This window comes from Drosophila serrata, unplaced genomic scaffold (genome assembly GCF_035046125.1).
Source record: "Drosophila serrata isolate PLE 108 unplaced genomic scaffold, ASM3504612v1 contig_264, whole genome shotgun sequence".
Lineage (NCBI taxonomy): Eukaryota > Metazoa > Arthropoda > Insecta > Diptera > Drosophilidae > Drosophila > Drosophila serrata.
Window position 1 is genome coordinate 2,487 of NW_028257162.1, and position 288,358 is coordinate 290,844.

The 288,358-nt window shown below is 38.2% G+C and overlaps 9 protein-coding genes and 3 pseudogenes across 40 annotated transcripts in view; 6 read left to right on the forward strand and 6 right to left on the reverse strand.

Moving 5' to 3' along the window:
- Window positions 1-2,382: 2,382 nt before the first annotated feature.
- Window positions 2,383-13,486, reverse strand: LOC110187898 (glutamine--fructose-6-phosphate aminotransferase [isomerizing] 2). 7 transcript variants are annotated; one of them, XM_020957393.2, is made up of 10 exons: window positions 12,531-12,802; window positions 7,428-7,480; window positions 6,523-6,720; window positions 6,148-6,461; window positions 5,950-6,091; window positions 5,715-5,741; window positions 5,507-5,530; window positions 4,489-4,646; window positions 3,009-3,848; window positions 2,383-2,939 (listed from the first exon to the last, which is right to left on the reverse strand). In XM_020957393.2, exons 2-10 carry the CDS (start codon window positions 7,432-7,434, stop codon window positions 2,565-2,567), a joined length of 2,085 nt encoding a protein of 694 aa, XP_020813052.1. In that variant the 5' UTR covers window positions 7,435-7,480; window positions 12,531-12,802; the 3' UTR covers window positions 2,383-2,564. The 7 variants fall into 7 exon arrangements, with proteins under 7 accessions (XP_020813052.1, XP_020813054.1, XP_020813055.1 ...); XM_020957395.2 differs by lacking the exon at window positions 5,715-5,741 and having other exon boundaries at window positions 12,531-13,486; XM_020957396.2 differs by lacking the exon at window positions 5,507-5,530 and having other exon boundaries at window positions 4,489-4,610; window positions 12,531-13,103.
- Window positions 13,487-23,910: 10,424 nt separating this feature from the next.
- LOC110187844 (uncharacterized) lies at window positions 23,911-56,270 on the reverse strand. 7 transcript variants are annotated; one of them, XM_086832993.1, is made up of 12 exons: window positions 40,721-40,928; window positions 38,833-39,074; window positions 38,634-38,768; window positions 34,532-34,660; window positions 32,159-32,469; window positions 28,507-28,723; window positions 27,509-27,658; window positions 27,307-27,450; window positions 26,915-27,220; window positions 26,518-26,792; window positions 26,188-26,452; window positions 23,911-26,129 (listed from the first exon to the last, which is right to left on the reverse strand). In XM_086832993.1, exons 3-12 carry the CDS (start codon window positions 38,758-38,760, stop codon window positions 25,771-25,773), a joined length of 2,283 nt encoding a protein of 760 aa, XP_086689119.1. In that variant the 5' UTR covers window positions 38,761-38,768; window positions 38,833-39,074; window positions 40,721-40,928; the 3' UTR covers window positions 23,911-25,770. The 7 variants fall into 7 exon arrangements, with proteins under 7 accessions (XP_086689119.1, XP_086689120.1, XP_020812985.2 ...); XM_086832994.1 differs by having other exon boundaries at window positions 40,530-40,925; XM_020957326.2 differs by lacking the exons at window positions 38,634-38,768; window positions 38,833-39,074; window positions 40,721-40,928 and adding exons at window positions 48,136-48,537; window positions 55,619-56,270.
- Window positions 56,271-58,704: 2,434 nt separating this feature from the next.
- LOC110188035 (phenoloxidase-activating factor 2) lies at window positions 58,705-154,545 on the forward strand. Of its 10 annotated transcripts, none has more exons than XM_020957575.2 (3): window positions 141,882-142,239; window positions 143,453-143,553; window positions 153,212-154,545. In XM_020957575.2, the coding sequence occupies exon 3, from the start codon at window positions 153,220-153,222 to the stop codon at window positions 154,483-154,485; it is 1,266 nt and encodes a 421-aa protein (XP_020813234.1). In that variant the 5' UTR covers window positions 141,882-142,239; window positions 143,453-143,553; window positions 153,212-153,219; the 3' UTR covers window positions 154,486-154,545. The 10 variants fall into 10 exon arrangements, 9 of the variants coding, with proteins under 9 accessions (XP_086689126.1, XP_020813232.1, XP_020813231.2 ...); XM_086832998.1 differs by lacking the exon at window positions 141,882-142,239 and adding an exon at window positions 142,252-142,378; XM_086832997.1 differs by lacking the exon at window positions 141,882-142,239 and adding an exon at window positions 142,459-142,702.
- Window positions 91,454-102,417, reverse strand: LOC147643602 (uncharacterized). Its single transcript, XM_086833001.1, has 3 exons — window positions 98,940-102,417; window positions 98,664-98,875; window positions 91,454-91,635 (listed from the first exon to the last, which is right to left on the reverse strand). The coding sequence occupies exon 1, from the start codon at window positions 100,286-100,288 to the stop codon at window positions 99,095-99,097; it is 1,194 nt and encodes a 397-aa protein (XP_086689127.1). The 5' UTR covers window positions 100,289-102,417; the 3' UTR covers window positions 91,454-91,635; window positions 98,664-98,875; window positions 98,940-99,094.
- Window positions 106,483-108,003, forward strand: LOC147643603 (uncharacterized). Its single transcript, XM_086833004.1, has one exon. It carries the CDS (start codon window positions 106,483-106,485, stop codon window positions 108,001-108,003), a length of 1,521 nt encoding a protein of 506 aa, XP_086689130.1.
- A 2,913-nt stretch (window positions 154,546-157,458) lies between the features above and the next one.
- LOC110188053 (transmembrane protein 161B pseudogene) lies at window positions 157,459-160,252 on the reverse strand (annotated as a pseudogene). Its single transcript, XR_015271749.1, has one exon. The product of XR_015271749.1 is annotated as a transmembrane protein 161B pseudogene (transcript).
- A 28,755-nt stretch (window positions 160,253-189,007) lies between these two features.
- Window positions 189,008-189,484, forward strand: LOC147643604 (uncharacterized). Its single transcript, XM_086833005.1, has one exon. The coding sequence runs from the start codon at window positions 189,008-189,010 to the stop codon at window positions 189,482-189,484; it is 477 nt and encodes a 158-aa protein (XP_086689131.1).
- A 5,675-nt stretch (window positions 189,485-195,159) lies between these two features.
- On the forward strand, window positions 195,160-204,421 carry LOC147643605 (uncharacterized; annotated as a pseudogene).
- A 746-nt stretch (window positions 204,422-205,167) lies between these two features.
- LOC147643606 (uncharacterized) lies at window positions 205,168-205,694 on the reverse strand. The gene is made up of 2 exons (XM_086833006.1): window positions 205,603-205,694; window positions 205,168-205,564 (listed from the first exon to the last, which is right to left on the reverse strand). The coding sequence occupies exons 1-2, from the start codon at window positions 205,692-205,694 to the stop codon at window positions 205,168-205,170; spliced, it is 489 nt and encodes a 162-aa protein (XP_086689132.1).
- A 1,277-nt stretch (window positions 205,695-206,971) lies between these two features.
- Window positions 206,972-208,301, reverse strand: LOC147643607 (uncharacterized; annotated as a pseudogene). Its single transcript, XR_015271758.1, has 2 exons — window positions 207,163-208,301; window positions 206,972-207,095 (listed from the first exon to the last, which is right to left on the reverse strand). The product of XR_015271758.1 is annotated as an uncharacterized LOC147643607 (transcript).
- A 1,522-nt stretch (window positions 208,302-209,823) lies between these two features.
- On the forward strand, window positions 209,824-213,419 carry LOC147643608 (uncharacterized). The gene is made up of 3 exons (XM_086833007.1): window positions 209,824-209,844; window positions 209,935-210,687; window positions 210,755-213,419. The coding sequence occupies exons 1-2, from the start codon at window positions 209,824-209,826 to the stop codon at window positions 210,538-210,540; spliced, it is 627 nt and encodes a 208-aa protein (XP_086689133.1). The 3' UTR covers window positions 210,541-210,687; window positions 210,755-213,419.
- Window positions 213,420-217,656: 4,237 nt separating this feature from the next.
- The window catches only part of AGO3 (Argonaute 3), a 241,481-nt gene continuing 170,779 nt past the window's right edge, over window positions 217,657-288,358 (forward strand). For 7 of the 9 annotated variants that reach the window (XR_015271751.1, XR_015271752.1, XR_015271753.1 and 4 more), the window contains exons 1-3: window positions 217,657-217,740; window positions 243,702-244,086; window positions 258,648-260,059. Coding sequence is in view for 4 of the 9 variants with exons in the window: in XM_086833002.1 (XP_086689128.1) it covers window positions 243,705-244,086; window positions 258,648-260,059 (1,794 nt within the window). In the remaining 5 variants the exon portion in view is untranslated. Of the gene's footprint in view, window positions 217,745-243,701; window positions 244,087-258,647; window positions 260,060-288,358 lie in introns of all 9 variants that reach the window. The other 2 variants (XM_020957702.2, XM_086833003.1) reach the window with 2 other exon arrangements.

Sequence of the window (288,358 nt, forward strand, 5' to 3'; positions counted from 1 at the left end):
TAGCCATTTCATATTATTCTAAAATTTTGTGTAAAATTTTATGAAAATTGGACGACTATATCATATAGCTCCCATAGGAACGATCGAGAAATTAATACAATTAAATTTATAACTTTTTTAGTTTTCAGCTGATTTTCATCAAATTTGAGGTATAGCCATTTTATATAAGTCTAAAATTTTGTGGCAAATTTCATAAAAATGGGACGACTATATCATATAGGTGCCATACAAACGATCGTTTGATGTAGAGGAAAAATGCAAATCTGTGAATGTAAAACTGCAAATATAATATGTATAGGTGAATGAAATGAAAGCAGGTATTACTTCATTGTTTTTTAATACAAATATATATAATTTATATTGTATGGATTCCTATTCATAGAAGTTCTATCTGCAAGGGTACATAAACTTCGGCGTGCCAAAGTTAGCTTCCTTTCTTGTTCATCTTCTATTAGGTTAAGATTATATATCTATGTATATAAATTCCTTTAGGTCAACAATAATAATAAACTTACCTTCAAAAATGTTGAGCAACATATCCCCGTTCAAATTTTTTTTAAATGTCTCCATCGCTGGACTTTTTACACGCAACTTCACTCTTTGATCTGTTTACACGCACTGAAAACCCGAAACTAACCCTTTACACGAACTGAAAACCCGAAGCCCTCCCGAAGAATACCGAAAATATCTCCGTCTCTGTCATTCTCATGCATTCCCCTTTAAACTTACATCTGTATCCTGTAGTTCTAGGGCGAGTTCGACTTGGTTACACGAAAAATTGACCGTCAAAACTATGGCGATTCGCCCGTATATTGAGAAAGACGCCAAACGAACAAAATCAGAAAAAATCGCCCTAAATTTTAGAAAAAAAAAGTAAATTAACCCTAAAAAATTGTGTTTATGGCGGCTTGTCTTGATTTTATGGTGCCATTCCCTAAATGTATGAAAACCTTTTCTTAATTCTAGAAAATTTTTCTTAGTTTAAGGGCGATTATTTTTTAGGGCGATTTTTCTTAAATCTAGAAAAATATTTTTATGAGTGTAGGGGACTTATTAAATAGCATAAGGCTATTAAATTGGGTGTCCAGCGCCAAGAACATATCAAGAGTTTTACGAAAATTCGTTAAAATGCCCTTAAAACCGCTTTTGGTTTGCCGCATGAAAGACACCATCTCCCTTTCTACATATATCGCGACAGGCCTCACAACAGTAACGCAGGCCGATGTTTTTTTTACATCGTCCACCGTCCGAGCTGCAACTCCAATACACTTGGCGTGCATGACGTTGTCGCACAGCCATCAGCCGATTGTAAGGTCACCTGCAACAATTGCTTTTTTGCAGGTTTTGACGAAACAGACAATATTTACGGACATTATAAGGACTTACCACTGTACTTGTACTTGGAAAGAAAACAACAGAGAGTTGCGACGGCGCAAACAAAAGCTAGACGAAGAAGGCACAAAAAAGAATGCAAAATATGCAAAAGCTATCACTAGCAGCACAACTAAATTGGAAAATAAAAGCAATTATATACACAAATAAGAATAGCTGCATGCACACGCGAAGTGAACGGGAAGTTATAAACACAAATTAGAAAATTTAAGTTAACCCCGGTGGTTAGATTCAAACTTTAACACAAAACGAGAGCGCAAGAAAAAAACACGTCCGTTCACTTGAAAAGATGAAAGAGTTTAACCATACTCTTAATTTTAATAACCACATTGGTTTAATTATTAGTACAGTTTAAGGAGTTTTTGCCTTTGTTAAGCGATGGTCAAAGGAGTTTGATGATCCTTATACTTCAAAACTTCTTTATATCTGACTTGTTCGTCCTACTCTCGAATATTGTTCGTGTGTATGGTCGCCTCAATATGCGAAGTATAAAGACCTTATTGAATCTGTTTGTTTGTTTTGTTTTGTTTGCTCTATGAGGATTACGCTGGGACCAACATCGTCGCCTCTGAAACCTTCCCAGTTTGAAGTTCTCACCCTTAAGGATCGTCGAACCTGCCACGGTGTGATGTGCCTGTATAAATTAATTAACGGACATATTTGCTCCACCATCTCTTAAGCAAATTAAGGCTCTCGGTCCCTGTAAGACCTTCTCCTTATTTTCGCCCAATGGCCCTTAATGTGTGTAGAACGAACCTTAACGTGCATGATCATTTCCGTGTTCTATGTTCCCTATACAGGAAATATTATTTTCTCTTACATGTTGAATTGTCTATCGAAACAAATGTGCGTAATATGTTCCTCTGCCCACCTGATATCAGCCGGAGCATATCGTTATAAAATACTCCCTTTTGTCGCGAAGAGGTAAGTGTATGGTTTAATAATGGCAGACATATTGCTATTCCTTTTTGTACATAAATAAATAAAAAATAAACGCTAACAAAAATTTATTAATTATAATAAGAGTTCGTTTCTTTATAAACACTGATGATGGTTATTTTAAACTGTTTTAAATGATTGATTAACGAATGTGATATGTGTAACGATGTCGCCAAGAATGAGTAGAGATTATCATGGGGGCCATGTTGGCCAAGAAGACTATCATAGTCGTGTTACTCGACCGTCACGGACTTTGCTAGATTTCTGGGGCAATCGACATCGCATCCGCGAAGTACAGCAATGTGATAGGATAAGAGTTGCATGGGGATAACGGTGAGAATACCCTGCAGGCAATCAACGGTTCGGGGGATCTCCAGGTGGCGGGAAGAGAACGCTTTGGTCTCCTCGTCTCCCTCCTCGCAAATGATAATCGGACAGCCCTTGCGCGAAGTTACCTGCTGCAAGGCGTTCATGCACTTGACGTAGACGGGATCGCGCAGGACTATCATCAAGACGGGCATGGAATCATCGACGAGGGCCAGTGGGCCGTGCTTTAGTTCCCCGGCCATTATGCCCTCGCTGTGCATGTAGGTCAGCTCCTTGACTTTCTGAAAGACGTAACGAAATGTATATGTTTAAAATGAAAGGATATCTATTTATGTATGTAGTTGCCTAACCAGGGCTCCCTCTAGGCAGGTGGCAAAGTTGTAGCCGCGACCCATGATCAGCAGTGACTTGTGCTGGTAGAGGTCCTTGGCCAGCTCCTGGACTTTCGAGTCGAGTTTAAGAACCGCACGAATTTGATCCGCGAGCGTTGACAAAGCCTGCAGAATTTCCAGTCGACGCTGCTGCAGTGAGAGGCGGTCCTCGGACATGACCAGCGCAAACATCACCAATGAGATGAACTGCGACGTGTATGCCTTCGTCGAGGCCACACCGATCTCCGGGCCAGCGTTAATGTGCACTCCACAGTGGGACTCTCGGCAAATGCTGCTGCCCACGGTGTTGGTGATTCCCATGATAAGGGCTCCCCGTTGCTTGCAATAGCGCAGGGCCATCAGGGTGTCTGCAGTCTCGCCAGACTGAGAGATAAAAAAGCAGACATCGTCTCGGAAAACGGGAGTGTTGCGGTCCAGAAAGTCGGATGCCAACTCAACTATAACAGGCAGCTCGGTTAGCTCTTCGAGGAGCTGCCTAGTGGCAACGGCGCTATGGTATGACGTGCCGCACCCAATGAGCATTAGGCGCCGACAGCGTTTAATTTCTGGAATGTAGTCCTTAATTCCTCCTAGTACAATTGAATTTTCGTCGAAGCGTACGCGACCACGCATTGTATTAACCACAGAGTCGGGCTGCTCGAAAATTTCCTTTTGCATAAAGTAGTCGTAGTTGCCCTTCATGATCTGCTGAATTTCCATCTTTAATGTAGTGATTTCGCGCGCGTGTGGATCGTCCAGGCTTTTCTTCAGGCGATGGATGCTCAGCGTTCCATTGCGAACCGCTGCCACGTCGTCATCCTGCAAACACGCAAATTTTATAAAAGTTACTAGTTTATATTAGATAAGTATTAAAGAGTTCGTCTTGAACCACAGTAATTGAAAATTGTATACAAATGTAACAACATCACAGTTCATATTACTACCTTATTTATTTTGGAATTTTAGAGGCCATTTTCTAAACGAAAAAGCTAAAAAGTTTGATACCTTGAACCACCATTTTTAGAATTTAAAAATCTTGATTTTGATCTTAGATCTCAATGAATGTATCCTCCTTATATGTCAGACAAAAAAAAGGCTAGTCCACAAGCATTCATTAAAATTTACAATTGACTGGCTAACTTGGTTAGCCCAACACATATTCTGTAATTCAACATGGAGATGTATGAAAATAACACAAACTAATCAAACTAACGAATCAAATAATAAATATGTGTAACATTTATGGACGTGTAATATTGTTCCTGCTTGGCAATAAAACTTAGAAAATAATTAAATAGTATATTTGATCAAACATTGTCGTCAAATTGTCCACCTTACCGAGTAGAACGGTTAGTAAGAAATCTTGACTGTAAAAATTATTATGTTGTCACTTATAATATTATATACATGTTATATTTATAATTAAATATCCTTATATAGATGCTAAGGCAGGTCTTACCTCCAAGTAGATGACACGATTGGTGTGCTCAATAACGGCGGAAGCGTCCGATGCGAAGAAGTACTCCACCTCTTTCTCCTCCAGAGGCATGAACTCGGAGGTGCTGTCCGATCTCGGAAGCACTGGTAATTCACGAGATGGTCCATGTGGACGAATATCTTTTAGTTTAGCATTTTTCGTTGGTTTAGTAATTGTCGCGTAGGATGTGCAGTGGTATTTACAGTAGCGATTCAACGGTTGCGATGACATTTATAGCATTGATGGTATAAAGAGTTGTTTTTCAGTTCCACCAGCCGGAACGGGACGGGGCAGTTCCAGCCATCGTGACCAAAGGCAAGAGCAGGTGCGAGTGTGGGAGCGTGGTTATGAATTTGGATGTGTGAGTGCCAGGCCAAAGAAAAGGAAAATTAAATAAAAAATAATTTGGTTGAAATAATTTTCACACACCAAACAACTCTCCTGGTTCGCTTTTGTAAATTTCAGAGTCGCCCTTAATTCAAGCAACACTAAATATTTTAGCAACAGAGCGAACTACTTTACTACCCGAAGTCAATAAAAAAAATATGAGTACATGAGAAAAGCTCCGAAACGACGGAATAAAATCACTTAAAACTAAAAACTGCGAATGCATATTGCATCTATGTATATAAAACCTATCAAGTAAATATATTTTAAAATACCACATTTTGTTTTCAGAAAGCATAGACTAACTATACTGAGGCTCGTGTGATATGTGAACGCTCATTATTTTTTATATCTACATTTGAATGCGCCAGCTAAAGGCTATGGATAGCAATTTTGAATAAATCAAGTCTCTGGTTTATTATAAAATATTCTCTCCCAAATGAATAGTCCTTATTATTATTCAATCCCAAGAAATTTCAGCCAGGGGCTCTTCGCTCTGGATTTTAAATGCACTTAATAGACGTAAAAATTAAAGGTTTCTAATATGAAGCCGTCAAAACACCTTGCAGGGAAGTGCGATTTTCATATTCAAAATATTCAAAGTTGTATTTACCTTGAGCCTTGCCGGAGTCGGCATCTAAACGAATGCGAGAGGGCGAAACAAAGCGTTAGTATTACTTTAATGATGGCCGGAGCTAAGCTTAAACAAAATAAGTTTGTTATTCAGGGAGAGGCGAGCAATTCGGATTAGAGTTAGTGTATAATTGGCCCCAAGCACCAGATTAGCAAGTGAAAAACAAACGGGTAAGTCAGGTGACTACCTTTGTCGGAGCTCTGCTTCTTGTCATCTACGGTTCGACATCGGCGCCAGGAGTGGCACAGGGAAGGTACGTCGGAGTGGATGGCAACGAAACAGGTCGATAAGGACGGGGCGACGGGAAGCGACGGTAAGTAGTGTAAAGAACCGAACGAACGCAACATATATATAGTTATTTACAAATAGATAGAAGACAAAGGATGAATTAAAAGTGGGCGGAAAGCAAAAAGTCCGCTTGCCTTTTCCATAGAGAATGGGGATGTGGTCCGTGGCCAGGCGAGTCTTCGTCTTAATTCCGACTAGCAAGGGTGAGCTGCGGCGCGAGGCAACGCACTCTCCGGGGAAGTGCTTGGACTTTACGGCAATGGCAAAGGCGCCTTCCTGTACAGGAGATAACAATTTTAGGTGGTACAGACACCGCCTCGGGCACCACTTACCACTTGCAGAATAGCCTGCTCGACCAGCTCGCGGAACGAGTATGTGGGGTGGGTTTTCCACAGGTGGTGCACCAACTTGGCGAACACCTCCGTGTCCGTGTCCGACTCGAACTCGTAGCCGCGCTTGGCTAAGAAGGTCTTTACGTCGTTGTAGTTCGTGATGATGCCGTTGTGGACCACAACGAAGCCGTTCCCTTCGTCGGAGCGGTGCGGGTGGGAGTTCCTCTCGCAGGGCACGCCGTGGGTGGCCCAGCGGGTGTGGGCGATGCCGATGTGGGTCAAAACAGGCTCACCGTATTCGCCGCCGCTGAAGTCTGCAAAAAAAAAAGAATTAGGAAATGAAAATTTCAAAGGAAGTCCAACAACTGTACTTACGCTCCTGGATGGCATCCTCTAGCACCTTGACCTTCCCCGTCCGCTTAACCATTACAATGTTTTTATTATCTGGCGAGTCGATGGCAACTCCAGTGGAATCATAGCCGCGGTACTCCAACCTCTTCAGTCCCGTGACCAGCAGGTCGAGCACCTCCTGGCGCGATTTGGGAGTGAGGTAATTCAGATAAGCAAATATTCCTGAGAAGACAATTATTGGTTATTAATTTTGTTTTCTTTAGTAAAATCAATTTTATAAAAATAAAATAAAGTTTCAAGTTTGGAACACAAAATCCCTAAAGTTATTTAAGCGATAAAACCTTCTTTTACTCTTAATCTTGCAAAACTAATGTCTTTTAGCTTTTAAAATAACTATATACTTAAAAAAAATAAAATTAAACTTCCTTATTTAAAGAATTAAAACATGCAGTGTTCGTTTGAAAAAAATATTTGTTGACTATGCATGCTATACAAATAATATGTATGTATGTAAAATAGGTCAGAAAGGGGCGAAGATATACAAACGCCGAAATATTTTATTGCAAAAGAGACAACCAGTTATGAGGAAATTTTTACATATGCCAACTAAGTAACCTGTTTTGAATGGGCTTGAAGATTGTGATCGAGTGCAGAAATCGACTCGCATTTGTGGGCAATCACTGACGGTATTTCGGGTATATGAATATTATATAATAAAAAAGTAAATTCAAAACAAAATAAGACATAATAAAACAGTTATGTGCTTATCAATAAATATAATAGCACGCCACCTAATGTACTACAATAATTTAATATCTTACTTTTACCTTAAATATCTTTAAATTAATTCGATATTATTTATTATATCGATCATATGTGTATACATTATATAAATATAAATTGGGCTTATGTGATTGTAAACTACTTACCACACATTTTTAAAGTTATAAACTCAATCAAAAGTAAAGACTTTGAATATTATCTGTAATTTAAAAGGAAATGTTATATTAATTAATACTGCGTTCTAAATACCAACTAACTTAGTCCAAATTGCAAAACCAAACCACTCTTATTTAATGTTTTAATATGTATAAATGTAAAATACACGTGTAGGCATACTCGATAGACGAGCATTATCTTTATCTAATACATATACATAACTCCGTTCGGTAAATCAATCCTATAATATAGTAACAAAATATAAGATTCTGATAAAATAAATAAAACTTTTGGAAAATTTCAGTCGAGGCTGATAAGATTTTTGCTGATGTGCATTAAAAATATATTAATATTTATAGAAAGGTTAAATTTAATTACAATTCTATTTTGTTAGTCCAGTAATAATAATAAAAGAAAAAACAACTATTAGTTATAATAGAATTAGAAATGTAGTGAAAAATGGAAATGAAAAATAAACCAATCAAAGGAACTATAATGAAGGCGTGTAAACCATTAACATTTTCTGATACGGCCTTTTTAATAGAAAGATTTTCTTGAACGTTGATGCTGATCATATACATACTTAGAAGGGTCGAAAATTAATCCCTACTCCGACTGCCTTCAAACTTGTTCAATTTTGTTTTGGCTGTGAAATGTACGGACGGATAGGATAACTCTACACGGCTAGTAATGCTGATCAAGAATTTCTATATACTTTGTGTCGTAGAAAATACCTCCGTCTGCTTGTTGCATATGTTACATTGTTGATTTGCACTCGGTTCTAATTCGCATTTAATCCTTGGCTACTGGGTATATGGATTTTATTGTTTAATTGTCAGGGTGGTGGATATAAAAGTCTGCAGAGATAACTGAAACACACCCTGAAATGTGTTTTATCAACTGAATACTTCCTGTATCTGCTCCGAACTCACCGACTCCCCCGCTCAAGGCCTTACCATACTTGTTTAGTTGAGCTTACACAAATGGAAATTTCTTGCCATTTGAATTCTTATTTATCATTGACACAACATACACTTTTTGTTAACATTTACGCAGCACTATTTCTGACATATATACATATGTGCATATACTCAGAAAACACTTAAGAATGCCTATATATTGTTTGAGAACATTTTCAACCCTCGATTTTTTTGTTTCTCTTTTATTTACACATATGCCTATGTTAATATTAATTTATTTTTAGCCATAGGGTCTATTAAAATGTTTTAGTAGACGTCAAAGACAATGAATGTCAATTGATAAGAATTCTGGGTTTTCAAGTTTGTCCTGTTAGTTTAAAGAATCCAATTAAAAATTTCATGGGTTTAGTAACGTTTCCTTTCCTATTGTTTTTATAAATAAGAATATATAAAGAATGGTCAAAAATTATTCTCTTTTTTCGCTAAATTATAAAAAATGTCAAATTGTAAGTTTAGAAAATTCAAACATATTTTTTAGACAAGCCTATCTTCTGCCGCTAAAAAAATAATAATATTGAACTGAAAACTGAAAAGATTTGATTTTCCCAGATATATGTAGATACTTTCAAGATTATTTATATAAATGCATAATATGCATATATTTTTCGTACTTTCGCGACCGGATGTTATTTGCTTTTATAATTTAAACTAAAACCTTGTGCCCCACAGTTTGCACCAAGCATTTAGAAATCCTCATAGGGTGAATCATAAATTTGTTTAAGTTGAATTACATTAAAACTACAGGCCAAGTATTTTGACGTTGCTCTTAACTGTATGACAGTTTAGACTGTCACGCAATGCGTTACGTTGTTATTTTGCCGCTAACTGTGAATTCAATCAAAGATTGTGGGTTGACTCACTCACGCTGATTGAACTTACCGACAGAATTTGTTTTTTTAGAGCTAAATCAATTGTATCGTAAAGTTTTTTTTTGTGCTGCTATCACGCCTTACAAGAGGATGATATGTCCATATTTTTACGTTTTGTGGTTGATTTGCTAGTTTTCTTCGTGCCTAGTTCACTCTCGTTCTTTTATTATACCCTTGCAGGGTATTATAATTTCAGTCACAATTTCGCAACGCAGTGAAGGAGGCACCTACGACCATATAAAGTATATATATTCTTGATCAGGATCAACAGCCGAGTCGATCTAGCTATGTCCGTCTGTCCTTCTGTCCGTCTGTCCGTCTGTCCGTTTCTACGCAAACTAGTCTCTCAGTTTTGAAGCTATCTGAATGAATTTTTGTAGTTAGCCTTCTACATACTCTCACTCGTATATATGTCGGAACGGGCCGGATCGGACGACTATATCATATAGCTGCCATAGGAATGATCGGATAATTTTTACAAAAAATATTATAACAATTTCAGGTTTCAAAAGAATTTGCTCAAATTTGATAAATAGCCATTTTATTATACTCTACAATTTGGTGTACATTTTTTTAAAAATTTGACTAGTATATCATATAGCTCCCATAGGAACGATCGAGAAATTAATACAATTAAATTTATAACTTTTTCAGTTTTCAACTGATTTTCATCAAATTTGAGGTAGAGCCATTTTATATTAGTCCTAAATTTGTCAATTTTCATGAAAATCAGACGACTATATCATATACAGACGATCGTTTCATGTTGAGAAAAAATGCAAATCAGGGAATGTAAAACTGCAAATATAATATGTATAGGTGAATGAAATGAAAGCAGGTATTACTTCATTGTTTTTTAACACAAATAAATATAATTTATATTGTTGGGATTCCAAGTCATAGAAGTTCTATCTGCAAGGGTATATAAACTTCGGCGTGCCGAAGTTAGCTTCGTTTCTTGTTTAAAATTTAACAAGAAAGGAAGCTAACTTCGGCACGCCGAAGTTTATATACCCTTGCAGATAGAACTTCTATGAATAAAAAACCATACAATATAAATGATATATATTTGCGTTAAAAAACAATGAAGTAATACCTGCTTTCATTGTATTCACCTATACATATTATATTTTCAGTTTTACATTCAAAGATTTGCATTTTTCCTCTACATCAAACGATCGTTTGTATGGCACCTATATGATATAATAGTCCGATTTTCATGAAATTTGACACAAAATTTAAGACTGATATAAAATGCCTATACCTAAAATTTGATGAAAATCAGTTGAAAACTGAAAAGGTTATAAATTTAATTGTATTAATTTCTCGATCGTTCTAATGGGAGCTATATGATATAGTAGTCCGATTTTCATAAAATTTTATGCAAAATTGTAGAGTATAGTAAAATGGCTCAAATCTCAAATTTGATGCAATTCTATTGAAAACTGAAAAAGTTAAAAAATTTTTTGTAAAAATTTTCCGATCATTCCTATGGCAGCTATATGATATAGTCGTCCGATCCGGCCCGTTCCGACATATATACGAGTGAGAGTATATAGAAGGCTAACTACAAAGTTTCATTCAGATAGCTTCAAAACTGAGAGACTAGTTTGCGTAGAAACGGACAGACGGACAGACGGACAGAAGGACAGACGGACAGACGGACAGACGGACAGACGGACATGGCTAGATCGACTCGGCTGTTGATCCTGATCAAGAACATATATACTTTATATAGAAATTATAATACCCTGCAAGGGTATAAAAATGATAGTCTTCGAGTTGTGTGTGGTGATGAACATATGATATACATACATATATTTGATTTATCGTGACAAAAAAAAAAACAAGTCCAACCCCTGATTTAATATTCACAAATTCACTTAAAAATTTGGCGCATTGTTTATACGAACCCAAATATTTGCTAGATACCACAATCATATTTTACTGAAAAATTGCTATCTGACAATCTGTACAAGGTATTGTCCTCATCTTCAAACTTTCTGTTCAATACTTATAGAAGCCAATCCAAGCGATTCCTAAAAAGAGAATATTCCTTGGATCGGTTTCTCACCCATAATATATTATTTTAATCTAGTAATGCCGCTGTTTTTCCATTGACATTTTCGTTAAGACCAGATTGCAATAAATTTTGCTTGACTGCACTGTGGTTCAACAACCTTTTACTTACCTACATAATACCTCTACCCCGAATATTTAAAGATAAAAGCAATCTTTCGCGTTTACTTTGTCAGTGACATATTCGGGCAAAAAAATAAAAACCGTCAGAACCCTTATCACCTTATCTTCCCTTCTATTTCCCTAACGAGCTGTCCAACAATAAAGGCACTTGTGGCCAGGAAGTTCAATAAGAAAACATTGACAAGAAAGCCCTGGCAATTAATGAACTTTACCATGTCTGAATCTTTGTATTGGGCTAGAGTACTCAAGAGACAAACAACTAAAATATACAACCTATTCTGGTTTCTTTGTTATATTTAAGGACCCGTCATAAATTTACAGACTGGAAAAAAAAGGAAAGCCCAAAGAACATAGGGAATAATACAAATCTGTACATTCAATCTATACTTTATATCTATTATTATTAATTGATTAAACGATACGTAAACGCATTAATACGGGGAAAATCGATTTTATTAGCAAAAGAGAACCTTTTGATACAACGTAATAATAAATTTCGACTGTATGTTTATTCTTCTGAAGTAATAACCATGAACTAGGAATCTTAAGGTTACTTGACTCGCATAATACAAATGCTTCTTAGTGTCTGAAAAGCAATACACCATCGTTTCTGTTTACATGGGTTGCAAAACCTATTCGAGTACACAGTTGTGCCCTGCAGTTGTATTAACAAATTATTGGATATGAAGCTAATGCCAATCCAATGAATTGAAACGCAGTCAGCGAGAATAGGTGTAAGTCTCAACTTAAGCCGTTGCCTATGAGCCTGATTTTTTAATATTTGATAGAGGTGGGTGTCACCCCATATACACAAATTCAAGCTGCCGAAACAGGTATTTTATGTAAGACAATAAACGTTGGCTCCTCACACTTTTCGCCTTGGTAGTAATATTAAATTCAATGTAGGTTTGCTGCGTTGGCACCGGCACCGCCGAATCCAGCTATTGGACTTGAAATGCGCACAACGTCGCCAGTTTCAGCTGTGTGGATGCCAACTAGTCCGTTGACCACTTTCAGTCTCCTTCTCTGGACTCGCACTTACTTGAAATGCTTCTGCTGGTTGCGCTGCCGGTTTTCGCCTGGTTAACTGGTTGTGGCTGACTTCGCTTCGGAACTGGCAAGCTCTTAAACTGCCAACTTCGCTGTCGGAATAACACTGAGCGCACTTCGAAGAGCAGCGGGCGCTAAATGTGGTTCTTTTATAGGTCGCTGCTGCGCCACTAGCTCTCCGCCGCTGACGAATGCCCGATCCGATCCGCGACGATCGTTAATGTCAAAGAGCTCGATTCCGACCAACTCACTATGGAGCTGGGCCTCACATTGGTTGGCAAAGTTGAATATATAGGTAAAAGGTATTGTTATACGTATATATTCAACTATATACATATATATGTATAATATATGATACGTAATACATATTTAAATATATATGAAAGTAATAAAAATCTAAATAATAAAGTACTGAATGATTTTCGTTATTTTTTCTAAGCTAATTTACTTATTTTTTAACTCCAAAATACGTTAAAAAATGTCTTTAAGTTGGAGCAATTGGCAAATACTAACTAGAAGCACCTATTCCAATGTCAGGTAGGAATATGAGTTACTCGATTGATATTTCTTGTATATTACCACCAATTGAGTACACTTGTTGCCATGTAAACAAGATGAATATAATGATTCTTTCAGCTAACTTTTAAGTGGAGTTTGGATATAAGCCAAAATACGGACCAGGCTAGACCGACTTGGTAATTAAAACTGAATATTTTAAAGAATATGACACATAGACCTATAGACCCTAATGAAAAATATTTATTTTACCGATACTTAAAATTGATGTTTTGACCAAAAGAAGTAAACGTTGGCTCCATAGTCCGGCCGCCACGAATACCAAGACGAACAAGACCTGCGGGGATCGCGCAAAGCCGGTAACCGACTTCTCACTTAACGCCGTCAGCGCACCGCAGCAGTTGTTTCTGAAGCGTGAGAAGGTGAGCGACTGGGGCTTATTCTCTTTCTGCAAAAGAAGTGATGTCAGGGTGAAAACTTCGCACTGGCCAATAGCGGGTTGAAGGAATCCCAATAGAAGACTCTCCAATTGATTTAATTGCACATACCCCCATTGGTGTTGTGCCTTTGCGTGAAGTAAATTTGTTTGTATCCATAGTGTGAATATTATTTATCTGACGAAAACTACTTAATACTTTCCGCATAGTGAAAAAATAGAGAGGTTAATATATATACATTAAAATAATTCAAGTCCCGGACTTTATGTTTAGCTGCACTACACAGCCTTTATATTCTTTATTGGTTTACAAAAAATACTTTCGAATTCTTACACATGAGTGTATTTGTATTATTAGAGCACAACAGTCAGCGCCAGCAAAATTTAATCCGCAATCTCGTTCAAATCTAAAATATCCAGTATTATATATGTATAAAGGTCGTTGCAGAATGTATTACCTATTCCTTTAGTGACCAGAAAATGGTGTTTAAAGGAAACTAAACGTAAAGTTTGGTTGTTGAGTCTAAGTATTGCCAAATGAAACCGGTAACCGCCGAAGACTCGCGCCACCGGTTTAAAGCATTAATAACATCAACGGTACAATATAAATATTTATGATTTCTTTTTTCAATATTACCGGTCCGTCTGAAATACGCACGCATTAAACCAGTTTGATTTTTTAAATTTTATTTTAAATTTTCCCACCCATACGCTATTACGTGCGTAATTCCCTGACCTTGACTCCCATCTGAAAGGAAAAGTGATGCTGGCCCTAGCGCATCTGAAAACCAGTCTGAAACTGGCCCCAGTTAATATACATATTTTAATATACAAGCTTTGGCCGAGAGACATAGCGTTTGTGGCCCTCTTTTAAATCTTACAGAATTAATGTCAAATGGACCTGTGTCCTGGTCTAGCTTAAACAATCTAACTTTTGCAATTATATCGCTGCAACCTTAAGACGGTGTTTATGTACATCAGCTGTTCCAATATTTTTCTGGAAACTCCAATACCTGAGCAAAAGAAAATACTTCAAATTTGTAAACTATTTTCTTAAAGCTGTGGGGTTTCAGTCGAGGGCCTTTCTTTGTACAAGTTTTTGCTGCTTACGACTGCTTTACGAGTTGCTTTAAGGTGGTATTGGTAACCAGAAGTATCCGATCGACTCGTCTGGGCGGCCTTGCCGTTGGAGCGGCCTCTTACCTTTTACTTGCATTCAACTGCGGTGGCTGCCGAGGATTGGTATGGCCGGGGCCAGAAGGTGCCACTTATCCAATGTTGAATTAATTAAGCACGGAAGAGCTGGCCGCCTTTCCGGGGGACGGTAACAACTGCAATTCTTACCTCTTTCCCGTTGGTTCACCAAGGTACTCAAATATTCGCCTTCTAATTTTCAATTTTGACTCTTTGCGCCACGTCAGACTGCCAAGTGGAAAACAAAGAAAAAACAAGTTTTAAGTGCCAGTCGTGTACAGAGAAGGTGGGTGCAGTGTTACTGCTTATCAAAGTGTCGATAAGTGAGAAACCATTATCAGAACTTGTTTCCCGGCAGCTGTGAGAGGTGTATTTTGATGATTTTTGCCCGTTTGGATAATATAGGGCTATAAGGAAAATATAAAAATCGTTCTTCTTTGTGTTTAAGCTTTTAGGTCCGATTACAACCAAATTCTAATTTCATCCTAAAGTTACATTTACAATGCTACAATGCTTTCCCAAAATAATTTTCCTCAGTCCTGAGGGTACTCGATACATCAATTATTCATTGGGTATTATTTGGTAGAGAAAGTATATTCCCCAAGTTTGCTATAATATCCATTGAAACCTATATTATACAAAGTACAACTACAGTATCCAACCCGTAAACCTTTAAATTAAATAAGAATAGATTGCTACATTCACATATAAAGAATATACATATATATATAAGGATTTTAAATAAAACCCCCATTTCCCGTTGGCTATTTTCTTTTTAATACGCTTTTATTTTAACTTTTTATTATTATTATTAACATGCAGTTAAGAAATGAATTAAACTATTGGTTTTTGAAGTGAACGCATGTATGCTAACTCTAAAGAAGAGTTTATAAGTCTTACCTTTATTTAATGTTTGAAAAAGAGCTAAATAACGTTTTAAGACCTAAATTACCAAAAAGCATCTAACAGCCAACTATTTCATTTTTCTACAATTTGGAACTGTATTTCTAAGGTCATGTCAAAGGGCAAGAAAATCGTATTCCTTTTAATATATCATTTTACTTTTAGTTCAATTAACATAAATATTTTTTTATTTTTATTTTTTTTATAAATGTCTTATGAATATTGTGTCAAAATTTTATAACGATCACATCAAAAATCAGGAAGTTATAGGTAGTTAAACCGAGCCCGTTTAACAGTCAATGTATGTGTGTATGAACATGAGAAAGATTGAAGGTCTTTACTGAATAGTGTTATTTTTAAAGATACAATTTTTGAGCTAACTTTGAACGATTTTCTACACCAATTTTTAGAAAAGTTGCTTATTTTGCACTTTACACTTACGATAAGCATTTCTAAATTTCTTCTTTTTTATTATAACCTTGCAGGGTATTATAATTTCCGTCAGACGTTTGCAACGCAGTGAAGAAGGCACCTCCGACCATGTAAAAAATACATATGTATATATTCTTGATCAGCATCAACAGCCGAGTCGATCTAGCCATGTCCGTCTCTCCGTTTTTACTAGTCTCTCAGTTTTGAAGCTATCTGAATGAAACTTTGTAGTTAATATATAGAAAAATACTCTCACTCGTATATATGTCGTAGCTGCCATACGAATGATCGGACAATTTTTAGAAAAAAAATTATAACATTTTCAGTTTTCAACAAATTTTCATCAAATTTGAGATATACCAATTTTCTTTTATTCTACAATTTTGTGTTAAATTTTATGAAAATCGGATTACTATACTATAATACAATAAAAATTATAACTTTTTTTGTTTTCAACAGATTTTCATCAAATTTAAGCTATAGAAATTTCGTATTATTCTACAGTTTTGAATAAAATTTTATGAAAATCAGACTACTATATCATATAGCTGCCATAGGAACGATCGAGAAATTTATACAATAAAATATTATAACTTTTTCAGTTTTCAATAGATTTTCATCAAATTTGAGATATATCAATTTTATATTATTCTACAATTTTGTGTAAAATTTTATGAAAATGGGACGACTATGTCATATACATAGGTGCCATACAAACGATCGTTAGATGTAAAGGAACAATGCAATTCTGTGAATGTAAAACTGCAAACATAATATATTTAGGTGAATGAAATGAAAGCAGGTGTTACTTCATTATTTTTTAACATAATTATATATAATTTATATTGTATGGATTCCTAGTCATAGAAGTTCTATCTGCGAGGGTATATAAACTTGGGAGTGCCGAAGTTATTTTCCTTTCTGTTTTTTTTGTCATCTGTCTACAAAGTAAAAGTAAAAATAATTAATATGTTCAATGTATGACGGTAAAAGATACAATATTCAGAACGAAATAAAACTCATTTTATGCCAAAAGAAGTTCATAACAAGAAAGGAAGCTAACTTCAGCACGCCGAAGGATTTAATGCAATATAAATTATATATATTATTGTGAAAATATATAGGAGACTAACTGCAAAGTTTTATTTAGATAGCTTTAAAACTGAGAGACTAAATTGCGACATGGCTAGATCGACTTGGTTGTTGATGCTGATCAAGAATATATAAACTTTATATGCTCGGAGGTGACTCCTGCTCTGCAAACTTCTGACTGAAATTATAATACCTTGCAAGGGTATAAAAATACACTCGAAATGCGGTAGGTCTTAATAGCTTATGCTCTTAATCCGAATTCCTGCTCTGACAATAACGTTTTAGTATGGACCCCGAAAAAATGTACATTTAGTGAATACAGAAAACATTGAACTTTGGCTTGGAGTTGTTTAACAAATAGATTGTTTTGATCGACCTCTGTTCGACGAGAAAATCTACGAAGACTAAACGCTAATGATTCTAAAAGATCTTGATCTCTACATTGCTAAATCGAAAAGTCTCCGTGACGTGCCAATTTGGAGTAAAGACTTTATTAAACCAACGCAACAATAACAGAAGAACCACAAATTTCAGCAGGTTTTTGTTGGCACTACGTTAAAGCGAATAAGATGACGGGAATTACAGATTTTCGAATGATTTTATTTATACACTCTGTGGCCCGAATTCTCACAATAAAAATAAATAATAAATTAAATACGTTATTTAATACTCAGAAAAGAATTGACCAAAGTGGGGTTGACCGCAGCAAGTTCCTCTTCTTGATAGCTTTTATTCAATTATATTACCAGAATGGAATGAAAAGATGTCCACAAAATGAGCAGCACAGGTAATAAAAAAAACTTTAGTAATTTTAAATTTAAAAAAATTCTAGCATATTTCTCCAGATTTCGATCAAAGTCAGTCGACTCTTTCTGAGACCAAGAAGAAACACAAGCTCCTGCTTAAAAGATTGGATGAACTCGATCGAATATTTAGCCGTTGGACTAGCATGTTAAACAATCTTCTTTCCAAAAGTTGTCAGGACTAATCTTGGGCCATGTCTCGGCATCGGTTAGAGTCGGGACAGTATAAAAAAGTACAGTACACGCTCCAATACAGAAAACATCGTGTTTTTTTCAACACTACGCAGTGCATATTTCTTTTACAATTCACATTCAATTAAGCTTCGAAATACAAACCTCCTGACGAAATATACAAATATAAAAGAAAGTCGTGTTAGATATATATATATATATATATATATATAGTTACACCACTTATAACTCAAGAACGGTAAAACAAATTTGGGTGAAAAGGAAGCTAACTTCGGCACGCCGAAGTTTATATACCCTTGCAGATAGAACTTCTATAACTAGGAATCTATACAATATAAATTAAATATATATTTGTGTTAAAAACAATGAAGTAATACCTGTTTTCATTTCATTCACCTATACATATTATATTTGCAGTTTTACATTCACAGATTTGCATTTTTCCTCTACATCAAACGATCGTTTGTATGGCACCTATATGATATAGTCGTCCGATTTTTATGAAATTTTCCACAAAATTTAAGACTTATATAAAATGGCTATACCTCAAATTTGATGAACATCAGCTGAAAACTAAAAAAGTTATAAATTTAATTGTATTAATTTCTCGATCGTTCCTATGGGAGCTATATGATATAGTAGTCCGATTTTCATAAAATTTTATGCAAAATTGTAGAGTATAGTAAAATGGCTCAAATCTCAAATTTGATGCAATTCTATTGAAAACTGAAAAAGTTAAAAAATTTTTTGTAAAAATTTTCCGATCATTCCTATGGCAGCTATATGATATAGTCGTCCGATCCGGCCCATTCCGACATATATACGAGTGAGAGTATATAAAAGGCTAACTAAAAGTTTCATTCAGATAGCTTCAAAACTGCATAGAAACGGACAGACGGACATGGATAGATCGACTCGGGGTTTGATCCTGATCAAGAATATATATACTTTATATAGTCGGAAGTGCCTCCTTCACTGCGTTGCAAACTTCTGACTGAAATTATAATACCCTGCAATGGAATAAAAATAACACCAAACGAAATGTTACATAAAACGAAGCCATCTGGTGGCGAAACGGAGTTCGTCGGACTTGCTAGTACAATATAAATTCGATGTATTTATGTTAAAAAACATCAAAGCAATGCCTACTTTCTGTTGCATTCTTCTATACTTATAGTATTACACATACAGTTTTACATTCACAGTTTTGCATTTTCCTCTTGTAAAATAGTTAAACCAAAATCGCTGTTAAATTGAAAAATGATATCGTTAACTCACTTTCGCTTCAAGTGAACCTTGTATCAACTGAACCAATATCGGGAGTGCACAAAGTAAGAGTGCACAATATTAGTTAGATTATGAATGATGGTTGTAAAATACAAGTGTATAAAATTGTCGGCAACCCGATTTTAGCTCTCTTAGGATAAGTTGTTACTCCATTTTATTATTTTTAGGCTTCTTCTGTATATTGGATTTTGTTTGCTTTATTATGCATATTTCGCTAAAAACAGCGGATAGCTTGCTAAGCTTTAATAAACGTTAATTGGAAATTAAAATGATGCTCGTAAACCGACCGTAAGAGTGTGACACCCTCGCTTTTAGTTGGCACCATCATCGGGTTTAGGCAGGCAATGAGCAGCAGCTGAAGTTATATGTCGGGGTGTTGAAGGAAGTTTAACAGAGCTTGATTGAGAGCGTTGGTGAAAATCCGCCATCGTCATAAAAGTTAAGCGAATAACAAATGTGTCGGCGACCAGCCTTGTAAATAATTTAAATGTAATCGTCAACATCCGCAGTGGCATTAACCAACTGCCAACAACCACAACCATCGAACAGAGTCTTCTTTCTTTATACCCAAGTCACATGTTCCCGTTCTGCTTCTAGAAAATGGCCTAAAAAGACTTTTGAAAGTTGTAAATTAAATATTTATTCCAGTTTGTAAATATTTTAATGTCAATTATTAAGGCACTGCTCTTGTCGGAACCACAACGATCGAACAATCTATTCCACCCTTCTAGCTTACTCCCTGTAAATAAGTTTTGATTTTAATTTAAAATACAAAGTATTAGATTAATTGCATAAACAATTTAGAAAACTTTTAACAGACTCCCGATTACACCCTTTTCCGTGGTTTCTCAACAAAATAATTTTATGTCAAGCATAATTAACAAAAGTTAATATTTAAGAAAAAACAACCAACAATTTTATATAATAGCTAATATCATCTTTTTGGTGTTTTAAAAAGCTTAAATATATCGAAATGAAATCATATAGTTCTATAGATTTAGCCCCAAAATCGGGGCAAAAGCCCAGAAGTCTGCCTTATAAACGACAAAGTTTAAAAAAAAAATTGGGTTAATCTTTGTATTTGTATTTGTTAAATTTTAAAATTTAAGTTCCTGAATTATAAAAAGGTTCTTTGTGTTCAATGTTATTTTCGTAAAGAATCAACTCTAGTCGATGTATTAACAAAATTATAAAGAAAGAGTGTTATCAATTAAAGGTTTCAAAACCCTGTAATATCTCTACACCTTTTCTGGGAATTAGTCGTTACAGACACAAGCCCTTTCAGCCACCTACATAAAGAAACGATTCTTGATAAGTCAGAAACATTATTGCTTGCACTAAGAATCCAATTTCCTAATATTTGTAAAAATCTGATTTGGAATAAAAATGATAAAATAAGTTTAAAATTATTTATTTAAATTGTATTTTCTTAAAATTTAATGTTTTTCTTTAGTTTTCAGAGGGCAAGAGAGAGCTTTAATTGATTTGTATTTATTAATTATTCCGGATTTTAACTTTATTTTTTTTCGAATTCTGCAACGTCTCTCGCTTGTTCTCTATTAAGTAAAAATGATGTGGGAATTAAAAAAAAAGCATTTCTTACTGAAGTGAACTACCTAATGGAAATACCTACATATATGTGCAGTTTTGAATTCCCTTGTATTTTTTATGTGAAATACTCATTTAAAAGTTTTATTTTAACCTTATTCTTTAAATCGTGTTTAAAAATATGTATAGCAACTCTTGATTTTCGTAGGAATATACAAATTGTTTGCGTTATTGAGTGTTGGTAAGCAAAGAACTAAGATAATATATGTTCTTAAATCAGAGAAACGTAAGTAAAAGCGTAGCAGGCAAATTCGGTGGTTAGCGGTTCAAGTCAACAAGTTAAGTAGTGAGATTAAAGGTCAACTAAAGTTTAATATAAGTATATTGTAGACGTAAAAGCCAAATAATAAGAGAAAATCCAAACGGCTATAACATATATGCTGCCCGCGACGCTGTACCTTCAACTACAATTTTTGGGCATCAAAGTTACTGATTATGCAATTGACCCAAGATTTCATCTGAACGCACTCAATCCTAATATTAATGTGATCAGTGGCTAAAGGGTTCCACATAAATTACGCGTTTTCCACCTACGGCGGAGAAGTGCGGAGTATTGTTTTCCGTCTGACAAGCCTTCAGTAGAATCAAGCTAAAGGAGTTACTACAAAAATTGGTTCCAGATCTCGAAATAAATTAAAAGAATCCTTATTAAGAGTAAGGGAAACCAAAGTTCCGATACAAATATCTGCGATACCCGGACAAGGCTCCCTATTGATTTTCTTTTTAGCTATATATTTCAACAGGTCCAAGGACCCACGACGTGCACCCTCGCGAAATTTCGTCATCTTCAAGACGTGCTGTTTATAGCAATTGTATATCGGTTTTATTGTCGTTCCCATTTTGCTTAGAAGGGAAGTGTTGTCCCCAAAATGGCAAGGCTTGATTTTTATATTTTCTTGCAACACGGAATCTACCTTTCTATAATTAAAAAAATTATGACACTTTTATTAGGTTGGACGCAGCACTTTTAGCAATTTACAATAAACATTTTCTCTGTATATATAAATGTAAATATATCTTATTATACATATGTATATGGTTTTTTAATGGGAAAAATTTATTTCCTACTACGGCTTAATCGATTATATAAATATGTATATTTTCCTTGCGGCTTGAAACTCGAAATTCAAGAAAACTTCATTTATTTGTAGATTGCTGCCGATTGGACAAAGGCTTGCGTTTCAGAATGGTTTTTGCAGTTATGGGAGATTGTGTCTAATCCAACTTATTTAAAATTTTCTGTATTATTGTATAAAGACGATTAATAATAACAAACTCGTCGAGTTCTGTTTACAAAGGTTACATAAGAATAATATCAGAATCAGAGCAATGAAATTGTTAAGACATTCACTTTATCCAATATTTTCTAAGTCGTATCTTCCATGTTTACTCAGTTTTGTGATTTATTATTGTACTATTTTACTAATGAAAAATATACATTTCCCTAAGTTTGTGGCTCAAATTTTGTGTACAAATGTATACAAAATATAATGTATACCTCTATAGGGTATTATGACTTGGCTCAGAGGACTATAAAGGAGTTCTTTCCGGAACTATAAATTGTACAAAAACATATTACATATGTATATAGTACTATATATACAACACGAATCGATTTAGCCTTAGATTAACATACATGGAATACCTTCAGCGTCTCTTTTGATGTGTCTGGATAAAAATATTAATTGCTTTGAAGTTTCCCACTAAGAAACTCTCTCTTTACAATGGGGGTGCCCGCACTCCAGCTTTGTTTGCGTTGTCTGAGATCTGCTCATGTTATCTGACCGCTTTGTCCTTCACAGCTTTCGACTAAGGGCCATTTGGCCATGCACTACAGATATAAAACAGAAAATAAAAAAAGGGATTCAATAAAACATAAACAAACAAGTAAAAAGTTATAGTCGCATACATCTTTACGGTTGATGTACACTGTCACTCTAGAGAATATAACATTTTTGTAGTGAAAGATAGCAGAAATTATTTTTTCGATAGCAGTCTTCTTAAAAGCCTCTTAATGAAAGTACTTAAAAATTCTGAGATAGCTTACTGCGCAGTCAAATTGAACAAATAGAGAATCTTATCATAAGATAAAAACCCTTAAAAGAAAAAAATACGAACTTTATTATACCCTTGCAGGGTATTAACATAACATAAAATATATATATTCTTGATCAGCATCTGTCCATTTCTACGTAAATTAGTCTGTCAGTTTTGAAGCTATCTGAACGAAACTTTGCAGTTAGTCTTCTATAAACTTTCACTCGTATATCGTATATCATTTAGCTGCCATAGAAACGATCGAGAAATTAGTACAATTAAAAATTATACCTTTTTCAGTATAGCCCTTTTATATTATTCTACAATTTCGGTTTTAATTTTATGAAAATTTGACGACTAAAAATGTTGTAATTTTTTTTTTGTAAAAATTTTCCGATCATTCCTATGGCAGCTATATGATATAGTCGTCCGATCCGGAACGTGTCGAAATATATACGAGTGAACAGCAAAGTTTCATTCAGATAGCTTCAAAACTGAGAGACTAGTTTGCGTAGAAACGGACAGACGGACAGACGGACATGGCTAGATGGACTCGGCTGTTGATCGTGATCAAGAATATATATACTTAATATAGTCGGAGGTGCCTCCTTCACTCCGTTGCAAACTTCTGACTGAAATTATAATACCCTGCAAGGGTATAAAATGTATCTCCGAATCAGATTCAGTAACCCCAAAAACCTAATCAAATTATGTAATTAAGCTTATATTATAGAAAATAATTTAGTTTAATAAAATAATTTGTTTGCTACTGAAAAATGTAGCATGCCACACAAACGGGCCTCATTTGCTAAAAAATATTTATATTAATGGTACTTACCGAGGCACAGCTCCCATAAAAAAAATGCGTATACTTCAAGATAATATTTAATTTATTGAATTTTTTAAAAATAAACTTATAAAATATAAATTACATATATAAGAAGAAAACATAACTTAGGGAGTTGCATAGTTTTTTGTTAAATAAAATTCTTATTTTTTAGATAATTTTAGGGTTTCTATTCCAATTTATTTTTTACTTTAAGTATTTTATTATTTCAATGAGCACTACCCTGCTTAACTACTCAGGATTCGGTTGGTTTGATTAATGTGCCAGCATTTATTTTTAACTTGGATATATTTTGTTTTCGTTAACCTTTTTGTACACGGCTACAATTTATTGATAATGGTTTATCTTATACTCTAACTCTGGCCTAATATGAATAATTTATTTACATTTGCATAGTTACGATCTAATAGGGACGTTGCACATCCGGTTCCGGTTCTTTGGTTTTTTATAGAACCAATATTTAAACATTATCTAATATTCTACCCACAGTATAAGGACAGTTTATAGAAAACTTTACCTGTAGTCGTGAATTTATTTACGATTTTGCAAACATTTGAATATTATGACTATGCGCTTGCTTGTTTTTATTGAGCTATAGGTTTTATATGTGTATATACACTGAATTGTACGGCTCGCTATGAGGACTAACGATTCAAACTACGCAGCACTCACTTAAATGCTATTAAGAAAGGCACTTGACATTTAAAATTAAGACTTGAGTCAAACAGTATCAGAAGTTCAACAAATTGTAAATGTAAATGTCATGAAAACAAACTTTAATTACCCATATATGTAAGTAAACAAATTTGCGCTAGAAGGTAGTTCATTAACGCAGAGACTAATTTGGCTCATGGAAGTAACACTAAGGTAAACCCCTCACACATCGATAGCCGAAAATGCTACCCTATCCGGCTCCAACCTGCCCCATTTGTTCATTACCCCATTTTCAGGCATCTCTGCCAGATCCAGAGTCCAACCAATCACCTTGGCACGTATGCACAAGCTATTAGCTTTTTGACCTGCCCTGGCCCCAATAAGGATAGTAATGTCGGATATTAATTGCTCTCATACATTTGTAACGCACTAATCTGAAGCACTCAGTAAGGAGTTGCGACCATCTCTAACTTGATTGCCGGAACGCGAGGAAGCAGAATGTTTATATAAATATGCCGCAACATTTGTTTCCGTTTTCGAGCGAGCATTTGGGTTTGTTATCTGTACAAATGAACTATTTCTTTGACTGAGCCCTATTAATTTTTAATGTCTGACGAATAGTATCCATGCCCCCGACCGCCAAATTTTCCTCTTTGTCTCTCTTAATATAATCTTACTGGTAGACAATCAAAGTTAAATGATTGCAAATATCTTTTTGAAATTAAGATGATCTAACTAAGTCATATACTCATACTCATATTTACGACAATTTGTCAGGAGAACCAATCTGAAAGATAAACAAAGACTTTCGACGTAGTTAAAACCAATTCTATTCCTACTGCTATTCCTCTTTAATAGAAAATTTTTGAGAAGAAGACTTCTTTGTTAGATATTTACACTGATTGCTGAATACTGAAAACTTATTTGTGCTAAAAGCCAGCTTATTCTTCAGACTCAGGAGACAGGGAAACATTTAATAGCCTCTTTAATATGAACTTGGGATTGCCTGGAGTGTTAAGTGCAGGCTAGAATTATCCTTGTATTGTCCTTTGTTGGCAATTCTCCTCGAGCCTGAAAGGGTTTGTGTCTGTAACGACTAATTCCCAGAAAACTCGTTAACTGTACTGGCTCGATCTGCCGTTTCAATAAGTAGACCGTCACTACCAGGTGGGTCCCTATTCCTGCCCATGGATGCAGTATATACGTGGGGCTCATAGTCCAGCGTGCTCTGTCATCCGTAATAGAACTGCGAGCCCACAGCCACGCCGGTGGAGAGAGTACGTGGGGCGGTGCCGTCGTAAGAAAGCTGCGTCTGCAACATCGGCGCCTTTGTGCGGCGCAACGTCGAGGTGCCACCAACTGTCATGGGAATTGGAACATGGCCCACTGAGGCCATGGCCAGTGGAGAGGGCATCGGAAGCGCATGAGTGGGCGGATGTGCAGGAGAACCTCCAGCCATGGAGGTTGGCGGCGTCGGTGAGTTACTTGGTCGCTGAAGCACCCCCATGCCTTCGGCGTTTATGATATAACCTCCCCTGATAGTCGGCGCTGTTGTGTATTGAGCTAGCGAGGAAATAGGTACCATGGTACCTTTCGAGGGGAAGTGAAAATGGAATCAGAGCCAACACTGGCTAACGGGATTACTTACTTATGGCACTACTTCGGGGAGCAGTGGATCCAATAACAATAGCGGGCGCCAGGATTCCCGCCACTGGACCCTGACCCGCGATGCTGGTGGCTACAAATGCTCCCGGAGGGGGAGACAGGCCTATAACGTCGGGCGACTGTTGAGCCCCTACCAAAACGGAATTTGTCATCAGGCCGGAGACGGGACCTGAACTAACCCCAGCTGTAAGCTGAGATGGGGATAAGCCAGCGTATAGACTGCTCGCCGGCGCGTACGTCAAATAGTTCTAAATAGGTATTAGCAAGGGCGTAACCAGAAGTACGGAGAAGGACGTGATTTTACATTACTTACTTCGTTTTGGGACACGCTTGGCAAAGGCAGTGAGGTTGTCAGGTCGATGTCACCGTCTATTTCGGAAATTGTGTCGTTAAAGCCGCTCGGAATAGTTGTCTCTTCAACTAAGCCTCCTGAAACTCCACCACCCTTGGTCGAGGAGTTTGAGTGTGTGTCAGTAGTGAGGCCACGGCGCTTCTGAAGGACTAATCTAATAGCGACAATCATTATCGAAAATACAACCCCGAGAGAGCCCACGACAAGCAGGTACAAATACAAACGCTCTTGGTCATCTGTTAATATTTTAAAGAAAGATTACATTAAACGGATAATGTGTAGTACTAAATAAATTGGTGCAATTTCTACAAAAAATTTTTGTGACTCAGAGGATTATTTGAATATATGATGGTCTTACCCTCCAGACTCAAGTCCGCGCTATGTGTCATCACAGGATTCACGTCATTACTATCCACATCTGCAACGAGGGAACTGTTCGTCATAGTCTGATTGACAGACGGACTAGTCCCAATTCCCTGCCCAAGTCCGTTGATGCTATTCCGTTGTCCTGGCGAAGTTGCATTGCTGTACAGTTTTGGAATCGCCTCCGACTCTTTGTAGATCAGTTCATCATCGTAAAGGTCGTTCATATCGCCCTCAAAGTCTTCAGATTCGTCTGTCTCCACCTCCGATTCGTTAATTTCCTTGAGAACTTGCCTTGGCACTAATTGAGTACATAAAACGGAGTGTTCCAAGTTGAGCCATACCCTAGCTATATCAGTCACTCTATTGCCTTAAGGATCCACTTACCGCATGTGTAAACAACCTTTAAGTACATCCGTGAATTTGCTTGACAAGGACTTCCAAAGGTATTAGCATCTGCAGCCAAGTTGCATCGCCTTCGTCCGTGGCAAATTTGCATCACAGTTTCCGTGGCAAATGAGGCCAGACACGCTATTGTAGACGTTACAAAATCAGAGAACGCGATTTAAATTCTCCTTCGAAGACTTACTTTCTTCACGAACTCCCTGCGGCTGGGGGCATTGGATGCTCTCATACTCAGTTCTGCCAAAGCTGGCGCTGTATACAGCAATCCGGGAGTACGGATTGCACTCCAGTTGGGCAACATCGTTGTGACATGCAACTTTACTTCGAAACTCGTCTGACAAAAAAAAATAGACTTTAACCATAAAATTGAAATGTTCGTTGGCTATTTTTAACCATCCAGAATTAAAGAAATGGAAATATCTTTTCTGGATTTTAACTAAGATAAAAATAAATAATTTAATTAATTAAATTAAAAAAAAAAATATTTGTCATCTAAATCTTAGGAATCATAGGACCTCAATAGGGCGATGGTATTTACCCAGGCGTCTATATGGGCCATATAATACATTATGATTATACCTATTACATATATAGCACACCGTCATTTCACGATCTATAGCAAAGTTGCAACAAATTATTAAACTTACTAACTAAACTGCAAGGTTTAAAATAATGATGTATTTCCTAAGGGATTGGTTTAAAATGGAATTGTTTTTGTGTTTTAAGAGAATAATACTTGAGCACTTGCAACTTCTCATAGGTTTTCCGCCCAATGCGCTTTGTATAAAATTTGTGATGTAGCTTTTTCTTTCCGAAGGTATTAAAAACATAAATAATTTCGCGAAACCGACTTCTAATTAGCTTATTTAAGTTAGCTCTTCACCTGACTGGACTTTAAGAAAAAGCACGAAAACCTCTTAGAGGTAAACGGAGCACCGATACATCGTGTCAAATTAATTGATGTATTTGGATGCTGACGGATAGAAGGACACGATGTGTGCGGTTCCCAGAACCGGACACAGTAACATTAAAACTATTATTTAAATATTATTGCTACGAATCCAATGCACCAGTCCCAGAGTCACCATTTGCCTGGTCCACTTGATCAGAGCCTAATTCAGATTGAAACAAAGCGCAACCTTTGCTAATGTTGCTATGTTGTTTTTGGCACTGACTACTTACAAGGACGGCATTTGTAGGCAACTTCCACAATTTTCCTGCGCTTTGGGCATGGGTCACTGCTGATTGCATTGGAGCTGGCCGTGCTGCTGTGATAGCTGCTAGTTCCGGAAGTGTCGCCCACTCCACTGGCACCCTGTCCATAGAACTGCGGAGATCCGTGAAACTTGCAGTGCTTCTTCTTTTGACAAGCCTCGACTACTGTCTGCAGCAAAGAGTACTAAAAGCACGGAAATGGAAGAGAACAAGTATTAGTAGTGCTCCGTCTGTGTAGGTGAATTCCCGCCCTCTCACCCTGCACATTTAAAGTGCAAACAGAGAAAACTAGGGGTAAACGCAGTCTGAAGAACTCAACTTTGCGAAAGCGCAAACTTTGCAAATTGAAATAAAATATTTGCAGTAAAAAGGTAATGGAAGAGTTATTGGTTGCCCTTTATTCAATTCACATTTTAAGCAGGAGAAAGAGTTTGTCACGCTTTATATTTGATTTGATTTACTTAACTGTGCTTTATCCACCGACTTAAAAATCAAAAGAAACAAGAGCTGCAGTTTGTATACCCTTGCAGCTTGCTATTGGTTTAAAGGAAAAATCGATTTGGACATTCTAGAAATCACACTAAAGTTTTATATAACATTTAGTAAGGATTTAAACAATTGACTATTGAAAGCTATTATATACAGTCATCTGATTTTTAATTAATTTTTATTTAAGTTAAAACGTTATTTGCCTACTTTTGTTACATTTACCTATGCATTCACAGTTTAGCACTTTTATCTACATATATCGGTCTTTTCTATGGCAGCTATATGATATAGTAGCCCGATTTCATAAAATTAAGTTAATTCCACGTCAGAGGAGATGAAAATATATTTAGAATTAGCGAAGTTATAATTTTTGTTGGATTAATTTCTCGATCGTTCCCATGGTAGCTATACATGTATATGGTAGTCCGATTCATAAAATTAAATCTAAATTTTAGATTAACACAAAATAACTATATGCGAAAATATGTTTAAAGCATTAAAAAAATCTTTTGTTTTTGCTTATTGAATTAAATGTGTGCTATTTGACAGACACCACTGCAGTGCACTGCAAGTCAACGAAAATTCAAAATATACTTTCGGCATATTTATATACATATATACATATGTAGGTCCTTTAGTTCCATTTTCCCCGAAGAGATAACCGAAGCGTTTCCATGAATGATGCAACCACACATATTAAGACAATTGCCAGCAGCCTTGTTAGTATAAAACTTGCATGTACGCTCAGACTAGAGGTTAACAGATCTATGTATTCCACAGATAAAAATACAATAACCACAAAAAAAAAAAAAAAAAAAAAAACGACAGTTGAGGAATCAGCTAAATCGTCTGACCAAAAAATTGTGGAAATGTTTGTAAGCTTTTTTCAGGCGCCTGCTTCTCCAGCCGCTGCTAAAATTAGATCAGCACTCATCTACTAGGATTAACTTCTAAAACTGCTGCTTCTTTAAGGTTCAGATGCAGCAGAGGCCGAAGTTTCGTTATAATTGTTAAAAAATCTCTATCTTAAGAGTTTCAAAATATCTCAAAACAACAAAAAGGCAAATTGTGAATTTTGTGAGTGAAGTTTATGTTCATTATAACTTATATTCTTGTAATTTATTTAATTTACTTTCGTGAAACCCAAGATAAGTCAGTGTACGGGGTTCTCTAATTTTAGTCAGTAGCTTGCAACGCAGTCTAGCAGTTATTTCCCACCCTATAAAGTATACATGCATATTGTTAATCAGCATCAACAGCCGAGTCGATCTGGTAATGTTCATTGTATCCGATTATATGCAAACTAGTCTCTCTGTTTGACGCTATTCGAATGATATACAGAATTTATATTATTTTATATTTAAATATATATATATATATTTTTATACCCTTGCAGGGTATTATAATTTCAGTCAGAAGTTTGCAACGCAGTGAAGGAGGCACCTCCGACTATATAAAGTATATATATTCTTGATCAGGGCCAACAGCCGAGTCGATCTAGCCATGTCCGTCTGTCCGTTTCTACACAAACTAGTCTCTCAGTTTTGATGCTATCTGAATGAAACTTTGCAGTTAGTCTTCTATATACTCTCACTCGTATATATGTCGGAACGGGCCGGATCGGACGACTATATCATATAGCTGCCATAGGAATGATCTGAAAATTTTTACAAAAAAAAATTATAACATTTTTAGTTTTCAACAGAATCTGATCAAATTTGAGATATAGCCATATTATTTTACAATTTTGTGTAAAATTTGATGAAAATCGGACGACTATATCATATAGCTCCCATAGGAACGATCGAGAAATTAATTCAATTAAAAAGTATAACATTTTCAGTTTTCAACAGATTTTCATCAAATTTGAGATATAGCCGTTTCATATTATTCTACAATTTTGTGTAAAATTTTATGAAAATCGGACTAATATATCATATAGCTCCCATAGGAACGATCGAGATATTTGAGAGGAATGAGAATGGCGGTGGCTGTTGTCGGAAGACTGGCAATCGCGGTGGCGATAACATTTTTAGTTTTCAACAGAATTTAATCAAATTTGAGATATAGCCAATTCATATTATTCTACAATTTTGTGTAAAATTTTATCAAAATTGGACGACTATATCATATAGCTCCTATAGGAACGATCGAGAAATTAATTCAATTAAAAAGTATAACATTTTCAGTTTTCTACAGATTTTCATCAAATTTGATACATAGCCATTTTATAAGAAATAAAAGAAGTTTATAAAATGAAAGATTATAATTTCTTCAGTTTTCACCAGATTTTCATCAAATATCATTTTATTTTAATCTAAATGTTGTGTAAAGTTATAAAAAAAAACCCGACTACTATATCACGAACGATCAAAAAATGAATACAATTAAAAATTATAACGTTTTAAGTTTTCAGCAGATTTTCATTAAATTTGAAATATAGCCATTTTATATCAGTCTTAAATTTTAAACTATATCACATAGGTGCAATACAAACCATCGTTAGATGTGGAGCAAAAATGCAAATCTGTGAATGTAAAACTGAAAATATAATATGTATATGTATAATATGTATAGGTGAATGAAATGAGAGCAGGTATTACTTCATTGTTTTTTTTAACATTAATATATATATTTTATATTGTATGGAAGGAATCCAGGAAGTCATCGAAGTTCTATCTGCAAGGGTATATAAACTTCGGCGTGCCGAAGTTAGCTTCCTTTCTTGTTTTTATATATATTTTTTTTCTTATGAAAATTTTATTTTATGAGATAGCTGCCATCCATATGTTCCTTATAGCTTTGCCGTTTTGCAACATATTATTATTTTCGTTAAAATTTTTATTCGCTTTTTATTAGAATTGCAGAATTTCGATTATAATTTTATGAACAAATTTAAAACTCTAGCTTTAATAATAATCATAATAATATATATTATATAATAGGTACATGTTGAACGGAAAATTAAAAGATATTTATATAAATGTTAGTTATTTTATCTTTAGGGTATAAACATGTAACCAAAGTTGCGGTTTCTCATATTATTTTTACAACGGAAGAAGTCGCTGAGTAATATAGGTATAAAAATAAAGATTTTCAACGTGCTATAACTTTTGTAACTATTAATTACCTGTAAGGCATTGGGCCACATGCAATTTTCAGAAGAGTTGTCACTGGTATCGCCGGAAGCACTTTGCACTTCGTCAATGGACACAGCTGTGCCACCTGCTGACTCGGTGACAGTTTCACTTGTCCGAGCGCTGGTAGTTGGCATTGCTACTGCAAGCCCATAACCGTGTCCGTTGTTTACGTAACGGTTGGCTTGCACCTTCAGAGAAGATGATCCAAAAATGGACCCTCTGAGCAGGTGTTTTGCCTTGCCCCGGATTTCAGGCCCCGTCATTCCAGAAAGAGGACACAGATCTTCAATGCTGTAGCCATCTGAAAAGCGATGTTGAGATTGGTAAATAAATAAAATACGGTCTTAAATAGTGCCTACTCTGAACCTAATTTAAAATATAATACACATACATTCATTCATATATCTAAGTTTTTATAATGTTGTAGGGTTTATATTTAATAGTGTAATACATGTTCTATTAAGAGACTGACATATAATAATCTTCGCATGAGCCGTATGTGTGCTACATATGGGCAATTCTCCAGAAAGGTCCACCGCGGCCAAAAACTTAAAATTGCTTAAAAACGAGTATTTTTAACATGATTACATAATAAATTGGTCAGATTGATCAAGACTAAGAGAATTTTTCATTTTCTAAAATAAATTTCGAAAAAACCGAAGTCAAACACGCGTAAACGCAACTTAAGTTATTTTTGTCAAAAAAGTCATACATAAAAATTGGTAAAAATCGTTTACAATTAAACATACATTGCAATGTTTAAGATAAATGTACTAAAAGCCAAAACAAAAAAAAAATAAAATAGATGAAGTAGTGGAAATTATAAACATATGCATAGACTAGACTAAAACCGTGGGGCACGTCAATTGTCTACAATCGTTGATTAAAATGATTGTTTTGTAATGTAACACTATAATTAGGCAGTTGTTCAACCGACAACGATGGACGTGTGATAAGTAGGGCTAGACTGTGGAAACAAACTAGCAAGCTCGATTATAAGCGAGTTTTAGGGTTTCGTAGTGGTGAGCGAGTAGTACTTTTATCATATTTTTTGTCGATTAAAGACAAACTACGAGCAGTGAAACGATTCCTCGCCAGCCAGCAGCGTGAATGTCCAACGATAAACTAGTTGAAACATCTCTTTTATTTACATGGAGTGTATAACTATTGGAATTTCCATGAGCAAGAAAATAGTAAGTAATTTCGATTAACGATTCTTCTATCGCACATTAAGTCGATAATTTGTAGACAATTGACGTGTCCCACGGTTTTATTTTAGTCTAGTCTATGCATATGTTTATATTTCCCACGACTTTATCTATTTTATTATTTTTTTGGCTTTTAGTACATTTATCTTAAACATTGCAATGTATGTTTAACATAAAACCGTTTAACTTAAAAAGTTTTTTACCTATTTTTATTTTCTAGTTTTAAGTTTTTTTATCCACCCTAATGCCATACAGTTCTCGGCGCGTTTTAACCTTTCACCTTAACTTGGGTGGTGTACCGCTAACGACGTATCATATTTAGCCACCCTAACGCCACACAGTCCTCAACACGATAAAAAAATTTTGACTTCGGTGGTGGATTCAGGCTGGATTAATCAGATACCTAAATTACAGATTCAATTTATAAATTTAAATCTTATTATTATACGCCATTTAGTGGCTGCGCTCTTCTTAAATCATGAGGTTGTATAGTGCACTGTATTATTCTTGTCAAGCCCTTTTATTTGATACCCATATTGGTGGGATTGATAAACAATTGATATCAGCCATTTGGTAGCGGCGGCCATCTTAGATTTCAATTTTGCATAGTAAATTGTATTCTACTTGTTGAGACCTTTCATTTGATACCCGTGTTGATGGGATTGATAAAACCTAAGTCATTCGCCATTTTGTAGCGGCGGCCATCTTTAATTTATAACGATAATGAATAAACATAATTGTATTGTCACCAAAATCCAAAGTGTATACAAAATTTCAGATCACTCGGTTGACAGGAAGAGGGTGAAATTTGAATTACTAAATTTGACCCAAGAACAAAGAAAAAAACCGGGTGAGCTAAATAAAACCGTTTAATAAAAATGGCATGTTTTGTTTTGATGCCAATCTCTTAAACCAAAGCATTTTGGTTTAACTTTTGGGTTCTAATATGACATAGAAGACTCAAAGAGTCAATATAAAATGCAAAAGGACATTTGAGATTACCAATAGTCGTACAGTTTTAATTTAAATTATCGCTTTCCAAAATGTCGCGTGCGACCGGGACTAAAATTTAATTTAAAAAATAACTACATTTTTACATTTTACATTTACATTTACATAACTAACTGCATTTTTAGTCATCTCTTGTATAATTACCTTTCGCCACGAACTTGTTGTACTGGGCAAACTCTATAGAAATGCTGGTGCCGCGAGGACACGCTATTACCACCTGATCCGAGTCGCATGCTGCCTTCTGATACGTGCGCAGAGTTGCCGATAACAAGGCTGTTTGAGAAAAGACAAGACATAGATGGTAAAGTTAATTGATATATGTAAGTCTGAACTTAAAGATCAAACGAGTATGTACATATGTGTGTATGATGTTTATATGGTTTCATGCATTTTGATACCCGAATCCCATGGGTACAAGAGTTTGTGGTGGTCGGAAATGTATGTAACAGGCAGAAGTATCTTGATTAGCATCACCAGCCGAATCGATCTAGTCATATTCGTCTGTCCGTCCGTGTAAAATCAAATATGTGTATAAAATTCATATCTGTAGATCAAGTTTATTTTAAAATTTGGCCACGCCCACCTCCGCCCAAACAACTCGTGATGAACGATAACGTTTAAAGGTACTGTAAAAATTTTATTAAAATCAGACCAACTATCTTCGAATTAGTTTCTGCTTTGTTATGTGTTTAAAGCACCAATGGGTATTACTCAACACGTTCTTAGTAACATTTGCCTTTAATTGTCAACATTTTCTTTGTCATTATTAAATTAAGGTTTTCATAAGTTTGAGCTTAATAAGAGCTAATATCTCACAGTCGATTTCCACTCCATTGTAGCTTTTCCAATTGCTTTATTTTGATTTAAATGTTTTATAGACACTGACAGACGTTGCTGCCGGTTTTTTATTTTAAGAGGGCGAATTCTAGTAACACGTCTAAGGACACATCATTTATCTCTATCTGATACTCCAAATACATTGGAAAATGTGTTCATTAACCTAGATTTTGCCACCTATTTTCAAATGAATGCTTTTCTTGTTTATCTTTGTTTGTGATCTTACATCGCAGTTTTGAATGTTTTAAACTACTAGTAATTTAAAATCATAATCACTTTATGCATTAGTATAAACTATCTAAATTTAATGATTTACAATTTTTAATAAAAATGATAATATTTTTTTTAGCGCGTACAATTTGAATTAGAAATTAGTCATTGGATTTGTAATATATATTTACTAATGTTACTATTGCACAGGAAAAGCAGTTTACATAATTTCGAAAATACATACAGTGGCTCACAACTTATTTCAACCAAACCAAATCCAAAACTGTAAAACCGTATATAAGGTAAGCAAAATGGATAATAATAATAATGTTTCCCCTATGTTCAACACTAATTATTATTCATTTGATGTATTTCTAATTAATTACTTTTTTAATTAATAACGCAAAAACAACTAAAAACAAGAAAGGAAGCTAACTTCGGCAAGAAAAAGCTTATATAACCTTGTAGATACAATCACATTAATACAATATAATTTATATATATTTTTGTTAAAAAACAATGAAGTAATGACTGCATTCCTTTCAATCGAATGTATATACATATATTATATTTACAGTTTTATATTCAAAGTTTTTCATTTTTCTCTATATCTAACGATCGTTTCTATGGCAGCTGTATGCTATAGTCCTCCGATTTTTATAAAATTAAAATGAAAATTCTAGAATAATATCTATATCTAAAAGTTGATGAAAACCTTTTGAAAACTGAAAATGTTATATCGGGCAACATGTTTATGTTTAAAGATCAATGTTTTATATATTGTTTTCTTAAAAATACATTGCTGAATTAATATTTATGTAAATAAATACGTTCTGTGATTCATTTTACGTATTAGGTAAAGATGTAAAAATATCAATAGTCCATTGTTAAACCAGGATGTTTGGCTTAAAATACATTTTAAAATCACTAATGTTGATGATTCTCTACCCTTTACCTTGAATATCCAAGCGTTCAAAAACTAGCTTTCGATGCCCCTATAATGGAACCCGTCTCCGTAAAATAATCTAGATTCAGGTTGGTTTTTTTTAATGCCTTAAAAGTTTTTTATTCCTTAAGCCTAGGGGCTGAAACAAATATTATACCGAAGCACAAAACCACTTATCGAATAAAATTTAAGAACACTTTTTAAAAATGTTTTTAAATAATATTAGTACTTATATATTATAGTACAAATTATTTTCTTAATATTTTTCCGATCGGTTTTATGCCTGCTATTTATATTCTATTCTTATTAAAATAAAAAGTCAAGATGGCTTTTAGCCCTTCCTCGGCTTTAACTTTCACAAGTTTTTATCATATTTCTTTTCTTTTTGATACGGCTAAATCGATTCGGATGTTGTATCTGATCAAGAATGTGTATACCTTATAGGTTCGGAAATTACTCCTTTACTGTCATGCAAACTTTTTACTAAAATTAGAATGCCCTGCAAAAGGTAACGATTATCTCTTTTATGACTAATATTTATAAAAATAAAAATGAAAAATAAAAATCCGATTGGAATGTTTCTTAATGGAAGATCCCATAGAAAGTATATATGTAAAATATGTATGATTTACACTGCAATGCCTTTTCGTAAATTAATGTATTTTGAATGTGTTGCTATAAAGATGGTGAATACTTAGTTTTTCCACAACCTTTTGATAGTTATGATTATTATTGATTACAATTGGTATACCCTTGCAGGTGGTTATAATTTTAGTCTTGAAGCTTGCAACGCAGTGAAGGATTTTTCGACAATATAAAATATGTATAAATGAATATTCTCAATCAGCTTCAACAGTTGATCTAGCCATGTCCGCCTTTCACTTTCTACGCAAACTAGTCTCTCAGTTTTTAAGCTTCATAAATGAAACTTTTTTATACTCTTACTTGTATATAAGTTGGAACGAGCCGGATCGGACATCGACATTAATTTAATGAAAATCAGATGACTATATCAAAAAGCTGCGGTAAAAACGATCGTTTTTACGAAAATATAAATGTAAAATTGTAACTATAAAGCTGTAATATTTTAAAGGTACGCCTCTTACACTTGTATGCCGATAACCAAACAAGTTCTTAACGGCAAAAAATGAATCTGATAACATAGCGCAATGTGGTGCAGCACGTCAATATCTGTGTGAGATTTAAAACATAGACTTAATAACTACATACATGCATGATCAGCAATAAAGGAGTGTTAAATAGTGCCTTTCGTCATACATATAAAATATAGACAAAAATAATTAAAACAAGATAACCGTAAATATTTATGGGATTCTCTATACGCTGAAAAGACTGAATTACTTAAACTATCGGCAACCAAGCACATCTCTTACTATACAAAATGTCGTATAACGGTTTAAAAAAGTTTTTTTGTGACATTTTCCTCGGTTGTTTACACTCTGACCATTGAAACTTTTGAAATCAGCTTTTCAAGAACTCAGTTGCTGACTTTTTTAGGTGGTTCCCTACCGGCTAAAAATATCGGATGAGTATCACGATACATCGCCAATAATTTTCAGTAACACATCCCCTAAATCTTTCATGAGTTCAATGTAGTTCTTAGGTTTACTTCAAGAACTATTTGATTTTCAAGGTCAAAATAAGTGCGACTAAGAAAAGGAGACGCCATATTAAATCATGAGGGGACTGTCAAAATCTTTCGCTTGAACGAATTATCATTAATTCTAATTAATTAATTCGACCCAAATAAGTTGCTTATTTTTCAAATCAAAACCCAGTCTCGAGAACCCGGTCGAGTCGGATATAAATTTTGTATGCTTTATAATATTTAATTAGTTTTAACTACTGGACCTTTTACTTAGCCGATATTTTCAGTAACCTCAAAGGAACTGACTGAATGAAATCATCAAAAGAGCAATTTGTATGGGAACATTTGTTTTCAGCTTTCTTCAGTAGTTACAAGTTTCTAGTCAAAATTATAATACGCTGCAAGGTTATATAAAAAAACATACATTATTTAACTTCGATCGCTCATCCGGAATCGAATTTAATAATAAATAACACGTAAGTAATTCTTGAAATGTATTTGTTTTGTCGAGACATTGTATTTTTAAGAAAGTATATTTTTACTCTTCTAATAATTTGTCTTGTTGCCTGCCGACTTAATATGTATTCTTAATTGGAGGCAAAAGTTTATTACTATTTTAATAGTTCTTTCAAAGTAGTGCTTACCGAGAGGATCGATGCGAAAAATAATTTCCCCGTCGACTGTTGCCGCACCAAGGATGCACAGAAACGATAAAACAAGGCTTCTAGCCTGAGAGTAATCCATTTTAAAGTAGATCAGCGGGCGGTGCATTCTGTGGCCTGTTGGGGTTGTTGGTATCAGCTCATTAGCTCTTTGGACCTCAGATTGCACTTCTTCACTCACTTATTTATTTGTGTATTTTGATGGTTAATCAAAACGGCTACTTAAGATTCGGCTTTAGTTATTATTGCGTCCAAACTGCCTCCTTTTCACACCAGCCTCCTCGCGATTCAATTAAATTTAACCACTCACGTCCCCAATCAGCAGTATTAAGTGGATTATTCATTCCGAGGTTGGCATAAAGGAGTCAGGATTGGGGGGCAGCAATGCATATGCACGGTCATGCGCCGTTTCACTAACCACTTCTGCACAGGCAGCCGAAATTACAAGGAAAGCACAGCCAAAAAAAACCGAATAGGAACAATTTAAAAAATTTTTAGCACATTCCAACGTTATTTTATACGATGCACTCTCTTCAACTTATATATGACTATCAAACAAATTTTATTGCTTAATTTTCTCTAAAGAATTAGCTTCTTACAATGTAAAATGAATCTCTGAGGCCGCAGAATTTGGCCATTCGAACAGAACCAATCATTGGTCGAATCTGAACCAAATTGCAATAGATAAAATAAGTACGAAGATTCACTCTCGACTATGAGACTATCATTAAGCTATTAACTTATAGAATCAAATTTAATTGAGTTAAAGTACCTGTAATTTGCATTTTAAAATGAAAAGCACTTTCGCTCCCCGCGTTGGCAGATAATAGAACTCACGCATTGTAGTTCACGAACCGTTCAGATCTACTTTGCATTTGAGGTTTTGTTGAATAGAACGATTGTGAGTCTTGTAATCAACCGATTAAAAGGGGTACCTTACCGTAACAATATTTGATATCACCTCGTTAAGAGGTGTTTTTGTTTGATATATCTATATTCCTACAGGTAAAACATACACACAAAATACTTTGCAAAGTGAAGTTTGATAAGTTCAAAACCTTGCTGGACAGTATTGAACTTCGAATTTGTTAGTCAATACGACAAATTATATATAGTTGTAGTTTTTACAAATAATATTTTTGTAAAGACACTTATTTTATTATTTATTTTTCGTTAGATTTTAACTTTGGTCGACTTGAAACATTACGTACTCTTGTCCAAAGCAAAGACGTTTATTTTTTAACATTTGACAAAATATGTACATATATATGTATCGGCGTTATTTTATATTTGGGTGGTTGCATATACATACATACATATGTGCTAAGGGTGTGTTTGTTTCCCAAATACTTATGGAATTGCCTGACTTCAAGTCATTTTGATCCGCCTACAAATATTTCCACAAGCGTAGGTTTTGGATGCCTCAAAATTCTTAAAAGGAGGTTTTCCAATTCCAAGTTTATCAAGAAGTTATTCTTTACAAAATAAGATTTGACACTTACACCCCAGGTTTCAGGTAAATGACAACAGTCATAATAGTGCACTAGCTGAGTGCAGAAGGAACTAAGGATATAACATCACGGCAGACAGCGTTCTATTGGATCCTGAGTTACAGTGCAGCTGTTTCGTGACTCGTACGACTGTCTGCCATTATTTCGGATGCTTTGCAATGCTGCCTGATTTACATACATATCTTATTACAAAATATTCTGACTACGACTTAGTAGTAGTAGTGTTCACTAGCACAACACCAGCGAGGAAATGGCGCCCAGCAATTTGCCTGACCGACCCTTGAGAACGCACTTATTCGCTGACGACATGCTCTCAAATAGAAGTAAAGAGACGAAAAGTCTGAATACAGCACAGCAGCTAACTAACCTAACCAGAGCCGGGGCATGGACTGTTCTGCGTACAAAAGCCGTTCTCTTGTGCTGCCCCGTCTAAAGCAATTGGCCGGAAATCGACTGAGGAGTAGACTTGAACGCGACGTGGCAGCTCGGTGACTATCGGATCTATGTATATAGGCTCATTTAAATTGTTTACTTTCCGTCGAAGTAGAATACACATACGCGCACTCAATGGAATACTTTTAACTCGGCCTGCGAGGAGCACGGCACGATGACCGCGGACTGCGGGCGCCGGCCTCGCGTTCACTTCCCGTCAGGTTCGGCTGGGTGCAGCACCTCCGAGGCGGTAAGAAACCGGCAGCTCTGACTTAATTTTTGACACTCACGTCCTAACACGTCCGAGGCGCTGAGACTTCTGCGAAGAACTGACGCAGCCACCGAGAGAAGTCGACTCCAGGACATCGTGTGGCATAGAAGCCGAAAGACGAGTTCTCTCTATTAGTTGTGAGAGAGGAAATTCTGCTAACATTAAATCGAACGGGAAATTGTCTCTTCACCAGGGAGTCCTGCGCAGGCGTTGAAAGCAGGTTGAACTGCTCGGTAAAAAGAAAGAGAGCCGCCACCGACCGGTATTTCGTAGGGCCGACGAAATGTGAAAGTGGGTCAGTGTGACCGCCGCAACCTTATCTGCATCCTCAGCCCCTGTGTTCTACTATTGCGAAGTGTGCCGAATTTAATCGAATGAAACGTTCACAGTCAACTTAACAAACCGCTTCAGTATGTTTTAGGTAAATAGAAGAGCCTTTAAACCGACTCGTGGAAGTGCGATTGCGGCTCAAAGTAATAGAACATTTGGTTTTGTTTGGGCCGATGTATTTATGAGTTGCATCCTGGAGTTGACACAATAGGTAAGACCTAAGCTATTATTTATACATATGAAAATATATAATGAATGCTCAAAATTTCTATACTTCATCCTCACTTTTGAAGACAGGATAGAATGAGTATGTAGTTTAATTTACCCAATTAAGTGTATTTCACTTCCAATCAAAATTCCAATTAACAATTACAATAAAAAAAAGGTCGATGAAAAGATAATTAGGAAAACAACTTGGCAACAATTGAAACATTTTTGCAAACGATTTAGAAAAAACTATGCCTGAATCACTTCTACCTAGCATTAGATATAATAATAATAATAATAATAATAATAATAATAATAATAATAATAATAATAATAATAATAATAATAATAATAATAATAATAATAATAATAATAATAAGAATAATAATAATAATAATAATAATAATAATAATGATGTCGTTCAATACAAGCGGGCCAGAGATATTATGGGATAAAGAAACAGTGCGAATTGTTTGTGTGAGTTAATAAAACTCTAAATATATGTACATATATACATTAAAATCTAAGAAAAAGATTTCAGAAAGCTACATACACGTATATATTAAAATTTTCTTAATATGAAACCATAGATACCGAAACAAGTTAATAACAACCATTCTATGTCGGACTAAAACGTGTCGATTTATGTTCGGAGAGATGTCCCAAGAAATTATGGCTGATGATGTAATGAAACATTTACATGTTTATGCAAGTATAATCAATCACTTAAAACTGTAAAATCATTGCTTTAAAAGCAGCTTACATTTATTTAACATCGCTTTTCTATAAAAAGCTTGCATACTTCCAATGTTCTATTAATGTATTAATTTCATTTCGTTTATACGTAGTTTTCAAGCAGTTAGCTGCTTGCCTAATAGTACAGCTTTAACAGTAATATACTGCTATTCTGCATTATAGCAGATAAAGAGCTTAACATTGCATAAATATAAGCGGGTATCCAAATGTTGAACTGAAGTGTTAGTCGTTTAAGATATAAGATGCTATAAACGCCATAAACACCTAGGGTTCCTTCTTTCTACTGTTTACTGTTTTATGTCCACTGCTTGCTTTATACTTATACGGAATACATTCAAAGAGTTACATTATTTAAATGTTCCATAACTAAAGTCCGTTTTCTAAAAAAAAAACATGTCATTCTTGAAGTTAACAAGAAAATTTTCGATTTAGCTGTTATATAAATAAAAACTGTTATATAAATAAATAAAATCAGAACATAATATAAGCAACAACAGGCTGGTGCATGTATTTGCTTACAGCTTGGAAGCAGTTAACATCGGAACTGCTTGCCGTATATTAACAGGCAGTACAGTTGTAAGGCACATGAATCAAATATTTAATTGGTAAATGTCTTTATCCGTCTAATTATAAGCAATATTTTGTTTTGGCTGCCAACCCAGAGTTAACTTTTAACTATATTTATAAATATATTTATATTTATATTTATTTCAACATACTAAGTATAAACGCCATAAGCTTGGTGGTTCTAAATTTAAGTACAGTTTTGAGACTTTTAGCACTCCAACCATAATAAATCTACTGCTTGCTTTTCATTTATAGGACGTACAGTTAAGGAGTCATATGGTTAAAATATTCCACAGCTGAAAGCAGTTCTCCGAGAAAAATATGTTTTGTTTGTGGTTACGGTGAACTGCTTAAGATATAGAAATATAAGACATAAGCATCCTAAGACATAAAGCTGCGCGATAATATCAACGCCATAAAAACACATGTGTTCCTACAGTTTTGAAACAATTATATTGGTAGCGTTATAAAGTTTAATTTTTATACGTATTACTGTCAAAGATTAACATGAATTAAATATTCCAAAGCTAGATTCCGTTTTCTAAGTAAATACGGCCTGAAGGTCTTAGTTGCTCATTGCAATAAGGAATCGATATTCTTGGAGTTATTCTTGAAGTCAATAAGAAATATTTTGTTTTAGGTGCCAACGCTGTTCCAGATATAATACAATACCATTATAAACGTCAAACACTCAAGGGCTTATGCTTCCTTGCGATTTGGAAACAATAAGACCTGTTACCGTAATGTAACCACTGCTGGTCTAATATTTATTATAAGTACAGTCAAGGAGTCACACAAATTAAATGTTCCAAAGCTAGAGTCCGTTTTCTAAAAAAAATACATGTTATTCATAAAGTTTCTAAGAAATATTTGGTTTTGACTCCTAACACGGTTAGTTGTTATACCCTTGCACGGTATTATAATTTCAGTCAGAAGTTTGCAACGCAGTGAAGGAGGCACCTCCGACTATATAAAGTATATATGTTCTTGATCAGGATCAACAGCCGAGTCGATCTAGCCATGTCCGTCTGTCCGTCTGTCCGTTTCTACGCAAACTAGTCTCTCAGTTTTGAAGCTATCTGAATGAAACTTTGCAGTTAGTCTTCTATATACTCTCACTCGTATATATGTCGGAACGGGCCGGATCGGACGACTATATCATATAGCTGCCATAGGAATGATCTGAAAAGTTTTACAAAAAAAATTATAACATTTTTAGTTTTCAACAGAATTTAATCAAATTTGAGATATAGCCATTTCATATTATTCTACAATTTTGTGTAAAATTTTATGAAAATCGGACTAATATATCATATAGCTCCCATAGGAACGATCGAGAAATTAATTCAATTAAATTTATAACTTTTTTAGTTTTCAGCTGATTTTCATCAAATTTGAGGTATAGCCATTCTATATAAGTCTTAAATTTTGTGGCAAATTTCATAAAAATCTGACGACTATATCATATAGGTGCCATACAAACGATCGTTTGATGTAGAGGAAAAATGCAAATCTGTGAATGTAAAACTGCAAATACAATATGTATAGGTGAATGAAATGAAAGCTGGTATTACTTCATTGTTTTTTAACACAAATAAATATAATTTATATTGTTGGGATTCCAAGTCATAGAAGTTCTATCTGCAAGGGTATATAAACTTCGGCGTGCCGAAGTTAGCTTCCTTTCTTGTTTAGACATAAAATTAAAACATACTATAACCACCATACGCTGTATGTTAACATTTGCTTTCAGTTTGGAAGCATTTCGCATGGTTCCATATAAAGGCACAGCTTGCTTAACAATATGCTGTGCTAAACGCCTTTATCCAAGTATCCGTCTGTATTGTAGTTTATAAAAATTGTTTTGCTTAAAATTAAAATCGCACCATGCATTCTAGTTACAACAAATATTTTACTTTCTTACAGTTTAGTAGAAAAAATCTTTTTAGGGTTTATGTATTAGGCTGTTCTTTATGAAAGCACGAATACATTTTACTATCTGTCAAATTTTGTAACCCGCTTAACAATAAGAACAAAAAAAAAAAACCTCATTATTTATTATAATTTGTATACCCCCGACTTTAGTCAGAAGCTTAAAAAGCACTGAAGTTTTGGAGCTACATGTCTTTGCTATGGCAGCTTATAAAATTAAAATTAGTATACATTTTAAACCGAAATTCCAAAATCGTACAAAATAGCCATGTCGTAAATCATATACATACACTGCGTTTCACTTGAATAGCACACTTTACATACTGAATTTCAAATCTCGAAATCTTTTAAGCAAAAAGAAAACTCGTTGATGTTTTTGTTTCTATTTATAGAGTAATCAATTTTAATTATAAGAAAAGTAACAAAACTTAAATTAAATTAACAATTAATAAAGGTTAACAAAAAAACTGAAAAACTTCAAAAATACCACAAAAATTTTGTTTCACATGAATAGCACTTTTTTTTTTAAAAGTATATTTAATGAACTTAAGTATTAGGAAATGTGTTTTTATTCAATAGTAAGTATTAATGTAAATATATATGTTAATTTAATAATGGGTCGAGCCCCCTTATTCAATATAACCTCGTAGATCCTGTTGGGCAGCGAATCATATAGACTTTTAATGTAGTCTAGGGATATTGTAGCCCAGGCCCTCTGAATGGCGTCAATTAGTTCGTCTTTTGTTGAAAATTGTTTACCAGACTTATAAACCTTTCTGACCAGCCATCCCCAAACATTTTCAATTATATTCATATCCGGCGAGTATGGTGGCCAGTTCAGAGTTTCAACATTTTTATCTTTTAAAAAAGATTTTACAACACGTGCGGTATGTATTGGGGCATTGTCGTGCTGGAATGTCCACGGCAAATGATTGAAAAAATTTTCCAATGGTGGAAAACCTTTTTCGAGGACGTTTAGATACGCTTTTGCGTTGTCATGTTTGAGGATAAGAATTAGAGTTCACAAGTCCCATAGTAAGATATGGCTCCCCAAACCATAACTCCGCCTACTCGACTGTGTAAACGCTCCAATTGATGCGTCTCTTTCCTCAGATCATGAAAATAATAATTATAGCCATCTGGCCCCTCCAAATTGAACTTTTTTTCATCAGAAAAAACTACGCGCCTCCACTCGTTACACCATGACATATTGACCCGGCAAAAGGTCAACTGTGCTTCCTTTCGTTTGGGGTTAACCGGTGGTTTTTTTTAAGTTTCAAGCGTTTAAGATGTTTAGCTTTGGAAATAACTCGCCAAACAGTAGTTTTGCTCGCGTCAACACCTGCTTTTGCCCTTATTTTGCTCACAGAGCCATGAGAATGTGAGGCTTCCCGCAGAATTGCAAGCTTATCTGTGTCGCTAAGGAGACTATTTTGGCGACCTTTCATATTTTTTCTATAGTTTTGCTTGTTCTTTATAAAATTGTGTACGACTTTTCTGCTTCTTCCAATTTTTTTTGCTATATTAGCCACAGAAAGGTCACAATCAATATAGCTTTGTATTTGGATCTGTTCCTTGTGACTTAGTACGTTCCACGACCCATAATTCCACAAAATGATTAAACTATGTTTGAAATTCACAAATTAATCAAAAAACTTTCATGAATCAATCTTCTTGGCTGCTGAAATGACACTAAATCTAAAATGTGCTATTCATGTGAAACAAAATTTTTGTGGTATTTTTGAAGTTTTTCAGTTTTTTTGTTAACCTTTATTAATTGTTAATTTAATTTAAGTTTTGTTACTTTTCTAATAATTAAAATTGATTACTCTATAAATAGAAACAAAAACATCAACGAGTTTTCTTTTTGTTTAAAAGATTTTCGAGATTTGAAATTCAGTATGTAAAGTGTGCTATTCAAGTGAAACGCAGTGTATGTTGAAAACTGACAAAGTTATGAATTTGTATACCCTTGCAGGGTATTATAATTTCAGTCAGAAGTTTGAAGTGAAGGAGGCAGCTCCGACTATATAAAGTATATATATGTATATTCTTGATCAAGATCAACAGCCAAGTCAATCTAGCCATGTCCCTCTGCCCGTCTGTCCATCTGTCCGTTTCTACGCAAACTGGTCTCTCAATTTTGAAGTTATCTGAATGAAACTTTGTAGTTAGTCTTCTATATAATCTCACTCGTATATATGTCGGAACGGGCCAGATCGGACGACTATATCATATAGCTGCCATAGGAATGATCGGAAAATTTTTACAAAAAAAATTATAACATTTTCAGTTTTCAACAGAATTTAATCAAATTTAAGATATAGCCATTTCATATTATTCTACAATTTTGTGTACAATTTTATTAAAAATCGGACAACTATATCATATAGCTCCCATAGGAACAGTCGAGAAATTATTACAATTAATAATTATAACGTTTCCAGTCTTCAGCAGATTTGCATTAAATTTAAGATATAGCCATTTTATATCAGTCTTAACGTTTGTGTCAAATTTTTGGACGACTATATCAAATAGGTGCCATACAAACAATCGGTAGATGTGGGGTAAAAATACAAATCTGTGAATGTGAAACTGCAAATATAATATGTATAGGTGAATGAAATGAAAGCAGGTATTACTTCATTGTTTTTTAACATAAATATATATAATTTATATTGTATGAATTTAGTCATCGAAGTTCTATCTGCAAGGATATAAACTTCGGCATGCCGAAGTTAGCTTCCTTTCTTGTTTTTTCTTAAGATTTTCTGATCTATGTGATAATCGTACGATCTGGTCTGTTCCGACTTATTTATTAGTGAGAGAATATATGAATGTAGAAGAGTATTTGCAAAGCTTAATTTGGAAAGCTTCAAAACTGAGAGTAGTTTGCGTAGAAAAAGACAGACGGACATGGATAGATCGTGTCTGCTGGTAATGCAGATCATTAATAAAAATGCTTTATAGGTTCAGATGTGCCTCCTGCCTTTCGAACCTAATACTATACTTACAATACCAAGGGTATAAAGGTAAGAATTTTGCCGTTCTTCAACTTATTTTCTTCTTCTTGGTAACATATAAATTTTTTATTATTTCAGAACTTTGGTTTTATTTTATGAAAATTGAGGTACCGACCATTTGAATAATCGATCAATTTATATAAAAAGAAGGAAAATCAGAAAAGGCTCCCTATTTAAGGCGCCTTTTCATTTGAATAGTGTAATAAACAATGCAGTAAACAATTTTAAGTTATTGGGCTGGAGGGCTCTTAAACTAAAATTACTATAATATTACAATAGTTATGAAATTTGTGTATCATTCGCAAATTGAGTCCGTTATAAAAAGCCGTGAACTTATTAAACTCCTCTAATAAATGAAAGCCAAGAGATATATGTAATTACTGTAATTACAACAAATGTGAGCATAGAAATTGTAGGAGGTAAAGCTAAAAGTAAAAAATCCATGATAAACTTACCCAATTTTTCGCCACAGAAAACAAAGTTAGGGGACTGAACCAACACTAAAGTCCATCCTAACAGCACCACTCCCAGCTGAAGAGGGCGGGGTGTAAGAGCAATGTCGCCTTCTTTTCGGATACGTCTCCATCACAAAATCAAGGTTTCTGATAAAGAGATCGGCTCCGTAGAGCCTTGTATTGTTCAGCCTCCTGGCTGGTTGCGATCTTGGCTGTGCTCTTCGGCTCGTGTACCTGTACTTGTTATTGGATACAGTTGTGATAAAGAACGCGTTTATTGGTTACTGCAACTGTCAGTATTCACAGCGACCTAGACTGCGTAGTTAAACAACTCTTATAAGATTCTAAGAACAGAATGCTGTGATGCCGATATATACATATTTAAAGGAAGGTATGTGGAACCTGTAATAAGAAACAATTATTTATTATTTTTTTTCTTGGGACTCAGTGGACCAATTAATTAGTACGGTATGTATTTTCATTTAAAAATTAATAATTTTAAATAATTAATGTGGTTTCAATTCAAACTTAATTAAAAGAAAAGGATTTTCGCAGCTGGAGTTGTCAGGTTGCAGTAGCGACATTTGGCTCATATTTATTAAACCTATAAAAACGCATTCTACATTTTAAAAGGCAAAAAGTAAATCAAATACCAATAATAACAAGAAAGTACGCATAAAAAGTATATTAAAATGGTTAAAAATTTTTTTTAGAACACAGAATAATTCGTCATTAATTCAAGCCAATACATACGAACATATATTATGATTTCGGTCAGAAGTTTGCAACGCAATGAATAAATAAAAAAAATATATACATAAAGTATAATATTTTTTATCCGCTTGGTAAGGCGTGTCTGCATACGTAAACGGGTGTCTCACAACTTCAGAATAATTTGCACATCCCACCTTGTAGTTGTTATTCTTTTTGTTGGCGACCAATTAAAATGTTGTTTATCTTATATATTGATCTATGCAAAAGCAAGCCGAAAAGGAGTGCGAAAGATAACGGTCTAGAGAACAATGCTAAAAGCAAAAGAAAGTATGTCTCTTTATTTTGGATATACATAAGTTAAAAAATTCAATACCAGCCAATATAAAGCCTTCATCGAATACTATTGAATACTAATATTGAATGGAATTAAATTTAAGGTGAAATCAATTTATGTGTAAATTCGAAATTTCACATGCATCTATTGTTTTACTTCTAGCATTGTCCTATGCACTGTTATCTTTACTTTTCCTTTTCGGTTTGATATCCGAAAAAGTAAATTTTAGGAAAATAGGTCAATAACAACTTAAAGAAGTTTGAATGTGCAAATAGGACGTTGTGCAAATACTTTTGACTACCATTGTATATAAAGGAAATTTTGCAGATAGAATATATTTTTTGTCGGAACAGACCTGGTCGGACCACCATATTCACCGTCGCAAAACCGATCAAAAAATTGTTTACAATAAATTATACTCTTCTTGTTATACCCTTGAAGGGTATTATAATTTCAGTCAGAAGTTTGCAACGCAGTGAAGGAGTCACCTCCGACCATATAAAGAATATACAAAGATAGTCAAAAGTATTTACACTTCGGCCATTTTCAGAGCCAAATTTCTTTTAGTTGTTATTCTTTTTGTTGTTGACCGTTTTCCCTGAAAGTTTTCAATTGGTTGGAATTGAGTTTATTAAGCTATATCCAAAATAAATTGACATATTTTCTTTTGCTTTTAATATTGTCCTATGAACCGTTATCTTTTGCTTTCGTTTTCTGCTTGTTTCTAAATAGATCAATTTATGCAATAAAAAAAATTTCATGGAAATCGGTCAACAAAAACAAGAATAATAACAAAAATAAGTTTGGCGGTGAAAATAATTGTGAAATTGTGTAAATACTTTTGACTACCCCTGTATATCTTGATCAGCAGCAACAGCCGACGTTGATCTAGCCATGCCCGTCTGTCCGTTTCTACGCAAACTAGTCTCTTAGTTTTGAAGCTATCTTAACGAAACTTTGCAGTTAGTCTTTTATATTTTCTTACTCATATACATACATATATGTCGGAACGGGCCAGATCGGACGACTATATTATATACGTTCCATAGAAACGATCGAGAAATTAGTAGAATTAAAAATTATAACTTCAGTTTTCAACCGATTATTATCAAATTTGAGATATAGCCATTTTATATTTTTCTAAAATTTTGAGAAAAATTTTATAAAAATCGGACGAATATATTATTTAGTTGCATTACAAACGATCGTTTGTTAGATATAGAGGAAAATGCAAAACTGTGAATATAAAACTGTAAATATAATATGTATAGGTTAAAGAAATGAAACCAGGCATTACTTCATTGTTTTTTTAACATAAGTATATATATAATTCATATTGTATTAGTTCCTAGTCATCGAACATCTATCTGCAAGGATATATAAACTTCGGCGTAGCGAAGTTAGATTCCATTCTTGTTTTTTAACATAATACCATCTACTCAGAAATATGGCAACTTTTAACTATTTCTGAATTACATGATTTTCCCAAAAGCAACATTACCTTTGACATTGATTTTCGTTTTACATCTAATACCAGTTTACGAGAGTTTTTGTTATAACATACACATGAAGGTTCTTAAAAAAAATTAAAGATTTTGAAAAAAACCAACCCGATTCATTCTGATTAACAAATAAAATTGGGATTAATTCTAGTTTTTTGTGGCTTTATGTACCCTTGCAGGTTTGACAGGTAGTGAAGTAGACATTTCCGACCCTTTATTGTACTGACATATGTATATACCCAAGCCAAGTCCGACTGTCCGTTTCCACGCAAACTAATCCCTCAGTTTTTAAGCCACATGTCGGGCCGGATCGGACTTTATAATATATATGGCTGCCATAAGAACGGGTTCGGCAATATTTTCGAAAAAATATTTTAAAATTTTCTGAAATAATATTATGAAAATTTGACAAATATATCATACTAGCAGCCCGTCCCGGCTTCGCACGGCATTAAACATTACATTTAGATTTGTCAATTTTAACACATTCATAATAATAATAATAATATGACACATATTCATCCTTTATTAATTTTTTTTTTTCAATTATTGAGGTCATAACCCTAAAAGAAAATACATTTATTTTGTTAGAGCTTCTCTGTAAACAATATTTGATGTTTTATTTTGTGGCAGCAAAATAAATTGATTTTCATTGGCTCCGACTCGCGATAGACCAACATACAGTTGACCATGATTAAAACATTTCTTTCGCAGATCAATCCATACTAATTCGAAGGTTTTGCCTTGTGACTTGTTAATTGTTAATGCGAAAGATGTTTTTACCGGAAATTGAAGCCGTTTAAATGGGACTGTCATATCATTTTGGATCATCGGTATCCTCGGTATATGAGCTAGTTGACCACCTGCTGGGCATATTATTGTTAAGAGGGCACTTCTGAATACATCAAGGTTCTGGCAAAATCATCTTCCTGGCATAAGGTGAAGAAGGCAGTCAGAGTTGTCGCTGGCGGATTCAGGACTCTTTCTTGCACATTTCTTTCTGTGAAATAGACACGTTGACCATTCTCCTAATGGACTACCAAGTGAACTTAAGCTGGATAGCGTTCATGAATGTGGAATGAAAAAATTCTCCATGCTGCCTCGTTACTGCTTATGTATCTTCCAGCCTGGTATTGAGATATTTCATCGACAACTCGTACTGCATTGTTGTCACCATTTTCTGCCTGAACACCAAAAACTGCCATATCGCTGCCTTTATTCACGTACTTGCAGATATATTTAATCGATTTCACGGAATTGCAATATTGATGTGCGCTTTGTATGATTTTGACAATAGTGTTGAGTATGGAACCACCCAACGATTGTCTACCTCAATATCACCAATTCTCATGTTTAAATTTGCCGAAGTCCCTCCATCTTCAGTTGACCGTCTCCTATACATAGGATATCCATCGTCCCCTGTTACGGTGTTTGCTGTAAATGCTCGAGGATATCGCTTGGAACACTTCCCGCCTACCATTCATGGTGAACATGGGTTGAGGGTACCACATGGGCCATGGATCATGTTCTTGATGACAACTTCATGCAAATCCGTATCAACCTCGGCCCATGGAATCTCAGCGCATATAACATCGTCGATTTCGTCTGGAGTAATTTTATCATGCAGCCAAATCAGTATGTGCGCATCCGGCAATCCTCTCTTCTGCCATTCTACTGAATACATCCAGCACCGCACAGATCCAAAAACTCCATGTTTCACAATAAAATCCATCAGTGACTTGAGCTTTTGTCTGAAAACACGGGCTGTGATGTCATGCCTATCCCTATACGATTGTCCTGGAAATAACAGCTGTATATCTCGTCCCAAGCTGGATTGCATTTGAAGGTGATAAATAAGTCTGGACGGCCGTAGCAACGAACATATGCCATGGCATCTTGAGCATATTCATGCATTTGGCGTGGACTACCTATGTATGAGGATGGCAAAATCGTGAGCTTTCCAACGTTGGTTGTATTACGGTCATTCATCACAGCATCCCGCAAATGGATATATTCCTCGGACCGAAGTTTCGTCTGATTCAATCGAAGGAGCCTGACAGTATATGCAGACCTGATGCATCCGGCCAATAACGACATTCGATTCGAGCTGTAATCAATAGTTGGATTATATCTGATCTTCTGCAAGCTGTAAACGCGCTTCAGCTACCCTTGCCCTGTCGCGTTCATTATTTTGAGAGTGAATCAAATCGATTGCTGCAGAACGCGACTGTCTAACTTTTAATCGTTTTCTCTCAAGCCTATCTGCCCGTCTTTCTGCTGATTCTTCATAGTGCATCTGCATTGCTCTCAGCCGCTCAGTCTCTCGGATGGAGGCCCGTTCTTCGTCAGTCATATTCGTAATCTTACGTCTTTTTGCTTCTGTATTACGCTTACGACGACCCAAACTCTACTTCTTGGGTGGCAGGACTTCGTTTCTTACTGAACCTGAACAAAAAAATAAAATTTTTATCTCCAATTCCTTATTTCAATATGTTTTGAATGTTTGACAGGAAATGCTTTGGCTGCCTGTAGAGGGCGGTAGATGTAAGGTAGTTTTTTGGTTTTTTTTTTAACACCTTTGATTACGTTATCTTAATTTTAGTAAGGATGCCTATTTTTTTTTTAAAATGAAATATAGCCTATAACACTCAGGAATGATGTAGCTTTCCAACAGTGAAAGAATTTTTCAAATCTGCCAAGTACTTTCGGAGCCTATTCAATACATACAAACAAACTTACATTACCTCTTTATATAATAGTATAGATAGCTGCCATAGAAAAGATCGTTAAATGTATATTTTCGTCTACTTCAACTTCCAACTTCAAAACATAAAATTAAAACCGAAATTTTATAATAATATTAAATATCTCTTTAATGAAAGTATGTTGCAAACTAACAGCTAATAAACTAAAAAATATATATGATATAGTAGTTAGATTTTCATTATATTTAAAACGAAATTCCAGAATACTACAAAATGGCTTTTCTTACAGTTATCCAATTGTTCCTATAGCAGCTACTTATGTATATAATATAGACGTCCGATTCGGCCCGTTCCAGACTTATATACGAGTGACAGTATATAGAAGACTAATTACAAAGAAGAAAGCTTCAAAACTGAGACACTAGACGCACATGGCTATATGAACTCAACAAGTATATCAAGAATATAAGAGAACTTCGATGACTAGGAATTAATACAATATAAATTATATATATTTATGTTAAACAACAATGAAGTAATACCTGCTTTAATTTTATTCACATATACATACAGATAATATTTACAGTTTTGAATTCACAGATTTGCATTTTTTCCTCTATATCTAAGGATCGTTCCTATGGGATAGTAGATTGATTTTCATAAACTATTACACAAAATTGTAAAGTAATATAAAATGGCTATATCTCAAATTTGATTAAATTTTGTTGAAAGCTTAATATGTTATAATAATTTTTGTAAAAATTTTCCGATCATTCCTATGGTAGCTTTATGATACAGTCGTTCAAACCGACCAGTTCCGACATATGTATATACGAGTGAGAGTATATAGAAGACTAACTAAAAAGTTTCATTCAGGTAGCTTTAAAACTGAGAGACTAGTTTACGTAAAAACGGACAGACGGATAGACGGACATGGCTAGATCGGATCGGCTGTTGATCCTGATCAAGAGTATATGTACTTTATATGGTCGGAGGTGACTCCTTCACTGTGTTGCAAACTTGGGTATAAAAAACTTCCAAAGAACCGCCATTATGTTATTTTAATTTAAAATCAATTAAATTTGTATGTCTCTTCTTTCAAGCCGTACTGTAGTTCTGCTCATTAATCAATTTTTTTGATAAATTTATCATCATAAAACTGATTTTGCATTACAAATAATTGATATTCTGAAAAGATTTCGATAACGCATACTACCATGAGATATGTTCTTTGGTAGAGAAAAGTTAGTAGAGTTTCTTTAAGTCTTGATTTTGAAATGTCCTTAGTAAAAAACTACAGTTACATTTTTTTCCCATGCTAATTTTAATGAAGTGTACATTAATTAGGGTTTTCTAGATAATCAATAACGAAACTCGCATGTATCATCTATGAATGTGAATTTGGAAGCTCTTAAATGTTTTCTTAAACCATTTGACATTTTATATATAACATCCAATCAATAATTTTGGTAAAATTTTCAGAATATAATTGTGGACAGCCACCTAAAACAAAAGATTTCATAATATTTCAAGCTTTTTGCTTATTTTCGGTTTTATTATCAAAAAGAAAGAATTATTTATTATGTGACTATTATTATATTATATAATTGTTTCATTTAAGCAATATCTTTTGTATATGATATAGCTTATAGTTATCAAAATTATAACTTTTTCAGTCTTCAACAGATTTTTATCAAATTTGAGATATGTACATATATCGATAGTTCCTATGACAGATATGTGATATTGTTGACCGATTTTCAAATCCGAATCTGTGAAATCATACACAAATTGTCATATCTTACTGTGAAAGCTTTATGAAATAGTCCGTTTTTTTTTTTCATAAAATTAAAACCAAACTCCAAAATAAATAAAAAAAAAATATTCTTTAAATTATCAGAGTAGTCGGAATTTTGTTAATTAAATGCGATTTTATTTTATTTATTTCCCGATTTTTTCCAATGGAAGTTATCTGATATAGTATTCCGGTCTCACCCCATCCGAGATATGACTAGTATCGGCAAAGTTTTAAACCGATAGCTCCAAAACTAAGAGACTTGAAACTTATAAAAATACATGTATATTTACATACATATGTATGTATATTTGATAAAAAATACTTCGTCACTCGTTGCAAACTTCTGAATAAAATAACATACATACATATGTACATAAACATATGTTTGTACATGTGTCTAAAAGTCAATTAGCATGTGTATATAAATTACCGTAAAAATCTGTAGTGTAATTAATATCCAGTTTTTTTTTTTAGGTCCAGTGAATGTTAAAAATAAGAAACTTATCACTAACCACATTCAGGGATATTCAGGATATAATTTTTGCATAAAATCATTTATATGTATTTCGTGGCACTTCGTATTTTGAAAGAACCTTATAGGTTGTGTTGCTTTTTAGTTAACAGCACTCTGGTTTTTTTAGAACTGCGAAATAACTGTTGTTTTATTGTTAAGCACGATATATTTTCATTTTGTATACAAGTATATAAGTTGATTCCAAATTTCATTGATAACTTTTTCCGAGAACTCAAACTTTTTGGTCAAGTTTACCAAATTACTCAATAATTCAAATCGCATTTTCATGGAAATGCGTTTTGTTTTCATATTTTTCCAACTACTTTCACCACTTTTATAATATTTCTATTTTGGAAATAAGTCGGTGAAATTGCTAGCGACCGGCCTAATGGTCATTCAGACTAATGCCAGCCAATGGCTCCACACCCGAGATAGTATATCGGTATTATTTCCTGCGAGAACTGTTTCGATTATTCTATGTCACGGCGAAAATGTCCGACAGATCTGGTAGGTTAGCAGTTCCGTAGGTTTTCAGACTGATTGAGCGTAAGATGCTGGACTGACTAAACACATTCCTGCGTCGGGTTTCAGACGTCAAGAGCCGAGTGGATGATTTCCGAGCGATGGAGAGATGCTGAACCGATGTTGTGGCTTTTAAGAGAACCAAGGATAAAAGCTTTTAGAGCTTGATGAAAAAGTAGTGTCATACCGCTCTAACAGCTCACAGGGTAGTTCAAGCTGAAAGAGCGGCTCAGCTCTATTTGCGCTTTAACAGCAAGCTTCAATGTCAGGGCTTTCTGCGAAGCAGCATCTGCAACGTTTTTGCAGAAAATGGTACATAGTTATTCCGTCTTAAACCATCGCTCTGAGGATACCCAAATTAAAAATTCCTTAACACACAAAAAACTTGTTTACATTAAATAACATAGGGGTCAATGTGATGTAATGTCGTATTAAAGCCAAGCATATTATCTACAAGACAGTTGACAATTAAGTAAAAGTCATTTCAATGTGATATGTTAGGTAAAAGGGTGGGTATGCATCCAAATGCAATATCGGATTAATCTATCCATACACAAACATAAATTCAAGATTTCTTAATTTTCTTAAAAAAAATATATATTTTATTTTAATAAATTTTTTTTCCTAAATTATTATACCTTATTTGTATATCTGTCAACTTGTTATATTCGCTGCTTATTGTAATAATGACTTTTCTGGCAGTGGCTATTAAACTGTGGAGCAATTGCATCTCAATCATTTAAAAATATTTATTATAATTGTTACATACGTTTGTATGTACATATGTACATATATTCTGCCTGTCCGTCCGTTCATTCTCTGCGAACTACAGATATTTTATTAATTTTGTAGATAGTCTTATTTATATTGCTGGTAGTGTACAAATCTGAATGGACAACTACATACATAATAAATGAATAAATTTGTTCTTGTATGTACCTATTTATGTATTACTATTTAATACGCATTTGTTTAATCAATGTACACACCATTTTTAATATTTTTAAAATTATAGTTGAAATTTTAATTTACTCTTGTGTTCCTTTTTTTAATCCTCATATATTTATGTATGTATATATGAAACAGTGGTCTGACCCACGCCCCGAATCATATAAGTACATACATACATATGTATGTATACCCTGCAGTACCTGTCATCAACAATTCATCAACGTTTCATCAACAGTCAAGGGGGTGCTGTTGATTTTTCATCGATGACAGGCCATACAAACCGTTGATTTACTTAACATGGGCATGACCTAGGCTGTCATCAATAAAAATTCATCAACAATAAATCGATGATCCATCAACAATTCATCGATGTTTCATCAACAAATTTCTCAACGGCCGGGCTATGGTACTGCCGTCTAGACTGCCGCCGTAACTGTATCGTGGGCAGAGCGTCGTAGTAGAAGTCGCAGTCGGCAAAGGGTCGACTCGGTAGAAGTCGCAGTCGGCAGAGCGTCGCCTCGGTAGAAGTCGCAGTCGGCGGTTGATGACATGTTGATGACAGTGGCCTATTGATGACACGCGGTACTGCAGGGTTGTGTTTACTCATACAAGCAAGCACATAATAATTTTTAGATTTCTACGCTCTCACCTTTGTGAGAGCAGGTAGAGGGCCATTGCCGTTCGAATCAAAATTTTAAGGCATCTTATAGATTCTAATGTCTTTGATTTACCCTCTCCGTACCGTACTATTCCGTGCTTAATCAATAGGCGTAGGCATGGTAGAATTATACAAGGTAGTATCGTCGGCAAAAGCACTCCCCTATTCATTACTCACAACAAGTGCGAGTGAGAGGAGTCTGCGAAGTAAGTGCGAGTGAAACGACAAAAGAGCTTTTAGTTTAACCCTTAGATAGTCCATGGGAGTTATATTGTTCATATATAGTAAAAAGAGTTGAATTTGAATTTGTTTGTTTTGAATTTGAAATTAATCGTTATTTTTGTTTTTGTATACCTATTTTTTTGTTTAAATTCTTAATTTTAAAATATATGCGAATCTCAAAGAAAGATTTTTTTATATCTAAATTAATGTTTATATTCTGAGCACCTATTTCTCCTTAACGTTTTTTGTAGTACTAAAATAATCAGAAACTATATCTAAAAAAACAATTTCCAGCTCCTTAATTTCCTCCCACAATGTCCACTTGGTTAAACATTTTGGTGCTTTTATCAATTTTACTTCATGCACGTGCTTCCGACAGAAATTGCAGAACGACATCTCACACAAGGGTTAAGGCACTGACAAAAAGCCGAACAGTTAGGCAGCCGACGAGACTACCTTGTATAATTGTATCATGGGCGTAGGTATCTTTAGAGTGACCAAAATCTTCCATTGTCGTGCACAATTAGGAGGACACAATGCGGAGAGCGCTAGTTAATACGAAATTCTGATGTTAAGTTTAGTTAAATGATTTTAGAATAGAACCCGTGGTGCTTTTCTATATCACCATAATCGGCCTCGGGCCAGAACTCTTCTTTTTCGAACAGGAACTAGTGATTTGGGAGCCGTTGAAGGCAACTCCACGGGACGCACGACAGGTATCTAACACATATTATTATAAGCTAAAGTTCAGTGAGTTCTATAAATTATTTATGTACATATGTACATATGTATGTGTTGAGCTATTTTTATAGAAAGAGTTTGATAAATGAAAAAAAAACAAATTTTTGGGTAGAAAAATTAGATTGTCTGAGTAGTAAGTATCGCGGGTACGCTGCCTGCAGCGGCCGCAATTTATGTATATGTATATGTATACATATGTATGTATGTACGTATGTTCAAATATTATATACATAGAAGTCGTGGTCGGCAAAGGGTCGACTCGTTAGAAGTCGCAGTCGGCAGAGCGTCTCCTCGGTAGAAGTCGCAGTCGGCGGTTGATGACAGTGGCCTATTGATAACATGCGGTACTGCAGGGAGTAAACAAACTCACATAATGCCCAAAGATCGACACCGGCCAAAGTACTACTTTAGCTTTTGGCCGGAAGACCGTGTACAGCCGGAAAACACTGAATATTTGCATGTATTATATTTATTATTATCTATATATAGTATTTTTTACCCGCGGCCGCACTAAAGAACAATAAATATATATTTTTTTATATTTAGCCCGCATATTATTGTTAAGAGAAAACATTAACAATAATAATTTGCTAACTATTTTTCAAATGCAGATTACTATGTGTCCGCATTAACCTTTGCATCAAAACCGTAGCTGTTCCTCTTGTGGCGTTTAAAATTTTAAATAAAATAAGATAAACTCCAAGTTGTTTTAGCGTAGTGATGACGCCATATACTATATGGCATATAGGCTTGAGAACATGTTCCCAAATCACTTCCCAAATCAAGCCTTCCAAACTGTTTTCGACTTCATTTTCAATTTAAAAAAAATGATTACAGATCACCCTGTGTGTAAATATGATGTCCGCTAAGAAATACTGTCTCCCCACTGAGCTAAATCTCAGTCTTCTATCCAATAGTTGATCGAACAGCTGTGCGTTATCCAAAACACATAAACGTAAACATAAGCATAGACGGTTTAAGTGGTTTCTGCGGATTAAGTTACCAACTATTTTGGACGGTTCAACAACAGAAAAAAAAAGATCGTGGTAGATTACGTTGGCACTGTTTTAAAATAAATGATTATAAATGATCTATTAAATTAAATTCTTTAAATGATAAAACAGAGGACAAAAATTAATTAATTCCTCTAAAATTAAAACAGCAAATAAGCAATATTAAGTAGTAAAACTATTAAAAATTTATACAACAAAACGTTATTAAAAAACGGAGCAGTTGAAAACGAAATGAAAAAAATTTCGTAAAAAAGAAAACGAAGATAAAACAGGAAAGGAAGCTAACTTCGGCGCGCCGAAGTTTATATACCCTTGCAGATAGAACTTTTATGATTAGGAATCCATACAGTATAAATTATATATATTTGTGTTAAAAAACAATGAAGTAAGACCTGTTTTCATTTCATTCACCTATACATATTATATTTGCAGTTTTACATTCACAGATTTGGCACCTATGTTATATGATATAGTTGTCATGAAATTTGACACCAAATTTAAGACTAATATAAAATGGCTATATCTCAAATTTGATAAAAATCTACTGAAAACTGAAAAAGTTATAATTTTTAATTGTATTAATTTCTCGATCGTTCCTATGGGAGCTATATGATATAGTAGTCCGATTTTCATAAAATTTTACACAAAATTGAAGAGTATAATAAAATGGCTATATCTTAAATTTGATCCAATTCCATCGAAAACTGAAAATGTTAAAATTTTGTTTGTAAAAATTTTCCGATCATTCCTATGGCAGCTATATGATACGAGTGAGAGTATATAGAAGGCTAACTACAAAGTTTCATTCATATAGCTATAAAACTGAGAGACTAGTTTGCGTAGAAACGGACAGACGGACATGGCTAGATCTACTCGGCTGTTGATCGTGATCAAGAATATATATACTTTATATGGTCGGAGGTGCCTCCTTCACTGCGTTGCAAACTTCTGACTGAAATTATAATACCCTGCAAGGCTATAAAAATCCGGAGCAGGCCTGCATACATATGTAAGTTTTCATTACTAAATATTTCAAATACATTAAAAATCTTTACTGCATGTTAAAAAAAGTCAAAAACAGCTCTAGGCAGTAAGTTTTTTATGATCAACATGATTATTAAAATCGCTTATACAAACTTTGAAGCAAAAATTATTCATTTAAGTTATTAAGTACCAAAATACTGAAATGTTTTACAAAAGTTGCCTGGAGAATACAGAATTAAATATATGGCTACCACGCACACTTTGAGTAATTTCCCTGAAGTACCAGACAACGTTTCATCAACAGTCAAGGCGGTGTTGTTGATGATTCATCGATGAATGGCCATACAAATTGTTGATGAATTTAACATGAGCATTTCCTAGGCTGTAATCAACAACAATTCATTAAAAACTCATCACCAATTAATCAATGAATCATCAACAAATCATCAACGGACGGGTCATGGTACTGCCGACTACTGCCGTCTAGACTACTGTCGTAACTGTATCGTGGGCAGAGCGTCGACTCGGTAGAAGTCGCAGTCGGCGCGTCGATGACAGTGGCCTATTGATGACAAGAGGTACTGCAGGGTCGCTTTTCGCATGATAGTACGTTCATACATGTATGTATGAATGAATGACAAATTATTTGTAGTTTGGTATATTACATTGAAAACTAACAAAAAAATCTATAATCGTGTAAACTCGACGCTGCGATACCTTCTATACGAAGCTTTGTGCATTGAATCTATTCAATATTGATATCTGTTGAAACAATAAAAAACTATACACAAAGTGGCGTCAATAGCCATGTGTACAATGAAATTATGTATGTACATATATTACAGTTCCAAGACAGAGTCTATGTAACAGGCAGAAGGTAGATGCCACCTTCTGCATGTTACATACTTAAGCTCGTATTGAGTCAACTCCGGTTATCCGCCGTTAACGCTTTATTAATTTCACACTGTCTAAGTGCTAAGAGCAGGAGGTAAAGGAGGGCAGTTACCAATCCATCCTAATTAATCAAATCACCATTAGGAGAACACCGGCCAAGATGAATATTTGGCCTACATACGTTAGTCTTCTATATAATCTCACTCGTATATATGTCGGAAGAAGCCGGACGATTATATCATACAGCTGCCATATGAACGATCAGAGAATTTCTAGAAAAAAATCTTTTCTAGTTTGCAACAGATTTTTGGTTAAAAATTTTATGAAAATCGTACTACCATATCAAATAGCTGCAATTGGAATGATCGAGAAATTATGTTATGTCCGTACTAATAGACCTGCGGGGGGTGGGTTGCAGGGAAAATCTAGACGACAAATACAATCTACAACCAACAATTTCACAAAAAAAAGCTTCACTGCGACCGACTGAAGTATTTGGTAAGCAAAAACAAATAGATTTGGGCATATAGGTATATAAATATGGAATAAATAAATATAAATATCAAGGGATTAATGTGTAATAAATATGCAATAAACATGAAATATATAAGTAAATAAATAATATGAAATAATATATAAATAAATAAAATGCTAAAATCGATAAAAAATGTAACAAATATATAAATATACTAGCTGTACCCTGCCACGTTTCTTTGTGGCATATTGTGGTTAAGAGGGCACTTCTGAATACATCTTCCTGGCATAAGGTGAAGAAGGCAGTCAGAGTTATCGTAGGCGGATTCAGGACTCTTTCTTGCACATTTAGTTCTGTGAAATAGACACGTTGACCATTCTCCAAATTAACTGCCAAGTGAACTACAGCTGGATAGCGTTCATGAATTGGGAACGAAAAAATTCGCCATGCAGCCTCGTTGCTGCTTATGTATCTTCCAGCCTGGTATTGAGCGATTTCATCGACAACTCGTACTGCATTGCTGTCATCATTTTCTGCCTGAACACCAAAAACTGTCATATCGCTGCCTTTATTCACGTACTTGCAGTTATATTTAATCGATTTCACGGAATTGCAATATTCTACGTTGATGTGCGCTTTGTATGATTTTGACAATAGTGGTGAGTATGGAACCACCCAACGATTGTCTACCTCAATATCACCAATTCTCATGTTTAAAGTTGCCGAAGTTCCTCCATCTTCAGTTGACCGTCTCCTATACAGAGGATATCCATCGTCCCCTGTTACGGTGTTGGCTGTAAATGCTCGAGGATATCGCTTGGAACACTTCCCGTCTACCATTCATGGTGAACATGGGTTGAAGGTACCACAAGGGCCATGGATAATGTTCTTGATGACAACTTCATGCAAATCCGTATCAACCTCGGCCCGTGGAATCTCAGCGCATATAACATCGTCGATTTCGTCTGGAGTAAATTTATCATACAGCCAAATCAGTATGTGCGCAAGCGGCAATCCTCTCTTCTGCCATTCTATTGAATACATCCAGCACCGCACAGATCCAAAAACTCCATGTTTCACAATGAAATCCATCAGTGACTTGAGCTGTTGTCTGAAAACACGGGCTGTGATGTCATGCCTATCCTAGACGATTGTCCAGGAAATAACAGCTGCACTATCTCGTACCAAGATGGATTGCATGCGAAGGTGATAAATAAGTCTGGACGGCCGTAGCAATGAACATATGCCATGACATCTTGAGCATGTTCCTGCATGTGGCGTGGACTACCTATGTATGAGGATGGCAAAATCGTGAGCTTTCCAACGTTGGTTGTATTACGGTCATTCATCAGAGCATCCCGCAAATGGATATATTCCTCGGACCGAAGTTTCGTCTGATTCAATCGAAGGAGCCTGACAGTATGTGCACACCTGATGCATCCGGCCAATAACGACATTGCGATTTGAGCTGTAATCAATAGTTGGATTATATCGGAATGCAAGACGATTGTATTGCAGGTTTTGATCTTCTGCAAGCTTTAAACGCGCTTCAGCTACCCTTGCCCTGTTGCGTTCATTATTTTGAGAGTGAATCAAATCGATTGCTGCAGAACGCGACTGCCTAATTCTCAATCGTTTTCTCTAAAGCCTATCTCCTCGTCTTTCTGCTGATTGCGCGTTGTGCATCTGCATTGCTTTCAGCCGCTCAGTCTCTCGGATGGAGGCCCGTTCTTCGTCAGTCATATTCGTAATCTTACGTCTGTTTGCTTCTGTATTGCGAGTACGACGACCCAAACTCGACTTCTTGGGTGGCATGACTTCGTTTCGTAATGAAGCTGAACAAAAAAATAAAATTTGTATCTCCAATTTCTTCTTTCAATATGTTTTGAATGTTTGACAGGAAATGCTTTGATTCAGCTGGCTGCCTGTAGAGGGCGCAGCAGTAGGGGCACGGGGAAACGCGAAAAAAATTGATATATTCGCAAATGCAGATAAGCTATCAACATCAAAAGTAGACAATAACCGAGCTGGAACCTCAACGCATGTTGTGTAAAAATTTGGGCTTAAACGGTTCAGAACTTTTCAAGTTTCTTCTTTCAATATGTTTTGAATGTTTGACAGGAAATGCTTCGATTCAGCTGGCTGCCTGTAGAGGGCGCAGCAGTAGGGGCACGGGGAAACGCTAAAAAAATTGATATATTCGCAACCGCAGATAAGCTATCAACATCAAAAGTAGACAATAACCGAGCTGGAACCTCAACGCATGTTGTGTAAAAATTTGGGCTTAAACGGTTCAGAACTTTTCAAGTCTATAAAGGAAGTAGACACGAACAGAGCATTTTTATATATATAGATAAATAGTTAAAAAATAAACAACAAACATTTTACGCAAAAAAAACACAAGAAAAAACACATTTGAATTTAACCTAAAACTAAGAAAAAATTTTGGCTGAAGCTACAAAGCTCCCGGTGTCGCCACTCGGAAGGCGTGTCGGCCTTCCTCGCCGATTCTCTTTTCTTGTTACCAATTCTTATTTAATGGCGGCTCTCATGTACATATATTTAATGGCGGTAGTCGGCGCACATATGCCTGCAGAAGCTCATCGCTGAGATTAGAGGTTATGTTTGAGTTTCCAGGTTTTATATCAGTGGCCACCAAACCGAACCAAGAAAAAAATGGGCCTGGCCAATTTTATCTTGGCCAGAATTATCTCTGCGAGGGCTGTGTATGGTCGAGCCTGAAAATGAGAGCCATGATATTAGGGCTTCACCTCCGGACCACGACCACTCACCTTTTGAGGTGAGCTGGCTTCCCGTCCTCCCTGATCCTCCGCACACGTCCAAATGCCTCCTCAGCCTTTTAACAAAATTTAATTCATAACTCAAAGTTCTTTCTTGTTGAGTGCACGCGCACAGAAATTAAAATTAAAATTCAATTCTTATTTCAAATTTTATGAACCGCCCGCTCGCGTAGCTTTGAACCAATTAACCGCCCTTTCCCATTGTAGTTCGGTTCCTTTTCACCTTCTCTTTCTTTTCTGGTTGGAACCCGTTGTTTCAGTTTTGAAGCATTCCAGGGAAAGATCCTTTTCCCCCATAAGGTGGTGCATGCTACCGATCTGTTTTTGGGGCAGGGTGGCATCCCTGAGCTGATCGTATAACACCCCAATATGGATCTATCAATTGAATTCCAACTATATTTATTGGGTGGAACAGCTGGGCCTAAAATGGCCATAACACCACACTGACATGCAAAATTGACCAAAACTGAATTTTCAGTGAAAAACTGGCCTCAACAAACCCTGATGGCAAAGGATGTCCACGCTGGGCCTAATACGATGCAGAAACAGCGTCCAACGAGGGAGACCGCCCACTGATGCCTGGACCTGATCCCTTCCTTTTGACAGTTAACTAGACCACAACTCTGCGTGAGCTAGTGACCTTTGCGTCTTGATCCGATTTGGCGTTGAAGCTCCTTTCAAAGTCGCTCAGCACACTATTTCTGCGAAACGCCTCTTGTCCGGGCTGGAAGGTTACTTCTCGCGTCTGCCGATCAAAGTGCCTTGCGGTGGTTTCATGCGCCTTATGCGAACCTATCTCCAGGCTCCAAGCCCTCGAGCTCGTTGTCCTCCCGTAGTTTCCGTGCTAACTGGTAATCCGCCCCATTGGTACATGTTCTGTTCAAACAAGGCAAAATACGGTGTTACCCCTGTAGCTTGATGAAACAAGCTTCTTAATGCTGCCTCTATTTCTGGAACATACAAATCCCAGAGGGTGGTCACCCTCTAGGTATGCTCGTATTGCGTTCAGCACAAACTGGTTGGCTGCCGTCCTTACGTGTCTGATCCGGTACTGCTCGATCATGCTTTGAAACCGCTTCGTCACGAACTGTTTCCCGTTGTCCAAATGTGTGGTTTTTAGAACTCCAAACGTATGGAAAATCTCCTTCGCCAAAAACTTGATCATTTCTGCTGTTGTCGCCTCCTTCATTGCCTTCAAGACAACAATTTTTGAGAACTGATCGACCACGATAAAAATGTATGTGTGGCCTTTTCTTGAGCGGGGATACTTTCCCAAAAAGTCAATGTAGACTTTCTGGAATGGACGATACGTGATGGTTTCCCCTCCCAGTCCTGGCCTCGGAGCTTCATACGATGGCTTAGTCTCCTTGCACACCTTGCAGTCCGTGATGAAGTTTCGAACCATTGCCTTAAGAGATGCAGGGTTTTTGCCATTCCTCCATGGGCCTTCCATGGTCGTGTGTGCACTTGTTCAATCAACGTCTGGCTCAACGACGTTGGAACCCACAACTTCCAGCTACATTCTTCGAGTTCTGGTTTGCTGCTTGTCCTGACCCTTTTGAATACAAAGCCATCCACCGCCTTTAGATCTGACTGCTTTTCTTTTCTTCATCAACAACGTCTAGCAGTTGGCAATACTCCTCCGATTCAAACTCTACGGTCTGAAATCCCAGCATCCAGTCGTCTTCTGCTTCCTGAACCTCTTCCACCATTCTCGATAGGGTATCAGCCACTACATTTTTCGATCCTTCACGGTGTTGGATGTCAAAGTCGTACGCTTGCAGTTTTAGGGACCATCTTGCCAGTCTTCCACACAAATCCTTCAAGGACATTAGCCACTTCAGACTGGCATGACCCGTAATCACGGTGAATGGCATCAGTTTTATGTATGACCGGAAGCGCTTGATTGCCACGACGGCCGCAAAGCATTCCTTCTCCGTAACACTATAGTTCCGTGTATCCGTCAGCGGCGCCACGAGGTCAGCGAAACCCTTTATAAATCTCCTATACTATCCCGCTGTTCCTAGACAGCTTCTCACCTGAATTCTGGATTGCATCCACTTTCTTTGGGTCTGTCTTCAAGATGCCTCCGCCTATGATGAGCCCAAATATCTGAGTTCCTTGAAGCAGAAATGCGACTTCTTCCCCCCTATGGTCAAGCCAGCTTCCCAGCGGAGACGCGACCAACAGGTTATCTAGATACATGAAGACGTTCTTCCTCAACCTCCATGAGTCGAAAAAGGCGTTGCGCTGCATTTGTTAGGCCGAACGCATCGTCAAGGTACAAGGGATGTCCCGGCACCGTAAACGCCGTATACCTCCGGATCTTCTCTTCCAGTTCAATCTGCCAGAAAGCATGCTTCAGATCCACGCTCGAATGTACCTGGTCTGATTAATACGGCTTAGTATCCCTTCGAAGCTTTGTTGTGTATAGGCATCCTTTATTGTGATCTTATTAAGCTTTCTGGCATCTAAACATAGATGATTTTTTCCGGGCTTCCTTACGAGTGTTATCGTATTACTCCAGGCGCTGTCACTTTCCTCTATGACGCCTAATCGGAGCATCTCGTCGACTTCCTCGTAGATCAGGGACTGTACTGCTGGTGATACGGGATAATGCCGATCCTTTAATGGGACTGCTCTTGGTCAGATCATGCGGCTCGGGTTCCTCTTTCTTCTCTCCTTCTTAGATTATCTCCTCCTGAATTGACCCTAGATTGAACTTCTCCGGCGCTATCTTGAAACTCTTCCAAAAATCCACTTCCAGGTACAATTCTTGTTCCAGCGATGGACATATATTCTTGGACGTTGATGCACTAAGGTCAGTACATACAAGTGGCCCGTATGACACCAGGCACGTGCCTGTTTGGGTTAGGTGTTAGTAGGCGCGATGGAAAATATAGGGCAGAATACGAGGCAATTGACTACTGGCGTGCTGCCAGATTGTTAGCATGCATGCTTACTAAGTGTGTTATTATTAAAGATTTTAATTTGGGAAGGGTATCTACGTTAGAGATTAGTGTGTACAAATCATTTCATCATAATTTGCACATAGCTTTCTAAAAGGTTCATGCAGTGCAAAGGAGGTTCTACAGTGGCGCAACACTAATGGGATATAGGATCTAGTGGTTCTACATGGTACATGGAAATTAAGCTGACTCAACAAGTCAGCAGACATCACCATGGATAACGTTAAAAATAAAGGTTATCCCTAGCATCGTTCTACGATTGGCTAAGGACAGCAAGTTTATTAACAGGAGTCTACTAGAGTAGAAAGGTAATCTTTGGTTTGCATCCCAATTTAAACCGCGTAGAGCGAAAAGTAAAAAGTTCTTTTTAACCGACTCAATGCGTTTACTATGGACGCCGTACTGAGGGCTCCAAACGCAGCATCCATATTCTAAGATAGGACGAACTAAAGAAGTATATAAGGATTTAGTAACATAGGGATCATTGAATTCCTTCGACCACCGTTTAATAAATCCAAGCACACCCCTGGCTCTATTCACCATAGACGAAATATGATCAGTAAAGTCAAGTTTTGGGTCCAAGCGGACGCCCAAATCGTCAACAGAATTAATTCTTTCCAAAGAGCAGCAGTTCAGCATGTAAAAAGCAAGCTTAGGAACGACACGTGAGAATGTCATTAGCTTGCATTTCGAGTCATTAAAGTTTAATAAGTTTACACGGCACCAAGTTTAAAAATTATTAAGACCTCTTTGTAAATCCGACTGGCAGCAACGTCATTGTATTGCACGCAAAGCTTGACATCATCCGCGTACATAAGTACTCTGGAGTTAGTCAAGACTTTGGGCAGGTCATTTATGAACAATGTAAACAATAAGGGTCCCAAATGGCTTCCTTGCGGGGCACCAGATGTAACCCTTAGAACATTGGATAAATTATTCTTAAAGAGGACCTTTTGCGTCCTGCCATTCAAACAACTTAAGATCCAATTAAGAAGATCACTTGGAAAACCCATTGAATCGAGTTTTCTAACGAGGAGAGAATGGTTAACAGAGTCAAATGCTTTACTGAAATCAGTATAGATTACATCTGTGTGACAATTATTATGGAAGCCCTTTATAATATAGGAAGAGAGCTCCAAAAGATTTGTTGTTGTTGATCTTCGCTTAATAAAACCATGTTGACATGGAGAAATAACCTAACTACAGCGGCACCTTTAATGTCCTGGTGGTGAAATGGGCCAATCAGCAGCAGGTGATTGGGAGCGATGGCAAGCTACACGGCTTCCAACATCCGGTGGTCTTCACTCTGCTCATGTTTCTGGGCGAGTTTCTATGCTACCTCGCCTTCAAGCTCATTCGTCTGATCTCCAGCCGCCGCGGGGCAAGCACCGAGCTGGACAGCATTCTGGCTCATGGGAGCAACGAGTTTAGCCCCTTGAGTATGCTTCTGCCCACAGTGTTGGATGTAGTTGCCTCCATACTTCTGTTTACCGGCCTGTACTTGACTTACGCGACCAGCTTTCAGATGATAAGAGGCGCTGCACTCATCTTCGTCGGCATTTTTAGCACCATGTTCCTGAACCATACCCTTACCTCCCGTCATTGGCTGGCCATCTTCACCATCACTTGCGGACTTCTGGACATTGTTTGCCTGGACGTTCAACGTGTTGATTATGATATTGTTACCCTGCCGCATACGGATCACAAATCAATACTGACCGGGGATATGCTTATCATCATTGCCGAGATCCTGCACGGTCTACAGTATGTATACGAGGAGAAGCAGTTGAAGACGTCCAATGTAGCGCCGCTACAAGCCGCCGGGTGGCAGGGTATCTTTGGTCTGATCATCACCTCGCTGTTGGCTGTTTGCCTTCACTTTCTGCCCACCATGAATCCCTTTAACGAGAGCTCACGCGCTGTCTTTGATGACTGGAGTGACCTTTTAAGTGGTCTCCAAGGCAATCCAGCATTAATCATATCCCTGATCGGATTCACCATTTCGTGCGCCCTGTACAACTTCGTGGGCCTCTTCATTGCAATGTACTCTTCCAGTGCCAACCGGTTGCTGGCCGATGGTCTACGCGTGTACTTTATCTGGGTGTTTGTCATCGTCATGGAGTGGGAGTACATCAACTTAATCACCATTATGGGCTTTATGATCCTGCAAATGGGCATCATCTTGTACCGTCAGGCCCTGTTTATCGACTGGTACCGATCTGCATTGGCTCGCTGGCAGCGCGCTCGCTACGTGGACTTGGGTGCCGACAACACGGCCGCTCCTAATAGCCGGCCAGCGGATGTGATCTAGGCACGCAGACAGGCAGCCGGCGACAGTGAAGAAGGACTGACAACCGTACGCGGTGGATTGTGATATGAGAGATGGGCTGGCAGATCATCCATGGGTTGATTCAAAAAGATTACTTATCGATTGTAAACGTTTAAATTTATAGATTTAATAAGAAAGTACAAAGGTGCTGTAATTGAGGGGTGATAATATTTTCAAATAATTTTAGGATGGCCGACAACTTAGAGATTCCTCTATAATTGCTGGCATCCAATTTGCTACCTTTTTTGTGGAGAGGAATAATAAACGATTCCTTCCAAATAATGGGAAAGTGTGAGGTTTCTAAGGACAAGGTAAACAATTTCAGAAGGCGATAGCACAGGGCGTCGGCACAATACCTGAGCACACAGCCAAGAATTCCGTCGGGACCTGGCGAATAAACTGGCTTGACACGATGAAGATCTAAAAGGAGACAGCTTTCGTTTAGGCTAGGACAGAAAATTAAGTTCGATTTGGGTATGTCGTAGGAATAAGTCTGGTATATATACGAAGAGCTAGAATAGGTTGTTTGAAAAAACTGCGAAAATAGATCGGCTATTGCCTGATCATTATTTGCGGTAGTATTTTCAAATGAAAGCGAGGAAGGATTTGTTTTAGGTTTACGTTTAGTGTTACGAAATTATAAAACTGTTTTGGGTCCTGTGAGAACTGGGCCCTACAACGATTTAAATAGTTTTTATAACACTGCGCGTTCAGCACGGTAAAGTTTGACCGAGCTGATAAATAAAATGAAAGGGCAGATTGAGAACCGGTGATTTTAAATTTAGCATACAGTCTAGATTTTTTATTTTTAAGTCGGCTCAACTCTTTAGTAAACCACGGCGGTTTATTCGAGCTTGGCGGATAATATAACGGAACACATTCAGTAAAAAATGAATTCATGGCACTGTAAAAAATATCCACGGCAACTGCCATGTCAGTGCACATGTATAGATCGGACCAATTGAACTCGTTTATAAAATTATTCAGCCGTTCAAAGTCCGTTTTGCGAAAACATAGGACTTTATTGGCTGGACGGTCCGAAATATTCTGTACGTCACACCCAATATCAAGAGTCACATCGAAAGTTGGATGATAAGGATCTTCGGGCTGCGTCAGAGGCGCCACCCTTGCTAAACTGACTCTCGCAGGATCAGAGACGAAGCAAAGATCAAGCAAGCGCTGTAAGGAATTTCGCACATGGTTGACTTGAGACAGCGAAATGTCAAACAAGCCAGCGATAAAGTCATGTTGTGTAGGTGTATTGAGAGTATTGGTGGAATTATTTGAGCACCAAATAGCACCAGGGATATTAAAATCTCCAAGAACTACCGCTTTTGGTTTGCCGCATGAAAGACGTCATCTCCCTTTCTACATCGCGACAGGCCTCACAACAGTAACGCAGGCCGATGTTTTTTCTTACATCGTCCACCGTCTGAGCTGCAACTCCAATACACTTGGCGTGCATGACGTTGTCGCACAGCCAGCAGCCGATTGTAAGGTCACCTGCAGCAATTGCCTTTTGGCAGGTTTTAACAAAACAGACAACAGTTCCGGACATTATGAGGACTTACCGCTGTACTTGTACTTGGAAAAAAATAACAACAGAGCTATAAAGAAAGAAGTGAAGAGTCACAGCGAGAGCGAGAGAGCGGGAGAGATAAATAGATAAAACGTTTAGCTGTTGCGACGGCGCAAACAAAAGCTAGACGAAGAAGGCACAAAAAGGAATTCAAAATATGCAAAAGCTAGCACTAGCAGCACAACTAAATTGGAAAATAAAACCAATTATATACACAAAATTAGAATAGCTGCATGCATAAGAAAAGAAGTGCAGCGGCACAGCTAAAGCGAGAGAGTTGGAGAGCGTGGGAGATAAATAGATAAAACGTTTAGCTGTTGCGACGGCGCAAACAAAAGCTAGACGAAGAAGGCACAAAAAGGAATTCAAAATATGCAAAAGCTAGCACTAGCAGCACAACTAAATTGGAAAATAAAACCAATTATATACACAAAATTAGAATAGCTGCATGCACACGCGAAGTGAACGGGAAGTTATTAACACAAATTAGAAAAATTAAGTTAACCCCGGTGGTTAGATTCAAACTTTAATACAAAACGAGAGCGCAAGAAAAAAACACGTCCGTTCACTTGGAAAGATGAATGATTTCAATGAAACAAATTCATCACTACCGTGTCCTTTTTATATGTCATCGGTATTGTGACCTTTCCAAGGATCAGTTAAGTTGCCCCATTCGGCGTTTAACCATTGGCATATGGTATGGTATGGTTTCAAGATGATATCCAAAGTTTCTAACAGCTCTTTGCAACGTTTTCCCAGCAAGCTTACAGATGCTCCAGAGTCCAGCAGCCCACTTATGGTCCTTCCGGAAATCTGGATCGATACAGTTGGCCTTGGGTTCGTCTCCCTATCCAGTCTTCCCAATGTATTAATTGTTTGTAATTGGAACCGGTCTCTGGATTTTTTCACCCTTTTCGAGACAAGCGTCATTCTCCCCGAATATCCGTGCGCGTGCTTCCTTATATCGGCGCACTCTCTTGCTTAGGGTCAGATGTAGTCGGCCTGGTGCCTGCACGCTCGGTTGAGTGCCCTGACGGTATTCGCTTCCTAACTGGTTTGGGGCCTCCTCTCGGGCTCCTTCATGGAACGCGGTTCGCCCGTCGCAGTTGCGTTCCTCTGGGCGTTTCCCGTCCTGCAATTCGGACATTTGGGTGTCACCGTGTTTGGCAACCCGCATTTATAGCAAAAGAGTTTTCGCTGCGCTGCTTCGCAATCTTGGTAGACATGGCCACTCTGGCAGTTCCAGCAAATTACAAGCTTTCTCGGCGCTGCTTCTGCTATTGCATCCACCACCTCTTCGGTGTCCGCCAGGGATTCTTGGTCAACCGTCGAGCCGCGAAGTTCTTCTACTCTGCCGATCCTTTGTTCCTGTCTGGGCCTGTAGGTCGCGGGCAATCGCATGCGCTGTCTTCCGCGCTCCGGATCCAGAGTCCCGCTTTGATGATCCAATCCGGGTCCACTCCGCCTATAAGTGAGGCAACTAGCTTCCTGAGCGCCGTGAAGTACTCCACCAGCGTCTCTCCGGGTCTCTGCTTCCTCTCGGCTATGTCCTGAATTGTGTCGTAGTCTCTCCTCTCCGTATCCGCAGTCCTGTTCGATGATGATGAAGAAATTGCGTCTCGTTAATCCATCCTCTTCATCATTTCGGCAAAACCTGCTCGCATGCACTTGTCGATGCGAATGTCCATCAGATGCGTCATGTCGACTAGGATCTGTTCCTGTGAAACCTGAATCAGCTCCTGCATTTCTCGCTTATGCATTGACCTGTATGCTTCGGCGTTCTCCAGGCAATATTGTTCCTGAATCGGATCCAATTGGATATTCGAATACCCGTCTGGAGTGCCTTCTGGGTCTAGGTTCAGGATCCGTGGAACTCTCCTCCTATGTTGTTCGCTGAATTTCCGACCGACCCTGCTATCAACCCTTCAGCACCCTTTTCTCCATTTTCTGCCTCAGGAATTCTTACGGGAATATGCATAGTCACTGGTGCTAAATAAAAGCCACTTTGCTTTCAGACGGACTCATCCTGCGTCATAAAAGATGCCACCCCCTACTCTACGCTTGACAGCCGAGGTCATCTTCTTTATCTGATCGCTTCCAAAGGCTCACGAACCGTCAACTTAGGTCGTCAGATGTCGCAGGACTTTTCGATTCTCGCAAAAAAAAAACAATTGGTAACGTTAATTGAATTTAATTAAGTTCCTTTTTCTATCTGCCTTTTTTTTATTTCTTATTAATTTAAAATATTTTATGCCCTATCTACTATATTTTATTAAACAAGCAATGTTTTGCTACTTACCTATTCCTACTTTTACTTATGGCTATATCACAGATTTATATCACATATGGTAAAATTGTTCCCTTTATCACTGTTCGCAAATCAGCTTCTTATCAGCCGCTGATGTCGTCCTTGTGATTCCGGACCAAATCCCAAAAGTGATACATCTCTGTGGCCACTTTTAAATTTGTAATTAGTGTGTCCTTCTTTCTGGCGAGTGAACTCTTAAGCGATCGTCCGCTCTTACCCACTAACTAGAAATACCCTTGCTTTATATACTCAGCAGGATATAGTGCTGTCGTTTATAAATTGGGCGCCATTTTGTTTTTTCCCCATTAAAGAACCTGCATGCCATTTGGGCTGGCACCGACTAGATCTCTCCTTGGGCCATGGATCTCCTAACACTGCCCGCCACACACAACAATAAATTTCATCGATACTCGACATTTACACAACTCTATACACCGCGCGGTTAATTTCAAACACGCGGAAACAAAGACAATAATATCTACAGTTCCTCACACACACCTAACTGACCTGGCTCCCCCTGATGAACTGGAGGCCACATGCTCATCCCTTCCCTACCATGCAGGTGCTCGCATAATTCAAATTGGACGACAAATACAATCTACAACCAACAATTTCACAAAAAAAACAGCTTCACTGCTACACCGACTGAATTATTTGGCAAGCAAATCATATAGATTTGGGCTTATAGGTATATAAATATGGAATAAATAAATATATGATAACCAAGGGATTTATGGGTAATAAATATGGATTAGATATGAAATAATAAATAAATAAATAAAATTCTAAAACCGATGAAAAATTTAAACAATATATATAAAAAAATGAATTGTTAAAAAAAAACAAAAATTTTCCGCAAACAAAAAAAAAATTAAAAATTCAATTCTTATTTCAAACTTTATGAACCGCCCGCTCGCGTAGCTTTGAACCTTTTAACCCCTATCTATGGTTCGGTTCCTTTTCACCTTCTCTTTCTTTTCTGGTTGGAACCCGTTGTTATACCCTTGCAGGGTATTATAATTTTAGTCAGAAGTTTACAACGCAGTGAAGGAGTATATATATATATTCTTGATCAGGATCAACAGCCGAGTCGATATAGCCATGTCCGTCTGTCCGTCATATAGCTCCCATAGGAACGATCGAGAAATGATATGGACGTTGATGCACTACGGTCAGTTCAGTACATTCAAGTGACCCGTATGACACCAGGCACGTGCCTGTTTGGGTTAGGTATTAGTAGGCGCGATGGAAAATATAGGATAGAATACGAGGAAATTGACTACCGGCGTGCTGCCAGATTGTTGGCTTGCATGTGTTAGTATAAAGGATTTTAATTTTTAAAGGGTAACTACGTTAGAGATTAGTGTGTACAAATCATTATAATTTGCACAGAACACTCTAAAAGGTTCATGAAGTTCAAAGGAGGTTCTACAGTGGCGCAACACTAATAGGGTATACAGTGGCTCACAGCTTATGTCGTGCAGAGGTAGACTTTAAATTCAAATTCTTATAACTAACAAACGGTAAGAGATATACAAAAAAATTAAATGCAGTTTTATTATTTATTTATTAATTTAAACACTTTATTATTTTTAAATACCATTAGTTAACTCTTAAATAAAAAAAAAAAAACCGTCTTTTTTCATGTCACAGCTTATTTCGTGCAAGAACTTTAAGTACACTAAATTTGTAATTTGTTAATCTTAAATAACTTTTTCTTGTTGCAATCCATTGGAGAAGATATCAACTTATATATTTATATGTTTTTGGCGTTTGGTTACACTGAAAAAAAAAGTTCTTTGATTTACCAAAATGAGCACGTGTACACCCATGGAGCAGAGCAAATTGGTCCTAAATCACATCAACAATGAAAAATCTAAACTTAATTTTGCTGAAATAGTAAACGTGAGCTCTATTCCTGTCCAATATATCATCCAATGCTTCAACCGAGATAATCTATTAGCAGATAAAGTCAAAAATGCTCAGAATAAAACTTTTACAGGTATGGAGAAAAGCCGAATTACACCAAAAATTAATTAAATAAATTAATTAATCGCCAAAATTGGGCACCAAAACATACAGTAGATATTGAGCATGAAATGGGAAAAGGTGTCGTCCACCGCGACTTGCGGAAACCCAACTTTAATGGCCTACGGGCTACTCGGCCTTTTATAAAATAAAATTTAAAATAAATTTAAATTTATTAAATTAAATTTAAATTTTCCAACGACCATGTAACTCATCCGTTATCGATCTAGAATGATGTTATTTTCATTGACGAGTCCAAGATCAACATTTTTGGCCAGATGGAATGCAGTATTCTTGACATCAACTAAATACAGAGCTGCACACTAAAAATCTAATACGTACGGTGAAGCATGGTAGCGATAGAATCATGGCTTGGGGATGCATGGCGGTATCCGGTGTTGGAATGTTAGCATTAATCGATGGAACTATGGACAAATATAAGTACCTTCAATACTTGAAGGATAATTTTGACCAGGACGCCAAGAAATTGACCATAGAGAAGAGCTACCAATTTTACCAGGATAATGACCCAAAGCAAAAATCAGATTTTCTACAGACCTGGATGCAATGGAACTGCCCAAACTTAATAGATACACCTGCCTAGTCTCCTGACCTTAACTTCATTGAGAATTTGTAGCCAATTTTGGATCTTGGTATCCGCAAGAGGTCGATACCAAATCAAAATTAGCTCAAAATAGGCCTCTTGGAAGAATGGCCCAAGATTCCAAAGGAATAGATATACTAGAATATGAAGGTAATCTTTGGTTTGCATCTCAATTTAAACCGCGTAGAGCGAAAAGTAAAAAGTTCTTTTGAACCGACTCAATGCGTTTACTATGGACGCCGTACTGAGGTTTCCAAACGCAGCATCCATATTCTAAGATAGGACGAACTAAAGAAGTATATAGGGATTTATTAACATAGGGGTCATTGAATTCCTTCGACCACCGTTTAATAAATCCAAGCACACCCCTGGCTCTATTCACCATAGACGAAATATGATCAGTAAAGTCAAGTTTTGGGTCCAAGCGGACGCCCAAATCGTCAACAGAATTAATTCTTTCCAAAGAGCAGCAGTTCAGCATGTAAAAAGCAAGCTTAGGAACGACACGTGAGAATGTCATTAGCTTGCATTTCGAGTCATTAAAGTTTAATAAGTTTACACGGCACCAAGTTTAAAAATTATTAAGACCTCTTTGTAAATCCGACTGGCAGGCAACGTCATTGTATTGCACGCAAAGCTTGAGGTCATCCGCCTACATAAGCACTTTGGAGTTAGTTAAGACTTTGGGCAGGTCATTTATAAATAATGTAAGCAATAAGGGTCCCAAATGCCTTCCTTGCGGGACGCCAGATGTAACCCTTAGAACATTGGATACATTATTCTTAAAGAGGACCTTTTGCGCCCTGCCATTCAAATAACTTAAGATCCAATTAAGAAGATCACTTGGAAAACCCATTGAATCGAGTTTTCTAACGAGGAGAGAATGGTTAACAGAGTCAAATGCTTTACTGAAATCAGTATAGATTACATCTGTCTGACAATTATTATGGAAGCCCTTTATAATATAGGAAGAGAGCTCCAAAAGATTTGTTGTTGTTGATCTTCGCTTCATAAAACCATGTTGACATGGAGAAATAACCGATCTACAAAGGTGCTGTAAGTGAGGGGTGATAATATTTTCAAATAATTTTAGGATGGCCGACAACTTAGAGATTCCTCTATAATTGCTGGCATCCAATTTGCTACCTTTTTTGTGGAGAGGAATAATAAACGATTCCTTCCAAATGATGGGAAAGTGGGAGCTTTCTAAGGACAAGGTAAACAGTTTCAGAAGGGGATAGCGCAGGGCGTCGGCACAATACCTGAGCTCACAGCCAGGAATTCCGTCGGGACCTGGCGAATAAACTGGCTTGACACGATGAAGATCTTAAAGGAGAGAGCTTTCGTTTAGGCTAGGATAGAAAATTAAGTTTGATTTGGGTATGTCGTAGGAATAAGTCTGGTGTATATACGAGGAGTTTGCATAAGTTGTTTGAAAAAACTGCGAGAATAGATCGGCTATTGCCTGATCATTATTTGCGGTAGTATTTTCAAATGAAAGCGCTTACGTTTAGTGTTAACAAAATTATAAAACTGTTTTGGGTCCTGTGAGAACTGGGCCCTACAACGAGTTAAATAGTTTTTATAATACTTAGCGTATAATACCGTGCTGATCGGTAAAGTTTGACCGAGCTGATAAATAAGATGAAAGGACAGATTGAGAACCGGTGAATTTAAAATTAGCACACAGTCTAGATTTTTTATTTTTAAGTCGGCTCAACTCTTTAGTAAACCACGGCGGCTTATTCGAGCTTGGCGGATAATATAACGGAACACATTCAGTAAAAAATGAATTCATGGCACTGTAAAAAATATCCACGGCAACTGCCATGTCAGTGCACATGTATAGATCGGACCAATTGAACTCGTTTATAAAATTATTCAGCCGTTCAAAGTCCGTCTTGCGAAAACATAGGATTTTATTGACTGGACGGTCAGAAATATTCTGTACGTCACACCCAATATCAAGAGTCACATCGAAAGTTGGATGATAAGGATCTTCGGGCTGCGTCAGAGGCGCCACCCTTGCTAAACTGACTCTCGCAGGATCAGAGACGAAGCAAAGATCGAGCAAGAGCTGTAAGGAATTTCGCACATGGTTGACTTGAGCCATAAAGTCATGTTGTGTAGGTGTATAGGAGTATTGGAAAAACTTCCGAGCTCAGAATTTCCGGCTTTAACCAGGTTTCTGTGAGCACAATAACCTGAGATGCAAACGAAAGGCTATAAGAATACAAGTTAGGAAGCTTGCTATGTAAGCCTCTTGCATTCTGATAGGAAATACCTAGGGAGTAGGTTAGGTTTTTGGGTCAGAGACGAAGCAAAGATCGAGCAAGCGCTGTAAGGAATTTCGCACATGGTTGACTTGAGCCATAAAGTCATGTTGTGTAGGTGTATAGGAGTATTGGAAAAACTTCCGAGCTCAGAATTTCCGGCTTTAACCAGGTTTCTGTGAGCACAATAACCTGAGATGCAAACGAAAGGCTATCAGAATACAAGTTAGGAAGCTTGCTACGTAAGCCTCTTGCATTCTGATAGGAAATACCTAGGGAGTAGGTTAGGTTTTTGGGTCAGAGACGACGCAAAGATCGAGCAAGCGCTGTAAGGAATTTCGCACATGGTTGACTTGAGCCAGCGATAAAGTCATGTTGTGTAGGTGTATGGGAGTATTGGAAAAACTTCCGAGCTCAGAATTTCCGGCTTTAACCAGGTTCTGTGAGCACAATAACCTGAGATGCAAACGAAAGGCTATAAGAATACAAGTTAGGAAGCTTGCTATGTAAGCCTCTTGCATTCTGATAGGAAATACCTAGGGAGTAGGTTAGGTTTTTGGGTCAGAGACGAAGCAAAGATCGAGCAAGCGCTGTAAGGAATTTCGCACATGGTTGACTTGAGCCATAAAGTCATGTTGTGTAGGTGTATAGGAGTATTGGAAAAACTTCCGAGCTCAGAATTTCCGGCTTTAACCAGGTTTCTGTGAGCACAATAACCTGAGATGCAAACGAAAGGCTATCAGAATACAAGTTAGGAAGCTTGCTACGTAAGCCTCTTGCATTCTGATAGGAAATACCTAGGGAGTAGGTTAGGTTTTTGGGTCAGAGACGACGCAAAGATCGAGCAAGCGCTGTAAGGAATTTCGCACATGGTTGACTTGAGCCAGCGATAAAGTCATGTTATGTAGGTGTATGGGAGTATTGGAAAAACTTCCGAGCTCAGAATTTCCGGCTTTAACCAGGTTTCTGTGAGCACAATAACCTGAGATGCAAACGAAAGGCTATCAGAATACAAGTTAGGAAGTTTACTACGTAAGCCTCTTGCATTCTGATAGGAAATAGTTAGTTTTTTGGGTCGGGATTGCAAGACGTAGAAGGCGCAGTGGTATGATCAGGCCTGGGAAGAGTTATTCCTACAGGCCGCTTTTTCTTTTTATTCGCTTGGAACTCCTTAGCAATAACGTACTCTGGCCAGAAGTTGGGAGAGCAAATAGTGTTGAAGAGCTCTTTAGATACATTTATTTTGAAAGATGAAATATAATAATAATAATAAAATATAATAAGAAAATTTAAACTTTTCCACTTTTATCATTAATTTATCTGCTTTGTTGTTGCCTTGTATAAAGGCGAGACAATCTTCCGATGTTCGATCAGGGGAGAGCCGCGAAACAAAAATATGTCTCGTAGGTGGAACCGCTATAAGGGTTTTTGGCAAGGCAGGTTGGTTATCTGCCGTGCCATTGTCGGCCGGTAACACCCTGGGCAGATATATTTGTGTGCACAGGACTTTGAGGGGTCAATATTTGCGACCCCCAGGGGACAAAACAGAAATCACCGGCGGTATGGGCACTCCCGCTGCACATTCAGATACCGAATCTTTTCTAGCGCTCAATCTCAGCACCCTTGGAATTAATGCTGGGGTCGAGGGCTGCTGCTGAGAGCCCGTTGCAGGTAGTTGGGGTCCGTCTGCAGGCTGCCCACCAATAGCATTTTTTTTTGCGCCTAGGAGACTCATTTAATATCGTAAGGCTATTAAATTGGGTGTCCAGCGCCAAGAACATATCAAGAGTTATCCGAAAACTCGTTAAAATGCCCTTAAAACCGATTTTGGTTTTCCGCTTTAAAGACATCATTTCCCTTTCTACATCGCGACAGGCCACACAGCAGTAACGCAGGCCGATGTTTTTTTTTAGATCGTCCACCGTCCGAGCTGCAACTCCAATGGCGTGCATGACGTTGTCGCACAGCCAGCAGCCGATTGTAAGGACACCTGCAGAAATATTTACGGACATTATAAGGACTTACCACTGTACTTGTACTTGGAAAAAAAAACAACAGAGCTTTGAAGAAAGAAGTAAAGAGTCACAGCGAGAGCGAGAGAGTGGGAGAGCGGGAGAGCGTAGATCAGATAAGATAAGAAGTGCAGCGGCACAGCTAAAGCAAGAGAGTGGGAGAGAAAAGGAGAGCGTGGGAGATAAGTAGATAAAACGTTTAGCTGTTGCGCCGGCGCAAACAAAAGCAACAACGATCTGCCACTGAAAAGTGAATTCTTGTTGTGCTCGGATATGAACAAATGCTTCGAGCTCGAAAAAGCCGAACGCACTCTGGGGTTCTAGACATATCGTTCGGGTGCTCTGGGGTTCCAGGCTCAGCCGTTTTTGTGATAATACTTTTTGGTACTGTTTGACTCCTCTATGTATTTCTTGCTTAGTGGTTTAACGCAACGCGGGAGCGCAAGAAAAAAAACACGTCCGTTCAGTTGGAAAGATGAATATGTTTTTAATACAATTAAAAATTATAACGTTTTCAGTTTTTAGCTGATTTTCATCAAATTTGAGATATAGCCATTTTATAGTAATCTTAAAATGCCATACAAACGATAGTTAGAAAAATGCAAATCTGTGAATGTAAAACTGCAAATATAATATGTATAGGTGAATGAAATGAAAGCAGGTATTACTTCATTGTTTTTTTAACATAAATATATATAATTTATATTGTATGGATCCTAGTCATCGAAGTTCTATCTGCAAGGGTACATAAACTTCGGCGTGCCGAAGTTAGCTTCCTTTCTTGTTTCAGTTTCGAACCATTGCAGTTCAAGAAACTTTTCCCCCATAAGGTGGTGCATGCTTTTGGGCATGGTGGCATCCCTGAGCTGATCGCATAACACCCCTATGTGGATCTATCAATTGAATTCTATCGATATTTATTGGGTGGAACAGTTGCGCCTATAGTGGCCATAACAATTAATACATTTAAAAATTATATTTTTTTTCAGTTTTCAACAGAATTATAAATAATTTTAGATTTAACCATTTTGTATTATTCTAGAATTTCGATTTAAATTTAATGTAAAAACGGACTCGATATAAAGAAAATTAAAACTGCGAATGTAAAACTGTAAATAAATATGTTACATATTCCTTCAGTACCATTCCTATCGGATTTAGGCCTGAATCAGGTTGGATTGGAAGGGCCTTCATCTTGAAATATACTGGAATTTTCATACAACCCATCCAGGAATTTCCATACAGTAGGCGTTAAAAAACCTTAATTCAGATTACCCGAGGAATTTTCCGGGAATCCTGACAGGAATTAGTCGTGAATTTCGAAACGAATTCCCCTCTGAACCGGACTCTGAGCGGAATCAGTCAGGAATTCCAGACGGAATCAGGCAGTAATCGTAGGGGAATTCAGAGCAGAATCAGATAGGAATCCCAGAGGAAAACGTGTAGAAGATCCTCGGATCCCCGGATTCCCGCCTCCTAGTAAATATCTGGCATAATTTATAATTAAATTTTTTATTTATAAAACTTTATAATTTGTTCAATAATTACCAAAATTTTTCTTGGCACAACTTCTTGCATTTCCCCTAATTTTACGGGTCTTTCTTTCCGGCTGTTGCCGAGTCAATCAATAAATGAAATACACATATATAGTGACATATTCACAAATTCTGTTATGTTCCAAGAAATATGAATCTGCAGCGTAGGCGATCCCACGCTGAACCAATGTAAACAATCCACATCCGGAGCAAGCAATGCTCCTTTTCAATAACATAAATAATTCTTCAATCAATATCCCAAGCGGGCGATCTCGCTCCCCAACTTTTGTAAACAAAGGGCAGTAGAAGTACGATTTTTGTCACAATAATTTAGTCTTAAGCTGAGATCATTTGAATAAAGACGTGAAGCGGAATATTCGTTTTATTAATTCAACTTAGCGTTGTCCTTAGTCAACTGACGGGACATTAGTTCGACTCACAAAACAGAAACACATCACTGGCGCAGTCGGTAGGATACAAAAAGTATCCGAAAAAAAGAACCTCGAGTGAAAAATAAATTAAATTTTATAATTCAGTTCTCGAACAATAATTACGCAAAACATTTTAAAACACTTCAACTTGGATTATAATTCCAATTCGGTTGTCCAACAAAAAGTGGAAGAACAAAACAAAACAAAACACAATAAGTCCAACGGCACCTAACAGTTAATAACAACAAATAAATTTTAAGAAAATTAATTTAAACAAACACTTCAACTTTAAAAAGTGAAATCAAAAATAAACTAAAATAAATTTTTATTTTACTATAACAACAAATTTACTACAACAATGGCACAACCAGTTATCGCCGCACCCCAAATCGTTGCACTAAGCGACAACAACCTTGCTGAAGCTCGTCGGCAACTAAAAGACATCATGCCATTTAAGGGTGATCCAGAAACTCTCTATACTTTCGTCAGCAGAGTGGACTATGTAATTTCACTCTACCAAACTAATGATGTGCGACAACAGAGGATTCTTCTTGGAGCCATCGAAAGAAACTTGGACGGACACGTAACACGATCATTGGGCCTTCCGAACATTGAAGATTGGCCTACCCTTAGATCGAGACTAGTTGCAGAATTTAAACCCCAAACACCGAACTACAAACTACTGGAGAACTTCGGGGAGACACCTTACAAGAGAAATATGAGAGCATTCTGCGAAGAAGCAGAAAGACGACGTCAAGTACTAATTTTGAAATTGTATCTAGAAGGTAACCAGCCAGATTTTCTTATTTATATTCAGGCGATTAAAGATTCCATTAAAATATTGATCAGAAAATTACCAATACAATTATTTACTATTTTGGCTCATCATGACATTGAAGACTTAAGATCATTAATCACTATCGCACAAAATGAGGGAATATATGAAGAACATGTTAATTTTGAATTAAATAAAATTTCAGAAAATCGTAATAAAAACTCAAACCCTAATCAGAATTCTAAACCACACAAATTCAATACATATACACAAACCCAATATTAAGCAAGTTACCCACAATATTCTCAACCATTCCAACCTAATTTTAATCAATACACGCAATCATTTAGACCCACCTATACACAACAGATACCTAACAACCAAACTATGTGGCCAAATCATTTCGGACTCAACCAATACATGAACACACAAAACAACTCACAAAAATCCTTTTCCACAATATTCAAATAAAATTCAAAATCCTCAAACAGCACATTTTAAAGGAAATACATACCCTCAACAACAACAACCCTCTATATCTAAAAATACTATCTTCCCGGTTACCAAACGACTAAGACCATCGGACAGTGAACAAACCAAAATGTCTATTGACGAATTAAGATTTCAAGACGCACACGAACACGAATACGAAGAAATACAACCTAATTATTATGAACAACAGTATTATGACCACAATCAATACCATAGGTTGATTAATGAACAACAACAGCAACAACAGGTCCAATACACCCAAAATAAAGATAAACAAAATCTATATAGCTCAGAACCAAACGAAAATTTTCGGTTAACAGCCCCGGACAACACCAATACATAGAAATAGCATACAAAGGTTGCACATACAATTGCCTTATAGACACAGGATCCACAATAAATATGAACAATAAAAATATATTTTGTCTTCCTATTCAAAATACTATATGCGAAGTTTTGACATCAAATGGCCCTATTACATTGAACAATTTAATTATGTTACCCAGCAATAGTATTTTTAAAACAACTGAACCATTTTATGTACACAATTTTTCTAATAATTATAATATACTAATTGGCAGAAAATTGTTGAAAAATTCACAATAAATTATAAATTACAAAAATAGCCAGTTACCCTTTTTGATAAAACATATAAATTAATAACTTCAAAATCAGAAAAGAACCACAATTTTTATATCCAAAAGCCAATAGAACCAATTAAAAAATCACCTCAGGAGTCAACAAAAAAAATTGATTTTGGATTATTTCGATTAGATCACCTGAATCAGGAGGAAACTTCAAGGTTGAAAGGTTTATTAAATAAATTCAAAAATCTTCAATATGAAGAAGGAGACAATCTAACATTTACAAATACCATTAAACACGTACTAAATACAACACATAACTCCCCAATTTATTCAAAACAGTACCCACTTGCTCAAGCGCACGAAATTGAAGTCGATAACCAAGTACAGGAAAAATGCTTAATCAGGGATTAATTAGGGAAAGGAATTCACCATACAATAGTCCTACCTGGGTAGTACCCAAAAAAAACCTGATGCATCTGGAAAAATTATGTATAGAGTAGTAATTGATTATAGAAAGCTAAATGAAATAACTATTCCCGAGAGATATGCAATACCAAACATGGACGAAATCCTTGGTAAACTAGGTCAATGCCAATATTTTACAACTATCGATTTGGCAAAGGGATTTCATCAAATAGAAATGGACTCAGAATCAATACCTAAAACTGCATTCTCCACCAAAAGCGGTCATTACGAATACCTTCGAATGCCATTTGGCTTTAGAAATGCACCTGCTACTTTTCAAAAGTGTATGAATAATATCCTTCGACCGTTGCTCAATAAACACTGTTTAGTGTATTTAGATGACATCATAATTTTTTCCACATCCCTTACCGAACATTTAAATTCATTACAGCTAGTTTTTTCCAAACTTGCAGAAGCAAATTTAAAGTTACAGTTAGACAAATGTGAATTCTTAAAAAAGGAAGCTAGTTTTCTTGGTCACACCGTAACCCCCAATGGTATAAAACCAAACCCCCTTAAAGTTAAAGCCATAGTTTCATATCCAATTCCAACAAAAGTAAAAGAGATTAGAGCTTTCCTTGGATTAACCGGTTATTATCGTAAATTTATCCCAAACTACGCAGACATAGCAAAACCAATGACCAAATGTTTAAAAAAAGGAGCAAAAATAGATACACAAAATATCGATTACATAGAAGCATTCAAAAAACTTAAAACATTAATAATTAGAGAACCAAATCTCCAATTACCCGATTTCGAAAAAAAAAATGCACTTTAACCACAGATGCCAGTAATCTAGCCCTTGGAGCCGTACGTTCTCAAAATGGTCATCCTATATCCTTTATTAGCAGAACACTTAATGAACATGAATTAAATTACAGTGCTATCGAAAAGGAATTACTTGCCATTGTTTGGGCCACTAAAACTTTTCGACATTATTTACTGGGACGACATTTTCTCATTGCTAGTGACCATCAACCTCTTAGATGGCTGCATACTTTAAAAGAACCAAATGCCAAGTTACAAAGATGGAAAGCCAAGTTAAACGAATACCAATTTAAAATCGACTACATTAAAGGGAAAGAAAATCCAGTTGCCGTTGCATTATCAAGAATTAAAATTGAAGTCGTTACTCAACATAGTGCAGAAGAAGATAATAGTAACCTAATTCATTTAAATAATTTTCATTAAATCCGATAACAATAAAGTAGAGCATTCAACAATATTCGGTAACTCCATTACAACAATTCAATATAATGTAATGACACTCGACAAAGCCAAACAAATTTTACTTGATCATTTTATTCATAGAAACATTACCATTCATATTGAAAGCGATGTAGATTTTGAAATCATTTAAAGAGCACACAGAGAAATTATTAATACCACTTACACTAAAGTAATTCGCAGCCTCCACTTATTAAAGAATGTTTGTTCATACGCCGAATTCAAAGAAATTATACTTCAATCACATGAAAAACTTTTACATCCAGGTATACAGAAAATAACTAAATTATTAAAAAAAAAATCACTTTTTTCCAAATAGCCAACTATTAATTCAGAATATAAAAAATGAATGCAACATATGGGCAATTCTCTGGTGTCGATGCAAACTAAAAAAATACATGTGCCAAGACTTTATTTTAATTTTATAAAAATTGAAACGTATAGCTCTTGGTTAGCACTATAATTGGTGCTAAGGTCGATTTTGAACCCTTGCACTATGGTCCAGAAGTCAATTTTTTTGGCATAAATTAAAAAAAATAAAGTTACAGACCTAAAACTTTGCACATTATGATTTTTCAGAAAGATAATAATGTAAAAAAAACTTTTGAGTCTGTGAGACCACGCCCTCTATTGCCTCCCATACGAACCGATTCGTAGTATTATAATTAGAAATTGAGTATGAAGCTGAATTCAGACAATATACACTCATTTATATGTATACATATGTATATGTTATGTATGGGTTTTGCCTTAAACATTATATTCTTCTTCTTCTTCTTCTAGTATTATTGAGCTGCCTTCGTTCAAGTCGTCATCCGAATCACAATCAGATTGCAATTCCTTTTCAAATGGGATGTTGTTCTCGGTTGACGGCAGCTCCAGAAGGCTTAATACTTCTTTGAGAATTGCTTTTTTTTTTGTGTTTTTTCGTTCTCTTTCCCTTAAACAGACACTAGATAGTAACGGATCCGAGGAATCGATCGCCCTGTGGAAAATGTCAGTCATAGTATTGATTCGGCTATTTTTCCTTGCGTGTGAGAGTCGGTCTTTTTTATAGATTTTATTGCGGGCTTCTGAAGCATTTTCGCCTAAGCATCCTAGTGGAACTAACGTTGAATTATTTATTTGAAAACCGTGGACTAGTATTTTGTGAATCGTTGGTGCCATGGGGTACCACGGGTATTTATGCATATATAGGCAAAACGTTTTCTCACAAAAAGTTTGAAATTTGTCAGAGTTTATATAAAAGTTACATGAAACTGCTATTAATATAACGTGAAAATTATTTTAAAGGGTTTTGTCAAAGCCGGTTATAGGTGATATTTGTTCAATATTTGCAAAAGCTCTTCTTGTTGTATTACCGTCATTGCTGTTCCCGCTACCATTTTGCTTTGGCACGCTTACTCGTAGACCCATATCATATCATTCCACATTTTTTCCTGAAAACGTTCGACCATATAGTTGCATTTTGGTAGTCATTTTTTTAATAATTGATGCAAAAATACTTGTTTTTTTTTATTTATTTCTAATTTTTTATCATCTTCGACGTGGTAATGGCTCATTTTCTCATAAATGCAATCTAACACAGATGATATTTTGCGATTATTGCTGAGCCAAATATCGAAGAGATCGCTATGGCGAAATTCGAACGTCGCTAAATATTGCGGAATTGCGTGAAAAGGGGGACGAATGGGGAAAAGTTGTTAATTTCCGATAAAGAACGACAGATTTTATTATAAACTGAAGTAATTAGTTTTTGTCAGCAGCCGTCAGGTCGTTAGATTTTTTCCACGAAACACAAGGGACGCATGTTAATTTTCTATAGAAAATACACATAAATTGAACATTAAACAAAACACAAACACTAAGACTACACATTAACAGACTATATTCAGTAAAAAATACATACCTTGATTTACAATTTCCATTACTATCAATAGTTTGTTCGGACAAAAAATATTTATTTTCACGTAAAAAAGTAAACAGCAATTTGCCGCCAATTTCTTATTACCAAACAGCTATTCGATTGTGTGGTTTCGAAAGCTCATAAAAAACTTCAGAGAAGCTTGTAAAGCATATTTTCTTAGTTTTGTTTATGTTTGATATTTTAACTTTAATAATTTTAAATCAAAAATACAAAATATAAACATGAAAATTTCGAATTTATGCCAAAAAAATCAACTTCTGGACCATAGTGCCTTGTTTGTTTTCAAGATATTCACTAAAAAGTACTGAGTTCGCACGCGACAAAAATATAAGTTACATTTGCAAAAAACCAGTTAAAGTTTTGATTTCAGCGAAACGTGATGAAAAATTGTAGTACAATAAATTTTAATGAATTACGCAATGAATTCTCTTAATAATGTATTTTGTTTGATTTAAAAATATTAAGTAGTTATATTTTAAATTTAATTTTAGTCCCGGTCGCACGCGACAGTTTGGAAAGCGATAATTCAAACTAAAACTGTGAGCATAATGGTGATTGGATAAGTCCTTTTCCACTTAATATTGACTCTTTGGGATTTCTATAAGATGTTAGAAAACGAAAGTCAAAGCAAAATGCTTTTGTTAAAGAGATTGACATCAAAACAAAACATGCCATTTTTTATGACTTTTTTTTTGATAAAAACAACATTATTTGCGTTTGCGCGTGTTTGACATCGATTTTTTTAAAATTTATTTTAGAAAATGAAAAATTCTCTTAGTCTTGATCATACTGACCAATTTTGTATGTAATCATGTTAAAAATACTCGTTTATAAGCAATTTTAAGTTTTTGGCCGCGGTTGACCTTTCTGGAGAATTGCCCATATGCAATTTGGCTAAAACAGAACACAGAAATACCAAAATGCCTCTTAAAATCACACCCAACCCTGAACATTGTCGAGACAAATTTGTGGTAGATATTTATTCATCTGAGGGAAATCATTACATCAGTTGCATTGACATTTATTCAAAATTCGCTACACTTGAACATATTAAATCAAAGGATTGGATAGAATGCAGGAACGCACTAATGCGCATTTTTTAATCAGTTAGGTAAACCCAAATTACTAAAGGCAGACGGAGCTTTTACCAGCTTAACTCTTAAGCGATGGCTTGAAGCAGAAGGAATTGAATTACAACTTAACACGGCAAAAGCCGGTGTAGCAGACGTCGAAAGACTACATAAGACAATAAATGAAAAAATTCGAATAATCAACTCATCCGATGATGAAGAAGTAAAATTAAGCAAGATAGAGACAATTCTTTACACATACAATCATAAAATAAAACATGACACCACTGGACAAACACCTGCTCAAATATTCTTATACGCTGGACATCCAATATTAAACACTCAAAATATTAAAGAAAGAAAATAGATAAAATAAATGAAGATCGACAGGAATTTAACATTGACACTACAGAAAAGGTCCACTTCAAAAGGGAAAATTAGAAAATCAATTTGAAGCAAATAAAAATGTAGAAAAAATAGACGAAGACCATTACAAAATTACCAATCGAAATAGGGAAACCCAATACTACAAAACACAATTTAAGAAACAAAAGAAAACTAATGCCGTTAAACTTCCACAGGAACCTTCTGTACGATGATGTTACTTATTTCACATATCCCTATTAACCACAAAACCATTAACACCATTAAAATAATTCCTTATCCCGACCATAATGGATATCAGTTAGACTATTCAGATCAACAATCATATTTTGAAGATAAGAATAAAATTTATAATCAAGACAATAAAGAAGTTAATAATGAATGCATTAAAAATATAATTAAGCGTAAAAATCCAATTTGTAATTTTATAGCAACTCCTTTAAAGGAAATGATTCAAAATGTTGAACCAAATATTATACTTACTTGGAATCTAACTGAATCTACAATCGAACAAAATTGTCAAGAATTGAATGGCGATATAAAAATAAATGGAAGCAAAATTATTAGAATAAAACAATGTAAGAGTTAAAATTGGAAATGTTATTTTAAGCGAAAATTCGTTAAGTCCAGAATTTGATTTAACAGCATTGTATTCACCGATTAATGTTACTAAGATAAAGATAGTAGAACATAATGACGTTTTAAAACTAATTTCAGAAAATAATACCACACTTTACGTAATTATAATATTAGTAGTTAACGTTCTTATTATTTTTGTTGTCCTATCAAAATTGTATACACAAAATCCACTTACCTTTTTATATACAAAATTTAGAAAACAAGCAAAAAATAATCAAGAACCACAACAAGAAATAGAACCGGCACAAAACCAGTTGCCTGCATTGTACCCTGAAATGCCAGCCCAAACATAGGCAACCCTTTTAAGGGGAGGGAAGTGACATATTCACAAATTCTGTTATGTTCCAAGAAATACAAACAATCCACATCCGGAGCAAGCAATGCTCCTTCTCAATAACATAAATAATTCTTCAATCAATATCCCAAGCGGGCGATCTCGCTCCCCAACTTTTGTAAACAAAGGGCAGTAGAAGTACGATTTTTGTCACAATAATTTAGTCTTAAGCTGAGATCATTTGAATAAAGACGTGAAGCGGAATATTCGTTTTATTAATTCAACTTAGCGTTGTCCTTAGTCAACTGACGGGACATTAGTTCGACTCACAAAACAGAAACACATCACTATATATGTATATACATGCAAATTAAACAGAAAATACATTCTGGAAACAATGACTTTCCCGTTTACACCTAGACGGTGGTTAAAGAAGCATCCATGAATAAGTCACTTACCTTTTAACAGTATTTAATAAATTACAATACAAAACACTTGTGAATACATCAGAGCTGCGAAATTGTTTCAACATAATTTAGACAGGAAAGGAATTTTGGTACTGAAGGGATGTAATATAGGTGATTGAAATGAAAACAGTCATGACTTTATTGTTTTTTAACTTAAATATATATAATTTATTTAGTGGGTCCTTCCATAGTATCGATGACAGCTTGTAAACGTCGACAGATGCTTTTTATTAAGTTGCTCGCCTCAGTATTGGTTATATTTTCCGATTTAGCTTTTAACTCCGTTTTTAAGGATTCCTGGAAATATATGGTACATTTCCTCATCATAGGATTGAGATCTGGTGATTCGGATCGATATCTTATTGAAATAAGAAAGTCTTTGAATTAAACCAAAGTTTTTCAACACCATGAATCAAATTTTAATCTAAATAAATAATAGTTTAAAAAACTAAAAACAAACACGCTTTTATAAATAACTGAACTAAAAAGAAGAAAATAATTTATAATTACAAACAAAATTATTAAATTCTGAGCAATAGTATATAATTATAAACAAGATCATTAAAATCAGAGTTAAAAGCCTGGGGTGTAGGATTTTTCAATATTTTCATAATTCTTCCCTTACAGATAGTTGCCATTCGAATAAGTGCAACATCGATTATAGATGCACCCCCCGCTTTTAACTCTGAATTTAGTGATCTTGTTTATAATTATATACTATTGCTCTAAATTTGATCATTTTGTTTGTAATTATAAATTATTTTCTTCTCTTAAGTTCGGTTATTTATAAAAGCGTGTTTTTTTTAGTTTTTTTTTTTAACTATTATTTATTTTTTATTTTTTAGTGTGGGTACCCATAAAAGCGTGTTTTTTAAATTTTCTAAGCTATCAGTTATTTTTATTTATTTTAGTTCGATTTATCAATCAAATTTTTACGGATATGTAATTATAAAAAATCTTACGAAATATTTCGTAATCTCATTATTTCATTTTGGCCTCTTTTCCTGTTAACTTTAAGCAATCAAGTACTTCAATGCGTATACCGTCTAAGGTTCTTCTTACACGACTAAGTACTACCACTAAGCAAGAAACACATAGAGGTGTCAAACAGTACCAAAAAGTACTATCACAAAAACGGCTGAGCCTGGAACCCCAGCAGTGCTGCCAATTTGGATTTTTTCCCGTCAAAACTGGCTTTTTTTAAAGGCTAACTGCTGGAAAAATTTGTGAATTGCGGGAATTGTAAAAAGCGGGAATTCTGGCTTTTTTGGAAATTGAATTGGCTTTTTCCCGATTTTTTTTGTGTTGTTAAAACTTAAATACAAAATATGAAAAAGTGGCAGCTAAAAAGTTAGCTTTACAAAAAAACCAGATAATGTAGCGACGTATCGTTTGGTTTAATTGATATACGCTAATGTCATAACTCGCTTAGTGTTTCCATCTCTATATAAAAAGTGCGCGTAAATTGTTAGCAAGTTCTAAAATGCCGAAGGAGTATAAACAAAAATGCCGCGATGTCTGGCTTAAAAGTGATGAATTTAAGGCATGGATTCGCAGGGATGACACAGACCTGCAAAGGGTTTATTGCAACTATTGCAAGACTACTATTACAGCTAAACTTAGTGATCTGCGAGCTCACGCTGCAACAAAGAAGCATACTTGTGCAAGCAAAAGATATTCATTTCTATTTATATTCATTTTTATTTTAATATACAGAAACAGACTGCGAAGGGTCGGGAAATGCTGCGTCGACTATGAAGTGCCAATCAAATATCTGCAGATTATAGGAACTATTAGGTCTTACGAAAATAAGGAAGACCATGAAGAAATTGATCAAATTATGGAAATCTTTTGAACAAAAATGAACTTATTAAATTGTTATATTTTTGACATTTTTTCTATTTTTTATACATTTGTTTCAGCCTTTTTTTGGATTTTTTAATAAATTTTTTAAGCTTTTTTTTCACTTCTCCCGTCAAAAACAGCTTTTTTTGTTGGTCAAAAGTTGCTTTTCAGTGGCAGATCGGCTGTGTAAGGATGAGCAGGGGTGCGTTTCTTTGCGCTGTGCTCTCGTTTCTGTGTATATGTGTATATGTGTACAAGCGCTCACACGTTTGTATGCTTGTTCAAATTTCAACATGCAGAGTCTTTTTCAAAGATTTTGGACGACCACAGCCAGTGGGCCGAAGCGGCGTCACAGCAATACTTAGCCTATAGCGCTTGCATTGGGGGACAAATTATTTAAGTTATTTCACTATAATTACTACTTATTTTAATTTAAGTTTCTTTTCTGACTATATTTCCCAAAAGGCATTTTGTTGATAAATCATCGATGAATTGTTCATGAATTTGTTGATGAATTGTTGATGAATCATCGATGAATTGTTGATGAATGATCGATGAATTGTTGATGAATCATCGATGAATTGTTAATGCATTTTTATTTAAGTATTTATTTATTTAATTTAATTTTTTTTCATTTGCTAAGCAACAACAAAAAAGTGCGCTAAAACAAAAGCGCGCCCAAATATGCATACATATGTACATACATACATAGATATTGACATATGTATGTAAGCATAATTAAAACAAATCAAAGAATCTTAGAAAATCAAAACAAAACAAAAAGTGACACGCGCAAATCACTTGCATAGACAACAACAACATACCCTGCAGTACCTGTCATCAGTAATTCATCAACGTTTCATCAACAGCGAAGGGGGTGCTGTTGATGATTCATCGATGACAGCCCATACAAACTGTTGATGAATTCAACATGGGCATGTCCTAGGCTGTCATCAATAGAAATTCATCAACAATAAATCGATGATTCATCATCAATTCATCGATGTATTGTTGATGATGAATTGATGATGTATTGTCGATGAAACATCGATGATACATCGATGAAACATCGATGATACATCGATGAAACATCGATGAAACATCGATGATACATCGATGAAACATGGATGAAACATCGATGATACATCGATGAAACATGGATGAAACATCGATGATACATCGATGAAACATCGATGTGTCATCAACAATTCATCGATGTGTCATCAATAATAAATTAATTAAAAAACATAAATAAGGGATTTCATATTTCAATTCATTCATTTTTATTATATCCTCTTAAAAACTAACATAATAAAATTAAAATTATACATAAAATAATACAAATAATCAAATTAAAAATATTTCTTATAATAATACAAAATAAATTTTAAAAAATAATAATAATTATAATAATTAACATTAAAAATTAAATATTAATGTATTGAAAAACGCTCGGACCACATTCTAACACGTCTTCATCCCTTTTCCTTTTTTTATGTTGCGCCTCCAAATTTTTTGCGCAAGGAAGGCTTTTAGTTAAACGGTTGGCAAGTGGCTCCGTTGCATCAACTTGACTTATTGCAACTGAAAAGGAAAATTTGGAAAATAAATTGATATCAAAATCTAAAAAAAAAATACATAATTACCTAAGAGTGCAGAGTAGAACTTCTTATGGTCTCGAAGCCTTTTCTTACACTTCGCACCATCGATGTATCACAATAGCTGCATGCAGACACGAAGTGGGAGGACGGGAAGATGTACTCAAAATATAAGACAGAATTGATACGAAAGTAAACTTTTTTTAAATCTTTACATAAAAACTCACTTGATATATAATTTCAATTATTGAAAACTAAACAGAATATTTATATACATATGTATGTAAAATTTTTTTTTTTTAATTTGGCCTGCGCAGTGCGCACACTTCTCACTTAGTTCACTGTTTAACTGCAAGTGAAAACACGAATAAGCAATAGAAAAAAAAAGGACTGTGCCTCCAACAACAAAACGAACCACGATCCGGAAAAACGGATCCTCAAGTCCGTTTTTTTTCTCTTATTGTTCGTTTCGTTTCACAAAGTTCCGTTTGGCTATCTTGTGTCCGAGTGTTTTGCTTCCTTGTAAACAGGGTATAAAGGATATATCCGACGAGGCAACAAGTTACTTAAAATGTTATTGCAGCTCAAACAATTTTGTTCGATATGCAATTATTTTTTCATTCGCGTTTTATATTTAAAGAATATTTATTCCTAATACCATCATTATAATTGTTAATGATAATATATTATGGTAGGTTGCAGTGGTGAGGCCCATTGCTGGGGCCTCCAATTAGAGCTAAGCTCCTTTTTGCTCCACTCCCTCTGTTTGTTGTTGATTATACACCATCAGTACCATCCGGAGTCAGCCAGGAAACCTAGGATTGCCGAAACTTTCAGCTTTCCTATGTTTCTCAGTGACTCCATCTGGTAGGCACCGAAGTGGCGAAATCTGATGTGGTTTAGCGCTGGGCAGAAGCATAGCAGATGTTCCGGTGTCTCTTGCTCTGTAGGTTGCTTACAGCTTCTACAGATTGCGTTGTATGGCAGTCCCAGCTTCATTGCGTGCGAACCGATCGCCCAATGTCCCGTGGTGAGTGCCGTGAACCTACTGATATCCCGCTTGCTGTTGGATAGCAGTTCCCTGGTTCGTTTTTCGTCGTACCTCGGCCAGCATTCCCTTGACCTTCTGTGATCACTCTTGCTTTGCCATTCTTTATTGGCTATCTGCCTAAAGTGGTCATGGATCCTCGTCTGGATCGCGTTTAGGGAGATCGGTAATTCGAAGTCAGAACTTAGCCCTGCCGAGCCTGCACGGGCTAGTTCGTCCGCCTTCTCATTTCCTGGGATCTCGTTGTGTCCCGGTACCCAAGTTACTTGTACCTTATTTTTGTCGGCAAGTCTATTAAGGGCCTTCTTGCATTCTGCCACAAGTCGTGAATTCGTTTTCACGGCAGATAGGGATTTTATAGCCGCTTGGCTATCCGAGTAGATTCGAACTCTATTGCCCCTGAGGTCCTGCCTTAAGGAAAGTTCGACTGCTTCCCTTATGGCTAGTAACTCAGCCTGAAAGACCGTCGCTGAGTTAGAGAGATTGAAGGCCTGTTCAATTCTCCAATTTTCAGCGAAGATCCCAGCCCCTACGCCGCAGCTCATTTTTGAGCCATCGGTGTAGAGGGACACCTCGTTCTCCTCTACCACTCTGCCCCTACTCCAGTCTTCCCTTGATGGGTATGATGTCGAGAATGCATTCCCGAATTCCAATTCCGCGATCATGTAGTCGGTCTTAACGTCTGTGTTAATGCCACTGTTTGCAAGGATCTTGCCGTGCCCGGCGCCGTAGTCCCTCCAGCAATTGCTCGCCTTCAGTCTTACTGCGCTCTGTGCCGCAGTGTCCTTCACGAACAGCTCTATCGGCATTATATGCAGGATGGCGTTGAGAGCAGCCGCGGGGCATGAGCGCATTGCACCCACTGCCCCCGCACTCGCTGCCCGTTGCATCCGTGTCAGCTTCGTTCTGTTGTAAGCCCTAGTTAGTGCCGGCCACCATACTAGGGCTCCGTATGTAAGAATTGGTCTTACCACTGCAGTGTAGAGCCATAAAATTATCTTTGGGTGCAGTCCCCATTTGTTTCCAAACATTTTCCTGCAGGAGTAGAATGCGATGCTTGCTTTCCTTACTCTTTCTGCAATGTTATCTTTCCATAAGAGCTTTTTATCCAGGATAACTCCTAGATACTTCGCTCGCTCCGATAGTTTCAGCTCCATGCCATTAATACTGGGCATGTTGAAGGGTGGTATCTTAGTTCTTCGCGTGAAGAGCATAAGTTCCGTTTTAGTGGGGTTGATACCTAGTCCGCAGGTTTTTGCCCATTTGTTTAGTCGACCTAGCGCACCCGTCATTATTTCGCTAATAACGTCAGGGTATGGTCCTGAAACGAGCAGTACTACGTCGTCCGCGTAGGCAACTGCTTTGACTCCACCCGTATTGAGGTCTGTCAATATGGCGTTCATATTTGTGAGCCAGAGTAGGGGCGATAGTACCCCGCCCTGAGGTGTGCCTCTCTTCACAGTCCGTGTGAGGTGAGTGCCACTCAGTTCGGCTGTGATCGTCCTGCTCTTTAGCATGACTCCGATCCACTCTCTGATGCCTCTCTCAATACCTAGCAAGTTGAGGGAGTCCAGGATAGAGTCGGGGTTCACGTTATTAAACGCGCCTTCTATGTCTAGGAAGGCTGCCATCGTATATTGTTTGTGTTGTTTCCGTTGATTTTCCTCTGCGGTACGCATGCTGCGCGTCCGAGAGTTGATGTCCTTCTAGAGATTCTCGGATGTGGACGTCCAGCAGTCTCTCTAGTGTCTTCAGGGCGAAGGAGGTGAGACTTATCGGTCTATAATCCTTTGCTAGGATATGCCCCCTTCTGCCCGGTTTGGGTATGAAAATGACTTTAGCCTCTCTCCACAACAGTGGGATGTGCGTCAGTCTTAAACATGCTTCGTAAATGGCTTTTAGCCATTTGCAGATGCTATCCTTGGCTGATTGTAGCATTGCCGGTATTAAGCCGTCTGGGCCCGGGCTTTTATATTTATCGAAAGAATCTATTGCCCACTGAATTCGCTCCGTGGTAATGATGTCTTTCGTAGGTGTATCCATTTGAGAGTTCGGTTCCCCCTCGGGTTCCGAGATCACTCTTAGGTTTCCTGGGAAGTGGGTGTCAACTAGTAGCTCTAGTGACTCCTCAATTGTCGACGTAGCAGAGCCGTCTGCTCTGTTGATCAAGATAGGGCTTATGTGCCCCTTGGCGAGGATTTTGCTTACTCTCGCCGTGTCCTTTATGCCTTCCAGTGACTCGCAGTATTTCTGCCAGGACTCTTTCTTGGCCTTGTATACTGCCTTCTTGTAAATTTTTTGTGCTTATTTGTATGTTCCCCAGTCCCGGGTTACATAGCTGTGGTTAAAGGACTTTCTCGCGCTCTTCCTGAGCTCGCTTAATTCCTTTGTCCACCACGGTGGGTATTGCCTCTTCGAGAATGTTAGCTTACAAGTCTCTTTGAAGGCGTTGTTCAGAATGTTAGTTAGGCCCTCGACTTCCTTGTCTAGTGCCTTTGCAGTGGATATGGTCTTGATCCTTCTGCCGTTAACTTTAGATCGGACAATCTCGCTGAAATTGTTCCAATCCGTCTTATGGGGGTTCCTTCTTGGCACCTGTTTCTTAACTGGTGTCGTTAATTCAAAGAAAATGTACCTATGGTCTGAGAAGGAGTGTTCTGTCGATACCCTCCAGTTCTCGACCCTGTAATTGTTCTGCTCTTTATGTAATGTGAGGTCTAACACCTCTTCCCAACCTTGAAAATTTTCCGTACTCGGAAAGATGAAGGTCGGCGTATTGCCCTTATTACATATTGTTACGTTTCTACAGATAATATTATCAAAGAGTGACTCACCTCTTTCGTTAGTCTCCGAACTCCCCCAGAGCGTGTGTCTTGCGTTCGCATCACACTCGAGCACCAGGGTCGTCTTCGTCACTTCCGCCCATTGCAGCAGCTTGACTACCGGCTCAGGCGGGGCCGGCTCGTCATGGGCCATGTACGCCGATGTTATGATGACTCCGCTCCCATCCGCCGCCACGAATCTGGCCACTGCTAGGTCAGGTGTGCTGAGATTGGGACAGAGAAAAGCATTAAAGTGATTCTTAATTACAATGCAAGCTAGCGACCTACCATTCGAGTTTGCGCACAGTAGTGTGTATCCTTGGATTCTCAGTCCAGCGACTTGCCCGTCCCTGGTCCAAGGCTCCTGTATCAGACCGATGTCGATATCCTTCTCCCTTAGAAGGATCGTGAGATTAGCTGAAGCGTGCGAGCTGCGCTTCAGGTTAATCTGCACGATTCTCGACATCGATGTTGGTGGGGGTGGCGTCGGGAGATTTGTCGTCGATGACCATGTCGTCCAACAATTTGTTGGTGTCATCGACCTCCTCCAGAATCTCGTCCGGCTCGGCCAAGAAGACCTTGATCTTGGCCTTCCTGATGCCGTACCTGACCTTGTGGTCCATTGCCTCCAGCTGGGGCAGACAGCGTTGGTTGATCAGCAGGAGGAAAGGCTGACTCGCCTTCATCTCCTGCTCTGCTCTGAGGATGGTCCAGTCCTCTGTATGTATGTCTGGGTTCTGGGCCTTCAGACAGGCGATCACCCTAGCATGGTCAGTTTGGCCCTTTGGTAACCAGATGCGAGCTCTGGGTCTCCTTGGGATCTCCCTGGCGTGGACTAGCCTAATCTTAAGGCCAGCCCATGTGTCGCTAATCTTAGCCACACACTCCGCCAGGAAGCTTCGGGAGAACCCGTCGTCGCACCTGATGACCCGGTGCCCTCTGACCACGTCTGAGGAGTCGAAGGAGGGGATGGGGCCGGTCGGCATGCTGACCAACCTGTCGGTCACCATGTCGGCCAACTTGGCCTCAATCTCCTCCCACTTCTCCGACAGCAGGCGACCGTCGTCATGAAGCTCGTCCACCAGTGCCATAGCCAGACTGTCTCTGGCCACCTCGCTGAACTTCTTTGCCTGGCTGACAAAGTTCGTCGCACGCGGCTTGCCCTGTGGGTCCTTCGCTCTCTTAGGCGCGCTTTCGCTCACTTCCTGTGAGCGAATTCGCTTCGCCTTCGAGGGCTGGAACGCCGCCGGGTTTGCCGCTTTGTAGTTCTCGTATTCCGCGATCTCCGCAAGGAATTTGGCTTTGTCCTCGGCATCCCGAGGGTCGGTTTTGCCCTCAGCCTCGTTCTTGGCTATCTTGCCGAGAACGAAGCGGGCTCTGTTAACCCTCGCTCGTCTCTGATGGTGAGACAATTTTGCAATCTCTGAGGTGGTGCTCAGCTGAGCCCCACCTGTGTGTTTCGGTTGGGGAGTGCTACTCGCTCTCCCCTCGGATTGCGACTCTTCTTCGTCGGTGTCCGATACAATGTGAGATGCAGCGACCAGTCTCGGCCTCTGCATCTCCTTCTCGTCCTTCGTTGACAGTTTTTGGGGTTTATCCTCTCCCAGGAGTTCCGAAGCTCGGTTTGTAGAAGTCATAGCATGTCATGTTCGCCCGCTTTGCTCGACCTGGCAAGCGCAGCGGGCCAGAGGGGGTTTGGGGCTTTGAAAAGAGGTCGACCGCAGCTTCGCCCCAAAACTGCGGCAAGGCCACTTACGACCCAGGGTTGCCTGGCCCTGGGAAGGCTCCGTGCAGACACAGCTTGGAATTACCCCTCAGCTGCGAACCTGGAAGTCAGTGTGCACGGGTCGCATCACACACCTGACTTGAGGGGAGGCTTGATTAAAGACTGCCTAAGTCCGCCCGACTACAATTGGTCAGCATCCCCGGTCGAGCCTCGACTGGGGACCTGCTTCCAGCCGCCCTCGCTTGGAGAGTATAGTCGCACTACCGATGGTGTACACAGTTACGGCAGATGACACAGTCATCCGTTGATCCCCCTGTGCACCCTATCGGCTGACGGCCTAATATATTATACACATAAAAATGCTAAATTTTTAGGGTGCGAAACAGTTGGTTCGATTTTAATTGTTAACTTATTTGCTTTTGGCTCATCTCACTCGTTTGAAGAGTGAGTGAGGCAGTGAGATAGGCAATCACCATGGCAGCATTAGAGCGTAGGCTCCGTACAAGTCGCAGCCGGCAGAGCGTCGACTCGGTAGAAGTCGCAGTCGGCAGAGCGTCGACTCTATAGAAGTCGCAGTCGGCGCGTTGATGACGGGTTGATGACAGTGGCTATTGATGACACGCGGTACTGCAGGGTGCGAACAGAAATTTGCACACGCATACAAACGTGTGAGCGCTTGTACACATATACACATATACAAAGAAACGAGAGCACAGCGCAAAGAAACGCACCCCTGCTCATCCTTCCACGGTCGATCTGCCACTGAAAAGTGAATTCTTGTTGTGCTCGGTTTCGAACGACTGCTTCGAACTCGAAAAAGCCGAAGGCACTCTGGGGTTCTAGACATATCGTTCGGGTGCTCTGGGGTTCCAGGCTCAGCCGTTTTTGTGATAGTACTTTTTGGTACTGTTTGACACCTCTATGTGTTTCTTGCTTAGTGGTACTACATAAGTTTGTCCAGCAGACATGCGCAGATCGCGCGCTAGCTCTATCTCTCTTACTCCTTTACGGAGGATCTATTATAATAAAGAATTTATCAATTCTGACGATCCTTATCAGAATAATGAAAATTTTTTTTATCAAATTATTGCATTGTCATCGGTCCTTGAGAAGAATGCAAAGTTTCAAGCTTATCAGATATTTGGAAACCTCTTGAAAATAGTGTTCAAAGATTCCGTTACATACATACATATGTATGTACATACATTCCGAACTAATAAAAGCGTATTAAAAATCTTATAGGTGGTCTTATTCATTTTTAATGAGGACCATTTTGCCAACCATAACATTTCCGCCACCATGCATTACTTTTGGGATAAAGTTGTTCTACTTCATGGCTTCATTGGGGTTTTTCCATACTTAAAACGAGCCATCATATCAAAAATATATTTCATTTAGATTCATCACTAAAAACCGCAGCCTCTTAAAAGGTATCTAGCTTGTTCACGTGCAGTTTTGCGAGCTCTAGGTGAAAGAGCGAGATAAAAACACGTATTCACGTTGTAATTTCAAACTAATTGTATTTCTTAAAATCCTAGCTTTGGAAGCTTACATGAAATTCACACTTTACATCATCTTATCTCTAAACAGACGAACACAGTGGCCATATGTTCCCCAGGCATGGAAAACGATCTTACATATGTGCCACTGCATTTTCTACTTTTCCTTATCTGAAAGGATATGTTCGTGACCGCTTTAAGAGATGAACATTTCTAGATATAATCAATCGTTGTTTATTGTAAGATAAGGAGACAAATTTTTAACAGTTTAATAGAAAATTCTTATACATTCATACATAATACTTTTCTTTCCTCACGTGGTGTTAGAATTTTAGACCTTCCAGCTTTCCCATGATTTGAGGCTAATTCTCTCTTATTTAGGTATTTTTTTTATCACACTATATTGTGGAAGGTGAATTTCCTATTATACTACCGATTTCACGATAGCTACGATTTTCAAGAATAGATTTTCGCAAATCTAGCGACAAATCTTTACCACGTCCTATTTTGTCCAATCTTGTCGCAGAACTAACAAAATCCAGCAATAATAATCACTTCGAAATCAACTTCGAACTAATTTCAAGTAAAGTGCAAACCAGAATCCCCGATTACTGTTGCATTTAAAAATAAAAGACCCTTAATGAAATGAAATGAACAAATAATTTTTGTGCACCATTTTTGACTGTTTTTTTGCTTTCGTTTCAATTGTTTTAAGACTAATAGAAACGTGAACTGTCTTTCTTAAACCGTACAAAAAAAAGTTGTTAAAATTATGCGACTTTGGACAGTTTTTCTGTTAAACTTGATAATACAGAACGTCCGAATAAGTGTGCTGACTGTACATACATACATATGTACATACATATCTACATAGATATGTATGTTTTTTCAACCAGCATCCACCTTGCAGTACCACATGTCGTCTGTGACCTCTACCGAGTCGATGCTCTACCTACAATATAGTTACGAAGGTAGTCTCGTCGGCAGTATCATGGCGCGGCCGTGTGTTGATGAATTATTGATGAATGTAGATGAATTTGTTGATGAATTTGTTGTTGAATTGTTGATGAATTGTTAATGAATGTTGATGAATTTTTTTATGATTCATTGATTAATTGTTGATAAATTGTTGTTGATGGCAGCCTAGGACATGCCCATGATAAATTTATCAGTAATTTGTATGGCCATTATTCGATGAATTAATTATAATTAAAATTACTGATGAATGGTACTGCAGGGCCATGTCCATACCATGTCCCTGTATCAGTTCGTGAGAAACAATAGATCTCAGAGACTTTAAAGGCTGGAGCTACCAAATTTGTTGGTTACATTCTTCTTTTTTATACAATTAAAAATTAAAACTATTTCAACATATTTTCTCAAAATTGAGAAATAGCCATTTTCTATCATTCTAGAATTTCGGTTTTAGTTTTGTGACAATCGAGAGACAATATCATATAACTGCAATAGAAACTATTGTTAAATGTAGAGGAAAATGTCAAACTGTGTTTACGTGAGGGGCCCACTGTGCCGCCTCTGCTCAGGAGCGAGCTTTTTGTTCCCGGCTTGCGCTCGCTCATGATACAATTATACAAGGTAGTCTCGTCGACAAAAGCACTCCCCTATTCATTACTCACAACAAGTGCGAGTGAGAGGAGTCTGCGTATTAAGTGCGAGTGAAACAACAAAAGAGCTTTTATTTTAACCCTTAGATAGTCCATGGGGGTTAAATTGTTCATATATAGTAAAAAGAATTGAAGTGTTTTATAATTTAATTCTTAATAGTTTTGAATTTGAAATTAATCGTTGTTTTTGTTGTTGTATAGCTATTTTTTTGTTTAAATTCTTAATTTTAAAATATATGCGAATCTTAAAGTAAAATTTTTTTATATCTAAATTAATGTTTATATTCTTAGCACCTATTAATAGTTTCTCTTCAGCGTTTTTTGTAGTACTAAAATAATCAGAAACTATATCTACCAAAAAAAAAAACGATTTCCAGCTCCTTAATTTCCTCCCACAATGTCCATTTCGGTAAACATTTTGGTGCTTTTATCAATTTTACTCCATTCACGTGCTTCCGACAGAAATTGCAGAACGACATCTCACACAAGGGTTAATAGTAAAAAAAAAATCGTCCGCACACAACCTTTTCCTTTGACAAACGAGAACGCACTGACAAAAAGCCGAACGGCTAGGCAGCCAACGAGACTACCTTGTATAATTCTACCATGCGCTCGCTTTCCAACTATTGCCGATCTCCCGCTCTCGCTTTAACGAGGCAAAACGAGTTAGTCTCATGTAAGCAGCGAATAAAAGCTGATGCTCAGAAAACTACCACGACGCCCCCGCCTTTATCTTTTCAACCCTGACGGGTTAACTCTTTCGCCAGCGACGTGGGAATTTCTTGGGCCTCCATTGCCGAGTCTTTGCGGGCAGAATCGCCCCCCTAATCATTTGATCGATCGAGCAGGATTCCTTGCAGGATATCCTCCAAGTCACCAGCAGTTCCAGGCATCGGGGAAAAGGGGCATAATAATATCGGACAGCCGGTGTGCACTACTTTCGGGAGTTCACCTTGTTCGCCGAACAGCCCGCCGCTGCCGCGATATTTTTTTTTTGTCTTTTGTGCCGGGTCCATACAACATATTTCTGTTCGCGGAATTTAATACAGTCCACTTCTCGACGCTCCCCTGTGCCCCGACACATTGTTCCTATTCATGCATGCCCATATATTTTCCAATATATTTTCTGCCAACGATTCCAGGAACTAATAATAAAATTTAAAAAAAATTCAAAGTGAACGAAACAATTAGCAACAAAACACAAACGCTAACGCGAGTGTTTAGTTGTTTTCAATTTTCTGTTCGCGGAATTTTATACAGGCCACTTCTCGGCGCTCCACTGTGCCCTGAAATATTGTTTCTATTTGTCCATATATTTTCCAATAGATTTTTCTGCCAACGATTCCAGGAACTAATCCCGATAATAAAATAAAAAAAATTCAAAGTGAACGAAAAAATTAGCAGCAAAACCCAAACGCCAACGCAAGTGTTCTAATTGTTTTCAATTTCGTCACCGCAGAGGCCGTGTTGTTGTTGTTGCCGCTTCGGTTCTTGGGGCCTTCACATAGGCACACATAGGGTTTTTCCTCGCGACCAAGTACCGAGCTTTTAAGTTCGGCTCTTCAACATTAGCGGCTTGCAGTTGATAACCTTAACATTTGTTAGACAAGTACCAGCATAACCAACGTCCAAATTCAGTTCACTCAGATGCGACTGCGCTTGGTCTGTTTATTTATTTTTTTTGTATGCACTTCGCCGCCGCCATCATATAGGCACCGCTCGCCGTCGGTATAACACAGCGGTTAAATCCTCATCTCAATAATTCACAATAAATACATATCTAAGCTCAGTACCTCCATTCGGTTAAGTTTTGTTGGCTCCTTTCGTATCCTCCAGCCTTCTGTGAGCTCTATTCCGCTTGTTCGTCGTACGCACTGCCTAAACCAGCATTCCGAGTTCCATATACATTTCGTCCGTCATCTCTCTATTTTTTTGCCGATTAAGACAGTGCATTTGTGAAACCGTTTTCCCATTCGACAGTTGACCAGCACTGATTAGCAGCATTCGCTTTCGAGAATGCCCACGGGAGACGACAAGAAACCGCGTCCGATCCCCTCCATCCGCTTGGATAGGTCCCAATCTGTATCTCCGCGGACGTCTCAACTGAAGCCTAAGGCTGCCACTGCCATTCCAAGGGCAAAAAGCTACGAATCCGTAGATTCACTATCTGGGTCCTCGCCTAGAGTTACTCGGTCAGTTTTCAGAATGGCGCAAAATGCGATAGATGTCGCGCTCAAACGGTTTATTGCCACCACAGACCGTGTCAGTCAACTCGAGGCGAATATCCACACGCCGGGCACCCCGGAGACCGAACAATTCTTCCCCATCATGTGTCAAGTCCATAGGGACCAAATCCGGGCCCTGTGGGAAAAGGTGGAGAAAATTTATGAGAGCTGTTTCGAACTGCTCTCCGCGTCCGACTAGGGCAAGGCCACCTCGACAGTGCTGGAATCAAGTACAGTTACAGTTATTCCTTTTATTCGAGTTGTGTTACCAACCTCGAGGAAACAATATCTCAAGCCGCCTCTCAGTCAGCTCGGGCGGCTTACAGTGTCCACACGCCCCCCCCTCCAACCGGGTGTCGGTTGCCACCAGTGGATACAGATGTTTTCGCGGGCGACTATCTTCCTTGGCCCACCTTCAGAGATCTATTCACGGTGATTTACATTCACAATTCTCGCATCACCCGAGTTGAAAAGTTGTTCCCCAGTTAGAAAACCAGTGGCGACGCAAATGCCATTGTGTCTTAGGCCCCGCTCACCAATGAAAGGTTCGCCTCAGCTTGGCGAAGCCTCACCGAACGCTTCGAAAATCGACGGTTGTTGGTCAACAGCCAGTTGAAGATCCTCATCAATATCCAGGCTGTGCCTCAGGAATCCGGAGTCGCGCTGAAGGATCTGCACGGCACCATTCAAAGCTGCCTGGCAGCCTTAGAGATGTCCTCGATTCAAGTCTAAGCTTGGGATTGCATCCTGGTTTATATGGTGTCCTCCAAGCTCCCCAACATAACACTTTCGCTGTGGGAGCAATCCATACATAAAAAAGCCCAAATTCCAGCATGGAGGGAGTTAGATGCTTTTTCGACAGAGCGTCATCGCACCCTGGAGGCCATCGACGACGTCAGGCCTAGCAGTTCGGGGCCAGTTCCGCCAAGATCGGCACCCACGAGCGCCCCAACTCGCAGGCTCAATTCGTACGAGACCCGAGTAGTTCCTGCCCCCAAGGGGCGCGATCTCTGTTTCGGCGGGAATCGCCCTGCTCGCTTATGTCCACGTTTTCTTGAGATTGATGTGAATGGTCCCTCCGACTACATTAAGAGAAAGCAGCTGTGCCTAAACTGTTTTGCACGAGGGCATCAGCAACGGGATTGCACGAGTGCTCACAGCTGCTCCACCTGCCATAGCCGGCATCACACTCTTCTACACCGCGGTAACCCCTTCGTAACCGCTCCAAGTCCGTCGGCGTCACCGCCGCACCAACCCGCGCCCACTTCTAGAGGTTCGGCTGGCTCAGAAGAACAAGGTGGAGTAAAAGTGTGCTTCGCTTCCGGCTCGGGAGCCGGCCTATTGGGGACCGCCCTCATTAACGTTTGTCATGTCGGGTGCAGCTTCCAAGCGCGAACCATAATAGACTCAGGGTCTGAGGCAACCTTCATCACGGAACGGCTGTTCAACCTGATTAAGCTCCCGTTTAAGACCATTCAAGCCCAAATCTCCGGCCTTAATCAGTCCGTTTCTGCGCAGTCTACTAAATTGTGCCATTTTTCAATTCACTCACCTGCCAGACCCGGGCTACAAGTAGAGACTGCAGCATATGTGATTCCGCAGTTGTCCGGCAATCTGTTTTCGTATCCGATTCCGCGAGACCTTCTACAAGGGCTTCCCGACGTCCAAATTGACGAGAGCTCCCGAATTGACGTATTGATAGGAGCCGATATTCTTCCGTCTGTCCTAACGGCAAGGACGCGAGTGTCCCCGATCAGAACGGTGTCACTCCCTCGACTGGAGTTGTGCGGGGCCGTATTATTATCCGAAATGGCAAATGCCGTTCTTCCAAAAATGCCTGGGCCGGCAGTCACCCTGCACTGCTGGACCGACTCGACAATTGTCCTCGCCTGGTTGCACAAACCAGCGCGTCACTGGACAGCGTTCGTGGCTAACCGGGTGACGAAGATTACCCAGCTGACCGAGGTGGAGAGATGGGCACATGTTCGCTCCGATCAGAACCCGGCAGATCTCGCTAGCCGGGGGGTAATGCTCCAAGACCTCGCGGCCAGTCAGTTGTGGTGGCACGGCACCGCCTGGATGCAGAGGCCTCGCTGCGAGTGGCCCACTCAAGGCAGTGGTTCCCCCGTCACTGAGCTTGAGAAGCGAGCCGTCAAGGTCGATGCCGCGAAGGCTCCCACAGAAGATATTCTGGAGCGGTTCTTCATCCTCGACAAGGCGTTGCTGGTCATCGCTTCGCTTCGTTCAGCGCACTCGGAGGAGCGAGGTTCCACCTGAGGATTTCCTGACCGCCACTGAAATCGCGGCGGCCGAACGTCTCCTGGTGACGGCCACGCAACGCCGCGTTTTTTCCTCCGAGATTAGCTGCCTAACTCAAAAACGTCCCCTACCAGCAGCCAGTCCCATGCTAAATTTGAACCCGTTCCTTGATTCGCAGGGGCTCATGAGAGCGGCAAAATTCTGTTCCAAATTCTGAATTCCGAGGGTGAGGAATTTGGTCAAATCGGTCATCTATTCGTGCAAGGTGTGTATCATCCACAAGAAGAGGGTGCAGACGCAACTTATGGGAGAGCTGCCTAGGGAGAGGACTTCGTTCTCTCGTCCCTTCACCTACACCGGTATGGACTACGCCGGCCCCTTCGACATTAAAACCTTTGTAGGAGCGGCTGCCCCCTCTCTCGTGATTTTCTCCAAAGCCTGAAAGGGGCTGTGACAAGCGCATATTGTCATCAACAGCTGCTCTGGCATTTCATTCCTCCTGGAGCCCCTCACATGGGAGGCAGGCTTCAAGAGCTTTAAGACCCTGTTCTATAAGTCCACGGCCACGCGCAAATATACGTTTGAAGAGCTGTCCACGCTCTTGGCGAGAATCGAAGCATGTCTGAACTCGCGCCCGATCGCTCCCATGTCCAAAGACCCCGCCGACTTGTTGGCACTTACTCCTGGACATTTTCTTGTTCGAGGGCCCCTCCTAGCCACGGTAGAAACCGAAATAAAGGGGGGCACAACGTCCGTTATTAACCGGTGGCAGCATTTGAAGGCTCTCCAGCAGCAAAGAAGAGTACCTCAAGGAACTTCATAATAATAAGTGGCAAGCCCCGTCAAGAGACCTCCGTGTCGGGGACATGGTTGTTGTTAAGGAAGACAACCTTCCGTCCTATGAATGGCGGTTAGGAAGAGTCGATGCGGTGTTTCCAGGATCCGACGGACGCGTTCTTGTGGTCTACATCCGCACTGCGCGGGGGCTCCTTAAGCGCCCTGTAGCCAAAGCCGTCCTCCTTCCGATGGACGCGTCCACCCACAGTAGTTCCAGTGGCTCGACGTTATGTGTTGTCTCGTAGTCATAAGCCGTAGTTCCAATACGAAATATTTATACTAATTCCTTTATTGTTCTTCGTCATTCAGGCAGTCAAACCCAGCACGATGCCTCCGCGTCCTCGCACCGCCATCACTCAAGAAAGTAGATGTACTCGAGGTATCATGTCCTACCGTTTCCGAGTCTGCAGGAAATCCACACACTACGACGATGCCGTCGTGTGTCTAAGTGCTGGGAAGCGGCTACGGGCGGTCCTCGCCAATAAGTACTGTCCCAGCTGTTTGGCGCACGAGCATTCGGACGGAACGTGCCAGCTATGGGACTGCTGCGACCATCTCCGACGCTCAGAAAACTACCACGACGCCCCCGCCTTTATCTTTTCAACCCTGACGGGTTAACTCTTTCGCCAGCGACGTGGGAATTTCTCGGGCCTCCATTGCCGAGTCTTTGCGGGCAGGATCGCCCCCCTAATCACTGAGTGTGTAAAACTGAAACTGTAAATATCAGTTTTAAAGCAATCTGAATGAAACTTTGCAGTTAGTCTTTTATATACCCTCACTCGTATATATGTATGTCGGAAACGGCCGGACCGAACGACTATATTTTAGGAACGATTAGACAAAAGTTAAAACTTTTTTTTTTAGTTTTCAACACATTTTCCTCAATTTTGAGATATAGCCCTTTTTTATTATTCTAGAATTTTGATTTTAATTCTATAAAAATCAGACCAATTTATCATATAGCTGTCATAGGATCGATTGTACAAAAACTATAATTTTTTCAGTTTTCAACAGATTTTCATCACATAGCCCTTTATTATTATTCTTAAATTTTGATTTCAATTTTATGAAAATCGGATATTCACAGTTTTGCATTTTCCTATGGTAGGTATGTTACAGCGATGAGGCCCAACACTAGAGCCTCCAATTAGAGCTAAGCTCTTTTTTGTTCCACTCCCTCTATTTGCTATTTGTGGTCCCGATCACTATGAGTATCATCCTCGGTCAGTAGGGAAGCCTAGGATTGCCGATACCTTCAGCTTTTCTATGCTTCCCAGTGACTCCATCTGGTAGGAAAAAAGTGGCGAAGTCTGGTGTGATTTGGCGCTGGGCAGAAGCAGAGGAAGTGTTCCGGTGTCTTTCTACAGATTGTATTATGTGGCAGTCCCATCTTCATTGCATGCGATCCGATCGCCCAATATCCTGTGGTGACTGCCGTGAACCTGCTGATATCCCGTTTGCTATTGTATAGCAGTTCACTGGTTCGTTTTTTTGTCGTATCTTGGCCAACATTCCTTTGATCTTTTCTGCTCGCTCTTTCTTAACCATTCCTTGTTGGCTATCTGTTTGAAGTGGTCATGGATCCTTGTCTGGATCGCGTTAAGGGAAATCGGTATTTTTCCCTGCTCCAATCTTCCCTTGTTGGATATGAGGTCGAGAATGCGTTCCCGTGGGGGCATGAGCGCATTGCTCCCACGGCTCCCGCACTCGCTGCTCGTTGTATCCTTGTAAGTTTCGATCTGTTGTATGCCCTAGTTAGTGCCGGCCAAAATTTTCCTCTTACTCTTTTCCTTACTTACGTTGATGGACTACGGTCAGTACATTCAAGTGCCCTTATGAGTAGTTAGTAGGCGCGAAAGGAAAAATAAAAAAAGAGGACCAGGAAATTAACTAGTGGCGGGCTGCCAAATTGCTTGTCTGCCTGTCTACTAACTGGGTAAGAATTAAAGTTTTTAGTTTTGGAAAACTATCTACGTTAAAGATTAATGTGTAATGTGTTCATGCAATTCTACAGTGGTGCAACACTAAGGGAATATAGTATCTAGTATTTCTAATTGATACATAGAAGTTAAGCTGACTTTCCACGTCATTATGAATATGGTTATAGATGAAGGTAATGCCAAGCATAGTTCTATATCTGACTCCGCTCTGAATTCTCCTATAATTCCTATCTGATTCCTAATCGAATTCCCCTACAATTCTTTTGTGATTCCGCCTGATATTTCTAAGAGAGTCCTATATGGTTCTACTCTAAAATTCCGTCTCGAATTCGTGGCTGATTCTGTTCAGAACCAGGTCGAAATTCCTTTCTGACTCGGGGGTACTTCATGTCGATATTAATGACAAATTCCTAGGAGGATTCCTTACTGATTCCTCGGGTAACCAGAATTCAGGTTTTCTAACGCCTACTGTATGGAAATTCCTGGATGATTCAGGATGGAGGCCTCTTCAATCCAACTGAATTCCGACCTGATTCCAAAAGGAATGGTACTGAAGGAAGCTATATGATATCGTAATCCGATTTTCATAAAATTTGATACAAAATTGAAAAAATAATATTAAGGGTATAAAAATTATTATTTTGACAGTTTTCAGGAGCCCTAAAAGCGTTTAATCCCCAAAAAATCTACAAACCTAATCCAAATTCAGGTTTTTTAAAGCCTACTGTATCGAAATTCCTGGATGGCTTGTATGAAATTTCCTTGATTGTTCAGGATGGACAATCCAATCCTCTCCAATCCAACCTGATTCAAACCTGAATACAAAAGGAATGATACTGAAGGGAGCTATATGATATCGTAATCCGGTTTTCATAAAATTTAATACAGAATTTTAAAATAACATTAAATGGCTATAAATTCACAAACATCTTCTTAGAACTGGGAAAGTTCTAATTTTTTTTTCTAAAAATTTCCCGATTGTTCTGGCAACTATATGATATAACCGTCCGATCCGGCCAATTCTGACTTATATACGAGAAAGTGTATATAGGAGACTAACTGCAACGCTTCATTCAGATAGCTTCAAACCTGAGAGACTAGTTAGCATTACTACGAACAGACGGACGGAAAGACGGACATGGCTAGCTCAACTCAGCTGTGGATGCTGATCAAGAATATACAAACTTTATATGGTCGGAGGTGCCTCCTTCACTGATTTGCAAACTGACTGAAAACATAATACCCTATAAGGGAATAAAGATCATGTAAATTCATAATTATATATGTATTTACAATTATTTAAATCTCTTATATTTTGTAACACATAAATTATAAAAATATAGTAAAATAAATGTAAAAATATGTTATAGGTTCAGTCGCGAAATTGGTCTTTTGAGGTAGTTGCTGGCTCTAAAGATCCACACGAAAACATTGCTGTATTCTGAAAATTCTAGAAAAGAAATGTTATAATAATTCATCTTGTTTGTCAATAAATTTTTAGGTTAAGTCCAAGTTTTAATGGAATTTTTCATTTTGCAAACAATACTTGACAAACTGTATGTTTGTGTCGGGTCAGCCATGAGGTTAGAGTCCATTTCTTTTACTAAACGTTTCTTTTGGCTATGCGCACAAAAACGAATTCCCTTGTGTCTGCTTACAGTGAACGTTCTAGACTACCGCTGCCTCGTGCCAGCGATTCTTGTGACGGCAATATCAACTGCATTCATCATTTTCATCACTATTACCATCTCGCTTACTCACACACGCTAAGCAACACAAGGGACCACGTACAGCGACAAGTAGCCTTATCTCGCTCAGTCTCAAAATTATCTACGCTTAATCGTCTGAGTATAACAAAAGAAATAACGGAACTAAAAAATCGGACAACGAATTAGAGATGTGTGGCGCGCAACGGCCGTTTAACTCAAGTAATATCATCGTGTCACGACACGGCTATCCTGACAATTTACACGTCTTCGTATATTCGTTTTTATCAAACAGATTCAATTTTCATCTGTATTCAAGTCTTAAACTTTATTGTTCGTGTCTTTCACATTTTGCTCTGTACACCAAGTTTAGCTTTACAAACAATTTTCTTCATAACAAACTCTCTTATACCTATTTTACAAACGTAATTAATTTAATGTTCGTAGTATTTTCAGTTCACTTTCTTCATTAGAAACTAGATTATAAATGACTTAACATTACTTTCAATATGCCTCACTTGGGCCTTCCGCCAGTACACTATATTCGTCTTTTCAATTCATTAAATTCATTGTTTCTCTTAACGGAGTACACATTTTGAATCTAACTTAGTTTGGTGTCGCTCTTCATTTTTTAGTAACACGTAATCACCTACATTGTGTTTGACAACAGTTGCCTTGCTTTTATCGAATCTAGATTTATCATAAGAGGCTGAGGATTTCATTCTATAGGTAGCGTTAGCTCTAATACTAGCTAAGTCTATTTCTACTTCTGTTTCCAGCGGAGGAACTAATCCCAGGGGTCGAGCCTCTTTTCCGATCAACATTTCCAATGGGCTTGCCTCAGTTGCACGAGAAATTGTACAGTTTAATGCAAGCTGTAATTCACCAAGTGCGTCTTGCCAATATCGCTGACTAGCTTCTACGGCAGTCAACAAATTCTTTAGTGTGCTCATCAGACGTTCAACTTGGTCATTGGCACGGCTTGCTCCAGTGGCAATTAAATGAAGTTTTATTTTTTGAGAGTTGCAAAACTCTAAGAATTTCGAACTAGCAAAACACCTACCCTGGTCTGCTATGATGCGATTTGGTTCTCCAAATAATGTTACGGCAGATTTCACAGACTTAATACAACTTTCAGCATCTAACTTTAGACTTTTGTATAAGCATTGATCTGATCAATGACGTACTCTTTTAAATCGCTTTTTCCGCTTAGCTTTCCTGTAATGTCAATGTGAACCGTATACCAAAGTATACTGACCTTTGGGATAGGATGAACCTTAGCTTGGACTTTCCCAGAAGGAGATTTAGAAGTTTAGAAGTTATACAGTTAGCGACAAATTTACGAAAGTACTTGTTCATTTTAGCAAACCAGTAATATTGATAAACTTTGTCAAGTGTCTTTTGCCAACCAAGGTACATAATCGATTCGTGTACTTTGTTAATTAGTGACCACTTGAACGCTCGTGGCACAACCGGCAAGCAACGTGTCCTACCATTCCGCTGTACTTTACGATGCAAGACTCCTTTGCGCAAATAAAATGTGTTGGCTAAGTCAGAGAACTCATCGGAGTTTAATTTAGTGACAATTTCTATTATTTCGGGATCTAAACGCTGTTCGGCGATAAGCCAGTCGCTAGAAATTTCAGCTAAATTTACTCTCTTTTCGGGAATTTTAGATACAGCTGGATGTGATTCGAGAGGCAATGGGTTTCTGGACAAAAAGTCAACATGAGCCATACGCTTTCCTTCTCTATATTGAATATCAAAATTGAACGATAGTAAATAGGTCCACCAACGATGTACCCTTGGAGTCAAATCTATTTTGGTACGAGAAGCCTTCAAAGAATTACAATCGGTAAACTCAACGAAATGGCGAACAAGAGGGTAATGACGAAAATGTTTTATGGCCTGAACCACAGCTAAGGTTTCCAATTCGTAAGAATGATACCTAGACTCCGCAAAAGAGGTGGTTTTACTAAAATATTCTACAACATGAGATCTTTTTGGTATTCGATGTATAAGCATCTCCCCATATCCCATGGAGCTTGCGTCTGTATTCAATTCAATAGGGTATTGAGGGTCAAATATTACTAATACAGGGTCGTTTGTAAGAATGTCCACGATGTGTTTTCTAACTTTTTCCAATTCAGGATTCCAAGTAATACTCGCATTTCCAGAAGATAGAGAATATAACGGTTTCATAACTTGGGAGAAGTTGGGCACAAACTTTCGGAAATATGAGGCCAGACCAATAAATTGTCTAATGCCAGTGGCAGTTAGTGGCGGAGGTAATGAACCTAACGCAGATATTTTCCGTGAATTGGGCTGAACTTCCCCCGCCTGTATTTCATAGCCTAAATACTGAACTTCTGTTTTAAGGAAACTGCACTTATTAAAATTAAAAGTGAATCCAGCATTTGTAAGAATGTTTAAAACAATTTTTAACCTTTCCATTCCAGACTCCTTTGTTGGTGACACAACGGTCCATATAAACGATTACGAAAGTATGAGCAAGATCACCCAGAGCGTTCATTTCAGAACGCTGAAAGACTGCTGGCGCGTTTTTAAGACCGAAAGGCATTGTTAAAAATTCAAATTGGCCATCTGGAGTCACAAATGCGGTATATTCTATTGAGTCGGGGTGCATTGGGATTTGATGGAAGCCACTCGCCATATCTAAATACGAAAAAAAGTTAGCTCCACAAAGTCTAGCTATCTGGTCATTGATAAGCGGCAACGGGTATTTGTCTGAAACTGTATTTGAATTTAGTTCCCTGTAATCAACACAAAGGCGATCTGACCCGTTCTTCTTTTTGACGAGCAACATGGGGCCTGCAAAAGGGGAGCAACTAGGGCGTATGATATTACATTTAGTCAATTCGCTCAACTGATTTCTAACTGTTTCTCTCTCTTGAGGACTAAGCCTATAAGGGCGTCGCTGGACAGTTTTACTTGAGTCGATTAATCGTATTTTCATCTCGCCTGTGCTAACTCGTGTACATTGAATTCCTTCAATAAATGCTGTCGAATAAGTTTCAATTAGTTTAATTAATTCATCTTTCTCGTTACCGACCAATTTGGTGTCTAAGTCGGATAAGTTAAATGTTGGCTTAGTTGAAGAACAAATATTTAGAGTTTTCGATTTTACGAGTTCAAACTTATCTGATGAAATAACAACATTAAGGCTCTGGCTCAGGATCTCTCGCCCGATTACAATATCGTTTTTCAATTGCATATCTCTTACAACATAGAACAATATTTCAATTAAATTTTCATTAATTTTAACTTGACTTAATATTTGCAACGTACTGTATATACCGGTATCACCAATTCCTTTTAACATTAAAATATTATTGGTGCGTTTTCCAGATAATAATTGAAGTGCTCTGGTTGGCCACATTTGAAGCACATGAGACTTGACTTCTAGCGCTGTGGCTTCATCTCTCTCTCTTGACGCATTTTCGATCAGCATTCTGCAATTTTATGTCCTTGTTTTCCACAAAAATGACACACCACAGATAACACTATTCTTTTCTTTTGGTCTGATTCAGTGTTTTCGTCACGACAGCCGCGCCGTTTCTTATCAAAAGAGAACGCCTTCAATTCGGTTTGTAATTTACTTCGAGATTGCACGTTTGAAGAAAAACAATTCGCTGCAAGCGGCTATCGATATTCGCCAAGTGTGCAAGCACGGTAGAAACGGCGATTTCCTCGTGGCTCCTATTTCGCCATTTCGTTGTCAATGACGTGATTAAACGACTTGCATAAACTGCGAAACATTCGTCATCGGCAGAGCGGCTGTTTAGCAAATTGAAAAACATGGCCGCCATCGTCTCTTCTTCTTCGAAGCGCTGAAGAAACAATTCTCGAAACTCATTTCATTTCATGCCAGGATAGGAGTTTTGTGTAACCCATGCGAAGCGATCCCCTCCATGGAATTACTCAATGCCATAATAAGTTTACTACCTTCCAGTGGGTGCTTCGATAGTATTATGTCGGTAGTCGCGCACCATTTTGAGGCTTCTACTCCAGCAGTGTCAGGGTTGAATTTGGGCAAAGTGACGTCACGGCATTGTTGCTGCTCTTTTGTCGTTGCCTGCATTGATTTCAGGAGCTCGATCATATTTCGATTTTGTAAGTCAAGAACTTCACGCCACTGTTCTCCAGATATTGCAGGAGCTGGCACGGATCCCACTTCTGATGTCGGGTCAGCCATAGGGTTAGAGTCCATTTCTTTTACTAAACGTTTCTTTTGGCTATGCGCACAAAAACGAATTCCCTTGTGTCTGCTTACAGTGAACGTTCTAGACTACCGCTGCCTCGTGCCAGCGATTCTTGTGACGGCAATATCAACTGTATTCATCATTTTCATCACTATTAACATCTCGCTTACTCACACACGCTAAGCAACACAAGGGACCACAAACAGCGACAAGTAGCCTTATCTCGCTCAGTCTCAAAATTATCTACGCTTAATCGTCTGAGTATAACAAAAGAAATAACGGAACTAAAAAAACGGACAACGAGTTAGAGATGTGTTTAACTCAAGTTATATCATCGTGTCACGACTTATGCATAAATAATATTTTTTCTATGTCAGCTACATATAATTGTTGTATGTACATATGTATATAATGCATACAAAATCACGCCTTGGCTCCCAGAGCTCGGCCGGCTCATTTCGCTATGTTTGCAATATCACACAGCTTGTCGGCAGAGTCCTTAGCTCACATCTACACAAACCTTTTAAACCTGCAAGTCATTCGAACAGCTCGAGAGCACAAAAATAAAATACATCTATTTGTTTTTAGACGAGAAAAAAATGAAAACTTGCCTGGCATTTGTACTGCTGCGACGCTGGTTGTTGTTGTTAAAATTTGTTGTCTGGCTCATTCCGTTATTTTTCTTGCCCATGTATGAAATGTTTGGTATTTTGGTAATTTGGTACATTATATTATTTTGAAATCGTGACTAAATTTAAATTTAAATAATTTTTGTATGTTAATTTAAATTTATTTTAACATCGTTCCTATTGCAGTTTTATTGAACGAAATTCAGGTTTTCAAAAAAAAAAAAACGAAATTAAGGTTAGGTTAGGTTAAAGTGATAGTTGAATGTCTTCATCGATCATTCCTTTCTGGATAGTAATTTGAAATGGTAGTGAATTTTCATCTAGACTGAGTTGAGAGAGTCTAGAGTGTCTGTCGTGTAAGATCTTTCCTCTGACCCTTTCCTGGCCAGCTAGTCAGCTTTTTCATTACCTGCGATGTCGTTTTGTCCGGGTACCCTGTTGTCCTCTGCTAGTCCATTTAATGCCTCTTTGCATTTGGCCACTAGTATTGTAGTCCTTGCTGTTGCGAAAGATTTGATGTCCGCTTAAGTAGATGCTTACCTTCGTATTTCGGAGGTATCCACCGAAAGAGAATTCAACAGCCGCCTGGAACACAGGAAGGATGCGAGGTGAAAGGACTCTTCTACTCCCCAGCTCTCAGCGAAGGCTCTGGCCCCAACCCCGCAGCTCATCCTTGAGCCGTCGGTGTAGAGTGGCACCTCATACGGCTTGGGTACACTTCCTCAATTCGGTTCGTTATATAGTCAGTATCTTTTGTTATCCGATAGGTCATTTCGCCAAGATCGTATAGCGCTTTGGGCTGCTGTGTTCCTGATGAAATGTTTTATTGGGACTATGTTGAGAATGATATTCATCGCTGCAGATGCCGATTCTGGCCCGCATACTAGTGCTCCATATGTGAGTAAGGATCCTAGTGAGTGCCCTTGTCAGGGAAATGACTCTGAGGTCAGTAGAACTACGTCGTACGTCGTCTGCGTATGCTGCCACTTTTATTCCTTCACTGTTGAGTGCTTTTAATATGTCATCTATGTTTATCAGCCATAGCAGTGGAGACAAACCTCCCCCCCCCCCTCCTAAGTTGTGCCCCCCATCTCAAATCTTGTGTGATAAGCTCGTTAGCATTGCCCCGATCCAGATTCTGGTGCCTTCCTATCTTGTTGAGGGATCACAGAATGGATTTCTAAGAAGGTGGCCAAAGTTTATTTTTTTAAGAGCAGTACGTTTTCTATGTATCGCACCACCTCGTGTAGTGCGGTCTCTGCATCTCCCTTTCCTGTATGCATGCTGTGCGTCGGAAAGGCTTTTCTCCGTTTTACCTCTGATGTGGATATCTAGCATCCGTTCCATCCGTTCGTCATCCGAGCTCAGCAACTCATCAATTTCGGAGATCTGATGGTGTTTCGCCTCCCCCATAAGGTCCGGATTATGTGTAGATATCCATGTTCATAAACGTTCGAGTTGCTCGACGAGGCTCGCGGCGGCCGGAGGGGTTTGGGGCATTAAAAAAGGTCGAACGTGGCTCCGCCCCAAAGCCAGGGTTGGGACGACCTAGAGTTGCCTGGCCCTAGGCAGGCTCCGTTTAAATACAGCGAAATACCGCTTCAAGACAAGCCCGAGGCACGGAAGTGAATGAGAGTCAAAGGATTCATTGGCTGTGGGGAGTCACGGGAGTCTGCCTCTCGCATTAGCAGTACTGTAGTACGTTTCCAGGACCGACAACGCGGTTGTCACCTACGAGTCGTCTTGATGTACCAGTCAGCCTTGGTCTTATGCACCCTTACATACATATGTATTAACAACCTAGTTTGCAGAATCGTTGACTCAGGTCAGTACATGTGGCGTAAGCGGGTGAAGAAACCAGAAGTTCAATTTACTGACAACCTTGGAAGCTTCCGGATAAGTGTTCCCACGATCGCTACCCAAAAAAGATGCAAGCTCAGCGAACGTGGCTTAGCTTATCTAGGGCATCTGCCAATTGGGAAATCAATGCGTTGCCCAATTGTAATTAGATCCGAAAAATAGTTACAAATCGTCATAGGCAGCCAATGAGAACACAGAACGTCAGCGGAAGCAACGACGGCAGCAGAGACGGTGACAGCGATGGAGCAACGCGTAGCCTTTATAAACAATAAAGCAAATTTAGTTCTTAATCCAACTCAATTCAATAAAGAGTTTTTTTTTATTAACAAATAATTAATCTTTAAGTGGTGCCCGAACAGGGACTTGGTTAATATTCTCGAAAAGGACAAGTTCCTCGTCTCGCGTCGATCGGTAGAAAGAAATCCCGAAGTTTCGGCAAAATAACTGCGCCAAACAAGTGAAGAGTGAAAACCAAACAACGCGAATCGGAGGTGAGAAAAATTGTCGCTAAAGGACTTGTACCTAGTGGAACGACCAGGCCATCAGTTATCGCCGTGATTCCTTTAGTACCCGTTCGAAGGGAACGTGATAAAGGTGTAGAGGAGGCCCCCAAATAGACCCACACTAGAGAGAAATCGCCGTAGAGTGGGAAGAATAGGTTTAAGCATACTTAAAAAAAATTATAACTCTGAATATTACAAGTTTTTTAGAAAATTAAGAATTTTTAACACAAAATAAGAACATAAAATTCGAACTATTTACTAATTATCTAAGATTCAACTTCGACTTCCGAATAACTAAAATCAAAACCAAAATCTTTTTATCAATTGTTCATAGACTTAATTGACAGACTCTCAAACCTTACAGGACCTTCTTCAAGCAGACGACTAAACGCACGAATCATGACAAAGAGTGGACAGAGAGAGGAAAAAATAAAAATTGTTCTAGTTTGGTAAAAGAAATACTGAATCCTAACAAGGACTTCTCGAAATATGAATATCTTGAAATTATAAAAGAGTTTGCACACAATCTAAGTGAGTTAGATAAATTACCAGATATTGTTCGATCGCTTAGAGATCTTTCGGGAAACAAAACCGAATATTCATCAGGAAAAAGTGTCGCCAGGGTGTTAAAACTTTATGAAAACAACATGGGTTCACTTAAATGTCTCAGAATCCCCTAGCAATTCGCAATAAGATTATTGGAAAAGCAGACCCTGTACTGGAGTCATTCAATACTTCACTAGTTTGAATTCTACTAAACAGTCTATCAACAACTCTCTCTAATTTTAAACCAAATTGGCAACTTAGATATCTCACAAGAGACCGTGAAGTCCTTGACAGTCATGTACCGAGAAAAAGCTTTGTTAGAGGCCTGAATAGAAACCTATCACAATGATTAGCCATTAAAGAACCATATGACCTAAGGCACGCCCCTTATCTATGTAGCATTCTTGAGAACCAAAATACTAGAAATAATCAAAAACCTCTTATTTCGGAAACTTAAAATAATACCTCCTAAACCTTTACAACCTTACCGAATGGTAGCTACAAAGCAAAGCTTTCACCCACACTTACACCATACTCAGAATTAGTCCCAAATAACACCCACAATTGGGAAAACTCCAATTGCCTAGTTAAACCAATCAAAACCATATAAGCAGACTTTTGCAAAACGGGCAAAACCTTTCGGTGTACCAAACATTTCCACTCGACCACAACCAAAACCAGTACCTATGGAGGTTGACCAATCAATCCGGTCGCGACATATAAATTATATGAACCAACCGAGAAACAATAATTATGCAGGGAAAAAACCACTCAGTTAAGCCAATGTTCAAAATGTTATTAAAATACCAAAGCAATTCCATATTTACACAGACTCAGATAACGCAGCACAACAAGATTCAGAAAAAAACCTCATTTATCTCAAAACAAGAATCTGGCCAGTCAGCAAAGGAAAACAACGTAAATGACCTACAGGAAGTCGATGCCGATCAACAAGAATATATAGACAGTTTAGAAATCTATTTTTTAGAGTTCCGTTCCTCGCCACCGTACTTTAAAGTAGCCATGGGGAACGGAAAAATATTAAAATTTTTAATTGACACTGGTTCAAACCAAAACTACATCCAAATCCAATTACTACCAAAAACGTAACCTAATGAATAAGTTTTCTCCGTCAATTCAGTTGGAGGAGATATTAAAATAACACACCATGCTATGCTTAAGCACCCTATTTTTTCCGAAGGGCAATAATGGAAGTCAAAATCGACGCATTAATCCTTCAAAATAATAATAAGGTTAAAATTCAATATTTAGTTACAAAGGCAGTTAATACAATCGGACCACAAATTAGTCATATGACCGAAACACAAAAATTAATTTTAAATCGTCTCGTTAAAAGTCACAAAAATCTCTTTGCCGGCACCGATACAAAACTTCCGTACACAACCAAAGAAGTAGGTGAAATCAGAACTTCGTCAGATTCCGCAGTATATGGAAAACCCTACCCATATCCAACATCGTTAAAACATGAGGTTGAAAAACAAATAACCGAGATGCTTAAAGACGGCCTTATAAGGCCCTCAAGATCACCAGGCAACGCCCCAGTTTGGGTAAACCCGAAAAAGTCCGGTCAGTCCGAAGAAAAGAAATTAGTAATTGACTATAGGAAACTAAAGATGCTACTATCTCAGAAAGGTACCAAATTCCCGAAATCTGCGAAATTAGTAGTGAAGAGTGGTTTCTATCAAATACCACTACAAGATACGGACATAGAGAAAACATCATTTGCTGTTTAGCCAGAAACACACGATGCAAACTATTTGCAGCAAGTTGAAAATAATTTGCAGCAAAAGTTTGCACAAATGGGTACACCTATGCAAATATTGCAAGAAAATTTCTTGCTCCAATAAATTTTTATTTTGCACGCAAACTTTTGCATAGATATTTCGACTGACGCAACCAAGATAGCGGTAAAAAAAAATTTTATACAGACGACAAGCAACAAATATTGCTGCAAAAAATCTTTGTAAGTTCTTTGTTTGCAGCAAAATGTTTTCACTCGTGTTTATACGTGCAAATTTGATTGCAGAAATAAACTTGCTGCAAATTGTTTGCATCGTGTGTTTCTAGCTTTAATGGAGGAAAAAACGAATTTACAAGACTCCCATTTAGCTTAAAAAATTCTTACTTATTAACGTCACAAATGCATTGCTAAAAGTCATTAAGAGCTCGAAGAAAATTCAAAATCAGGGAGTAAATATCCTAAAATATAAAATACAAGAAATAAAGGTTGGTAGGTAACAGTGGTGAAGCCCTATACTGGGGCCTCCAATTAGAGCAAAGCGCCTTTTTGATCCACTCCCTTTGTTTGTTGTTGTTATTCACTATCAGTACCACCCAGAGTCAGTAAGGAACCCTAGGATTGCCGAAACTTTCAGCTTTCCTATACTTCCCAGTGACTCCATCTGGTAGGCACCAAAGTGGCGAAGTCTGATGTGGTTTAGCGCTGGGCAGAAGCTGAGCAGATATTCCGTTATCTCTTGCTCTTTAGGTTGCTTACAGCTTCTACAGATTGCATTGTATGGCAGTCCCAACTACATTGCGTGGGAACCGATCGCCCAATGTCCCGTGGTGACTGCCGTGATCCTGCTAATATCCCGCTTGCTGTTGGATAGCATTGGTTCGTTTTTTGTAGTACCTCTGCCAACATTCCCTTGACCTTCTGTGATCGCTGTTACTTAGCCATTCTTTGTTACCTATCTGCTTAAAGTGGTCATGGATCCTTGTCTGGATCGCGTTTAGGTAGATCGGTAATTCGAAGTCTGAACTTAGCCCTGCCGAGCCTGCATTCTGCCACTAGTCGTGAGTCCGTTTTCACGGCAGCTAGGGATTTTATAGCCGCTTGGCTATCCGAGTAGATTCGCACTCTGTTGCCCCTGAGGTCCTGCCTTAAGGAAAGCTCGACTACTTCCCTTATGGATAGTAACTCAGCCTGAAAGACCGTCGCCGAGTTAGAGAGATTGAAAGCCTTTTCAATTCCCCAATTTTCAGTGTAGATCCCAGCCCCTACGCCACAGCTCAGATTTGAGCCATCGGTGTAGTGTAGTATGCACATATATTGAATACCCACTGTACCGAAAATACTTAAAGGGTATACACTGTAACACTTTGTTGCAGTGTTTACATATTTCAAAATCCCGGTCATAACTCCTAAGTGGCCGAAATATGATCCGATCGTTATGGCTTAGCCCACACACGGTAAATGCTAGCGTCGGCATAATTGCAACGAACGGACAGCATATGCATACCCCTCGCGCCTACACTTGAGAGCGCATAGCAATATACATAAGTATATAGATACGTAGCCGTCTCTCTGCCGCTGCCTGCGAGCAGCGCAGCTATGAGACTTAGCCTTAGTTAGACTTAAAGAATATTGTAAAAAAGGAGAGACATTTCGATTGTTGGAGCGGCACCATTGCTGCTCCCATAAACCAAACTCCAATAAACCAAACTCCAATAAACCAAACTCCAATAAAATAAAAACCAAACGTATTTCATGGCGACCGTGACATGAGTCCTGGACGACTTAGGAAGATATTCGGAACCAAGGCTAAAAGGAACCAAAGGATGAAAATGCAAAAGGATTTAAAGGAAAAATACAGCATACGAGAAAAACGTCTGAGTGAGTAGAGTGTGCACAATGGTACGTGGAGCTCTAAAGAAAAAAATTAACAAAAGAATAGCCCGCATAAAGTGGCTACTATTTGCTCAATCAACACCGCCCGCATGGACGACGGCGCAAAAGCTATACAACGAGCTTGAATTTTTAAGAGAAACCCTCCAAAACAGAGTACCATAGAGCACAACTCACTCGGAAAATCAAATTAAAGTTATAAACCAAAAACTAATATCGACACAAAATATTTCCAAGCCTCTGCCAAGACGACCACAGGTCTGCCCGACCGACTGCCCCGGACCTCTCAACTCTGCAGCATGCAATTGCACATGCGTAAAGCCGAAGAATAATGCGAAGACCAACCCAAAACAGTAGCAGCAAATAGCAAGCGTGGGAGGCACGACCGCCACCTGCGCCCTCGACGGAGCGTCAGCGTAGCCAAACCGGCGACGACCAGCTGACGTGGAAGGAAGGAAGAAGTAAACCAAGCCTGGGAGCAAAAAAAAAAAAAAATTTTTTCCATGCACTGCGCTGCATATTTTTTTGATTGCACTGCGATGCATATTTTTTTTATATCCATAATATAATATTTTGTAAAATTGAACGGAACCTTTTCTGCTCGATTAGACGTGTAGCCTGTAAAGCTACGCAAAAAACTAGGTAGGAAGCTTGTTAACTTAAATGCGCAGTAATGCGATAAGTAAATTTTCAACAGAAGATCTTTATAATTTTAATGAAACACAAATAAAAGTATATGCAAAACCCACCAAAATGACGTTGGACATAAAAACAGTGGATTCCACTGCCAATGTCATCAACAAGGTAGAATCTACCAACGTTGATCTATATTGGGTACATGTACTTTTAGTAATCATTGTCGTTATTATGTGCGCCGCTGTTTTTTATAAGATTTACAAGCTGCATAATAATTGTCTAAAAAAAAGGTATATGAACCGGGGAAATGACCTGGATAAAATATAAGCAGCAAAATAAATAAAAATAAGAAAAAATATATATAGCACAAACAACAGATTACACATAAATGTTAACACCTAAAAATCTAAGAAAATGAAATGAAATAAAAAAAAAAAATAATAAAATAAAATAATAAATATAAAATATGTCAATATATTCCTCTCACAAAGTACGGCCAAACTAAGGGCATGGAATGGAACAAATTATACACAAAATTATCAAACATTAAAACTAATTTTGACAGATCATATAAGTCACTAACCCAGAATAGACCTATCCAAACGAACACGGTTAGGAAGCATGTTGAAATATTAGTAGAATGCTTTAATGAAGCACGAATGCTAATACATAAACACAGGGAAAGGTTAAATCAAGATCATTGGTCACAGGTATCGAAACTTTTGATTCGACTACGATCTAATTTAATATTTGTTAAACAAAAGTACAGTTTAGAAATATTGGTACCAACCGTTCTAAACACCCCAATAGCAGTTGACACTGCACCTGACTCAGAATCAACAGAAGCGAATGAATCAGAGTCAGAAGAGATTCCCAAAGTAAACCTCAAAATAGAGGATGAAGATTTGAATAATCTTACTATTCCAGCGGTATACACTGATCTGGACAATTCAACAGATTCAGATACCTCCAGTGTAATAGAAAACAAAATAATTAACTCTGTAACAATGGCACAATCAAATATTGATTTTATTAATACAGCATCCAAGCTTATACCAGTTTTTGATGGTAAGGCTGAAAATTTAACAAGTTTCATTGATGCTTTACAAATAATAGAATCGATAAAAGGCGAGCACGAAGAATTAGCTGTCTCCATAATAAAAACAAAGCTAAAAGGTGTCGCCAGAAATCTAATCGGTAATGAGACAACAATTACTGAAGTGATTTCTAAACTAAGAGGCAACGTCAAGGGCGAAACTGTAGAAGTATTATTAGCGAAGCTGATGAACCTACAGCAGCGCAATAAAACTGCTAACCAATATACACAAGAAATTGAGCAGATGACGAAAGCCTTAGAAGGTGCATATATAACGGATGGTTTACCTTTAGAGCTAGCCAGAAGTTATTCCACGCAGCATGCAGTCAAAGCAATGACTAAAAATTTCACAATCGATAAGGTAAAACTTATCATGCAAGCTGGCAACTTTAGTACTATGAACGATGCTGTTTCCAAATTTGTCAATAGTTGCACCGGAGCATCTGGACAGTCAAATACTGTCCTATATTTCAAGAATTATCCACAGCGCGGCTCAAATCGCGGACGTGGAAATTATAGAGGTAATTCTCGTGGTAATTACAATAACTACAACAACAATTACCAAAATAACAACAAAAACTACAACAACCAAAATAACAGGGGAGGACGAGGCCAATATAGAGGAAACTATAGAGGCGGTGGAAACTCGTACCAAGGCCTCTATGGCAATAATCAAAGCAATGTCAGAATTGCACAAAATACTAACCAAAACACTTCGGGAAACTCCCAAAGCCCTTTAAATACTCAATAATAAAAGAAGTCAGAGTTCACACCATTAATCTCAGTCAAAATATATTCGTTTCATTTTTCAATGTAGCTACTGGAAAAGAGCTTATATTTTTAATAGATACAGGTGCAGACATTTCCATTTTAAAAGAAACTTCGGATAACTTCCAAAACATCCAAGATGATCACATCATAGACATAAAAGGCATAAGTCAAGAAATAACCAAATCCAAAGGTTTATTTTCTTTGGAGATACAGACAACTAAATACATAATTCCACACGATTTTCATATTCTAAATTCACATTTCCCAATTCCATGCGATGGAATAATAGGCATCGACTTTATAAAAAAATTCAACTGTCAATTAGACTTCAAGCCATCTGAAGATTGGCTTATAATTAGACCCAATAACTTAAAATTTCCAATTAATGTACCAATAACTCATAGTTCTGGCAATAATTCAATACTTCTGCCAGCAAGATCCCAAGTTATTCGGAAAATTGAGCTTAACTCAAAAGAAGACAGTGTATTTATTCCAAATCAGGAAATTCAGCATGGCATTTATATTGCAAATACCATAGCAACATCTAATAATGCCTTCATAAGACTACTAAACACAACAAATACCGACCAAGTAGTCAGTACTGATAACCTAACATATGAATCACTTTCGAACTACGATGTAGCCAACACAAATTCAGACAATAGGAAAAAATCCGTACTATCACAACTTTCAAAAAACTTCCCTTCACAGTTCAAGTCACAGCTTTCTAGCTTATGCACCCAGTATAGCGATATATTCGGATTGGAAACCGAATCAATAACCACAAATAATTTTTATAAACAGAAACTGAGATTAAAAGATGATGAACCCGTATATATAAAGAACTATCGAAGCCCACATAGTCAGGTGAACGAAATACAAAAGCAAGTAGGTAAATTAATCTCTGACGGGATTGTCGAACCGTCAGTATCTGAATACAATAGCCCATTGTTACTTGTTCCTAAGAAATCATCCCCCGGGTCAAATGTTAAGAAATGGCGATTAGTAATTGACTACCGCCAGATAAATAAAAAATTACTATTTGATAAATTCCCATTACCTAGAATTGATGACATTTTAGATCAACTAGGTCGAGCAAAATACTTTTCATGTCTTGACTTAATGTCAGAATTCCATCAAATTGAACTCGAAAAAGGCTCAAGAGATATAACGTCCTTTTCAACGAGCAACGGCTCATATCGTTTCACGCGATTACCCTTTGGATTAAAAATAGCCCCTAATTCATTTCAGAGAATGATGACTATTGCGTTCTCTGGTCTAGAACCTTCTCAAGCATTCCTTTATATGGATGACTTAATAGTAATTGGCTGTTCCGAAAAGCATATGCTTAAGAACTTAACAGATGTTTTTGAGAAATGTAGAAAGTACAACCTAAAGTTACATCCAGAAAAATGTTCATTTTTTATGCATGAAGTGACTTTTCTAGGTCATAAATGCACTGATAAAGGAATATTTCCAGATGACAAGAAATACGATGTCATTATGAACTACCCAGTTCCGCACGACGCGGACAGTGCTAGACGTTTCGTAGCATTTTGTAACTATTATAGACGTTTTATAAAAAATTTCGCCGACTATTCACGGCACATAACAAGATTATGTAAAAAGAATGTTCCTTTTAAATGGACGGATGAGTGTGAAAATGCATTTCAATACTTAAAAACAAAACTTATGGAACCTACCTTGCTACAATATCCAGATTTCACTAAAGAATTCTGTATAATAACAGATGCAAGTAAGCAAGCATGTGGAGCGGTTTTAACTCAAAACCATAATGGTCTCCAACTTCCCATTGCATACGCATCAAGAGCATTTACAAAAGGTGAAAGTAACAAATGTACTACTGAGCAGGAATTAGCGGCAATTCATTGGGCATTTCAGACCATATATATATGGAAAACATTTCTTAATAAAAACAGACCACAGACCTTTAATATACCTCTTCTCAATGATCAATGATCAATGATCACGTATGAGGCTCGAACTAGAAGAATACGATTTTACAGTCGAATATTTAAAGGGAAAAGATAATTATGTAGCTGATGCTTTATCAAGGATAACCATCAAAGATCTACAAAATATAACTAGAAATATATTGAAAGTCACTACCAGATATCAAAGTAGACAAAAATTCCGCGCGGAAAATCAAAAACAAGAATTGCCAATGCAATCTTCAAATAAAGCTTCTAAGCCCAACGTATACGACGTCATAAACAATGATGAAGTACGTAAAGTAGTGACCTTGCAGATAAAAAATTCGTTATGTTTATTTAAACAAGGCAGAAAAATTACTGCAAGATATAATGTTAGCGATTTATATACTAATGGAGTTATTGACTTAGATCAATTTTTCCAAAGGCTTGAAATGCAAGCCGGTATACATAAAATCAGCCAACTCAAAGTGGCACCGTGGGAAAATATCTTTGAACATACTTCAATAGATAATTTTAAATTAATGGGCAATAAAATCTTGAAAACATTAAGAGTAGCGCTACTCAACCCGGTGACCCAAATAACAAATTTAAAAGAAAAAGAAGCAATTTTGTCTACATTTCATGATGATCCAATTCAAGGAGGTCATACTGGCATATCAAAAACTTTGGCCAAAGTAAAAAGACACTATTACTGGAAAGGCATGTCTAAAGATATAACTGAGTACGTAAGAAAATGTCAAAAATGCCAGAAAGCCAAAATAACTAAACACATAAAGACTCCTTTAACAATTACAGACACACCAATAAACGCTTTCGACAGAGTGATAGTGGACGCCATTGGTCCATTGCCAAAATCAGAAAATGGCAATGAGTATGCAGTCACTCTTATATGTGATTTAACTAAGTATTTAGTTGCAATACCTGTTCCAAATAAAAATGCTAATACTGTCGCTAAAGCAATATTCGAATCTTTTATCCTGAAGTACAGTCCAATGAAGACGTTCATTACGGACATGGGAACAGAATATAAGAATTCAATTATAGACGATTTATGCAAATATTTAAAGATTGAAAATATTACATCCACAGCACACCACCACCAGACAGTCGGAACAATAGAAAGAAGTCATAGAACTTTCAATGAGTACATACGATCTTACATATCGGTTGATAAAACTGATTGGGACGTATGGCTTCAATATTTTGTCTTTTGTTTCAACACGACCCCCTCTATGGCACACACTTATTGTCTATATGAGCTAGTATTTGGTAAAACAAGTAATTTACCGAAACATTTTAATAGCATAGATAGTATAGAAGCACTATATAATATAGATGACTATGCTAAGGAAAGTAAGTATAGATTAGAAGTAGCCTATAAAAGAGCTAGAGTTATGTTAGAAGCAAATAAGAATAGAAATAGATCATATAGTAGATCATAAAGTAAGGGATATAGATATATCAGTAGGTGACCAAGTTTTATTAAAAAACGAGACAGGTCATAAGTTAGATCCTAAATATACAGGTCCGTATATAGTAACGGAAATAGGAGATAGAGACAACATTATAATAACAAATAATAAACATAGGAAACAAACAGTTCATAAGGATAGATTAAAAATCTTTATTTCATAAATTGTACTTAGTATGGCCATACAAAGACACACATATATAAATAAATAAATAAACATATTTTTTTAATAATTTCATTTTCTTTAATTCTAATAATATAAAAAAAAAATAATGTATTAATTAGAAATTTTTATTATAAAAATAACTTCATTATATTACGTTATTTTTCAAAAGGAGGGAGATGTAGTGTGCACATATATTGAATACCCACTGTACCGAAAATACTTAAAGGGTACACACTGTAACACTTTGTTGCAGTGTTTACATATTTCAAAATCCCGGTCATAACTCCTAAGTGGCCGAAATATGATCCGATCGTTATGGCTTAGCCCACACACGGTAAATGCTAGCGTCGGCATAATTGCAACGAACGGACAGCATATGCATACCCCTCGCGCCTACACTTGAGAGCGCATAGCAATATACATAAGTATATAGATACGTAGCCGTCTCTCTGCCGCTGCCTGCTAACAGCGCAGCTATGAGACTTAGCCTTAGTTAGACTTAAAGAATATTGTAAAAAAGGAGAGACATTTCGATCGTTGGAGCGGCACCATTGCTGCTCCAATAAACCAAACTCCAATAAACCAAACTCCAATAAAATAAATCCAAACGAATTTCAGTAGAGGGTCACCTCGTTCTCTACTTCTACTGTGCCCCTACTCCAGTCTTCCCTTGATGGGTAAGAGGTCGAGAATGCGTTCCCGAATTTCATCTCCCCGATCATGTAGTCGGTCTTAACGTTTGTATATATGCCGCTGCTGCCAAGAATCTTGCCGTACCCGGCGCCGTATTCCCTCCATCAATTGCTTGCCTTCAGTCTTACTGCGCTCTGTGCTGCAATGTCCTTCACGAACAGCTCTATAGGCATTATATTCAGGATAGCGTTGAGGGCCGCCGCGGGGCATGAGCGCATTGCACCCACGGCCCCCGCACTCGCTGCCCGTTGTATCCGTGTCAGCTTCTTTCTGTTGTAAGCACTAGTTAGTGCCAGCCACCATACTAGGGCTCCGTATGTTAGTATTGGCCGTACCACTGCTGTGTAGAGCCAAAAAAATATCTTTGGGTGCAGTCCCCATTTGTTTCGAAACATTTTCCTGCAGGAGTAGAATGCAATGCTTGCTTTCCTTACTCTTTCTGCAATGTTTTCTTTCCATGAGACCTTTTTATAAAGAGTTACTCCCTGATACTTCGCTCGCTCCGCTAGTTTTAACTCCATGCCGTTTACACTAGGTATGTTGAAGGGTGGTATCTTTGTTCTTCGTGTGAAGAGCATAAGTTCTGTCTTAGTGGGATTGATACCTAGTCCGCAAGACTGTGCCCATTTACTTAAGCGACCTGAGGTGTCCCTCTCTTCACAGTCCGCGTGTGGTGAGTGCCACTCAGTTCGGCTGTGATCGTCCTGCTCTTTAGCATAGCCCCGATCCACTCTCTGATGTCTCTCTCAATACCTAAGAAGTTGAGGGAGCCCAGGATAGAGTCGTGGTTCACGTTATTGAACGCGTCTTCGATGTCTAGGAAGGCGGCCATCGTGTATTGCTTGTTTTGTAATGTCTTCTCGACGATGTACAACTTCGTGTCGTGCTGTTTCTGTTGACTTGCCTTTACGGTACGCATGCTGCGCATCCGAAAGTTGATGTCCCTCTAGTGACTCCCGGATGTGGATGTCCAGGAGTCTCTCTAGTGTCTTCAGGGCGAAGGAGGTGAGACTTATCGCTCTGTAATTCCCCTTCTGCCAGGTTTCGGTATAAATATGACTTTTGCTCCCTCCACAGAAGTGGTGCGTCAGTCTTATACAAGATTCGTAAATGGCTTTTAGCCATTTGCAAATGCTATCCTTGGCTGATTGTAGCATTGCCGGTATTAAGCCGTCTGGGCCCGGGCTTTTGTACTTATCGAAAGAATCTATTGCCCACTGAATTCGCTCAGTGGTAATGATGTCTTTCGTTGGCGTGTCCATTTGAACGTTCGTTCCCCCCTCGGGTTCCGAGCTCACTCTTAGGCTTCCTGGGAAGTGGGTGTCAACTAGTAGCTCTAGTGACTCCTCAATTGTCGTCGGAGCAGAGCCGTCTGCTCTGTTGATCAGGGTAGGGCTTATTTGCCCCTTGGCGAGAATTTTGCTTACTCTCGCCGTGTCCTTTATGCCTTCTTGTGATTCGCAGTAGTTTTGCCAGGACTCTTTCTTGGCCTTTCATACTGCCTTTTTTTAATTTTGTTTCTTTATGCTTCTTTGTATGTTTCCCAATCCCGAGTTACATAGGTGTTGTTGAAGGACTTTCTCGCGGTCTTTCTGAGCTCGCTTAGTTCCTTTGTCCACCACGGTGGCTATTGCTTCTTTGAGAATGTTAGCTTACAAGTCTCTTTGAAGGCATTGTTCAGGATATTCGTTAGGTCCTCCACCTTCATGTCGAGTGCCTTTGCAGTGGATATTGTCTTGAATTCTCCTGCCGTTTACTTTAGATTGAACAATTTCGCTGAATTTGTTCCAATCCGTCTTATGGCGGTTCCTTCTTGGCACCTGTTTATTAACTGGTGTCGTTATTTCAAAGAAAATGTACCTATGGTCTAAGAAGAAGTGTTCTTGACTACCGGCTCAGGCGGGGCCGGCTCGTCATGGGCCATGTATGCCGATGCTATGGTGACTCCTCTCCCATCCGCCGCCACGAATCTGACCACTGCTAGGTCAAGTGTGCTGAGATTGGGACAGAGCATTAAAATGACTCTTAATTACTATGCAAGCTCTCGACCTACCATTCGAGTTTGTGCACAGTAGTGTGTATCCTTGGATCCTTAGTCCAGTGACTTGCCCTTCCCTGGTCCAAGGCTCCTGTATCAAACCGATGTCGATATCCCTCTCCCTTACAAGGATCGTAAGATTAGCAGAAGCGTGCGAACTGCGCTTCAGAATAATCTGCACGATTTTCGTCATCGATGTTGGTGGAGGTGGAGTCAGGAGATGGTGGAGTCCTCCAATATCTCGTCCGGCTCGGCCAAGAAGACCTTTATCTTGACCTTCCTGATCCCGTACCGGACCTTGTGGTCATTGGCCTCCAGCTGAGGCAGCCAGCTCTGGTTTATCAGGAGAAAAGGCTGGCTCGTCTTCATTTTCTGCTCCGCTCTGAGGATGGTCCAGTCCTATGTATGGGTTCTGGGCCCTCAGACAGGCAATCACCCTGCATGGTCGGATTGGTAACCAGATGCGAGCTCTGGGTTTCTTTGGGATCTCCCTAGCGTGGACTAGCCTAATCTTAAGGCCAGCCCAAGTGTTGCTAATCTTAGCCAAACAATCCGCAAGGAAGGTCCGGAACCTGTCGTCACATCTGATGACCCGGTGCCGCCTGATTACGTCTGAGGAGTCGAAGGAGGGGATGGGACCGGTCGGTATGCTAACCAACCTACCGGTACCCATGTCGGCCAACTTGGCCTCGATCTCCTGCCACAGCAGGCGACCGTCGTCGTTGAGCTCGTCCACCACCGCCTTAGCCAGACTGTCTCTGGACACCTCGCTAAATTTCTTTGTCTTGCTGACAAAGTTAGTCGCTCTCGGCTTGCCCTGTGGGTCCTTCGCTCTCTTAGGTGCGCTTTTGCTCACCTCCTGTGAACGAATTCGCTTCACCTTCGAAGGCTGGAACGCCGACGGGTTTGCCGCTTTGTATGCCTCGAATTCCACGATCTCCGCAAGGCATCCCGAGGGTCGATCTTGCCCTCAGCCTCGTTCTTGGCTATCTTGCCGAGAACAAAGCGGGCTCTGTTGACCTTCGCGCGTCTCTGATGGTGAGACATTTTCGCCATCTCTGAGGTGGTGCCCACCTGAGCCCCACCTGTGTGTTTAGATTGGGGAGTGCTACTCGCCCTCCCCTCGGATTGCGACTCTTCTTAGTCGGTCTCCGATACAATGTGAGATGCCGCGACCAATCTCGGCCTCGGCATCTCCTTCTCGTCCTTCGTTGACAGTTTTTGGGGTTTATCCTCTCCCGGGAGATTCGAAGCTCGGTTTAATGAATTTATAGCATTTCATGAACGCCCGCTATGCTCGTCCTGGAAAGCGCCAAAGCTGCGGCAAGGTCACTTACGACCCAGGGTTGCCTGGCCCTGGGAAGGCTCCGTGCAGACACAGCTGGATTAACCCCTCAGCTGCGAACCTGGAAGACAGTGTAAACGGGTCGCGTCACACATCTGACTTGAGGGGAGGCTGATTAAAGACTTGCCTAAGTCCGCCTGACTAAAATTGCTCAGCATCCCCGGTCGAACCTCGACTGGGGACCTGCTTCCAGCCGCCCTCGCTTGGAAGGTATAGTCGCACTACCGATGGTGTACACAGTTACGGCAGATGACACAGTCATCCGTTGATCCCCCTGTGCACCCTATCGGCTGACGGCCTAAGAAATAAAAGAAGAAATAACTAATATAATACACGCATACAATGGCGAAGTCAAACAGTAAATTCATTTGTAATTACAACCACAGAAACCACAATAATAGAAGATATCTTCAGAAAAGAAAATAACATATTTTGAAACGTAGAAGAATTAAATTCAGAGTTAAAAGAGTGGGGGAGACACGGTAATATCTCGCGGCAAGTACATGTTTTATTTTTCTGTAGTTAATTATAACAATCATTGTTTTAACATGTACTCAGTTCGACTATTGCTGTGAATTTGTCATTTGACTGATATATGTTACATAATGCTGTCACTAAGCACAACGTTTAAATACATGTGAATTTAGTGATCTTGTTTATAATTATATACTATTGCTCTGAATTTAATAATTTTGTTTGTAATTATAAATTATTTTCTTCTTTTTAGTTCGGTTATTTATAAAAGCATGTATTTTTAGTTTTTTTAAACAATTATTTATTTTCTATTTTTTAGTGTGGGTACCTATAAAAGCGTGTTTTTTTAATTTTCTAAGCTATCAATTATTTTTCGTATTATAGTTCGATTTATCAATCAAATTTTACGGACATGTAATAATGAAATATCTTACGAACTATTTCGTAATCTCATTATTTCATTTCAGCCCTCTTTGTTGCATGGGATTTTTCCTGTTAACTTTGAGCAACCAAGTTCTTCAATGCAATCTTCTTACACGACTAAGTGCAACATAAGCTTGTCCAGCAGACATGCGCACATCGCGCGCTAGCTCTGTGTCTCTTACTCCTTTACGGAGGATCTATTATAATAAAGAATTTATCAATCCTGACGATCCAAATCAGAATAATGAAAAACTTTTATCATCGGTCCTTCTGAAGTATGCAAAGTTTCAAGCTTATCAGATAATTGGAAACCCTTGAAAATAGTGTTCAAAGATTCCGTTACATACATATGTATGTACATACATTCCGAACTAATAAAAGCGTATTAAAAATGGTGTACATTTTCGGAATTCTCAAATCAATTGAGAGCGGCTGAACCGGCTTGGATTAAATTTGTTTATTTGTCTAAAATTGCCAGACGTTGTTAAAAGATTTTGATTAACTTTCCTACAAATTTTGTTCGTCTTTAAAAGATGATGACAAATCACTGTTAACGCATACAGTAACATCCCTGCAGTACCAGTCATCAGGAATTCATAAACGTTTCGACAACAGTCAAGGGGATTCATCGATGACAGGCCATACAAACGGTTGTTGAATTCAACATGGGCATGTCCTAGGCTGTCATCAATAGAAATTCATCAACAAATTCATCAACAATTCATCGATGATTCACCAACAATTCATAAATGTTTCATCAACAATTCATCAATGTTTCATCAACAAAATTCATCGACGGCCGGGCCAAGGTGCTGCCGACGACTGCCGTCTAGACTACCGCCGTAACTGTATCGTGGGCAGAGCGTCGTATTAGAAGTCGCAGTCGGCAGAGCGTCGACTCGGTAGAAGTCGCAGTCGGCGCGTTGATGACGGTCGATGACAGTGGCCTATTGATGACATGCGGTAATGCAGGGTATAGAGGAAAAATGCAAATCTGTGAATGTAAAACTGTAAATATAATATGTCTATGTCGATTCGTGGTCGCGTTCCATTTTCTAGCAGAGTGAGTTTCGACTTTCCTGGCTGACGATCGCTGAAGACTGTCCGATCGTTCTGCCTAAGAACTGCCTTCGAACCACACACAACGACAGCGACGCGACGCTGCCGCCTCGTTATAACGATTCCTGTGAAAAAGGGAACTGGCAGCGCAGCTGTGTAGCGCCACATCGAACGAAGAGGACCATTTAAAGAAGAGAACCAAGAATGCATTCTGCATACGCTGGTATACGAATGGTAGATCCATTCGCCGACACGGCCATACTGACTCTAACACGACCTCGTGTATAAGTAACTGAACGTTTCTCTTTTGCCCCTTTTTCATTCATTTATTTATTTATTATTTTATTTATTAACTTTAAAAAATATTTCGAGTAATCCTATTTACCTTTCTTAACTAATGTCAACTTATCAAAATAGTATCAAACTTTCTTAAAACAAACTTTAGCATAAACATTACCATTCTGTTTGGGTTTCTTTAATACTTCAGGTCTTCAAAAATTATGTTTCATGTTCACACATACAGACTTCTTTTTTTCTTTTTCTTTAATCCAATTTTTTAACTCAATTCAATATTCCAAATATCTAATGCACCACACGCCATGATCAAAACAAACATCAGCTTATTTTGCACTTGTGCTTACATTAATATTACATTATCTCATTATCGTGCACTCAGGCCACGATACTGTCTCTTTACATTCTCTTTTCAAACATTTCATTCTTGTGCTTACATAACACCATCCAAGTACTCTGCCATTTCCTTTGGCCAGCAGTACAACATATCTTTGCCACCCTTATTAGGGCACAACATTCTCAGTATTCTCATTATTTTCATTATTATAGTCATCAAACACATTCAGCTCTTCGGGTACTTCCCCTTCTGGTAACTTTCTTAAATCTTCATGCGCATACTTATAAGTTTGTTTACTGATTAATGACTTTAAACGTACCTGTCACCCTCTAATACCTCTGTTATTTCGAAAGGCCCCTTGAATTTTGGACTCAACTTGGTTTGATGCCTTTCCTCGTTTTTTAGTAAAACAAAATCTCCAACCTTGTGTCTACGTACTTTCGCCTTACTTTTATCAAACCGTTCTTTATCATACACTGCTGTAGATACAAAATTCTTTTCAGCTTGCGCTCTGACGTTTGACAGGTCAACTTCGTTTTCTATGTCACAAGGTGGAAGTAATCCTAACGGCCTTGATACTTTTCCCAATAACATTTCTAGAGGACTTGCCTTCGTCACTCGGTTAGTTGCACAATTAATTGCTAACTGCACCTCTCCTAGCACATCCTGCCAAGACTGTATTCCCGTTTCAGCCGCCGTTAACATATTTTTCAACGTGCTCATTGTTCGTTCCACTTGGCCATTAGCTCGACTAGCACCGGTGGCAATCAAATGCAAATTTATTTTCTGATCAGAACAAAATTGACTAAACTTTGCTCCTGTAAAACACCTTCCCTGGTCGGCTATTATTCGGTTTGGTACTCCAACAACAAACCAATAAAACTTTCGTTAAACTCTCGTTAACTTTACCAAGTGTCTTTTCGAAACCTAAATGCATAATTGACTCATGGACTTGGTTTATGACGGACCATCTAAAAGCACGCGGCACCACCGGTAAACCACGGGTTCTGCCATTTCTCTGATTTTTTCGGTGGTGAATTTCTGCCCTTAGTTCATAAGTTTTCGCAATATCTTCAGAAAGAGAAAAGTCTTTTAATTGGTTTACAATTTCGGCTATGTCTGAGTCTCGACGTTGTTCAGCAATTAGTCAATTACTTGAAATTTCAACCAAGTTAACTCTCTTCTCTTCCAATACTTTTACAGCAAAGGACCCTGGTGCGATAGGGTTTCTCGACAAAAAGTCAACATGTGTCATTCTTTTCCCTTCTCTATATTGAATATCAAATGTAAATGACTGCAAAAAGGCCCACCATCGCTGTGCTCTAGGAGTCAAATCTTGCTTATTTCTTGACGCCTTCAATGAGTTACAGTCGGTAAAAACTGTAAAGTTCCTGCCCAAAAAATAATGTCGAAAATGTTTAATGGAGTTTACGACCGCTAAGGTTTCTAACTCATACGAGTAATATCTTGACTCTGCAGGTGAAGTTGTTTTGCTGAAATATTCTATTACCTGGGGTTTGTTATTAATTCTGTGTAATAAAATGGCACTGTAGCCACTGCAACTTGCATCTGTATTCAGTTCAATTGGATAATTTGGGTCAAAAATAACAAAAACTGGCTCATCATTAAGTATAGAAATAACCTTCTTCCGTATCTGCTCATGTTCTGTTTTCCAATTAAATTTATTTTTTTCAGAAGTTAAGAAATATAACGGTTGCATTAACTGCAAAAACCACTTAATAAACTGCCGGAAATACGATGCTAATTCAATAAATTGTCTAAGTGATGTTACAGATTGTGGAGGCATAAGGGCTGTTAACGCTACAATTTTCTGAGGGTTTGGACGAATTTCTCCATCACTGACACTAAAGCCAAAATATTGCACCGATGTTTTCAGGAAGGAACACTTTGTAATATTAAACGAAAATCCAGCCTCTGTCAGAACATTTAAAACAATCTCAAATCTTTAAAAGTTTCCTCTAATGTTGTGGCAGTTATCATAATATCATCCATATAGTATCCACTGGCCATATCTAGACACGTAAAATAATTAACTCCTCGAAGTCTATTTATGTGATCCTGTATAAGTGGCAGCGGATATTTATCAATCACTGTGTTTGAATTTAGCTCTCTATAGTCAACGCAGAGACTGTCCGAACCATTTTTCTTTTTAACTAACAGTATAGGGCTTGCATAAGGTGAACAGCTTGGCCTTATTATATTACACCTCAACAGTTCCTCAATTTTCCCTCGAACTAAATCTCGCTCGCATGGACTTAATCGGTATGGCCTTCTCTGAACAGTTTTACTTGGATCGATCAATCTAATTTTCATTTCATCTACTTTATCTTTAGTGTATGGAATTCCATTGATAAAACAATTTGAGTACTTTGCCAACAATGAATTTAGTTTTATTTTATTTACTCCGTTAAGTTCTGTATCAATATCAGCTGGCTCACTACCAGTACACGAATTAATTATTTTGGCTCTTGAAATCATAAATTTGTCTAATGAAATGACAATATCAAAACCCTGTATTTCACGTCCAATGACGATATCGTTTTGCATGCGATCATCGCCTATTATATAAAACAAAATTTCAATATAATTATTATCAATTTTTACGTTACTTAGAACTTTTACAGTACTACATATTCCACTACTCCCAATGCCTCTTAACATAACAATATTATTCAATCTTTTACCAGAAAACTTTGTACTTAGCTTTTCTTTCATCAGTGAGCATTCCGATCCGGAATCAAAAGTGACTTCAAAAATGTGGCCTCTATGGTTCATGCTCCCTTTAGGTACTGCAACCCTGCACTGTTCCTCTCGCTATCAGTCGGTCGCTTTGTTAAAATATTTAGAAACATAGCGGCTGGTGTTTCTATTGTATCAAAACGTTGTATGAACAATTCCTTGAACTCGAGCCAGGTTATATCAGCATAGCACACTTGGGATAGCCATTGCGAAGCGCTACCCTCCAATGCTGAGCTTAAAGCCGCGACCAACGCACTGCCTTTCCACAGTTGAACACCACGATGAGGCGATGGCGCCTGCTTTGTCTGGATTAAATTTTGGTAGTTGCACCGATTTTCTTTGTTCTGCATCAGGATCTGTTTTTTTAATTGCTCGCACAAGTTCGATTAAATTTTGATTTTGTAGTTCCATGATGGCACGCCGTGGTCCATCTAATGTATTAGGTTGAGGACCCGATCCCACTTCTGATGTCGATTCGTGGTCGTGTTCCATTTTCGAGCGGAGTGAGTTTCGACTTTCCTGGCTGACGATCGCTGAAGACTGTCCGATCGTTCTGCCTAAGAACTGCCTTCGGACCACACACGGCGACGGCGCGACGCTGCCGCCTCGCTATAACGATTCCTGAGAAAAAGGGAACTGACAGCGCAGCTGTGTCGCGCCACAACGAACGAAGAGGACCAATCAAAGAAGAGAACCAAGAATGCCAAAGTTCCGCGTAAGACAAACTTTCTAGGAGCTAGCATTCTGCATACGCTGGTATACGAATGGTATATCCATTCGCCGACATATATGTGAATGAAATGAGGGCAGGTAATTCTTCATCTTTTTTTAATTTTTTAAATGTATGTAAATATAATATATATTGTATTGATTCCTAGTCTTGGAAGTTCTATCTGCAAGGGTATATAAACTTCGGCATGCCGAAGTTAGCTTCCTTTCTTGTTTTTTAATAATTCCTGATATTAGGCGATCAAACATTGGAAGGCGTACATCTGCTTCACATCCGTAAATAAATATTCGTAATAATAAAACACAAGATAAACGTTCCAAACAATATGCATTACGACGGACACAATATGCACATGTTCGTATTGCAGAAACGCTTCCTCAGAATATATAAAATTTTAATAGAAGAAAACAACCTGTAAATTAAGACTTGAATCCCACTGATTCTGGCACCTATTCGGTCAAGATCACAAATTGCGTTGGCTGTTGCATTTTTGTGAACTGACGTTATTGAAAGAGGAACTCATCAACAAAGTTTTCCCCCACATTGCTCAAAATTATAAAAATATCAATTGGGTTAGTGAACAAACAATACTAACAGAGATGAATAATTTTTCAATTCCATTATTCAAGAAAAACCGCTGGAGAACTGCATTCTTAAAAATCGATGAAGCGACTATCCGGCGAAAGTTTTGAACTTCCTTGATGTGCCAGAAACTTCGCCGCATAACTTACAGCTGAAGGTTGACTCAATCATAATCATACTGCGGAATCTGAATTATCCGAAATTGTGCAATGGTACGCGGTTGCCCGTCGGAAAACTATTCAACAATGGAATTCAAGCAACTGACATCAAGGGCAAATTTAAAGGAGAGGAACTCCTAATCCCCCAATAATTCCAAATGATCTTCCATTTTAATTTAAGCCAGTTCGGTTGGCTTTTCGATCACAATCAATGAATGACAAGGTCAATCATTGGAAGTCTGTGGGATTAACCCTGAATATCCCTGCATGGTCAATTGTATGTTACGTAGCATGTTCCCGTGTTAAAAAGCCGTCGTCGTTGTATAGTTTTGGGCCGTAAAATAAAGATATTGTTTATTATATCGCCCTTAACTGATGAGATGAATTATCTGCGTTTTATTATCAATTTGGGATTACATCTATAAAACATTAACTAGGGGAGTGGCAAAGTTCGACAGGACATCTTGTAAATGTATAAAAGAAAACTTAGTTTTAGGTAAAAACAAATTGCATCAACACATTACCTAAAAAAATGGGCAAACAATCGATATATGTACATACATGTACATATGTACATGTATTTCTCGTTGAGGTAGTCTATTACGTTTACAAATTTAGGTTATCAGTTTGTTTGGAATTGGTTCCCAACTTTTCTGTGTGTAGTTTCGGATCATTTTTGGCTCCATTCCCCAAAATCTAACCCATTCGGCGGCTATATGTATGTATGTACATAGCTTTCTTACTAAGTAAACTTTTTGTGTCTTACATGCACACCTACATACATAAGTATGTATGCATGTACATATGTACATACATATATGCAGAAAATGTTTTTTATTTGTATTACTGTAAGTATTAACCACCAGGCTTTGGCGAGCAACTATCACCGAATCTGCGAATCGTTTATGCACAACAAATTTAATAAACGGTTTAATGAGTAATTCATCAAAAAACAAGACACAATATTTTTCACCTATTCAAAATGTTATTGGAATTACATATACATACATACATAAATACATACATACATGCATACAATGGTTTTAAATCTAACAGACACCTTAATAGAATTAAGTCAAATATTTGCTATAACATTAGCTATTTAAATTAAATATCCATTCTAGCTGAGTGACTTAGGCTTAGTCACTCTGAAGCTTTTGTATGCATTGTGTATTAAAATACTGAGATCGCTAATCTTATTATAAAAAGCGACTCAAGCTTTCATCGTTAGTAGTAATAAAGCTTCGTTCGAGATCACAGCTACATATGTACATACATATATACATATGTATTCATATGAAAATTTGCTAAAAGTAAAATTAATTATAAAGCAATACTTTAAACTGCTTTTACAAATATTATAGAGGAAGGTAAACCAAATATTTCCACAATATTAACATTAACCCGTAAACGATGCTCTATTTGTGTTCAGTTTAATCGTGTTCGTGCTATGTCTTCGTATAGATAGTACAAATTAAATTAAATTAAAAAAAAAATAAAATAAAACTGGTCAGTAACATGCATATGTATTGATTTTCATATACATATGTAATTTGTATATTGTATGTATGCATTCAAATGTGTTACAGCGTAAAACCGAAATCGGAAACCATAAAATACAGCCATGGTTGAGGAAAAACGAGAATACTTTCATAGATACCCACATACATACATATGTATGTACATACATGAAAGTATTTTGAATATTTTTAAATTTGGATAAACATAAACATACACATATTAAACTCTTGTGAATGGTATTACGATTTTAGTCAGAAGTTGAAGGAGACATAAACGGTACATACCCTGCAGCACCTGTCATCAACAATTCATGTATGTATGTACATGTACTTATGATAACATGTATGTATGTATGTGCATATGTATGTACATGTTACTGTGGCCGTTCACAACGTGACGATAAGCACCGAGAGTGTACGCAAGGCAACTACTACATAAAAACATACATACTATGTACATACATATGTATGTATATATGTACATGCATTTATACATAAAAGTCGACTTAATTTAGATTTGTCTTATAAAAAGCGATATGCCAATCAAAATTGATCGCTTTAGGTTTTTAAAAGTTCGAGCTAAACCATTTTTAATACGCTTTTATTAGTTCGGGATGCATACATATGTATGTATAAACAAGATCACTAAATTCAGAGTTAAAGCGTGGGGTGTAGGATTTTTCTTTATTTTCATAATTCTCCCCTTACAGATAGTTGCCCTTAGACATTGATTATAGATGCACACCACGCTTTTAACTCTAAATTTAGTGATCTTGTTTATAATTATATACTATTGCTCTGAATTTAAACATTTTGTTTGTAATTTTTAATTATTTTCTTTTTTTAGTTCGGTTATTTATAAAAGCATGTTTTTTTTTTTAGTTATTTTAAACTATTATTTATTTTCTACTTTTTAGTGTGGGTACCTATAAACGCGTTTTTTTAATTTTCTAAGCTATCAATTATTTTTCGTATTTTAGTTATATTTATCAATCATATTTTACGGACATGTAATTATGAAATATCTTACGAACTATTTCGTAATCTCATTATTTCATTTAAGGCCTCTTTGTTGCATGGGGTTTTTCCTGTTAACTTTGAGCAATCAAGTTCTTCAATGCGAATACCGTCTAAGGTTCTTACACGACTAAGTACTACATACATGTAAGTTTGTCCAGCAGACATGCGCAGATCGCGCGCTAGCTCTGTCTCTCTTACTCCCTCTATAAAAAAAGAATTTATCAATCCAGACGATCCTAATTAGGATAATGAAATTTTTGTATCAAATTATTACATTGTCATCGGTCCTTGAGAAGTATGCAAAGTTTCAAGCTTATCAGATATTTGGAAACCCTTGAAAATAGTGTTTAAAGTTTCCGTTACGGACATACGTACATCCCGAACTAATAATAGCGTATTAAAAATTATAAATGCCTGTTTTCAAACTCATTTTTAACTATGTCTCAAAGCCATTGTGTATTATTTCAGAATTTCGTTCTTTCTTATTTCTTATATTCTTTATTTTTTCAAAAACGTAACAATAAATCTTAATCTCTTCATTACTCTACCTGCACCGGTGTGACGACGACTTAAAAAACACTCTTCCTTTCGCATATCGTGGAAATAGCAATGATATACATCCGGTTCACCGAGGTTGAACTTCTTTTAGTCGAAGAAGACCACCGTCTTCCACTCCTTGTTCCACGACATGTGTTCTTCAAATAATTCGTTTACAGTGTTGAAGATCCGTAACGTCATACGACTTTTTTGCAGAAGATTTTTTCGTGCTAGCTTTTAAAACGTCTTCAGGCTCTCTCACATTTTGTTCAAAAGCCAGTTCTAGAGTCAGCCAATCTTTCTTTTTAGTCAGAAGTTTGCAACGCAATTATGGAGATTTTCCGACCATATAAAGTATATATATTCTTGATCAGGATCAACCACCTAGCCGATCTATCCATGTCCGTCTGTCCGTTTCTACGCAGACTAGTCTCTCAGTTTTGAAGCTATCTGAATGAAACTTTGCAGTTAGTCTTTTATATACCATCGTATATATGTCGGAAAGGGCCGGACCGAACGACTATATCTTAGGAACGATTGGACAAAAGTTATAACTTTTTTTTTTTGGTTTTCAACAGATTTTCATCAATTTTGAGATATAGCCCTTTTTTATTATTCTAGAATGTTTTGATTTAAATTCTATAAAAATCGGACGAATTTATCATATAGCTGTCATAGGATCGATTGTACAAAAACTATTTTTTTTTAGTTTTCAACAGATTTTTATCACATAGCCCTTTATTATTATTCTAAAATTTTGATTTTAATTTTATGACAATCGGACATTCACAGTTTTGCATTTTCCTATGGTTGGTATATTACAGTGATGAAGGCCAACACTAGAGACTCCAATTAGAGCTAAGCTCTTTTTTGTTCCACTCCCTCTATTTGCTATTTGTGGTCCCGATCACTATGAGTATCATCCTCGGCCAGTAGGGAAGCATAGGATTGCCGATACCTTCAGCTTTTCTATGCTTCCCAGTGACTCCATCTGGTAGGAAAAAAGTGACGAAGTCTGGTGTGATTTGGCGCTGGACAGAAGCAGAGGAGGTGCTCCGGTGTCTTTCTACAGATTGTATTATGTGGCAGTCCCATCTTCATTGCATGCAATCCGATCGCCCAATATCCTGTGGTGACTGCCGTGAACCTGCTGATATCCCGTTTTCTATTGTATAGCAGTTCACTGGTTCGTTTTTTTGTCGTATCTTGGCCACCATTCCTTTGATATTTTCTGCTCGCTCTTTCTTAACCATTCCTTGTTGGCTATCTGTTGGAAGTGGTCATGGATCCTTGTCTGGATCGCGTTAAGGGAAATCGGTATTTTTCCCTGCTCCAATCTTCCCTTGTTGGATATGAGGTCGAGAATGCGTTCCCGTGGGGGCATGAGCGCATTGCTCCCACGGCTCCCGCACTCGCTGTTCGTTGTATCCTTGTAAGTTTCGATCTGTTGTATGCCCTAGTTAGTGCCGGCCAACATTTTCTTCTTACTCTTTTCCTTACTTACGTTGATGGACTACGGTCAGTACATTCAAGTGCCCTTATGAGTAGTTAGTAGGCGCGAAAGGAAAAATAAAAAAAGAGAACCAGGAAATTAACTAGTGGCGGGCTGCCAAATTGCTTGTCTGCCTGTCTACTAACTGGGTAAGAATTAAAGTTTTTAGTTTTGGAAAACTATCTACGTTAAAGATTAATGTGTACAAATCATTATAATTTGCACACAATACTCTAAAAGGTTCATGCAAATCTACAGTGGTGCAACACCAAGGGAATATAGGATCTAGTATTTCTGCTTGATACATAGAAGTTGAGCTGACTCAAGAAGTCAGCACTTTCCACGTCACTATGAATAAGGTTATAGATGAAGGTAATGCCAAGCATAGTTCTATATAGAGTCCGATCTGGTTCTACTCTAAAATTCCGTCTCGAATTCGTGGCTGATTCTGTTCAGAACCTGGTCGAAATTCCTTTCTGACTCGGGGGGTACTTCGTGTCGATATTAATGACAAATTCCTAGCAGGATTCCTTACTGATTCCTCGGGTAATCAGAATTCAGGTTTTCTAACGCCTACTGTATGGAAATTCCTGGATGATTCAGGATGGAAGCCAATCTCCTCTCCAATCCAACCTGATTCAAACCTGAATACAAAAGGAATGATACTGAAGGGAGCTATATGATATCGTAATCCGATTTTCATAAAATTTAATACAGAGTTTTAAAATAACATTAAATGGCTATAAATTCACAAACATCTTCTTAGAACAGGGAAAGTTATAATTTTTTTCTAAAAATTTCCCGATCGTTCTTATGGCAACCATATGATATAATCGTCCGAACCGACCCATTCCGACTTATATACGAGTAAGTGTATATAGAAGACTAACTGCAACGATTCATTCAGATAGCTTCAAACCAGAGACTAGTTTGCGTTAATATGAACAGAAGGACGGAAAGACGGACATGACTAGCTCAACTCGGCTGTGGATGCTGATCAAGAATTTTATATAGTTTATATGGTCTGAGATGACTCATTCACTGCGTTGCAAACTTCTGAATGAGATTAAATATCCTGTAAGGGTATAAGGGTGGAGAAGGTCGTGATCTTTCTGATAAGCCTTCTAGCTTGTAATGTTTTTTTTTGTCTTAGTTCCGACAACATACCTTCGGTATTTGCTCACCCTTGATCGGCCTTCGTTTTGAAATAGTCCTCACCCAAGAAATATGACGTCGTTGTATCCAACAAGTTCATTTAAGGCTAAAATTTCTCTTCATTGCTCTCTTGAGTTGAGTGCAATCCAGTTCTCCTATGATTATTCTATTTGTGAATATCCACATTCTGATGCCTCTATCAATATCTATCAACTTAATGGGTTCGGCGTGTACGTTGTTGAACGCTACATTTATGTTCGGGAAGGTGGTCATTGTGTATTGTAGTTGAGCGACCACTTCATGTAGTCCCGTTTCGTGTTCCGTCTTTTTATGTATTCATGCTGCGCATCTAATAGGTGCCTTGTCAGGAAATTTGAAAAGAAAACACCGAGTCCGAATGGTCAAGAAAGCAGACGCCAGCACCATTGAATGGTGATATGGAAGAATGGTGACATGTACCTTGGATGTCTTATTGAAAAAATAATGTTTACGTGTAATCTTAAAATAAATGTTGCAACAGTAAATTTCTGTTTTCGACCCTATAGTGTCTGGGCTCTACCAGTAAGATGAGATCTAATGAGATCCTTTGAAATACAAAAGTTGGTTATATATGGTGTATATATATAATAAATCTTGCATTTCTTTCTGAGCTTCCTCAAAACGTGTGCCTCGCTTTCGTGTCGTACCCGAGCACCAGCTTGATTACCGATTCTGGCAGAGCCCGACTATCGTTGGCTATGTATGCTAAGGTTATAGGTAGTCGGTGTCATGAATCTGTCAACTACTGGATACCAAGATAAGCGATAAAAAAAGCATTAAAGTGATTAACGCGTATTGTAGAATGTAGTCAGGTTGTGTGAGACCAGGGACTTGCTCGTCCCGATTTCATTGTTCTTGAAGTAGATCAATGTCAATATACTTCTTCCTTAGATGGAAGACATTAATCTTGGACTTTCTTATGCCGTACCGCGTTTTATCGTTGTGTGCTTCTAATATTTATATATCTAAAAATTGTGTAAATTTTTGCTATTCTTACAAAAGCTAAAAACGGGTGGACCGATTAAGATTAATTTGGCATCGCCAAATATTCCTGTTAATGGATTGGATCGTTTCCGGCAAATTTTTGCGAATTGACGTCATTAACAAAGTTTTCCCCGACATTGCCCAAAATTATTTAAATTTCAATTGTGTTAGTGAACAAGCAATCCAAACTGCAAAGAATAAGGTTGTCAATTTAATTATACAAAGTTAAACATCTGGAGAACTGCATTTATATCCGACTGAATTATTGATCTAGATTGACGTGCCAGGAACTCCGCCGCACAATGTACTGCTAAAGGTTGGCTCGATCATAATCATGCTGCGTAATCTGAATCATCCGAAATTGTGAAACTAAACAAAAAAATAACGAACAATGTAATTCAAGCAACGATTATCAAATTCAAAGGAGAGGAACTTCTAGTCCCACGAAGTCCAATAAGTCCTAATGGTCTCCGATTTCAATGTAAGCGAATTCAGTTGCCATTTTGGTTGGCTTTTCCGATGACAATTAATAAATCGCAAGGCTGGCCAATCATTTGAATTTTTTATTATTAACCTTGAATATCCCTATTTCAGTTGTACGTAGTATGTTCCCGTGCTGAAAACCCGTCTTCAGTGTATATTTTTGCAAAAAAAAGAGTATAGCTTACCATATCGCTCTGAATTGATGAGTTTTAAATAAGTTACATAAAAATTGAATTATCTGCTATTTATTATCACTCCGGAATTATATAAAACATTAATTGAGGCGAGTCAAAATTCGCCGAGCCAGCTTGTTGGATATTAATTTTTTTTTATATACCCTTTAGGGATATTATAATTTCAGTCAGAATTTGCAACCATATAAAGTATATATATTCTTGATCATTTCCATCTGTCCGTTCGTCTGTCAGTTTATACGTAAACTAGTCTCAGTTTTGAAGCTATCTCAATGAGACCTTGCAGCTTATCTTGTAAATAGTCTCACGCGTATATATGTGGGAACGGGACGGATCGGACGACTGAATCATACAGTTGCCATAGAAACGATCGGAAAATTATCTTCAATGTTTTTTAACAAAAATATATATAATTTATATTGCATTAATTCCTAGTGATCGAATTTCAATCGGCAAGGGTATACAAACTTCGTTTAAGTTAAGATAACATATATATAACCACTAAGCAAGAAACACATAGAGGTGTCAAACAGTACCAAAAAGTACTATCACAAAAACGGCTGAGCCTGGAACCCCAGAGCACCCGAACGATATGTCTAGAACCCCAGAGTGCCTTCGGCTTTTTCGAGTTCGAAGCAGTCGTTCGAAACCGAGCACAACAAGAATTCACTTTTCAGTGGCAGATCGACCGTGGAAGGATGAGCAGGGGTGCGTTTCTTTGCGCTGTGCTCTTGTTTCTGTGTATATGTGTATATGTGTACAAGCGCTCACACGTTTGTATGCTTGTTCAAATTTCAGCATGCAGAGTCTTTTTCAAAGATTTTGGACGACCACAGCCAGTGGGCCGAAGCGGCGTCACAGCAATACTTAGCCTCTAGCGCTTGCATTGGGGGACAAATTATTTAAGTTATTTCACTATAATTACTACTTATTTTAATTTAAGTTTCTTTTCTGACTATATTTCCCAAAAGGCATTTTGTTGATGAATCATCGATGAATTGTTCATGAATTTGTTAATGAATTGTTGATGAATCATCGATGAATTGTTGATAAATGATCGATGAATTGTTGATGAATCATCGATGAATTGGTAATTAATTTTCATTGATGACAGCCTATAACATGCCCATGTTAAATTCATCAACAGTTTGTATAGCCTGTCATCGATGAATCATCAACAGCACCCGCTTGACTGTTGATGAATTACTGATGACAGGTATTGCAGGGTATGTTGTTGTTGTCTATGCAAGTGATTTGCGCGTGTCACTTTTTGTTTTGTTTTGATTTTCTAAGATTCTTTGATTTGTTTTAATTATGCTTACATACATATGTCAATATCTATGTATGTATGTACATATGTATGCATATTTGGGCGCGCTTTTATTTTAGCGCACTTTTTTGTTGTTGCTTAGCAAATGAAAAAAATTAAATTAAATAAATAAATACTTAAATAAAAATGCATTAACAATTCATCGATGATTCATCAACAATTCATCGATCATTCATCAACAATTCATCGATGATTCATCAACAATTCATTAACAAATTCATGAACAATTCATCGATGATTTATCAACAAAATGCCTTTTGGGAAATATAGTCAGAAAAGAAACTTAAATGAAAATAAGTACTAATTATAGTGAAATAACTTAAATAATTTGTCCCCCAATGCAAGCGCTAGAGGCTAAGTATTGCTGTGACGCCGCTTCGGCCCACTGGCTGTGGTCGTCCAAAATCTTTGAAAAAGACTCTGCATGCTGAAATTTGAACAAGCATACAAACGTGTGAGCGCTTGTACACATATACACATATACACAGAAACAAGAGCACAGCGCAAAGAAACGCACCCCTGCTCATCCTTCCACGGTCGATCTGCCACTGAAAAGTGAATTCTTGTTGTGCTCGGTTTCGAACGACTGCTTCGAACTCGAAAAAGCCGAAGGCACTCTGGGGTTCTAGACATATCGTTCGGGTGCTCTGGGGTTCCAGGCTCAGCCGTTTTTGTGATAGTACTTTTTGGTACTGTTTGACACCTCTATGTATTTCTTGCTTAGTGATATAACTATAAATAAATAAATATATTAATTTAATTGGACGTTGATGCACTACGGCCTGTACATTCAAGTGGCCCGTATCACCAGGCACGTGCCTGTTTGGCTTAGGTATTAGTAGGTGCGATGGAAAATATAGGACAGAATACGAGGAAATTGACTACCGGCGTGCTACCAGGTTTTTAGCTTGCATGTTTACTAAGTGTGTTAGTATTAAAGATTTTAATTTGGGATGGGTATCTACGTTAGAGATTAGTGTGTAAAAATCATTATAATTTGCATATAACACTCTAAAAGGTTCATGCAGTTCAAAGGAGGTTCTACAGTGGCGAAACATTAATAGGATATAGGATCTAGTAGTTCTATATGGTACGTGGAAATTAAGCTGACTCAACAAGTCAGCACTTTCTACATCACCATGGATAAGGTTAAAAATAAAGGTTATTCCTAGCATTGTTCTACGATTGGCTAAGGACAGCAAGTTTATTAACAGGAGTCTACTAGAGTAGAAAGGTAATCTTTGGTTTGCATCCCAATTTAAACCGCGTAGAGCGAAAAGTAAAAAGTTCTTTTTAACCGACTCAATGCGTTTACTATGGACGCCGTACTGAGGGCTCCAAACGCAGCATCCATATTCTAAGATAGGACGAACTAATGAAGTATATAAGGATTTAGTAACATAGGGGTCATTCCTTCGACCACCGTTTAATAAATCCAAGCACACCCTGGCTCTATTCCCCATAGACGAAATATGATCAATAAAGTCAAGTTTTGGATCCAAGCGGACGCCCACATCATCAACAGAATTAATTCTTTCCAAAGAGCAGCCGTTCAGCGTGTAAGTAGCAAGCTTAGGAACGACACGAGAGAATGTCATTAGCTTGCATTTCGAGCCATTTGAGTTTAATAAGTTTACACGGCACTAAGTTTGAAAATTATTGAGTGCTGTTTGTGAATCCGCCTGGCAGACATTGTCATTGTATTGCACGCAAAGCTTGACATCATCCGCGTACATAAGCACTCTGGAGTTAGTCAAGACTTTGGGCAAGTGACTTAGACACCTATCCTTGCTTCTGCCCATCTGTGAGCTGAACCACATAAATAAAAAACACTGTTTCTTGGATTCGTAGATATCCTCTTTTCAATTTTTATCAATATTTTTTCATGTATTTTCGAGTGGCGAATTTTACGTCTATATAAGAAAATATCGATATTTCTTTAGAAGACGATATCTCGGAGACTAAAAAATTAGAAATACGAGGTATTGAAAAATTTCGAAGGTTTGATTCAAGTATAAAGAATTTTATAAAAATCGAAAAATCCTATTCCGGCTCTTGGTTCAAAGAAATTATCGGACTGTGTAATAGTTGTTGATGCTAAGGAGTTGTCGGGACGCTTGATGATTTCGCTGAAACAAGGCATCTCTGTTTAAGCTACATGCTTTTTGTGTTCTTCATTAAAATTAAAATTATTAGGATAGCGTATAGTCGTAAGCGAAATTCTGGTCTGGGTAATTTTTAATTACAGTAAACGACTTTAGGAGCGTTAGAAGCAGGCATTAAGACTTGTTGCTAAGCTTTCACCATTTTGAATGTGAAAAATATATTGTAGGAGGCATAAAACGTAGTCACAAACGCAGTGTTCTTTATTCATCGGCCCCTTCCATCCTTAGCCTGTTTATATTCATATTGGTCTGATCATGCGAACGGGACATACATAGTAATGTTCGTGAGTAAGTGACTAAGTGTGTGCTTATTACTGTACGTATGTATGTACAATTAGTGTATATGATAACGCCGTGCTAACAGAAAGATCGTTCAACCTCGGGAAACCAAAAGAAAGAAGAAAAATTATCCTGGAACAAGTTCGCATGATGTATATCATTATATTCTCAGACCTCCTCCAGTTTTCACTTTGACGAGAATCTAACGTATTTTGGTTGAAAACTGAAATCGGTTCTCCAATTTTTCACATTCACATGATCGTTGCGATTTACAAAACAGGCAACTTGGTTTGCCAGAATTATTTTTTTTTATTTATTTAATGAAATTGGTAGAGGAAAATACAATATTTTGGAATTTTGTGAATTATATTAATTTGTATGGAAGAGGTGAACCCTGAAGATAAATATAAATAAGAAAGCCGTAGGACATGAAGGACAAAATGGTACAGCTCTACAGATTGCGTTGCCGATCTCGGTGATATCGATTCACTCGTCACAGATTTTTTCACTTTCAGGCATTTGCCACATCGCCGTCGTGAACCATGTTGAATGGATTTCGGTTGCCAGCTTTATTAGGTGACTCGATTGGTTCGTTAAAGGAATCTTTATGGCCTCTGGTGCCACCATGTTCATTTTTGATTTGATTTTATGAAATCATACGAGATCCTTGTAAAGGTATTCCAGCTTGCTCTTATAATTAGACGTCTGTCGACGAGCTGTACAAGGGCATCGCCGCCGATAGAATGCATGCACAGCGCTTTGGGACAGATATTATTAAAAAACTAAGCATAAAATGTTTAACTTGTAAGTTTTAAAAAAGCTGCTTCTTCACAAAGTACAAAGTGACCGCATTAGTTGAACTCGATCTAGCACTACCTTTATCCACTGTCCGTATCACTAATCATATCATTCCCTAATTTTACTGAATGAAGTTGGTACGTCACCCTTATATCATAAAGCTGCTAAATGAATTATCGGACAATTAACAGACAAATTTTAATATTGCAGTTTTTTTTTAAATATTTTAATTTACTGAGATTATGGACATTTTGTAATGTTTTTCTTTAAACAAATGTTTAATAAACAATTAAGTTACTTTACAATACTTCCAATTAATAAATTATTACAATTTGGCATTTTACAGATTTAACAATGAATGGCTTTAAGAAGAATGTTATTTTGGGTATATTTTACGCAATTGTAATAATTTGTGTAGAATGCACACCCCAGGAAAAAACCAACGCACAAAAAAACATAGAAGAAATATTTAACACCAATGTCAATAATCCGGTACAACAAAACAGCGGAATTGGATTAATTGTTACACCCGAGCCCATAAATGCTATAACCCCAAGAAACTTTAATTCTATTAGTGGCAAGACCGCAGCATGCAATTGTGTTCCTTATTATAAATGCGACCCGTCAACCAATAGTGTCACAGAAGATGGATCATTTGATGGATTTGGAGTAATCGATATTCGATTTAACACCGATGATCCCATATGTCCGTCATCTGTTGATGTATGTTGTGCAGATAATAGGACTCGTACAGAGGTCTTGAACCCCACGCCGTTAGATCAAAGACCGAACCAGCCACGAGGCTGTGGTATTCGGAACACAGGAGGGTTAGATTTTACTCTTTCCGGGGCATCTCAAAATGAAGCCGGTTTTGGCGAGTTTCCTTGGACAGTAGCTTTATTGCATTCGGGAAATTCAAGCTATTTCTGTGCTGGATCTCTTATACATCCCCAAGTAATTTTGACTGCTGTGCACTGTATTGAATATCATAGACCAGAAACTTTTAAGGTTCGTGCTGGAGAGTGGGACTCGCAAACAACAAAAGAGCGTCTACCGTATCAAGAAAAAACAGTGCAAAGCACAATAAAGCATCCTAAATACAAAAACAGAAACATAGCTAATGACTATGCACTTGTGATTCTCAGTCAGCCCTTTATTTTGGATGATCACATTAATGTTGTATGTTTACCACAACAAGGAGCTATTGCTGCTCCAGAAACCACTTGTTACTCGACAGGCTGGGGCAAGGATGTTTTTGGTTCTCTGGGAAAATATAGCGTCATAATGAAGCGTGTGCCATTGCCAGTTGTGGACTTCGACTCTTGTCAAGCAAGACTGAGAAGCACCCGACTTGGGCCCAAGTTTGCACTGGATAGGTCGTTCATGTGTGCGGGCGGTCAACGTGGTGTTGACACTTGCCAAGGCGATGGTGGAGCCCCACTTGCCTGTCCTATTGGACAAGCCACTGAAAATCGATATCAGCAGAATGGCATTGTTGCTTGGGGAATTGGTTGCAATGATGAGGTACCAGCAGCTTATGCCAGCGTAGCCTTAGCCCGAGATTGGATTGACCAGCAAATGTTAGCAAGCGGTTTTGGGACGGCTGTGTACACTGCTTGATTTTATAGAATCTGAAATTTAAACATATGTTTAAATAAATAAAAATAAATGACTTTAAAATATTGCGTTAATTATATATGATGGTAGGTCGGTAAGTTATCGTCCTCGACAAGGCGACAAACGGAAGCTCATCCTCAGTACCCCCTGGAAATTTTTGAGAACCATTGCAGGTGATCAGGTACAGGTAAAACAGGCGCGAGGGTTGCCAACATCAAGCGAGTGATGGCAGATCTACGATTACATTAAGCAGCTAGTTATCTGAGACTATTAACCACTTGCTTCGAAAGTGAGAGAATATGGGAAAAGAAAAAGGCAAAGATAGCTGGCTGGTTTAAAAGTGACAATATAATCGAAATTTAGAATTAAAGACCACATGTGTTTTGCGGCGAAAATAAAGATTGTTCTTCCCGTTATATCCCTTACCCTTACACTGCAGTTCCAAAATTTCTTGCTTGACACTTTGGACAGACCCCACATCTACTGAAAAAGGTTAGACCGGCACCAACCCAGCCAAATATACCGTTGTAACGAACACCTTCTATGTGTATGTGTTGGTCGTAGCCCGTCAGTTCCATTCATCAGTAATTAATCAACGACTTATCAACAGTCAAGGCGGTGTTGTTGATGATTCATCGATTAATGGTCATACAAATTACTGATGAATTTAGGCTGTCATCATCAACAATTAATCAATGATTCATCAACAATTTCAACATTCATAAACAATTCATCGATGATTGATCAACAATTCATATATTATTCTTCAACAATTCATCAACAAATTCATCAACACTCATCGACGGCCGAGCCATGGTACTGTCAACGACTGCCGACGAGACTACCGTCGTAAGTGTATCGTGGGCAGAGCGTCGACTCGGTAGAAGTCGCAGTCGGCAGAGCGTCGGCTTGGTAGAAGTCGCAGTCGGCAGAGCGTCGACTGTTAATAGCAATAGGCACTGCTATTAACATAACATGTGGTACTGCAGGGAGTAGGCTATTGTTTTTGAACAATGGAAAATTCTCCGTGAAATGGTCTTGTGGGAAAAAGAGGATCATTAATAACGGCCAGCCGGTGTGCACTTGCTAAGCGAAGTTTCCCTTTTTTTTGTTCACGTAATTCAAAAACAGTGCACTCCACGACGCTCATTTGTGCCAATACACACTCTTACACATACATATGTATGTACATATTTGTTTCTTTATATATGCATGCCCATATATTTTCCAATATATCACATAGGCCGTTGGCATAACCCAGTGAGCTTTTCTCCGCGACCAAACACTGAGGTTTGAAATTCCTGCGTAAGCTAAAGTAATCCATCGCTAAAGAATTACATCTGCGGCTGATAATTTTAAAAATTAACAAATATTAAACTAACACCCGCCAACTTAGCCCCCGCAGAGTCAGTGTCAGAGTCACATACGCACTGCTTTGCAGACTCTTAGCACACTGAGTTTTTTTTCTCCCGAACAAAAGACAAGGGCTTATTTACACCATTTCGGGTCCGAAATAAATAAATTTGACAATAACCAATTACTTCCGACTAAATCCTTCCTAAATCAGGAATTCATAATTTTGTTTTTATTTATTACACGATACATCCACAATTCGTGACCAATATTTATTTTATATTATTTTTATAGCTTATGTGTTATAATATATTATTTTAATTCAATTTTCAATTGAATTCAATAATTGTAAATACATATGTATACAGTTAGAAATTTTAATGATTGTTTTGTTTTGTTATTATTATAATAATATTTAATATATTTAATAATTCAAATATATAATAAAAATACATATTTATATATATTTACATATACGTATGTACATATTATGTAAATTACCCATTTTTAGTATTTGATATGAAAATAAAATTAAGTTAAATGATTTTCTGAAAATAAACAAAACGAGCCAAAAAGTCCACCTCTATGGTGAAACGATTTAAACCAATATTTATTATTTATTTATTTTTATTATTTGTAATATTTTTATTGTGACATAGATATAGAGTTTAAATTAATAATTGGAATTAAACACTAAGTATACATATATATATTTTGTTGTATTACTTTTAAAATTAAGGAAAGGCAATTGAACAATAAACAATGTAAACAAGCTAAAATTAAAATTAACATACACATTGATATGCACATATGTATGTACCCTGCTGTACCGCATGTCATCAATAGGTCATTGTCATCGACCGTCATCAACGCGCCGATTGCGACTTCTACCGAGGCAACGCACTACCGACTGCGACTTCTACCGAGTCGACGTTCTGCTGACTGCAACTTCTAATACGACGCTCTGCCCACGATACAGTTACGATGGTAGTCTAGACGGCAGTCGTCGGCAGTACCATTGCCCGGCCGTTGATGAATTTTGTTGATGAATCATCGATGAATTGTTGATGAAACAGCGATGAATTGTTGATGAATTTTTATTGATGACAGCCTAGGACATGCCCATGTTAAATTCATCAACAATTTGTATGGCCATTCATCGATAAATCATTAACAACACCGCCTTGGCTGTTGATGAAACGTTGGTGAATTACTGATGACCGGTACTGCAGGGTATATACAAAAACAGTGCAATACATGTTTAAGATGAGCTGTTTCTGATGCCGTTTTCGCACCCTCTCTACCCAACAAGCGGTCAGCAGCACAAATATAAAATTTCTATATTTCGTCGTTGCGCTTGCGAACTCATACAAGCAAGCGCATTCTATTTTTAGATTTTTACGCGCTCAACTTTCAGAGAGCAGGGAGAGCGCCATCGTCTTTGGAATCAAAACAATAGCCGCATTGACATGCGAATGTATGGTCGTAACGCATCTTACCTTGTAGTACCATTCATCAGTAATTAATTAACGATTCCTCAACAGTCAAGGCGGTGTTGTTGATGATTAATCGATTAATGACCATACAATATACTGATGAAACTAACATGGGCATGTCCTGTCATGTTAATCAATGATTCATTAACAATTCATAAACAAATCCATCAATCCAATAAATCAAATAGATCGCTTTCGGGACGTCAGAAGTAACCCTTAGAACATTAGATAAATTATTCTTAAAGTCGACTTTTTTCTTGCCATTCAGAGAACTTGGGATCCAATTAAGAAGATTAACTCGAAAACCCATCGAACAGGTTTAGCGAACTCGCTAATTTTTGGCAAATTCCACTTCGCGATATATACCATCAAGTTCGGCGAAATGGATTTGAGAAAACTATGGTCATTCTGAGTGTCTCTTTTTTCTAAAAGGCGATCGAGTGCAGTCGACTACTGGCACAACTCAAAATTAAATCCGCTGGCATCCTGAGGAAAGACCTATATTATTCACAGTAACTACTACCAATTGCTTAAGCAAATTGTATATGCCATACTGCTTTCAATCGCGATTAATCGAAAGTGGAATAAAAGTGTATAATAAAGTGTATTTCCAAAATAGAATGCTACTTGTCCGAAAGCTGAAGAGTGGACGTCTTTTTGGGTGCACAGCCAAGGCTGGTCATTATTTTGACCGCCAACACTGCCACGTGTATTGGTGCTGCTAGAACATGACAGTTTGAGCGCAACCGTAGTTTAGCAAGACCCCCACATTCTATTTTCTCGGCAAATCAAAAGCGATCGCCAAGCACTCCTTTTGCGATAGAGGAGCCCCACTTACCGAACACGCGTCATCTTCTTAGCGTGTCTCACTCAATTAATGGGTGTACTCTTTTTGTGTCATCGGTCCTCATCACGAAGCTGACAAACTGCTTTGCCGCACCGGTTTCTGGAAGCAACCAACCAATAGAATATATTTATTTAATTCTTCATATTTTAAGCATATTTACTTATAATTATCTACGATCCTAATTTAGCTTATGTTGGGCGACGAAGCAAATAAGATATATTACCAACTTGGTCATTTCCATGACACTCTTTTGTCTTTATTACACAAACTTTATAAACAGTCAGTACCCTGCAGTACCTGTCATCAGTAATTCATCAGTAATTGATCATTCCATGGTACTGACAACGACTGCCGTCTAGACTACCGCCGTAACTGTATCGTGGGCAGAGCGTCTTAGTAGAAGTCGCAGTCAGCATAGCGTCGACTCGGTAGAAGTCGCAGTCGGCAGAGCTTCGTTTCGGTAGTCGGCGCGGTGATGACAGTGGCCTATTGATGACATGCGGTACTGCAGGGTAGAGCAGTTTTATTTACAATACATTAAAACCAAGATGTTCTCAAAGACATTGACTAACCTAGTGTAAACAATATCAAATGTAGGTAATTAAAAATGTAAGACTGAATATTTGGTTTGTTCAATAAATCTTAGGTTTTGTTAAAATAGGACTGGTAGACAATTGCCAGCGAGGAAGTGGCGAACACCGTAAAGTAACTCCACCAGGTGGTGAATCCCAGAAAGCCCTTGTACACCTCCGTCGAGCATACGTTTTTAAGGCTGCTTGTCATGGGCCAGGTTCAGGAGTGACTGCAGATAAATAAGCATAAGGACAAAGCGGACAAAGATCACCAGCAAGAGCCGAAGTTTCTCGAACACGTCAGGCTTCAATAGCGTCTTTTGCATGCCTTGGAAAACACGCACGGTCAGGTAGTCGCGATTGATCGGACGGATCCAGAGGATGACTAGGATAAACGGCAGCACGAAGCTGAGATTCAGCAGAACTTGCAGCAGTCGGAAGTATTTCAGCGAATCCCAATGCATCTTGGCCATACGAAGTCCTGGAAAGGTGGACAATGATCCAAGCAGGCCGAAACCCATGGTCAGGAAAAATTTGACCACTATTTTAGACCCTGGTCTGGACGATGACAGTCCTTGGTCAGTTAGGAATTTAGAGGCACTGGCATTGAAGCTGACATATGCATCCTCCAGGCCCGTCTCCAGTATACGCTCGTCCACGATCAATACAGTCATGGCGACCAGCAGGTAGACTAAACAGGCCACAATCACCATTGACCGCTCACCGATCGACTCCTCGCTTTGAAAGTAGAGCACCGTGAGCGAGGAAAGCAGCTTCAGGGCAAAGAAAATGACGTGCAGGCACCACACCATACTCAGCTTGATCTCCTGACGCAGCGGATAGAAGAACTTCGGAGAACACTTCGGAGACCACGTAGACTATGCCCGCGTAGACGCTAAAGTCAAGCAGCCACTGGTACTCGGTGAAGTGGCGCAGATGCACCGCATCCCGTTCCTGAACGGGCAAAGTCTCCACCTAAATGCTGCGCGGTATGTGAAACTATGTTTCGCTCGCGGCGTTTCCGTTCGCCTGCTTGTTTCGGCCACCCTTGGGCGGCTGCTCCTTCGGCACGCCCCCTTTGGAGCGCAGTTCATCGTCGGTGAGATGCAGGTAACGGTGCAGACCGATGCGGCACAGTATCCACTTGGCGAAGGAATAATGTGGACTCAGCTTCTGAATGACGCTGACCATCACCAGGATGATCACCAGTTGGGCGCCTAGTACTGCCATCGCTTCCTAGTGTTTTGGAGTTCTGCTAGTTTCTTAACTGAAGGCTTTGTGCTAATTCAAGCGCTAATTAATTCATTATTGTACATTGAAAACGGAAATCTTGGAGTTTTCATCCAAAGAATTTTCTTGTGCTTGCAGTGCGATATTTTCTAAATTAAATTACCTACAGCTACCTCATCGTTATCAGGCCTTCTGACATCGAGGGAACGTGCGTAAGTATGGCATAGCCGTTAAAATTACAACTGCGTAAACATAAACATATATACCTTAATCAAAATCCCACAAAGCCCTTTATCTATTGTTATTCAATTTAATTAAAGTATATATATTAATCGTTTAAAACGAAATTATAAGTTAAAATATTATTTAATTCATGATAATCTAATTAAACGTAAAAAAATTAGAGTAAACTCCCCAATCTTTGCCTTCATTATCATTTAATTTTCCATATCAAACGTTTTAAGAACGAACTTAAAGAATAAGTAATCTAATTTAACGTAAACTCCATTCTTTCTCTAGTTTAAGGATTTAGATGTAGGAAATGTATTATTTTATCGTAGATTATATGGATGTTAAAATGAAATGAATTGAATATGATTTTTTGGTGGGCACCTGAGGAAAAGTAAAACAACGGTTGTATTTGGGTGGGGTATGATGGGATTCCACAGGTAGGGTGGGTATAGATGGAGGCCAAGAACAATAACCTCATCTTCAATAGGTACGTGGCTCCGTCCTCTTCTTAAAACGATGGTTTATCCTATCCGCTATCTCTTTCTCTGTCTACAGTTTATTTAGTTCTGTAACACTTTTTTCACCTTTACACAAAACCCACGCCCATTTTCCCTAAGTCTGCCGGTCAAAGATTAGACAGAGTGTGAGTAGGAATGCTCGTTACAAGTTTAGCGATATGAATTCCTCTATAATTCATTCAATTTGCTACCTTGTAGAGAGTAATAATAAACGATTCCAAATAATTGGAAAGTGGGAGGTTGCTAAGGATAAGGTAAACAATTTCAGAAGGGCATAGCACAGGGCGTCGGCACAATACCTGAGCACACAGACAGGAATTCATCGGGACCTGGCGAATAAACTGGCTTGACACGATGAAGATCTAAAAGAAGAGAGCTTTCGTTTAGGCTAGGACAGAAAATTAAGTTCGATTTGGGTATGTCGTAGGGATAAGTCTGATGTAAATGCGAAGAGTTGTAATAAGTTGTTTGAAAAAAACTGCGAAAATAGATCGGCCTGATCATTATTAGCAGTAGTATTTTTAAAAGAAAGCAAGAAAGGATTTGTTTTCGGCATACGTTTAGTGCTAACAAAATTATAAAACTTATTTTTTTTTCTGTCCTGTGAGAACTGGGCCCTACAACGAGTTAAATAGCTTTTATTACACTGCGTGTTCAACACGGTAAAGTTTGACCGAGTTGATAAATAAGATGACAGGGCAGATTGAGAACCGGTGAATTTAAATTTAGCGTACAGCCTAGATTGTTTATTTTTAAGTCGGCTAAGTAAAGTTAAGTAAACCACGAAGGTTTTTTCGAGATTGGCGGATAGTATAACGGAACACATTCAGTAAAAAATGAATTCATGGCATTGTAAAATATATCCACTGCAACTTGTCGGTCAGATATATTCTGTAAGTCAGACCCAATATCAAGAGTCACATCTAAAGTAGGATGATACGGATCTTCGGGATGCGTCAGAGACACCACCCTGGCTAAACTGACTCTCGCAGGTCAGAGACGAAATAAAGATCCACCAAGCGCTGTAAGGAGGTATATGCACATACATACATGTGGTCCGCTCGTGTTGCATTTATGCTGACACTTGCACTATTTGTGTGCGGGCCAATGTATAAGTGGGCAGTTCATATTTCGTCCACTTGAGGTTCATGAGTTATGTAAACACTGCAACAAAGTGTTACAGTGTGTACCCGATAAGTACTCTTGGTACAGTGGGTATATGTGCATACTAGATCTCCCTCCTTTTGAAAAATAACGTAATATAATGAAGTTATTTTATAATATTATATTGATTTTTTTTTTTTTTTTGTTGTGTTCTTATGTTATGTATAGTATTTGTATTATTTATGCTATATATGGTATTTATGCTATTTATGCTATGTATGGTATTTATGGTATTCTATTTATGCTATGTATGGCCATACGTGAAATATAGAAAGAACTAAATTAATTATGAAATAAAAGGTTTTAATCTATCCTTATGTACTACTTGTTTTTTATTTTTAATGTTTGTTATAGTTATGTTGTCTCTATCTCCTATTTGTTCTACCTTATAAGGACCTGTATATTTAAAGTCTAGCTTATGGCCAGTTTCATTTTTTAATAAAACCTGATCGCCTATTTTTAATTCAAAGTCTAAGCTATTTTTATCGTATCTATCTTTTTGTTTTTGTTTATTAACATCTAGCATTATTCTAGCTCTCTTGTATGCCTGTTCTAATCTAAATTTTGATTCCTTAGCATAGTCTTCTATATTATAAAGGGGTTTTATGTTATCTATACTATTAAAATGTTTTGGTAAATTTGATGTTTTTCCAAAAACTAGCTCATATGGACAATAGTCATGTGCCATAGATGGGGTCGTATTAAAACAATAAACGAAGTATTGTAGCCATACATCCCAATCTGTTTTGTCGACTGAGATGTATGAAAGAATGAACTCATTAAGTGTTCTGTGGCTTCGCTCCACGGTTCCTACTGTCTGGTGATGGTGTGCAGTTGAAGTAATGTTTTTAATATGTAAGTATTTACATAGATCTTCAATAATTGAATTTTTATATTCCGTTCCCATGTCCGTAATGAACGTCTTCATTGGACCGTACTTTAGAATAAAATCTTCAAATATAGCTTTTGCTACTGTATTTGCACTTTTATCTGGTGTTGGTATAGCTACTAAATATTTCGTTAAATCGCAGATGAGTGTTACTGCGTATTCGTTTTCATTATTTGATTTTGGTAGTGGACCAATTGTATCCACAATTACCCTGACGAAAGCTCGTTGTGGAGTTTCGGTTATAGTTAATGGGGTCTTTGTATGTTTAGTCGTTCTAGACTTTTGGCATTTTGGACATTTTCTTATGTACTCTTTTATGTCTTTAGACATATTTTTCCAGTAATAGTGTCTCTGGACCTTGGCCAAGGTTTTTGTAATGCCTGTGTGACCTCCTTGTATCGGATCATCATGTAATGTAGACAGTATTGCTTCTTTTTCTTTATTATTTTTTATTACGGTCACCGGGTTGAGTAGCGCTACTCTTAATAATTTCAATAATTTATTGCCCATTATTTTAAAATTATCAATTGAAACTAGTTCAAAGATATTTTCCCACGGTGCCACTTTGAGTTGGGTGATTTTGTTAATACCGGCCTGCTTTTCAAGCCTTTGGAAGAATTGACCTAAGTCAAAGGTTCCATTAGTATACAAATCGCTAACATCATAACTTGCTGTAATTTTCTTTCCGTGTTTGAATAAACACATTTTATTATGTACATGCAAGGTCACTACTTTACGTACTTCATCATCATTACATTATACGTTGGGCTTTGAAGCTTTTTCTTCAGATTGCCTAGGCAATTCTGTTTCTTTGTCTCCTGCGCAGGATTTCTGTCTACTTTGATTTCTTGTAGTGACTTTTTTTATACTTCCAGTAATGTTTTGTAACTCCTTGATGGTTATTCTTGATAATGCATCAGCTACGTAGTTATCTTTACCCTTCAGGTATTCTACCGTAAAATCGAATTCCTCTAATTCAAGCCTCATACGTGTTAATTTAGAGCTAGGATTTACCATTGAGAACAAATATGTTATTGGTCTATGGTCTGTTTTAACCGTAAAATGGTTACCATAAATATATGGTCGAAAATGTGTTATAGCCCAATGAATAGCAGCTAATTCTTGCTCAGTAGTACTTTTGTTACTTTCTCCTTTAGTAAAGGATCGTGATGCATATGCAATTGGAAGTTGGATATCATTATGGTTTTGAGTTAAAACCGGTCCACACGCTTGCTTACTTGCATCGGTTATTATGCAGAATTCTTTAGAAAAATCTGGATATTGTAACAGGGTTGGATTTATAAGTGCCGTTTTAAGATGATCGAAGGCATTCTGGCATTCAGATGTCCATTCGAATTTTTCATCTTTTTTACATAACCTGGTTATGTGGCGAGAATAGTCGGCAAAATTTTTTATAAAGCGCCTATAGTAATTGCAAAAAGCAACGAATCGTCTAGCGCTGTCCGCATCATGTGGGACTGGGTAGTTCTTTATAACGTCGTATGTTTTATCGTCTGGCAAGATTCCTCTATCTGTGCATTTATGTCCCAAAAATGTGACTTCATGCATGAAAAATGAACATTTTTCAGGATGTAACTTTAGGTTATGTTGCCTACATTTCTCAAAGACATCAGTTAAGTTCTTGAGCATATGTTTTTCGGAACATCCTATGACTATTAAGTCATCCATATAAAGAAATGCTTGCGAAGGCTCTAATCCAGAGAAAGCGATAGTCATTATTCTCTGAAATGAATTTGGGGCTATTTTCAAGCCAAATGGTAATCGCGTAAAGCGATACGAGCCATTGCTTGTTGAAAATGACGTTATATCCCTGGAACTTTTTTCAAGTTCAATTTGGGGAAAACCAGACATTAAGTCTAGGCATGAAAAATATTTTGCTCTACCTAGTTGATCTAGAATATCATCAATTCTAGGTAGTGGTAATTTATCGGACAATAGCTTTTTATTAATTTGACGATAGTCGATTACTAATCGCCATTTTTTCTTGTCAGAGTCCGGGAGGGACTTCTTCGGAACTAATAAAAGGGGGCTATTATAAGCTGAAGTTGATGGTTCAACTATTTTGTCATCTATCAATTTTTGCACTTGGGATTGAATTTCTTGTACTTGGCTGTGAGGACTTCTATAGTTCTTAATGTATACGGGCTCATCATCCTTCACTCTAAGCTTTTGCTTGTAAAAATTATTTGTTGTTATCGATTCGGTTTCCAGTCCGAATATGTCTGTATATCTGGTGCATAACTCTTTTAATTCATTTTTGAACAAGGGCGGAAAGTTTTTAATTAGCTTTTTCATAACGAAGTTATCTCTTCCTTCGTTAGTTTCTTTTATTATATCATAATTGTTTAGAGTTTCATATTTAATTTTATTTAAATTTACAATCTTATTGGAATTTGTTGTATTTATAATACGGACATAAGTATTTTTGTGATTGGATATCGTATTTGCGATATAAATTCCTTCATCAATTTCTTGATTTAATATCAGTATTTGATTTTTTATTGAGGGAATTTGTATTTCGCGGACAACTTCGGAACGAGCTGGGAGTACTGTGGCATTATTTTCACAAGTATGAAGTATTTGTAATTTAATGGGATAATTTAAGTTGTTTGGGCGAAGAATTAGTGAGTCGCCATTCTGTGTGAAATCTTATTGGCAATTATATTGTTTTATGAAATCTATTCCTAGTATGCCATCACTAGGTATTGGGAAATTTTGCTCGACTAAATAGAAGTCGTGCGGAATTATATATTTACCTGTAGTGAGTTCTATACAGGCTAAACCTTTTGAAGAGATTGTGCCTTCGCCAATTCCCGATATTTGGGTATGAATTTTATCATTTACATTTTCAAATATATCTACATTTTCTTTTAATATAGTTATATCTGCACCAGTCTCAAGCAACAGTGTATAAGGTTTACCTGTTCTTTCATTGTTAATTTTTACAAAGATGCTGAGATTAAGGTTGATGGTTTTTACTGACCCATTTTTTGGCTCTAAATAGCTGAAGGGTTCTGCTGGTTTCCCGAGTTACCTTGGGTTACTCGGACATTATTCTGATTATTGCTTGCCCCGCGGTTGTTTCTGCCACGGTTATTTCCACCACTGTTATTACCTCTATAATAATTATTGTTTTGATTATTATAATTCCGGTTGTAACCGTTATTTTGGTTATAGCCATTGCTTCGGTAGTTACCTCGGCTATTACCCCTACCGCGATAATTGTATCTGTAATTGTTGCCGCGATAATTGTTTCCTCGGTGGGCGTACAATATTGAATTGGCATTACCTGTCATTTCAGTACTACATTGTATGTACTTAGTGACGGGCTTATTCATGTTTGTGAAATTTCCTACTTCTAATATTGTTTTGAGTCTGCCATGCTCACAATTTTTAACCATTGTGGTGATGGCTTCCTTCGTGCTGAATTTGTCAGCGTGTTCGGCCGAAAGGCCTTCGTCAATATATGAAGCTTCGAGGAGCTTTCGTAGGTTGTCTATTTCTGTTGTAAATTTTTCGGCTGTTTTGCCTTTCTGGACTGTTTTTGCCATTTTTGCTTTCACCACGTCGGATGTTTCACCGACTATAGTGTCTTGCAGTTTCTTTATTATTGCCTCTATTGTTGTCTCATTCTGTACTCTGTATAGCGTTGATCCTACAATTTTGGATTTAATCACTTCTACAGCTAGGTTTTCATATGTTCCTTTTGTTAGGTTTACTAACCTCAAAGCTGTTGTGAACCTTTGTAGGTGAAGCTTTTGTCCGTTAAACTCCGGAATGGCACTTGAAATTTCCTTTATGTATGCCCTTTGGGCAATAGTTTCGTCAGCCATTGTGGTCGGTTTTACTTCTACAATGCTGTCGTTATTATCAGTGTCCGTGAGGTCCTGATCTGATGATTCAGATTGAATGAGGACTGCAGGAATAGTGAGGTTGTTTATATCTTTTTCCTCTATTTCGGGGTCTGTAGAGACGGGGTTATCTATCTCAGCCGGCTCAAGGGCTGGCGAATCTGATGATTCTGGCTCGTCTCCAGTTTCTACTTTCAATGCTGTGTTTAATATAGTTGACACTGAAATGGCCAAATTATATCTTTGTTTTACGTATATTAAGTTCTCTCTCAATCTTAGTAAGAACTTAGATACTCGAGACCAGTGGGCTTTGTCTAGCCGGTCTCTTTGGTCGTGTATTAATATACGCGCTGCGTTGAAGCGGTCTACTAATATTTCGGCGTGTTTATTCACAGTATTTTGCTGTGCTAGCCGTGTCCTTGATAATGACTTATATGATTTGTCAAAATCAGCTTTTATGTTATTTAATTCTTTATAAAGCTCATCCCATTCCATTATTTAATGGAATTTTATTGAGAACATTTCTATAATTACAAGTGAAATAGTTGGTTTTATATTTTATTTTATTTTTATATGTACGTATAAACTTATGTACCTCTCTTAAACAATAAAATTGCTAAGTTATTCAAATGGAAATATATAAAATGATTCAGCTCATGCGATACGTGTGTTCCGAAGTTACGGCCAACAATACAATTCAATATGTATATTTCTGGGAGCACTTTGCAGTTTCGTACGGTAGACAATACAATCGCTTTCTGCGTATTGCTGCAATGAAAAATAGGTGAAAAATCCAGATTGAATCTATTCACATACTCATATTCAAAGTCTGCAATTAGCAGGGGCTCTGCTGCATTTCTAATTATCTTTAACACCCTATTCTCGAAATTTTGGTCCTTATAAATTGTGATTCTTATACTCTCATTAGTATTCCTATTAATTGTGTTTATATTTTATTTTATTTCATTTTTAAGGATAGGTGTGAGAATAAGTAAATATATATATATTTTTTTAGTTCTTAATGTATTTTACATATTTTATACATATATGTTTTTATTTTATTATTTTTTTTTTATTTTAGGATATTAATTCAAAACATTTTATTTCAAATCTTGTCAGCGCTTATATCTTGTCCAGGTCATTAGCCTGGCTTTTGTTTATGGCTCTTTTTGCAATACATTTATTATGGAAAATGTAGGTTTTGTACAAAATGTAAGCACTCATTATGAAGACAATAATTGATAATAAAATGTTTGTTAAATTGGAATCAATATTTTGTGTCTCAACCTTATTAATTACATTTGCAGTGGAATCCACATTTTTTAAGTCCACTAGACCCATTTTGGGTGTTTTTTCGTACTCTATTATATTAACTTTGATTTTTAAATTATTATTAATTTGCCATTCGGTTTGGCTAATATATTAGTTCATTTGCCCTAGTGGCCTATAAGGGTATTATATATATATATATATATATATATTATATATATCAGTTAATACATTTTAACCTGCCTAATTTTTGTATGGTTTTTAGGCCACACGCTAATTGAACAACTTTAATGCCGCACAATTTTACATTAGATTTTTATATATTAGTAAAAAAAATATGCATCGTAGTGCAATGTAAAAAAATTTTACCACGCAGGGTTAGATATTATCATTAATTCTGCTTACCGCTATCTTCCGCGTCAGCTGGTCGTCGCCGGCCTTGGCTTCGCTGACGCTCCTTCGTTGGCGTAAAGGGCGGTCTGCCCTTCACGCTTGATGAGTCTGCTGCTGTTGTCCTGGGCCTATGGGCTCAGGCGGTGCCGGTGCCGGTCATCGCACAGGCTTACAGCAGGTCGCCTTGCAAAACGGGCTCTCCAGAGGTCCCGGGCAATTCTTGGGGCACTCCTATTTAAATCTCGGAATTTCTGCTCGTTCTGGAGGGGGTAATTTTTCGTAAGTTTTTGCAATATTTATGATAGCTGCGTAGGTGGATGTGGGTTTATTTGTGGTTTCTTGTGGGTTTTTTGTTCGATCGTTTAGTACTTTTTTAATGTACTTCACCTCGGCATGCAATTTGACCGAGTGGGTCCACTCTAAGCTACTTCCGCTATTCAATAGCTTCAGTAATTCAGCCTTTCTGGCCTTTAGCTTTTTCACCACTCCACTTTTTTTTCCGCACATCACACTCTACTCACTGCGTTTTTGCCTTTTTCCATTTTTCCTCCGTTTTTCAACAATTTTTTTTTAGTTCAATCCAGTTTGTTTTTTTTTTATCCTTCCGAATGTGAGGTCCTTTTATAGTCACGGTCGCCATGTAAACACGATTTAATTGGTTTCGGTTGAGTTTTTCATTTATTTGAATATTTGGGTTTATTATCTCGGAGCAGCCGTTGTTGCCGCTCCGAGCTTCATTATATATCTCTGCTTATCAATATGTTTTAAAAGCTAAAGAAATCGAAGTCTCGTAGCTGCGCTGCCAACAGCGGCAGCGGAGAGACGGTTATATATATTCTTAAATACATAAATACATAGCTATGCTCGCTTAAAGCTGAGCGCGGAGATATATGCACATACATACATGTGGTCCGCTCGTGTTGCATTTATGCTGACACTTGCACTATTTGTGTGCGGGCCAATGTATAAGTGGGCAGTTCATATTTCGTCCACTTGAGGTTCATGAGTTATGTAAACACTGCAACAAAGTGTTACAGTGTGTACCCGATAAGTACTCTTGGTACAGTGGGTATTCAATATATGTGCATACTACATACAGCGAACAAGAGAGCGATAAAGTCATATTGTTTAGAAGTTAGGAGAGTATTGGTGGAATTTTTTGAGAACCAAATAGCACCAGGAATATTAAAATTACCTAGGACTACCAATATATAGGATATACAATGGAGGTATGTAGGAACAGGTTAAAAAAATGGAGCTACCATTGATAGATAGCTTCACACAAAGGAATTCAATATCGTTGCAACACAGCTGGAAAAACTTCGGAGCTCAGAATCTCCGGCTTTAACCATGTTTCTGTGAGCACAATAACCTGAGATGCAAACGAAAGGCTATCAGAATACAAGTTAGGAAGCTTACTATGTAAGGGAGTAAGTTAGTTCTTTGGGTCGAGATTGGAAGTCGTAGAAGGCGCAGTGGTATGATCAGGCCTGGGAAGAGTTATTCCTACACGCCGCTTTTTCTTTTTCTTCGCTTTGAACTCCTTAACAACATCGTACTCTGACCAGAAGTTGGTAGAGCAAATAGTGTGAAAGAGCTGGTTAGAGACATTTATTTTGAAAGACGAAATATCCATAGCGTAAGAAAGTTTAAACTTTTTCATCTTAATCTTTATTTTATCGGGTCTGGTTTTGCCTTGTATAAAGGCGAGAACATCTTCCGATGTTTGATCAGGGGAGAGCCGCGAGACAAAAATATGTCTCGCTGGTGGAATCGCTATAAGGACTATTGGCAAGGCAGTTTGGTTATCTGCCGTGTCATTGTAGGCCGGTATTCCGGGCCTAACACCCTGGACAGATATATCTATATTAACGGGATTTGATTGACCCCTCAATATTTGGGACCTACCAGGGGACAAAACAGATATCACCGGCGGTACGGGCACTCTCGGCATATTCGGACCCCGAATCTTTTCTAGCGCTCGATCTTGGAATTAATACTGAGGTCGAGGGCTTACCGAGGGTGGCTGCTTTTGAGAGCCCGTTGCAGGAAGTTGGGGTCCACCTACATGCTGCCCACCAATTACAGTTTTTTTTTTGCGTAAGGCTATAAAATTCATGAGTTTTACGAAAACTCGATAAAATGTCCTTGAAACCGTTTTTGGTTTGCGCATGAAAGACATTATCTCCCTTTCCACATCGCGACAGGCCCCGCAGCATTAACGCAGGGCGATGTTTCTTTTCACATCGTTCACCGTCCGAGCTGCAACACCAATACACTTGGCGTGCATAATGTTGTCGCACAGCCAGCAGCCGATTGTAAGGTTCCTTGCAGAAATAGCCTTTTTGCAGGTTTTGGCGAAGTAGACAATATTTGCGGATATTATTAACCATTACCACTGTACTTGTACTTGAAAAAAAAAACACAGCTATAAAGATAAGGAGTGCAAAATATAAGATAAGTAGTGCAGCGCAAAGAAAAGCAAAACGAAGAAGGCACCAAAAGAAATACAAAATATGCAAAAGCAAGCACTAGCAGCACACCTAAATTTGAAAATAAAACCAATTATACACACAAATTAGAATAGCTGCATGTACACGCGATGTGGACGGAAAGTTGTTTACACAAAATAGAAGATTTTAGTTAACCCCGGTGGTTATTTGCAAACTTTAGCACAAATCGAGAGCGCAAAAAATAAACACGTCTGTCACTTGGAAAGATGAAAGATGAGTTGAGAATGTTTTAGGAAACACATTTTTAGAAGCTATTTATCAAAAATTACGTAGAGAAAATATGTCTTCCTATTAATTATGGAGGAAACGACGGATCAGAGCGCTTTAAAACAATGGTCTCTTACTGCTGTAATCTACGATGAAAACACCAATCGGGTTGGACATTTTTTTTTTTATTTGATGTAAGTGTCATCGCACTTTTGGCAATTAATGTTTGCAACTTTGGCTGGAAAATAAAGTTTTCAATTAAAATAAATAAATTGTTTTGACATTTTAGAGCTGCGCTATCACGTGTTGTCGCTTCAAACGTTTGCTTCAAATGATGTTTGTGCCAACGTTGACATCAATTGTCGAGCATGTTGTTGCGAACACAAGACAGATAGAATTCTATTTCGTTCGAGCGACTCGACGAACACGAAATTTGTACGCGAGCACTACCACTAACGATGAAAATTTCGTCGAGCTAAACATGCTCGGCCAACATGTTCTACTGTGGATGGGCCCCATTATCATCATCGAAAGCTTGCCTCAAATTTCCCCGAAATGTTGAAGACATTTTGCATTGTTGGAGCGCCCTTCAGTAGAAGTTCATATAGGAAAATTATATTGAAAGAATTTCAGGAAATCTTTCAAGTGGAAATACACAAAATTCTTGCGCCAGCTCAGACTCGCTGGCTGTCCCTGAAAGCGTGTGTGGACCGTATGTTAGAGCAATTCCATTAGAAGCCTACTTAAGAGAAACAGTGTTCACTGATCCATCGAAAACTACCAAAGAAATGATCATTGCAATGAAAAAACTCATTCACTGTCGTATATTTTGAATTTATGTCTTATGTGATACTTTCACTGGCAACGAGCCTTAACACCTTGTTTCAATCAGTAACATCCCTTCTTTACAAATAGAAGCCATAAGTAGAAAATCTTTTGATTCACACTCACTGGCTCTGGCTATGACTTTGCCTCCTTCTGCACCATCCCGAATCATTAAAAAAACCAAGGATGGCTGCGATCTTGCGCTTCCCTACTTCACTCAGCTGGTAGGCACTGAAGTGACGGATTCTGGTTTTGTTCAGTGCTGGGCAGTCACAGAGCAAGTGCTCTGGCGTCTCCTGCTTCGTTGGTTTGTTTGTGTTATGGGGTAGCCCCATCTTCATTGCGGGCGATCCTATAGCCCAATGTCCAGCAGCCTGCCATGATCCTACTGATGTCCTTTTTGCATTGAGATATCAGTTCTTGTGTGCGTTTTTTGTCGAAGATACGCTAGCAAAGCTTTGCTCTTTTATATTGGTTCATCCTTGACCATTTCTTATTGGCCGTGTTTTTATAGTGTTCGTATCGTCGACTATACAGCGTTTAGCGGGATCGATATTACTTTACTGTTGCTGCGACCGGCTGAGCCCTCCCTGGCTAGCTCGTCCGCTTTCTCGTTTCCTGCAATGTCGTTGTGTCTTGTCACCTAGGTTATTCTGACATCGTTATCTCGCTCTATTTCATTTAGGGCTTCCTTGCATTCTGCCACTAATTGAGAGTTGGTTCCGACTACTACTAGAGCTTTGGTAGCCGCTTAAGCGCCAAAGTAAGTCCTCACCTTAGTATTCCGTGAGCCTTGTTGTATTGAGAGCCTTTTTGCCTCTAATATAGCAACTACCTCAGCCTGGAAGACTGTCGCTGATGTTAAAAGTCGATTCAGTGCCCAAGCTGTCAGTAAAAATCCCTGTTGCTCTGGCGCAGGCTGAACATTGTATCATTGTATTGTAGGCTTCGGTAAGTACCAGCCACCACACCAGAGCCCCGTAAGTCAGTATTGGTCTTACTAGTGCCGTGTAGAGCCACATTATTGTTTTTGGGTGTAATCCCCAGTTCTTGCCAAACACTTTCCGATTTTCCTGCTTTCTTGACTCTTTCTTTGATGGTCCTCTTCCATGGGAGCTTTTGGTCCAATATCACACCTAGATATTTAGCCTGCTTCGAAAGTTGTAGTTCGATGCCATCTATCTTGGGCATGTTATACCTTGGGATTTTTGTTCTCTTTGTAAATAGCATTAGTTCTGTCTTTCTTGAGTTAATACCTAATCTACAGGTTTTCGCCCAATTGTTTAAGCAATCAAATACTCTCGACGTCGGGATAGAGTCCTGATACCAGTAGCACAACGTCGTCGGCGTATGCTACTGATTTTACTCCTCCACAATTGAATTCTTTCAATAAGTGGTCCATATTAATTAGCCAGAGTAAGGGCGATAAGACTCCGCTCTAGGGTGTGCCTCTCTTCACTACTCGCGTGAGGTGAGTGCCGCCCAGTTCGGTTATGATCGTCTGACTTGTAAGTACGGGTCCTATCCACTCCCTGATGCCCCTCTCAATACCTACCGCCTTCAGCATAGATTCGGCGTTCACGTTGCTGAACGCACCTTCTAAGTCCAAGAAGGTGGCCATCGTGACGTGACGTTACTCACTACTTCATGCGGTGCTGTCTCTGTTAATCGACCCTTCTTGTATGCATGTTGGGATATGTGATAACTTTCCGCCTTGTCTCTTATGTGTATGTCCATAAGCCTCTCCATCGTCTTCAGGATGAAGGAGATTAGACTTATTGGCCTATAGTCCCTAGGGTGTATCCCCTTCTGCCAGGCTAAGGTATGAATATTGCTTTCGCTTTCTTCCACAAAAGCCATATGTGTGTTAGTTTGATGCATGCGTCAAAGATAGCTTTGAGCCATCTGCTGATGCCTTATTTTGCTGCTTGTAGCATTACCGGTATTATACCGTCAAGGGACGGGCTTTTATAGTTGTCAAAGGAGTCTATCGCTCATTGAATCACTCCAGATGTGACCACCTCCTCTGTTGACATATGTGTATGACTGGCTCTTGACCTCTCGGACTCCGAATTTTCTCGCACATTCCTTAGAAAGTGCGTATCTAACCGAATCTCTAGGGATTTTATAACTGATGTTGCAACTGTGCCGACAGGTTTATTATATATTATATAAGGGATGGGTTCGTGTGACCTTTCCTGCTTAGTCTAGCCGTGTCCTTTACGTCCTCTATTGCTTCGCAGTAACTCTGCCAGGATTCTTTCTTGGCTTCGTATCTTACTTTCTTGTACTGTTTCTGTGCCTCTTTGTAAGGCTCCCATACTTTGTCCACCATGGTGAATACTGCTCTTTGAGAATGTTGTGTTGTTGGAAGTCACTGTCGCCATGTTTGGACATATTTATAAGTAAAATTGATTAGCACGTCTGTGCTCATAAGTAGTCAGTTGCAGAATATTCTTTATTCAAAGTAATTTGGTGGACTTAGCCTAAGTACATAATAATGGCATGCGACTGCGCTGCCGTTGGCAGCGGCAGAAGCGCAGCCGAATATTTAAATTATATACTATGTTAAAGGGAGAGAGAGTCTTATGGGCCTATATATATTGCACGCAGTCAGCGTGGGAATGCTGACTTAGCGTCTAGCATAAGTGGGTGATCTTATTTCACGTCCACTGGAGTTTGTTTATTTATTTAGTGCAACTTAATGTTGCCGATATATGCACATACTACACTCCCTCCTTTAGAAAAATAACATAATGAGATGAAGTTATTTTCTATCAATTATATCATAATTGTATCATTTTACATGTTTTTTTTTTTTTATTTGGTATACATGCATTTATTCTTAATTAATATATTAATTAATATTAATTATATCTTTATTTAATTTTAATGAATTAAAATGTTTGATGATATTGAGTTTCAAATGAATAAAGGGAATAAAAATTATTATTTTTTTAATTGTTTTTATTTTTAAAATTCAAGTTTATTTATGTGTCTATTATTATAATTATTATTATTTTTTTTTAAGGGCTGATCAGACCGTTTTTTTTACTATTTTTTATATTAGATGTTTGTATTTTAATAGTTATGTTGTCATTTAATCCTATATCTAATATGTAGGTCGTATGGACCTTCGTATCTATTATCTAGCTTATGACCTGTTTCCTTTTTAAGCAATACTTTATCTCCTATTTTTAAATCGAAATTATTTGTATTCATATCGTATCTTAATTTTCCATTCGCTTTTGCTTGCTCTAACATTCTTCTAGTTCTATTGTATGACATTTCTGGTCTGTATTTAAGTTCTTTGGAATAGACTTCTACGTTGTATCACTAAGCAAGAAATACATAGAGAAGTCAAACAGTACAAAAAAGTACTATCACAAAAACGGCTGAGCCTGGAACCCCAGAGCATCCGAACGATATGTCTAGAACCCTAGGTGCGTTCGAATTTTTCGAGTTCGAAGCATTCGTTCGAAACCGAGCACAACAAGAATTCACTTTTCAGTGGCAGATCGACCGTGGAAGGATGAGCAGGGGTGCGTTTCTTTGCGCTGTGCTCTCGTTTCTGTGTATATGTGTATATGTGTAAAAGAGCTCGCACGTTTGTATGCGTGTTCAAATTTCTGCATGCAGAGTCTTTTTCAAAGATTTTGGACGACCACAGCCAGTGCGCCGCGGCGGCGGCTCACTTGCTTATGGCGTCACAGCAATACTTAGCGGCTAGCGCTTGCATTGGGGGACAAATTATTTAAGTTATTTAACTATAATTACTACCTATTTTAATTTAAGTTTTTTTTTCTGTTTTTCCAAAAAGGAACAAAATGCCTTTTGATGAATCATCGATGAATTGTTGATGAATAATCGATGAATTGTTTATGAATCATCGATGAATTGTTAATGCATTTTTATTGATGACAGCCTATGACATGCCCATGTTAAGTTCATCAACAGTTTGAATGGCCTGCCATTGATGAATCATCAACAGAACCTCCTTGACTGTTGATGAAACGTTGATGAATTACTGATGACAGGTACTGCAGGGTATGTTGTTGTTGTCTATGCAACTGATTTGCGAGTCTCACTTTTTGTTTTTTTTTTATTTTCCAAGTTTCTTTGATTTGTTTTGATTATGCTATGATATCTATGTATGTACATATGTACATATTTGGGCGCGCTTTTGATTTAGCGCACTTTTTTGTTGTTGCTTAGCAAGTGAAAAAAACTTAAATTAAAATAAGTTGTAATTATAGTTAAATAACTTAAATAATTTGTCCCCCAATGCAAGCGCTGGCTGTGGCCGTCCAAAATCTTTGAAAAAGACTCTGCATGCAGAAATTTGCACACGCATACAAACGTGCGAGCTGTTTTACACATATACACATATACACAGAAACGAGAGCACAGCGCAAAGAAACGCACCCCTGCTCATCCTTCCACGGTCGATCTGCCACTGAAAAGTGAATTCTTGTTGTGCTCGGTTTTGAACGAATGCTTCGAACTCGAAAAAGCCGAACGCACTCTGGGGCTCTAGACATATCGTACAGGTGCTCTGGGGTTCCAGGCTCAGCTGTTTTTGTGATAGTACTTTTTGTACTGTTTGACTTCTCTATGTATTTCTTGCTTAGTGGTTGTATATTGGGTCTATCTTGTTTATTTTACTGAAATCTTTAAATTGTCTGGGTAATCTGCCAAATACTAGTTCATATGGGCAATAGTCATGAACTACTGAGGGTGTTGTATTGAAGCAATAAGTGAAATATGGTAACCAAATGTCCCAATCACTTTTGTCAACTTTTATGTATGAACATGTATATATTCATAGAAAGTTCGGTGGTTTCTTTCTATTGTTCCTAGAGTTTGATGATGGTGAGCGCAAGATGTTCGATTTTCTATATGCATATATTTGAATAAATTATTTATAAGCGAATTGTTGTATTCTGTGCCTTGATCCGTAACGAACGTCTTCATTGGACCGTACTTCAATACAAATGATTTAAATATAGCCTTTGCAACTGTTTTAGTATTTTTATTTGGTGTTAGAATAGTGACTTAAAACTTAGTTAGATCGCATATGATTGTAACTGCATACACATTTCCGTCTTCCGATTTCGGTAATGGACCGATGGTATCAATTAAAACGGTATCAAATGCTGTTGCTGGCGTTGGTGTCAATGATAATGGTGTTTTGGTATGTGTTGTTGTTTTGGATTGTTGGCATTTCAAACAAGTCTTTACATACTTTGATATTGTCTTGGTCATTTGGGGCCAATAATACAATCTTTTGATTTTTAACTGGGTTCGCGCAATACCAGTGTGACCTCCTTCTATAGGATCATCATGGAATTTTGTCAAAATTTCTTTAATTTGAGCTTCGTCGTTTTTTTTATGAATATCACCTTTTGTAGAATAGCTGGTTCTACTTTTCGAGTACTCGATTGCCCTTCTTTTTAAATTCATTTAGATACAAATTCGAATATTTGTTCACTTGGTGATATTCGCATTTTTGTTATTTTATGCATTCCGGCTTTTGAAATAAGCCTTTGAAAGAATTGATTTAGATCAAATGTTTCATTGGAATACAAGTCATTAACATCAAAGCGTGAAACAATTGTTTTTCCTCGTTTTAATTAGCACTTGTGTTTATCAATTTTGATTAAAACATGTTTCTTGGTGTCATTATTGTTGACAACTTCATAGACTTTGGGCTTTTCTATAATTTTGCTCATTTTTATTTTGTGTTTTGACTTTTGTTTCGTCTTTGCAGGGATTTTCCTGTTTAGCTTTTGACCTTGTAGTTACTTTTAGTATTTCTCTATTCATTGTTTTCAGGTCTTTTATTGTTATGCGTGACTTATCTTTCCCCTTAAGATATTCTACAGTAAAGTCATACTCTTCTAAATCCAGCCTCATGCGAGTGAGTTTGGAACTTGAGTTTTCATAGAAAATACATAGATATGACAATGGTCTATGATCGCTTTTTACCATGAAATGCTTGCCATATATGTATGATCGAAAATGATTTATGGCCCAATAAATGGCCGCTAACTCTTGTTCTGTAGTAGACTTATTACTTTCACCTTGAGTGAACAATCTTGAAGCGTATGCTACTGGACGTTGTTGACTATTGTGGGCTTCTGTAAGTACCGCTCCGCATGCCTGTTCACTAGCATCGGTTGTTATGCAAAATTCTTTGCTGAAATCTAGGTACTGCAATATTGTTGGTTTCATTAATTCCTTTTTTAAATATTCAAATGCATTATTGCATTCTGGTGTCCATTCGAATTGGACATTCTTTTTACAAAGCCTCGTTAAGTGGCGTGAGTGATCAGAACAATTTTTAGTGAAACGTCTGTAATAATTACAAAAGGCTACGAAATGTCTAGCACTGTCTGCATCTGTTGGTATAGGATATTTTTCTATAACTTCATATTTGGTGTCATCTGGGAGTATACCTTTATCGGTACATTTGTGACCCAAATATGTGACTTCTTTCATAAAGAAAGAACATTTCGCAGGATGTAGTTTCAGATTATGTTGTCTACATTTTTTTGGGCATATGTTTTTCTGAACAACCTATTACTACTAAATCATCCATATATAGAAATGCTCTCGATGGTTCAAGACAAGGGAATGCAAGTGTCATCATACGTTGGAAAGAGTTTGGTGCTACTTTCAGTCCGTATGGTAGTCGCGTGAAGCGATATGAGCGGTTGGCTGCTGAAAATGATGTTATATCTCTATATTTTTTTTTCTAGTTCTATCTGGTGGAATCCAGACATTAGGTCGAGGCATGAAGAATATTTTGCTCTTCCTAATTGATCAAGAATATCTTCTATTCTTGGAAGTGGAAATTTGTTTGATAATAGTTTCTTATTTATTTGACGATGGTTTATTGCTAATCGCCATCTTTTTATACCCTTGCAGGGTATTATAATTTCAGTCAGAAGTTTGCAACGCAGTGAAGGAGGCACCTCCGACCATATAAAGTATATATATTCTTAATCACGATTAACAGCCGAGTCGATCTAGCCATGTCCGTCTCTCACTAGTATATAAGTCAGAACGGACCAGATGGGACCATATAGCTGCCATAGGAATGATCGGAAAATTTTTACAAAAAAAATTATAACATGTTCAGTTTTCAGCAGAATTTTATCCAATTTGAGATATAGTAATTTTATTATACTCTACAATTTTGTGTAAAATTGTATTAATATCAGACTACTATATCATATAGCTTCCATAGGAACTATCGAGAAATTAATACAATTAAAAATTATAATATTTTTAGTTTTCAACAGATTTTGATCAAATTTGAGGAATAGCCATTTTATATTAGTCTTAAATTTTGTGTCAAATTTTATGAAAATCGGACGACTATATCATATAGGTGCCATACAAACGATCCTTTGATGTAGAGCAAAATGCAAATCTGTGAATGTAAAACTGCAAATATAATATGTATAGGTGAATGAAATGATATCAGGTACTACTTCATTGTTGTTTAACACAAATATATATAATTAATATTGTATGTGAAATGGAGGGGGGCGATCCTGCCGCTAAAGATCCTGGAAAATGTAGCCCAGTGAAAATTCCCACGTCGCAAGCGAAGTCGAAAAGTAAAGGCGGGGGCGTCGTGGGCAATTCAACTGGTCAGCTTTATTTCGCATCATACATAGTACTAATTAGCTTAAACGTAAGGGCTGCACTCCCGACCGATAAGCTAAGCTTAACAGTGCGAGAGCGGGCCCGAGAAGTGGAGCGCGAATTAGCCGTCCCTCAGCTCGCCTAGCAGCGAGCGAAGCTCGGGAACTCGGGAGCGGGCGTTCGCGAACATCGAAGAGTGGGCGCGGGAGCGCTTAGACTAGCCCGATGAGAAGTGCGCGAAGAGCCGACTCGCGGGAGTGCAAGAGCGGCAAAGCTTTGGAAACTCGGTGGGCAGAGGCGGCGCCGCGAAGGCCCTCCTGACGTGAACATTCTCCCCCCCTTGCAACCACTCGGGTTGCAACATATTCGTCCTGTATAAGCACTGCCGCGTTCTGCAGGGTGTCCTGGCTAGCGGCGGAAATTGCCTATGCGCACAGGAGTGGAGCGGTGGACGAAGGCCGTGGAGTGGCTCAGAAGGGCCGGGGAGAGGCGCAGGATCCTAGAGGTGACGTCGACGTCGGTAGCGGATGAAGTTCGGTGGCAACCTCGGAATCGGTTGGATTGGACCTCTGATCAGAGCGTTCGCGTCGGGCGAATCGGTGGCATCTTCTTGAAGCGGACTGGAAAAAATATATCATTTAGAAGAGCGGTCATTATTATTTATAATTAACGCGAATTGGGAGCACGGAGTCATCCGATGCTGCGATCGGGATGCGGGAACTGGACTTCCAGGCATATGCAGGAGCGTGTGGTGATGCTGATTGCACGTCTTGCATCGGTCACCACTGCGGCACTTGCCTTGGGAATGTTCGTGGGCCAAACAGTTGGAACAGCACTAAGCCTGAGGAACTTGTGGCATTTTAGAAGCGGATGGATTCCGCTGCAGACTCGGCATGGGTAGGATAAAATACCTCGGAACCGTCTGCTCTTGATGTCGTAGGGTACCCAGTAATTGAAGGCGTTGGGAGTAGTGATTCGCGTGGAGAACGCGGATATCCTTTGGATCGGTGCGGTTACTGGGCTGGAAGGTTCAGGAGCAATTTGAACACTGGAGGAACAGCTTCTGGGATGCAGCAGGGTGTGATGCCGTCTGCGGCATGCAAGGCAGGAGTGGGCACTGGGGCAATCCCGCTGCTGATGGCCTTGTGCCAAACAATTCAAGCAGAGTTGCTTTCTTCGTATGATATTTGACCTCTCGACTACGGTCATTTTAAGGAAACGGGGACATCTTCGCAGGGGGTGGTCTTCCCTGGAACACAGGTCACACCTTCTGGGTGTTGGATTCACTCTGAAGTCAGGAGAATGAAGCCGGGGCACTGGGGCCCTCGGAGTCGACAACTTTGGCGGAAAATGCCTTGAGTTGGTAAGCGTAACGTCGTCGATGGCCTCCAGCGTACGATGGCGTTCGGTCAGAAACGCGTCTAGCTCGTTCCAAGTTGGAATTTTGTCCTTATTGTGGATAGATTGCTCCCACATGGAGAGCGTGAGCTTGGGAAGCTTCGAGGAAACCACTATACAATCGAAGCATTTCCTGTCAAACATCCGAAAAATATTGAACGAAGAAATAGGAGATTAAAATTTAATTTTTTTTTTGGTTAGTTTCAGTAAGAAACGAAGTCATGCCACCCAAGAAGTCGAGTTTGGGTCGTCGTACTCGCAATACAGAAGCAAACAGACGTAAGATTACGAATATGACTGACGAAGAACGGGCCTCCATCCGAGAGACTGAGCGGCTGAAAGCAATGCAGATGCACAACGAGGAATCAGCAGAAAGTCGAGCAGATAGGCTTGAGAGAAAACGATTGAGAGTTAGGCAGTCGCGTTCAGCAGCAATCGATTTGATTCACTCTCAAAATAATGAACGCGACAGGGCAAGGGTAGCTGAAGCGCGTTTACAGCTTGCAGCAGATCAAAACCTGCAATACAATCGTCTTGCATTCAGATATAATCCAACTGTTGATTACAGCTCGAATCGCAATGTCGTTATTGGCCAGATGCATCAGGTCTGCATATACTGTCAGGCTCCTTCGATTGAATCAGACGAAACTTCGGTCCGAGGAATATATCCATTTGCGGGATGCTGTGATGAATGACCGTAATACAACCAACGTTGAAAAGCTCACGATTTTGCCATCCTCATACATAGGTAGTTCACGCGACATGCATGAATATGCTCAAGATGCCCAGGCATATGTTCGTTGCTACGGCCGTCCAGATTTATTTATCACCTTCACATGCAATCCAGCTTGGGACGAGATAGTACAGCTGTTATTTCCTGGACAATCATATAGGGATGACCATGAATGGTAGACGGGAAGTGTTCCAAGCGATATCTTCGAGCATTTACAGCCAACACCGTAACAGGGGACGATGGATATCCTCTGTATAGGAGACGGTCAACTGAAGATGGAGGGACTTCGGCAACTTTAAACATGAGAATTGGTGATATTGAGGTAGACAATCGTTGGGTTGTTCCATACTCACCACTATTGTCAAAATCATAGAAAGCGCACATCAACGTAGAATATTGCAATTCCGTGAAATCGATTAAATATAACTGCAAGTACGTGAATAAAGGCAGCGATATGACAGTTTTTGGTGTTCAGGCAGAAAATGGTGACAGCAATGGAGTACGAGTTGTCGATGAAATCTCTCAATACCAGGCTGCAAGATACATAAGCAGCAACGAGGCTGCATGGCGAATTTTTTCGTTCCCAATTCATGAACGCTATCCAGCTGTAGTTCACTTGGCAGTCAATTTGGAGAATGGTCAACGTGTCTATTTCACAGAACTAAATGTGCAAGAAAGAGTCCTGAATCCGCCTACGATAACTAGACTGCCTTCTTCACCTTATGCCAGGAAGATGCTTTTGCCATAACCTTGATGTATTCAGAAGTGCCCTCTTAACCACAATATGCCACAGAGAAACGTGGCAGGGTACAGCTAGTATATATATATATATATAGATATGAGTGGTAGTTCGGGCTAGTATTAAATAGTAGTGAATTTTCAAGTTGAAATCCATGTATTTTCTCTTAATATTCAATATATTTCGGACATGGAGGGTTTCTTACATTGGTCACGAAATGTGGATGGATCCCGTAATAAATTAAATACGGATTTAGGAACGTATTGGTCGGACGTAATTAATTGTTGTCAAATTTATTCAACACGGATCCGAAATGGTCGAAATAAACTCTTGGCTTTTGTTTGAGAGAAAGCTCAGTGGGTCATGCCGTCGGCAAAGCAGTGATGAGTGAGGGACCCAAAAAACTTAAGGGCAACAACAACACAGCCGTTGCGGCGGTTAAATTGAAATTGAATTGACAATTAAAAAAAAAAAAAAACACACTCTCGTTTGAGTTCGAGTTTGAGTTTGAGTTTGAGTCTGCTCAGCGCAGAATAGCGCGAAGCTTGCCCAATGTAGGGATGTATGTGTGTAATTTGGTATTTCTTTGATATAAAAGAAAATGGGATAAATAAAATTCGGATAATTTAAAATACTTGGTTTACGAAATTTCTCCAAAGTTGTAGTTGGCGGATTTTGTCTCGTAGGCACTGTTCGGCTGTGGAATGTATAAGTGCAGGTGCTTGTACACGCTCTTGGCACGAAGAGGAGACGAAAAAAAAAAAAAAACAAATAATCGCTTGATATGCCCTTATGTGGCCGTGTGTATTTATGTATGTAATAGCTTGGAGATCGATGCTCAGCGCAGAATAGCGCGAAGCTTGCCCAATATATATGTATGTATTGTAAATTGACATAAATAAAAATAGGATTTATAAATTTCGCATAATTTTAAATCCTTGGTTCACGAAATTTATTTCTTTAAAAATTGTAGGTGTCGGATTTTGTCTCGTCGACACTGTTCGGCTGTCGAATGTATAATTGCAGGTGCTTGTACACGCTCTAGGCACAAAGAGGAGACGAAAAAAAAAGACAAATAATTACTTCATATGCCCTTATGCGGGCGTGTGTATATATGTATGTAATAGCTGGGAGATCGATGCTCAGCGCAGAATAACACGAAGCTTGTCCAATATATATGTATATATGTAAATAATTGTGGAGATCGATGCTCAGCGCAGAATAGCGCGAAGCTCGCCCAATATATATGTATGTTCGGCCAATATATGTTGGTATGTAAATATGTAGGGTTTGTATTGGCACAGTGGAGCGTCGAGAAGTGGACTGTATTGAATTGTGCGAACAGAAAAATGTGTATGGATACAGCACAAAAAATTAACGAAAAAATATCGTGTCAGCGGCAGACTGTTCGGCGATCAGGGTGAATTCCCGCAACAAGCGCACACCGGCCGATATTAATTATGCCTTTCTTTTTGTAACACAATTTCACTGTTCACGGAGAATTTTTTTTGAACGGAAATATTAACACAAGCCGAGAATGCGTGTAGTTTTTTATATAGACCGGTGTTTGATCTCCTAATTTGAGTTTTTGTTTGTAAAAATTGTTAGCTTATATTGGTTCTGTTTCTAGACCAAAAATATCGCTAAAAACGGTGCATAAATTAGTTAGTACTGTATTAAACTGTTTAGGAAATCTCAGTTTTTTCAAGATTTCTTTGGTTCTATTTTCATTTTTGATTTTGTACAAATGTCATAGTCTTCTATTGGTTCGAATTTGATCTTTGCGCCTTCTATTATGGCGTCTTTAGTGTTTGTATTTATAATGCGAATTAATGCGTTTTTACTATCGACAATTGTGCTTGCTACTATTATGCCCGGTTGTAGCTCCGATTTGGTACTACAACCGTTTTTCCGCTAGTGAGTAGTTCGACTTGTCTAATTACTTCGCATCTAGCTGGCAATAATAATGTGTTTGAATCTAAGTTGTGTTAAATTGGAATATTTATATGTATTTTGAAGTTATCGGGTCTTATTATGAACCAGTCTTGATTGCTTAGAAATTCTAATATGCAATTGTATTTTTTTATAAAATCTAGACCGATTATGCCATCGCATGGTATCGGAAAATTCTCAGGTACTACATGAATTTCGTGTATGAATGCGTAGGTCAAGATCGATTGCTCCTATAGACTGTATGGTTCCTTGCCCAATACCTGTAATATTTGATATATTACTGAAATTTAAGTTGTTATATCCATTTGCTTTGTCTTTTAGCAATGAAATGTCTGCACCTGTGTCTATTAATAATGTAAGAATTGTGTTTGTTATGTAATTTTTTGCTTTAATGAAGATACTCAAATTTAGGTTCAAGTTAAACACCTTTACTGCTGATTGCTTAAGGGGGTCTGGTTGTTTTCCGATTGTACTTTTCGCACATTTCGGTTGTTATTTCCGTTTTGGTTTTGATTGTAATTTTGGCTTTGGTTACTCCCTCGGTTACCTCCTCTGTTATTACCACGGCTGCGATAACTTCCGCGACCTCTGTTTCTATTCTTATAACCTTGGTTATAATTCTGGTTGTAATTATTTCTGCATATACCTCGATAGTTGGCATTATAATTACCTCGTCTATCATTCCCACTGCAATGTATATATTTTTCCATTGCATCATTGAATGTACTAAATGTACCCGCTGTTAAAATGATTTTGAGTGAGTCATTGGCACAGTTTTTGATCATTGCCGATATCGACTCTTTTGTCGCGAATTTTTCGGCATTATCGGCGTCTAATCCGCTGTCTATGTAAGCTGCTTCTAGCTGCTTATGCATGTTGTCTATTTCAGTAGCTTACTGGGACGCGGTCTTGCCTTTTTGTTGGGAATTTAATAATTTGGCTTTTATAACGTCAGGTGATTCGCCTTTTACGATTGCCTGCAATATTTCAATTATTGATTGTATAGATATCGCATGTTTGACTTTATACGTCAGTGGTCCAATAATTTTGGTCTTGATGACCTATACGGCTAACTTTTCCTGGTCTCCTTTAGTCAGATCTGTCAACTTTAGTGCTGTCACAAACCTGTTTAGGTGGAGTTTCTTACCATCGAATTAAGGTACTGTGGAGGATACCTGTTTAAGGTATGCCCTCAGAGCTTCCACTGCATTGGCCATGTTTATGATAACTTGTAATGGATTTGGTTTTACGTCTTCTATGGATGCGATATCGCTTTCGATATCAAAATCCTATTGCGGTTTTGACTCGTCCAGGTCTTTTAGCTGGTTTTCGTCGAATTCCGCTATTTTGGTTATGTTGGTTGGGGCTTCTATTATAATACTGTGTCTAGCACTAGTATTATGTAGTCTTCTACCGAATGAACTGAGAACTTTTAAGCATTGAGCTTTATGTTCTTCAGTGTGTTTGCCTTTGTGTTTAAATATTAGTTTGTGTAACGTGTTGTATTGCGTTATCAATATATATATATTTATATATATATTTTGTTTTTATATTCTTTCTAAATCATTTCTCAACGATCCCTTATGAAACCGCATTGGCAACGTTAATAATATTTGGGCGGTTGAAGCTATGGCGTTTAACGCAGCTCGCTGCTTTACTTCGCACCGCGAAGTTGACTGTTGGGAGCTGCAAGGCGCTCTTTGTATCGCTGTCGGTCTTCCTCGTTGGTTGCCTTCTTCAGCAACTCGATGTTTAATCTCTTGCGCTGAGCAATTTTATCCGGCAGCCACTTCGCTTCTTCTTGGGCGGCTGCTCCCTCGCTGCTGTCCGTGCCTTGTATTCCTCGATGATCAAGGGGTTTGGTCCCGCGGTTGGATCTGCCTGTATTGCCTCTCTAAGCCTTGGCAGGTCCCTTTGCTCGACAGGAGCAGGGTGTGCAAAAGTCGGCTCGGTGGTCATTCAGTATTCCCTCGGCGCAGCAGTGAGCGGCTCTATGCTCACCGCCCGTTTATATTTCGTACCAGCTCATCAGCTGTTCTAGCGTCGCTGTAGTGTGCGGCTCTGAGCAGCACAGTGATTGTGTTTATTTGCTCTTCTGTAGCTCGTCTGCTACTCCTACGTTGCTATAGTGTGCTAAGGTCTGTTTTTTTTTTTTTTTTTGGATCAACATACATTGCTCAAAACCTTTGACGTCTGTGTCTCAGATAAACATCTGTAAACATCGATCAGTTTTTTTTCTTTTGTTTTTCAGATTTACATTTAAATAAATATATTATTTAAATATTTATGCACTTGATGTTGTTGTCTATAATTCTCATAAACTTTCAAAAAACTTTCATGAAATTTTTTTTATTGCATAAATTGACCTATGCAGAAAACGAAAACAAAAGATAATGGTTCATAGGAAAATATTAAAAGCAAAAGAAAATATATATCTATTTATTTTGGATATAGCTTAATAAACTCAATTCCAACCAATTAAAAGCCTTCGATACCTAAGCAAATTTTTTTAACTATTAATAAAGTAACTTATGAGATTGTCACAAAAAAAGTATTTAATTTTATTGCATTAAAATTAAGACGAAAACAAATTATGGGTAAATATTTCACTGTAAGTGCATCTATTCCATTACTTATAACACTTTTTTATGAACCGTTAACTTTCGAATTCCTTTTTGGCTCGCTTCTGAATATATCAATCTACTAATAAACAATTGTCAACTTATCACCCGCAAATCATTGGCTTGACCCGCTCATCACAGCTCAACATCGTAATAATCGCATTCATAGTGAACACTGATACCCCACCAGTGCACCATCGCAAGTTTATAATAAATATAAAATAAAGTCAACTAATCGCCAAATTTCTAACGCCAACGGCACGCTCACACAACGGAACTATTCGCTTTTCTTCTTCGCATTTCTCGTGTGTGTGCGTGTAGCCCGGTCTTGAAGCTTGTAGTCGGTCGCTCAATTTCCTTCGCTCTGTTGTTCCGCCCAACGAAGTGTTGTTTTTGTTTGATTCGCAAACTGCAGCCGCTGGTACAATTTTCGAGTTATCTTCGCTACCTTTGGAGTCACGCCACGGAATTGCCAGTTCGCCACTTTTCGTCACCGCTTCGCTCTTGCTAGGTCTTGTTGCTGCGCTTTAACTCAAGCTTTTCGGCACTTGCACTATTGGCGCAGCAATAGCAACAACTACGTTGGAAACACTTAAACAGCAGCGTTCAAACATTAAAAGAAATATTACACGCATAAAGGGAATGGTCGATACCAAGCAAGAAGAAAAGTGGAAATCGCCAGCTGAACTTCAGTGCCGTTTGGGAATCTTGGAGTCCAACTTTAAGAAAGCCCTTTCCGTGCAATCAGAAATTGAAACCTTGGAGCCCGCAGATAATGGTCGTGCCTACTTGGAGGACAGTTACATAACCACAAAATTGTCAATTCAGCAACTTTTTGGAGAAGAACTTCACAGCACAGTGCTCGACCATCTCGCGGCACCAAGCTACAGCGCGCCGTCTCGACTGCCAAGTTTGGCACTGCCTAGCTTTGACGGAAATCATACGGACTATAAGAGCGTATAAGTCGGTCCAGCAACTGGTGAACCGTGAGGAAATCTCGAATATAGACAAATTTAACCATCTCCGCAATTGTTTAAGGGGACCTGCATTGGAAGCTGTCGCAGCCTTCCCGGTCACTGGAGAAAATTATGCAAAGGCTTTGGAAAAGCTGAAGGATCGGTATGACAAGCCTGCGCTAATCTTCGTCGAAACGATCGCTTCCATTTTTAAACTGCAGCCAGCTGGCTCAAGAAATGCCCAACAGCTCCGCAGCTTAATTGACAAGGCATCCGCGCTATATATAGTTTCCTCTCATTTGACCAACAGACCAAAACAAAATGGAACGAATCCCTGGACTATCTCACTTTACCATCCTGGAGCCTGTGTACCCAGCTGCTTGAACGCCAGTGCCAGTTTCTCTTGTCTTCTGGGTAACCCCGTGGATCCGAGCGGTCAAGAGATCTCACAACTCGTCGTTTTCGCTAACCAACGCACCATGTGTACACTGCCTGGAACCCTCGCAAAAATTGCTTAGCTGTGACAAATTTAAGGACCTCAGCCCAATTGCGCGATTTGACGTCGCTAAATTACATCGTCTCTGCCTGAATTGCCTGTGTAGTGGTCACCAACTCTCAAACTGCCCATCGATAAATCGGTATCGTACCTGCCACAAGGCACATCATACCTTATTGCACAACAACCATTCACTGAACGTGTCTCGCTCGCATCAACCGGTCCCAACCGCACCACAATTGGAAGCAGCAACTACTCACATTCCGGCCAGAAATCACAGGTTTTACTTTCCACTGCGTTGGTTCTCGTAAAGGATGCATTTGGAACGTATAGACCTGGGAGAGCTCATCTTTATTCCTGCTCCCAAGTGAACTTCGTTATGGACGATTTGGCACAACGGATTCGTATACGAAGGGAAAGACATCCAGTGCAAATTCGAAGCATCGCATGTCATCTTTCGTACTCTCCGCAGATCTTTGTATTACGCCACAGATTTCATATCAACCTTATCTCGCCATTGACGTTTCCTCTTGGAAGTTGCCAGAAAACACGCCTCTCGCTGATGAAAAATTCGACTAAGCTCGTCACGTCGACATGCTTCTGGGAACCGAAGACTTCTTCGACTACTCGTCAATAGGGCAAATAAGGCTGGGACCTCGAGGGCCGCTGCTGCAGAAAACTCTATTTGGCTGGGTGGTGACTGGACGACTTCAACAAAGCGGATCAATAGAAGTTTCCACTTGTATGGCTTTAAACGCAAGGTCAATTGATGTCAATCTCGAACGTCTATGGGAGCTGGAAGCGGTCGACTCGACACCATTGCAGAACCTGGAACATTCCAGTTGCGAGAAACAGTACGAAAGGACCACTCGCCTCGACAGCACTGGTAGGATTGTCGTCAAACTCCCATTCAAGGATGACCCAAGCAGATTGGGAGATTCGTTTGATATCGCCCGTCGTCGGTTTTTGGGCATGGAACGTCGTCTATCGAAAGCTCCAGCGCTTCGTCAGCAATACTGCGTCTTTATGGAAGAGTATGAAAAATTACATCCCCCATCACTGCGCCCTTAAACCCAGCAGTGAGTTTACCAAGCTCAGGGTAGTATTTGATGCCTCATGTCGGACTTCAAATCAAACGATTTGCTATGCGTCGGCCCAACACTCCAGGAGGAGTTGTACCTACAGCTTCTAAAGTTCAGACTCTATCGTTACGTCATCACTGCAGATGTGACCAAGATGTACAGGCAAGTAAATCTCGACATTATTGATCGCAAATACCAGTATATCCTTTGGAGAGCATTTCCAGAAGACACGATGCGCACGTATCAACTAAATACAGTGACCTACGGACCTGCAGCAGCCCCATTTTTGGCAACACGCATCCTAAACCATCTTACCGATGTCCACCGAATCGACTTTCCAATCGGCGCCGCCATCATAAAGACGTCCTTTTATGTTGATAACTTACTAACGGGTCCAGACAACATAGCGACACTTCGCATTATCAAAGATCAAGTCACAGAAATTTTTCGACGAGGACATTTCCCGCTTACCAAATGGCATTCAAACCACGCTGAATTTATGGAAAATCATGCAGCTAAGGAACTCAATTCGTGTGGAGAGGGATTAGCCAGCGCTCTTTGCGTGAACTGGAATCAGCACATGGATACACGGTTCTTCAAGTTCATACCAAAGAATCAGTCATCGAGAGTCACCAAAAGAAGTATTTTGTTCATTGCATCCACCTTGTTCGACCCGCTTGGATTGCTCGCACCGCTTGTTGTTGTCGCAAAAATATTTCTTCAAGAACTTTGACTCGCTGGCCTGTCATGGGACGAGAGCGTTCCAGAACATATACAGACGGCCTGGAGCAAATGCCTAGAGTCATTCGAAACTGCCTCAATTTTGTCGATTCCCCGCTACTGTCTCCAACACAAGATTCGATCACTTCAACTTCATGGATTTTGTGATTCATCGATCAAAGCTTACGGATGCTGGTTTTATCTACGGTCAGAACCGTCGACGGGAGTTATCGCAGTGCATCTGTTGACTGCTAAGTCGAGAGAAGCTCTTCTTAAGAAAAAATCTCTTCCGAAACTGGAGTTGTGCGGAGCATATTTGCTAGGCCAATTGTATGCGAAACTAAGGCCCCCATTAGCGGACAGAAGATACTCTGCATATTTTTGGACGGACTCGCAAATTGTGCTGCACTGGCTAAAACAGCACTCAGTCACACATTCAGCTCTCGTCGGAAATCAAGTCTCCGAAATTCAAGAATGGACCGCAGGTGGTCAGTGGAAATTTGTGCCGGGTGCTAGCAACCCGGCAGATATTGTTTCGCGTGGAGGTACAACAACCGAGCTGGCAGCATCAATGTGGTTCACATGCCCACAGTTCTTGACCAAACCATCGTCCCAATGGCCAACCACACCGCAAATCATCGATATCGATCCAGCTACTGTCAAGGCAGAGCTACGTAAGAGCACATTCAGCACTACTGTGATCAACAATCATGTTCTTCAAAAGTTGACTCACATTAGTTCATACACTCGCTGCATTCGCACCATCGCATACGTTTTTCGCTTCGTCGACCTGTCAAACGGAGTCAAAGGTGTCGATCCATCCGCGCATTATTCAGCATCGTCTACAACATGCAGCAACAGTTCTTCTTTGAAGATTTTCGCTCGCTGCAGAAGGCTAAACCACTTACAAGTCAGTTAAGGTATTTAACTCCATTTCTCGACAGCTCATCAGGATATGCTCTCATCAGAGTTGGAGGGCGACTACAGAACGCTGACATCCCTGAATCTAAGCGGCATCCGCTGCTTCTTCCAAGCAAATCGCACTTTGCTTGGATTTATGTTCGACACTTGCATCTGAGGAATTGTCACGCAGATCCGAAGGCTCTAGTCGCTCTCACCCGTCTGGAGTACTGGATCATCAATGCCAGAGATCAGCTCGTCGAGTGGTGCGCCCCTGCATCGCCTGCGTTCGGTTCAGGCCCAAACTAGAGAACCAACTCATGGGATCGCTTTCTCTAGAACGAGTCCTGCCGCAGCATCCGTTTCAGAAGTGTGGCGTCGACTTCTGCGGACCATTCAACACGTATCTTCGGATCAGAGGAAAGGGTCCAACCAAGTCATTCCTCACTGTCTTTATTTCTTTGTCATCTAAAGCAGTCCACATAGAAGTCGTCTCGGATTTATCCACCAAGGCAATTCTTGCAGCACTCAAACGGATGATCGCCCGGCGGTCGATCCCAACAGACATCTACTGCGATAACGGAACCAATTTCGTCGGAGCTGCCAACCATCTTCAAGAACTACGAGAGTTTCTTGAAAACAAAGCCACGCAAGAGGTCATTTCATCTTATTTGTCAACCGATTTCATCATTTCAGACTGGAAAGTACTGCACATCACGAGCTCATTACCCAAAAAGGGGGGCAAATGCGCAGTCCTACAAATTAACAAGGAGGCAGAGGACATCCTGTATCCTAGATATGGGAAGATGGCGTGGTGCATGGGTGGCGTATATCTGCGCCCCAAAAAGCACCACCCCGGCGATAAGGATGAATACACCCCGAAATCAGGCGAGGTGGAGAAAGACCTAGGTCTGGAAACCATTGTCAACGCCGCCCAGGAACTGACGCTGGATGAGTCCGAAGAGGAGGAAGACGGTGACCTGACGATAGTAGTCAAACCGTCGAGTGGAGTTGAGCCCGGTACACATGTCCCTAAGGGTGCTGCAGCTCAATCTCGGACTAAAATCCTCAAACTTTACTTCTAAACAGTTACCTATGGTGCAGGAACACAACCGCCGTACTCGTCCGGAAGGGTCTTCAAGCTAACCTTATGTCTCGTTATAGCTCGGACGACCTGAGTGTGGTGTTGCTAGAAAGTAAGAAGAAGCGCCTACTGGTAGATTCCTGCTACATGGCATACGATAGGCCAGCTCCACCGGAAGAACTCAGGAGTCTGGCTAAACCCGGCCCAAAGGACCAGCAGCTGATAGTTGATGATTGAGGTCCAGACGTCAATGCGCACCACAGCTTGTCTTAGTACGGGCTATATCCCAATCTAATGGAGGACCTCGAGGATTGTCTTCCTGCCTAAATAAGAAAAGAGCCACCACGTCAGTCCCAAGGACTACAGGCCGATAAACCTCTCTCCCTTTCTTCTCAAGACGCTAGAAAAGCTGCTGGACCTATACATCAGGGACGATGTGGGCAGATCACTGTCAGCCAACCAGCACGCATCCACAAAAGGGAAATCAGTGGAGATGGCGCTGCATTCGCTAGTAGCCACCATTGTGAGAGCCCTGCACAACAAGGAATATGAGCTCGGAGTCTTTGTAGACATATCAGGTGGCATTCAAAAATGTAAGCACAAACGCCATAATGAAGCGCCTAGGAGCGACCAACCCGCACCCCGCCATTATCTTTTGGATTTGAAATCTATTATGTTGTCGACGGATTGGGGCACCGCTTCCAGGGTGAAAAAGGCCACCATTGCGCTATATGCATCCAAGAAGATGCTCATCAGCACATGGGGCATCTCAGCCGCTCTGATGCACTGGGTCTACATATCGGTGGTGCGTCCGACATTGCTATACGGAGTCTTAGTGTGGTGGCAAGCCATGGAAAAGAGGACCTACAAAATGCTAATGGAGAGAACCCAGCGGCAGGCACTGCTCTGCATATCTGGGGCGCTGAGGTCAACCAACACAAATGCTCTAGAGACTATAATTGGAATTGATCCCCTGGATTAATTCCAATTGTATTACTTGGGCATTTCAACGTACATCTGCGTCGCTGCGAATGGATCTGCTTCACAAATTGCAAAATTGCAAGCTAGTCAATGTTGTCGTGTGCATTAGCCTCAGTTAAGTAAACGCTTTGTCCACTTTCCAAATGAACTGCTAAATGTACAATCCTCACATTCCTCCATAGTACTGATGTATCTGATAATTTGAAATTTGCTGATTTCGTCATTCGCATTTTACGACTCAATACCAAACACAGCCACATCGCTGCCTTTTGTGACGTAGTTGCACAAATATTTGATTGATTTGGCCGAATGACAACTCAACGTTTGCATGTGTTTCGAATATTCGTGATATTTGGCCCGATTTCAACTGACGTTCAATTTCTGTTCTCTTCGGATTGCATGTGAACGTAATAAATAAATCCTGAGTTCGATAATTTCGCACGTACGTCTTAGAATCTTGAGCGTATTCGTACATGTGGAGTGGACTTCCGATATAAAATGATGGGAGAATCGCCAGAAGTCCCAAATTCTGAACATCACCATCTGAATGAATAGCATCACGCAAGTGAATATAGTCCTAATATCGTAGCTTTGCCTGATTGAATTGGATGAAAGCTAAACGTTCGGTCTCGACTTTGACATACATACGATACGAATAGTAATTAGATTTTTATTCATCGATACGCCTGAAATTGCAAAATTAAATGAATTGGTATTGAAAACCAATAATAGCAATAATTAGTGTGTGAATAAGGTATCTGTAATAGGATCGACCGTCTTGCCCTTGCCAATAAATGATTGGATATTGTAACGCATCGTACAAACGATGTCTCGTTTACACGATGCATGATATTGCTTCTTCGCTAAATTACAATTTCTCGCGATTTATTTGGATCTCTAACTATAATTGCAGCAAATTCATTAATGGTGGGGTGCATTGAATCTTCGCACATGTTCACCTGTTGGGGAACAATCCGCTCTTATGACAAATTTTTGCGCATCCGATTTAAATGATGTTTTAAACATTTTAATCACATCATTATTAGCGCAGAAAAATGCTTGCGCATGTTTAATAATTCGTCTCTTTAACTGTTGTGTTCCCTGTACCACACATTCAGCGGATCCACCTTCAAGAAAATAAAGTATATTTGCAGAAATTGATGCTGTTCATCTGGTGTTGGCACCATTGACCCATGCAAATGATATATATGTCATTGTATCTGTAATTGCAAAAAATAATATTTTTGAGGAATACGGTGTAACTTACACCTTACAAGTCGGCATAAAGCCACCTTGTCCAATGAAATTAGCTTCAAAGGAAGTCATGCGCATGCAATTATTGTATTCAAAAAGAATATGACTGAATATGACTGGCCGTCAGCCGATAGGGTGCACAGGGGGATCAACGGATGACTGTGTCATCCGCCGTAACTGTGTACACCATCGGTAGTGCGACTATACTCTCCAAGCGAGGGCGGCTGGAAGCAGGTCCCCAGTCGAGGCTCGACCGGGGATGCTGACCAATTGTAGTCGGGCGGACTTAAGCAAGTCTTTAATCAGCCTCCCCTCAAGTCAGGTGTGTGATGCGACCCGTGCACAATGACTTCCAGGTTCGCAGCTGTGTCTGCACGGAGCCTTCCCAGGCCCAGTCAACCTTGGGTTGTAAGTGGCCTTGCCGCAGCTTTGGGGCGAAGCTGCGGTCGACCTTTATTCAAAGCCCCAAACCCCCTCTGGTCCGGTGCGTATAGCAAGCGTTCATGAAATTCTATAAATTCATTAAACCGAGCTTCGGATCTCCCGGGAGAGGAGAAACCCCAAAAACTGTCCACGAAGGACGAGAAGGAGATGCTGAGGCCGAGATTAGTCGAGGCATCTCACAATGTATCGGAGACCGATGAGGAAGAGTCGCAATCCGAGGGGAGGGCGAGTAGCACTCCCCAATCTCAGCTCAGCTGGGCACCACCTCAGAGATGGCGAAAATGTCTCACCATCAGAGACGAGCGAGGGTCAACAGAGCCCGCTTCGTTCTCGGCAAGATAGCCAAGAACGAGGCTGAGGGCAAAATTGACCTTTGGGATGCTGAGGACAAGGCCAAATTTCTTGCGGAGATCGCGTTCCAGCCCTCGAAGGCGAAGCGAATTTGCTTAGAGGAAGTGAGCGAAAACGCACCTAAGAGAGCGAAGGACCCACAGGGTAATCCGCGTGCGACTAACTTTGTCAGCAAGGCAAAGAAATTTAGTGAGGTGGCCAGAGACAGTCTGGCTATAGCACTGTTGGACGAGCTCCATGACGACGGTCGCCTGCTGTAGGAGAAGTGGGAGGAGGTCGAGGCCAAGTTGGCCGACATGGTGACCGACAGGTTGGTTAGCATGCCGACCGGCCCCATCCCCTCTTTCGACTCCTCAGACGTGGTTAGAGGCCACCGGGCCATCAGGTGCGACGACGGGTTCTCCCGAAGCTTCCTGGCGGAGTGTGTTGCTAAGATTAGCGACACATGGGCTGGCCTTAAGATTAGGCTAGTCCACGCCAGGGAGATCCCAAGGAGACCCAGAGCTCGCATCTGGTTACCAAAGGGCCAAACTGACCGTGCAAGGGTGATTGCCTGTGTGAAGGCCCAGAACCCAGACATCCATACAGAGGACTGGACCATCCTCAGAACAGAGCAGGAAATGAAGGCGAGCCAGCCTTTCCTCCTGCTGATTAACCAGCGCTGTATGCCACAGCTGGAGGCAAATGACCACAAGGTCCGGTTCGGCATCAGGAAGGCCAAGATAAAGGTCTTCTTGGCCGAGCCGGACGAGATTCTGGAGGATATCGATGACACCAACAAATTGTTGGACGACATGGTCATCGACGACAAATCTCCTGACGCCACCCCCACCAACATCGATGTCGAGAATCGTGCAGGTTTACCTGAAGCGCAGCTCGCACGCAACCACGCCTACCAGATATGTGTCACTGAGAAACATGGGAAAGCTGAAAGTTTCAGCAATCCTAGGTCTCCTTGCTGACTCTGGATGGTACTGATAGTGAATAACAACAACAAACAGAGGGAGTGGAAGAAAAAGGAGCTTAACTCTAATTGGAGGCCCCAGCAATGGGCCTCACCACTGTAACCTACCTACCTACCTGGACCGCCGTGTACATAAGGCGCCGTTATCGTCTATATCAGATTTAAAGGATCGATTTCAAGAGTGGGACAAAATTGACACTACAAAAATTATTAGTAATTGTAATTTCGTACTTATATATATATATAAATAAAACCCGTTTTTCGCTGTCGCCACATAATATGAAAACGGCTTGACCGACAAATATACGAGTGAGAGTATATAGAATACCAACTGCAGAGTTTCATTCAGATAGCTTCGAAACTAGCTTGCGGAGAAACGGAGAAAGATGTTTACGCTTCATTCAGATGACGATGGACGATCTTTCAATTTATATTCAAAAAAACCAGTTGTCAAGAGGTCATAAACTCCGTTTTTACAAAATCAACTTCTGCATTAACGACCCCAAAACGGAAAATGTGTTGCCGAGAAAATTTGAGCAAGGAACGAGTGAAATATGGTAGGCGCCAATGTTCAAAGTATGTCATAAAAACTCTTCGTTGTATTCGTTTTAAATGACTCTACTTTATTTTGAATAGATTTTGTGGGCCTCTACCGCTATGCACATTATTGGGTTTATTTGTTCTTGTTAGGGAAAAATCATTCGTGAAATTCCACTTTCTCGTCATCTAATTCATTTTAATATAGTGACGACATAATCTGCCGCAATCTACATGTTTGCTATTGTTGAACCTCCCAAAAAAGTTGTTAACTTTTTCCGCAGAAGCTATTTTTACCAACTTTGCTTATGTTTTGAATGAGCTGCAGCTGTTTGATCAGCTGTTATCTGATGGAGGATGGAAATGTATCTTGCAAAATAGTCTCTCAGTTTTGAAGCTATTTGAAAAAAACTTTGCAGTTAGTATTCAAAGTATTCCGACTTATATTTATAAGTCAGAATGGACATATAGTTACCAGAGGAACAACCAGAAAGTAATTAGAAAACTTTCACTTTTAAAGTTTTTAAAGATTTTCCAATTTTTGTATTCAAAAATTTTAGTTTAAATTATGTTGAAATTCGGAACGATCGAGAAATTAATACAATTAAAAATTCTACATTTTTCAGTTTCCAACATATTTTTATCAAATTTGAGATATAGCCCTTAACATAAAATATTCCCGAATTTCAGTTTTAATCTTATGAAAATCTGTCATAGAACAAACAAATAAGACAAACTGTGAATGTAATACTGTAAGCATAAAACTGTCGTTATAAAAATAATAATTATTTCGTTTTAATATATATATATATATACTAGCTGTACCCTGCCACGTTTCTCTGTGGCATATTGTGGTTAAGAGGGCACTTCTGAATACATCAAGGTTATGGCAAAAGCATCTTCCTGGCATAAGGTGAAGAAGGCAGTCTAGTTATCGTAGGCGGATTCAGGACTCTTTCTTGCACATTTAGTTCTGTGAAATAGACACGTTGACCATTCTCCAAATTGACTGCCAAGTGAACTACAGCTGGATAGCGTTCATGAATTGGGAACGAAAAAATTCGCCATGCAGCCTCGTTGCTGCTTATGTATCTTGCAGCCTGGTATTGAGAGATTTCATCGACAACTCGTACTGCATTGCTGTCACCATTTTCTGCCTGAACACCAAAAACTGTCATATCGCTGCCTTTATTCACGTACTTGCAGTTATATTTAATCGATTTCACGGAATTGCAATATTCTACGTTGATGTGCGCTTTCTATGATTTTGACAATAGTGGTGAGTATGGAACAACCCAACGATTGTCTACCTCAATATCACCAATTCTCATGTTTAAAGTTGCCGAAGTCCCTCCATCTTCAGTTGACCGTCTCCTATACAGAGGATATCCATCGTCCCCTGTTACGGTGTTGGCTGTAAATGCTCGAAGATATCGCTTGGAACACTTCCCGTCTACCATTCATGGTGAACATGGGTTGAGGGTACCACAAGGGCCATGGATCATGTTCTTGATGACAACTTCATGCAAATCCGTATCAACCTCGGACCGTGGAATCTCAGCGAATATAACATCGTCGATTTCGTCTGGAGTAATTTAATCATACAGCCAAATCAGTATGTGCGCAATCCTCTCTTCTGCCATTCTATTGAATACATCCAGCACCGCACAGATCCAAAAACTCCATGTTTCACAATGAAATCCATCGGTGACTTGAGCTGTTGTCTGAAAACACGGGCTGTGATGTTATGCCTATCCTAGACGATTGTCCAGGAAATAACAGCTGCACTATCCTCGTACCAAACTGGATTGCATATGAAGGTGATAAATAAATCTGGACGGCCGTAGCAACGAACATATGCCATGGCATCTTGAGCATATTCATGCATGTGGCGTGGACTACCTATGTATGAGGATGGCAAAATCGTGAGCTTTCCAACGTTGGTTGTATTACGGTCATTCATCACAGCATCCCGCAAATGGATATATTCCTCGGACCGAAGTTTCGTCTGATTCAATCGAAGGAGCCTGACAGTATATGCAGACCTGATGCATCCGGCCAATAACGACATTGCGATTCGAGCTGTAATCAACAGTTGGATTATATCTGAATGCAAGACGATTGTATTGCAGGTTTTGATCTGCTGCAAGCTGTAAACGCGCTTCAGCTACCCTTGCCCTGTCGCGTTCATTATTTGGAGAGTGAATCAAATCGATTGCTGCTGAACGCGACTGCCTAACTCTCAATCGTTTTCTCTCAAGCCTATCTCCTCGTCTTTCTGCTGATTCCTCGTTGTGCATCTGCATTGCTTTCAGCCGCTCAGTCTCTCGGATGGAGGCCCGTTCTTCGTCAGTCATATTCGTAATCTTACGTCTGTTTGCTTCTGTATTGCGAGTACGACGACCCAAACTCGACTTCTTGGGTGGCATGACTTCGTTTCGTACTGAACCTGAACAAAAAAATAAAATTTGTATCTCCAATTTCTTCTTTCAATATGTTTTGAATGTTTGACAGGAAATGCTTTGATTCAGCTGGCTGCCTGTAGAGGGCGCAGCAGTAGGGGCACGGGGAAACGCGAAAAAATTGATATATTCGCAACCGCAGATAAGCTATCAACATCAAAAGTAGACAATAACCGAGCTGGAACCTTAACGCTTAACGCTTAACCGCTTAAGCGGTTCAGAACTTTTCAAGTCTATGAAGGAAGTAGACACGAACAGAGCATTTTTATATATATAGATATAACTTTTAATATATAATTTATATTGTATTAATAATTATTTCGGAATGCAATCTACAAGAGTATACAAACTTCGGCGATCGAAGTTAGCTTCCTTTTTTGTTTTTTCTTTTCATTTGAGTTAAATTGATTCTTAATGACTTCGGCGTGTAGAATTTAGTAGTTTCTTATGCGTTATATTTAGTTATGTAAATTACTTATTTATGTATTAACTTCAGTGATTAAAATTTATCTGAATGACCCAACAAAAAGACATTACAAAACTGTAGCTTCTTAAACTTCTCCAGACTAGTTCCTACAACCGCTACCGTTACCAAAAAATTAGGAGCATATTGGTTATTTGCAATGTATATATATAATTTTTGGTTTTTGTTCTTATTTTTTTACATTTTGTCGTTATTAACATAAGATTACAGCCCAATTTTCATTAAATCTTTATATTCATCACGTGCAAATATAAACTAGTGACATGATTTCTGTTCATTTAACTTTAACCAATTATCACTTATTTTAAGTTCAAAAAATATATACTTTTTTTTTCCATCTTTCAGAAAATTTTAGCAGAATAAAAATATTTTTTTGTCGTGGTTTAGTTACAGGGACAACGCCATACATATAGTTAAGTAAAAGTATTTGTTCTGTTTACGCTCAAAACTTAAAAATCAATAGGAATGCTTTTAATTGCCTTTTGATCGATTAACAATAAATGAGTCTTTGTAACGAAAAAAAGCGACCATTTGAAGAGATTTAGATTATATTTTTGATTTTACTATAAATTAATGATCGGCAGAGCCCTAAAGCAGGCGTAGCAAAATCCTACTTCTATTTTAGCGAGATTTAATTTATACATATATATATTCTATATTCCAAAGAACAGGAAAGGGAACAGCCAGCTGCCTTGTCTTTTCTAAAGGCATGCTGCATTGGCATTGGTTGTCCGCAGAAAATTCCTCCTTTGGAAAATAAAAAAATTGTTTAAAAATTGAAAAAAATTTAACATATGTTTTTCAAATCTTTCTTAAATTAACTAAATTTTGAAACATCAGCTTGCGCTAGTACTGCGGGGTCAGGTTCGACGATGAAAAGAAGATCATGCCTTTCGAGGATTGCACTGATGTTAAGTTCCTGTGTGTCGGAACTGATTTTGGTGTGGAACCATACCACAAATACTTACTACAACATGATTTTATTACCGGCATGTTCAACATTTCGTTGTCCCAACTCAACCGAGTACAAAATTTCTGAGAGTGCTTTTAGTAGTTCAACGTTTTATCTCTGATCCGACGAGAGTCTGTTAGGCCTACTTTCCTACTTTCGACATAACTATCGACATTGAGACTGCTTTAGAGAATGATTAATTGGTCAATCGGAAATAAGCCTCCTTGGTTTAATAAAGAGTTACGTCGCCTCGAAAATATAAAGTCTTGGTTGTACGCTAAATTTAAATGCACCGGTACTCAATCTGGCATTTTTAGCTATTTAACAGCTTGGTCAAACATTATCGTTACTTCGTTGCAAGGCCGAGTTCCTTAAAATCGTAAAAAGTTTAAGTAATAATAATATACGTAAGCTTTTCTGGGCTTTTAAAATCTTTTAAATACAAAAGTACATAATGATCCGGCCACAATTTACTTCTTTTTTTAACTTCTTTATTAATTACCTAATCGTCTGGTATATTGGAAGATATTATAAATTTGCCAAAATATTTTTATTTGTTTATCTGCATTATGTGGTTCTAATTACAAGGCAATGCTTTGATCGCCTATACGCGCTAGAATTTATGGTCTTCTCCAAGTTCTGTTTTCATTTAGATTTGAGTCTACATTCACAAGTGTTTTAGTTAAAGTTTCAGTTACATTTTAGCAAGGTAAGTGAAGTGTATTCAGTTAATAAATTCATTTGCCGAATTGATTTTTATTTGGGTGCGACTTGAACCTATATGGTGTGAATGGAAAACTCATTAATTTTCCGGAATTTGTTTTCTAGTTAAATTGGTATGTAAATTATGTTTTAAGTGTGTGTCTCCGTGTTGTTTCCACGCAGCAGTCACGGGGATACGGGGTGTAACGGGGCTTGCCGTCTTGCCTTCCCTCTGGAGTTGTTCAAAGTAAGCTATATGATGGGAGAACTCTCTCCGTTGTTATCTGCCCTTAAGACGAGATAACCAATTCTTGATTACAATTCAATCAAAACTTAAACTTATTAACTGTACTCAAGCTAAGCGTGGCCGGCAAGCCGAGTTTGCTGAGTTTGCATATAAAACACTAGGGAGATTTAATAATCACACAGACTTATAACAAACTATGGCTACTTATTAACTATGACTAATTATTAAATATTCTCGTCCTCGGTCATCCGGAACTTGTCAATGACCTGTCGTATTTCCTAAGCAGCTTTTTCTTCCTCAGCATTCGAAAGAGTAGGATGGAGCAGCTAAAACAGATGTCTGTAGTTCCAGTCGAGCTTACCTCCTCCTTAAGTCCTTGGATAACCTCCGAGTTTGGTTGGTTCATTCTTTGGAGAAGTGGGATACTTAACGCTGGGTTATGGCTGATGATATTTAGCAAAGGGGATGCCGCCATGCCAGGTGATTTCTTAATAGTTTCTCGCTGGTTGAAATATTTGGTGCCATTGAAGAAAGCCACCCGTTCAAATGTTTTAAGATGTGAGCCATTAGTAACTGTTTTAGGCCCATCGTCTGTGCTAACTTTTTCGGGGCACTCGTTGATTATTATTATACCGTCGTCTACCAGTGTGATGGTAAGTAAAACGCAATCGATTACTTCATTGTTACATTTGGCTACTAGTTGCCTGTAGTCCTGTAGTTGCAGGATGGTGTGTTGGTATGATACGGGAAAGATTGTAACCTTTCTGCATCTAGCTTTAGTGTTAGGAACTATCGGACTGAATGATTTTAATATTGGATGCCTCTATTAGGCTTATGATAGGGACTTTTGTGGAGTGATCAATTATTACAGACTTCAAATCATTGTGGTTAAAAATAGCTGGGTTTATAATATTGGCTTTTGCAAGCGTAACAGTAATCACTAAGTGTTAAATCTTTGTTATTAATATTATATTTCTTGTCAAGAGATCCTCGTATAAGTGTGGAGTGTCAACCATATTGTTTCGTTTTTCTTAAATGATTTTGTTAACTGCCTCTGTTAGTTTATTTATTTTATTTTGTGTCTAAGTATTAATGAATAACTGCCTGTTATTGGATTCTACTAGTCTGAGTTTGGACAATTTTAGCATTTGAAAGTACTTTTCCATAAACATCTAACTTCTAACTGTAACTTCTTTACATCTTCGACTAAACTTGTCGTATGATGTGCAAGCTTTTTTAATAACATTTTTGCTCTCAATGCAACCAAACGCATGGCGGTCGTCTTAATCAATTTGGGTATCGAGATTTAACCAATAAATAAAAGAAAACAGTAACACTTGCGGATTCGTTTATAAACATCAAAATTTGGTCCTTCGAACCGGATCCGCTAGTAAAGCGTTCTTTTTCGGATATTTGATATAATTTTTTTTTTTTGTAAACGGTAATCTAGAAATGTCTATATCATTTACAATCGTTCTCTTATCTCGATCACGATTCGGAGTGTGATTCAACAACGGGGCTTCTGCAAAAGCCAAATTACTCGGGCACATAATAACGCAGTCAAATTTTCAATCGGAACCAGATTGGGAAAACACCGACGCCGATTTCGTTGCCTATGAGGAAAAACACTACGCTACACACGCCATTTTGAGCCACACTTTGGCGGAGTTACGACGTGATCTCACATCTCAAAACAGTATTTCGGCCACTGTCCAAGCAGCCAAGTTTATTTTCAGTTCGAGCGAATCAAACTCTCAATGTTTTTCGGTAACTATGAGGACTGGAAACATTTTTCGGATATGTTAACGGGATCGATCGCTTGTAATCCGAGCCTGACGGATTGTTAACGATTTCATTATTTACAATCGCACCCTTCCGGAGACACGCTCACATTAGTTAAAACTATTTCGGTTACTAATGAAAACTATCGTGAAGCATGAGATCGCCTAGAACAGCGATATAATAAAAAAAAAATGTATGACGCTTTTGAGTGCTACAACCTATAACATCAGCACAGTGCCTAAACTTGCCGATGGTGGAGATGAAGTTAATCGTGGATTACGCGCTCTTAACTGCGAAGATCGGGATCCCTGGCTAATTTTCATATTATTGTCAATGTTGGATTCGGAGTCCCGCCAAGCTTGGGCTCAGTGCGCAGACTCTGAGAAGAAAGTTGTGACCATAAACCAATTTTTGAAATTTCTTACCTCACGCTGCACTACCTTGGAGGCTTTTCACTTAGTTCAACCAACCCAAGCTCGACGTGCAGCTACAACGCATAACGAAGATATGCATCCAAGACAAGACGAACCTAAATGTACATCGTGCCAGCAGAATCATCAGATGTTTAAATGTCCTCAATTCATCGCCCTCGACATTGCATCTCGCCGGGAATTCCTCAAGTCGAAGATGCTCAGTTTCAATTGCCTCAGCCCCACTCACATGGTGGGAAACTGTACCTCAAAGCATACTTGTCGGATCTGCCGCCGCAAGCATCATACTTTGGTTCATGACTCGTCGCAGCCAAGTCAAAATGGTAACCACGTTGCGACAGCCAATGTGGACAGCCACGAGCGAACATCGGTTTTACAACAGGAATCTACAATTGGCCACAACCAACCGCCTCTTCGAAGTCATCATTTGGCGAATGTTCCTCCCATGGAAACCAATTTCACTCATCATACCCTTGAGAATATTCCTGCTGCAGGTTCTCAGACTGTTGCCAACCATCCTCGCAGACGTCGTCAACGCTTGGGGAAACACAACAACTTGCAGGATGCTCCTGGACACTGGATCTACAATTACCTTGGCTTCGGAATCATGTGTCATCAAACTATCGAATAGATCTCATTCATTCTCAGCTCGTTGACGTCATCACTTTCAGCCCAAGCTATTGACACCTCATCTTCTACGTGGAAGCACATGTGCGAGCTTCCCCTGGCAGACCTAACCTTCTGCACGCTAGGATCCATCGATGTCATCGTTGGACAGGATCAGCTGTGGTCTCTCAATACTGGAGAACGAAAATATTTTGGTAACGACTTTCCTATTTCTCTGAATATTGTTTTTGGTTCTAAGAATGCGTTCTAAGAATGCGTATGTGTGGGAGCAAAATAACATTCGGTGGGATCGTTGGCGTCCAGGAGAGCCTGGCTTGTCTGCTTGAACCACCGCATCTAAGTCCGCGTGATGTGTTACGGCAGAAGTCAGGTGATTATTGCATGCATTGTAAGAGCCTGCAATAATCACATGGGCGATCTATTATCTGCGAAAGCTCTGCCGCCTTTCTGATGGGGAAGATTTCCGCCTGGAATATGCTGAATTCGCTTGGTAGCTTATACGACAGCCTCGTCTCTGGGTCTAGGTACAGTATATGCCCGCTTCAACTCCTCCTTCCATCTTGGAGCCGTCAGTGTATATGTTGAGGTATCGAGCATGGTCCTAAACCGTTTTCCAGCCTTCAGGTCCCATGAATGTTCATGTTTTTACATCAGGGAAAGTTCTAGGCGTCATGTAGTCAGATACACTGCTCAAGGTTCGAACAATTGAGCAGTGACCGTATCCTTGTGTCGACATGTTTTCTAGCGCAACTAGGCGTTGTGCAGCCTTACCGCGGTCAGTTGCGCGTGAATGTCCAGGGGATCAATTCCAATTATAGTTTCTAGAGCTTTTGTGGGGGCTGACCTCAGCCCCCCAGATATGCAGAACAGTGCCTGCTGCTGGGTTCTTTCCATAAGCTTTTTGTAGATCCTCTTTTCCATGGCCTGCGACCACACTAAGAATCCGTATAGCAATGTCGGACGCACCACCGATATGTAGACCCAGGGCATCAGAGCGACAGAGATGCCCCATGTGGTGCTGTGCATCTTCTTGGGTGCATATAGCGCAATGATGGCCTTTTTCACTCTCTCTAGTACATTGAGTTTCCCTGCCAGCTTGCTGTCCAGTAAAGTGCCCAGGTATTTGACTTGTGTTTTCGGGGTCAGCCTGGTTGTATTTATTATTGAAGGGATCCATAGCGGTACCTTGTATCTCTTAGTGAGAAGAATGAGATCTTATCCGCATTGATACTGAGTCCTATCTTGTCCGTCCACTCACATATCTCCCTCGTCAGCATAGTCTTTTATCTTTGGGGCCTTTCTCTCGAACCTTCTGATTAGATCGTGAACCACTAGATTCCAGAGGAGGGGCGACTGTACTATACCATCCTTTTTGTGCAGGGCTCTCTCAATGGTGGCTACTAGCGAATGCAGCGCCGTCACCACTGATTTCCCTTTTGTGTATGTGTGCTGGTTGATTGACAGTGATCTGCCCACATCGTTTCTGATGTATAGGTTCAGCAGCTTTTCTAGCGTCTTGAGTAGAAAGGAGGTGAGGCTTTTCGACCTGTAGTTCTAAGGACTGGTGTGGCTGCTCTTTTCTGCTTTAGGCAGGAAGACAATCCTCGAGGTCCTCCATTGGATTGGGATATAGCCCGTACTAAGACAAGCTGTGTATATTGCGTTTAGCCATGGAGTGATGAATTCTTTGGTCGCCCGCAGCATGGCTGGAAATATTCCATCTAGTCCTGGCGCTTTTATCCCAGCGCAGAAGTCTATAGCCCAGTGGATTCTTCTAGAGGATATGAGTTCATTTTGGAGATGCTCATCCCTGGTTGCTAGTACATCGGTGATCTCTGTCCAACCTGGGAAGTGCGCTAGTATTAGTGCTGGTAGGGCCTTTTCGTTGTCCTCAGTCCACTGCTGACTCTGTATGGTAGGTTGCTTTAAAAGCAACTTCCGTAGTCTAGCCGTTTCTGGGTCCGTTTCAATTTTGGAGCAAAAGTTTCTCCAAGAGCTTCTTTGTGCCCTGCGTATTTCCCTCTTGTAGTTCCTTAACAGGGTTTTGTATTCCTCGTTGATTATATCATCCTTCGCCTGCTTGGCGAATATGGTCTGGTCTGGTCCTTTTTTTGCTTCTTGAAATCGGGCATGATACGTGATATGCACCGAGTAATTCCTTAGAGAGGGTCTCTAAGGACTTTCCTATGTTTTCATCGGATTTTACTGTGAAAGTGAGATATATATATATATTACAGATATAGATTATATCTCTAAAATTTCCCCAGTTACTGTTCTGGGGGCTTCTAAAAACTGTTGGTTTTGGAGAGTGATCGAATTCGCATTGGAACTCTATGTACCTATGGTTTGAAAAGGATGGTCTCTCCAGGTCCTTCCAGTCTGATACCATTATACTTTGCCCCGCGAAGCATTGCTTTGCGGCCGTACCGCATACTATGGGTCCTTGCCCCGTTCCTAGTTATAAGCATTTACGTTAATTTAGGTGTATTTCATAATCTAAAATACTATGAATAAAGTCGAAAATAAAAAACCACATCAGATTCAGGTGCTTTAGGCCGGGTTCAACTAGACTCCTGAGTTCTTCCGGTGGAGCTTGCTTATCTTGTGCCATTTAGCAGAAAGCTACCAGTAGGCGCTTCTTCTTACTTTCTAGCAACACCACAGTCAGGTCGTCCGAGCTGTAACGAGACATAAGGTTAGCTTGAAGACCCTTCCGGACGAGTACGGTTGTTCTTTCCTGCTTACCGATGGTGTGTAGAACGCGTTATTGTTTTGGGATTTTAGTCCGGTGATAGCATTGCCCGAGGCAATAAATGACTCTTGGACTAGAGCTACATCGGCGGACCCTTGCTCCATGGCAATTAGGAGTTCCGCCGACACGACCATATGCTCTTTTGGAGATTGAGCTGCAGTACCCTTAGGGACATGGGTACCGGGCTGAACTCCACTCGACGGTTTGACTACTATCGTCAGGTCACGGCGTTCCTCCTCTTCGAACTCATCCAGCGTCAGTTCCTGGACGGCGACGACAATGGTTTCCAGACCTTGGTCTTTCTCCACTTCGCCTGCCTTCAGGGTGGGATCATCCTTATCCCCGGGGTGGCGCTTGTTGGGGCGCAGATATACGCCACCCATGCCCCACGCCATCTTCCCGTATCTTGGATACAGGATGTCTCTCTCTGCCTCCTTGTTAATCTGGAGCACTGCGCATTGGCCCCCCTCTTTGGGTAACGGGCTCATAATGTGCAGTACCTTCCATTCTGCCGTTGGGATGTCGGGACTCTGACGCTGAAGCAGCTTCTGCGCTCGGTCCCCTTGGATCGCAATGGGGAAGAGTACCATCGGTTTTGGGATAGATGGGATTAGTTCCCTGTCCACCACCTCCAGCTCCGTCCCACAATACTTCAATCCGACCGACCGTTTGCGACAGCGACTTTCTCGTCCGGTCATCCATACACTTTAGGATTTTGACCCCATTTAGCCACCCAACACCATCGAATGTGGGCATGTGACTCAACGAGCCGCGCATGCACCGTCTTTCACCCCGGCTCGGCCACCTCGCCACTCTCATCGCTCCTGTCAATGAGTGCCACGATTAAGTGTCTTTTGGTCACCTCACTGGCCTTCGCAGTTTTCTTTTTCTTTTGGTTATTCGCCTTCAAGGGGGGGCCTTTTTCCTTGGGCACGCGTTGCCGCTTGCTCGCCGGAGTGTCCTTTATGGCACTCTCGGCAGAGCGTTGCTTGGTGGCAAGCATCTCCTCCACCTTGTTGGCGCAACCGGTCGTTGATGCCATGGTAGGAAGCGTGGCGAAGTGCAGCCTGCTCTCCTCGATATTTGCTCGGCTTAGTTGAGCTTTACCTTCTTCTCTTCTGATTTCTTGAATTCAGCATATGAACAAACATTCTTTAATAGATAGAGGCTGCGAATTACTTGAGTGTAGGTTGGATTTATAATTTCTCTGTATGCTCTTTGAATAATTTCAATTTCATAATGCTCAATACAAATGGTGATCTTTCTATGAATAAAATGACTAAGTAAATTTGTTTGGCTTTTTCTAATTTCATTATATCATATAAGATTGTGGTAATGGAGTTGCCGAGTTAATTTTTATCGATTTTAGTAAAAATTATTTGTTTTTTGAAGTGATTTATTGGTTTTCAGTTAAATGAATAAGAATGCTATATTCTTCTTCTGCACTATGTTGAGTACTTTACTATGATGATTTTCTTCAATTTTAATTCTTAATAATGCATCGCCTACTGAATTTTCATTTTCTTTAGTATAATCGATTTTAAATTGGTATTCTTTCAATTTGGCTCTCCATCTTTGTAACTTGGCATAATGTTCTTTTAAATTATGTAACCATCTAAGAGGTTAGTGATCACTAGCATTTTTCCTCGTCCTAGTAAATAATGTCAAAAAGTTTTAGTAGCCCTAACTATGGCGAGTAATTCCTTTTCGATAGCACTGTAGTTTAATTCGTGTTAATTAAGTGTTCTGCTAATAAATTATAAATGATGGCCATTTTGGGAAAGAACAGCCCCGAGGGCTAAATCACTGTCATTTGTGGTTAAGGCAAATGTTTTTTTCGAAATCGGATAATTGGAGAATCGGTTCAATTTTTACGGAACTGCATTTTTCTTGGGCAACGCCGGGCTAGCTCATGAGGCCCAGGGCTGGGTTCGACCCAATGTCCGCAGTCCGCACAATTAAATATCGGACTAGTCGGCCGTCTCAGACAACACTTTTCTCTAACAAAACTACCATCACTAATTACAAAAAAAAAGGTAAACAAACAAACAAATATAGGCGGACGACACTGCTCGGCCAAATTGGTGGCATTGATGTTTCAGCCACAACGCACCCACCTATCCTGTTATGGCTCCTGGTCTTCTAGGGGCATCACCCATCTCCGGCGGGCCGGAGCTTATTTCAGGCGGTCTGGCAACCGGCTCATCTCCCCCAGGTAAAGGATTTAATTCCTTGTTCATTTTATTTTTATTTAATTGCTATTCACAAAATTACAGCTCTTAGTTCTTACGCGGCATTACCTCAATCCCGGTGAAAGCGCCAAGGCTGCCTGTTTTGGGGACTCAAAATTCCCGGAGGAGAAGCGCCTCAATGATTTGGTCCCAATCAGCCACCAAAAAAAACACATTCCCCTCTTTGGTCCCTAATCTCTGCTGGAGTTCCAAGAGAAATTATAGGGTTACGGGTGTTTGCAAAAAAAAAAAATAAAGACAACTACCGGGCTTCTGCTCCGTTCCCCTTCGATCACAGCGCTGGTGTTGCACAAATCCCGGACCCAGGATACGGCTAAGCGGAGGACAAGAATAACGACACTAATATAACAATAAATAATTAATACTAAACTAATTCAAATTTTTTTGTTTCCTTCAGCACCAATGGGGTATGCGGCCTGGAAAGTGGCGCGTATTGCCGCAGCAAGAAAAACAAAATATATGGCCAACACCCCCGTGTTCGCCCCTTATCCGGAACGGACTCACCGGATGTAGCAGCTGGCGGCTTCGTGCGTCGAAGTTGGCTGCGCTCTGGGCTTCTGCGGCGGCTCTGGCTACGGCTTTGGCGCGCTCTACGGCAGCTCTGGCTACGGCTTCGGCGACGGCAAGGCGGCGCTCTGTGGCCCTGGGCGGCGGCTCCGGCTACGGTTCAGGCGGCGCTACGTCTGCTCTGGGCTACGCCTCCGGCTATGGCTCCGGGACAGCTCTGGTGATAGCTCTGGCGGCCACACCTCTGATTTGACGGGAGCAGGGCAAGTCAGCTATAACGCTTCCTCCAAAATAACGACACAGAGAAGGCTAAGCCGCATGGGTGAAGAGATCCTTCTTCGCTCGCCAGAACCTGGCACAAGTTCCCCGCGCAGGGAGGGGTCGAAGCATTCAAGCGAGGGGAAGATGGATAAGGCGCAGTACAAAGCTGCCCTTCAAAGAAGAAAGGAGAAAGGCCTAGATCTGGAAACCATTGTCGTCGCCGCCCAGGAACTGACGCTGGATGAGTCCGAAGAGGAGGAAGGCAGTGACCTGACGATAGTAGTCAAACCGTCGAGTGGAGTTCAGCCCGGTACCCATGTCCCTAAGGGTACTGCAGCTCAATCTCCATAAGAGCATATGGTCGTGTCGGCGGAACTCCTAATTGCCATGGAGCAAGGGTCCGCCGATGTAGCTCTAGTCCAAGAGTCATTTATTGCCTCGGGCAATGCTATCACCGGACTAAAATCCCAAAACAATATCGCGTTCTACACACCATCGGTAAGCAGGAAAGAACCGCCGTACTCATCCGGAAGGGTCTTCAAGCTAACCTTATGTCTCATTACAGCTCGGACGACCTGACTGTGGCGTTGCTAGAAAGTAAGAAGAAGCGCCTACTGGTAGCTTCCTGCTAAATGGCACGAGATAGGCAAGCTCCACCGGAAGAACTCAGGAGTCTGGTAGAACCCGGCCCAAAGGACCAGGAACTGATGGGGTGGGTGGTTGCAAATGCAACTGCGCACCACAGCGTATGAGGAAGCCCCGACATAAACAACAGATGTGAATCACTTTCAGACTTTAGACTTTATAGATATGAAAATTGGTAAAAAGACCAATCATGCATCACGGCCGATTTCAAGGAGCAAGAAATGGACCACCGTGGTGAAACAGTGTCCGCTCGCTCCAACGCGATAACCTAAGAGATTTCATCAAACTCGCCGAGCAGGCGAAGGATGATATAATCAACGAGAAATACAAAATACGGCTAAGGAACTACAAAAAGGAAATACGCAGGGCACAAAGAAGCTCTTGGGGAAACTTCTGCTCCAGCATTGAGACGGCCCCAGAAACGGCTAGACTCCGGAAGTTGCTTTCAAAGCAACCCACCATACAGAGTCAGCTCAAACGCGACGACGAGCAGTGGACTGAGGTCAGTGAAGAGGCACTAACAGCACTAATGAACGCTCACTTCCCAGGTTGCACAGAGATCACCGATGCTAACAAGCACCAGGTACTAGCAAGCAGAGAAGAGCATCTCTCGAGGATTGTCTTCCAACTTAAGGCAGGAAAGAGCAGCCACGTCAGTCCCAAGGACTACAGGCCGATAAGCTTTACCTTCTTTCTACTCAAGACGCTAGAAAACCTGCTGGACCTATACAACAGCTCGAATATACATAAGGGAAATCAGTGGTGACGGCGCTGCATTCGCTAGTAGCCACCATTGAGAGAGCCCTGCACAACAAGGAATATGCGCTCGGAGTCTTTGTAGACATATCAGGTGGCATTCAAAAATGTAAGCACAAACGCCATAATGAAGCGCCTAGGAGCGACCAACCCGCACCCCGCCATTAACTTTTGGATTTGAAATCTATTATGTTGTCGACGGATTGGGGCACCGCTTCCAAGGTGAAAGGAGCGCACAAGGGCACGCCGCAAGGTGGAGTACAATCGCCCCTTCTATGGAATCTAGTGGTTGACGACCTAATCAGAAGGTTCGAGAGGAAGACCCTAAAGATAAAAGCCTATGCTGACGAGGGAGATATGTGAGTGGACGGACAAGGTAGGACTCAGTGTCAATGCGCATAAGACCTCATTCTCTTCACCAAGACATACAAGGTACCGCCATGGATCTCCCCAAAAATAAATGCAACCAGGCTGGCATGGAAACCCAATGTACTAGAGAGGGCGGTACATGGGGCCTCTCACCCGCTCTGATGCACTGAGTCTACATATCGGTGGAGCGTCCGACATTGCTATACGGATTCTTAGTGTGGTCGCAGGCCATGGAAAAGAGGACCTACAAAAAGCTTAAGGAAAGAAACCAGCAGCAGGCACTGCTCTGCATAACTGGGGCGCTGAGGTCAACCCCACAAAAGCTCTAGAGACTATAATTGGAATTGATCCCCTGGACATTCACGCGCAACTGACCGCGGAAAGAAAACTTGTCGACACAAGGATACGGGCACAGCTCAATTGGTCGAACTATGAGCAGTGTATCTGACTACATGACGCCAAAAACTTTCCCTGATGTGAAAACATCAACACTCAAGGGACCTGAAGAATGGAAAACGGTTCAGGACCATGCTCGATACCTCATATACAGTGACGGCTGCAAGATGGAAGGAGGAGTTGGAGCTGGAATATACTGTACAGAGCCCGAGACGAGGCTGTCGTATAAGCTACCAAGCCAATGCAGCATATTCCAGGTGGAAGTCTTCACCATCAGGAAGGCGGCAGAGCTTTCGCAGATAATAGATCCCCCATGTGAGGCGGTAAACCTGTTTGTAGACAATCAGGCGGCGATTAGATCCATGCAATCGTCAGCAGTCAGTTTCAAAAATGTACTGACAAGCAGGGACGCACTAGATATCCTAGGCAGGACAATGTCAGTGCGGATCTATTGGGTTCCCAGCCACCAAGGCATAGATGGAAGCGAAATCGCAAACGAACTTGCACAGGAAGGAGTTGAACTGACAGAACAGAACAGAAAACCTCCTAGTCACTTTAAGAACACACCAAAGGGAGTTGGAGAGGCGGGCGGACGTACTAGCAAAAAGCAGGTGAAGAGGAAACTCCTACTTCGCCCCTACGTAATGCATCTATCCCGAAAAAATCAAATTTCTTTATCATAAAGCATATATAGCCATACAAATGATCGGAAAATTATTAAAAACAAAAAAAAATATAACTGTTCTTTGTTTTCAACAAATTTTCATCAAATTTGAGATGTAGCCCATTTTTATGATTCTACAATTTTGTGTTTCTTATTTTTATTTTATGAAAATTGGACTACTATATTATATAGCTGCCATAGGAACGATCGTTAGATATAGGGGAAAAATGCAAAACTGTGAATGTAAAACTGTTAATGTAATTTGTTTAGGTGAATAAAATGGAAGCAGGCATTACTTTATTGTTATCGTATTCATTACATACACTCAACAGAAAAAGTGTGCGTACAAACTTAACGCGCAACTTTAATGTTAAATAAAAATAGTTGTATGGAAGATATTGTGTTCGTTTTTTTTTTAATTTAACGACACATCAATTATTAAAAATTATAGCCAGTCTTAATTTATTTCCGTCCACAACTTTTTTAATTAAAATTAAAAAACAAAAAAAAACCCATGTTTTCGGGAAAGAAAAAGTGTGTGTACAAAATTCAATTAAGTAAAAAAAAAAAACCATTTATTGTTAAGGCATTGATGAAATTAGTAAAAAGTAGGATACCCATTTCTATCTATTGTCTCATTTAAGCGTTTTGGAATTGAATAACCCAATTTTTTGGTGAATTCAGGTTGTATTTTACTCCACTTATCCAAAATCACATCCTTCAACGTATCCTTCGATGTAATTGTTCGAAGACGAATTCATAATGAATTTATTGATGAATCATAGATTAATTGTTGATGAATTTTTATTGATGACAGCCTAGGACTTGGCCTTGTTAAATAAATCAACAGTTTGTATGAAAAATCAACAGTACCCCTTCTGACTGTTGATGAAACGTTGATGAATTACTGATGACAGGTACTGCAGGGTTATTATATGCACAAGTATACAGAAACAGTTATACACATGTTTGAGATCAACTGTTTCTGCTGCCGATCTCGCCCTCTCTCTATCTAACAAGCGGTCAGCAGCACAAAATATAAAATTTTAATTGTTCGTCATTGTGCTTGCGAACAGAAGCACACGCTTCTTACGCTCTCATTTATTGATAGCAGGGAAAGCACTATTGTCGTTGGAATCAAAAAAATAGCCTCATATTGCATAACGAATGTATGGTCGTAAATCATCTTACTCTAAAGTCTTTGGTTTTTCCTTCTCCAGACCGTTCATTATATTATATATACATTACAATATATTATATTTATTATAATACATAGCAACCCTTACTATACCGCCGCTGTTCTCGTAGGTGTCTGTCCTTTATAGATTAATATAAAAGACAGTTCCCAAAAAAGCATCCACCATCCGTTAAAAGAAGAGTCCTAAAAACTTTTCCGTTCCTGAAATATCTTACTCTTTTCGCAATCTTAATTTGACGGACTTTTTCCCCGATAGTTATTTGATGATATCTTATAAAAACTCAGAATTGTTTTTATTATTAGAAAAAAAATTTGTATTCACCACGGATATATATAATATATAATTAGGAAGACCAATTGATATGTATAACAAACTTGTATAATTAATCACTGTTTTTGGTTTATACTCCATAATAGGAACCTTACAGAATAAACAAATACAAACATTCTAATTTATTATAAAGTAGGCTAATTTGCCAATAAGTTAAAATCAGTAAATTTTTTGTGAAAAAGAAAGGAAAATAGTTTAGAACAGCTGTACGTGAGAAACTGTACGAAGTCGCAAAATCAAAGTACTAATAAGTTGTTTGTTAGTGTAATATTAAATATTAACAACCAAATACTCTATAGTGGAATTTAGCAAATATGTTATTACTAGCTGTACCCTGCCACGTTTCTCTGTGGCATATTGTGGTTAAGAGGGCACTTCTGAATACATCAAGGTTGTGGCAAAAGCATCTTCCTGGCATAAGGTGAAAAGGGCAGTCAGAATTATCGTAGGCGGATTCAGGACTCTTTCTTGCACATTTAGTTCTGTGAAATAGACACGTTGACCATTCTCCAAATTGACTGCCAAGTGAACTACAGCTGGATAGCGTTCATGAATTGGGAACGAAAAAATTCGCCATGCAGCCTCGTTGCTGCTTATGTATCTTCCAGCCTGGTATTGAGAGATTTCATCGACAACTCGTACTGCATTGGTGTCTGCCTGAACACCAAAAACTGCCATATCGCTGCCTTTATTCACGTACTTGCAGTTATATTTAATCGATTTCACGGAATTGCAATATTCTACGTTGATGTGCGCTATGTATGATTTTGACAATAGTGGTGAGTATGGAAACACCCAACGATTGTCTACCTCAATATCACCAATTCTCATGTTTAAAGTTGCCGAAGTCCCTCCATCTTCAGTTGACATCGTCCCCTGTTACGGTGTTGGCTGTAAATGCTCGAGGATATCGCTTGGAACACTTCCACAAGGGCCATGGATTATGTTCTTGATGACAACTTCATGCAAATCCGTATCAACCTCGGCCCGTGGGATCTCAGCGCATATAACATCGTCGATTTCGTCTGGAGTAAATTTATCATACAGCCAAATCAGTATGTGCGCAAGCGGCAATCCTCTCTTCTGCCATTCTATTGAATACATCCAGCACCGCACAGATCCAAAAACTCCATGTTTCACAATGAAATCCATCAGTGACTTGAGCTGTTGTCTGAAAACACGGCCTGTGATGTTATGCCTATCCTAGACGATTGTCCAGGAAATAACAGCTGCACTATCTCGTACCAAACTGGATTGCATGTAAAGGTGATAAATAAATCTGGACGGCCATAGCAACGAACATATGCCATGGCATCTTGAGCATATTCATGCATGTGGCGTGGACTACCTATGTATGAGGATGGCAAAATCGTGAGCTTTCCAACGTTGGTTGTATTACGGTCATTCATCACAGCATCCCGCAAATGGATATATTCCTCGGACCGAAGTTTCGTCTGATTCAATCGAAGGAGCCTGACAGTATATGCAGACCTGATGCATCCGGCCAATAACGACATTGCGATTCGAGCTGTAATCAACAGTTGGATTATATCTGAATGCAAGACGATTGTATTGCAGGTTTTGATCTGCTGCAAGCTGTAAACGCGCTTCAGCTACCCTTGCCCTGTCGCGTTCATTATTTTGAGAGTGAATCAAATCGATTGCTGCTGAACGCGACTGCTTTGATTCAGCTGGCTGCCTGTAGAGGGCGCAGCAGTAGGGGCACGGGGAAACGCGAAAAAAGTGATATATTCCCAAATGCAGATAAGCTATCAACATCAAAAGTAGACAATAACCGAGCTGGAACCTCAACGCATGTTCTCTAAAAATTTGGGCTTAAACGGTTCAGAACTTTTCAAGTTTCTTCTTTCAATATGTTTTGAATGTTTGACAGGAAATGCTTTGATTCAGCTGGCTGCCTGAAGAGGGCGCAGCAGTAGGGGCACGGGGAAACGCGAAAAAAGTGATATATTCCCAAATGCAGATAAGCTATCAACATCAATAGTAGACAATAACCGAGCTGGAACCTCAACGCATGTTCTCTAAAAATTTGGGCTTAAACGGTTCAGAACTTTTCAAGTTTCTTCTTTCAATATGTTTTGAATGTTTGACAGGAAATGCTTCGATTCAGCTGGCTGCCTGTAGAGGGCGCAGCAGTAGGGGCACGGGGAAACGCTAAAAAAATTGATATATTCGCAACCGCAGATAAGCTATCAACATCAAAAGTAGACAATAACCGAGCTGGAACCTCAACACATGTTGTGTAAATATTTGGGCTTAAACGGTTCAGAACCTTTCAAGTCTATAAAGGAAGTAGACACGAACAGAGCATTTTTATATATATAGATTATTATATTCATGTGTAAAAAGTAGTGGAACTCGAACTAAAAAAGAAGCTGTCCATCAGCTCCAAAGCTCTCCTTGTCGTTCTCTTCTTGATGCACCCGCCTGAGTCTGTTCAACTTGCTTGCCAATCGCTTAGGGGCAAATATTACAGAAAAATATTAGAATCAATTGTATAATATGACTTAAGTAATAGAGCCGCCATTAGAAAAGTATGCTCCCAACAATTGCCCTCAAGCCAATCACCATATTAAGAGCGGTGACAATTTGAAAGGATAAATCTTATCTTCTGCAAAACAGTTGTAGCATTATATATCCCTGACGGATATTGGATGACGGAAAATAAAGTTTCACAAATGTCTAAATAGTTGTTTATATTTTTTTGAGGACCATATTAAAAAAAAATCGGGTATAAACATTTTGATTTAAATATTCTAATCCATTTTCTTAGACTCAAGCTTTTATGCCCAGCATTACTCTTATTATGTTTTGTGTCCAGATCTACAAGAAACGCATTAGAGAAAAGTAAATAGTAATTGTTCCTGGAAGTAAAAAAAGCAAATCCATTAGTTTTGTTGAAAATTCGGCTGTGTTATGAGAGAAGATGTTAAAATACTTCAAAGTTATTTATTTAAGTTACGGTAAAATAAAGAACATATCCTCTATGAAAACTACCTTAAAAATTTTCATGTTTTTAATTCTCAATCATACTTTACTAATATCAAAATTAAACGAAGATTTTTGCAAATATTAATCGATATCATATGGAATTCTCTTGTTGTAAATAGGTCTGTCGATCATCATTAATCGAATTTTCCTTACAAGTTCAAAAGTTAGATAAAAGTAAATGTAAGTAAGTTTTTGCTATCTTTTATTATTTTACTAATATTTAAAACAAAAAAAGGTTATAATTGTTTTTGTTGTTTTAATATAATGTAGTTTTGTAATTTTATATATGAAATTTTGAACATGTGCATATTCTATTACAAATATACGAAAGTCCAGGACCTTGAATTCTTAAATAACTCGCTGAGTGGATCTCGTCAAGCGGCGAGAGGAAGTCTCTGGCCGGTTATGCTACTATTCAGTAGTATCAAATACATACGACGATCTCAGTCAAGAATCGTGCCATTACCCTGCAGTACCTTTCATCATTACTTCATCAACGTTTCATCAACAGTCTAGGGGGTGCTGTTGACGATTCATCGATGACAGGCCATACAAACTGTTGATGAATTTAACACGGTCATGTCCTAGAATATCATCAATTAAAATTCATCAACAATTAATCGATGATTAATCAACAATTCATAAACAATTCATCATCGATGTTTCATCAACTAATTTCTCAACGGCCGGGAAATGGTACTGCCAACGACTGCCGTCTAGACTACCGCCGTAACTGTATCGCGGGCAGAGCGTCTTAGTAGAAGTCGCAGTCGGCAGTGCGTCGACTCGGTAGAAGTCGCAGTCGGCAGAGCGTCGCCTCGATCGCAGTCGCAGTCGGCGCGTTGATGTTGATGACACGCGGTACTGCAGGGTACCGACTATCTCACACGTTGATAAAAAAAAACTACGAAACTCATAGGTTGCCATATGTAATCGGCATAAACTTAGATTATCTGGCACTCTCCCTTTTTCAATAATTTAAGCCCAATAATATAATACCCATCCCCTTTCTTATTTGCATTTTAACTTTTAAAGGAATAAGAAGTAAGATACATTCAGTTTGTCAAGTAATTCTTTGCAAAACGAAAAATCCCTCACAATTTTGGGTTTAAACTGAAAATTTATTGACAAATACAAGAATTTTAAAAAATTGTCTTTTATAATATTATTAGGATAACTTTAATCTATAAATATAAAAACAAAACTTAAATATTTTAACTTAAAACATAGTCAGAAATAACAAAAACAAAAACATTGCAATTCGTATGCTGTCAATTAATTCTTTGCAATTTGCAAAGACGTTATAGTTTACCAAGGATAACTTAAAAACTATAATAGCTGCGGCGTTAATATTTTATGTGGAGTCCATTTGCATCTATTACAGCATGGAGGCGTCGCGACATTGGCATTATTAGCCCCTTCGAATCGTAATATTCTGGAATTTTCTCCCATTTCTCCTGTATTACTTTAATTAAACCCTTTTTATTTGTTGGAGTCCGTTTAGTCACTTTCTTTTCCAAAAAATCCCAACAATTTTCTATATATATTTATATCTGGGCTTTCCGCAGGAGTGTCAATGACTTTTTTGCAATTAACAGGAGCCAGGTCCTGCACAGCTGCGATTTGAGCTGGAGTTCGTTTTCCTGGTGCAGTTAATATTTATTTCTTTTTGGACAAGTTACGTCATGCAGACCAAATTTCTCCGCGCTTCTGGACAATTCCTTTTTAAGGATGTCCAAATAAAACTCCTTCGTCATTATATCATTGAAAATCCGCAGCTCACCAACTCCCTTGGATGATATGCACCCCCTTATCATCACAGAAAACTTGCCAAATTTGAATGTTGGTATGATATTCTTCGGCTGGACACCTGTGTTTGGTTTCCTCCAAACTTTATTGGGTCAGCCATGAGTGTATAGAATTATTTTAGTCTCGTCACAAAAAAAAGCTTCATCCCCATACTCAGGAGGCTGGTTAACGTGGCCGATAGAGAAATTAAACCGCCTTTCAATATTTATAGCTGAAAGCATTGGTTTCTTCCTGGCAATGTGTGAGGAGTATTTGTGGAGATTCAGGACTTTCCTCACAGTCTCATAGAAACCTGTTTTTCTGCAATAATTTTATAAGTCCAAAGAATTAATTGACAGCATACGAATTGCAATGTTTTTGTTTTTGTTATTTTTTACTATGTTTTAAGATAAAATATTTAAGTTTTGTTTTTTATATTTATAGATTAACGTTATCCTAATAATATTATAAAAGAAAATTTAAAAAAAATTCTTGTATTTGTCAATAAATTTTCAGTTTAAACCCAAAATTGTGAGGGATTTTTCGTTTTGCAAAGAATTACTTGACAAACTGTATGTATATACATTCACTACCCAGGAAAAGTGTGCGTACAAACTGACCGCGCAACTTTAATGTTTAATAAAAATAGTTGTATGGAAGATGTTGACTTCATTATACCCTTGCAGGGTATTATAATTTCAGTCAGAAGTTTGCAACGCAGTGAAGGAGGCACCTCCGACTATATAAATATATTCTTGATCAGGATCAACAGCTGAGTCGATCTAGCCATGTCCGTCTGTCCGTCTGTCCTTCTGTCCGTCTGTCCGTCTGTCCGTTTCTACGCAAACTAGTCTCTCAGTTTTGAAGCTATCTGAATGAAACTTTGCAGTTAGTCTTTTATATACTCTCACTCGTATATATGTCGGAACGGGCCGGATCGGACAACTATATCATATAGCTGTCATAGGAATAATCGGAAAAGTTTTACAAAAAAAATTATAAAATTTTTAGTTTTCAACAGAATTTAATCAAATTTGAGATATAGCCATTTCATATTATTCTACAATTTTGTGTAAAATTTTATGAAAATCGAACGACTATATCATATAGCTCCCATAGGAACGATCGAGAAATTAATTCAATTAATAAGTATAACATTTTCAGTTTTCAACAGATTTTCATCAAATTTGAGATATAGCCGTTTCATATTATTCTACAATTTTGTGTAAAATTTTATGAAAATTGGACTAATATATCATATAGCTCCCATAGGAACGATCGAGAAATTTGAGAGGAATGAGAATGGCGGTGGCTGTTGTCGGAAGACTGACAATCTCGGACGACTATATCATATAGGTGCCATACAAACGATCGTAGATGTAGAGGAAAAATGCAAATCTGTGAATGTAAAACTGCAAATATAATATGTATAGGTGAATGAAATGAAAGCAGGTATTACTTCATTGTTTTTTAATACAAATATATATAATTTATATTGTATGGATTCCTATTCATAGAAGTTCTATCTGCAAGGGTATATAAACTTCGGCGTGCCGAAGTTAGCTTCCTTTCTTGTTTTTTTTTTAAATTACCGACACATCTATTATTAAAAATTATTATTATTCAATGCCAAAACGCTTGAATGAGACAATAGACATAAAGGGGTATCCTACTTCTTACTAATTTAATTAATATCATACCAATAAATGTTTTTAATACGCTTTTATTAGTTCGGGATGTATGTATGTATGTAACGGAATCTTTGAACACTATTTTCAAGAGTTTCCAAATATATAAGCTTGAAACTTTGCATACTTCTCAATGAAAAAATCCCATGCAACACGAAGGCCTTAAATGAAATCATGAGATTACGAAATAGTTCGTAAGATATTTCATAATTACATGCCCGCAAAAACTGATTATTGATATATCGAACTAAAATATGAAAAATAACTTAGAAAATTAAAAAAATACGCATTTATAAGTACCCACACTAAAAAATATAAAATAAATCATAGTTAAAAAAAAAATAAAAAAACACGCTTTTATAAATAACCGAACTAAAAAGAAGAAAATAATTTATAACTACAAACAAAATTATTGAATTCAGAGCAATAGTATATAATTATAAACAAGATCACTAAATTCAGAGTTAATCAATAGTACAATTATTCTAAGGGCAACTACCTGTAAGGGGAAAATTTTGAATGTATAGAAAAATCCTACAAATAACAGTTTCACTGTCCAATGCTTTGCCAAGTACATGTTTAAATATTGTTCAAACAATGATAAATGTATTTCTGTGAACATAAAATATAAAAGAAAATGTTTGATAGTTACAAAAAAATTATTAGATTAACAAAAACAGTGCAGCTGTAGAGTATCTCGTCACGCATGTATTTAAACGTTGTGCTTAATGACAGCATTATATAACATATATCAGTCAAATGACTCTGAATTTAGTGATCTTGTTTATAATTATATACTAACGCTCTAAATTTAATAATTTTGTTTGTAATTATAAATTATTTTCTTCTTTTTAGTTTGGTTATTTATAAAAGCGTGTTTTTATACCCTTGCAGGGTATTATAATTTCAGTCAGAAGTTTGCAACGCAGTGAAGGAGGCACCTCCGACTATATAAAGTATATATATTCTTGATCAGGATCAACAGCCGAGTCGATCTAGCCATGTCCGTCTGTCCGTATGTCCTTCTGTCCGTCTGTCCGTTTCTACGCAAACTAGTCTCTCAGTTTTGAAGCTATCTGAATGAAACTTTGTAGTTAGCCTTCTATATACTCTCACTCGTATATATGTCGGAACGGGCCGGATCGGACGACTATATCATATAGCTGCCATTGGAATGATCGGAAAATGTTTACAAAAAAAAATTTAACTTTTTCAGTTTTCAATGGAATTGGATCAAATTTGAGATATAGCCATTTTACTATACTCTACAATTTTGTATAAAATTTTATGAAAATCGGACCACTATATCATATAGCTACCATAGGAACGATCGAGAAATTAATACAATTAAATTTATAACTTTTTCAGTTTTCAGCTGATTTTCATCAAATTTGAGGTATAGCCATTTTGTATTAGTCTGAAATTATGTGTCAAATTTCATGAAAATCGGACGACTATGTTATATAGGTGCCATACAAACGATTGTTTGATGTGGAGGAAAAATGCAAATCTGCGAATGTAAAACTGCAAATATAATATGTATAGGTGAATGAAATGAAAGCAGGTATTACTTCATTTTTTTTTAACACAAATAAATATAATTTATATTGTTGAGATTCCAAGTCATAGAAGTTCTATCTGCAAGGGTATATAAACTTCGGCGTGCCGAAGTTAGCTTCCTTTCTTGTTTTAAACTATTATTTATTTTAACTTAATTGAAGTTTGTACGCAGACTTTTTCTTGCCCGAAAACATGGTTATTTTTTGTTTTTTAATTTTAATTAAAAAAGTTGTGGATGGAAATATATTAAGACTGGCTATAATTTTTAATAATAGATGTGTCTTTAATTAAAAAAAAAAATATTTAGTCAATATCATCAATACAACTATTTTTATTTAAGATCAAAGTTGCGCGCTCTAAGTTTGTACGCACACTTTTTTTAGGAAGTGTACATACAGTGGATCAAATTATTTAATATTCTGTTTTTTTCTTTATCAACTTTAAACGTGAATAAAATCTTTAAAACTTACTTAAAAAACAAGAAAGGACGCTAACTTGGGCAAGCCGTAGTTTATATACCGTTGCAAATAGAACTTCGATGATTAGAAATCCATACAACATTTATGTTAAAAAACAATGAATTCAATGACAACAATGAATTATATTTGCAGTTTAACATGCACAGTTTTGCATTTTTACAAAAAAAAATGTAGAGAAATATATAAAACTGAAAAAGTTATAATTTTTAATTCATAATTCATTTCTCGATCGTTCCTATGGGAGCTATATGATATAGTAGTCCGACTTTCATAAAATTTTACCCAAAATTGTAAACAAATATAAAATGGCTATATCTCAAATTTGATTAAAATTTGTTGAAAACTGAAAAAGCTATAATTTTTAAATATATTAATTTCTCGATCGTTTCTATGGGAGCTATATGATTTAGTTATCCGATTTTTATAAAAGTTTACAGAAAATTGTTAAATAATGGATATATGGATATATCTAAAATTTAATCAAATTCTTTTAAAAACTAAAAGTGTTATATTCATTTTTGGAAAAATTGTCCGATCATTCCTATGGCAACTATATAGTCGTCCGATCCGGCTCGTTGCGACATATAGTAGAGTATAGAGTATATAGAAGACTAACTACAAAGATTCATTCAGATATCTTCAAAATTGAGAGACTAGTTTGCGTAGAAAAGGACAGACTGGCATGGCTGGATCGACTCGGCTGTTGATTCTGCTCAAGAATGTATATACTTTATATGGTCGGAGGTGCCTCCTTCACTGCGTTGCAAACTTCTGACCGAAATTATAATACCCTGCAAGAGTATAATGAGAAATTATTATTCGGTTTTATCTTATACTAGGAAAACTGGCGAACTTCGTTTCGCCACCAGTTCGCTTCGTTTTATGTAACATTTCGTTTGGTGATTGAAGAACATTTTTTTTTTGTTTTGTTTTATATTTCAAAAGTAATGGAACCAGTTTAATTTTCCACTTACGCAGCGCAATCCCGCCGTTTCTCTTTTGAACTTTAACGCATTCATTTTTTCTTCGTTGAAGTTCTGTGAATAAACTTGATGATGTTCGTACGCACGTCGTCCCAAAGTTACCAAAAATCGATATGAAGTGAAGCTAACTTGCCGTGATTAACAAACACTTATAAGCAAATAAAAATCTTCTTAGTCTGTTAAACAAAACGAATTTTATCAAAAACTTAATAAAATTATTGTTATCGCGGAGGATGTGTTGTCACAAATTACCACAGATTTTTTTTTGTTATCGATATGGTGTCACAGATTACCGGTTACAGCTGACGTTGACATTTGTTACGCGCGTTTTTTAAAAATATGCAAATTTCAATATATATTTTTCAATTTTTTGTGAGATTTTCTTTATATATGGTTCCGTAAGAACCTTGTACAGAGTATTAGAAAACTACAAAAAAAACGGGTTTCATTTATATATATATAGATAAGTACGAAATTACAATTTTTTTTTTCAGAAAAAAATCTTATACTAATAATTTTTTTAGTGTATTCGGGGTCAATTTTGTCCCACTCTTGAAATCGATCCTTTAAATCTGATATAGACGATATCGGCGCCTTATGTACACGGCGGTCCAATTGACTCCACAAATTCTTAATTGGATTGAGATCAGGTAATTGGAGAGGCATTTTCAAGACTTTTGGACAGTTGACCATCAGCCAGGACTTAATTCTATGGGCCTTGTGCTTTGGATCATTGTCCTGGTATAACTTATAGGTCTTTTCAACGCCCATTTTCTCTGCCGACGGCTTTAAATTTTCATTCATAATTTTTAGCTACTGATCTTGGTTCATAATACCATAATCTTCCGCCGCCGTGCTTCACAGTGGGTCTTAGGTGATTTTTTTTTTAAGCTCTGTATTTGGTATTCGCCAAACCATCGTCTTGCCTGCCGAAGACGTTAAATAAATTTTCATGTGGGAAAATAACATTCTCCCACCAATTTTGGTCCTTTTTGGAGTACTCCAGGTCAAAGTTTATTCAAGTTGGGTCGGTTGCGCTAAGAGATTAGAGTTTTTTTTTGCGAGTGGCTTTGCCGTTGTTCCCTTTTTTGTTAATTGTACGCCGAAGGGTTTATCAAATTTAAGATATTTTGTATTATTACGACGATAGTCATAAGTATTTACCCAGCGACCATTTCCATAGCCAAATTTCTTTTAGTTGTTATTCTTGTTGTTGTTGACCGATTTCCCTGAAGATGGATCTGTGAAGATGCAAGCCAAAAAACGGTTCATAGAAAAGTGCTATAAGTAAAAGAATAAATACATCTACAGTGAAATATTTGCACATAATTTTATTTCGTCTTAATTTTAATGGTACTCAAATTTAATATTGTTACTCATGTTACTTTATTGATAGTTAAAACAATTTGATTTGGTATCGATGAAGGCTTTCAATTCAGTTTATTAAGGTATATCCAAAATAAACAGACACATTTTCTACTTGTTTTTTGAATAGATCAATCTATGAGATAAAAAATTTTTCAGAAAAATCGGTCAATAACAACAAGAATAATAACTAAAAAAAAATTGGTGATAAAATAATCGTGAATTTGTGTAAATACTTTTGAGCACCTCTGTATAAAATTTCGGGTTTAATTTTATGGAAATCGAACGACAATATCATACAGCTGCCATACAAAAAATCGTTAGATATAGAGGAAAATGAAAACTGTAAATATAATATGAATAAAATGTATGCAGGCATTACTTCGTTGTTTTTTAACTTAAATATATATAATTTGTATTCCATTAAATACTAGTGATCGAAGTTCTACCTGCAAGGGTATATAAACTTCGACTTGCCAAAGTTAGCTTCCTTTCTTGTTTCGGCACTAATTTTGCCTTGGATTAGGGGGATTACCTCTTCCGATGTTTGATCAGGAGAGATGGTTATCTGCCGTGTCATTATTGGCCGGTAGTCCGGTCCTGACATCCTGGGCGGAAATATTAAAATTTATGGGGCTTTGAGGGGTCATTATTTGGGGCCTCAGGGAACCAAACGGATATCTCCCGCGCCGTTATATTATTGTAATTGATTCTGGGGTCGAGGGCTGTGCCTATTATTTAAAAGCGTAAGGCTTTTAAATTAGATACGAAAACTCAATAATATGTCCTTAAAACAGCCCATGGTTGCCACATAATAGACATTATCTCCATTACCACCTTGCAACAGGCCTTACATGGCGTGCAAGATGTAGTCGCACAGCCACCTGTAGTAATAGCTTTTCTGCGGGTTTTACCAAAGCAAACCATTTGTGTAGTCATTATCGGGACTTACCTCTGTACTTTTATGTGTAAAGATAAGCTAGAGAGAAATCAATAGATAATGTAAGATAAGCGGCACAAACAGAGCGGGGTAATGAGAGAGTTACGTTTACATTAACGAGTAACGTTAAGATGCCGCAACGGCTAAACGGGGAAGGCACAAAGAGGAATACAAAAGAAAGCATAGGCAAGAAGTAGCAGCACAATTAAATTTGAGAAAAAAACTCAATGAAATACACAAATAAGAATAGCGGCATGCACACGCGAAGTTAACGAGATGTTATTGGTTGACACTGTAAACCGGGCGAAGTTACCAATTTTCCTATGGAATTTTTGGAATCTGTAGATTTACCTGGAATGTTACATGTTACGTGTTCCAATGGCATTACGATAAATTAAGAAACGAAGCTATCTTCGACATGCCAAAGTTCATATACCCTAGCAGATTGCAATTCGATCATTAATAATAATACAATAAATGACATATATTTATGTAAGTAATCCCTACATTATCTACATTCATCTATACATACTATATTTACAGTTCTAAAGTTTTACATTCGAAGTTTTAAATTTCATATGCATTTAACTATCGTTTCTATGGCAATATATTGAATATTAGAAAGGTTATATTGTTTTTTCTTAAAAATTTTGGATCGTTATGGCAGCTAAATGGTGTGGTCGTCCGATCCGACCTTTTCCGACTTACATGCAAGTGGGAGTAGAAGACTAACTACAAAGTTTCATTGAGAAAGCTTTAAAAGCTTTAAAAATAATGTGCTGATAAAGAATATATGTATATACTTTATATGGTCGGAGATGACTCTTACATAGGAAAATCAGCATCCGTGGGGATTTTTCGGAAGCTAAAACTATAACAGGTGTCAGAAATCCGAATCCGTCTAGAAGTTTCGGAAGTGGAAACTGGAACAGGCAAGATAAAATAAGCTCAATAGAAAACAGATGCAAACTCTGCAGGCAATCTCGTTACGAAGCGAATACTCTCCGACGGCTCTCCAATTGGCAAACTAGTCAAAACCATAAAAAGAGAATACAGATACTCTAGCACAACAGACAAAATCATTGATTCCTGCAAGATGGATCCCATCTCGGCCAAGGCGGCCAAGGAGATGTACGAGCGGGCCATGAAGCTGGAGACCGACTACAAGCAGTACATATCAGCCGTCATACCTGGTGTCAGCATCAAGCACATGTGCACCCAAATCAAAGATGCCGTCGACAAGGAGCAGGATAAACTGCTCTGGGTGCCGGTTTCATCTTGAGCTTCTTTCTGGGCTTCCTAGTTTTAGTTATTTAGCGCGACACTCACGCCTAGTATTCTTTAAAGCGCATCAATAGTATCGAGCTCGTTCGTATTCGATTCGATTCGTTTCGTTCAACACAGAGTATTCAATAGTCGTCGCTAGCAACGCGCGGTATTTCTACCTGTTTCATGTCTCTGTCTCGTGTCACCTAATTTATGTCTGTAGTTGTAGTGTTCTCTCAAGCTAAAGTTGATCACAAATCAAGGTATGATGCAATTTATATATCTTATTTATATATATATATACATATACTTCGCTGGAGCTAGATTTCCGTCTAACGTCTAAGGTGACATGCTAAGCCAAAAGTCTGTTTTGTATGCAATTTATTATTATGTATTTGTAAGTACATAAATCTATATATATGCCTTTTATGCACCCAAACGATTCTAGTTTTGGCCTTGAAACCCTCTTTAAATTGTTTAACTTTTCAACTGTGAATATTAAATCAAGTTAATTAATTGACCTTCTACAAAATCAAGCTTTACTTACCACTACTTTTGGCCAACACTGAAAATCAGGCGGCCTGTTGAGCAACATTAAAATCTTTTATTAAATTAAGTGATTGGCAAAAAAGGAGCTATCACTAGCCTTAAGTGGTAAACGGTTAAACTGAAATGAAATGCGTGAAAATGCCTTCTTCAAATTGCAAAATTAAATACAAGAAAATGCAACCCTCTTCTACACATAAATACAATTTATAAATCTAATTTATCAACGTACCCTTCTATGCCTTAAAGAGAGTAAACAGTTAAAATATATATATTCTCCAACTAAAATCTACCCAATCATAAAACACAGCCCAAGAACTAATCTAAAAGCCACAATCCTAATACAACAAAATCACTACTCCTCCCATAATCTACCACCAACTTTTCCACTTCATTAAAAACTGCCTACATAATTTCCAATTAATTTATACACACGATTGTAGTGGGCTACAGTGTAACAGACAGATAAAAACTGTCAAATCTGGGCTTCTACCCCAGTACTCCTCCGTTCACTCTAGTTAAATCATAGCCATTCATGAAGCCGTGAAAATCTGATCAGTAACAGCGGATAATATGTTAAATGCCCCGACTCCCAATCCTATCCCTATCCCTATTACAAACCCCAACTACTCCTATGACCAAAATAAAAAACCTAATCACCTAACTTTTTCCAAAAATCAAACTAATTTGGATCCCTAGCAACATCTGTATAAAATGCAATAAGAGAGTGGGCACAGCAGCTCACTGACACTCCCCGGGAGGAGTTTGTCCCGGAAAGATACACTAAGCAAAATACAAGGAGCGATGCCCCAAGAATTGTAACGCAAATACACTCCTGTTCATAATTATACACCTATAAAACTTTTGTTTCAGCGGTCGTGGGAGGATGGAAACACACAGTAGATCAAAATAAAGTATAGCAAATGATAGCACAAACAGTAGTGCACAAAATGCGCTATTCTTATCCTTGTTTGCATCACTCGTTTTCAAGTAACGGTAAAAAAGGACACGCGCCTTAATTTAGGCTACGCTGCAAAATGATACGACACATTTCAATATTTTTCAATTGTTTATAAATAAATATTAATAGTTTATAACGGCGCATTGTGCCTTTTCCCACTTCAAAAATTTGTTAAGGTATTGAATTAAGTTTTTTAGATATTTCGGTCCAAGAGAGACCATTGTCTTAAAATTTCATTTTTGAGACTTTCAAGTCTCAAATTTATTGTTGTTGGCGTAAACTTGCCTGGCTAAGATACCCCAGATGTTTTTAATCGTGTTAAGGTTAGGAGAGCAAGCCGGCCAATCCAAAACATTTATTTTATTGTCAATGAGAAACCGTTGCGTCTCTTTTCTTTAGGTATGAACGTATTATCCTGCATAAAAACAAAATGTTGGTCCTTATTTTGATTCGAAAATGGCAGAAGATGATCTTGTAACACATTTTTGTAGTCTGCACTTTTAATTTTTGAGCTTTTAAAGCACAGTTCAAGCGTACCAGACGCATGAAAAGCTCCCCAAGCCATAACTGATCCGCCTCCAAAATTGCATGCTGGGAACATAAGGTGATCCTTACCAAAATCACGCCAATAGGGACGAAACCAACCTGGGCCATCAAGATTAAATTTTTTCTCATCAGAAAAAATTATCTAAATGTGTAATATTGATAAAAACCTTTATAACCAACATTAAGTTAAAATTCCATACCGAGGCCCAATTTGTTTCCAAATTGTTTTCGGCAAACTGAAGTCGTGTTCTTTTGTTGCGGTTTTAATATCGGAGTTTTTTTCAAAACAACTCTAGTCGTACGGGACACAGGATGACTGCAACAAGCAGCAAGTGAGGCACACGATGAAAAAGAATTGCTTGCGGAAACTGGAACAGTCAAGATAGAATAAGCTCAATAGAAAACAGATGCAAACTCTGCAGGCAATCTCGTTACAAAGCTAATACTCTCCCATGGCTCTCCAATAGGCAAACTAGTCGAAACCATAAAAAGAGAATACCCTAGAGATACCCTAGCACAACAGACAAAATCATTGATTTCTGCAAGGTGGATAGCATATTCTTCAACTAAAATCTACCCAAGCAAAAACCACAGCCCAAGAACTATTCTAAAAGCCACAAAACACTACATACATAATTTCCAATTAATTTATACACACGATTGTAGTGGGCTACAGTGTAACAGACAGATAAAAACTGTCAAATCTGGGCTTCTACCCCAGTACTCCTCCGTTCTCTCTAGCTAAAACATAGCCATTCATGAAGCCGTGAAAATCTGTGAAAACAGCGAATATGTGAAATGCTCCGGCTCCCAATCCTATCCCTATCCCTATTACAAACCCCAACTACTTCTATGACCCCAATAAAAATAAAAAACTTAATCAATCACCTAACTTTTCCAAAAATCAAACTAATTTGGATCCAATAACATCTAGCAACATCTGTATAAAATGCAATAAGAGAGTGGGCACAACAGCTCACTGACAAGTATAACACCAAACAAAATCCTCTCTTTACAAACCTAACAACATTTAGTCCGTAAGTTTAATATGTAACAAAGAAGGAAGCTAACTTCGGCACGCCGAAGTTTATATACCCTTGCAGATAGAATTTCGATGACTAATAATACAATATAAATTGTATATATATATGTAAAAAAAACTATGCAATAAAGCCTGCTTTCATTTCATTTACCTATTCATATTATATTTACAGTTTTACATTCACAGTTTTGCAATTTTCCTCTATATTAAACGATCGTTTGTATGGCAGCTATATGAGTTGTCCAATTTTCATAAAATTTTACAAAAAATTGTAGAGAAATATAAAATTACTAAATCTTAAATTTGATGAAAATCTGTTGAAAACTGAAAAAGTTACAAAATTTAATTGTATTCATTTCTCGATCGTTCCTATGGGAGATTTATGATATAGTTGTCCGATCCGGCCCGTTCCGACATATATACGAGTGAGAGTATAAAGAACACTAACTACAAAGTTTCATTCAGATAGCTTCAAAACTGAGGGACAAGTTTGCGTAAAAACGGGCAGACGGACATCGCTAGATCGACTCGGCTGTTGATGCTGATCAATATATATATACTTTATATGGTCGGAGGTGACTCCTTCACTGAGTTGCAAACTTCTGACTGAAATTATAATACCCTGCAAGGGTATAAATATGTAAATACCTTTATATGTAAATAACCAGACGAATTGTGGGCCACAGCAGCTAATACTCTTAATTAATAAGTTAGCTATTAGTGTATAACCAACTATTACTTCATATATACAAAACAAATTACAATGAGGCGCATTTACAGTAGTCGGCTACCGCTGGTAGGTAGGTAGGTTACAGTGGTGAGGCCCATTGCTGGGGCCTCGAATTAGAGCTAAGCTCCTTTTTGTTTCACTCCCTCTGTTTTTTTGTTGTTATTCACTATCAGTACCATCCAGAGTCAGCAAGGAAACATAGGATTGCTGAAACTTTCAGCTTTCCTATGCTTCTCAGTGACTCCATCTGGTAGGCACCGAAGTGGCGAAATCTGATGTGGTTTAGCGCTGGGCAGAAGCAGAGCAGATGTTCCGGTGTCTCTTGCTCTGTAGGTTGCTTACAGCTTCTACAGATTGCGTTGTATGGCAGTCCCAACTTCATTGCGTGCGAACCGATCGCCCAATGTCCCGTGGTGAGTGCCGTGAACCTGCTGATATCCCGCTTGCTGTTGGATAGCAGTTCCCTGGTTCGTTTCTTGTCGTACCTCGGCCAACATTCCCTTGACCTTCTGTGATCGCTCTTCCTTTGCCATTCTTTACTAGCTATCTGTCTAAAGTGGTCATGGATCCTTGTCTGGATCGCGTTTAGGGAGATTGGTAATTCGAAGTCAGAACTTAGCCCCGCCGAGCCTTCACGGGCTAGTTCGTCTGCCTTCTCATTACCTGGGATCTCGTTGTGTCCCGGTACCTTTGTTACTTGTACCTTATTTTTGTCGGCATGTCTATTAAGGGCCTTCTTGCATTCTGCCACTAGTTGTGAGTTTGTTTTCACGGCAGATAGGGATTTTATAGCCGCTTGGCTATCCGAGTAGATTCGAATTCTTTTGCCCCTGAGGTCCTGCCTTAAGGAAAGTTCGACTGCTTCCCTCATGACTAGTAACTCAGCCTGAAAGACCGTCCCTGGAGAGATTGAAAGCCTTCTCAATTCCCCAATTTTCAGCGAAGATCCCAGCCCCTACGCCGCAGCTCATTTTTGAGCCATCGGTGTAGAGGGACACCTCGTTCTCCACTACTATTCTGCCCCTACTCCAGTCATCCCTTGATGGGTATGATGTCGAGAATGCGTTCCCGAATTTCATTCATGTAGTCGGTCTTAACGTCTGTGTTAATGCCGCTGTTTGAAAGGATCTTGCCGTGCCCGGCGCCGTAGTCCCTCCAGCAATTGCTCGCCTTCAGTCTTACTGCGCTCTGTGCCGCAGTGTCCTTCACGAACAGCTCTATCGGCATTATATCTAGGATAGCGTTGAGAGCAGCCGCGGGGCATGAGCGCATTGCACCCACGGCCCCCGCACTCGCTGCCCGTTGCATCCGTGTCAGCTTCGTTCTGTTGTAAGCCCTAGTTAGTGCCGGCCACCATACTAGGGATCCGTATGTTAGAATTGGCCGTACCACTGCAGTGTAGAGCCATAGAATTATCTTTGGGTGCAGTCCCCATTTGTTCCCAAACATTTTCCTGCAGGAGTAGAATGCAATGCTTGCTTTCCTTACTCTTTCTGCAATGTTATCTTTCCATGAGAGCTTTTTATCCAGAATAACTCCTAGATACTTCGCTCGCTCCGATAGTTTTAGCTTCATGCCGCTAATACTGGGCATGTTGAAAGGAGGTATCTTAGTTCTTCGCGTAAAGAGCATAAGTTCCGTTTTAGTGGGGTTGATACCTAGTCCGCAGGTTTCTGCCCATTTGTTTAAACGACCTAGCGCACCCGTCATTATTTCGCTAATAACGTCAGGGTATGGTCCTTATACTAGCAGTACTACGTCGTCCGCGTATGCAACTGCTTTGACTCCACCCGTATTGAGATCTGTCAATATGGCGTTCATATTTGTGAGCCAGAGTAGGGGCGATAGTACCCCGCCCTGAGGTGTGCCTCTCTTCACAGTCCGCGTGAGGTGAGTGCCACTCAGTTCGGCTTTGATCGTCCTGCTCTTTAGCATGACTCCGATCCACTCTCTGATGCCTCTCTCAATACCTAGCAAGTTGAGGGAGCCCAGCATAGAGTCGGGGTTCACGTTATTATATTATATATAATATATATATTATATAATAATATAATATATATTATAACGCGCCTTCGATGTCTAGGAAGGCTGCCATCGTGTATTGTTTGTGTTGTAATGTGTTCTCGACATGATGTACAACTACGTGTATCGCTGTTTCCGTAGATTTTCCTCTGCGATACGCATGCTGCGCATCCGAGAGTTGATGCCCTTCTAGAGACTCTCGGATGTGGACGTCCAGGAGTCTCTCTAGTGTCTTCAGGGTGAAGGAGGTGAGACTTATCGGTCTATAATCCTTTGCTAGGATGTGCCCCCTTCTGCCCGGTTTCGGTATAACAATGACTTTAGCCTCTCTCCACAGCAGTGGGACGTGCGTCAGTCTTAAACAAGCTTCGTAAATGGCTTTTAGCCATTTGCAAATACTGTCCTTAGCTGATTGTAGCATTGCCGGTATTAAGCCGTCTGGGCCCGGGCTTTTATACTTAACGAAAGAATCTATTGCCCACTGGATTCGCTCAGTGTTAATGATGTCTTTCGTAGGTGTATCCATTTGAGAGCTCGTTCCCTCCTCGGGTTCCGAGCTCACTCTTAGGCTTTCTGGGAAGTGGGTGTCAACTAGTAGCTCTAGTGACTCCTCAATTGTCGTCGTAGCAGAGCCGTCTGCCCTGTTGATCAGGGTAGGGCTTATGTGACCTTTGGCGAGGATTTTGCTTACTCTCGCCGTGTCCTTTATGCTTTCCAGTGACTCGCAGTAGTTTTGCCAGGACTCTTTCTTGGCCTTTCATACTGCCTTCTTGTAAATTTTTTGTGCCTCTTTGTATGATCCCCAATCCCGGGTTGCATAGCTGTGGTTAAAGGACTCTCTCGCCTCTCTTCCTGAGCTCGCTTAATTCCTTTGTCCACCACGGTGGGTATTGCTTCTTCGAGAATGTTAGCTTACAAGTCTCTTTGAAGGCGTTGTTCAGAATATTCGTTAGGTCCTCAACCTCCTTGTCGAGTGCCTTTGCTGTGGATATTGTCTTGATCCTCCTGCCGTTTACTTTAGATCGGACAATTTCGCTGAAATTGTTCCAATCCGTCTTACGGGGGTTTCTTCTTGGCACCTGTTTCTTAACTGGTGTCGTTATATCAAAGAAAATGTATCTATGGTCTGAGAAGGAGTGTTCTGTTGATACACTCCAGTTCTCGACCCTGTAATTATTTTGTTCTATAAGTAATGTGAGGTCTAACACCTCTTCCCAACCTTGAAAATTTTCCGTGCTCGGAAAGATAAAGGTCGGGGTATTACCCTTATTGCATATCGTTACATTTCTACATATAATATTGTCAAAGAGTGACTCACTTCTTTCGTTAGTCTCCGAACTACCCCAGAGCGTGTGCCTCGCGTTTGCATCACACCCGAGCACCAGGGTCGTCTTCGTCGCTTCCGCCCATTGCAGCAGCTTGACTACCGGCTCAGGCGGGGCCGGCTCGTCATGGGCCATGTACGCTGATGATAGGGTGACTCCGCTCCCATCTGCCGCCACGAACCTGGCCACTGCTAGCCTAATCTTAAGGCCAGCCCATGTGTCGCTAATCTTAGCCACACACTCCGTCAGGAAGCTTCGGCAGAACCCGTCGTTGCACCTGATGACCCGGTGCCCTCTGACCACGTCTGACCACCAACCTGTCGGTCACCATGTCGGCCAACTTGGCCTCGATCTCCTCCCACTTCTCCTACAGCAGGCGACCCTCGTCATGAAGCTCGTCCACAAGTGCCATAGCCAGACTGTCTCTGGCCACCTCGCTAAACTTCTTTGCCTGGCTGACAAAGTTCGTAGCACGCGGCTTACCCTGTGGGTCCTTCGCTCTCTTAGGTGCGCTTTCGCTCACTTCCTGTGTGCGAATTCGCTTTGTCTTCGAGGGCTGGAACGCCGCCGGGTTTGCCGCTTTGTACTGCTCATATTCCGCTCATATTTGGCCTTGTCCTCGGCATCCCGAGGGTCAGTTTTGCCCTCAGCCTCATTCTTGGCTATCTTGCCGAGAACGAAGCGGGCTCTGTTGACCCTCGCTCGTCTCAGATGGTGAGACATTTTCGCTATCTCTGAGGTGGTGCTCAGCTGAGCCCCACCTGTGTGTTTCGATTGGGGAGTGCTACTCGCTCTCCCCTCGGATTGCGACTCTTCTCCGTCGGTCTCCGATGCAATGTGAGATGCAGCGACCAGTCTCGGCCTCTGCAACTCCTTCTCGTCCTTCGTTGACATTGTTTGGGGTTTATCCTCTCCCGGTAGTTCCGAAGCTCGGTTTTTACAATACATGAACGCCCGCTTTGCTCGACCTGGCAAGCGCAGCGGGCCAGAGGGGGTTTGGGGCTTTAAAGAAGGTCGACCGCAGCTTCGCCCCAAAACTGCGGCAAGGCCACTTACGACCCAGGGTTGCCTGGCCCTGGGAAGGCTCCGTGCAGACACAGCTGGCCTTACCCCTCAGTTGCGAACCTGAAAGTCAGTGTGCACGGGTCGCATCACACACCTGACTTGAGGGGAGGCTGATTAAAGACTGCCTAGGTCCGCCCGACTGTGTCGCACTACCGATGGTGTACACAGTTACGGCAGATGACGCAGTCATCCGTTTATCCCCCTGTGCACCCTATCGGCTGACGGCCCGGCTACCGCTGAGTGCGCTTTGGTTATTAAACCGACTTTAAAGAGACCCTAGTGTCAGCACCAAAAAGTCTAGTGGTAAACATTTTTATGGTGTACATGATCTTGTTAAGTTTTGGTATTACAGTGCTGTAGGCTGGTATAATTTCCAAAATACTCGGAATTTTATAATGAAATTCGTCCCCAAGACTTAACAGCAGGTATTCAAATTGGCTTACTGCAATGGGACTATTTTGTGATGTGCGCATATTAGTATAAAAACATATAAGCATAATGCATAACAACAATATATGCCAATGCGCAAAGCACAAGTTGAAGTGCAAATGTAATATGATCGCCACACTCAGACGGCGAGCACTTCAAACTGTTTGGTCAGCGTTCCCACGCAGACCCAAAACAGCACATGTATGTAACGAACTCACAACTTTCTCACTGCTAGCATAAGTATATGGAATTAAGTGATATACATAAGCGACACGCTCCTCTGCCTACGTTAGCGTCAGCTTCGCATTAGAATAAGGCCAAGTAACCAAAATTGTTAAGATATAAAATGCATTCAATAAAGATCAATACAACGAACAACAAGTCTTCTAAATGGCGACCGTGACATGTGTCCGGGCCTGCCAAAAACTATAAATATACGTTCTTGAACAATGCAAAATTTTTGAGAAAAACCGTGAAAAACCCAGATCGCCAAGAATACCCCCCCCCCCCAAAAAAAAAAAAGAAGATGACAACACGCCAATAGGCCACCACAACAATTCAACCTGAGTGAGTAGAGTAGTGTATTGTGAAAAAGTGTGTACAAAGTTACTAGATGCGCAATAAAAGACGGGGGGTCGTTCAACGTCTCAAGCGTCGCAAAGCAGAACTATTAAAGCTGCTAAGCAGTAACAACTGTTAACAGTTAACTGGGATTTATCCGTAAGACTCCATGCGGAGCTGGAGCACATTTATGCTTTACTGGTGTCAACGAAAAATGGCACAAGCACAAAAAACACAGCTATCTACTCTAAAAAATATATTAGAAAAGAAATTAATACAAACTCCCCCCGGAGCATATTTTTATTACACCTACCTACCTAAAATATATATGCACTGCGATGCATAAATTGTTTTAAAGAATACTATTGTAAAATTTAGCGACAGTAATGTTGCCCGATTAGAGTGTAGCCCGTAAAGCCAAGCGACCCATTAGGTAGGGAATTTGTAAATCGCATGAATAACAATAGAATAGATAAAATATATAAAATAAGTAATGGTTATGCACCATATAATTACAAAATTTTTCTACCCGCAATGGGTTTAATTGATACTAAGACCGTAGATTCTACGGCAAACGTTATTAACAAGATAGAGTCTTCAAGTATTGAACTTGGACTGACTAATACCTTTCTAATTATTATAACAGTAATTATGTGTGCAAATCTATTCTTCAAAATATACAAGCTGCACAATAAGTGATTGAAAAAAATTTGAGCAAGGCGAATGACCTTGATAAGATTTAAAAAAGAGCCCAGACAAACAAGAACACAAAAATTATATTTGAAAATAAAAACAAAAATAATTAAATAAAATTAAATTACAAGAAAATATTAAATACAATACATTTTCCAAGTTTTTTGAATGTTAAATGTTAAATGATGTTTATTTAAACAAGAAAATTAAAATGGTTGATCTAGACGATATTCCGCTTTTAGATAACAAAAATGTTTGAATTAGAAAGCATTTTATAGCATTTTATATATTACTAGCTGTACCCTGCCACGTTTCTCTGTGGCATATTGTGGTTAAGAGGGCACTTCTGAATACGTCAATGTTCCGGCAAAATCATCTTCCTGGCATAAGGTGAAGAAGGCAGTCAAAGTTGTCGCTGGTGGATTCAGGACTCTTTCTTGCAAATTTCTTTCTGTGAAATAGATACGTTGACCATTCTCCAAATGGACTGCCAAGCTGGATAGCGTTCATGAATGGGGAACGAAAAAATTCTCCATGCAGCCTCGTTGCTGCTTATGTATCTTCCAACCTGGTATTGAGATATTTCATCGACAACTCGTACTGCATTGCTGTCCCCATTTTCTGCCTGAACACCAAAAACTGCCATATCGCTGCCTTTATTCACGTACTTGCAGATATATTTAATCGATTTCACGGAATTGCAATATTCTACGTTGATGTGCGCTTTGTATGATTTTGACAATAGGGGTGAGTATGGAACCACCCAACGATTGTCTACCTCAATATCACCAATTCTCATGTTTAAAGTTGCCGAAGTCCCTCCATCTTCAGTTGACCGTCTCCTATACAGAGGATATCCATCGTCCCCTGTTACGGTGTTGGCTGTAAATGCTCGAGGATATCGCTTGAAACACTTCCCGTCTACCATGCATGGTGAACTTCGGTTGAGGGTACCACATGGGCCATGGATCATGTTCTTGATGACAACTTCATGCAAATCCGTATCAACCTCGGCCCGTGGAATCTCAGCGCATATAACATCGTCGATTTCGTCTGGAGTAATTTTATCATACAGCCAAATCAGAATGTGCGCATGCGGCAATCCTCTCTTCTGCCATTCTACTGAATACATCCAGCGCCGCACAGATCCAAAAACTCCATGTTTCACAATAAAATCCATCAGTGACTTGAGCTTTTGTCTGAAAACACGGGCTGTGATGTCATGCCTATCCCTATACGATTGTCCAGGAAATAACAGCTGTACTACATCGTCCCAAGCTGGATTGCATGTGAAGGTGATAAATAAGTCTGGACGGCCGTAGCAACGAACATATGCCTGGGCATCTTGAGCATATTCATGCATGTGGCGTTGACTACCTATGTATGAGGATGGCAAAATCGTGAGCTTTCCAACGTTGGTTGTATTACGGTCATTCATCACAGCATCCCGCAAATGGATATATTCCTCGGACCGAAGTTTCTTCTGATTCAATCGGAGGAACAGCAAGCGTTCTGTTTCAATTTTTGCATACATATCGACAATGTACTAATGAAACAACTGACGACATTTCAATATATGATTGCAATCGGTCCTCCTAACCATTAACCTGTATGAGTAAAAGTTCATCGCGCAGCCGCTCAGTCTCTCGGATGGAGGCCCGTTCTTCGTCAGTCATATTCGTAATCTTACGTCTTTTTGCTTCTGTATTGCGAATACGACGACCCAATCTCGACTTCTTTGGTGGCATGACTTCGTTTCTTACTGAACCTGAACAAAAAAATAAAATTTGTATCTCCAATTTCTTCTTTCAATATGTTTTGAACGTTTGACAGGAAATGCTTTGATTCAGCTGGCTGCCTGTAGAGGGCGCAGCAGTAGGGGCACGGGGAAACGCGAAAAAAGTGATATATTCCCAAATGCAGATAAGCTATCAACATCAATAGTAGACAATAACCGAGCTGGAACCTCAACGCATGTTCTCTAAAAATTTGGGCTTAAACGGTTCAGAACTTTTCAAGTTTCTTCTTTCAATATGTTTTGAATGTTTGACAGGAAATGCTTTGATTCAGCTGGCTGCCTGTAGAGGGCGCAGCAGTAGGGGCACGGGGAAACGCTAAAAAAATTGATATATTCGCAACCGCAGATAAGCTATCAACATCAAAAGTAGACAATAACCGAGCTGGAACCTCAACGCATGTTGTGTAAAAATTTGGGCTTAAACGGTTCTGAACTTTTCAAGTCTATGAAGGATGTAGACACGAACAGAGCGTTTTTATATATATAGAAGATAGACGAAAATAATACCAGAAATAGAAACACAAAATTCATTAAAATGATTTTATTCCTTTCTTAAATATGGAATGGAACCATATAGTAAATAAATAAATAAATTAACGAAAGCCGAGATAAATTTGATAGATCGAATAAATGCATAAACCGAGATACGGTCATAAAAATTGACACTCTGGTTCGAATTATAATACAACAATACAACGACATCGTTGATGTTGTTAACAAAAATACTGCGAGGTTGGCAGAGAAACACACGAGACAGTGTACAGTGCAGGACGTGGAAGAACTAACAAAGTCGTTGCAGGGAGCTTACTTGCACGATGGTCTATCCACGGATTTGGACTCAAAGTACAGCATTGCGCTCGCCATAAAGGCAATGACCAAATACTGTACTAACGAAAATGTTAAGCTTATCATGGAGGCCGGCGCATTCAATAGCATGAATGATGCCATATCCAAATTTGTAAACAGTTGCAGTGAAGCAACCGGCCAGGCACACGCATTCTTGCACTATCAAGGAAGACAAAATAATAAACGCGGAAGAGGTAATAACCGAAACAACGGTTACAATAATTATAACACCGGTTACAATAATAAAAACAACAAGAGAGGCCAAAATAATAATAATAACAATAGAGGAAATAATACTAAATATACAGGGTATTGGACAGGGTGTAATAAAATCTAAAGGCCTTGTCCAAATCGAGCTACAAACAGGCAAATATGTTACATACATAATATAATAGCCAACTGTTGCTAGTGCCTAAAAAATCTCTCCCGGGTTCGGATGAGAAAAAATTGAGATTAGTCATATATTAACGTCAGATAAATAAAAGACTACTATCAGATAAGTTTCCGCTCCCTATGAGAATTTATGACGTTTTGGGTCAACTAGGCAGAGCAAAATACTTCTCATGTCTCGACTTAATGTCGGGTTTTCACTAAATTTAACTTGAAAATAGTTCCAGAAATTTAACATCATTTTCAACGAGCAATGGCTTATATCGCTTCACGCGATTACCATTCGGCTTAAAAATAATTCGTTCCAGAGAATGATGACTATAGAATTCTCCGGACTTGAACCCTCGCAAGCATTCCTATACATGGATGATGTAATAGTCATTGGTTGCTCTGAGCAAAAAATACCCAGTCCCACATGATGCGGACAGCGTTAGAAGTTTCGTTGCATTTTGCAATTATTATAGAAGATTCATTAAGAACTTCGCCGAATATTCCCGTCACATAACAAAGTTATGTAAAAAAGATGTTAAATTTGAGTGGACAGCTGATTGCCAGCTCGCATTTGATCATTTAAAATCTGCGCTAATTAAACTTATTTTGCTGCAATACCCAGATTTTAGTAAGGAATTTTGCATAATAACAGATGCTAGTAAGCAAGCGTGTATAGTTGTTTTAACTTAAAACAGAGATAGACTCCAACTTCCAGTTGTTTCCGCGTCAAGAGCATTCACTAAGGGTGAAAGTATCAAAAGCACAACAGAACAAGAATTAGCAGCTATTCATTGGGCAATAACCCACTTTAGATCATATGTTTATGGCAGACACTAACCACTAACCTATCTATTTTCAATGGTGAACCCTAGTTCTAAACTAACAAGCATGAGACTTGAACTACAAGAATCACAATAAGTGATATCAAGGAATTACAAACAAAAGTCCTAAAAGTCACTACCAGGCAACAAAGTAAACAGAAAAATTCCTGCGCAGGAGAAAAAAATACTTTGCCTATGCAAACTATAGTCGATGCTTCTTAGCCCAACGTATACGAATTCATCTATAATGACGAGGTACGTAAAGTTGTGACCTTGCTAATAATGACTTATAAATGTTTGTTTAAACATGGAAAGAAGGTTATAGCAAGAATTAATGATGACGACCTTTACACCAATGGAACACTTGACTTAGGTCAGCTCTTCCAAAGGCTTGAAAAAGAAGCCGGTGTATTAGGCATTAGTCAACTTAAAGTGGCACCGAGTGGAAAGATATTTGAAACTATTTCAATCGAATCTTTCAAAGTTATGGGCAATAAGATATTAAAATCAATAAGAGTAGCGCTACTCAAGCCGGTGACCATACTAGAAAATAAAAATGATATAGAAGCAATACTGTTTACAAATCATGACGATCCCATACAAGGAGGTCATACAGGAATTACTAAAACGTTATCAAAAATAAAGCGAGCCTAATATTAGAAAAATATGACTCGTGATATTAGGGAATATGTAAGAAAATGTCAAGAATGTCAGAAATCGAAAACAACGATACATACCAAGACACCATTGACACTAACCAAAACCCCCTTAAAAGCTTTCGACAGAGTAATAGTCGATACTATTGGCCCATTGCCTAAATCAGAAAACGGTAATGAATACGCAGTCACACTTATGTGTGATCTCACCAAATATTTAGTAGCGATACCTGTAACAAACAAAAGTGCCAATACTGTCACAAAGGCAATTTTTGAATCTTTTATTCTGAAGTACGGTCCAATGAAGACGTTCATTACGGACATGGGAACAGAATATAAGAATTCAATCATAAATGACCTGTGTAAACACATGAATATTAAAAACAAAACATCTAAGGCGCACCATCATAGAACGGTAGGTACTGTGGAAAGAAGCCATAGAACATTCAATGAGTATATTCGTTCGTATATATCAGTAGACAAAACTGATTGAGACGTTTGGCTTCCTTACGTTGTTTATTGTTTCAACACAACACCCTCAATAGCACATAATTATTGTCCATATGAGCTGGTTTTTGGCAAGCAAAGCAACTTGCCAAAATATTTTAATAGCGACCATACAATAGACCCCCTATATAATATAGATGATTATGCTAAGGTAACAAAATATAGATTAGAAATAGCATATAAAAGAGCTAGGATAATGTTAAAAGAGCATAAGACAAAGAATAAAGAAAATTATGATAAGAAGCTAGATAAGGTAATACTAAAAAACGAAACTGCACACAAATTAGATCCTGTCTATTTAGGACCATTTGAGGTCATAGGAATAGAGGAAACAACAATGTAGTTATAAAAGATACGAAAAGTAAGAGACAAAAAGTATATAAGGATTGGTTAAAAAATTTGCAAAATAAAATTAAAATTAAAAAAAAAAAATTTATAAGAATTGCTCTGATCAGCCCTGTCAAATTGAAAAAAAAAAACACAAAAATATATATTTTTATATTAAATACTTTTTTATTAAAAAAACTGGAGATGTGATGTGCGCATAATAATATAAAAACATATAAGGATAATGCATAACAGCAATATATGCCAATGCTTAAAACATACAAAATCATTGTGACACTTAGTTGCAATGCAAGCACTAGTTCAAGTGCAAATGTAATATGATCGCCTACGTTAGAGTTAGCTTCGCATTAGAATAAGGCCAAGTAACCAAAATTGTTAAGATATAAAATGCATTCAATAAAGAACAATACAACGAACAAATCTAAATGGTAGCCGGTGACTTAAAGCGGAGTCTTCTAAAATTTCACACTAAGAAAACAAATATTGTAATTTTATGTATTACTAATTAAAAACGTTTATTTATATATATGTATTTATATATCACCCTATAAACTTTATCAGTTCTACAATCTTTCTTCTTTTGGAATTGGAAAATTAATATTTGAGAAGGGTATATTTATGTACATTGTATTCTTATGTTGTAGTTTTTCAATATTTTTTCTTTATATTGCATTCTTAATCGTTTCGGTACTGCAACAAATATCAATATTTTATAGGCAACATTAACGTTTTGTTGTCATTTAATTAAAACTATGTAAAAAAAAACTAAAAAAAAATTTTTTTTATTTATTTCAGAATATGTCGGGCAGAGGAAATCTATTGAGTTTATTTAACAAAAAGAATTGCACTTCCGAAATTTCATCTTCAAGTGATGATCGTGAAATAGATAGCGGTTTGGATGTAGACCATTCCGGTTCAAGTGGAGAGTCTCTTCGATTTGAAAAGAAAATAGGATGTGATATCTTAAATTCTTTGGAACACGTTAACATTTCAGTAGGTCGAGGACGGGCACAACTAATACAATCATTAAAAAATGAAAAAGCGTCATTTAAAGAAGTTATTTTGAATGAACATTCGCTTTCTAAAGCTACACGTATTGGAGAATCAAAAGGTTCTCAATTGGGAAAAGATATTTCAGGCAATGATCTTTTTTACCCCAACGTAGTACACGGATCAAAAGGTATGATTTTTTTGAAAATATTTATACAATTGCAACGCAGTAAAGGAGTTAGTTCCGACCCTGTAAACTATATTATTTTTTGTTCATTATCAACAGCAGAGTCGATCCCGCCATGTCTGCTTCTACGCAAGCTAGTCTCTCAGTTTTAAATGTAACTTTGAAACTTAAAAACTGTATTGTCTGCTCTCACTAAGTCGGAACGGGCCAGATCGAAGGACTATAACTTATAACTGCTCAAAACTTCGTGGTACTTTTCGGGAAAAATAATTAAATTTAATTAATTAATTAATGGCTAGCGGCCTAGCTGCGGAATTTGCATTGCAACGAAGAAGGAGCACGTAGCAACGATGAAGTTCAAAGAATTCATTACGCTGGCGCTGCCACCCTTCTCAATCTTAGATCTGAGACTGCTTACACAATCAGCATCCGAATTTTGGGCATATAGGGCTATGCCAGCCTATGTTCTTACAATTAATTTTGTTTAAATTTCATTCGAATCTATTATACCCTTGCAGGGTTTTAAAATTGAAGTCAGATGTTTGCAACGCAGTGAAGAAGTCACCTCCGGCCATATAAAGTATATATATATATTGATCAGCATCAACAGCCTAGTCGATTTAGCCATATCCGTTTGTTCGTTTCTACGCAAACTGGTCTCTCAGTTTTGAAGCTACCTGAATGAAACTTTGCAGCTTGACTTTAATTTATTCTATGTTCTGTTCTATTTACTCTCACTCGTATATATGTCGGAACGGGTCGGATCGCACTATTTTATCATATAGGTGCCACAGGAACGATCCGAACACTTTTACAACAAAAATTTTACCATTTTCAGTTCTTGTTGAATATAAATGTTATCCCGAAGCAATGCATGTTCGTTTCCTAACACTAACTTGTGCTTATACAGTCACTTAAAAAAAAAACTTTTTTAGACGAAATTTTTGATTTAAAATTTTATAACTTTAAAACGAAAAATTATATCAAAAAAAATCCTACGTAATGCCATAGAGGACGTTATAGAGAACGTATGTAAAAAAAATTTAAAAGAATCGGTCCGGCAGTTTTTGAGAAATCATGTACACTAGTTTTAAGAAAAACGTAAAAGAAGATAAAGAAAGTACTTTAAGGTATACCGGCAGCGCTCACTTCTAATGGCTGTAGAATGTACAAGTAATGAGATATTTTTAAGGCCGATGTCTTAAAAAGGCCGTAAGAATATCGGCATCAAGATTAAGTCAGGGTGGTCTACCCTCTTAACAGTTTTCAACAGATTTATATTACATATAAGATATAGGCATTTTGTATTATTCTAAAATTCTGAGTAAAATTAAAAAAAAAAAAAATGGACTACATCATACAGCTGCCATAGGAACGATCTAGAAATTAATAAAATCATAACTTTTTCAGTTATCAACCGCTTTTCATCAATTTTGAGATTAAAATCTGATTTTTTTATATTAAAATCTGAAGATGCATAAAATGAACTGCAAAAGGCTACCCCACAAACCAGAAGAGAACTCATTTTTCAGCGGGGCATTATTTGCCCCATTAACACAGGTTCTTATCCCTTTTTGCTGTATCAAAAGTGATAGTATCACCTTGGCACCGGCATGGTACACAGTCCAATGTAGATTTTGAAGAAATAGTGAAACAAATTCCGGCTTTGAGAGCAATCGCCATCTAGCTCGTTCGTGTATACAAAAGGATCTAGACGTTGTCGATCTGATGTTAAATTTTCAGATTTCTCCTTTGATGAAATCCATTGTGTTTGATGAAATCGATCCCTTAAATGACGGACAGAGCCACGGAAGTTTGACAACTGCTTAAACTTTAATTCGTTTCTGAGCTATATCGATACTTTTATTCAGTTGTAATACATGATTAGGTTTTCCTTTACTTTAAGTTGACTCCTCAGCAGCTAAATGTTGGTATCGCCGACTTAACTAAATCGCAAAATCGAACCATGTAACTTACCATGTAACCAGGTAACTTATTATAATCTAGGTTTTCTCAAAACGGGATTTGGAAGTGTACTCCACCTTGGACATTTTTTTTCTATTTACTACCCAATGGTTGAAAACTATGCGTAAAGGACCCAAATCCCAATCAATAAATGACCTCTAGCCTGATTCAAAGGGTTTTGATACCTTAAGAAGGTCGAAAAAGATCAAACATATATTGTCTTTTTCATAAGTCAAGTCTGAAATTTAAAACGCTTTCACATTTCTAATGTAACTAACTTTAAAAATAAAAATAGGTCATAATGAACTAAACCCATAAAAAGAAAACTTAAAATGTTTTCCAAAAATTTTACGTCGATTAATTTTTTGTAACTGGCACGTGTGAAGATAATAACTGATATCCCCTTGACTAAGTCACTGAGGCTCGACTTTTCCCATTGCAGACCGATATATAGTTTTTGTTATAATACAAATATCGATTTCTGCCTGGATATCCATAAATTTTTCACAATATGTTTTGAGAAGTTGCTTTTGGTATTCCATTTGAAACTTTTCGAATGAAATAGTTTATGCTTCAAATGCCGTTCTCATACGTATAATGTCGCTAATAACCCGGCCGTGCTTTTGCATAGCCAATATTAGTATTGCATTAGGCTTGGCCGATAGTTCCCTTTCGCTTTCCGTAAAAAAGAATAATCCAACCAATATTCCATAATCAATGAATCTCTTAATGAAATGAAATTTTTAATATCAGTCGGTGCCGAAATAGTCATTTTATTAATATAATATAAAGGTTAAATGTGCACTTATACACCATTGAGGGTTAATGATGCCAGAAACCAGCGCCAAAAATGCACAAAGGATGCATTTTATTTGGCAAGTGAGCTATCCAAAGTTTGTACGTGGATCCCATACGGATTAAAGATGCCCACAACATCCGCCAAAATGGCAAAAGCACATAAAATGTATGCACAGAAATTTAACACCATTTAATTTTGTCAAATTCACTTAAATTTTTATTTGTTTGTTTGAAGGCTGTGGATTATATGGGATTTTAATGATTTTTCAATTAACAAAGTCCCAAGAGTTATAGCTATGGTCATATAATTGGCACAAAAAATTTCGTAGTATAAGTTTTTTTAATTAAATGTAAACAAAAAGGGGAAAGCTAATATTACATTTTCTAGCCTATTTATTAAACTTTTTATAACATAAAAAAGATTTCAAAGAAAAATCAAATTTTTTAAGTTATTTTCAAAAATATACAAAAAAGTAAAAAAAATTTTAACGTTCGTTTGGGATGAGTACCAGGCTTTTTGAGCCCCAGCCCACAAATCATTGTTATTTTTAATTTTTTTCTGGCCAGAAGCCACTTGTACATCATTCTAATAGTTCTTGCTACGTTTCAAGTGTGAACCTTGTGCTGGCTATTTCTTAACTTAAAGTTTTTCTTTCCGAAACCTCTTCTGTACGAACCTTGATGAATGATTTGGATCACTATCCCTCATAAGGATCCACTTTGCAGTGCTATTATTAAATGAATATGGATCCATAATGTTGTTTTATAATTCTAAACATTCAAATCAATTTTTAATCCCATTTATTCGGACGATCGCCACCACACCAAGCCTAGAAAATGCAGCCCAATACTTTATTTTGACTTCCCCATGCTTAACTGATATTGTGTGGTATCTCGGATTAAGGATTAAGCCTTATAGACGTCCAACAAATGTTTTCCCAGGGTGGGACCCTTATCTTATTTATCTTGTTTTCATAACTTTATATCATTGTTTTCCAAAATGAAGTGATTTTCTCTGTTTGTGTCTTTGCAAAGAACCAACGCTTTTTATACCCTTGCAGGGTATTATAATTTCAGTCAGAAGTTTGCAAAGCAGTAAAGGAGGCACCTCCGACTATATAAAGTATATATATTCTTGATCAGGATCAAGAGCCGAGTCGATCTAGCCATGTCCGTCTGTCCGTTTCTACGCAAACTAGTCTCTCAGTTTTGAAGCTATCTGAATGAAACTTTGCAGTTAGTCTTCTATATACTCTCACTCGTATATATGTCGGAACGGTCCGGATAGGACGACTATATCATATAGCTGCCATAGGAATGATCGGAAAATTTTTACAAGAAAAATTATAACATTTTTAGTTTTCAACAGATTTGAGATATAGCCGGTTTATATTATTCTACAATTTTGTGTAAAATTTTATGAAAATTGGACTATTATATCATATAGCTCCCATAGGAACGATCGAGAAATTTGAGAGGAATGAGAATGGCGGTGGCTTTTGTCGGGAGACTGACAATCGCGGTGGCGAAAACATTTTTAGTTTTCAAGAGAATTTAATCAAATTTAAGATATAGCCATTTCATATTATTCTACAATTTTGTGTAAAATTTTATGAAAATTGGACGACTACATCATATAGCTCCCATATGAACGATCGAGAAATTAATTCAATTAAAAAGTATAACATTTTCAGTTTGAAAAAATTTTAACTTCTTCAGTTTTCACCAGATTTTCATCAAATATGAGATATAGCCATTTTATTTTAATCTACAGTTTTGTGAAAAGTTATAAAAAAAACCGGACTTCTATATCACATAGCTGCCAAAGAAACGATCAAAAAATGAATACAATTAAAAATTATAACGTTTTCAGTTTTCAGCAGATTTTCATTAAATTTGAGATATAGCCATTTTATATCAGTCAAAAATTTTGTGTTAAATTTTATGAAAATCGGACGACTATATCACATAGGCGCCATACAAACGATAGTTAGATGTGGAGCAAAGATGCAAATCTGTGACTGTAAAACTGCAAATATAATATGTATAGGTGAATGAAATGAATGCAGGTATTACTTCATTGTTTTTATACCCTTGCAGGGTATTATAATTTCAGTCAGAAGTTTGCAACGCAGTGAAGGAGGCACCTCCGACTATATAAAGTATATATATTCTTGATCAGGATCAACAGCCGAGTCGATCTAGCCATGTCCGTCTGTCCGTATGTCCTTCTGTCCGTCTGTCCGTTTCTACGCAAACTAGTCTCTCAGTTTTGAAGCTATCTGAATGAAACTTTGTAGTTAGCCTTCTATATACTGTCACTCGTATATATGTCGGAACGGGCCGGATCGGACGACTATATCATATAGCTGCCATTGGAATGATCGGAAAATGTTTACAAAAAAAAATTTAACTTTTTCAGTTTTCAATGGAATTGGATCAAATTTGAGATATAGCCATTTTACTATACTCTACAATTTTGTATAAAATTTTATGAAAATCGGACCACTATATCATATAGCTCCCATGGGAACGATCGAGAAAATAATAAAATTAGATGTATAACTTTTTCAGTTTTCAACTGATTTTCATCAAATTTGAGGTATAGCCATTTTATATTAGTCTTAAACTTTGGGTCAAATTTCATAAAAATCAGGCGACTATGTCATATAGGTGCCATACAAACGATCGTTTGATGTTGAGGAAAAATGCAAATCTGGGAATGTAAAACTGCAAATATAATATGTAAAAGTGAATAAAATGAAAGCAGCTATTACTTCATTGTTTTTAACAAAAATATATATAATTTATAGTGTATGGATTCCTAGTCAAAGAAGTTCTATCTGCAAGGGTAAATAAACTTCGGCGTGCCGAAGTTAGTTTCCTTTCTTGTTTATATTTGCCTTTGACTGGAGCTGTATCCTTCCTACGCATCCATAGAGCCCAGTTTCAATAATTCTTCTTGAAACGAGTTTCTAGTTCGATTTATCTTAGATTTCAATCATAATTTTACAAGCAGACTGAAAAAGGGTCATTTTTGCTCTTTCCAACTTTAGTCTTTCCAAGCCTTAAGTCGTTTTCGAGGCTTTTGGTTTCAAATTTTATTGACTAATGAAATTGCATAATTTTGCATTTTTCAAAAACAACCCATGATTTTACCTATTAGCTTATTTTTGGATCAATTCCTTTAGACTATAAATAATCCTTTGTTCTTTTAAAGTACAAGTTTTACCCGTACATAAATTAAATATAAAGTGATATAAAAATAGCAGAAAGTGTAAAAACTCCGTTTTTAAATAAAAAATTTAATTTTTATCAAAGTGTGTCAATTATGTGACCATCTTAAAATGGCGGTTCTTGATCGAAATTGACAATTTAAGGAAAGATGATAATTATAACGGGAAGATTAATAGTGCAGCCTAAAGTGTATAAGTCCAGTATATATTTACTGGAAAAATATTTTTTCTATGTGGCTTACATTTTGTTAAATAATTAAAGAAACAATACAAAAAATGTGTGCCAATTATATGACCATAGCTGTATAGCGGGGGGCTCATGAGTTTTATTATTTGGCACTGAATACCAGATTGTTAATCATAGTTTTTCCAGAAATTTCCTCTTTCTATCCAATCAAATTGCAGAATCCAATTGCTTAGCTGAATTTCTCCACTTAGATTACAATTAAAGTTAGCAGGACAACAATAGAAATCCTTCTGAATACATCGGCTGAAAAGTCCCTGGCCTAACTCAGAAAACACGTTTTTTTTTGGTTTAAAATTTGCTTTATTCATTAAAGAAATCTTTATTAAGAGTAACGCACGGCTTTTGTAGGACGATTTATTTATTGCCTCAAAATAGGCCTCCGTTTTGGCGATAACCTCTTCATTCGTGAGAAATTTCTTACTGGCGAGGATTTTTTTCAGGTCTGCAAAAAGCCAGTAGTCCCTGGGATCCAAATCTGACGAATTCGGTGGATGTGGAAACAATTCGAAATTGAATTCACGTAATTTGTGCCATTGTTTTGATTGAATTGTGACACGGTGCATTGTATTGATGTGAGCAAATGCGGCATCCCAGTCAAATGCTCATTCAATATAAATCTAAAACATTCTTTTGATATCTTTACGATGTCAGCTAACTGACGCAACTTCACTTTTTTTTTTTGTTGTTTTTGTTGATGTTTTGCGATGTTACCTCCTCATTAGGACGTCCACTGTGTTCTGCATCTTCAGAGTCTCTACGACCAAGTTTACAGTCAGCAAACCAACGTTTTATTGTTTTTTCTGATAGAGCGGAGTCCACATAAAACTTTTCAAAACATTCTCATCAAGAATCAGTGTTAAATTAAAACACAAAATTATTTTTTTTAAAATACAAAAAATAGCATCACTCATAACACAATAACTCACAAACTAATGAATAGAATATCATGAAATTTTAACAGCTGTCTTATGAAAGATTGTATTGACTAAAAAGAAATTTAACTGCAATAAAAATATCGCGATTTATAAAACCGGCACTTTTCAGCCCATGCGTTATTTCCAAAATTTTGTTTAGTCACAATCTTAGAGAAATTTTGTAAAAAATTTGAAGAGAATCCGTCTAGTAGTTTTTGAAAAATCATGTACAACGTTCCAAAAAACGTAGTTTTGAGAAAAACGAATAAGCAGATAAAAAAGGTATACCGGCAGCCCTCACTTCTATGGATTGTAATATCCACAAATAATGACATATTTTTTTAGAACGAGGTCTCAAAATGACCGTAAGAATATTGGCTCAAAGATATGTAAAAACAAGAAAGGAATTTTACATCAGCACTCTTCCTTTATACACCCTTCCAGATGAAACTTCGATCACTTAAAATTAATACAATATATATAACGTAATATATTAATGTTAAAAAACAACGAAGTAGTGCCTGCTTTAATGGTATTCACAATACATGTTATATTTACAGTATGACATTCACATTTTCCTCTATATCTAACGATAGTTTGTATAGCAGCTATTCGATTTTCATAAAATTTTCAATAAAAATCTAGAATTATATAAAAAATGTTATATCTTTAATTTGATGAAAATTTGTTATTGTTTTTGTAAAAATTTTCCGATTATTCCTATGGCAGCAACACTACTGGTCGAAATAATAAGTACACGAGTACGAGAAACAACGAAAAGGCAGCCCAACAAATACGAGTGGAAGAGATAGTCACTATGGAAAGGATTTATTGGGCGATCGATTCCTTCGACAAGTACAAAAGTCCGGGTCCGGACGGAATTATACCAGCAATGCTACAAGAAACAAAAACATGCATGGGTAGGTGGCTACAAGCAATCTTCCAAGCATGTAAAAAAATACATGCCAAACCAGGAAGAAGAGGACATATCCATGCCAAGGATTACAGTCCGATTAGTCTGACCTCAGACTAATCCGTCTGGAACGGATACTAGATATCCACATCAGAAGTAAAACGAAGGAAAGCCTTTTCGACGCTTAACATGCATACAGGAAATGCAGATCCACAGAGACCGCACTAGATGAAGTGATACGATACATAGAAAAGGCACTGCTCTTCAAGAATTACACTCTGGCCAACTTTTTAGATATAGAGGGGGCCTTCAATAATGTAAACGCAGACAAAATCCTGAGCTCCCTCAACAAGGTAGGAGTTGAAGAAGGTATCAGAACCTGAATCGGCGCAATGCTTACGAGCAGACAGACAACAGCCGAACTGAGTGACGGTCATCACACAAGATTTATGAAGAGAGGCACACCTCAGGGAGGAGTACTGTCTCCGCTGCTATGGCTGATAAACATAGATGACATATTTAAAGCGCTTAACAGTGAAGGTGTAAAAGTGGTAGCATACGCAGACGACGAAGAAGCTGTGTAAAAAATTTGAAAAGAATCAGTCCAGCAGGTTTTGAGAAATTATGTAGACCGTTTTCAAAAACGTAGTTTTGAGAAAGTACTCTAATGTATACCGGCAGCGCTCACTTCTAATGGCTGTAGAATCTACAAGTAATGAGATATTTTTAAGCCAAATGTCTTAAAATGACCGTAAGAATATCGGCATCAAGATTAAGTAAAAAAAATATCAGATTTTTAAAAAATGTCAGGGTGGTCCACCCCCTTAATCGGTCCACCCCTCCTCAGACAGCCAAGCGGACATAAAATCCCTCGCAACAGCTCTAGTGGCCAAATGCAAAGAGGCACTAAACAGACTTGCAGAGGACAACAGGGTACAAATAGCTTGGTTACCCGGACATAACGAAATCCCACTCTCTCGCTTTCGCTGTGCCGCTTCACTTCTTATAGCAGTGTTTTTTGTGTTAAGTACAAGTACAGTGGTAATACTTAATAACATGCGGAAATATTGTTTGTTTCGCCAAAAGAAACATTTGCCTGCGTTACTGCTGCGAGGCCTGTCGCGATGTGGAAAGGGAGATAATGTCTTTCATGCGCAAACCAAAAACCGTTTTAGGGGCATTTTATCGAGTTTTCGTAAAACTCATGAATTTTATTGACACCCAAATTAATAGCCTTACGCAAAAAAATGCTATTGGTGGGCAGCATGTAGGCGGACCCCAATTTTCCGCAACGTTCTCTCAGCAGCAGCCTCCCTCGGTACAACCCAAGACCTCAACATTAATTCCAAGAGCGCTGAGATCGAGCGCTAGGAAAGATTCGGTGTCCGAGTATGCCGAGATTGCCCGTACCGCAGGTGATATTTGTTTTGTCCCCTGGTGGGTCTCATATATTGACCCCTCAAAATCCCGTTAATATAGATATATCTGCCCAGGTTGTTAGGCCCGAAATACCGGCCGACAATGACACGGCAGATAACCAATCTGCCTTGCAAAAAAGCCCTTATAGCGGTTCCACCGACGAGACATTTTTTTTTCGCGGCTCTCACCTGATCAAACATCAGAAGGTGTTGTCTCCTTTAAATAAGGCAAAACCAGAACTGATAAAGTACAGTAAAGTAAAAAGTAAAGATTATGGTGGAAAAGTTTAAATTTTCTTACGCTAGGGATTATTTCATTTTTCAAAACCTTCTCAGGTTAATGTGTTCACAGAAACCTGGTTAAAGCTGGAGATTCTGAGCTCCGAAGTTTTTCCAGCTGTGTTACAACGATATTGAATTCCTTTGTGTGAAGCTATCTATCAATGGTAGCATTTTTATTACATGTTCCTACATACCTCCATTGTAGGAAATTCTTATATATTGGAAGTCCTAGGTAATTTAAATATTCCTGGTGCTGTTTGGTACTCCCAAAATTCCACCAATACTCTTCTAACTTCTACACAATATGACTTTATCGCTATCTTGTTCGACATTTCGCTGTATGAAGTAAACCATCTGCGAAATTCCTTACAGCGCTTGCTCGATCTTTATTTAGTCTCTGATCCTGCGAGAGTCAGCCATTTTGGCGCCTCTGACGCAGCCCGAAGATCCGTATTTATTTATTTATTTATTTATGTATTTATTTATAAAGTAAATAGCAATGACTGCCATTCTTAAATTATATTGTACCCTTACCTCTGCACAACAAAAGGAAGTGTTTTTTATCGATGTGCTCCGACTCACATCAGGTGGGCAGAGATAAGGATAGGTAATTTAACAAATTATGAACATTAAACTTTTTTACTGATTGTGTTCCGTTATACTATCCGCCAATCTCGAATAAGCCTTCGTGGTATACAAAAGAGTTGAGCCGACTTAAAAATAAAAAGTCTAAGCTGTATGCTAAATTTAAATTCACCGGTTCTCAATCTGCCCTTTCATCTTATTTATCAGCTGGGTCAAACTTTACCGCGCTGAACGCGCAGTGTTATAAAAACTATTTAACTCGTTGTAGGGCCCAGTTCTCACAGGACCCAAAACAGTTTTATAATTTCGTTAACACCAAACGTATGCCTAAAAAAAACCTTTCTCATTTTCATTTAAATAATAATACCGCTAATAATGATCAGGCAATAGCCGATCTATTTTCGCAGTTTTTTCAAACAACCTATTTAAGCTCTTCGTATTTACTCCAGACTTATTCCTACGACATACCCAAATCGAACTTAATTTTCTGTCCTAGCTTTAACGAAAGCTCTCTTCTTCTAGATCTTCATCGTATCAAGCCAGTTTATTCGCCAGGTCCCGACGGAATTCTTGGCTGTGTGCCTAGGTATTGTGCCGACGCCCTGTGCTATCGCCTTCTGAAATTGTTTACCTTGTCCTTAGAAACCTCCCACTTTCCAATTATTTGGAAGGAATCTTTTATTATTCTTCTCCACAAAAAAGATAGCAAATTGGATGCCAGCTATTATACTATTTATACTATACTATATACTATACTATTATTACCCCTCACTTACAGCACCTTTGTAGATCAGTTATTTCTCCATGTCAACATGGTTTTATGAAGCGAAAATCAAAAACAAAAAATCTTTTGGAGCTCTCTTCCTATGTTATAAACGGCTTCCATAATAATTTCAGACAGATGTAATCTATACTGATTTCAGTAAAGCATTTGACTCTGTTAACCATTCTCTCCTCGAAAGAAAACTCGATTTAATGGGTTTTCCAAGTGATCTTTTTAATTGGATCTCAAGTTATCTGTAGCAGGACGCAAAAGGTCTAATTATCTAATGTTCTAAGGGTTATATCTGGCTTCCCGCAAGGAAGCCATTTGGGACCCTTTTTGTTTACATTATTTTTTAATGTCCTGCCCAAACTCTTGACTAACTCCAGAGTGCTTTTATGTACGCGGATGACGTCAAGTTTTACGTGCAATTTAATGACGTCGCCTGCCAGTCGAATTTACAAACAGATGTCAATAATTTTAAAACTTGGTGCCGTGTAAACTTCCTTAAGTTAGACGGCTCGAAATGCAAGCTAATGACATTCTCTCGTGTCGTTCCTAAGCTTTCTACTTACACGCTGAACTGCTATTTGGAAAAAATTAATACTGTTGACGATTTGGGCGTCCGCTTGGACCCAAAACTTGACTTTATTGATCATATTTCGTCTATGGTGAATAGAGCCAGGGGTGTGCTTGGATTTATTAAACGGTGGTCGAAGGAATTCAATGACCCCTGTGTTACTAAATCGTTATATACTTCCTTAGTTCGTCCTATCCTAGAATATGGATGCTGCGTTTGGAGTCCTTAGTACGGCGTCCATAGTAAACGCATTAAGTCGGTTCAAAAGAACTTTTTACTTTTTGCTCTACGCGGTTTAAATTGGGATGCAAACCAAAGATTACCTTCCTACTCTAGTACACTCCTATTAATAAACTTGCCGTCCTTAGCGAATCGTAGAACGATGCTAGGGATAACCTTTATTTTTAACCTTATACATGGTGATGTGGAAAGTGCTGACTTGTTGAGTCAGCTTAATTTCCATGTACCATGTAGAACTACTAGATCCTATATCCCATTAGTGTTGCGCCACTGTAGAAACTCCTTTGAACTGCATGAACCTTTTAGAGTGCTATGTGCAAATTATAATAATTTGTACAGACTAATATCTAACGTAGATAGTCTTCCCACATTAAAATCTTTAATACTAACACACTTAGTAAACATGCAAGCTAACAACCTGGCAGCACGCCAGTAGTCAATTGCCTCGTATTCTGCCCTATATTTTCCATCGCGCCTACTAACACCTAACCCAAACAGGCACGTGCCTGTTGTCATACGGGCCACTTGAATGTACTGACCTTAGTGCATCAACGTCCTATATCATATAGCTGCCATAGGAATGATCGGAAAATTTTTACAAGAAAAATTATAACTTTTTTTTAGTTTTCAACATAATTTGATCAAATTTGAGATATAGCCATTTCATATTATTCTACAATTTTCTGTAAAATTTAATGAAAATTGGACGACTATATCTTATAGCTCCCATAGGAACGATCGAGAAATTAATTCAATTAAAAAGTAAAACATTTTCAGTTTTCAACAGATTTTCATCAAATTTGATACATACCCATTTTATAAGAAATAAAAGAAATTAATAAAATTAAAGATTATAACTTCTTTAGTTTTCACCAGATTTTCATAAAATTTGAGATATAGCCATTTTATTTTAATCTACAATTTTGTGTAAAGTTATAAAAAACCGGACTACTATATCACGTAGCGGCCATAGGAACGATCAAAAAATGAATACAATTAAAAATTATAACGTTTTCAGTTTTCAGCAGATTTTCATTAAATTGGAGATATAGCCTTTTTATATCAGTCTTAAATTTTGTGTCAAATTTTATTTTATTTTAAGAAAATCGGACGACTATATCACATAGGTGCCATACAAACGATCGTTAGATGTGGATCAAAAATGCAAATCTGTAATGTAAAACTGAAAATATAATATGTATAGGTGAATGAAATGAAAGCTGGTTTGCCTTTTGGAAAATATATTGTCAGAAAAAAAACTTAAATAAAATAAGTAGTAATTATAGTTGGATAACTTAAATAATTTGTCCCCCCCCCCAATGCAAGCACTAGTCGCTAAGTATTGCTGTGACGTCATAAGTAAGTAAGCCGCCGCTTCTGCGCACTGGCTGTGGCCGTCCGAAATCTATAAAAAAGACTCTGCATGCTGAAATTTGCACACGCATACAAACGTGCGAGCGCTTGTACACATATCCACAGAAACGAGAGCACAGCGCAAAGAAACGCACCCCTGCTCATCGTTCCACGGTCGATCTGCCACTGAAAAGTAAAATCTTGTTGGCTCGGTTTCGAACGAATGCTTCGAACTCGAAAAAGCCGAAGGCACTCTGGGGTTCTAGACATTTCGTTCGGGTGCTCTGGGGTTCCAGGCTCAGCCGTTTTTGTGATAGTACTTTTTTAAACGGTTTTATTTAGCTCACCCCGTTTGTTTTCTTTATTCTTGGGTCAAATTTAGTAATTCAAATTTCACCCTCTTCCTGTCAGCCGATTAATCTGAAATTTTGTATACACTTTGGATTTTGGTGACAATACAATTATGTTTATTCATTAGCATTATAAATTCAAGATGGCCGCCGCTACAAAATGACGGATAACTTAGGTTTTATCAATCCCATCAACATGGGTATCAAATGAAAGGTCTCAACAAGTAGAATACCATTCCAACAGAATACGAAATAAAAACTAAAAACTAGAAATAAAAATAGGTAAAAAAACTTTTTAAGTTAAACGGTTTTTTATTAAACATACATTGCAATGTTTAAGATAAATGTACTAAAAGCCAAAAAATAATAAAATAGATACAGTCGTGGGAATTATAAACATATGCATATACTAGACTAAAATAAAACCGTGGAACACGTCAATTGTCTAATACAAGTATAAGTAAGTACTTATTATTTGGCCCATGTGTGCATATAGTCGTCTGATTCGGCCCGTTCTGTCATATATACGAGTAAGAGTATATAAAAAACTAACTGCAAAGTTTCATTCCGATAGCTTCAAAACAGAGAGACTAATTTGCGTAGAAACGTACAGACGGAGTGAAAAATGGACATGGCTAGATTGACTCGGCTGTTGATGGTGATCAAGAAAATATATACTTTATAGGGTCGGTGACTCCTTCACTGCGTTCTGACTGAAATTATAATACCCTGTTATGGTTTAACAAAAAATTAACTTGATTTAAAAAAATTCATGGTGGCTACAGTTTTAAGGTATTTTTTAAAATACATACATTTTAAGTCTTCAAGTACGTTGACGTTTAAACTGGTCATAAAACTGACTAGATTTTGGATTCCTGATAATTAATCAAATAAATTTTACTTCATCTACGTATTTCTAGGATCTACAATCAGATTATCTTGCAATTACTTAGAGATAACTACGGATAAAACTAAAGGAGTTTTCCAATATGAAGTGCGATTTTTTCCCAACGTAGATTCTCTTCACTTAAGAATGAAATATTTAAACGAACATAAAGAGAAACTTGGAGGATGCAAAACATTCGATGGCACGACGTTGTATTTGCCAATTTTGTTGGAAAATCAAATGACAGTTTTTGTTTCAAAAACTGAATGTGAGGATGTTGAGATACGAATTTTATTTAAGAAAAAAGAAGACCTCAAGAATTGCGTTCATTTATATAATATACTATTTGACCGCGTCATGAAGACATTAAGCTATGTAAGGTTTAATCGGAAACAGTTTGACCCTTCACGCCCAAAAGTTATTCCTCTAGCTAAATTGGAGGTTTGGCCAGGTTACGTTACAGCAGTTGATGAATACGAAGGCGGTCTAATGCTGTGCTGTGATGTGTCTCATCGAATCCTTTGCCAAAAAACTGTATTGGATATGCTTGTAGATATTTACCAGCAAAACGTAGAAAACTTCCAAGAATGTGCTAGAAAGACCATAATTGGCAATATAGTTTTAACAAGGTATAACAATCGTACTTATAAAATAAATGAGATTTGTTTTGACCAAACTCCGAACGCCATGTTTCAAACTAAATCTGGGGCCACAAGTTATGTAGATTATTATAAAAAATATCACAATATTAACATTAAAGACATTAACCAACCTCTGCTTCTTAGCATCAAAAAGTCAAGAGTAAACACTGACGAAAATGAAAATATACAGTTCGGCTTAATACCTGAACTTTGTTACCTTACTGGACTGCGTGATGATATTCGGTCAGACAATAAACTTATGCGTGAAATTGCTACATTTACAAGAGTTTCTCCAAATCAACGCCAAATGGCCTTAGATAAGTTTTTCGACAATGTTTCTAAGACCCCTGCAGCAAGAGAAATTCTGGAAAGTTGGGGGCTTTCGCTTACAAAAAACTGCAACATACTAAAAGGACGACAATTGGACATAGAACAAATCTATTTTTCCAAACAGACGGTGTCTGCCGGAAAAAACGCAGAGTTTTCAAAATATGCTGCAAATACTGAAATGTTCCATGTTGTGCACATTCAAAAATGGATATTAATCCATTTGAGAAATGATCTAAAAGCCGCAAATAACCTACTTGATAATATAAAGCAATGCTGTAAGTCACTCGGGATAAATGTTTCTAAGCCAACAATGATTTCATTAGATCATGATCGAATCGATGCTTATATTCAAGCTCTACGCCGAAATATAGATTTAAATTCACAAATCGTCGTCTGTATATGTCATAATAGTAGAGAAGATCGATACTCTGCAATAAAAAAAATATGTTGTTCAGAATTGCCCATACCATCACAGGTAAGTTCATTTGTAATTAAAATTTGTTAACCAAACTTATGCATGACTTCTTAGATCATCGTTATTGGTTTTATAAACTATATATTTAGAGTCAACTGTGATCATTGCTATTTAACTAATCTAAGCATATAATCTGCCAAATTAATAAAAATTTCGGGCAAGCCAATAATGTACATACACATACTAGAACAAGTGTGCGTACAAACTCGCCGCCTAACTTTGATGGCTAAAAAAACATATTTATATAATTGATAGCAACTTAATTTTTTTTATTGTTAACACATTTGTGTATAATATTTTTGTCCGGTTTTATTTACCATATTAATAAGCTTAATTTATTAAATTTTAAAACCAAAATTCAACAAATTTTTACCATAAAAAGTATGCGTGCAAATTTCAAAAATGTGAAAAATTATACTAAATTCTACTAATTTGTATGAAATCTTATTATCGTTTTGGCATTGATTGCGCCAATTTTTGGATCCCCGATGAAGAAATTTTAAGTTCTTCCTCCATTATTACTGCCTTTGCCATTGCTTTCGATGTGATGTTTTGAAGACAACGAGTGCCGAAACAAACACGAGTGCCGAAAAGTTCGTAGAGCTTAAATCATTGTTACTAGTGATCTTACGGTGTTTTAAATTGCATACAGAGCAAAAACGCAGTGTGTATACAATTTGTTAAGTTAAGTAATAAAATAAATGAACATTGTAAAACTCCTGATATGTGTATATAACAAGCAAAAGGAGCCATCTCCGACCACCCAACGTAACATTCTTAATCAGCGTAACTGTCTGTCTGTTCGTTCGTCCGTTCGTATAAAACTAATCAGTAATCATCAAAAAATAATGCGAAAAATGCAATGTTTTTGTGATTTCTTCCCCGACGACACTGTTAAAATGTATTTATTTAACGAATGATACATTAAGGTACAACATTTAATGAATATCTTATAAAATTTTTATAAAGAAATATTCAAAAATATGGCAATGGTAACCTGTCCGGACGTGTCTCGAAAAAAAGTTGAATTGCGGTGCCAATCATAACTCGGTTCCGGATCATCGGTAATCAAAAAATCCAAATTCATTTGTTAGATTTTAGGATATAGGTAACGATGTCGAGTTTTATTTTTAAATTTCAATTTTTTTTTCGAAACAAAGGATCAGTGCAGTAGTTTGATCTTATGATTGGCACAGACTTTGAAAACGTGAGTTGTGGAAAAGCGCTTTAAAGTTTTACGCACAAAAAATCCGGCAAGTATAAAACTACTTAACTTAAATTTTGTTTTAATTGATTTGAAATTTTGGCACAATATTTTTCAGATATAATTCATTCAATATAAAAAAAATTAAAAAAAAAAACAAAAAAATATTCAAAATAAGGGAATAGTGGGAGGTTTCTAAAGATAAGGTAAACAATTTTAGATGTGGACTGCACATGGAATTTGAGCACACAGCCAGGAATTTCGTCGGGACCTGGCGAAAAAACTGGCTTAACATGATGAAGATCTAAAAGAAGAGAGCTTTCGTTTAAGGGGGTAGACCACCCCGACATTTTTTAAAAATCTTATTGTTTTTATACCCTTGCAGGGTATTATAATTTCAGTCAGAAGTTTGCAACGCAGTGAAGGAGGCACCTCCGACTATATAAAGTATATATATTCTTGATCAGGATCAACAGTCGATCTAGCCATGTCCGTCTTTCCGTCTGTCCTTCTGTCCGTCTGTCCGTTTCTACGCAAACTAGTCTCTCAGTTTTGAAGCTATCTGAATAAAACTTTGTAGTTAGCCTTCTATATACTCTCACTCGTATATATGTCGGAACGGGCCGGATCGGACGACTATATCATATAGCTGCCATTGGAATGATCGGAAAATGTTTACAAAAAAAAATTTAACTTTTTCAGTTTTCAATGGAATTGGATCAAATTTGAGATATAGCCATTTTTTATACTCTACAATTGTAAAAATGTGTAAAATTTTATAAAAATCGGACCACTATATCATATAGCTACCATAGGAACGATCGAGAAATTAAGACAATTAAAAATTATAACATTTTCAGTTTTCAACAGTTTTGAGGTATAGCCATTTAAATTTTGTGTAAAATTTTATTGAAATCGGACGACTATATCATATAGGGGCCATACAAACGATCGTTAGATGTGGAGTAAAATGCACATCTGTGACTGTAAAACTGCAAATATAATATGTAAAAGTGAATGAAATGAAAGCAGATATTACTTCATTGTTTTTTAACACAAATAAATATAATTTATATTGTTGGAATTCCAAGTCATAGAAGTTCTATCTGCAAGGGTATATAAACTTCGGCGTGCCGAAGTTAGCTTTCTTTCTTGTTTGTTTTAAAGTTATAAATTTTTTAATTTCGTCTAAAAAAATGTTTTTTTTCAAAGTGCTCCCATTTGCTCAAAAAATTGTTTTTCCAAAAACGGCTACGTTATGCATTAGCCATACTTATTTAGTTTATAACAAATTTTTGTTTTTGAATTTCGGATAACAAATGTGGTATGCAGCATGTACACCATACGACCATTCCCTAAAAAAATTCCTTTATCGACTGGCTATATCTCCGCCGTTTGTAAATATTTTTTTTCTTTCAATAATTATTAGTTTAACATATGTACTTTGATGTACTAATAAATAAAAAGATTTATTCCTAACAACTTTGTCAAAACTAATTTAAAAAAAAAAAACTACTGGACTACCCCCTTAAACTGGGACTGAAAATTAGGTGCGATTTGGGCATGCTGTAGGAATAACCCTTATGTAAATTCAAAGAGTTTGATTAAGTTTTTTGAAAAAGCTGCGAAAATAGATAGGCTATTGCCTGGTCATTATTTACGGTAGTGTTTTCAAATGAAAGAGAGATGGATTGGTGTAAGGCTTACTTTTAGTTGTAACAAAATTATAAAACTGTTTTGGGTCCTGAGAGAACTGGGTCCTGCAACGATTCAGATAGTTTTTATAACACTGCGTGCTCAGAACGGTAAAGCTTGACCGAGCAGATAAATAAGAGGAAGGGGTAGATTGAGGACCGGAGATTTTTAATTTAGCTTTGGCATTATAAAAAATTTCCACGGCGTCAGCCATGTTAGTACACATGTATAGATCGTATATCGATCGATTCAGATAGTTTTTATAACACTGCGTGCTCAGAACGGTAAAGCTTGACCGAGCAGATAAATAAGAAGAAGGGGCAGATTGAGGACCGGAGATTTTAAATTTAGCTTTGGCATTTTAAAAAATATGCACGGCGTCAGCCATGTTAGTACACATGTACAGATCGTACTAACTTAATTTGGAAATTTAAACGGTCAGATATATTCTGTAAGCCAGACCCAATAACGAGAGTCACATCAAAAGTAGGATGATAGGGATCTTCGGGTTGCGTCACCCTGAATAAGCCAAATTGTAGCGGATTACAGACAAAATAAAGATCAAGCAAGCGTTGTAAGGAATTTTGTACAAGGTTGCCTTGAGACAGCGAAATGTTAAGAAAGCCAGCAACAAAATCATGTTGTGTAGAGGTTAGGAGAATTATTTTAGAATTATGTGAACACCAAATGCCCCCTGACATATTAAAATCAGTTGGGACTACCAACTGGTCTCTATTCTAAAGTCTACTGAAAACCATCTGAATAGCGGAAACGTGGTTCCAATAAATAGCGAGTTCCGACAATGGATCTCCGGCTTTAACCAGGTTTCTGTGAGCACAATAACCTGAGATGCAAACGAAAGGTTATCAGAATACAAGTTATGAAGCTTACTACGTAAGCCTCTTGCATTCTGAGAGGCTGCTGCTGAGAGCGTTGCGGAAAATTGGGGTCCGCCTACATGCTGCCCACCAATAGAATTCTTTTGCGTAAGGCTGGGTGTCCAACGTCAATAAAATTCACGAGTTTTACGAACACTCGATAAAATGCCCCTAAAACGGTTTTTGGTTTGCGCATGAAAGACATTATCTACCTTTCCACATCGCGACAGGCCTCGCAGCAGTAACGCAGGCAAATGTTTCTTTTGGCGAAACAAACAATATTTCCGCATGTTATTAAGCATTACCACTGTACTTGTACTTAACACAAAAAACACAGCTATAAGAAGTGAAGCGGCACAGCGAAAGCGTGAGAGTGGAAGAGCGTGGAAGATGAATAACTAAGACGTTTAGCTGTTGCGACGGTGTAAACAAATGCGAAACAAAGAAGGCACAAAAAGAAATTCAAAATATGCAAAAACTAGCACTAGCAGCACAACTAAATTGGAAAATTAAACCAATTATATACACAAATCAGAATAGCTGCATGCACACGCGAATTTGACGGGAAGTTGTTGACACAAAATAGAAAATTTAAGTTATTTGCAAACTGTAACACAAATCGGAACTCAAAAAATAAACACATCTGTTCACTTGGAAAGATGAAATTAACCTTTCCTGGCCGGCTCGTCCGTTTTCTCCTTTCCTGGGATTTCGTTATGTCCGGGTACCCAAGCTATTTGTACCCTGTTGTCCTCTGCAAGTCTGTTTAGTGCCTCTTTGCATTTGGCCACTAGAGCTGTTGCGAGGGATTTTATGTCCGCTTGGCTGTCTGAGGAGGGGTGGACCGATTAAGGGGGTGGACCACCCTGACATTTTTTAAAAATCTGATATTTTTTTTACTTAATCTTGATGCCGATATTCTTACGGTCATTTTAAGACATTGGGCTTAAAAATATCTCATTACTTGTAGATTCTACAGTCATTAGAAGTGAGCGCTGTCGGTATACCTTAGAGTACTTTCTCAAAACTACGTTTTTTAAAACGGTCTACATAATTTCTCAAAAACTGCTGGACTGATTCTTTTCAAATTTTTTTACACAGCTTCTCTTTAACGTCCTCTATGGCATGAATTTATTTTAAAATATAATTTTTTTTTTTAAATGCTCCCATTTTATAAAAAAAAATTGTAAAAACGGCTACGTCATGCTATAGCCATATTTATATAGTTTATAACAAATTTTTGTTTTCGAATTTCAGATAACAAATGTGGTGTGCAGCATGTACACCATCTGACCATTCTCTAAAAATATAATATCCACCATTCGTAAATATTTTTTTTCTTTTCAACAAGTATTTTTTAGTTTAACATATGTTCTTTGATGTACTAATGAACAAAAATGTATATTCTTAATAACTTTGTCAAAATGAATTTTTGAAAAACCCTCAAATTTTCGGGCCTTTAGGGTGGTCTACCCCCTTAAGTGAGAGTTCGGCTGTTTTCAGTTTTGCGAGAACCTCCGCCTGGAATACTGTAGGTAACGCTGGGAGGAGGAAGGACTTTTCTATTTCCCAGTTCTCGGAGAAGATTCCGGCCCCTACCCCTCAGCTTATCCTTGAGCCGTCGGTGAGAGTGATACCTCATCTGGCTCGGGTACCCTCCTTCTTCTCCATTCTTCTCTTTTTGGGTATATCGTGGTGTAGGTGGTGCCGAATCGCAGGTAGGTCGTCATATAATCAGTGTCTTCTGTCATCCAATAGTTCATCTCGTCAAGGATCTTACAGTGTCCTGTGTGGTAGTTCTTCCAGCTCTAGCTTGCCTTTAGTCATACCGCACATTGGGCTGCTGTATTCCTGATGAAATTTTCTATTGGAATAATATTTATCATGACATTCAGCGCTGCCGCAGCATATGATCTAAGCACATGCCCATCTCTAAATCCTTGTCAGTTTTTGGATGTTGTAGGCCTTAGTTAATACTGCCCACGATACTAGTGCCCCATATGTAGGTATGGGTCTTACAACCGCTGTGTAGAGCCATTTTATTATTTTGGGTTAGATGCCCCAGTTTTTACCGAACATCTTTCTACAGGAGTAAAAAGCAGGCTAGCTTTTCTGACTCTTTCGTTGATGTTTGGTTTCCATGACAGATTCGCATCTAGTATCACTCCCAGATACTTTGCTTGTAGCGATAGTCCAAGTTCTATGCCTTCTATCTGAGGCTTATTGAACTTGGGGATCTTTGTTCTTCTTGTGAAGAGCATAAGCTCCGTTTTACCTGGGTTGGTGCCCAATCCACAGGCTTTTGCCCATGCATTGAGTTTGGTAAGTGACCTTGTCATCAGTTGGTTGATGATGTCGGGGAAGGGTCCTGAAGTCAGTAGGACTTCGTCGTCTGCGTATGCTACCACTTTTACACCTTCACTGTTAAGTGCTTTAAATATGTCATCTATGTTTATCAGCCATAGCAGCGAAGACAGTACTCCTCCCTGAGGTGTGCCTCTCTTCATAAATCTTGTGTGATGACCGTCACTCAGTTCGGCTGTTATCTGTCTGCTCGTAAGCATTGCGCCGATTCTGGTTCTGATACCTTCTTCAACTCCTACTTTGTTAAGGGAGCTCAGGATTTTGTCTGCGTTTACATTATTGAAGGCCCCTTCTATATCTAAAAAGTTGGCCAGAGTGTAATTCTTGAAGAGCAGTGCCTTTTCTATGTATCGTATCACTTCATCTAGTGCGGTCTCTGTGGATCTGCATTTCCTGTATGCATGTTGAGCGTCGAAAAGGCTTTCCTTCGTTTTACTTCTGATGTGGATATCTAGTATCCGTTCCAGACGGATTAGTCTGAGGTCAGACTAATCGGACTGTAATCCTTGGCATGGATATGTCCTCTTCTTCCTGGTTTGGCATGTATTTTTTTACATGCTTGGAAGATTGCTTGTAGCCACCTACCCATGCATGTTTTTGTTTCTTGTAGCATTGCTGGTATAATTTCGTCCGGACCCGGACTTTTGTACTTGTCGAAGGAATCGATCGCCCAATAAATCCTTTCCATAGTGACTATCTCTTCCACTCGTATTTGTTGGGCTGCCTTTTCGTTGTTTCTCGTACTCGTGTACTTATTATTTCGACCAGTAGTGTAGCTGCCATAGGAATAATCGGAAAATTTTTACAAAAACAATAACAAATTTTCATCAAATTAAAGATATAGCATTTTTTATATAATTCTAGATTTTTATAGAAAACTAGCTGTACCCTGCCACGTTTCTCTGTGGCATATTGTGGTTAAGAGGGCACTTCTGAATACATCAATGTTCCGGCAAAATCATCTTCCTGGCATAAGGTGAAGAAGGCAGTCAGAGTTGTCGCTGGCGGATTCAGGACTCTTTCTTGCACATTTCTTTCTGTGAAATAGATACGTTGACCATTCTCGAAATGGACTGCCAAGTGAACTAAAGCTGGATAGCGTTCATGAATGGGGAACGAACAAATTCTCCATGCAACCTCGTTGCTGCTTTTGTATCTTCCAGCCTGGTATTGAGATATTTCATCGACAACTCGTACTGCATTGCTGTCCCCATTTTCTGCCTGAACACCAAAAACTGCCATATCGCTGCCTTTATTCACGTACTTGCAGATATATTTAATCGATTTCACGGAATTGCAATATGTATGATTTTGACAATAGTGGTGAGTATGGAACCACCCAACGATTGTCTACCTCAATATCACCAATTCTCATGTTTAAAGTTGCCGAAGTCCCTCCATCTTCAGTTGACCGTCTCCTATACAGAGGATATCCATCGTCCCCTGTTACGGTGTTGGCTGTAAATGCTCGAGGATATCGCTTGGAACACTTCCCGTCTACCATGCATGGTGAACTTCGGTTGAGGGTACCACATGGGCCATGGATCATGTTCTTGATGACAACTGCATGCAAATCTGTATCAACCTCTGCCCGTGGAATCTCAGCGCATATCACATTGTCAATTTCGTCTGCAGTAATTTTATCATACAGCCAAATCAGTATGTGCGCATGCGGCAATCCTCTCTTCTGCCATTCTACTGAATACATCCAGCACCGCTCAGATCCCAAAACTCCATGTTTCACAATGAAATCCATCAGTGACTTGAGCTTTTGTCTAAAAACACGGGCTGTGATGTCATGCCTATCCCTATGTGATTGTCCAGGAAATAACAGCTGAACTATCTCGTCCCAAGCTGGATTGCATGTGAAGGTGATAAATAAGTCTGGACGGCCGTAGCAACGAACATATGCCTGGGCATCTTGAGCATATTCATGCATGTGGCTCGGACTACCTATGTATGAGGATGGCAAAATCGTGAGCTTTCCAACGTTGGTTGTATTACGGTCATTCATCACAGCATCCCGCAAATGGATATATTCCTCGGACCGAAGTTTCTTCTGATTCAATCGGAGGAACAGCAAACGTTGTTTCAATTTTTGCATACATATCGACAATGTACTGATGAAACAACTGACGACATTTCAATATATGATTGCAATCGGTCCTCCGAACCATTAACCTGTATGAGTAAAAGTTCATCGCGCAGCCGCGTCTCTCGGATGGAGGCCCGTTCTTCGTCAGTCATATTCGTAATCTTACGTCTTTTTGCTTCTGTATTGCGAATACGACGACCCAATCTCGACTTCTTTGGTGGCATGACTTCGTTTCTTACTGAACCTGAACAAAAAATAAAATTTGTATCTCCAATTTCTTCTTTCAATATGTTTTTAATGTTTGACAGGAAATGCTTTGATTTGCTTGTAGAGGGCGCAGTAGTAGGGGCACGGGGAAACGCTAAAAAAATAGATATATTCGCAACCGCAGATAAGCTATCAACATCAAAAGTAGTCAATAACCGAGCTGGAACCTCAACGCATCTTCTCTAAAAATTTGGGCATAAACGGTTCAGAACTTTTCAAGTTTCTTCTTTCAATATGTTTTGAATGTTTGACAGGAAATGCTTTGATTCAGCTGGCTGCCTGTAGATGGCGCAGCAGTAGGGGCACTTGGAAACGCTAAAACAATAGATATATTCGCCACCGCAGATAAGCTATCAACGTCAAAAGTAGTCAATAACCGAGCTGGAACCTCAACGCATGTTGTGTAAAAATTTGGGCTTCAACGGTTCAGAACTTTTCGAGTCTATGAAGGATGTAGACACGAACAGAGCATTTTTATATATATAGATTTTATGAAAATCGAATAGCTGCTATACAAACTATCGTTAGATATAGAGGAAAATGTGAATGTCATACTGTAAATATAAAATGTATTGTGAATACCATTAAAGCAGGCACTACTTCGTTGTTTTTTAACATTAATATATTACGTTATATATATTGTATTAATTTTAAGTGATCGAAGTTTCATCTGGAAGGGTGTATAAAGGAAGAGTGCTGATGTAAAATTCCTTTCTTGTTTTTACATATCTTTGAGCCAATATTCTTACGGTCATTTTGAGACCTCGTTCTAAAAAAATATGTCATTATTTGTGGATATTACAATCCATAGAAGTGAGGGCTGCCGGTATACCTTTTTTATCTGCTTATTCGTTTTTCTCAAAACTACGTTTTTTGGAACGTTGTACATGATTTTTCAAAAACTACTAGACGGATTCTCTTCAAATTTTTTACAAAATTTCTCTAAGATTGTGACTAAACAAAATTTTGGAAATAACGCATGGGCTGAAAAGTGCCGGTTTTATAAATCGCGATATTTTTATTGCAGTTAAATTTCTTTTTAGTCAATACAATCTTTCATAAGACAGCTGTTAAAATTTCATGATATTCTATTCATTAGTTTGTGAGTTATTGTGTTATGAGTGATGCTATTTTTTGTATTTAAAAAAAAATAATTTTGTGTTTTAATTTAACACTGATTCTTGATGAGAATGTTTTGAAAAGTTTTATGGGGACTCCGCTCTATCAGAAAAAACAATAAAACGTTGGTTTGCTGACTGTAAACTTGGTCGTAGAGACTCTGAAGATGCAGAACACAGTGGACGTCCTAATGAGGAGGTAACATCGCAAAACATCAACAAAAACAACAAAAAAAAAGTGAAGTTGCGTCAGTTAGCTGACATCGTAAAGATATCAAAAGAATGTTTTAGATTTATATTGAATGAGCATTTGACTGGGATGCCGCATTTGCTCACATCAATACAATGCACCGTGTCACAATTCAATCAAAACAATGGCACAAATTACGTGAATTCAATTTCGAATTGTTTCCACATCCACCGAATTCGTCAGATTTGGATCCCAGGGACTACTGGCTTTTTGCAGACCTGAAAAAAATCCTCGCCAGTAAGAAATTTCTCACGAATGAAGAGGTTATCGCCAAAACGGAGGCCTATTTTGAGGCAATAAATAAATCGTCCTACAAAAGCCGTGCGTTACTCTTAATAAAGATTTCTTTAATGAATAAAGCAAATTTTAAACCAAAAAAAAACGTGTTTTCTGAGTTAGGCCAGGGACTTTTCAGCCGATGTATTCAGAAGGATTTCTATTGTTGTCCTGCTAACTTTAATTGTAATCTAAGTGGAGAAATTCAGCTAAGCAATTGGATTCTGCAATTTGATTGGATAGAAAGAGGAAATTTCTGGAAAAACTATGATTAACAATCTGGTATTCAGTGCCAAATAATAAAACTCATGAGCCCCCCGCTATACAGCTATGGTCATATAATTGGCACACATTTTTTGTATTGTTTCTTTAATTATTTAACAAAATGTAAGCCACATAGAAAAAATATTTTTCCAGTAAATATATACTGGACTTATACACTTTAGGCTGCACTATTAATCTTCCCGTTATAATTATCATCTTTCCTTAAATTGTCAATTTCGATCAAGAACCGCCATTTTAAGATGGTCACATAATTGACACACTTTGATAAAAATTAAATTTTTTATTTAAAAACGGAGTTTTTACACTTTCTGCTATTTTTATATCACTTTATATTTAATTTATGTACGGGTAAAACTTGTACTTTAAAAGAACAAAGGACTATTTATAGTCTAAAGGAATTGATCCAAAAATAAGCTAATAGGTAAAATCATGGGTTGTTTTTGAAAAATGCAAAATTATGCAATTGCATTAGTCAATAAAATTTGAAAGCAAAAGCTTTGGAAAGGACTAAAGTTGGAAAAAGCAAAAATTACCCTTTTTCAGTCTGCTCGTAAAATTATGATTGAAATCTAAGATAAATCGAACTAGAAACTCGTTTCAAGAAAAATTAATGAAACTGGGCTCTATGGATGCGTAGGAAGAAGGATACAGCTCCTGTCGAAGGCAAATATAGAACAAGAAAGGAAGCTAACTTCGGCACGCCGAAGTTTATATACCCTTGCAGATAGAACTTCGATGACTAGGAATCCATACAATTTAAAATATATATTATAATATTAAAAAACAATGAAGTAATACCTGCTTTCATTCCATTCACCTATACATATTATATTTTCAGTTTTACATTCAAAGATTTGCCTTTTTGCTCCACATCGAGATATATATATCTCCACATTGGAGATATAGCCGTTTTATATCAGTCATAAATTTAGTGTCAAATTTTATGAAAATCGGACTACTATATCAAATAGCTGCAATAGGAACGATCGAGAAATTAATACAATTAAAAATTATAAGTTTTTTAGTTTTCAACAAATTTTTTATCAAATTTAAGGTATAGCCCTTCTACATTTTTCGTCAATATTGCATACAATTTTATGAAAATCGGACTACTCTTCATAAAGCTGCCATATGAGCGATCGGAATATTTTTACAAAAAAAATTATAACTTTTTTAGTTTTCAACAGATTTTCATTAAATTTGAGATATAGCCCTTATATATATATACTAGCTGTACCCTGCCACGTTTCTCTGTGGCATATTGTGGTTAAGAGGGCACTTCTGAATACATCAATGTTTCGGCAAAATCATCTTCCTGGCATAAGGTGAAGAAGGCAGTCAGAGTTGTCGCTGGCGGATTCAGGACTCTTTCTTGCACATTTCTTTCTGTGAAATATACACGTTGACCATTCTCCAAATGGACTGCCAAGTGAACTAAAGCTGGATAGCGTTCATGAATGGGGAGCGAACAAATTCTCCATGCAGCCTCGTTGCTGCTTATGTATCTTCCAACCTGGTATTGAGATATTTCATCGACAACTCGTACTGCATTGCTGTCCCCATTTTCTGCCTGAACACCAAAAACTGCCATATCGCTGCCTTTATTCACGTACTTGCAGATATATTTAATCGATTTCACGGAATTGCAATATTCTACGTTGATGTGCGCTTTGTATGATTTTGACAATAGTGGTGAGTATGGAACCACCCAACGATTGTCTACCTCAATATCACCAATTCTTATGTTTAAAGTTGCCGAAGTCCCTCCATCTTCAGTTGGCCGTCTCCTATACAGAGGATATCCATCGTCCCCTGTTACGGTGTTGGCTGTAAATGCTCGAGGATATCGCTTGGAACACTTCCCGTCTACCATGCATGGTGAACTTCGGTTGAGGGTACCACATGGGCCATGGATCATGCATGCGGCAATCCTCTCTTCTGCTATTCTACTGAATACATCCAGCACCGCACAGATCCAAAAACTCCATGTTTCACAATGAAATCCATCAGTGACTTGAGCTTTTGTCTAAAAACACGGGCTGTGATGTCATGCCTATCCCTCTATGATTGTCCAGGAAATAACAGCTGTACTATCTCGTCCCAAGCTGGATTGCATGTGAAGGTGATAAATAAGTCTGGACGGCCGTAGCAACGAACATATGCCTGGGCATCTTGAGCATATTCATGCATGTGGCGTGGACTACCTATGTATGAGGATGAACAAAATCGTGAGCTTTCCAACGTTGGTTGTATTACGGTCATTCATCACAGCATCCCACAAATGGATATATTCCTCGGACCGAAGTTTCGTCTGATTCAATCGGAGGAACAGAAAACGTTCTGTTTCAATTTTTGCATACATATTGACAATGTACTGATGAAACAACTGACGACATTTCAATATATGATTGTCATCGGTCCTCCGAACCATTAATCGGTATGAGTAACGGTTCATCGCGCTGCACTTTTTGTTCGTTTCTACACCATTGACTGGATCTACCATCCTCACATTGAAATGGTATCCATCGGCACCATCCCCGAAGATGAGTGGATACTGCAAAGCATCGTAACAACGGTGAGTTTTTGCGACGTTTACCAATCGATCGTTTTGTTGATGGAGAATAATATCTCGAGGTTGGAACTGATCCCCGACGATGACAATTGCCACTTCGTCTATAGTTGGAGCATTATATCTCCTGATATGTTCTCCAACAGGCGTTTTGTCTGCATGAATGACAATTTTATGGACATCCGAAGGCATCATATCGATTGCTGTTTTGAACAAACGCACCCAATTGTTCCTTTTGTGAAAAAGCTGCTGTAGCTGCAAAATAATGTGCCTCTTCAGCGAGGTATTGATTCCATAACGTGCATCTACTTCATCTCCATCATCACCAATGAAGTACATTTGAAGAAATTTGTGTTCGCTGACTGGGAACGGAAGCAGGGAACCTTCTTTGTGATAGATTTGTTCTTTGATTTTAAAAGTTGGGATGAATTGCGCATTTATAATTTCCGCACCAAATGACGTCATTTGGAAGCAAGAGTTGTATTTCCTAATGTTCGACAGGAAATGCTTCGATTCAGCAGTAGATCCAGCGAATAGAGAGTGCAGAGGCTCTGGTGGTGCTTCAAGTTGAGGCAATTTCACTTTCCCGAAAGCGCAACACAATCCTTATGGTTCGTTTTTGAATTTAAGAGCCTGACAGTATGTGCACACCTGATGCAACCGGCCAATAACGACATTGCGATTCGAGCTATAATCAACAGTTGAATTATATCGGAATGCAAGACGATTGTATTGCAGGTTTTGATCTTCTGCAAGCTTTAAACGCGCTTCAGCTACCCTTGCCCTGTCGCGTTAATTATTTTGAGAGTGAATCAAATCGATTGCTGCAGAACGCGACTGCCTAACTCTCAATCGTTTTCTCTTAAGCCTATCTGCTCGTCTTTCTGCTGATTCCGCGTTGTACATCTGCATTGCTATCAGCACTCAGTCTCTCGGATGGAGGCCCGCTCTTCGTCAGTCATATTCGTAATCTTACGTCTTTTTGCTTCTGTATTGCGAGTACGACTACCCAAAATCGACTTCTTGGGTGGCATGACTTCGTTTCTTACTTTAACTGAACAAAAAAATAAAATTTTAATCTATTATTTCTTATTTTAATATTTTTGGGATGTTTGACAGGAAATGCTTCGATTCAGCTGGCTGCCTGTAGAGGGCGCAGCAGTAGGGACACGGGGAAACGCGAAAAAACTGATATGTTTGCCAACGCAGATAAGCTATCAACATCAAAAGTAGACAATAACCGAGCTGGAACCTCAACGCATGTTGTGTCAAAATTTGGGCTTAAACGGTTCAGAACTTTCCCAGTCTATAAAGGAAGTAGACACGAACAGAGCATTTTTATATATATAGTTAAAAAAAAAAATAATTCAAACAAAAGCTGATCAGAACTTTGGTATTATTGCTACTATTTAACTGGTTTTCCAATTAAGTGCCAAAATAATGAAAAGGGTACTGTATTATGTTTGATGTTCCGTCGCGAAAGTTACATAAAAAAATATTACATGATTAAATGCATTTTAATTTTTTGTTAGTTTTTTTTTTCATTTTACCAAAATGGATTGATTCTTAATGATTTAAATCACAATTGCAAGGATACACAGGGTGCAAGGGTCCTTAATTAATAAAAAGTACTTTCCGTGTATGTTTATTAGATTCCTGCATGAATGCATCCAAAACGGCAAATGAATCACTTAGTCTAAATGTGGGCACACTTTTTTTTCTACACAGTATATTTGGGTGTGAGTGAGTATGGAAGTATTCGATTGACAGTGTTCTCACTCATTTCATAGTTGTACAGCTGTTGATGAGTACATCAAAATTGGTGTACAGTAGTCAAGGCACTGTACAGTGTTTTGGTGTGCAGTTGACTTACTGTACAGTGAGTGAAACTTCATGACTGGTACATACACACATATAGAGTTCTCGTGTTTATGAATGTCAGAAAGAATACGATTAAAAATTGATTTGTATATTCGTTTCAAATGTATTTATTATAAAATAAAGAAATTAGAAATTTAGAAAATAGTACTTGACTTAAAAATAGATATAATAATTATTTTATGTTATTAAAGAATTTATATTTAAATTATTAATATTGAAATGGATAAACATTATTTTATTGACCAAGTCTTCAGTGGTTACAATTTTTGATCGTTTTTCGCAAATTAAATTTTTGGCAACAGAAAATGGACTTTCCCATGCTGCACTGCTCGCGGAAGCTGCTAGTACCTTGCAGCTAATTTGATACAGTAAAGGAAAACGGTCTTTGTTAATTGACCACCAATGCAGAACACCAATATCTTCACTGTACGCTTTGTTTATATTTATACCCTTGCAGGGTATTATAATTTCAGTCAGAAGTTTGCAACGCAGTGAAGGAGGCACCTTCGACCATATAATGTATATATATTCTTGATCAGGATCAACAGCCGAGTCGATCTACCCATGTCCGTCTGTCCGTCTGTCCGTTTCTACGCAAACTAGTCTCTCAGTTTTGAAGCTATATGAATGAAACTTTGTAGTTAGCCTTCTATATGCTCTCACTCGTATATATGTCGGAACGGGCCAGATCGGACGACTATATCATATAGCTGCCATAGAAATGTTGGGATAATTTTACAAAAAAAAATTATAGCATTTTCAGTTTTCAACAGAATTTCATCAAATTTGAGATATAGCCATTTTATTATACTCTACAATTTTGCATAAAATTCTATGAAAATCGGACTACTATATCATAAAGCTCCCATAGGAACGATCGAGAAATTAATACAATTAAAATTATAACTTTTTCGGGTTTCCAAAGATTTTCATCAAATTTGAGGTATAGCCATTTTATATTAGTCTTAAATTTTGTGTCAAATTTCATGGAAATCGGACGACTATATCATATAGGTGCCATACAAACGATCGTTTGATGTAGAGGAAAAATGCAAATCTTTGAATGTAAAACTGCAAATATAATATCTATAGGTGAATGAAATGAAAGCAGGTATTACTTCATTGTTTTTTAACATAAATATATTAAATTTATATTGTATGGATTCCTAGTCATCGAAGTTTTACCTGCAGGGGTATATAAACTTCGGCGTGCCGAAGTTAGCTTCCTTTCTTGTTAAAAAAAAAACAACATTATTTGCGTTTGTGCGTGTTTGACATCGATTTTTTTATACCCTTGCAGGGTATTATAATTTCAGTCAGAAGTTTGCAACGCAGTGAAGGAGGCACCTCCGACTATATAAAGTATATATATTCTTTATCAGGACCAACAGCCGAGTCGATCTAGCCATGTCCGTCTGTCCGTTTCTACGCAAACTAGTCTCTCAGTTTTTAAGCTATCTGAATGAAACTTTGCAGTTAGTCTTCTATATACTCTCACTCGTATATATGTCGGAACGGGCCGGATCGGACGACTATATCATATAGCTGCCATGGGAATGATCGGACAATTAAAAAAAAAAAAAATTTTAACATTTTTAGTTTTCAACAGATTTGATCAAATTTGAGATTTAGTAATTTCATATTATTCTACAATTTTGTGTAAAATTTTATGAAAATTGGACGAATATATCATATAGCTCCCATAGGAACGATCGAGAAATTAATTCAATTAAAAAGTATAAAATTTTCAGTTTTCAACAGATTTTCATCAAATTTGAGATATAGCCGTATCATATTATTTTACAATTTTGTGTAAATGAGAATGGCGGTGGCAGTTGTCGGAAGACTGACAATCGCGGTGGCGATAACATTTTTAGTTTTCAAAAGAATTTAATCAAATTTAAGATATAGCCATTTCATATTATTCTACAATTTTGTGCAAAATTTTATGAAAATTGGACGACTATATCTTATAGCTCCCATAGGAACGATCGAGAAATTAATTCAATTAAAAAGTATAACATTTTCAGTTTTCAACAGATTTTCATCAAATTTGAGATATAGCCGTATCATATTATTTTACAATTTTGTGTAAATGAGAATGGCGGTGGCAGTTGTCGGAAGACTGACAATCGCGGTGGCGATAACATTTTTAGTTTTCAAAAGAATTTAATCAAATTTAAGATATAGCCATTTCATATTATTCTACAATTTTGTGAAAAATTTTATGAAAATTGGACGACTATATCTTATAGCTCCCATAGGAACGATCGAGAAATTAATTCAATTAAAAAGTATAACATTTTCAGTTTTCAACAGATTTTCATCAAATGTGATACATAGCAATTTTATAAAAAAAAAGAAATTAATAAAATTAAAGATTATAACTTCTTCAGTTTTCACCAGATTTTCATCAAATATGAGATATAGCCGGTTTATTTTAATCTACAATTTGGTGTAAAGTTATAAAACAATCGGACTACTATATCACGTAGTGGCCATAGGAACGATCAAAAAATGAATACAATTAAAAATTATAACGTTTTCAGTTTTCAGCAGATTTTCATTAAATTTGAGATATAGCTATTTTATATCAGTCTTAAATTTTGTGTCAAATTTTATAAAAATCAGGCGACTATATCATATAGGTGCCATACAAAAGATCGTTTGATGTTGGGGAAAAATGCCAATCTGGGAATGTAAAACTGCAAATATAATATGAATAGGTGAATGAAATGAAAGCAGGTATTACTTCATTGTTTTTTAACACAAATATATATAATTAATATTGTATATATTAATATTAATATTAGTGCTCTGAACGGGTTTCGAATAATCTGCAAATATTATTATATATATATTATATTATCTATGTCTTGTGCAGGTTTAATTAATTTTTCTATATCATCATTTTGACTATTTATATGAATACTATTCATCATTTCTTCTACGTCTTTAAAAGTTTAAAAGTTTGTTTCTTCTCTAATTCTGAGAATTTAGTTAATTTATTAGTGGGTGGAAACAAAAACAGGGCAATATTGTGATATTTTTTAAATTTTCTATGACTATTAAATCTACGTACTCTAAAAGCGAAAGTTTGCATTTTTTAAATATTTCTGTTATTTTCATTTGGTGAGGATATTTTTTTAAGTTATTAATATGTGGAACAGTCATTGTACGAGCGTCGATTTCTTTGCAATCCATGTTTATGCACTTATTAAAAAAATACTGCACTCATCTGCACAGCTGTACACAGACAACTAACAAGCTGTTTAAAAAGAGACAAATATAGTACTCACTCACGAAGAGTACAACCATATACTGTTTTCACTCGGAGTGAGTACACTGAAAATGTTGTGCTATCTTTTTCTGGCCTATAAGAATACTGTACAGTATGAAATGAGTGCAGTATTTTTAAGGACGCTAAACTACTGTACAGAACTGTTGTGCTACAAATGAGTACATTCATGCAGAAGTCTAATGTTTATATTAAACACAGCAACATTGTCTAAGAATTTTATATACATATGTCGTAAAGTGTATTTAACAATCATTCCACTGTATGACCAGTATATGGTCTTAAATGTAATGGGCCATTTAAGCTTATTCAGTACAAAGAGTTGATAGTTTAACCTATGTACTAATAGAGTGAACAGTAACCTCCCTGGGAATGAAAAAAATTGTTTTTAAAAAAAATTTTTTTTTTTATTTAATTCAATGTAGTCCCCTTTTAGCTCGATACACTTATTCCAGCGATTTTCCAACTTCTTGATCCCACCCGAAAAGTAATTTTTCGGGAGGTCTGCAAAATTTTCAGGTTCGAGAAGAGATAAAAGTCACATTGGCTTTGCCTCTACTGTCAAGAGCAGACGTCTACTTCTCCAAATTCTAAACAGAAAAAATAAAATAATAAATACAAGTAAAAACCTACAAAAACTACCAACAACCGCAAGTGCAAGTACAAGTGGAAGTGCAAGTACAAGTGCAAGTGCAAGTACAAGTGCAAGTGCAAGTACAAGTGCAAGAGAACTGAAAAAACTACCAACGGTACAAGTCAGAGTCGTAGGGATGGGGGACCCCCCCGACCCCGACCCAGCAAATGCTGTATCAACTGGACAGCTCCTAAAATCCCCAGGACCTAAATATCTAATTGTCTCCAGATCTGACCCCGGCCTTGACCTCAACAACGTCAACCCTTTCCTCATTTAAAAACAAATTGATTTTGCCTGTGGTGGAGAAATTGAAGAATGCAAGAAACTCCGCAACGGATCACTGCTCATTAAAACAAAAACAAATGTACAAGCGTTGAAACTCATGCAGCTCAAAACATTCACTCCTACCATAAACGTCACAGTCACTACACAGCTCTCTTAACTGCACCAAAGGTGTAATATACTCCAACGACTTTAGAGGAATTGAAGAGAACATCATAATTCAAGAATTAGCGGCACAACAAGTAACTGACGTACGGAAGATATTAAAACGAGGCAACGGCTCTCTTAAAGAGACTGGACTCATTATTATCACCTTTAACACACACAACCTTCCCGACTACATCATGATTGGCTACCAGAGAACAGCGGTCAGGACCTATATCCCTCTGCCGCTAAGATGTAACAATTGCTATAAATTCGGCCACCTTAACAAATTCTGCAATAACAACAAAATTTGTTACAACTGCGGATCACTGCAACACCTAGACCCATCCACAAACGAAAAATGCTCAAGACCCCAGAAATGCATCAATTGTAACGAAGAGCAACAACAAACAAGCCCACACAACTCCTCTAGCAGAAAATGCCCAGTATTCCTCACGCAACAAGAGCTTCAAGCCATAAAAACGACACAATTCCCAGCAAAGCCGGAACGCAGATGGACCTCAACAACTCAAAGGACCCGGACCCAACAACCACGAAATAACCAGATCACCACCTATATCATATGCCGACATCTACCCCAGCTCCAGTAACAACGTAACCAATAAGATTACACCCTCCAAAACCACTAAATCCCCAAACAAATCCATAAAAATCCTACCCCAAAACACACCTAAAAGATTACTTGCTTCCATGAAAAAAGATGCTAAAAAACCTAAACCAAACACCAAAAATAACTCTGACGCATCTAGCGACTCAGGGGAAATGGACACATTTTAATCAAAAACAAATCAAACAACTACCCAAAACATATTAAATATTATACAATGGAATATCAAAGGCTACAGAAACAACTACCCAGAATTACAAATCCTCATTAAACACCACCACCCCCAAATCATAGCACTCCAAGAAACCCACCTCACCAATACATCTTCCCTACCAATCCCCATAAACTTCTCCCTATACTGCAGTGACAGCACCAATGCTTTCGGAGGAGCAGCACTATTGGTGCATAATTCCATCTCACACTCCAATAAAACCCTCAGCCCAGACTTTGAAGCCACTTGCGTCACAATTAATTCAAAAAGAAAAATAGATCTCATATGCACATGCATTTCCCCCACTAAACAATTCAACATTAAAAACTTAGAAAATGTTCTAACCCCTACATCCCCCTCTACTATCGTACTAGGGGATTTTAACAGCTGGCATCCTTATTGGGGCTCCTTATCGCCAACTCCAGAGGCAACACAATAGCTAAATTCCTTGACAGATCCGACTACATATTACTAAATGGCAAATCTCCAACCCACTATTCGACACACAACACATTTACACACATCTAACTTTCTCTCGCCACAGCCAATATCGCTCCAGAGATCTATTGGAAGGTCCTCAATGATCTACACGGTAGTGACCACTTTTCTATTCTAATTTCAATGTTCCCTACACATTCATCCCCGAACCTCACATCCAAACCCTTCAATCTGAAAAATGCCAATTGGGACCTATTTAGTACTCATATTTCCAATCAGTCCACTCATAATCAACCCACTAGTAACACAAACAAGGAAGCAGCTACTCTTAAAAAAATCCTAATCCAATCTGCCCACCTATCCATACCCCAGAACACCACCTACTCCCTCCCACACACTGTTCCCTGGTGGAACAAAACTCTAGCTCTACAGAAAAAAAATAGAAACATCAAATGGCGAACTTTAAAAAACAACATCAGCACTGAAAATATAATCGAATACAAAAAAGCTAACTCCATCTTCAGAAAATCCATTAGGGAAGCCAAAAAATCCTCCATCTTAAAATTCACATCTGCAATCCACCCAATCTGCGACCCAACAAAAATGTGGGCGAACATTAAACGACTCTGTGGAATATACCCTTCCAAACACATACATAGCATTCACAACCCCTCCACTCAAACAACTTCTGTAGATCCAACCGAAATAGGCAACACATTCGGAGACCTATGGTCAAAAGAGGCAAAGGACTCCAACTTCCCTACCGAATTCTGCACCAACAAAATTCTCCTTACACCACCCTGTCCCTACCCCTTAACCCCAACAGCCCTCGAAATTGAAAAAAACATTACACTTATTGAACTTAACGCATCCATAAACTCTCTAAAAGAACACACACCTGGCCTAGACCGCATTTCTTATCCTATGATTAAAAATGCACCCATCTCCTATAAGCTTCGAATCCTCCACCACTTCAACAACCTCCTAGACTCCCACATCCGCCAATCCTATAAAATCAGCCTCGTACTACTCATCCTCAAGCCCAATAAACCCCAAACCAACCCCAACTCCTACCGCCCCATCTCACTCAACCCTTGCATGGCCAAAGTTCTCGACAAAATCCTAGCGAAAAGGTTATGGTGGTTTGTTTTAACAAACAAACTCATTCATAACAACCAATTCGGCTTCAAAAGAGGCAAATCTGTTCTAGATAGTCTACTTTACGTAGATCATCTAGCAACCAGATCTTTGTCTCTTAAAAAACACTTAACAATAATATCTCTTGACTTTGCTAAAGCCTTTGATAAAATTGGCATCCACACCCTCATCCGCCAATTGGAGGAATGGAAACTAGGCCCACGCATTATAAGATACGTCCACAACTTCATGTCCAACCGGAAAATAATAATAAAAAACGGCACATCGCTCTCCCATAGCTTCCCCCTCGATAATGGTATCCCACAAGGATCCTCTATCTTACTCATCCTCTTCCTAATAGCCTACAATTCCCTAACTGACATTATCTCCCTTTCAAAACAAGTCAAATTCACTGACTACGCCGACGATTTCCATCTTATTATCCAACACAACCGGAACAAAACCCCCAAATCAATCTTACAACCCTATTTCAACAAATCCGAGAATGGTGCTCCTCCTCTGGATCCTCCCTCTCTCTAGAGAAATGTCAAGTCCTACATATATGCCGGAAAAGAAAGTGCACAGCAAAAATAGTCACTGGCTCAATTAACATCTCTACCACCGACTCCATAAAAATCCTTGGCCTGACAATCAACAACCGGTACAACTGGCATTCTCACATAAACAACCTAAAAACATCCCTCTCCCGTCCCCTTAACATCATTAAACCCCTCTCCTCAAGAAAATACAATTGCAACACCGCCTCCCTCATCCAAATCACAAACTCCCTCCTCATCTCCAAAATAGACTACTGCCTACCCATCTACGGGAAAGCTCCAACCTCCATCCTTAACCGACTCAAATTCTCACAAAACACACCTATAAGAGCAGCGCTTAGTGCCTTCAGTACAACACCAACAAATAATCTACTGACTGAATCAAAAATAAGCCCTATTCTAATCAGACAAAAATACCACACTGGCAAACTAGCAACTAAACTAATCCACTCGCATGACTCCCCAATTGGCAAATTCTTCAAACCAACAAAAAAAAATACAGGTACCCCAGCACAATTGATACAATAATTGACTCCTGCAAAACCCTATCCCTCCATCTCTCCCCTGCTAAAAACTACCCATCCAAAAAATACAACCCAGAAATAATCATAAAAGCCACAAACACATCCCTATCCCACTACAACAAAAACACCACACTCCCTATAACCTTCCACAAACTTTTCCACTCTATAAAAAACTCGCTCCCGAACCATCAATTCCTCTACACTGACGGCTCAAAGACTAACGACATTGTTAGCTTTAACATAACCAACGACTACAACACCATTAAAACCGGACTCCTACCCTATTACTCTTCTGTCCTCACAAGCGAAGCTATAGCCATACTAGAAGCGGTACAATTCTGCAAGAAAAATTCAGGGAAGTTCGCTATATGCTCTGATTCCCTATCTTCCTTAAGAGCCATAACCAACTCCAACAACCGCTCCTACTACCCCAGCGCAATCAGAAACATAATACCCCAAACTCTTCCCCAAAATTATACTTATCTGGATCCCAAGCCACATAGGCATAAAAGGGAATGAGAGAGCGGACAGAACAGCCAAGGAAGCTTACAATTATCCACTCATTCTTACCAAAAACTTCAACTCCAAAGATATCACACAACACCTCAAAAATTACTACAGTCACATAGAAAAAGATCTGCAAAACCAATGCAACCAATGGTACAAACATATTGCACTCAACACCCCTTCAAACTACTCCCTCAAAACCACAAACCTTAGCAGACAACAACAAATAATAATCAATAGACTACGTCTAGGCTACACACAAATCACAAACGCCCACTGTATTAATAGAACAATACAAAACACTTGCCCTTTATGCAATAATGCCACAATAGATATAAAACACATATTAATCGACTGCACTGCACCTTCCCAACACAGAACCTCATCCTTCTCCCACGAAAGCCCAACCCAACTCCTCGCAAACCCAACAACAGAAAACTCAATGAAAATCCTCTCCTTTCTCCACAAAGCCAACCTCACCCACAAAATCTAGCCTTTAAGTCCTTTGTATAATACTAAAATTTGTATACATTTAATCGAGCGGTAGGCCACAGCAGCCAATACTCAATATCCTATGTTAGCCTTTAGTTTACAACCAACCGCTAGCTTTATATAAATAAATAAATAAGAGATAAAAGTACGAAGAAGCCAAATCGGGTGAATAAGGTGGATGCCGAAGCAATTGGAGCCCTAAGTCACTTATTTTAGCCATGGTTGTTTGTGCGCCGGTGCATCGTCTTGCGAATTCGTCCTTCAATCGCTTCAATAATGCACAGTAATACTAGCTGTTGATGGGTTTTCCTTTTTCGAGGTACCATTTAATGTCCTCTGTAACTGCATCGGAAGGCCTGCCGCTGCGGACTTCATCGGTAGTGGAGCCAACACGAAACTCTCGAAACCAATATTTCACGGTGTAATCTGACGGAGTATTTGCCCCATAATATTTGTCAAATTTTTTCTTTGGTTCCTTCGCCGTTTCGCCTCTTAAAAATAATGTTTTATGAGAGAACGAAAATCGTGATGCCAAACACGTCAACAACAATAAGCTGTCAAGACAAAAATAAGGGCAGTATCGCACTAAAATTTGGTATGCTTGATTAAATATGAACGCACCGTAAGGAACCATAACCTTCTTTCAAAAAGGGTACTTTTCACCCCACCTAGTACTTTTGTCAGGGATCTCATGGAAATGACATAACCAATTTGAGCAATACTTTGATGTAGTTCACTAACCGGGATAGAACAGTATTAAGGAATCTATACAAGATATTTATATATAAAATGGGATAGAAACTATAGTTAGTAATTTTTGTCCTCCATTTTTCTGGCGCTGTGGTCCATTCGACCGGATGTACTGTCCTACCGACGGAGTTGCTTATCGTCGCTAGCACTGTGCTGCGTACTGCGACTGCGTGCTTCGTACTGCGACTGCGTGGCAAGGGGATCAGACAGATCAATGATTACATGGTTTCGTACTAAGACTGTGAGATACCTAAACGGCATGTTAACGGGCGATGGTAACATCGTTTCGTACTAAGACTGAAGCACACGGAATGCAATACCGATCGCACCGCTTAGCGATCGATAATGACGTTGTTTCTTACAATGAAATGCTGTGAGGGACAGGACTGTCATTACATAAAGAGTCGGCCGGAGAATTCGGAGCATAAAAAATATTTTTTTAACAATTTTTTTTAAAATGAATAAACCATAAAAAATGATAACTCCTATTTTGTATTATATAAGAATTTCGCTTTCAATTTAATGCAAATCAGAGCTAACCAACTTTGGTCATATAATTCACACAACAAAATTTTTTAGCAAAAATATACGTTTTTTTTATTAAATGTTAGTGAAAATATGACATTAGCCTGTTTGCTAAGATATTAAAAAAAATTTTCAAAAATATGCAAAAAAGGGTGGTCATATAATCCGTTATATAATTCTGGTTATTATTGATAAACTAAAAAGATTTTCAAGGAAAATTATTACACTTGTTGAAATAGGTTAGATCGGACGGCAGTCATAAGGCCATCCATAGGCCAATGACCTTTAGTTGTCGAAATGTTTTTGTATGGACCTTAATGTTGGTTACGCGGTTCTCTTGATAGCTTGGTAGCTCTGTGTCGGGTCCTGTAAGGTATGTACCCGCTTCTACTACTTTCATATTTTAGATATCAGTGAATATGATAAGGTGTTGAGCATGGCCTGACTTATTTTGCAGTATCTTGTATATTTTCGCTCTCCGTGAGGCTTATAGCAATGAAAATTCAGGAACAATATCAAATGAAGATAATGGTCAAACTATCAATGTTAAAGTTCAAAATCAAGAGATTGAGATTGGAAATGAATTCACTGTACCATATTGCCCGCTGCTATCACAAATTTTCGAAACAAATGCAAACGTTCAGAGTTGTCATTAATCAAATATTTGTGCAAGTATGTCACATAGCTGTGTTTGGTATTGCGTCGGTAAATGCGGCACAACGAGCTGAGAGACCACCATCGACAACATTGACTAGCTTATTTGCCATGTGTGAAGCAGACCCATTCGCAGCGACGCTTATGTACGTAGAAATACCCAAGTATTACACTTGGAATTAACAAAGAAATTCCAATGTCGTAAACGAGGAATCTTTCAGATTGGCCACAGGTGTTTTCCACTGATGCACTAGTTCGCATGTATACTGTTCATCTTAGAAATGATTAATGTTTTTATTTGCGAATGCTGTTTAAAATTTACGAGGACCAAAATCATTTGCACATTTAAAAACTGTGAATGGCTACTAGACATCTGCATGAATGCCGAAAAAAAAGAACTCAGCTGCACAATACGGAAACTGAATTGAGTGAAGTTGAGTGTGAAGCCAAACCGGTTTGAGTGACTCACGTTGAACTCAATGGCACACGAGAGAAACGAATAAAAACGAAGTGAAAGTATGAGAATGCGAATCATTGAGTCGTATATTTTTGACTGTAGCCGAATGCCAAAACGGTTTGTTAGTTCTTGTTGGCTTGTCATATGTAAGAGATAAGAATAAAGAATAAACAAAGTGCAATAAAATTCGTTATGCATTTTTTCATTTGTTAATGAATTAAGGGGTTACAAACTGTTAGAGAGCCGAAAATAGCGAATTTTTAAGATAAATAGATTTTTCGCCGTAACTTCCGCTCTAAATTGTTTCTAAAAAAAAAAAAAAATTATTGGATTTTGCTGGTGTATGATATATGATATATGATTTTCGTGATCATTATGCTTATGTCGTCTGAATCGGGGTTTTCCTCTCGAATCTCTTGAGCAGGTCGTCGACAAGCAGATTACATTGAAGGGGCCACAGGACCACACGTTGAGTCGCTCCGCACCTTTTAGCATGAAGGTGGTGTCTCAATCGTATTGTACCCGCCTACAACTTACAATGTTACTTATCCAGAGGTTGATGTCTGGTAACGTACTGATCGCTTCTATGCGGGTCATTTTTGCGTACCTACAAACACTCCGAAAACATATTTCTTATTGTGTACTACTAATGGTGTCTACTAATGAATGTAGACCGTCTTCACTGATTTCCCTTTAGTGAAGGCATGCTGGTTGGTTGACAGTAGTCTCCTTACATCGTTCCAGATGTAAAGGTCCAGGAGCTGAGTCTGAGAAGGATAACTCGATAACTCTCCATAGTACCATTTTGAGTGTTAAACCAAGCACATTTGACGAGGTGGGACTTACGAAGGCGTGCTCCCCCCTACTGTTGCTAAATGTAAGTTAGTAGAAAGTATATAGTCTTAGAGTTACTCACCTGTATCCTTTATTCCGGGGCTCCCCCACACGCAGTGGTATTCTGGCTTCTACCGTGCCCCAGAATACCTCTGTCGTAGACAGGAGGCTCTTCCTCTCGTTTTCTATCATCACCACAGTCAGGTCATCAGAGCTGTAATGTGACATAAGGTTAGCATGAAGACACTCCGTAGTAGTACGGCGGTTCTGTTCCTGCTTAACGAACGTGGGTAGAGTAGGTTGTAATGTAACAGCATTGCACAAGGCAGTCCATGGCTCTTGATCCAGATCGAAAAGATTCCAACCAGCAGACCGTATTTATGGAAGGCCTGCCTTGTTGGGCCCGCGTTGGCGCTTGCTCACCGGAGCATTCTTAATGGCTCCAGGGTAGGAAATTATCTCCAGCAGGGATGGTCTTATGTGTGATACTCAGTTCAGCAAGGTGGCAATCGTGATATTCTGATACCTGAGTTGAACGCTGCCCCATTCAAAATAAAATATTTTTTTTTATAATTTAAAGCAACCTCTGCTCTTATGTGATAAGAATTTAGAAACAGTCTCGTTTAGCTGGTTCTTCACGTTCTTTTTTCAATTTTTGAAAAATGAAACCCAGCAACCCTAATTTTAAAATTAATTGTTTTTGTGCAAAAAACAAGCATGATTTTATACCCTTGCAGAAGTTTGCAACGCTGTGAAGTAGTTGTGTCCGAACATAAAAAGTTATTATTTTTAATTGTAATTATTTCTCGATCGTTTAAAAATAATGCTTTGACCCCAAAAGTATTTTATTTCTTGCCAAGTCCCCTTAGATTTAAAACCGTTTAACCGCCAGTAGCTTTTTTAAACTTATCTCAATAACTCAAAAATAAAAAAATCAGAAACTTGCCACTTATATGCTAAACTTTTGCTCTTTGGAAAGAATGACTCCAGTTCACAATTTTGGTGTCCGTCTAAATCTAAATTTTTAGTTAAATAATCACAAGGTTACCCCACTATTCTAGCAGACTTCTATCTAACTTGCGTTGCATAGTCCATTATAGAAAGGTGCAAGTCATTGCCTTTATATACTATGTGAGTCTTATTTATATCCATACACAAATACCTCATTGAAAGAAAGTATCATATTTACGATATGCATATTTGCGGTATGCACCATTGTTAGATATCTTATAAATGCTCAAGCGCTTTAGAGTTAAAACTTATACGATTTGAACACAACAACTTAAAATGTTACTAACATTAGCATATTAGGGGCAGCATATTAGAGGAAATTTCTCCAGTCTGT

Excerpts from the sequence above, each read along its gene's own strand:
- LOC147643606 (XM_086833006.1), bottom strand. The coding sequence starts at position 205,694 with ATGCTGACGAGGGAGATATGTGAGTGGACGGACAAGATAGGACTCAGT. Across the intron at positions 205,565-205,602 it reads TTCTCACTAAGAGATACAAG|GCTGACCCCGAAAACACAAG; the intron begins GTACCGCTATGG and ends AAATACAACCAG.
- LOC110188035 (XM_020957572.2), top strand. The coding sequence starts at position 141,636 with ATGCACACCTACATACATAAGTATGTATGCATGTACATATGTACATAC. Across the intron at positions 141,718-153,211 it reads TGTTTTTTATTTGTATTACT|ATTTAACAATGAATGGCTTT; the intron begins GTAAGTATTAAC and ends GGCATTTTACAG.
- LOC110187844 (XM_086832991.1), bottom strand. Across the intron at positions 32,470-34,531 it reads CAACAAGTTCGTGGCGAAAG|ATGGCTACAGCATTGAAGAT; the intron begins GTAATTATACAA and ends ATCGCTTTTCAG. Across the intron at positions 27,451-27,508 it reads GCAGGGAGTTCGTGAAGAAA|CGTGTCTGGCCTCATTTGCC; the intron begins GTAAGTCTTCGA and ends CGTCTACAATAG.
- LOC147643604 (XM_086833005.1), top strand. The coding sequence starts at position 189,008 with ATGCTTCTGGGAACCGAAGACTTCTTCGACTACTCGTCAATAGGGCAA.
- LOC110187898 (XM_020957393.2), bottom strand. Across the intron at positions 6,462-6,522 it reads AGAGGATGCCATCCAGGAGC|ACTTCAGCGGCGGCGAATAC; the intron begins GTAAGTACAGTT and ends TTTTTTTTGCAG. Across the intron at positions 2,940-3,008 it reads CCTGCCTAGAGGGAGCCCTG|AAAGTCAAGGAGCTGACCTA; the intron begins GTTAGGCAACTA and ends TACGTCTTTCAG.
- LOC147643608 (XM_086833007.1), top strand. The coding sequence starts at position 209,824 with ATGGGGTATGCGGCCTGGAAA. Across the intron at positions 209,845-209,934 it reads TGGGGTATGCGGCCTGGAAA|CAGCTGGCGGCTTCGTGCGT; the intron begins GTGGCGCGTATT and ends CACCGGATGTAG.
- LOC147643603 (XM_086833004.1), top strand. The coding sequence starts at position 106,483 with ATGGTGTCCTCCAAGCTCCCCAACATAACACTTTCGCTGTGGGAGCAA.
- LOC147643602 (XM_086833001.1), bottom strand. The coding sequence starts at position 100,288 with ATGACTTCTACAAACCGAGCTTCGGAACTCCTGGGAGAGGATAAACCC.